Source organism: Malaclemys terrapin, chromosome 2, assembly GCF_027887155.1.
Source record: "Malaclemys terrapin pileata isolate rMalTer1 chromosome 2, rMalTer1.hap1, whole genome shotgun sequence".
NCBI lineage: Eukaryota > Metazoa > Chordata > Testudines > Emydidae > Malaclemys > Malaclemys terrapin.
In genome coordinates, this window is record NC_071506.1 from 275306516 (window position 1) to 275594873 (window position 288358).

Genomic DNA, 288358 nt, shown 5'->3' on the forward strand with positions numbered 1-288358 from the left:
ATTTTTTAAGTGGGAAAATAAAGTGCAAAAAAGGTATATATGATAGTTGCTCACATACTATAAAAAATCCAGACACTTCGGAAACCCAAAACTTGATCTTAAACAACCACCCCATTTGATGTCAGAAGGAATTGGGTATTATCCAAAAATATTCTCACATTCTAGAGTGAAACTTACCATGATTAGAACTCAAACAAAAATCATATATAAAATGCACTTACAATATTAGCATGGTTCAGAAATATTACTATGTTATACCCCTGATTCTATCATTTTTGAGAGCTGCGTGTTACTTTATATGCTTTATCAGTTGAAATTATGAAGCCAAATTTTTTCTGGAACTTTGTGGATTACAAAAACTCAAACTGCATTAAAACTGTACAGAAACAACATAAAGACAGTGATTGTATAGTATTAGTCATTAAAATGGTTTCAGATGTGGGAACAGAAGTTCAGTTGTCCATTACATGTTGATTTCAAAACAATACAAGTCACTTTAATATCAACATTCATTCACAGACATTTAAGGCAACTGGGTTCATGAAATCACTGCTTTTATAAATGTGAACAGCTAATGACATGGTTTGTCTTATCTACAACAGATCACAACTGTCTAAATGGGGTAATGTCTCATGAAGGGGTTATTCACTGTCTAATTGGTAAGACTGTTTGGTCTAATACTTGTATGAAAATCTTTGAATTTTTTTCAGCCATTCTCATCACACCTGCACAATAAACTACAACCTGAATACTTCCCTGCAGACTGTATCTGAGGCACAGAGGTCACAAATACAGTTAAAAATACTACTCAGAGAACAACTTTTTGGCAGTTTACGGTTTCATTACTCTGTATTCAAAAACAAAACTAAAGATCTTAAATTGAATGCAAATTTAATGGACTAACCAGAATCCATACGTCCTTTTAAACCATCTAGATTTTTTTTTAAATGGTCAGAATTTAGTTCTGGCATAGAAACATACAGTACTAAGGTAATGACAACTGGTAAGAGAACAAAAAAGTGATGCTGTACAGACTCAAATGTCATGGTACTGCTTAGAACACACTCACGGTGAAACACTGTGAGCACAGTGCAAAGCTGCACTGCAAAGAGACAAGTCCTCTCTCAGTCTTATACTGCCCCTGTGATAATCTATTCCAGGCCTATGTAGGCTGGCCCACCCTTTTAGGAATCAATTTATTAAGCTGCTTAGTAAATGTTTTAGCCAAGGATGACAATCTAGGTCAGCTTCTTGTAATTCCTATTGGTCATACCTGTAAAAAGGCAACTTGTATCTACCCTGCGGCATTTGACAGTAGGCAAATTAAAGCACCAAATTATTAGTTTAACTTTGCTTGATGCCTGCCAAATACGGCTAATTTGTATGACTAGATTTCTACTGGTGCAAAAATGGTTAAAAGGTGACCCGGAAAAGGAAAAAAAAGGGCTGTGCCCTTTTGCTTCAAAAGGCTTACAAACAAAAGTTACACGTGTTTTTAACATCAGAAATTCAGGTCTTGTCTATCCTGGATGAAGAACTAGTGTAATTATGACATCACAAATGAATGAAAACCAAGTGAACTGAGAAGACAGGATTTTTAGTGAGATTTTTATATTGTTTTTAACATTCTAAGTTAACACCTATTTAACTCCAAAGCCTAAAGAGTACATTAGAGAAAGGAATTCTGAGTTAAACACACCTCCAGCAGGGGTGATATGGCTCCCAATCTGCATCTGAGACTCTCAACAAGTGTTCAACAAAAACCAGGAAAGATCAGTTAACATTCCTGACATTTCTAAGGAAAAATACAAGCAGGAAAAAAAAAAGCCCCTACTTTAAAATAAATTGGGCTCATGCCTCCGTTTTGCTTCTTTATGGTGCATAAAGGAGCAAAAGGCATTTTTCAAAGTCCTTTGCAGGTCACCTTTAACTGAGTTATCTGGTATGTCATATACCACAAGTTTACTACATAAGGGTGGGGTATATCACCTGCATTTCATTTATTGCCCAAATTTGCAGCTTACAGCAAATGTTTTTGTAGCGCAGGCACAGTGGCAAAGAACAGTATAGCAGCCGATGGTCAGCTCCATTTGGTGAGTATACAGTAGCAACAATTCAGAGAAAAAAATACTCTTAACAGCTCAGCACGAATCCAGCTTACCCAGATGGGTTTTTGTAACAAAAGAATTTAGATCAATAAATAGATTCTCCCTCCCTTCCCCCCCAATAGGTTTCTCATTATGATGTTTTAAAAAATTGGAGAGGCATGGCAGTTGTGCGCAAGCAGAGATAATAGAACTTGATCCATCTAACATCAAAGGTGCTTGAGATCTATTTCCCACCACATTTTTCCAATTCTATCATACTCTAATACCCAAACAACTGCAGATATGTTCAAACTGTGTCCAACATGAGTAAGACCATAGTAACACAAACCTGTAACCAAAATCACCCCTCCCCAAACTCCTAAACCTTCTGAGCATGACAAAATGTAATTAATACTTAACATCACCATGGAGACAGGACCCCAGCTTATTTGTTTCAACTTTTTCCTTTGTTACCATATATTACAGTGCTCTATAAAAAATTCCTTTTTCCTTTTTAAAGCGTTTAGACAATACAAGACTAAAAGATGTCTGGAAATACACCTTATACAAAATGAACTTTTATCTTAAAATAACATTCAAAAAGGCACTTCATTCTGTAAGAAAAAAATTCAGAGTCAGGTCAACTGCTCTAAGCAGAGGGTGAAACTGTCTGCATAGTGGGAGGGGGAGAAATTTGACTGCTGAAATACAACAAGCTTCTTTTTTTGGCATGTTTTAAGAAAAGCTGATCCAGTAAAACGTGTCCACTTACGAAAGTCATTAAAAGAGTCCCATTTAAAATAGCTTCTTTTTTTCTTTTTTAAAAAAAGTAGTCTGAACACGTGACCTTAGGATGTCAGGCTTCTGAAGGCTTACTAGCATCACTCATGATTGTCCTTCGTGTACAATGTAACAGGAAGATCAAGAGTAGCACTTCTGACAGGAGCAGCCTCCTCAACGCTTAGTTTGAAAGAGCTGTGAGAGATGGAGAAAGAGTCTGTAGCAACTGCTATCAACCAGCAGCAGTCAGATTTAAGGGCTACCTGTTGCAAAGTTTGTGAAGCATACTGTAAACTTCTTCCTCTCTGCTTAGTCCTTCAAAGAAAGGAATAAGATCTAGCAGCTCTGTGTCCGTCATGTCATCAAACCAGGACTGCACAGGCACCTGAAACAGAGAAAGAAGAATAGAAGAAGCGTTGCTATATCAAGAACACATGCACAATTTCCATCTACCTCAGAATATTCGCTTACAGCACCTACTGGCAGGCATCCTACCTGCAGCTAATGACCATGATAAAGAAAAGTTACTCACCTGTAACTGAGGTTCAAGTACATTGCCAGTTCAGACCCACATTCCTTAAGATATACTTGCACACCCACATCAAGACTGGAACCTCTGGAAAGCTAATTGCAGACTCTCTTTCCAGATGTGGACTGTTCCAAGCAAGGTTACATGAGGCACGGCACATCTCCCCTTCAATGTCTTCTGCCTCCTTAGAATCCAGAATAGCCTGAAGTAGGGTGCAGACTATGACTCTACACCGATAATCTAGTTGGAAAAACTCCAATTACAGGTGAGTCTCTTTTCTTTCTCCTTAGCGTACTGTCCGTATAGATGCCTATGCATGGAGCAAGAAACCCTTACGGAAGTGTAATTGAGAAGGAAATATTTGAACAATAAATACCCAACTGCTCTGTACTGTACGTCAGATTTTGAGGCAAGGTTCAGAGAATAATGCTTCATAAAGGTGCAGAGTGGGCTCAAGGGAAGAATTTTGTGTATTACCATTATGGGACCTTACTGAAGTAATGCATTAGAGTCGGTTTTGGAGCTAGTCTCATTCTCTGGTCCTCCAGAGACTGGAATTGCCACTAGCTTATAGCGCTTTTCCACACAGGATTTAATGACTCAGATAACTTCTTAGCACTGGATTTTATAACATCAAAAAGTGGTCTGGAGCTGGCTTTGATTTTTAACCATCAGCATGGATTAGATTTGAGGCTTCTGATCCTTGCATGCAGAGCTGGTAAACTGAAGCCTTATGTGGCACTAAACAAGTAATGTCTCTCACTCAAGCATCCAAGGCATCAGGATTTGAGGGCCTGAGTTTGGAAATTCGATGTTTTAAGAATCTTTCCTTAAACCTTCACTTTTTACCATATCGGCTAAAAGCTGCACTAAATCGAACAACTGGCAATAAAATAATCCTCAAAAACAAAGAAAATGCCTGAGAGCAACTTAATGTTTCAAGGGAACTAGAGGGAGCCCCAGCTTGCTAGGTGACTAGCAAGAGAAGTGTATGCGTGTATACTGAGAGTGGTGGTTGATGGAGAGGTCTCTGTTTGTGCAATCCCCAACTGCAAAAGCTTTCCAATGGGTTCCAGGCTTCATGTGAATTGCACATCCCAAAAGCAAGGATCTCTACTCTCAATCTCCAAAAGGAAATACGAAGAAATTCCTTGAGTGAGAAATATCTGTATTACTGGCATTTATACTATCACCAAAACCCACCCTCTTCCCTTCGCTTTATTTCTAAAGCTGGATAATTTGATTGACTGGTATTCCTAATCACAGAATGACCCATAACAGAAATTCTAATTAGCAGATAAGGAAAGGAGGGTTAGGAAGCAGCGTCAGGTCTGCCAATTCTCCCCAAATACAATCTTAATTCACAATAAAGGAAAATATATAAATAAAAAACCACAAAGACAGGTATTCAACTTGTGCCAGTAAAAATAGTTATTAGCTTGTCTATTAAAATAACTTCACTCATATGAAAAGAGTACCCAAAGCAGTTCAAATAAGCCCCTCTTATTGTAATCACCATTAAACAAATAAAAATCATTTAAAGGTTTTGGGGTGAATATCCTCTCTTCTAACAACCTGTACCGGGAGTGGTTATAAGGACATCACACCATTTGGTGTTTTTCTGTACAATTAGCAGTCCCTTCAGAAGATGCCCAAAGCTAAAAATTGAAGCAGAGCTAGGCATGAGAAAGATGAATTGGCAGAGTAGCGTGGAGAAGCTTGGCCTATATCTAACTACGTTGTAGCTAGCACTAAAACCCGATCTTCTACTTAATGTTTCAGAGAATGACGATGCTATTGACACTAGTTAACACTTTGAAAGTAAATTTGAGTACCGTATATATTCGTTCATAAGCCGAATTTTTTTAGTAAAAAAGGGAAGCACCAGAGAAGGGGGTCGGCTTATGAACGGGTATAGAGAGGGAGTGGTAGGACACAGCCCCTCCCCCCAACAGAGGGAGCAAGGAGAGGCAGCACAGCCAGCAGAGACAAAAGGGAAGAGGCGGGGCCAGAGTCTCTCCGCTTCTGGCCATGCTGCTCTCCCTCCAGCCTCCGAAGCAGCTGCAGCTCCGGGGCTGGCAGGCTGCAGCCGTGCCACTTGGCCCCACCCTCCAGAGCAGGCTGTGGCCGCGCTGCCTGGCCCGCTGCGGCCGTGCCGCCCAGCCCAGCCTGATGGAACGTGCTTCAGCCGCGCTGCCCGGTCTGGCCTGCTGGAGCAGGCTGCGGCCACGCTGCCCAGCCTGCCGGGGCAGCTCCAGCCAGGTCAGAGACATCCTTCCTTGGCCCGCCCCAGATAAGGTAGGAAGGGATGGGATGGGGAGAGTGTGGGGGGTCCTGGGCTAGGGGTGGGGTCATGTGGGGGGTGGTCACAGGGGCTAGTTCCTTGACTCCGAGCTTCTCCCTCCCTCCCCCACCCCCCAAATTTTCCCCACCAGTTGCTGTCCCGGCCTGTCATGGTAAGGAGCTGGCATGCCGGGACACTTTGTTTACTTAGGTTTACCTCCGTGTCTGTGGACGCTCGAGGTAAACAAACCATCTTGGCCCACCAGCGGCTTATCCTGATGGCCCGGGAGCCAAAGTTTGCTGACCCCTGAATTATAGGGTCGTCTTATGAACGGGTTATAAAAAAAATGTCAATTTTTACTCATCCATCTTGGGGGGGTTGACTTATAAACGAACTGGCTTATGATCGAGTATATACGGTACTTAATATTGTTTGAATGTGGAATCCTGGCCATGGAAGACCAAAGAGAGAAAGTTATTCCTTGGGACTACTTACTGCATTTTCAGGATGGAAGATGTAAGACGCAGGAGAGTTATCCACTATAATAACTTTACTCAGCTCTCTTCCCAGTCGACTCAGATCCTTCACATAATTTCCTCTGTGGAAAACACAGGATTCTCGGAAGAGTCTTGCCCTGAACACACCCCAGCGATCCAACAAGTCTGCTACTGGATCCGCATACTTAAAGACAAAAGTTAATATGATTCAGAAGTTAAAAAAAAAAACTGAAATTGCATGCCTGTGGGTACAGCAATGTTTCCTAGAACTAAACATTAAGGACAATTATAGATAGAACTACAATCTGCTTTGCTTCATCTTTTTCTCCTCAACATTAATTTACGTGCTAGCAAAGCTAAAATTATTAATAAATTGATAACCGCACTGCAGTACAGTTATCTTTCAGAAAGAAAATAACTTGCGCTGTAAAGCTTGCTGTGATTTACTAATTATCTTAACACACCTCAACATGGGCTCTTTACATTTGTCCTTTAACTCCTAGAAGCCGATGAGTTCAGAGATCTCACTTAACGCTACTGTAAAAAATGCATGAAAAAGTAATGGTAAATCTAGAGCACACAACGCCACTTCTGCAGCTACTCGTACCAAGTTCAATTCCATGTACCTGTGAAGTCAAGGGTAATGAAGGAGGCATCTGACTTTGCCTAATTTATGATGTGCCTTTGTCAATAATGCATGTTGACTTGTGATGTCAGCAAAGGATTTGAAGATCCCCAAAACATGCACACTCCAGCTGTGAGCGGACAGGCAAAAATATCTAATAAAAATATCCATTTGTAACATTCCTTTGAATAATGCCAACACAGAAAGGAGTGCTACCTATCACACCTCAGAGATAATATAAGTACCATAGCACATGATGAAAAGAATTTTGACTGAAGAATTGATAGTAATGGCCCAAGAAGGTGTGAGGGGAGAGACACTTGGGCCTGGTCCCCACTAAGTCCCCACTTTGGACTAAGGTACGCAAATTCAGCTACGTTATTAACATAGCTGAATTCGAAGTACCTTAGTCCGAACTTACCGTGGGTCCAGACGCGGCAGGGAGGCTCCCCCGTCGATGCCGCGTACTCCTCTCGCCGAGCTGGAGTACCGGCGTCGACGGCGAGCACTTCCGGGATCGATCCGGGATCGATTTATCGCATCTTAACCAGATGCGATAAATCGATCCCAGAACATCGATTGCCTGCCGCCGGACCCTCCGGTAAGCGCAGACGTACCCCTAGACAGGAAACCAGATTGTAAGAGCGGATATCCTCGACAATTACAGTTAGCACAAATTCTTTGAAGGATATGATTGATCATTTGTTGGGCCTTTTCTAAATTGAACAACAAGCAAAACAGATCTTGCTGTCAATAAACCTTTCCTTTTATTAAGGCTATTTCAAGAGAACTAGTGCAAACCCCCTGCTTTGGAGCTTTTTGAACTTGACTGGACACAATATTGGTAAACACACAATCCTGCACTGACAAGAAGATGAACTAGATGACTTAACAGGTCTTTCCCACTTCTAGAGTCTACGGAAAGCCACAAAAAGATTAGAATTTAACTTGAGTTACTAAACCAAAGATATTTAAATAAAAATAATTGAAAAAATTACCAATCAACTGATTTCACTTCAAAATCAAAACCACAAATACAAATCCACCGGAAATATTGCAGAACTAATGCTGCACTGTCCACTACAAAACTACTTACATAAGATGCTATTTCACCAAAGCTAAAAGGGCACAAAATATAGCTTTTCAGATGCTAAACAGCTCAAGCTTTACGGAGAGCATTTAATAGTCTCAACCAAAATTATAACTGAACATCCACATCTCAGACATCTGTGTCCTACGTTTTCTGCACCAAAGTACTTTCTGAACTATTGTCTGATTACACAGCTTAGATACAGCATACCTTATTTCATGCCCAGCTTTAATATGCTGCTTCATCTTGTACACTATTTGTTCTAATTTTCCACTATAACCATGGTAACTTGTAAGCCTTTCATATTGGCATCATGAGCAATGCATGGAGGCTACATTATGAGACAAGCCCATATGTGATACTGTTACCATGGAAACACTTACCCACACACTAGCAGACAAAGTACACACTGTCAGGCAAAGAAGCAGAAAAGGGGAAAAATTAAGATCATACCTAGTGAGGAAAACAATCATCCACAGAAAACCCAACCAAAATGTCCACTAACCAGCATTAAAAATACTAAAGAGAAGGAAGAGACGACGACAAACCTTGGCTAGACTGGCTGTGAAGAGTACACACTCAAAGAGCTCTCCCATCCTCTGGAGAAACTCATCCACATGTGGTCGTTTCAATACATAGACCTGAAATGACAATAACTGTTTAGGTCAAATGAGGCTTAAGCCAAAAAGGCTGGAGTTAGCCTAAAATTGACAGGTAGAACTAATATGTGACACAGGAGGCTCAGATGAAGGAAAAGGCTGATATAAGAAAGCATAATATTAAATAATGAAATATTTGAACATATGTACTTGGTAGCTCCATGCTGACTACACACTGGTAATACTGTGCCCTGCTGGAAAGATACACTCTTAAAATTGAAAAGACAGACAGACATGTAACGGGGCACCAAAGCAATAAGAACTGCGACCCCCATTTTAAAAGATATTTAGACCTTGCTAGGCTCAGTGTTGCAGTTCCTAACTAATTTAGGAGACTAAATCTCATTTTCAAAAGAGATTTAGACACTTAGGAGCCAAAATCCCATTGACAGTTGATTAGATTTAGGTTCCTAAGTACCTAAACCCCTTTTGAAAAGGAGATCTAGGCTCCTAAACCAGCTAGGCATTGCTAACTGATCGTAGCAACTCCTCAATACCTTTAAAAACCTGGGCCTGAGCACCAGTAAGTAGCATGACTCTTTGATGCTTATGTTTCTTCAATTCTTGAACATTTCTTCAATTCTTGAGAGGAAACAACATCTGAGGGAAAGTTTTATCTTGTGTTGGGAGGAGCTTTGAAATGTATTGACTTCTTCCTTTTCTTCTGTAAATAAAATACTTCTTTTCAAATTTTGTTTCTGGATGTCAAATAACATACTCTATTGCTGCTTTTAATTGATTTTCCAAACCCATTAATAAAATACAAGCTTTCGCCTCTTCACTGGAGAAATGAGTTTCCAGTGTATATTTTGAGTTGCACTGGGCATGTAAAAACTCTTCAGTTGAGGCTTTGTCATAAATACAGTAAATCATCTGGGTTTTCCTCTTTTCAGGCAGCAGTAGCTCCAGCAAAGGAGCCATGCTGCCATTTTGCAGCAAGAACCAGTTGTTTATTGCAATTGATACCATTACTAAATTTGTTAAGCACCAACAATGTGCTTGGTGTTCATATAAGATACCTAGATAAAGACAGTCCCAATCCAGAAAGTTTACAATTGGGCAAAAACAGTAAACTGGGAGGGGGGGGGAGAGTTAAATATTTACTTTAAACAATTATGTTGTTTATCTTGCTTGCTACAATTTGATAAAGGTTCTTGATAGAACTGAATTAGCAATTCCCACTTTAACAAGAAATCTACAATGCTGAAATTCTCTTAAATGCAAAAGCCCGGTAAATTAAATAGGTTTCTCCATCATAAGGTAAAACATTCAAAACTGAACCGGTTTAATGCCTTGTGTGTTATTTAAGGGATTTTTACTGACTAACATATTATTTTAAGTAGGTTAACAGTGATATTAAAAGGCAAAAGTGCAGTGAGCCCATACATAGACACAGTGAAAGAGAAAGATATGGAAACACCAGTTTGAACTTCATAATGTAAAAATTAAAAACAGTAAGGGAAGAGAAGGGACAGTGCATCATAAGGGCTTAAACGAGGGGTGAGCAAACTTTTTGGCCTGAGGGCCACATCGGGGTTCTGAAAGTGTATGGAGGGCAGGTGTCGTGTATTAAAATTACTCCCCATAGGAATGTGCTACTGGGGTCCCAGGGGACAGTCAGGGGACGGGGGCGGTTGGATAGGCATGGGAGTCCCGGGGGGGCCTGTAAGGGGGCGGGGGTGTGGATGGGGTTGGGGCAGTCAGGGGACAGGAAACAGGGGGATTGGATAGGGTGGGGTCCTGGAGGGGCAGTCAGGGGACAAGGAGCGGCTTGGAGGTTCTGAGGGGGGTAGTCAGGGGCAGGAAGTGGGAGGGGAATACACTACACCTGGGTAGGGAAGGCTGTGCCTCCTCAAACAGCCTGGACCCCGCCCCCTCCCCCTGACTGTCCCCCTCAGAGGAGGACACACTGTTTTTAACACACACCCCTCCCCATTTTCTCTCTCTCACACCCCCTCTGCCAGGAGGGGGCCAAGTTTGCAAACTCATGCCAGGGCTGAATAGGGAACTCAGTTGCTGCTGAATCCTGGCCTAGAGTATCACCTGCTGGATCTGGAGCAGGAACTGTGCTTTGTTCAGAGTTAGGAAGATTTCAGAGTTACGGACAACCTCCATTCCTGAGAGGTCTGTAACTCTGAGGTTCTACTGTATCCACAGATGAGAAGTTCTGTGCTTTAATAGTGCCGTTCCCTTTTAACAGTCACACCACAACAAAGAATCCCCCACCTCCACTCACGAGGTTACAAAAGTGTTTCCTCCTGTGGACTATGATTACAAAATCCAACCCAGGCATTTAAACTGTGGGTGCTTGCAATATAAAATGTTCTCCCCCATATGCCAAGGCAGCCATATCTAACCTACAGTAAAACTGAATTTCTTGTATACAAACTCACTGATAAAGGTTGGTTGAAATAGAAATACAGTTTGAAATCAGTTCTTTTATGTTTCCTTTTCAGGGCTTCTGTGGCAGCCAGCAGGTAGTTGACCTGAACTGGAACGAGGCAGTGTCGCTCTAAGTGAAGCAGCCTCATATTATGACATGGCACTCCAGGCCTTCTCATGCCTCCCTAGTTCAGTTGTTTCTTCTTTTTTATGCCACCCGGGCACCTGCCACTAGATTTTCTCCTCATCACTAATTCAGATACCTGGTTATGTGTGCGAATTCTTAGTCCTTCTACAGGACCACTTCCAATTTCTGGATAAGGCCTAACTGTTTCCTGCTTGCACACACACACTTCCTCAATGTTTTTCTAAACAAGGTTTCTGAGTGCTTGGCGGAGGGCAGGCATTCCCCTATAGAAGTTGCTTTCTGAAAAGTTACCACCAGGTTTTAGGGTGACCAGGTGTCCGGTCTTCGATCGGAACACCCGGTCGAAAAGGGACCCTGGTGGTTCTGGTCAGCATCGCCAACTGGGCCATTAAAGGTCTGGTCGGTGGTGCTGCAGGGCTAAGGCAGGCTAGTCCCTACCTGTCCTGGCACCGCGCTGCTCTCCGGAAGTGGCCAGCAGGTTCGGCTCCGGGGTTGAGGGAGGGGCAGAGGGCCACGGGGCTCCGAGCACCGGTTGCCGGCCAATGGGAGCTGGGGTGTGTGCGCGCGTTCCTGCAGCGGGCAAGAGCAGTACGTGGAGCCTCCTGCCTCCCCTGCCTACTAGCGTTGGACCTGCTGGATGCTTCTGAGGCACGCACAACATGGTGTCAGGACAGGCAAGCAGCCTGCCTTAGCTCCCCCGCTGCGCTGCTGATCGGGAGCCCCCCAAGATAAGCCCGCACCCCAACCCTGAGCCCCAACCCCCTACCACAGCACTGAGCACACCCAAACCTGGAGTCCCCTCATACACCCCAAACCCCCGATCCCTGGCCCCATCCCAGAGCCACCTCCAACATCCTGAACACCTCATCCCTGGCCCCACCCCAGAGCCCTCACCCTTTCCTGCACCCCAACCCCGTGCCTCAACCCGCAGCCCCCTCCTGCACTCTGAATCCTTCGCTCCCTCCCCAGCCCGGAGCCCCCTCCTGCACCCCAAACCCCTCATCCCCAGCCCCACCTCAGAGCCTGCACCTCCAGCTGGAGCCTTCACCCCCTCCTGCACCCCAAGCGCCTGCCCCAGCCCAGTGAAAGTGAGAGAGGGTGGGGGAGAGCAAGCCACCGAGGGAGGGGGAATGTAGTGAGGGGGATGGGGCCTCGTGGAAGCGGTGGGACAGGGCCTCATGGAAGGGGCAGGGCTAGGGTATTCGGTTTTGTGACATTAGAAAGTTGGCAACCCTATCAGGTGTTGGTAGCAACTGCAAGTGTGTTGGTAATCCTCAACTACAAAATCCCTTGGTCTACTTCACATGAACCTTTTCTCCATTTGACAGTGTAGTTCTCTTCTCCTCTGCCTCCTTACATTCTCATTTAGTGTATTATTTTCTTTGCTTCGTTAGTTACTGGACTTGAATCTCAATGCTGCATGCTTATTTGTGGCTTGGCTTTTTTCTGTTATATGATGTCTTCATTTCAAGTCTCTAGACTGACTGACTCCTGACTTTTCTCTCAGATTTACATACTGTCTACAGGGCAGGGAAAAAAACATTTCTTTCATATCTGTACTTCTTGAGATGCATGTTTTGCTAATTACCACTCTCTTCTGGTAACTGTTTAAAGGGATATCAACCTATTAACCTTCTCTTGGACATTAAAATTTAAAAGATATTTCCAGGCTTTAGGCAAGGTCTTACAATACTGCATATATTTGTCAGTTTTTAGTTTAGAACTGTTACAGGTGGCATAACCCAAATTAAGTGCCACTGTTTTAGAGTATATTTATAGATACATTTTCTCTGTCATATGAAAGTGTCAATTTTGAAGAATAAAATATTTGTAAACAGAAGAGCAAGCTTTATTGTAATGTTAGAAATAGGACCATATAGTTGGTTTTTAAAACATTAGTTTTAGAATTTTGGAATCTTCATGCAATAGCAGAACACTCTGACCAAGACAACTCAAGCACCGGTAATCTTCATTTCACCGGGTATACATTTCCTATTAACAGAAAGGGGGGAAATAATGTGGATTCTTCAGTCTTCACGTATCTGGTTCACTTTGTCGTGGTTGCCTCCCAGCGCAAGTAATCAAGAATAGGCCAATTAGATTGCACACAGCCTATCCTGGATTACTTGAACCAGGTCACAACCTTTCCCAGGAGAATAATTGAGGAACTCAGTCCTTTACGAAGAGAAAGTCTGTATTTAAAGTTGTTCCCCACTGAAAAAAATCACATACAGTATTCTAAATAAACTTCCAAAACACTTCTCTTATTTTCATTGGCTAAAAATTATTTTTTCTTTATTAATATACTGTTAAAACACTGAACAACCAATTGCCTTGTTCACTACAAAGTATGGCAACTTTAGAGCGAAGTCCTAGTAAGGAACAAGAACTCAGTCCAAAACCAGGCCAAATCAAACTGTTGCTGGCTGCCTTTTTTTGCTCCTAAACATTCAAGTGTAAGACATGAATCAAGTTAGGTAAGGCAACCTGTATAATGGACAAAGAACTACCTATACTAAGGATCCTTATACTCATCATATGTGGGGAATGGGGCTGTGTCACTGTCAACAGTTTCTTCTATAGAGACTGTATAAAGCAAGTTATCGAAAGCTACCATACAGCTACCATACCAAAAGCTGTATGGTAGCTTTTGATAACTTGCTTTATACAGTCTCTATAGAAGAAACTGTTGACAGTGACACAGCCCCATTCCCCACATATGATGAGTATTGTCAAGTGCACAGAACATCCCAAAGAGCAACTCCAAACTTCTGAATCACTTCATTTAAAATGTTATCTACTTTGTACTAGCCAAATGAGTATACCCTACTGATGCTCTTGGGCACTAGAATTTAAACTTTCTAAATGCATGGCTTCTCAACCTTGGTGTCACAACCACCTGGTCCTTCCCATGCCATTTAACGGGAAGTGAGTTACAGGGAGAGATGGTCCTGGTATGGAAAATGTCAAAGTTGCAGTATGGAAAAGGTTGAGAAACAACGATTTACTGTATTGCGTGGGCCCATCTCAAGCCTCGATAAACCTCCTCAAAACAAACTTAATGAATTCAAACAAATGTGTTTCATTGACCTTGATTTCTGATGAATAATTTGGTAGGGCACAAGATTACTTTGCTTTGCTCTCTCAGTTGGAGGGCCAGAAATTTTGGTGACTAGAAACTAGAGAAAAGGACCATGCTATTATCTAGCCAGTACAGCATCTGCTTGGATTGGAGTGGTACTCCTAGATATTTGTTCCCATAAACATGCTATGGTCTGTGCCACTGACAGGATAATCAAGCTCTTAGTGTGTCACTTGGAGATCACAATGTAAAGAAAACAACAGCTTGCTAGATGTGTTATATTGCTATACTTTCCAAGAGAATTCAAGGTATTTCATAGCCAAATGCACATTAATACATTATATACTGATATTTAAAGAAAATCAGAAAGAGATAAGTTGTTGTACTTGAAAGACATGCAATGTATTTCAGATAGGGCACTTCAGAAAATTACAGAACAGCACAAAAATGCAACTTTGGGTATGTCTACACTGCAATTAAACACCCGTGGCTGGCTCATGACAGTTAACTTGGGCTATAAAATTGCAGTGCAGATGCTTAGACTTGGGCCCAAGCTCTGGGACCCTTGTGTATGTTTAAACTACAATTAACTCACAGCTGGCCCCTGCCAGCTGACTCGGGCTTGGGCTAAGGGGCTGTTTCATTGCAGTGTAGACTTCCAGGATTGTGCTGCAGCCTGAGCTCTGGGGACCTCCCACCTCGGAGAGTCCTAGACCCTGGGCTCCAGCCCGAGCCCAAAAGTCTACCCTGCAATGAAACAGTCACTTAGCCCAAGCCCTGCAAACCTGAGTCAGCCACAGGTTTTTAATTGCAATGTAGACATACCCTCTTCCATCATAGGGTCACCTAGGTCAGGCTCCAGACTGAGCCTGAACCGCTACACTGCAATTTTATAGACCTGCAGCCAGAGCCCCATGAACCTGAGCCAGCTAACGAAGTCCAGCTGTGGGTGTTTAATTGCAGTGTACACATACCCTTTGCTTGTTTACATTGCAAAGAAAAACCAGCAGCATGGAGTCTTAGAGCCCGGGGCAACTGACTTGGACTTGTGGGCACAGGCTGTGGGGCTAAAAACAGCAGTATAGATGTCCCCATTTAGGCCGGAGCTCAGACTCCAAGACCCTCCCCCCTTGCTAGGCTCCAGCCCAAGCAGGACCATCTACACTGCTATTTTTAGCCCCATACCGTGAGCCCAGGCTTTCAGACTTGGTGCTGTGGGTTTTTCTTCGCAGTGTAGACGCTACCTAAAACAGAGACCTTTAGTGTAAGCTCAGGCAAGGTAATATTTTTTCAGACAACCTGCTGCTTGACAAATTTCTACTGCTTTCTGACACAGCAGATTAACTATTGTTTGTATAGCTTCATAACATTTCAGAGCTTCTGTCATATTTAAAATGGGTATAAAATACTTCCCAATTGTTCAATGATCTTTCTGTTTTAAGGAGTTTATACATGATACAAGGATGACAGATTCGGACAAATAACTAAGGAACCACCTGGTGAAATTCTATGGCCTGTGCTATGCAAGAGGTCACACTAGATCATAAAGGTCCCTCTCATCCAGCCTTGACATCTATTAATCTGATTTCCCCCTGCCCCCCCCCCCCAATTATTACTAGATAGACAATAGTTACATACTACTTTTCCCCCAGAGGTAGATTACTTTTACATCACATGAACTGCACAGAATTCCTCTATACTGAGTACCATATCGCTCATCTTTTCTTCCAGGAAAGGAGCTGGAATGGAGTTGAATGAGGCTTCATGTGGCCCCTGCTCCAGATTAAATCCCTGGATCTGGGGATGATGGCCAATCAGCATTCCTCCCCCTCAACTGGCCAATAGGTGCTAGACACATCTCAGGGGAAGGAGCTACTTGGTGTCACTCAGTGAGTGTCTCCCTCCCTCACTGCTAGGGTGTCTCCTTCCACTGCTAGCCCCATCAAGTTCACCCTCCCTATTGAGGAAAGTAGGTGGCTCCCCCCTGCCCCCAGATCTCAAATGCTTTACAATTAATTTTTTAACAATCTGGTAAGAATGGAAGTATTATCCCCATCTTACAAATGAAGAAATGGAAATTCACAGTGTTTAAAATTACTTGTCCAGTATAACACAGGAAGTCTCTGGAAGGTCCAATTACCCTTCATATTATTTATCATACACATGAAAAAAAAAAAAACACCCTATGGACGCAGTTTTTTAGAACTGCACATGCATTCACCAGATCTTAGTGCTTAACTGCAGTAAGTTGTTGCAGAAGTTGGAAGGTGTGTAGTGAATGAAGAAGGGGACTGGACAGGCAACCTTAATTCTTTTATTTCTTCATTTCTGAATGTTTGATTTTCAAACCTAACATTCTTTTAATCTAGTTTGTGTTTTGATATGTAATATTAATTAATATAATGGATACATACATATATAGTGCCATCAAATTGTGCAATGTATGAGACTCTCTTATTGTTAACCTACTATGTTTCCTCCTACTGTTTTTCACACTCACTCCTGACATCTTGCTTCAAAATTAGACTGTATACTCTTGGGGTAGACATTGTGTCTACCTGTGTGTTTGTACAGCTCCTAGCACAATGAAATCCTAATCCTTATGTGGGCCTTTGGACATGATCACAATGCAAAAAAAAAAAATCTGAAAATAATAAATATACATACTCCTGTCCCTTGTAAGTGAATGTAGTGCTGATGAAAGATTAATAATCCTAAAAACTGAAGTTCTCCACCACAGAATAGGCATACAATCACTGCTGGCGGAGGGACCACCATTCTAAAGGATATTTCAGTCCTTTGCCCATTTAATCTTTGGCCTCTAAGATGTTTAACAAGTGTGTCAAGTGGTGACAATTGTGTGGATAGTTTTCGCAATGTATACACTTTCATTTCAGGAATCAGACAGAGGGTACATCTACACTACAGGGGGGAGTCGATTTAAGATACGCAAATTCAGCTACGTGAATAGCGTAGCTGAATTCGACGTATCGCAGCCGACTTACCCCGCTGTGAGGACGACGGCAAAAATCGACTTCTGCGGCTTTCTGTCGACGGCGCTTACTCCCACCTCCCCGAGAGGTCGATTTCTACCCGCCGATTCAGGCGGGTAGTGTAGACCTAGCCTAAGACTACCACCTTATTTTACAGGCTACTGAACAGTCTTCAGATAAGTAGTGACACAACAATATTTGTGCAGGCAATAACTAAACTGATTACTCAAGACTGCTTGCAGTGGTGTTGTAACCATGTTGTCTCTACTATCCTGGGACCAAGGTGGGTGAGGTAATATCTTTTATTGTTATTAAACAAAAATTCTGCTGGGGAAAGAGATGAGCTTTTGAGCTACACAGAGCTCTTCAGGTTGAATTATACTTATATATACACACACACAACTAAATTATACACAGCTAAGAAATGTAATCAGTTATTTTTACAATCTAGCATATAACTGCTTTAACCAAAAGATATTTTAACCAATTAGCAGGCTCAATTCATCAGAATATTAGGATCCAAGTTTATAGTACCTAGTGCAGGCTAGTTTTAATAAAAACTGCAATGTTTGAGCTTGTCTGGAGGGAGAAACTTGTTTGGAGGGAGAAACTTATGACTATTATTTATTCAAAAGTATGAACTTATGACTGACTATTATTATTCAAAAATGATTAGTGATTCTGAGTGCCTCCGTTTTTGGATGCTCAATCTGAGATACCTTTAAAGGGGCCTGATTTTCAGAGAGTATATGTTCACCATGTTTTGAAAATCAATCTCACTTAACGTGTCTGAAGTAGAAGTCCCAAAAATGGAGGTACCCAAAATCACTAGTCACTTTTGAAAATGTTGTCCATATTATCCTAAACAGACTAGGCACTTGAAAGACAAAGAAGACTATAAGGAACCTTGACTTGAAGAGCTTAAAATCTAAATACAGACAAAAGGTGAAGGGCGAGAGGAAGGAATATAAATGCATGAATGCTTGGCATACATCTTTAATTCTATTTTGCATAGTTCAGTATTTTTACAAAATGTTTGTTTATATGGAATTTCAATTTATAATCTGACTCTGTTGGTCTGTGCTTTTAGTGAATGATAAATGTCTTAGAAATAGGTGTTACCTGGACAGACAATGTTTGTAAATAAGACGTTAGATCACTTCATGCTTGGAGAAGCTTAGAATCCACAAGAGGAGTCAGAAATTGATATCAAAGTCCTGAGGAGAAGATTCTAGAAAGAGTTTTGAAGCAGTTAGAGGGACACTGGCAGTTAGACACAACTCATCAGGTAGGCCATTAACCAGCCTGAGAAGATGAAAATCTCCATTTTGGCAACTGTAAAACTATGTCAAATAACTGAAAATCATCATCTATTTTTTGTATTAAAATATTCCCATATCTCTGACAATCCTTTAAAATTAAGAACTGACAGTAATAAATGATGAATAAAGACTAAGATTGAGGAAATATTCCAACACGCAGAAACCAAGGTCCAAAACACCAGGGCTACAATATAATGCAGTATGTCACCCAAAAAGCTTAAAGTGACTTTTTTCTGGAGTTATGATAACTGAACTGTATTAGTGCAATTATAGAATAACACATTTACTCAAAGCAATGCCACATAAAACAAGAATGTGAGTTGCAATCCTGCTTCTTACAAGCTTCAGGTGTCTTGTGAGCAACAGACAAACTAGACAGCTGCTTTATTCTATGTAGAAGTGAGAACATATCCTTTGCACACAGTAATTCAGCTTTTATTTTAGCCAAAGTTTGGCGATATCAATTCCCTCTGGAATTAGTCATTCCAAAATACTTGCTAAATTTCAGTTTAAGGATATTATTGGTTACTGAATAATGTGCTTAAAGTCAGATTATTTTTAGCTTTTAAAATAAGCAGAAGAGTTATATTTAACTAATTTTTGATGTCTAAGTTCCTGTTTGTCAAAACAATGAGCAACTGTATGCAGTACAAAGTAAATATAACATCATTACTGATAAAATCTGCAGATGACAAAGATTGGCAGAGTATTAAATAAGATGAGGAGACACAGTCATACAGAGCGATCTGGATTGTGCATTAATTCAGCCAAATGCCAAGTTATACATCTAGGAACAGAGAACAAGGCCATTCCTACAGAATGGGGAACTACATCCTGGAAAAGAGTGACTCTCAAAAAATCAAAGGGTCAGAATGCACAAGATATTGGCCTGTGACATACAAGTCCCTTCTGGTCTTAAACTCTAATTTGTTCATAGATTCATAGAACCCAATTTAACAGCAGTGCTTACCTGATGTATGGTTCCATCAATTTCAACAGGAACAATGAAGTCAGCATTACTAATTGGCTAGAAAGAATGACAACAAAGTAAGATAATATTTTCAAAAAACAAGTGTAAATACCATTACAGGGGGAGCTTTTCAAAGGCACCAACAGCAGTCAGGCTCCTAATTTCCACCAAAACTCCAAATATGAGCCTTTGGAAATCTCTCCCCCACAGTGAATATAAAAAGCTGGAAAAATTGCCTATTTTGATATTGAAAAGTAAAAACTTCATAGAGCATAGATTGAATAATACACTTCACAGCAATTTTTCAATATGCCTAAACTCAGATTTTGCATAGGGCCTGGGATTGTTTTACATAACGATGGTGAGAGAATGCAAAGTATGTCCCGGATTCAATAGTTTGATTTTAATATTTGTTTCTATTGTCTCATGATGGGGATTTGTCATTACACTACTGAACTACCATTTCTGATGAAGCTCTCCCCCTCATTCTAAAACACCCTTCCCTTCCCCCATCCTTCAGGTGTTCACGCTGCTCAAATATACTGAGGAAGTAAACAGGGAAAATGAGAAATATTCCCTCAGGAAGCTGTCTTCAAAAAGGAGCACACACACAAAAAAAGTTTCTCTCTAGTTGCTGCTAAACACAAGCATCTGCAGCTGTTTCATTGCAAAATTACTGTGATGTATTTTTAAAGTATATTAATGCCTTTTTTGTAATGTCTTTCATAGATTCATAGATTATAGGACTGGAAGGGACCTCGAGAGGTCATCGAGTCCAGTCCCCTGCCCGCATGGCAGGACCAAATACTGTCTAGACCATCCCTGATAGACATTTATCTAACCTACTCTTAAATATCTCCAGAGACGGAGATTCCACAACCTCCCTAGGCAATTTGTTCCAGTGTTTAACCACCCTGACAGTTAGGAACTTTTTCCTAATGTCCAACCTAGACCTCCCTTGCTGCAGTTTAAACCCATTGTTTCTGGTTCTATCCTTAGAGGCTAAGGTGAACAAGTTCTCTCCCTCCTCCTTATGACACCCTTTTAGATACCTGAAAACTGCTATCATGTCCCCTCTCAGTCTTCTCTTTTCCAAACTAAACAAACCCAGTTCTTTCAGCCTTCCTTCATAGGTCATGTTCTCAAGACCTTTAATCATTCTTGTTGCTCTTCTTTGGACCCTTTCCAATTTCTCCACATCTTTTTTAAAATGCGGCGCCCAGAACTGGACACAATACTCCAGCTGAGGCCTAACCAGAGCAGAGTAGAGCGGAAGAATGACTTCTCGTGTCTTGCTCACAACACACCTGTTAATGCATCCCAGAATCATGTTTGCTTTTTTTGCAACAGCATCACACTGTTGACTCATATTTAGCTTGTGGTCCACTATAACCCGTAGATCCCTTTCTGCCGTACTCCTTCCTAGACAGTCTTTTCCCATTCTGTATGTGTGAAATTGATTTTTCCTTCCTAAGTGGAGCACTTTGCATTTGTCTTTGTTAAACTTCATCCTGTTTACCTCAGCCCATTTCTCCAATTTGTCCAGATCATTTTGAATTATGACCCTGTCCTCCAAAGTAGTTGCAATTTCATATTGGAGGGCCTCAACATATTTTTATGCTATCACACACAACCTCCCCACTTAAAAGCAGCCAACCCCTGGGGTAGAATACACCTCTACCTTGATATAACGCTGTCCTCGGGAGCCAAAAAATCTTACTGCGTTATAAGTGAAACCGCGTTATATCGAACTTGCTTTGATCCACCAGAGTGTGCAGCCCCGCCCCCCCCGCCCCCCTCGGAGCACTGCTTTACCGCGTTCTATCTGAATTTGTGTTATATCAGGTCGCGTTATATCAAGGTAGCGGTGTATTTGTGAAACAGAGCACACTGCCATAGAGCATTTTAGTGAAGAATACCACAATTAAAGGAAACTGCAGGAGGAATTTAAGTAGTTGGAATTCAATTATTCAAACAGGTAGTTGGCTTGAACATACAGAAACTCAACCCTTCTGAAAATTATCACGAGCTCTTCAGTGACCAGCAGCAGGCAAGGGCCTCATCTCAGATGAAAGGCAGCACAAAGCTCACCAGTACCACTGAGATGCACTGGAAAGAGTGCCAGCTACAGAATAACTACAGTCATTTACTTTAGCATTTGGTTTTCCCCTTACAGACTCCCATTGTCAACTCTGAAAATGAATGCAAGGGAGCACGAAACCTTTTCAGTATGTGCAAACCTCTGCTCTGGACAAGGGATTTTGATGTCAATTGTTGAGGAGATGATACACTCTTTCAAATGATTTTAAATTAATTGGCTAGAATAACCTGAAGAGAGATACATTTTATTTTCACTAAGGAACCACAGAACTCACAATTTAGGGAGCATTCGGTTAACACTGGTTTTTACATTGTGGATTGATAATGATTTCCTGCTACTTTTGTGGTGCCGTGCATCCTTTCTTGAATATTCTTCATTCCCCGCCCCCGGCTATTTTGGCCTCCCTCTGTAAATAATGTAATAGCTTTACAAAAAATTAGTATTTTTTCCCTCAAGAGCCCAAATGAGCTTCTACCTTGATAGAACACTAAGAAAATTCCCAAGTATAACTTCAGGAGTGACTACAAAAGTCAGGGTTTTGGCACTGAAGTCTGCAACAGTTTATAAATCTATACAATCCTACAATTTCAGCCTGACTTTGTATCATGACTGTATGCATAACCATATATCCATATAAGGTCTTTTTAAATTCAACCAAGAAAAACTGTTTCCAGATTCAGACCACTAATCAACTATGGTTTACAACATCAAGTGTCTGGCAACTGAATATTTACTAGGATTAAAATAAAAGATTTATGTTTGTAATGAAAAATATAGTATAACCAAAATTAGAAGTACTACTAAGTTACTGGCACTTGCTCCTGGTAAGGAAACGTACTAGTGGTGCTTAAAGATCTTCCTATAAAGCAAGATGTTTTATAATGCCTCAGATTTGCAGAACATGAAGGATGATCTCATTTCTGAGCCAATTTGAAACGGTCACTGCTCCTGTTCTAATGCTACATCCTACCTGAACAACAAACACACTCCAGGACAGAAATGTTTAAAGCTCTTCAAAATTCTGCTTCAAAATGACTGACTCACCAGCAATAGCCATGCACCACCCACCTTCCTGTAATGGAGGCTGAATGCTTAATATGCTGACTAGAGTAGAGGTGGTGACAAACTTATTTACTTAACCCCATGATATCGGGAGCAATCTTTTCTGGCACAGAACACAGTTCTTACTGGCACCAAGGATTTATTAATGTAATATTCACAATCTCTTCTAGCAGAATTATACACCCACCTAGCATACAGAGGCCATGAAATTCCATTTTCCACAGCTATGATTTCTAGACTCAACTGCAGCAGAATTTACATTTCAGAAAATGAAAGTCAGTTTTTCAGGACAGCAAGTTCTACATATGTTAAATACTGAACCCTGCTGAAATATTTAGCTACTGAAGTGACAGGACTGAGTGATCATTCAGTTAATGTCTTATTTCCCTAGAGACAGGCCTTTCTCTTGCAACAAGAAGTAGTCATTACTTTATCATTGGTCATTCTATCCTCCTTGTCCCCCACCACAACCAAAAAACAGGAAAATAACTGTAGGAACTGGACGATGGAACAGCTCCCAAAGGAGGCAGTGTATTTGTCGTCTCTGGAGAGAGAGAGAGAGATTACACAACAGATTTATCCGGAATGACAAACTAACTTTGAAAACTTTCTTGCAACAATGCATAGTGATGGAGATGACTGAAAAGGCTCCTTTCAAGGTCTATCTGTGGGGGGGGGGGGGGGGGAGAGGAAGGAAACAAACAAAAAAACACCACCATCCTATAAGGAAATGGTCTAACAGGGCACCTTTTTTCTATGAAGAGAGGTCTATATTGAATCAAGAAAATGATCCAATTACCAGAACATTCATGGGTGGCTTGTAAAACTAGTTAATATATTAAGAAAATTACTGTCTATAACATGTTCACTAACATTCACATGATCAAGTAGCAAAAAGACCACTTGAGAGTATATTTACCTTAAATGAACTGTGTACTAATGTTTCATCTAAATCGATGACCACACATTTCTTCCCATAGTCCAATACTGTCAGTTCTGGCAGGAGGTATTTAGCTGGTGGCTAAAGAAAAAAACCAGCACAATGAAAAATGTAAATTTTTGCACATTAACCAGAGGTGCACACTCCCAGCACTACTCACTAGCAGTTAGCAACAGGAAGTCACATATGTACAAGTCATAAGGTTGAATAGGTTTTTTCCTGCCAGTTTACAATACACAGCTGGAAATGAAAGCTCTCATGCAATACACAAACTGCTTTCTGTATTTTTATTTCTTCAATGAATATCAAATGCTTTGGAGATGAATTTAAACAATATAGATGAACGTAGCAAAACAATTTTGGTAGCTAAAGTCAGTGGTAGAAACGGGACACAATTAGTAAGACTCACCTTTACTGACCTGCTTTCTCATGCCTCAGAATATGGGCTAGACAGCTGAAGTTTCATCTTGCTCTCCATTTCAGAGTCCAAAGCAGCAACTGGAAGCATAAACTTCTGGACACAGCATGCAAGGAGGACTGTGAAACTTACATAAATTAATGCTTCCATTTGCCACAATGCACACTGATATGAAGTAACTGCATGGAAAGCCCCAATTCTGAAGTCAAATGAGATTACAGTGATGGTCATTTCCAGAACGGGGCTCTGAACTATTTCTAGTCAAGTGTTGAATTTAATGCTTTTGCATGGATTACATGTTCAGAATCACAAGAATAAAAACACAGTAAATGAAAGTTCCATCAAACTTAGCTCTGTTATAGCCAGTACCCATTACAAAGGTGGGACTCAAAATATAATGGGGAGCTCCACAAACTTCCTCCTGCAGCAGTCTATAAATGGTGCAATATCTTGGGGAACACAGACTTCAGCTGGGGGAGGAGAAGGTAGAGTGGGCACAGTTTTGGGGCCCACTGCCTGACCTAGCATCCTGAGTTGCAACATTCGTTGTATTCTTCTTTGACTTTGGTACCAGGTGTCATCATTTACCACAGCAGCACTACAAAGGAACTGGAAGGGGAGGATGCATCTTTTGGATGCTTAAAGAAGCTGAGATACTGCTATGCTGCCACACTCTTAAGGGTGTCTTTAATGTTTAAATGAATGGGTTAGTTCTGAAAGGGAGGGAAAATTGGGGTTGGGTATAAACTGTGGAGATGTTCAATATGAATAGGAAATTAAATATTTTAATGGGTTAAAGCCCATGGGTAGGGGGTTAAAAACAATACTGAAATCACAATAGGATAGGGGGAAGGGGGATGCCACCAACCCCAGTGTTTTAACTTTCCTCTCCTTTTGCATATACACCTCTACCCCAATATAACGCGACCCGATATAAGGCGGGTTCACATACAAGGCGGTAAAGCTCTGACACGCTGCTCTGAGCAGCGTATTAAGGGTGCCAGGCCAGGCCGGGGGGTTCGATAAGAGGCAGAGGATCTTGAGGGCTGTCAGGGGCTCCCCCCCACAGGGTCTGTGGGGCAGGAGCTGTGGGAGGGCACTTTTGGGGGCCCCGCAGTCCCAGAGTGGCCTGGGGGATTAGGGGGGGGCCACGAGCAACTCGCTCTGCTTCCCTCACCCCGGCCCCAGACGTGTCGCTCAGGGGAGGGGACTTGAGCAAGGGATCCCCCCGCCCTCCCTCCCCGCACTCACCAGCAGCAGCGGAAGAGGAGCAGCCCAGCTCCCGCCAGCTCCCAGCTGCAGCGTTCTGCTTCCCGCCGCGGCCCCAGCCCACTCCGCTTTCCTTGCCCTGGCCCCAGTCGTGTCGCTGGGGGGTGGCTGGGGAAAGGTCCTGCACTCACCTGCCCGGCAGGAAGTGGAGCGCCACGGCTGGGAGCTGGCAGAGTGGAGCCGGCTGGGGCTGGGAGTTCCGCTTCCCGCTGCCGGTGAATGCGGGGAGCTTGGGGAAAGGACGCCCTCCGCACTCACCTGTGGCGGGAAGCGGTGCAGCCTGGCCCCAGGGAACAAGGAACAGGGGGGGCCAAAGCAAGTTTGATATAACGTGGTCTCACCTAGAACGCGGTGAGATTTTTTGTCTCCCGAGGACCGCGTTATATCGGGGTAGAGGTGTACTTCGTCTATCTAGATTGTAAGTTTATGGGACAGGGACAGTCTTTTTGTTCATGTTGGTACAGCACCTAGCACAATCAGATTCTGGTCTATTACTAGGGATCCAAAGCTCTCTGGCAATACTAAGTAAATAATGGGACTTTAGGTTAATCTTAATAAAAATAGTCGTTTATGGAGGTAGCCTCAGAGACCTGTGAAGTCACCATATTACACACCAAAGTAGGATGGCTATCTGAATGAGATTACATCTGTGTGCACCATAATAAAAAGAGTAGAGTATTCTGTATCAATCATTGCTTTATTTCTGGTGTTTGCCAGAGTGTGGCAAAATATTTTCCATAATTTTTAAAATAATATTGTTTATAACCATCAATTAGAAATATAAAAAAATTCTATTTTCTTATCACATTTTATTTCTATCAGAGCATTTCTCATATATGTAGGAAAGAGCTTCTCAAGCTCACAAAGAGCCCATATTGACTTTACCAACGGACAAATGAAAAATAATTCCCAAGTTAGGCTAAGCAATTTTAAGTCATGAAGTCAAACACTTAAGTGCAACCTCTGTAAGAAGCCCAAATTTGTAAAAATTTGTGCAAATTCTCCCCAGTAAATTTTAGTTTTAATTCATTAACTAAGTGTTCTTAAAAGAAATACTTTTCAGATTTAAATAATATGACAATCTTCAGATACTTTATGTATCCTGGGTAGGATTTTCAAAAGTGCTCAGTGTTGATCTAACTCTGATTCTATGGAAGTCAATGACAGTTTCTTGATATATCAAAATTGAAAACCACTTAATCATCTACTAATCTCTTATTTTCTTTTTAATTCTATTTGATACTTAGATTAGTGCTGAATGAAACCAAGATAAAGCATTGTTGATAAGGCCTGCACAGCGTGCGGGCTGTCAGACTAGAAGTTATACATCGGATTTGACAATACCCAAACACAAGGAGGTCAGTTAAGCGTATAGTAAAAAGTTGCTTTACTGCTGGGGATATATTTATTATTTGTATTACAGAAACACCCAGAGGCTAAACCAGGGCCCAAGATTACTAGGCACTGTACAAACACAGAAGGCCAGTCTTTATTCCAAACAGCTTACAATCTAAATAGACAAGACAGGGAGGGGAAAAGTATTATCCCCATTTTACAAATGAGAAAATGAGGCACAGAGATTCAGTATCTTAGCTATAAGACCATCCTGCCTCTCAAGGTAGTACACTTTTTCATTTTAAGGAATGTTAGTATATTTTTTTCATTTAACAGTAGCCCTATGTGTATAAGCAGTTCAAAGTGCATCATCATAGGACTGGAAGGGACCTCGAGAGGTCATCTAGTCCAGTCCCCTGCACTCATGGCAGGACTAAGTATTATCTAGACTATCCCGGACAGGAGTTTGTCTAACCTGCTCTTAAAAATCTCCAATGATGGAGATTCCACAACCTGCCTAGGCAACTTATTCCAGTGCTTAATCACCCTGACAGTTAGGAAGTTTTTCCTGATGTCCAACCAAAACCTCGCTTGCTGCAATTGGAGCCCATTGCTTCTTGTCCTATCCTCAGCGGTTAAGAACAACAATTTTTCTCCCTCCTCCTTGTAACAACCTTGGTTACGAGGTTACATGGTAAAATTAACTACATAGCAATTTCTTCTGCTACATGAAGAGTGTTTTTACTAACAGTGTAAAGGATCCAGAAGCACCATTAAGATATAAATGACATGATACCACCAAGTGTTCCATTATACATGAAACAGGATCTAATTTTTTTTAAAAGATAGATAGCTCTATCTATAGAGTACCACCAAGAAAAAAAGTCATGAGAAGAATGCACTGTGTCCGTTTTTTTCAAAATTAAATATCTTAGGAAAAATATATGCTAATAGCATTCCCTGACCCTTAGTAATGAGTAGTACTGAATGAATATATTATTCAGGTGGAATTTGGAACAGCCGAGATGACTACTGCAGACTAAAAACAAACCAGGGATTGTTACAAAGACTGACATTGCTATGTACGGCGCATTAATGGCATGAAATCCAGGACAAGACTAGCAGTACAATATGCATTATCACACAGAACCAATAACTGTTCCCTGGCAGCTGATCAAATCAAAACCAGGAAGGGAATGAAAATCTCTGAAAATATTACAGGACTCAAGGGCCTTAGACTGAAAGAGGCTAACTGCCTTTGACTCTGGGCCAAGTAGTATTGTATTCCCTTCTCTCTCCATTTGAAGCTTTGCTTTCACTAAGCAGCAGTTATGAAGGGAACAAGTGCATCTCCATCCTTCTCTCTCCATTCAGTATATTCACATACCTGGTTAGCACCCAGAAATCTCCTGTCTCCTGCTACCTGGAGTTTTGCCTTAACTCAAGAAACGCTACACACAAATCTGAGACTAAGCTTTCCCAAAGTTTGCCTTTATCTAGGGTTTTCCTTGAAGGATCCCCCCTGTCTCAGCCCCTATGCATCCGAAGAAGTGAGGTTTTTACTCACGAAAGCTTATGCCCAAATAAATCTGTTAGTCTTTAAGGTGCCACCAGACTCCTTGTTGTTTTTGTAGATACAGACTAACACGGCTACCCCCTGATACTCTTCAGAGAAAGACTCCGGCCTCTCCTGTTCCTTGGTTGATGTTAATTGGAACCAACTTGCTACTATGATGCAGCAGTAGATATTCTAGATCTTCAGAGTTCCAGCATCTGAGTGAATGGTGACTCAACAAAAGTGTTGCATTCTCAGACAAGGTCCTAGGACTTGCCATTTAGGTCCCTGCCACAAGGCATAATTAATCTGATCCTGCCTGAAAAGTAGAATACCTAAAGGGACCCCATGCTAAACACCAAACATTCTCAATAGTTTGCATGTCTGAAGATCAGATGAAACAAGCAACTGGCTTTTGGTTCCTAGTTCATTAGTTCTTCACATGCAATGCCATTTCTGTGCAGACATCTAGCATGTGAAGGCTTTTCTCTCCTGCAGATCTGAAGGGGCATGGAAAATATGAATTACGAAGGAAAAGGTTTCACAATTCATGTGAAAACTAAATATCTTAAGTAGGAATTTAGTGTAAGAGTGACACCTAGGTGGTTTAAGGAATGTAAGAGATGTGTATATCCGACAGTAACTCATTTATGCTGACATCCAAGCCTTCTAACTGGAGCACTTTCTACCCAATTGTAGCAAAGCTTATATCAAGGAATAGGGAACGTTAATTTCTGTAGTATCAATTTTTAAATCCGTTCCAATAGATCTAAATGAAGACACTGGAGAAATTGCCTAGAAAAGTCATAATTAGTAGATATTTCATCATAGTTAGTCAATTAAGGTAAAATATTTATGGTGATTAAAATCAGATCTCAAGCTCTTTATCTTTTTTTTTTTTAAATCAAGCTTTTTAGTAATTAGAAAGTGTAACAAACAGTGGTCACCATTAATAAATCAACAGTGATTCCCACTTACTACACAGCAATATCTGAAATACTGCAGTATTTCCCTAGAACAAAGTAGAAAAATAACTGGGTCTCAGACATCACTGTGTGGACACTGTGGATCAAATGTTGACTTTTTAAATACAAGCACCACAAGTACTTGCTGAGCCTTTTGTTCAATCAAGATGAAAACTTTATGCATATTACAGTAGGCATTATGTCTTTAGAAGTTATTAAACTAGTCACCGTTCAGGGCTTATGCATTCATCTCAGGTTTCCATGCTGTTAATTAGCATAACAGCCTTCAAAAAGCAATGATCGATCAAAAGTGTCTCAAGTGAGTTGAATAAATACTACATTCTTTGACAGAGTAAGCAGGAATTCTGGTTTTCTGTTTGAAGTGTCAACAAATGGCAAGCAACCATTTTTCAGGAATTCACTACATAAAGTAACAACTAAGCCTCCACAAAATGACAAGGTTAAAAGTGAAATTCAATGGAATTCACATCTTGTTAATGCTAAGTGTTGTAAGTAAGTAATCCTTTCACTCTATTCTGCACTGATAAGGCCTCACTGGGAGTACTGTGTTCAGTTCTGGGCTTCACATTTCAGGAAAGATGTGGACAAATTGGAGACAGTCCAGAGGAGAGCAACAAAAATGAAAACATGACCTAGGAGGAAAGATTGAAAAAATTGGGTTTGTTTAGTCCGGCGAAGAGAAGACTGAGGGGGGACATGATACGGAAGATCTTGGAGTTATTGTGGATAGTTTTCTGAAAACATCCACTCAATGTGCAGCAGAAGTCAAAAAAGCTAACCATGTTGGGAATCATTAGGAAAGGGATAGATAAGAAAGAAAATATCATAATGCCTCTACATCAGCAGGTCTCAAACTGTGGGACGGGACCCCGAAGTGGGTCATGATCCCATTGTAATGGGGTCGCCAGGGCTGGCATTAGACTTGCTGGAGCCCAGGGCCAAAGCTCAAGCCCAAGGGCTTCAGCCTTGGGTGATGGGGCTTGGTTTTGGCCCCCCCTGCCCGGGGTGGTGTGGCTTGGGAGGGCTCAGGCTTCCGTCCCCTCTCTTGGGATTGTGTAGTCATTTTTGTTGTCAGAAGGGAGTCACGGTGCAATGAAGTTTGAGAACCCCTGCTCTATATAAATCCCTGGTACACCCACATCTTGTGCAGATCTTGTCACCCCATCTCAAAAAAGATGTATTGGAATTGGAACAGAATTGGTACAGAGAAGGGCAATACAATGATTAGGGGTATGGACCAGCTTCTGTATGAGGAGAAATCAAAAAGACAGAATTTTCAGCTTGTAAAAGAGCCAACTAAGGGGGGATATGACAGAGGTCTATAAAATCATGACTGGTGTGGAGAAAGTAAATAAGTGTTATTTACCCCTTCACATAATACATGAACCAGGGGTCACCAAATGAAATTAATATGCACCATATTTAAACAAACAAAAGGAAGTACTTCTTCACACAATGCACAGTCAACCTGTGGAACTCTTTGCCTGGGGATGTTGTGAAGGTCAAAAGTATAACACGGTTAAAAAAAGAACTAGATAAGTTCATGGAGGATAGGTCCACCAATGGCCATTAGGCAGTATGGGCAGTGATGCAACACCATGCTCTGAATGTCCCTAGCCTTTGTTTGCCAGAAGCTGGGAATGGATGACAGGGGATGGCTCACTTGATGATTCCCTGCTCTGTTCATCGCCGCTGAAGCACCTGGCACTGGCCACTGTCAGAAGACAGGATTCTGGGCTAGATGGACTATTGGTCTGAACCAGTATGAACGTTCTTATAATAGTTTTTAAGTACATGGAAGGCTGTTACAAGGAGGAGGGTGAAAAATTGTTCTTGTTAACCTCTGAGGATAGGACAAGAAGCAATGGGCTTAAACCACAGCAAGGGAGGTTTAGGTTGGACATTAGAAAAATCTTCCTAACTGTCAGGGTAGTTAAGCACTGAAATGAATTGCCTAGGGACATTGTGGAATCTCCATCATTGGAGGTTTTTAAGAACAGGTCAGACAAACACTTTTCAGCAATGGCCTAGTTATGGTGTAGTCCTGTCTTGAGTGCAAGGGACTGGACTGGAGGCCCCTTCCAGTTCTACATTTCTATCTACACTTCTATCTGATCTATGGTAAAGTGTCTCTTTCCTGTTCATTCTCCCTGCACTTTACTGCTTGGGCATGCACAGCAGCAGCATGGTGAGTAGTCTTTTTAGTGCAGTTAAACACCATGTGTGAACACAGGATACAAACAATAAATGAGATTTTAAAAGTGACTTCAAACTTGTATTTAGCTCACTGCCAATGAAACCAATTTCTGCTGAAATGTATGGAGTCAGTTTCAAACAAACCTGTAAACAAACCAAAATGTTTTTTCCCCCCTAGAAGTTACAAAGCATGCAATTAGCCAAAAGTAAAGAAAAAAATGAATAAAGACAGAAGTGAAAATCAGATGCTCTGTGCATAAGATTTCACTTACATGGGGATTGGGAATATGATTTTCTGTGCCACTCACTTTCTAAATAATACTGGGATTCTGAGTGAATGAAAGAAATGGATACAGCAATTTGAAGTCTTAAACAACTACATAACCAGTGCTGTATATTCACCTGTGCTTTCACTCAAAGGAGACTACAGCCAACTGCTGAAACCACTATGATTCTGCTTTATTACTTAGAAAGAAAGACACTAGAAGAATCAAGTTGAGAGAAATCCAAGAAAGCAAGAATATTCTCAACTACCGTTAAAACAACACCTTTAATTTACTGAGGTACAAGGACTTCTCAGGACTCCATTTCACCTGGAAACTCTCTCTCTTTTTTGTTTATTCACAGAACCATCAAAAATTACTAAAATCTGGTTACAATATTAGAAAAAAAAATGAATTACTTTATTGCTGCTTAACACACACACCTCCCCTGCAAATTCAAATGTAATATTCTACAGTACACAGAAAGCAGAAATGCTCTCAGTAATACTTATTTTAATTTTTTTTTAAAGCAGCAGTAGGCTCTTCTACAGGTGCTGATGAAAACTTGAAATCTGACAGGGATGTGATCTCTGGCCGACAGACATGCCTTTCTGGGGTTAGGAGAAAATCTGCAAATTTGCCATGTTCTGTGTGTTGAAATAAAGCATACTTCATGAAGGTAAATTGTTTTTGACACAATAAAGCTAATGATCTGTCGATGTTTCACTGGTGTTGCGCACACACGCAAAAAGCAATTGGAAATTCTCACAGAACAGATCTCTAGATTTGTCATTAGATTTGTGCGCATGTGCTCAATAAAACTGTATGGATTTTCAATTTTAATATATAGGGACTTGTGTAATCTAGTGAGGCTCTTTTCAGAAACCTAAGAAATTAAAAAAATTAAAAATCTAATACACTAAATGATTAAATATGCAAAGTAAAGCATATAAAAGTTAAAAAACAAAATTAAGGTTGCTTAAGTAACTTTAGTTCTGTAGCCTCGTGGTATATATTAGGGTACAACCTTTAGGTACATAATCACATGCTATTTCACCCAAAGAACATCTTCCTCATTCAGGCCCCAATTCAGCAAGCATTTAAGCATGTGCTTAAGACTCACTGACTTCAATGGGTCTTTAAGCAGATGCTTACATACTTTATAGATTGAACCTCAGGATTTCAGTGCTCAGGATGGATGGTGCATTCAGAGTAGAAAGGGGGGCATAAAAAACCTTAACCCTGACCCTTTATATGTAGGTATTATGATTCAGTCTTTATTTACATGACCATATACCGATATTTTCCCTCCATACTGGGATATTGTGAAGATAAGTTCAGTAATGTTAAGAACATAAGAACAGCCATACTGGGTCAGACCAAAGGTCCATCCAGACCAGTATCCTGTCTGCCGACAGTGGCCAATGCCAGGTGCCCCAGATGGAATGAACCTAACAGGCAATGATCAAGTGATCTCTCTCCTACCATCCATCTCCACCCTCTGACAAACAGAGGCTAGGGACACCATTCCTTACCCATCCTTGCTAATAGCCGTTAATGGACTTAACCTCCATGAATTTATCTAGTTCTCTTTTAAACCCTGTTATAGTCCTAGCCTTCACAACCTCCACAGGCAAGGAGTTCCACAGACTGACTGTGCGCTGTGTGAAGAAGAACTTCCTTTTATTTGTTTTAAACCTGCTGCCCATTAATTTCATTTGGTGGCCCCTAGTTCTTATATTATGGGAACAAGTAAATAACTTTTCCTTATTCACTTTCTCCACACCACTCATTTTATATACCTCTATCATATTCCTCCTTAGTCTCCTCTTTTCCAAGCTGAAAAGTCCTAGTGCCTCTTTAATCTCTCCTCATATGGGACTCATTCCAAACCCCTATTCATTTTAGTTGCCCTTCTCTGAACCTTTTCTAATGCCAGTATATCTTTTTTGAGATGAGGAGACCACATCTGTACGCAGTATTCAAGATGTGGGCGTACCTTGGATTTATATAAGGGCAATAAGATATTCTCCATCTTATTCTCTATCCCTTTTTTAATGATTCCTAACATCCTGTTTGCTTTTTTGACTGCTGCTGCACCCTGTGTGGACATCTTCAGAGAACTATCCATGATGACTCCAAGATCTCTTTCCTGATTAGTTGTAGCTAATGTCTGAGAACTCTGATACTATAAGAGGGAATCTCATAGAAAACCCTATTAATAAAGAAAAAGTTCTTCCTTCAGAGCAGTGGTTAGGTGCTGTGCAGTGCAAGAAGCATGCCACATACCTAAACAATGAGAATATTGAACAGTTGCCTCATTTACTGAGCACCATCCACACTGAGCATCAAATTCACCACTTAATTCTGCTATTTCTTTAAAATTTGGAGAATATAGCTTTGAAATTTCTGAGTAATATTTTTATAGACTTACAAGGATATTCTTCTTAACAGGTAAATACGAACAGTGGTAGAATACTAATAGTGCACAGTTTAACAAGTCTTGGATGTCTAATTTCTTATAAAAAGGGTTTGCTGTTTCTGTTAAGATGTTTATATTTGGAATGAGTGTACTGAATGAGTTCATAGCCGCAGTTAACAGCCACGCTTTATTGCATTCCTCTGCCATTTGCAGTGCTGTGGTTATATTTTACTAATAGTAAAATCTCATCTTAAACTGTTAATGCTTTATTCCATTTACAGCTGAGTGCCATGCTTTGACATGGTAAGACAGCTACAGCACTGGTTTCTAGCTCTAGTGGTTGTCAGTGCTGCTAAAATGATGAGAACTGAAGTTGGAAGGGATGGGAAAGCAAGACAGTAATCTAGTAGTGAATGTTGCACACCACTAAAAGTTGATATTTTCAGGTTTCTAGTGATATACACCTTTCGCTTCTAGCCCTGATGATCTGAGAGATATCAAGTTTTAAAACTGTCACTGGTCCTTCAGGGCAATGCTTTTTTGGCACTGGTCCAGGACTACAAAATAGGAAGCAACGGTCCTGGAACAAGTATAATTTCCAACAATTTTTCAGCTCCAAGAACAGATGGTGATGAAGAGAAGAGATCTGTGTGGCTGAAATACTAATCTCGACACTATTAAGCTGCAGCATTAATGGGGTCCAAAGAGACATTGGTTTCACTGTTGGGCCTTAAGGAGCTGGGGTATAAAAGAAAAATAGGGGAATCGTCAGGGAAATAGTCCGATCTTCAGAGATTTAGGACACCTGCAGGAGAGGGAATATATCAGTGCCCCCACAGACTTGCATTGACATTGCTTTAAGAACTTTGCTGTGGCAAATCTCAATAAGGTACTGAAATGGTGAAGGAGTATTGGCACATACAGTGCTGAAAAGTATATCTGCAATTTAAAAAACATTAAAAAAACCCAAGTCCATATTAAAAGCAGTCTTTAAGAACTATTAATTCTTTGGCAAAAAAGCTTAAGTCCACACAACTTAAAATCCCCCAGGTCAAAGAGTGTCAAATGTTTTTATTTGGTTTTGAATAACGCCAACCTGACAACTTGTATTCCAAGTTTGAACCCGGTGACAAACAGACCTACTAAGCCCAAAAAACTATGATTCATAACAAAACCACCATCTTAAACAACTACAGTAGCATGATTGGGGTTGCTGTAATACTCTTAAGTAGCTCGCACCAAGAAAACTAAAGCCTCATTTTACAGGATCTAATCTCCAACAGATGAGCTTAAATAATTGGGGCATGTGGAAATAGAAGAAGTAAAGTTCATAGAATCATAGGGTTCGAAGGGACCACAAGGGTCATGTAGTTTAAGCCCCTGCCAAGATGCAGGATTTGTTGAGTCATATCCCTGCCCATTTAGTACCAGTGAGTTGCCTTTTGTCCCCAATATGTCTGTTAAATAACTTCAGCGTATTGGCTTTTGAGTACCTCTTTATACATTTTCAAAGTGACAAAAATCAGAGTTAAGTTACATGATGGATAAATGCAGATGACAGCTTTACAAAGCTGGACTGTCCTTTTGTTCCTATTAATTAGTTTTATCTGTATACCTTATAGGCACATTGAAGGTAATTTACCTCACGACTTTATACAACCTTACAGATTAGAAAACAAAAGTCTTATAACATGCAACACAGAGCAGATCCAATCAACTCCAACATAATATAAAATGAACCAAAGCAAAAAACTATGAAAATTATTAAAATAAAAGGGATAAAAATACATACACTTGGTATGGGAATGACCTGCATCTGGTCACCCTGGGGGAAAAGAAAAAAAAAAATCATTGTAAGGGCTTTTGAAAGGATGGAACATAAGATCTGAGACATTAAATTTGGCACTCAAACATTTTTAACAAAGAGGCTCCAAGTATTCAAGAACGCAACAAAAAATAAACAGGTCCTTGCATTTTAGCTGCTAAAATGATTGGTTAGTATAACACAGTATTAGTGATTTTTTTAGACCATAAACTGATAAATCCCGTGCTTTAATTAATAAGAGGAAGTAGGAAAACTTATCCATGTTCACTTCAAGATTTCCTTTCTTCAAGTAATAAAGTCCACAGATTAGTTACAATGAGTACACCAGTCTGATTAAAGCTACTGGGCAGAACCAGTCTTGTCAGTCACTGGCAGCAGTGGAATGCCCTACCTCCTGAATTTCCCTCCAGTTGAGGTGACTTTCAGAATCAGGTTCATTCAAAACTACCTTTCCTAAATTACAGATTGTGTTAAATATAGTTTAAGGAAACAGAATTTCTCCTACTGTAGAGCATGGTAAATTCCACCTCACAAACCTACAATCTTGGGTGTCAATTTCCATCTCTATTCTAGATGAGCCATCTGTTTCCAGATTGAGCCTGATATGTGTGGATCCGATTGCTTGAAGAAAGGAAATTTTCAGGTAGCATAAACAAAAATTTTCCTATTCTTCTTTGCCCTAAGGTCCACAGATTGGTTACAATGCGATTTTCGTAGCAATGTGTATCCAGAGTGGGAAGCAGGACTGTCGTTTAAATATGGACATCCAAAATGAAATAGATTATATATAAATATTTCTTCCATTATCCCCTGGGCATTAAGGCATAGAGAATACTTCAGCTAAAAGAAGGAAATGGCATAATGAACAATATGCAGAGTTTGGTGAAGTAGGCCTTCTAGCAGATCTCAATTACAGGAGACATGACTACTTTGCTCTGAAATTGTCAGTGCTCCTAAGGATTGGACTACAATGCCTAACCGAAGGAGGAATATTTCTTGAATGCCATGACAGTTCTGAGGACTACCTGTCTTAATTAAAAGTACAGGGAAAGCTCTCGATTTCAAATAACTCATCTGATTGAATATGTAAGCCTTTGGGAGGCCTACCCTAGTTGGTAGGAAGTATACCACCACTTACTTCCGGGGTTCAATCTGGGTAGTGCTGTAAGGAGCAGAATGAGGTTCCAAGGTTGTCCTCTATGACTGTGCAGGGTTGGAATAAGGTTGATGCCCCGAAGATGCATTTAATGTTGGAAGCTGTGTACAAAACTTCCTTGCCTTTAACATGTTGAGAACATTATACTACACACATTTGACCTTTTTGCTTGGGCACTCTTATACGTCACAATAAAGTCAAACTAGGGGAACTCAAGGCTATGTTTCACCGGTTGAACGTGGTAGTTAAAACTATGAACTTTGCATCAGCCAGTAGAATAAGTTCTATTTCTTGACTTCTGTTTTGGGATCCTTGAGAGCAGTAACTACTTCATCCAAGTATTCATTTTAAAATCTGTCTGGGCCAAGATAGAGGATTGGTCTCACAATAGCAGATCCCCCCTCTGAGACAGAGACATCCCAAAAGCCAGTGCTAGGTTAATCAATTCTGAGAGCCATAGCTTCTTCAGCCAGAAGTACAAAACAGAATCATAACCACACTTTAGCTCCTATTTTTTGTATAATCCTGGGAAGCAGTGAAAGGCGTGGAAAGACCTATAGTATGAACACTACCCAGCTTTGCACGAATATCTCACTGGGTCCAGACTGCAGGGTACTTTATTTACTGGTTCCAGATGCAAAGAGATCAATCACCAGCCCAACAAATTGACTCATGCTGATTAAGATATTTCTGGGTGCAACCACAACTTCACTAAACTGACTTCTGCCATGTAAATCTTGGGGTTCCATCTCCTTGGTGAGCAGTGCACATAGAGATAAGAAACGTTGCTCAGCCCAGCACAGGAGAATTTCTCTTGGGCATGGAGCCGATCATGTTCTTCATAGTTATTCTTAAAACTCTAACAGACATGTTGACTGTCACAAGAATAGGTCTGTTATCCATTGAATAAGCAGTGCTCTGAGACCTCAGTGAATCATTATGTTCCACCTCTTTTCCATTCCCTGATCTGAATCAGGAAAAGCCCTGGGAAAAAAAAAAATCTGATTTGCTGCAGTCGTCACCTATCGAAGCAGAGAATGTACAATTGGAGAAAGAACTCTGCCAATTAATGAGATTGGTGCAGAGAGTATACCAATTGTGTATTATGTGAACTGTGCATCACTTAATCATGCCTGGGTATTAGATCACAATTCCTAATAGGCTCCGATAAGAATTGAATTTTTGTTTATGACACCACTTGTTTTTCATTATGACCATCTTCATAATCTGTTAATCTTCTTCTGACATGAGACCTTGTATCTGACGGTATTCATCCTCAGCCCAGGGCTATGACTGACTCTCCTGGAATCATGTGTCTGTGTTTGTCCTGAATTCAAGATACACCAGGAAGCCCATGTATCACTGTATGTGTGTGTGTTTCATGTTATTCCTCAACACTCTATACTATAGCCAGCTTCTGGAAAGAGGAGGAGAAGGCGAGGCCAGGCACGGCAACCTGCAATGGCAGCTGGGATCAAAAAAGCAACACTTTCCCAATTTTCCAGGTGTGGCAGGAAATCCCTATCCTTCTATTACACCTTCATAGGGTGCAGGAGAACAGATATACAGCCACAGCTTGTCTAGGGCAACTGCAGATCTCTTGGTATACTGAAACTACACTTGAGTACTTTTTTGCCTGCAATTTTTTTTTTTTAAATATATGTTTTACTACTTGATTTTTTAGCTCTGATTTAGATTGCTGGCCTTCCTCCACTAAAGAAGAAGAATTTCCTTTGAGGGTGTATGTGTATGCATGCCTTGAGGAATCAGCACATATCTAACATTTTTATCTATGACCTGGAAGAAAACATCAAATCATCACTGATAAAGTTTACAGATGACACAAAATTGGGGGAGTATAATGAAGAGAAGTCGCTGATTCAGAGCAATCTGGATTGTTTGGTAAACTGGGTGCAAGCAAACCATATGCATTTTAATATGATTAAGGGTAAATGTAGAAACAAAGAATGCAGGTTGTAGTTACAGGATGGGGAACTATCATACAAAGCAGTGATTCTAAAAAAGATTTGGGGGTCAAGGTGGATAAGTCAGCTGAACATGAGCTCCTAGTACAATGCTGTAGCTAGAAGGACTAATGTGATCCTTGGATGCATAAACAGGAAATCTCGAGTAGGAGTAGAGAAGTTATTTTATCTCTATATTTGGCACTGGTGCCACTTCTGCAGGAGTACAGTCTTCAGTTGTGGTGTCCATAATTCCAGACGGATGTTGATAAATTGGAGAGAGTTCAGAGAAGAGCCACAGGAATGATTAAAGGATTAGAAGACATGAGTTATACTGACAGAGTCAAGGAGTTCAATCTATTTAGCTCAACAAAGAGAAGACTAAGGGGTGACTTGATTATAGTCTAAGTACCTCCCTGCGGAACAAATATTTAATAATGGGCTCTTCAATCTAGCAGAGAAAGGTATTCCATGATCCAACAGCTGGAACTTGAAGCCAAATTCAGAATGGAAATAAGCTGCACTGATCTGCCATGCTGCACTCTGTAAAGGTGAGGGAACCCAACACGGATGATTAATTCCTATGATGCACTTCATGAAGGTGTCCAGGAGAATCAAACACTAAGGATTGTCCAAGTTACTACACTCTGTGAAGGAGAGCAGGGGAAACAGCACTGATTATTCATTTATTTCCCCTTTGGGAATTTGTCCCCTTAAACCTGCTTCAAAAAGGGGAATGAAACTATGCTCAGGGATTGCTCCGAAAATAATTCACATGGCTAGTGATCTCTCTGTCCTATAAAAGCTTGGGTTTGTTTTTCTCCCCTCCCTCGTATGGATCCTTTCTGGGTCTCTCAAGGAAGGTACTGGCTTGGGGCTCAAGGATGGGCTCCCCAGAAACTGTCACCTCTCTATTGCATGGAATCTACATGGGCCAAATTGATCTGTTTCCCCTGGAGGTCTCAGCCTGGCATATGAGAAGTTCTGGGGAAGGAAGGCTGCTATATAGGTGGAAGCAGGGGGAGGGAACTCTCTCCGGCATTAGCAGCATCTGTGTTGTGACAAGTGCCCTCCACCCATGACTCCTGGGGTAGTGGAAGTGGAGGAGGTGGCTGAGTCCCGCAATCCGGGGCATGGCTGCTGGTGCAGGCTACAGGGACTCAGGAGCAATCTTTACTCCTGGGGAATTCTGTGCCACTGTGCAATGAAGAATTTTGCAAAAATTAATGTTGTGTGCACAATTCCCGCCCCCACTCAGAATAGGCTGCAGAGATGTTGGCCGCCTCTAGGGGCTGCTGGACCCAGCAGAGCCCAGTTTGCAAACAGAAGACAAGGCGAGTGGGAGAGAACTGGAGGGTTCCCAGCAGCTGCAGTTCTCAGCACTCCCTGAAGGAAGGAGGCAGCAACGTCTTGGCTTGGGGGGCCCGTGGCTGGGCTCTGGGGGAGAAAGGGCTGCGAGTGTCTGGGCTGGGGGAACCCCATGGCTGGACTTGGAGGGTGATGGGGCTATGAATGTCTGGCCCCCTGACTGGGTTCTGAAAGAAAGGGGACAGAGAAACAGGAACTGGGTTGTCATAGGGGTTTCTTTAACTCTACTCCTGGGGGAATTTTTTGTTGTTGTTGTATCTGCATTGTTACAGACATACTTGCTGACAGGTATTTTGAAATAAATTACCAAAATAATTGAAACTGGTGTGATTATATAGTGTTATTATATAGTGTTATTTTGACAAATAAAATTTGCAGAATTTTAAAATATTGTGTGCAGAATTTTTAATTTTTTTGGTGCAGAATTCCCCTAGGAGTAAATCTCCATCTGGTATGCTGCCCTTCTGGCTTCACCTCCATTCAGGAAGACTGGGGTGAGGGGCTGCTTGTCCCAGAGCCTGTTCTTCTCCAATTCTGCACACCTCCTTTCCTGCCAGGGGAGGGGGCCTAGGCTTGTCTGGACTTCTTCTTGCCCAGCACAGCTGGCCTCTCCTACCTTGCCTGGGAGAAGGGGTCAAGGCAAATGGGATATTGTACTGTGACTGAAACAGCACTCTAGCCAGAGTCAGCTGAACTCCCCAATGACACAATTGATAAGAGGGGAGCATTCAAAAGACCCTTCGTTTTGCCTCTACAGCCGGGAGGAGTGGTTGAGTCTGTTTGCCATTGGGGAGGAAGAAAAAATGGAGGGAACTTCAAGAGGAAAAGCATTCTCTTGCTGCCATACTGACAGGTCTGGTTCAGCACCCAAGGTGCAAGCAGGATGATGTACCCATTGTAACAGATTTGTGGGCCATAGCACAAAGGTTTGTTCTGCATTAAGAGGCACTGTAGCTATATGGAGAAATAACAGAAAAAAGTTTGCATTATAATTTCAATAGTTTCAGCTGTACTGAAAATTAACTATTTTCAGACTGGACTGATCAGAACTCAATGTATAAGGCACACGTTGCAAAGACTGTTCTGAGCAGTATTTTTAAAAATAGCTTCATACTTTTTAGAGAGTATCTGATTTTTAAAGTTTTTTTTTTTAATTAAAATGGAATAGTAATCACTGCTATAAAATTGTGATTATTCAATATGATTCTCAGCTCTGCACTTCTTCCAACCCTATGAACCGGTAAAGGGTCACTCAGGTAGCCAATCACAGCCGAACAATGCCAGACTGCAATGCTTGGTAAAATGCAACCATCACATTTGCTGTATGTTCTGAAAAATATTTTTCACAGTAAACCAAAAATATTAAACAGCAACAGAATTATTTAACACAAGAATGTTAGCAGATCTGTCTTATTTCACTTAGTTTTGGAGACCTATATTTTACAAAAATGTAGTTGTTGCTCTCCATTTTGCTTAATAACAAGCTGATAATGCTGAAACAGATGAAAAACTAATTCTTAAACCAATTAAAACTAAACCTATTAGGTCAATTTCAAGAATGTTCTTAACAGTTTTAGAACTGCTTACACTAAATTGCTATAAAATCACGATGTGCTTTCCCCATGTCTACTTCTTTCTCAATTTGTTTTTCTTATCTTTATCATTAGCATCCATATAGCAACAACCCTAAAAGACAGAAGGTGAAATACATAGACCATTTTATACTACAGCTCCTGGTAGGGACTAACTTCATGATCGCTTAACGCCCTTCCTCTGTTTTTCAGGGGAAATAGTGAGGTCAGAAAAGCTCTTGCCTGATAAAAATATGACTAGAGAGCTGCAAATTCAAAGCATTTTCTGAAAAACTGCATTATCCCATACAATGTGACACTGAGTGTTCAATTATTTATCATTCCAAATCATTTATGCAGTTATCAACTTTAAATTCTCTAACAGTGTTATTTCAAATTTAAAATAAAGGCAGCATATACACTGCCACTGCAACTAAGCTAGTATCTACGACACATTCATACAGCTTTCACTTATTTTCATCAAGGTTCAAGACCTCCATCTCCTTTCAATAACTTTACAGGCTTAGTTAAGTGGTTTAAGGATTTGACACTTTCTACTACCAAGTATTCTAAAACTTTGTTGAAACTGGCCTTTTTACAAATTAAAATATGTTTGCCTCACTCTTTAGTCTATTCATAGTTATGAAAAATTTAATCCTTCCTAAGCATTCTTTTGATTGTTAATTATTCACTGAATACTTCTACTGAATTCACTGAAAACTGTTTAATTTTAAAATGTGAACCTTGTGACATTTGTTTCTGACTATCTGAATTTGGATGAACATTCATTTCTGAATTTTACAAATTGGAGTCAACTGTTTAATATTAATATTATATTAATACAGATTAACATGAGGACGATATCTAGTATTTACATAGCATATGTGGTGGGTCCCTCAAGGCATAATGTACATCTGTCAGTTATCTGTAAAATATTATGCCTTATGAACATTTCTATTTTGGATAATTAGACTAAGAGTAATTATTCTATCCCATAAAAATTGAATTATAAGATATTTTCTAGAGAACTGAGGATACCACGTACATTAAAAAGTGAGAGAATTACAAAATATTTAGGGGTAGTTTACATTTTGAAGTTTTTGGCCATCAATCCAAAGAACTTGCATCATTTTATTAGTTTGGTCTCCCAATACAATACCACTGCTAAAACTCAAATATTTAACATTTATCTCTTTTCTCTGGATCTTTTTCTTCCTCTGGAATTTATTCTTTTTTTCCCACCCCTTATTTTGCCAATAATTTTCTCTCCGTGCATCCTTCCCACATCTTATTATTTTGTAAGGGACAGAACTTCGTTAACTCCCTGTTCCTCCCATATTACTATGTTTTTGCACACACTCCCTGCAGTGGACTGGAAGTCTGAGACTCTCCCTTTCTCATGGAAGGCTAGATTTTGCTCACTCCACAGTTAGTCAATAATGCAACTGCAGCTAGGCAAAGAGGTCTACTGGACAGAGATGCAATTCCGCCTCTTCTCCGGGTACAGCATACACACTGCAGTGCACCTAACCTACTGGTGCCATGGGCAATGGACCAAATTCAGTCTCAGACTAGTGTGCACTATTCCAATTCAACACTCCAACCCTCCACTTAGTTTCCCTGCCATCCGATCTGCTTATCCTTTCTTCCTTCCCCTAGATAGCTCCTGTGCCACTGCTCCAACATTTCAGAGTCCAAGAGGCATTTACAAAAGCAGAAAAGTGACATGAAACTGACATGAACTGTGTCAAGATTCTGAACTGGAGCTGTGCGAGAAGTGGAAGGGGGAAGGAATTTCTTTATTTCTACTGCTCTTGCCCACACCAGCAGCAAAGGCTCACCCCTATTCTTCTGAAGCTCCCATGCCTAAAAGAACAGATGGGAAGTTGCGCTGGATAACAGTATAATACAATTCTGCCATGGAGAGTTCTGAAAATATAGCATGGCTTTGGGGAAAAGATAGGATGCCTCTGATCCCCATGCCAAACTAAGTCTTTGGTCATGCAAGGCAAGTTGCCTCCATGTTACCAGTTTAAAATATGTACAAAGTTATCATTATATGCTATAGTTATATGGATATGTAACCCTCTGGATTTCATAGCCACTGCTTTTTCATTTAAAGATTAGAAATTTTAAGGGCTTATTCAATTTAAATTACCCACTGTTCAATTACTATTTTAAACCTCAAAATAAGGTAGCACAACACAGCCTGCAACCTGGGAAAATAATCACTCTAAACTGACATCTCTGGGGTGGTCTCATGGCAGCACAATACCTATGAGGTGAGGTGGGGTTGAAAGAATCAGAATGTGAATCTCTCCCTTGCCCTACCCCATGCTAGGAATGTCTCATATAACTCGAAAAACTATTTCAACTGAAGCTCAAAGTAGTGCTAATTGGCTCCAGAAGGAACAATATATCTAACCCTCTTTAGTTGGAGAACAACAATGGGGGTGAAGGAGGTGGATTGGGGGAAGGAAAAGTGAGAGTCCTTTTCCTATGACAACACAAGTCTAGATTTTTGGGTTCCTTGAGGTTTTATACAAGCCTGGTCCACACTTAAAAATTAGCTTGATTTAGCTACGTAGCTTAGGGCTGTGAAAAATTTCACATTCTGTGTTGCAGTGAGGTCGACCTAGTCCCCGGTGCAGAGGCAGCTACATTGACAAAAGAATTTTTCTGTTGACTTCACTGCTGCCTCTTGGAGAGATGGATTAACTTTATCACTGGAAAAACCTCTTCCATCGATGCAGAAAGTGTCTACATTACACTGCTACAGGAACACAGCTGCAGCCCCATAGCAACTGTAGTGCAGATATGTCCACATTGTTTGCATGTACCCTTATTTTCTTCAGAGCTGCAGTACTAAAACCTTGTCTTAATTTATGATTACCCTTTTAAAGAAAAATGAAAATATTTTAAATTGGTGTCTCGACAGGTGCTATTTGGTATTTTTTCAGGAAGTTCACACTATTTGAGTTACAGTAAAGTTGAGCCTTTCACATGGGAAACATACCATGTAATTTGAGACTGCCAATTTATTTACAAGGATCTAAAGACTAAAAAAAAAATGGTACACGTCACTGACCTTCTGAAGTCCTCCATTCTCCTCCACCAATGGAGGAAGAGTACTAGTGCTATTGGTGGATGGTGGTTCCACATTGTAGTCACGAAAACAGCAGAATAAGGTGCTAAAGATACTTCGACTCCTTTGCTTCTTCAAGCTGATATTACATTGGGACACTATAAAATGGGGGGAAAAGAAATCAAGCTGTAAGTTTTCCAGATATAAAATGGTTATATGTTATTTGAAAATTCCTGATGTTCATCAACTTTACCCTCATACTTTACACCATATCTTTCACTGTCAAACTTACACATAGAGGTCTGTATATACATATCAGGTTTGGCTCTCCACACAATCCAAACTCTTGTGATACCATACTGAGAGATCTTACTTTGATAGATGCTCTAGAAATACCTAAAACAGATACTGTGACCTATAGCCAGTAATTTGCTGCCAAAATCTGACTCTGAAATGGGACTCGGCTCTAAAACAGAATGTCATCAGAAGAAGTCAACTGATCTCTGGGCATATTTTGGGCAAAACACTTTACTGTTTGAGACAGAAACTCATTCCATATAGAATTTTTTTTTATTCTCCTGCTGCTTATGCCTTGACAGCTATGTTATAGAACATGAAAAGGCATAACAAACAAACAATTCTTGTAGCACAGAGAATTAAATGAAATGTCAGAAAGGAAGGCTGCCATTCCTATTGAGGAACAGATTTACATGGCCTTGTGTGCTGACCCAGGGTAACTGAAGCTGCAGCATAAGGGAGGCAGAGAAACATTTTTGAAAGATATAATAAAACATACAGACTATGAGCTATCACTCATTAGGTACACAAAGGACCTCCAGTAAGCCCAAATGCTTTCAGCCCATAGTTTTAGCAACTACCTTCTACTATTTCTCCTTTTCAAGGAGTAGGACAACCGTTATCCAAATATCCACTACAATCTTCAGTGCCAGGTTATCAGATACAAGTTAGAAAAGCAATCATTTTCTGAATTTCCTCAGGACTAATCCTGATGAAAATAAGTATTTAGAAATATTTTATTTTATTACTACTTGAGATCTGGATCAATACAATCTACATTACCTCTCCTGGAAAAATACCTCATACCACTCTCACACAATTTTATCTATTTCACTGCACAATTGTTAGTGACACTGAACATATAACATGGTAATATAATGTAAATCTAAAATATTATGTGCATTTTTAGGTAAAAACAAGGCTCTAATATAACTACCAACCTTAATGCAATCAGAGGATATTTATATAGCACATAAGAACAAAAATATGACAAGATTACTACTAGACACTCACATGTTTTGGATGCTGTTGTGAGACATGAGACCCAGACAATATTACCTTAAAATCACTTGAGAAGAGTAAACCATACATTATATGGGATCACAACCTGGGGGGGGGGGGGGGGGAGGGGAAAGAGAGCAGGACCACCTTGCCCTTCCCATTACATGGAGCAGAAGGGGTCCCAATAAGCAAAGGACTAATTACCCTCATTTTTTGATCCTGTTATAATTTAATAAAAATAATCTTTTAAGCAAAGTCTGAGCAAGCAACCATTTTATACCTACCCTCTTTTCAATTATAATACAGATTTAAATTAAAGGCACAGAGAACCACTTCAATCAGAAGCTGCTGACTTAAGGATTTCATTGGCTCCTAAACATTTTGCTGTGACAGATGGAATGAAAAAAGTCGTGACGCTATTTCTCTCTATTTCCTCTGCCCTTTCACAGGTGCAGGACTCCTGAAGGCAATGTATACACCACCACCACCCAGATCCAGAATAGCAATCAACATCTTAGATTTCAATTTTTACAGTGTCTCTTTTCTAAACACATTAGCTCAGCTAAGAGTGATTTTTTTTTTAACAAGTAACAATGAAATAAACTAGACATTTTATTTATCACCATGGTCAAGTGTGGGAAGTATTTTTTGTGGCTCGGCTGGTGGTCTATTTTCCTGACAATTTCATTAAATTTTATAAAAACACCTCAATAAAACAGTACATTTCACTTCATTCATTCCCCCCCTCAAAAATACTGTCCAACGTATCTCAGACAGTTTTTCTCCTCATACATCAAAGTTTTAAATCTAATCAAAGCAACAGATCTAGCCAGAAAATGAAAATCCTTCAGAAAGATACAATAATATTAATCCACACTAAAAAGGAGCAACATAACTCTTTATCTAACACACAGGATACAAACACACAATAGCGGATAGAGATAAAGCATCACACTACACCCATCGTAGAATTGAATGGTCTTTTAAATAAATTCATTGCTGTGTGAAAATAAAATAATTCTTTTAATGTTGAACAGTCATCATATAAATTATGTTTTCATAACATTTTCTCCTCCCTATCATTTGCAAAATTCTAGTACAGGTCTAAGAGTAATAATTCTCTCCCCAGTATTTCATTTGGTAAACATTTTCTCCCTTTTAAAAAGCCAGCAGCGGAACTCAACATGGTTACTTTTGGTTTATTGCCACGAAGTGGAAACACTCACACAGTATCTGAAAGCAAATCGATTTGTACATGTATATTCTCTTAAATCCAGCTTATATTTAGCTAACATGGTACATTTTACATTAAGAGAAACTGAACTTATGTTGCTTAAGGCAGTACTCTAAAAGTTCATACAGTGAAACGTTTATTTGTATAAAATTCATTTTATTTATTTACTTTGATTTATACACTAATAATGTTCTAAATGCTTCTGACATATTAAAAACCACAACTATAAATGAAGGACCACATTCTCAAAATTGTGTGAACGTTTTTGATTGCACCCAATTTTCACATACACAATGCCTTGGGCCTAGGGCCCTACCAAATTCAAGGTCCATTTTGGTCAATTTCAGTCATAAGATTTTAAAAATTGTAAATTTCATGCTTTCAGCTATTTAAATCTGAAATTTCATGGTCTTGTAATTGTTCGGGTCCTGATCCAAAAAGGAGTGTGCGTGGGGGTGGGTGGGTGGGGTTGCAAGGTCATTGTAGGGAGGGTTGCAGTACTGCTACTCTTACTTCTACGCTGCTGCTGGCGGCGGGATTGCCTTCAGAGCTGAGCAGCTGGAAAGTGGCGGCTGCAGGCCGGGAGCCCAGCTCCGAAGGTAGAGCCGCCGCCAGCAGCAGCGTAGATGTAAGAATGGCATGGTATGGTATTGCCACCCTTACTTCTGCGTGGATGCTGGCAGGATGCTACCTTCAGAGCTGGGTGCCCAGACGGCTGCCTAGCTCTGAAGTCAGCGCAGAAGTAAGGGTGGCAATATCATGACCGCCCTAAAATAATCTGGGCTTTATATATTTTATAAATTATTTTATAAACTCCCTTTTGGGTCAGAACCCCCAATTTGAGAAACACTGGTTTCCCCTGTGAAATCTGTATAGTATAGAGTAAAAGCACACAAAATACCAGATTTCATGCAGGGAGACCAGATTTCATGGTCCATGATGCATTTTTCATGGCTGTAAATTTGGTAGGGCCTTACTCATGCCTACATGAATGTCATGAATTTGCATGCAGACACACTAACACTTGAAGGATTTCCACATGTGCACTTTTGAACATTTGGGCTAATGTTTATTAAAATGGACATTTCTGAAATGTTTTTTTTCCCCCCAAAGCAGATTCCTAGGAAAACACAGTGTCAGCAAATGTAACACACTTAATCTTGCTTTTCTATTAGGTTACCAATCATGAGAACTCTTCTTTGTCTTAATACAAACCTCACTTTCCAAACATTTAAATATCAAACAAGTATCAAATCTGTATGGGGACTAAATCTTGGGGGGAGGGATAGCTCAGTGGTTTGAGCATTGGCCTGCTGAACCCAGGGTTGTGAGTTCAGTCCTTGAGGGGGCCACTCTAGGGATCTGGGGCAAAATCAGTACTTGGTCCTGCTAGTGAAGGCAGGGGGCTGGACTCGATGACCTTTCAAGGTCCCTTCCAGTTCTAGGAGATGGGATATCTCCATTAATTTAAAGGTAGTTTACAGTCCCTTACATGCTACTCTCTTACACTCAGCGTCAGGAACAACATTGTCCACCTTGCATTTCGTTCCTTTTGTTTTCTCTTTGAATTCATAAATCTTGATTTGGAGGTCAAATGCTGATCTTAGCTACACCTGTGCAAATCTGAAATACCTCCTTAGTTCTTCATTTTCCTTCTAAAAGCCCATTTCAACTTAGTTTTCCATTGTTTACTTGCACTCCTTTGCAGTCTGTTCTCACACTCCCCAGTCTCAGTCTCTATTTAAAAATCTGAAAATGTACATGGATTAGCATGTTACATAAAGTGACACTTATTTGTTTAAACACTACTTTTATTGCATCTTTCCTGTTTGTGTGCTCCATGGTTATTTCAGGTAGACCATGATCCTGCAAACAATTACATATGTGAACAGTCCCCATTTGAAGTTAATGGACCTGTGCATATAAAGTTATACATATGCATAAATATTTGCAAGATTGGAGCCTTTTGATGTAAACTCCTCAGGGCAGTGACAATCTCTAAAAAGCTTGACACAAATGTAAGGTGCTATATAACTGTTTGTTCATTAGCTTCTCTTGCTGTTTAAAACAAGAAAAAGTTATATGGTCATTGAGCTTACTCTAGGAGTTTACTGAATGCAGGACTAAGCCTGTCCTGACCCAGGCCATGGCATTGCCAATGTTCCGCCAGGAGGCTTCGCCCTCCCTCCCCCTCTACCCTGAAGCCAGTGGGGGCTCAGCTCCAGCCGGCAGCCTGGAGCTTGGGCCTGCTGGCTGTCAGGGGTGGTGCTTCAGCCGGATGTGTGTGTGCGCACACGCATGTGTGTCTCTTGAGGCTCCTCAGGCCAGTGTGTATGTGGGGTGGGGGCCCCCTCGGGGCTCCGGCATGCAGGGAAGGCAGGTTAGCCTCCCCAAAGGAGGGGTTCACCCGCTGCCCATGATTGACTGTAAAGGAGATATTAATGTGCCAAAAATTTCATTATCTGTGCTACAGCACTTTAGTCCTTGAGTCTCAGACACCAAAAACTGTGCATTCAGTCATGGTTCTGATTATTATTATCTATTATTTGTGTTATGGTAGCACCTTGGAGCCCTAGTCATGGACCATCGTGCTAAGTGCTGTACAAACACAGAACAGCAAGACAGTCCCTGCCCCAAAGAGCTTACAAAGCTAGACATAAGAAAAGAGAAACTGGATGGATAGACTGATGTGGGAGTACAAGGAATCAATAAGACAATACTGATCAGCAGGATAGACTGGATAGGCAACAGAGGCTTGCATTGTAGGCAAGAGTCAACCTTTCAATACTGAATGAAATAAGACGTAGGGTGGGGATAGGTCACAAAAGGCCTTGATAGTGAAAACAAGTAGCATGTGTTTGGTGGATAAAGAAGAGAGAGCCAGTGCAGGCACACAAAGAAATGGCTAATGTGACTAGTTAGGAAAGTGATCTTTCCAGTAGCATTCTGAATGGGTATGAGCAGGGGAAAATTGCACTTGGCAAAGCCAGAGGAAAGGATGTTGCAGTAAGATGATGAGAGCCTGGTTGAGAGTTTTAACTGCGTGGACGGACAGGGAAAGCCATATCTTAGAGATGTTATGTAAGAATCTGCAAGACAGACGTAGCCTGGACATGAGAATCTAGAGAAGGTTTAAGTTGAAAATGATACTCAGGTTACAGGCCTTAGTGACAGGCAGGATGGTGGCACTGTCCACAGTGACTGAAAAAGGAGGTAGTGGGAAGAGCTTGGGGGGAGATGAAGAGCTCTGTTTTAGCCATGTTAAGCTTGAACTTGCCACTAGACTTCAACAAGGAGATGGGGAGGGGGGAGTAGTGTGTGTGTGTGGGGGGGGGGATGAGCTTTTTGTCTGGACAGGAAGGAGACAGGTAGATCTGCATATTGTTCAAATGCAGTTTAAATGTTGAGACATTAAGTTTATCAAAGTTTAAGGGATTGTCCTTCAATGCAGTGTCAGCTCAAGATACAAATTAGTGTTGCCCCTAACCTGACTCCTTTGCACACACAAAAATCTCTAGCTTGAGCTCAGTGGTGGTTTGCACTCCAGCTAGCTGATCTGACCGGATGCATGGCTTGAAGCTAGCAATGCAGTGGGGGTGCAGCTACAGGCTAGTTTGAATTGGCACAACTCATCAGCTGCCAATCCAGTCTTTCTGTGTAGCTTGAGTGTTTTGCAGTGTGGCCACTCTCACTCAAGTGGAATAACTTGAGCTAACTGTGAAGACAAGCCCTGCACCTGAAATATGGGGGGAGAGGGGGAGAGAGAGGAAATCTCTGCACAACACTAATTCAGGTACTCACAATGAGCTGACAGAGAAAACATGACTGAAAGTGACAGAGCTATAATTGCCTCTGTAATAAATAAACTTTAAAAATAAGGTGCATGGCCAGAAAAACAACGTGGAATACTTGACCCTCTGATGATTTATCAGATCTTCTAGTGTCTTGTTTATCCCAGAGTTCCTCCTAGGTAATTGCCAGCATTTGAATACAGAGGTATGACGTACCAGAAATTTCTTTCATATTAGTAATAATACAGACTTTGCTTGACAGCAGATGGACTGGAGTGCCAGTGAATATTTAAGACCTACATTTTCAAGTGAGACTAATAATTTTGGGTGTTTAGAAAGTGCTGAACATCATTCCTCTGAAAATCAGACCTCTGAGGCTCCCAAAATCACTAGTCACTTTTGAAAATGTAGGCCTTAAGTTTCCATAGCAGCCATATATTTTAACTATTAGTAGCCTCTGACAGTATTTGCTTTTAACTTCCCAGGAGACACGTGGCCTATGCTTGCATACTGAGCTCTACATGGAAACTAATGTTAATAGTTTTCTATTGCAGATAATGATGTTTGTTTACCACTTTATCCTATTCAATATAAAACCTAACACTGCTACCATTAAACACATTCAGAAATCACAAAGTGAAAAAGTATCCAAACACTGACCTGGAGAGCAACCCTCAAGAGACAAGTTTGAGATTTGAGTTCTGCCCTTTGATTTACACTTACCAAGAGTCTTCATTTTACAATAAGAAAATTTTCTACATCTCACCTGAAAAATGGGTGAACAGATTTTGTTCTAACCTTACCCAAAAAATCATCTTTTGACTGAGAAAAACAGGATATTTTCAGCCAAAAGGGTGAATATTTTCAGTGTTATAAGCAACAGTAAATAGGAGATAGTACTGAAAGCCCAGATGTCACCTCAAGCATAGTGTTCTCTACCAAGAAAACCACATGATTTGCTCATTCTAAATAAACGACAGGGTACAAAACTAAGTATTAAGAGTCCCAAACGCTTAAAAAAATCAAGTTAGGTCCCAAAAATCATGAGGTTAGCCTAAAAATCCTGAGGTTTTTAAATAAAATGAACCCAAATGTTTTTTTATCTCCTGGTTTCTAGGCTTTCAGGGTACACTCACGTCACATTTGTAAGCTTTTCTCTGCAATCATAAGAGCTAGAAAATTGCTTCTTTTTTTAAATGAAAGCAGAGATCTCATGTAATCTCTTGACTCCAGAAGTCAGACTTTAAGAAAAATACAGTAGACCTTCAGAGCTATGAACACCAGAATTATGAACTGACCAGTCAACCACATACCTCATTTGAAACTGGAAGTACACAATCAGTCAGCAGCAGAGACAAAAAAAGCAAACACGGTACAGTACTGTGTTAAATACAAACTACTAAAAAATAAAGGGAAAGCAGCATTTTTCTTCTCCATAGTAAAGTTTCAAAGCTGTATTAAGTCAATGTTCAGTTGTAAACTTTTGAAAGAACAACCATAACGTTTTGCTCAGAGTTGGGAACATTTCAGAGTTACAGACAACCTCCATTCCTGAGGTGTTCATAACTCTGAGGTTCTACTTTACTAAATATTATGCAAAAATCACAGGAGTTGACAACACTTCAAACCTCAAGTTGTTAGAAGCTGAATGGTTTGTCCTTTAAGGGTCAATTTCCCTCAGATGTGCATTAGGGATAATTGTAATCATCCTCTGTGTCATAATAATTTGGCGATTTGTACTGTAACTGTTCTCCAAACAGATACATTCACTAATTTATATGCTATTCATAGGGATTTTATGCCTTATATCCTTATTTGTTTTTTATGGGATTTTATGAGTGAAAGCTATTTCTTTTGGGTGTCTTACATGTAAACAGGGATGGTAATTCTACAGATAAGTACATATATCTATAGTGCCTGTATTAGTCTTGTACATTGTGGGTACCTGGTTTCACTAGAGGGGACAGTTTGCTTGAGACCCCAATGGCAGTCTTTTGCTTCAAAGGAAATACTTTCGCTGCTGGAGTTATACTTGATCAAATTCATATGGCACAGTATTCCAGCTGTTTGCTGCATCTGTTTTTTTGTAAAGTGCTTAGGTTACATTTGTGGAACAGATAAAAAACTTTGGGACTGACTCAGTGTCAACATTTCCCCAAGACTTATAAATTTATTTATTATGGGTGCTGGCTCTTATTTTAAAGAAAGAAGGAGGACAACTTGCTTTGGCTTCTTTTAAAGCAAATAGATCAGATTAGCAAAGAAAACAGGTCATTAGAAATATATGCTCAATGCTCTAAATAGTAAGGTTAGAAGCAGCTCTCAGCATGTGGACTTTAGAGAAGTGTTTCTCCAATTTCAGGAAATCATCAGTTGACGGAGCACAAGACTGGGACTTGGGAGACATGGATTCTATTCCTGGTTCTTCCACTGGGCTGCTGGGTGACCTTGGGCAAGTCACTTGTCCCCTGTTGGCCTCAATTTCCCCATCTGTAAAATGGGGATACTGATACTGACCTCCTTTGTAAAGAGCTCTAACAGTGCTTTTCATTGTTCGATCTCAAAGTTAGGTATTATTATTATGGATTTCTAGATGGTGCCCCATATGATATTCAATTAGGATTATACTGGTGATCAATTTATATGCTGAAGGGTGAAGGCAATTTATGTGGTCATGCAACAACATTTTAAAGTTTTGTATGGTTTTCTTTGGCATGAATATGCGAAGTTATTTTAAAATGAGAGCATAAATATAAACATATATAATTAAAGATAGATCAGTGAGGGTGTGTGGAAGACCTACCTGCCTAAAACCTGCAACGAGTTATCCTGGGATTAGGTTTATTTGGCTATATGAAAAAATACCAGATATCAGGGAAAGGAAAGAGAAAGATTGCTCAAAAAGACTCAAGTTAATATTTCGTATTGCAAATCCCCACTGTGGAGGAGGTAACGAAGAATAATTAAGAAAAGCACACACAGCCTGTGTTCTACATGTACATGCAGTAAGTTAATTATAACTCTCAATGACATACAAGTTTGTTGAAAGCCACCCTCTATGTTCATTACTCTTTTCAACTGGTATTAAAACAAAATAGGGGGGTGGGGGGGAATTAGCACAGATGGCATCAGAAACAAAGCAAAGAAGAATGAAGTACTAAATGTGAATTTTGAAAAACCCAATAACTACGACTACAGTATCAATAACTTTTATCCTTCAGAGAGAATAATGTCTCTATTGCCATGCTTTTTGTAGTAAGGTAGAAAGATACCTTGAAGGGAGACAAAATGCTTAATATTAAAACAAAGGAAAAAAGAAATATACATGTAAGTTATGCAATGCTCCTCGCTCAGGTATTGGTTGATAGGGTAGCATGGCCCAGTGGTCAGGACTTAGGCCTCTGCTCTGCAGGGCGATTGTTGGTATGGGAACCCGGGCCCTTCCACTCCACAGAGCTCTGACTCAGGGCCCTTTGAGGGCTACAAGTGATCTGACAGCCAGAGATGGTTAAGGCTGCCCTCCCTGTGCCACTTCCTATCACTCCCTTTGTGACTGTCTCAAAGTCACCATCTGAGCTAAAGTGGCATGAAGGATGTCTGCTCATCACAAGACACCTTCTGAGTGTAGCGTGGTAGTGCTTTCTCCCTCGGGCAGCAACTGCCTTTCTATGATATAGCCCACCCTCCTGGGCCAGATCAGTCCTAGGGATTTTCTCTGAAGGAGTCGTCCAAACAAAACAAAGGGGAATTAACAAAACTAGGAGTCTATATGGGGCCGGGGGGGGGGGGGGGGATGCTTCCCTTGGACTGTCTCTGTAGCAGGTCCTCTCCTGACCTTTGGGCACTGTTGTGGGGCGAGATTCTGCCTTTTCCTCAGTTTTCCTTTGCTGGAGCAGGTCTGCTTTCTTCCCTAGTCTGCTACCAAAAGAACTGTTCCCCTGCCCTTTAACAGCTCCTCCACTTGGAGCATTTTCTATAGGTGTGGTGGGGCACGGCTGGCTGAGCCCGAAGCAGTTCTTTAACCCTTTAGCCCCTTATTGCTCAGTGTGCAGTTTGTATACCCCATCACAGCTAACAGAAGAGAGACAGCAATGGTGAGAGTTAAAAAATGAACTGAAAGAAAACAAGCAAATAAGCACATAGGCAATTGTTTTACTGTACATTCTTAAAAGCTACTTTCTATAATGGGACATCCAAACTATCATCATCTTTTAGAGAAGGAAAGGTGGTTAGCTTGCTGCTTTTAAAGGAGAATCTATGCAAATAAATCATTTCCAAAAGCAGAACAAGTTATGTAATACACAGATACTACAGTACAAGCTGCCAAATAATTCACAGACTTAATTGGTTTCAAAAGGATATTTAGTAAATCTAGTCCATTCCTCTGTATTATTTGAGACGTGATCTAATTACAATTGGACATTCCCTAATAAACTAGCCCAACAGCCAAACTTCCTAAATACTCTGAATCATGTAACTCAGGCAATGAAAGAAACTGAAAATATACTTAGATATTTGCAAAAATAAAAAGCACCAGATTACCCAGAGGTCTATTTAACACCTGATATTTTAAAATGAACCATTCATCATTCAAATGGAGCAATGCAAAAAGTTACTCAAAAATTACTGTCAAAATGTTCCTTTAAAGGTAAACACAGCTTTTCAGTTTTGATGCTACACCACTAGAGATATACGATTTCTAAATTAATCCTGTCAACAGCACTGTGTGATCTTACTAGAAAAATGCCATTTTAAACATGACAGGATTCAAGCTGGAAATAGGTATATTGAAGAAAATTGGACACTCTGGTCTTTTATTTGATTGCAATTATTACACTAATATTTAAAAGGCAGAAGCTAGTTTACAATATCAATTCCCACTTAAAATAATGGAATTTTTAATATAAGTCACAATTTATAATTACAAAGTGCATCTCATCGTGTGAGCCTTTCAGAGCTCAGCGCTTTTTTAAAAAAAAAAAGCAATTTCCCTTGCCCATAAAACAGACTTCTCAGTTCCTCCGCAAAAGTCTGGGGCTAAGTTAAACACTCCAAGCAGCAGGTGGAGGCCAAACTAACAAACCGCATACTGACTTGCTTAAGCTCAGCATGATGCATTCCAGAGCAGTATTTCCAACTCTGGAACGAATGGTAATAAGTAAACAAATCCTAACTAAATGAACTTTAAAAATAAAGAAAACAAAATTCAATCCAAAAATCGAATGGGAATGTTCACAGGCTGGTTTCTAGGAGGCAAAAATCCCCAATTGCATTTCATCCATGCCCGAAAATTTTCCAAACCCCATACTGGAGCACACAGGAAACAGCTGGAGCTACCCAGAAACTTAGAGGGCATCTTCTCATCAGCCAGTTACTTTGTGCTTTATTTCCCTCATATCATATTTCCCTTGTGCTCTGTCCCTGGTAATGGGATATGGGAAAGGAAGATACTAATTTTGAGAGACGTGGCTTGATCAAGATGGAGCAGATTAAGAAGTAGAGGGATACTGTTAAACTGCAAAATATATGCCAAGCTCACCTCAATCACTTATTTTATACCCCTTTTCTCTATCTTCCATTCAGATGCTTGTCATGCTATTAGGAGCTTGATAAACAGAAAATATGAACAGCAATGTCGTATATTAGAGAGGCCAACTGAAGAAGAGAAGAGGAGCTCTGTGCAAGCTCAAAAGCTTCTCTCTCTCACCAATAGAAATTGGTCCAATAAAAGATATGATCTCACCCACCTTTCCTCGCTAATATCCTGGGACAAACGTGGCTACAACACTACTGCGTACAATGATGTGTATTAACAACAACATATGCATCCTTTTGGGAAAATATGGGCTTAAAAGTGTGTCCAATTGTCACCAGGCCATCACTTCTCCCCTGGCTCTAAAGCATGTGCTATCACATACACTCTCAGTCAAGGAGGTTTATTTTCATAACAGAGGTTAAACAAACAGAACAGTCTTAACTTGATCCTTGACCCCAGGTTTCACAGCCTCCCCTCTCAGGGGTCTCTGGCACTCCCAACTCCTGGCAGCCTCCCGGCCTCAGCCAGCTCTGCTGCCTTCCAGGAGCTGCAGCCACAGGGCTGCTTCCTTGAGCCCCTGGCCCAGGGACCCACCACAGTACAATAAAAGCTGTTTTATCCAGCATGTTGGAGAAATGGAGTGCGGGCTCTAGGAGAGAGCTTGGGTGCAGGAGGAGACTTGGAAGGGGGTGCAAGCAGCGACCTGTCCACGGTTCCCAGCCAATGAGAGCTGCATTGCTAGCATGCAGGGCTGAGTGAGGGCAGCGTGCAAAGCAGCCTGCTGCGCCTCCACCTAGGAGCAGCCAGGACAGGTCACCAATTGTGGGGAACCTCCTGAGGTGAGTGGCCCCCGGATCCGGCACCCTCCACCCCCTCCCGAGCTCCCTCCTGCACCCAAACTCTCTCCTAGAGCCCATGCTCCACACCCCCATCTCCTGCCAGCCTCGCACCAACTGGACTATAAACCGGAATTTCAATGAAGATCATAAATGCCGGTTTATAGAGCTTTCCGGTTGGTGAAGTGCCAGACAAAACAGCTTTTACTGGAATTAGCTCTACTCCACTGTGGCTTTCCCTCCCTGGGGCTCAGCCTGCTCCAGTCCTTTCTCCCCACAAGCTGCCTACTAGCAGCCCTTTATAGGCCCAAGTATAGCCCAGCCCTCTTTAATTAGCTGGATTGGGCTCACCTGCTTCAGTCCAGGGGCCCTAGGCTCAGTCTATCCATGGAGACCAGCTACCCTGTGACATAACAGAAAGCTACTGTAAGGTGGGCGCAGAACTGGTTGGAAAACCATTCCCAGAGAGTACTTGTCAGTAGTTCACAATCAAGCTGGAAGGGCATACTGAGTGGGGTTCTGCAGGGATCAGTTCTGGGCCTGGTTCTGTTTAATACCTTCATCAATGATTTAGATAATGGAATAGAGAGTACACTGAAAGTTTGTGGATGATACCAAGCTGGGAGGCGTTGCAAGTGTTTGAGGATAGGATTAACATTCAAAATGATCCAGACAAACTGAAGAAATGGTCTGAAGTAAATAGGATGAAATTCAACAGGGACAAATGCAAAGTACTCCACTCAGGAAGGAGCAATCAGTTGTACACATACGATATGGGAAATGACGGTCTAGGAAGGAGGGAATCTGGGGGTCATAATGGATCACAAGCTAAATATGAGTCAACAGTTTAACACTGTTGCAAATAAATAATAATAATAATAATAATAATAGTGTGTCCAGTTCTGGGTGCCACATTTCAGGAAAGATGTGGATAAATTGGAGAAAGTCCAGAGAAGAGCAACAAAAATTATTAAAGATCTAGAAAACATGACCTATGAAGAAAGACTGGAAGAATTGTGTTTGTTTAGCCTGGAGGACAGAAGACTGAGGGGGAACATGATAAAAGTTTTCAAATACATAAAAGGCTGTTACAAGGAGGACGGAGAAAAGTTGTTCTCCATAACCTCTGAGGATAGAACAGCCAGCCATGGGCTTAGAAAGGATGGTTTAAGTTGGACATTAGGAAAAACTTCCTGTCAGCACTGGAATAAATTACCTAGGGAGATTGTGGAATCTCCATCATGGAAATTTTTAAGAGCAGGTTACACAAACACCTGTCAGGGATGGTCTAGATAATACTTAGTCCTACCATGAATGCAGGGGACTGGACTAGATGACTTATCAATGCCCTGCCAGTCCTATGATTCTATGAAAATGTGGCAACTATTTGCCTCATCCAAAAAGAAAGTTGGTACATAAATGGGTAAGTCCTTTTTTATTTAATACACCTCTACCCCGATATAACATGACCCGATATAACACGAATTCGAATATAACGCAGTAAAGCAGTGTTCCAGGGGGAGGGGCTGCGCACTCTGGCGGATCAAAGCAAGTTCAATACAACACAGTTTCACCTATAACACGGTAAGATTTTCTGGCTCCTGAGGACAGCGTTATATCGGGATAGAGGTGTATTTTTAAAACAACATTTGAAGAATTGTGGATAAAGGTGAACTTAAAACAGGAAAGCAAAGGAGAAGAGGATGGTAACACTGCACACACATATCAGCCACACATAGCACATATATAGTTTTTCATTTTCAAAACAGTCAACGTTACTTAACTAAGCTTTAGTAAAGACATTACACATAAGGACAAAAAGCTCAACCTCAGTTGGACAAAGTCCTTCTAAGAGGTAGTGACACTGAATTTTCCACCATGAGTGGCACCAGCTCACAAACTTTTTGTTGGCTACCTGCAGGCTATCAATGCCATCCTACACCACATGTCACTATTTGTAATGAAGATGGAAATGCATATATTAAATACCAATCTTACTAGGGAATACATCCATCAAGGGCCCAATCTTCTCTGTATCCACTGAGCTTGTGGTTCTTTAACATGACAGATCAATCTATTCAGGGTGGTCACCATCTGGCAAAGTAGCTGAAACTTCGAAATTCAATTCCTACAATCTGATTCATCTGCTGTCAATAACTGAACCAAAAGGCCCTTGGGTTCAACTACTCGAAGAAATGGACTACCTTCAAGTCGATCATTATGCCCCTGTTAACTGGCATACAGCTCTGCTTGCTCCTTACAGCTTTTTTCTGTTTTACAAGCCATGAAGGCTGCACTGTTACAATTCAGTTTCATGAGCTTGTACCTCTGAATACCATTTTCAAGGTCAAAGAACAAGGTGTATAACAGCCCTCCATCTCCAGTGGACTATTCTATTTCTGATCCAGAAGGGAACTAGCATCCACCAGACATAATACTAAACAATAGTTGCCACAGGGAAGGTGTAGGAGTGGAAGACTGGGAAGAGAAGAGGCCCACAATATAGTATTAAAAAAAAAAAAAAAAAAAAGAGAGAGAGAGAGAATTAGAAGACACTAAGTTTCTCAGATCTGGCTCTGGTAGCACTCCAGCACAACACTGATTGCCTGAGGGATCTTCTGAACCCTCTTCTTTGGCTGAGTACTTGGAAGAGTACCTGCAGATGAACCACTGACTGAACAGGTTGAGTTCCTGACAAGCTATAGGAGACCCTGAAACATGGCTGGTTATGGGCTGCACTGATGTCTGTTTCCCAGAACAGAACTAAAAGAAGGAGGGCTAAGCCTGGCCTTCAAGGAGGTTTCTTAGGCTAAGGATCGTATAAGCTTGAGACTATAAATTAGGGTGTTAAACAAAATCTTTAAGACCTCTGCAAGCAGCCTATCCTGCGAATCTCATGTTTACTCTATTCTTCACCGCTGATTTTGAGTAGGCCTGGCTGAAAAAATAGGGAGACTAGTTCACAGAGTACCCTCACCTTTAACATGAAAGCTTACCGCTTTTGAATTCTAGGGGCTTACAATCCAATTTATGTTGACTGAGCTCTGAAGGCAGCTCTACTAAGACAAAAACGTTGTCTGTAAAACTAATAAAGGCACCTAGTGGTGGAATTACAGTATTTAACTTATAATAATGAAGTGTTAAAACTTTTGATGCACCAAGGAAAATGGGTATTTAGGAATATACCAAAAGTGAGATGGCTGATACTGCTTGAAACATCTTATTACGTTCCTGCTTTCTTTCCTCCTCAATCTGTAAGTCTATGAGCTGGAATGAAGCTCTGAAAACATTGCCATAGAGGGAGATGACTCCCAGAAATAGATATTCTGGAATTCAGGGACAGTCCTATATATGCTCACATCCCTCTTACACATCACTGAAGAAAGGATCTCAGGTATGTTCTCTTTTAAAACCTTAAATATTTGGAAATCTACATACATTTCACAATGGGATTCATTTCAGGTATTCCTCTCTTCTGTGCAGACAGGCCTGTAGCAGAACAGCTTTTCTTGGCTTCAGGTGCTTTTGAATTTAACTAAGTGTAAGAGTCTGCAGGATTAGCTGGTTTTAGTGTAGGGAAACACTCTTTTTTAATCTTCCCATGGGCAGTATGCACCTCCGTTTCATCTTGAGAAGATCTCTTCTGTAGAAATGGGTGCCAGGTTTTGTCAGCCCTTGGACAATCTCTTAATTACTCTTGCAGTATTTTAGAAACACTGAAGCATTTTTGGACAGTAGCCTGCTTTTCTTTGGTGTAATCCATCTTCCTATCTTCCTCCAGTATACCGTCAGGTATAGACAAACTTCATTACTATAAAAGGTCCTTTGGTATCCTAACTTACTAATTGGCCAACCATAGGGCTAGATAAGTGCCAAGATGAAAAATTTAAAAAGGTTTAAACAAATCTATTAGTTTTCTAAATAAGGGGAGTCCAAGACTTGTTCATCTGCTGGACACAATCAACCCACTCCTGAAAAAGGGAGGTAGACCAAAATCATTGTCTGTTCCTAATTTGTTTGAGATTTTTTTGTTCCCTGCCTCACCGTCTGGGAGGTTAGCTGCTGCAGTGGATTAGAAATACCCCAGGAAGAAAGCCAAAACACAGAAAATAATATTGATGCCATTCTTGAGAACTCACAAGTATGTATCCATCCATGAATGAGATGCGACTATACAATACCCTTTTAGCTTGTGTCTAAGTAGTGGAATTATCTCAACCTCTTCTTTCTACAAGATACAGGTGCCGCTACCACAATACATTACTCCCAAACAGCCAGTGGAAACAAGCTCTTGCTCATAGAAATTAGACATAGAAAAGACCATGGTTATTCCATTCCCTATGTCACTGCAAGACATAATCAGCTGGAAAATCAAGAGCCATAGCAGAGTAATGTTTTTGTGTCATTCACTGTGGAATCAATGTGTAATCTGTAAAGGGCCAGATGATATATATACACACGATACTTCACGGAGCCTATGGTTGTAAATAATGAAGGACAGTGAATTTTTTTTGTGGCGTTTCCTATAAAAATCTAAATATTTAAATAGATGCATCATTCCTTCATTTTAGAACAAGGATTTAGTTGCCCTGTTTGGAATTCTTCCCAGCACAGTGGTTTGGAATGGGAGTTTAACAGGAAATACTGTGCAGTCTGTGCATGCATTACATTCCTTTCCTGCCCTGAGAGAGTGGCCAACAAACAAACCTTTCTTCTAGTAAAAAAAAAAAAAAAAAAAAAGACAGACTGCACAAAGTTCAACAGCAGATGTGGTCTATGAATCCAAACATCCTTTTCTGTTGAGAAAAAGAATTCAATGTATCTGCAATGTTAAAGAAGCATCACCATTTTGAGATGCTAAGTCAGTAAAGACTAGTTTTTTCATGATGCAAAAACCTCATTTGTATGTCTCCTCAGGGCCTTCTCCCATACACTAACTATAAAGGTGTCTTTTCAGAGCCTTCTATAATGATTTGTCAAATACTAGTAGAGACTGCCACAATCAAATACAGCTTGTAAGAAAAACTTGGCAGTACAAAAATAGTAAGAAAAATGAAAACTTTTTCTATGAACACTGAGTTTTACTCAGATTTTACTCAGTACTCTCAAGAAGGAGCAACATACAAGTTCTGGATTTTGTCCATTTCTTAAGTGCACAGTAAGGAACAGAATGAGATACATGGACCAAATGTTCAAGTTACTTTCTCTTTCAAATTGCCTCTAAATTGGTTTCTTAACTTCTGGAACAAATTAAATAATAATTTGTTAACTACTTGAGAGGAAAGATGAAGTAAAATAAATAAATGGGAATGAGTAGTACACAGGGTCAAAATACCAATACCTTTAGTCAGCGCTGACACCATGCGCCGCTGGAATGGGATTAGAGAAAGTCAGAACATGCTCAGAATGGCAGTGAAACAAATGTTTAAACAAACATGTATTTATAGAACAAAAATATGTATCTGATTTGCACTGCTTTACATCTGATTTAAATGAAAGTCTGTGGGAAAGAAAAGGAAATGAGAGCTAACTCCTAGCTCAACTCTAAAGTGGTAAAAACATACTCTGCAATAGAAAGGTGACTTTGAAGTGGTTGCACAACCAGGCTAGCCAGAACTCTTCTCCCACACACCTCTTTTGAAATTTAATTTATACTTTGTTTTGTTTTTAGACTGAGGAGCCTTTATTACAATTCTGACTAGACACAAGGGTGAAAGAAACTAGAACCATCAGCACTCATAAAATATTTAGTTATATTTTATGTATGTCTACACATTAATACCTATGTATGTATTTCCTCCACAATACTAGTCCATCACATTTGCCTTAATTAGTTATGCTGTGAACTGGTACAAAGATGTCGAAATACTATAAAATATCTCTTCCCTCCATTCCATAAATGTTGTGCAATGTTTAAACCATTATACTAGCCAAGTGTCTTAAATATTTTTACTCAGCTGATGAAGCTGCATGCTGGAAGTGCAGTTCTATCTTTAAAAAAAAAAACTAAAAAAGGCGGCATGGGGTTCTGCATTCACCAGGTCTTACAGTTTTTCATATCAAATTTGTTCAGTTTATCAGAAAATATGTTTTCTTAACTGCCAAACCCACAAATGCAGACAAGGCTCTGAAAGTCAAGCTGAGTTCTTTCCATCTCACATAACAAATATACAAGTAGTTTACTCATCTGAACAGCATTTAGCACCCACTTCTCAGCTTGAAAAATTCCGTACCAGTGGTCTAGGCCACCTGATCTGAGAGGATATACCCTCCTTTCCCTCCAACTGCCCCTCCCCAAATATTTATTCCACTCCTCAAACATACAAGCTTTAATTTATTTGTCCTGAATATAGCAATAAGGTACACTGCCATATAAACAGAGAGGTTATGATGGTAGTTCAGCTCTACATGGCAATTAATTACAATCCTCTGATGGGGGATACCAAAGTTAAAACATTTAAGAACTATTAACTTTCCCACTTTTTTCCTCTCTGCTTAGAGGATAATCCTGGACTGAAGGACAGAATCTCTCCTTTTCCAATCTGATATTTGCTAGAGCAAAGGTGCTTCACTGCTACAAAATTCCCTTTATCAAACAAGGAAGGTTAAGTTTCTCCACCCAGACTTACTGTTCCCTCAGTCTGTCTTCAGACGATATTTTGGGACAAGCCAAAGATGAGAAGCCCTCATTTTGGAAAGAATCTTCAGTGGAAAATGTGTGAGTTCAGATCCCTAACGTGATGCTATAATCACCTGATATTAAATTGGTCAATCCTCTACAGTTCTGTTCTGAAAGGAATGACACTTCTCTACTAAATCTTCCATTTATAGAACAGAGGTCAAACAGGGACACAGAGGTAGGCATCCTAAAAGGCCCTAACCAAGCTCCAATTAGAATTCAGGGTTATTGGAGGGTTTTTTTTTAATTGTTAGGCCTTAGCAGATCTCAGCTGCATTATAGTTAATCTTCCCCTATATCCCTACAGCTTCTTTTCATGAAATAACTAGTTTGGTTTGCTTTGTAGCGAGGCATAGGTCCAAAAAATGTTTCAAGTAACATGTTTTCTGTTTGGTGATGCCCATCAACTTATCCTTGTTATGATATCATCTTCAAGAACATCTCAGTTTTATACAAAGGCAGAAACATGCATAGAGCTGTACAGATAGCAACTAGTGTTCCTTTCTCCAAATATCTTAATCTAATTTCACAAGTCTAACTTCAAGACTAGATCTACATTTCTTACAGAGTAAATATTCTGATTGGAATATTTTCTCTCTCCTCGTCACCCTCCCTCCCCTCCCCCCACTCCACTCCTAAGGAGCCAGAGGACACTCACTCAGAGGATACCATGAATTTAAATGTCTGTAACCGCTGTAAAAACAACAAGGAGTCTGGTGGCACCTTAAAGACTAACAGATTTATTTGGGCATAAGCTTTCGTGAGTAAAAACCTCACTTCTTCGGTTGCATCCGAAGAAGTGAGGTTTTTACTCACGAAAGCTTAGGCCCAAATAAATCTGTTAGTCTTTAAGGTGCCACCAGACTCCTTGTTGTTTTTGTAGATACAGACTAACACGGCTACCCCCTGATACTTGTAACCGCTGTAGGTGTTGCCATTGTGATTCATGCCTTTGTGAGTTCTACATTAGATTGCTGTAATGTGCTCTACGCAATATTACCTCTGAAAACCACTCAGAAGTTGCGACTGATGCAGAATGAGGCTGATATTAGCTAGGAAAAACGCATTACATCAGTTCTTTGACAATTTCTGTATTTTTTTAGAACAAATTAAGGTGTTTGATTTCAATCTGTAACACCGTAAATGATCTGGGTCCTGGCTGAGAGATTGCTGCTTTTGCTATGAACTGCCAGAGGAAGTGAGGTTAGTTGGACACTTGAAACAAAAGTCTTTACATATTTAATTGTGTGGCATTCTTAAGGAGGGTAACACAAATTAGTTTATCTGTTCTGATACAGCCTGACTTCAGGGAGTGTTGCAAGAGCCATCTCTTCTTTAGCTTTTGCCTCAGAGGGGTAGATGGTAGTTCTCTTTGGGGTTTGTCCCTTTTTGTCTGTGCATATATATGTTTTAAAATTATACACAGCCACTCAGACATGTAATTGAGTGCATTTTATAAAGCAAATAGCAAACATTTTAAAACCCTCTATTCTGACTTGCTTTTAAAAGGTGTTTTATTTTAAACAATCATTGAAAGAGAACATAATTGTTTATTATTCCCCTATGCTAAGTACCTATCCCAAAAAGACAACATTCAGACATCAGCGAAAGCCATCTTATTCAAGTGTTGGAATACAAGATTACAGTAAAGAAAAGGCTACAATAAAATCCAGTGTGATTAAAAACCCAAAAAGCGGCTGTTTCCCTATTGAAAGGCTGCTCTAAGTCCAGAAGATGTGCAAGGAAATAGCACGTATAGACTGGGGGAATGAGTGTATTCTATCTACTGGCAGAACAAAGTAAACCTAGTGGTCTCAGACTGCAAGAAAGCAGGACAGCTTATGTCGAGAGCTGTTAGAATGAGACACAGACCAACACAAAGTAACTGGTATGCTTAATTTTAAAAACCTCAAGCCTGGGCCTTGGAAAAAAAAGGATTTATTGAACATGTACTAAACAGAAGTAGATATGAAAGATTTTTGGAGGTGGTGGGAAATGAATAGCCTACCAGAAAGGCCCAGGGGGGACATCATTTTAAGAATCCCAGCTCTCCGTGACACCAACAGCAAAGAATGGAATGAGTGGTAAGACTTCACAGGGGTGCATTCTCTGGACTGTAGAATGCTGTGCCTCCCATATTAACTTTTGGCTAATAAGTGCCTGATAAATTTGAGGTGTCAACTCCTTTAAGTACAGGAGGGAAGGAGATTTCCCTGACTGCGGCAAGGAATGGATCTCCATTGCCCTACTTCAACCTCTTTTTTGGGGTCCTCATCCCTCAGTGATTGCTTTTCCTAGTGCTCATGGCTTTCCTATGCAATAGCATGAAATTAACATATTTCTTAACTTCCCTTGTACTACATTATTGCTTTATATATTTTCCCCCAAGAGCTTTCCTAGCTATAAATGTTCATTTTTCCATGTGGTTGCTCTCTGCTGTCTTTTTTATTGGGATACAGACTTCATGTTTTCCCTAGGCTTTCCTCAAACCTGATATGTAGGCTGCAAAACACTGCCATTATCACTTCATATTTCAGGAATGAGCAATCAAAGGGGAGCTTTTTTTAGCCCATCTACACATCAGGTGGGATTCCTCTGCTACAGCACAAGTCAGAGCAGTCTGACAGTGCAATCACTTGGTATCCTCCTTATACGATACTGACACATTCATGAGTTCAAAAAATCATGCGAGAAAAAAAATCATTGGTTTAAAAACAAAATTTATTTTAAGCCTAACTCACACTGTCTTTTGATGTGGGTTCCTTTTCACCCCCACCCAGAAGTGACAAAAGCTCCCTAAAAGTGGGTGTGTGTGGGGGGTATTGACGCCTGAACTGTGGCCCCGCCTCTCTGTGCCGCTCCTTCTCCCGAGGCCTTTCTGCAACACCGCCCCTGCCTCCCGCTTGCTCCTCTCCACTCCCCCCCCCCATCACTCGCCCTTAAGGCTGGAAAAAAGTGATGGGGCCATGGCTCCCTGCCCCCCCCCCCCCCCCCCCCGTTCCAGCCCACCTACCCCCATCTTCCTGCTCACTTTTCTATCTCTCATCTCTACTTAGTGCTGCACAGAGAGAGGGGACAGGTAAGAGCAGACCTTGAGCCAGCTCCATGCTTCTCCACTTGAAGCACAGGCTAACATTCCCATGGACAGTACAAGCAGCAGCAAAACACCTAGTAAAGCAGCAGTCTCTGCTGGTGGCAGCTGGAAATGGGATCAAAGCCTGAAACCTGGTCTCCCAACAGCAACCTCTGGTGCCTGCAGTCAGAATTGCAGCAACCTTTACAGTTCACGCAAAAAGAAGAACAGGAGTACTTGTGGCACCTTAGAGACTAACAAATTTATTAGAGCATAAGCTTTCGTGGACTACAGCCCACTTCTTCGGATGCATACAAGTGGGCTGTAGTCCACGAAAGCTTATGCTCTAATAAATTTGTTAGTCTCTAAGGTGCCACAAGTACTCCTGTTCTTCTTTTTGCGGATACAGACTAACACGGCTGTTACTCTGAAACAGTTCACGCAAAGAAATCCTGGACTGTCAGGAAAGTCTCCTAAGATCACGAGTCAAGTCTAACGGCACAAAATCATGGCACCCAAAAATGTCACAAGACTTGGCAATTCTGTCTACAGAGAAAGTATTAATTTCAGGGTGGAATGATTTAAATCATAGATTTTAATTTTGTTTTGTATTTGTATATTTTAGTTATTTTCCTAAAGGAGGAAGTGTCTCATTGCAGAAAGATACACTACTCTCTCTCTCTCTCTATATACACACACACACACACACTTAAGCAATTATATAGCTTAACATTATATATATATATATACACACACACACACACACTTAAGCAATTATATAGCTTAACATTTCAGATTCTTAATTTTTTACATTTTTATTAAATTATAAAATTAATTGCATTTTTATTTACTAGAATAATTTTTACATGTGTTTGGATGGAAATTGGCATTCAATTAAAATGCACAAAAACAACATTTTAAAAAAATTATTAGTTAAATAAAACTATCTTAAATGTGCTGGATATATGAAAAAAGTATTTAAAATGTTTTGCATTTAAAACTGACAGATTTATTAAACTAGTGAACTGAACTAATTGTTTCTGGTTACCATGTCCCTGAAGATTTTAGAAGTAGCAGATCTCATCCTCACACACTGTTTTTATTCACAGGCTGGAAGAGGAAAACAAGCTCTCCTGCTTTTTCAACTCCCAATCAGTTTCTCAACTTTGAATGAACCAGCTACTGAACTAATCTAGCTGAATAAACTGAAATAAAGAAAATACTATTTCTGCACCTGCAGAAGCAGCTTGTTGCGTGCAAAAACTGGTTTAGTACCTCAACAAACTCTGGTTACAGGAGCCTAGCCAGCAACTTCCACCAGTTCAGATGTATTGCTTTAATTTTTTTTTTTTTTTTTTTTGGTATTTAATTTAAATTATTTTAGTAGATTATAGTAAATTTAGGCCTTAGTTTCAATTTTAAATATATTTTCAAAAGGATTTAACTTCAATCAAAAGAATTACTTAAATCAAATAAGGCTGATTTAAATAATCCAATTTTAAAAATATTTTTCAATGATTTTCATCCACCCCAATTAAACCTGTATATTAAGTGATGAATTTTTAAATTTCATTAAAATCTCATATTCTGAATTATTTTATAACCAATAGGCCTACTAGTGTTGCAAATTTTTCAGTTTGGTGCAAAACTTAACATTGCTGTGCAGCAGAGGCCAGGGGGCTCTGATGAGGATTTTAGGCCGTATATTGTAGCAAGATGCACACAGCCCTCCAGATGCCCTTGCATCTGAAGAAGTGAGGTTCTTACCCACGAAAGCTTATGCTCCCAGTACTTCTGTTAGTCTCAAAGGTGCCACAGGACCCTCTGTTGCTTTTTACAGCCCTCTTTATTGTTGTACTCAAAGTTAAGAATGAGAGCAGGTCTACACTTCAAACGCTGCAGCTGTGCCTCCACAGCACTTCAGCAAAGATGCCACTATGCCGACAAGAGAGCTTCTCCCATCAGCATAGTTAATCCACCTCTGTGAGAGTTAGTAGCTATGTTGATGGGAGGGCTGTTACGCTGGAGGGTTAGGTCAGTATAACTGCTTTGGTCAGGAGTGTAGATTTTTCAAACCCGAGTGACGTAGTTATACCGATATAAGTTTATAGTGTAGACCTGGCCTATGCCAACAAAGCAGTACAGCGCAGCAAGGCATGTTTTAATGATCTGCTAATATACATAGCAAATATGCTGTTGAAGCAGGAGGCCTCTCCCTCATGCTTTCAAAACCCCCTTTCCACAGGGTGTGATTTAAAGGCCCAGTAGGAGATGTAATGTCATTTTTGACTGGCAGATGTAATAAGCCCATTTTAAAAGTTCAACACACCTAAATGTTTATTATTGTCTATTGTAATCACTGGTCAAGTAACTGTTCATGGAGGAAGAGAAAAAAGCCAGAGATACGTCTGCCATTTCAAAATTGTGATTAATATTTTGATTTAGAGACTTTTCTTTCATCCCTGGTCAGTTGTGTAAGCAGCATCAAAGCACAATAAGGGCAAAATACCAAAATAAGCTCAGCTAAAGTGCTCAGTTGACTTGCTGCATTCCATGAATCCCGAGAACTCTCCACAGTAAAACATTTGATATGATATTGCTTTATATCAAAATACATAACCTCACAACTCTAATTAACCTACATTAACTTTATCTACAGTCAGTGACAGCAGCACTTCCAACCTAAACGTTACAGATATTTAATACTTAATATTTAGTACTTTTTTCAGCAACTGTCAAATCTTTCCAGCTGGTCCCTAAGAGGAAACCTCCAGAATGTTAATTCCCAGATCTTCCGACTCTGGATGTTGGGATTAAAGAATACCCAATCCTTTTCAACATCCTTGGACTTGTAGCATTCTCAATACAGAACAGGTTATACAGTGAATGTCAAGAGGATACTGTCAAAACTGAATCAACATGCAGGACAGGAGGTTGCATCTGGCATGATAAAGAACAACAAGATTTACATAACTTTTAGGAATCCTTTTCCAAACTGGAAGGAACATATATGTATTAATAATTCCTGATAAATTCAGACAATCACATATGAGGGAGAAAAAAATTGTTTTCATTATACATAATAAGGCAGTTAAAAGGGGGGGGGGGAGGGAAATCTGACTTCAGTGAAGCTGTTCAAGGCACCAAAACCCTTCCTTTAGTACACAGCTGTTTTTGTTACACTGACAATTCAGTTGCAGACAAAAACAGCTGCAAAATGTGCCTAATTGTGTTTCTCCAAGACACTCAGCACATCAAGCTCTTTTGACCTGTTAGAAATATCCTCAACTTTGGCCTCAGAGGACTGCAGAAGATTTAATACCAGCACTCAAGCTTCTACTGGGTGACAAGTAATGCAGGAGGTTAACCACTTAATAAGAAAATACGGTTTTATTCACAACTACGTACAATATCATTGCTTGCTTTTCTTGTTAATTAAATTATTAAATAATAATTGTTGCCAACACTGTAGCTGTGAATGAAAACATCCCATTCTGCTTAATTCTGTACAGGAACAATCAATAGTATATAAAAGATACAGCATTTTAACTTAAAAGCGACCATATTTAAATAAAAAAAATACCCATGCATCTACAGAAAGTTTATCTTATTGCAGAAAAAAGGAAAACATATTTGGTTACAGATACGTCAATGTCACCAAAAATGGAGTAAATGAAGGACTAAGTACTATCTGATGTAAAGGGTGAAACTCAAATCATCACCCACATGACTTTTGCAGTGTGTCATTACATTAATGTTCCTTAAAATCTAATATCGTAACACTTACCAATTAAGTTTGTAGGTCACTGCAACCCGTATTACAGTACAGAAGCAACTTTTTAACAAAATCTATCATTTATCTGAAACTCCTACTACTAAAGATGAGGCAAGATCTCTAATTCATTAATGTACAAAGTATCAGTGAAAATAAGACTAATGAAGTTAATAAAATACTGAAAAGACATTATGCAACAGGAACTATACTTGCCTTAAAGTTACCATCCTCAGAGCATTCCCAATAGTGGGTCTCAAGCTTTCTATAAATCCACCACATGAACTAAGTAAAGAGCCACCACACCATATCTCCTGCGTTAGAAAGCCCTGATGATGTGGGAATGGGCTCTGCCCCACAAAACATTCCTGCTCACCACTAAGGCAGCAGAGAATTGCAGACTTAGTACCAGACCAAAAGTGGTCCCTGTATCAATGAGTGCCAGATTCAATCTTTCTTACAATAATTCACAGAACTGGATTTCTACTATTCATGAAGAAGCTGGTATTATCTTTTCATTCATGGCATCAAAAAGCCAGCTCCAGCACAGAAGTATAGCACAGCTTCATCCATTGCGGAGGGAAGCTCTGTATATCTTACCACCATCATCGCTGGCAGCAAAGATCCTGACCATGCTCAGGAGAGACAAGGGTTCCATCACCCCATGAAGCTGAGAATCTAGCCACATATGACTCTGAACCAGGGCACTTTGCTCCTTCTCTGCTCAGAAAGTCACTAGGAGCTGCTGTGGGTGCTCAGGCACTTTTGGATTTTAGGCCACTAATTTAAAGGTCATATTTAAGCACTTATGACCCTAACTTTAAATTCTTATTTTGAAAATGTTGATCTATGGCATTACAGTACAGCAGTCACCATTTGATTACAATAACCCACTTAAATTATTTAATGTTTCCCACATTGCATTTTGAGAACAGAATCAAACTTTCCAGTTTGCAGTTAAGATTCTACTTCAGTTTTTTAGCAGGTGTTCATACCACAAAGACTTAACATGCAATGTAGGTCACACAAAATCCAATTGGTAAACAAGATCCAAGTGAGATGATGAAGTTATTTTGAACTGAAAACAGTATTGCAGCATAAGGAGTATTGAGTGTATACATCAAACCTTCACTGAGAAACAAAAAATTACACGTTAGTAGCTTTAACCCACCCTCCACAGTTATACATTTTTTCTATCCTTATAGACTTAAAAAGCCCTCTCAGCCTGAAGCTCCTGCCAAAGGGAGCACTGCTTGTAAGTATTATGTGCTGTATTACAATACATATGTATAGAGCAGCAGTTCTCAACGATGGGGTAGGCCTCCCAAGGGAGGCGCGTGAGTGTGTCAAGGGAGGTTTCAGTTGTGTCTCTCTCTGTTTATTAAAGAGCTCTGGCGGTCAGCCCCGGTGTCTGGGACTCGTGCAGAAGGGCCATGCATACCCGGGAAGCAGGGATGAAGCAGACAGCTGGAGCCCCGCCACGCAGGCTCTTCCCCACCCCCACACCTAGAAGCAGCGGGGCTCCAGCTGTCAGCCCCGTGGTGGCAGCAGAAGCACAGAAGTAAAGGTGGCAATGGAGCGCTAACTCTGCTGTGAAAATTGATATTGACAAATATCCTTTTCACATTGCCACTCTTACTTCTGTGATGCTGCTGGCACAGCGTTGCCTTCAAAGCTGGGCGCTCAACCAGCAGCCACTGCTCTCCACTCTGCCTTCAGAGCTGGGTGGCACTATATGTACTTGGCATAAACGACTCCAGACAAAGAAGAAGGGCCTGATCAAATAAGTTTGAGAACTGCTGGTGTAGAGGGATTTCACTTTGTTCTGGGTGGCTACTGTCTGAGCGCCCCTTTTGAGGTGAAGCCTCTTAACGTCCATTCAGCTTCCCACCTTAGTATTCTCAAAATGGCATCTGTGTCAAAGACTTTATGCGCTAAAGGGTTTATTTCCCTGAAGTATCAAATCCCACAACCATTGGCTAAATGTGTGCCCCTGCCACCAACACTCCATGACTCACGATTCTTCCTCTCCGTGTCTGTCGACTGCCGGTTCAAGATGGTGGTATCACGGGTTAAAAATCAAACACTGCAATATAGGCATATTCACTGTAAGGAAAGATACAGAAAGAGCTTGCAGTTTGATCAGTGCCCCAAGCTGTTAGCTACCTTTACACTTTATGAGGTAAATTGCCTAAGTTAGGCTACACAGACATTTCAAAATGCATAGATATAAGGCATGTGTGTCTATTTTTAATCAGCTTCTGAACATTGTTAACGCCTTGGGTTCAAGCCACTTCTGAACGTCTATTTTGTAGTGCATTTTGTGTTGATCTGGAGGAGTTTTAAAGAGACTTTATTACAAAGATGGCACTATTTTGGCGTGCATGTTGCAAGGCAGCTTTCCCAGGGCAGCTTCCTTCCCACTCCTGCACAAGCTGAGAGAGTTTGGGGGTGGGGTGCACACCCTGGTAAATAGTAACTATGTATATCTTCCCAGTTTTTCTACTGCTTTTTCTGCCTCTTGGAGACGTGCTTCAGAATGACAGCCTCCAAAGCATGGACAGACTGCATAGGTGCACTGTAATTACTAACCTGCCCCCTGCTACTCCTCTCCCACACCCAGTCCAATAACCAGTGCCCCAGCCAGCATTGGTACAGTGGCCCTATAGTTTTTTAATTTTGGAATGCTCTTCTAAACTAAAAAACCAACAACTTTTTATCACTGTTGGCACGGAGACTACTATTGCGACAATAAAACTTGTGCTGTTTGTTGGTTCTCTTGGCACCTGAAATGCCACAACCATTGTAAACAGGAAGGTTATCATCTGCTATGCCTCTTAAAAATCTCTGGATAAAGTGGGAGGCCGAGGAAGGAGATGTCAGCACATCTCAGCACAGGGCCCAGGAAACAGAAGAGAGGGAGAAAAGATTCTTGCAGCAGTCTGAGCAGCCTTTAAGGAAGTGCCTGGACTCAGAAGAGGACATGGAGGAAAGCTCGTGATGAGCACTCCAATCTAGTCATGTCCCACACCCTGTGGAGAACACAAGGTACTGAGACCCTTATTTAGTCCTAAAAATTTCAGGATGAAATCCATTTTTTAACCCCAAATGTTAGACTCTCCTTTTGCCACACTGCCTCCAGAACAAGAACAACCGTTTTAATCTCCACTACCTCCGCACATTTGAGAGTCCATCTATAGTATACAGAAATGCAAGCACTTCAGGAATGTTCTGACACGGTTGTACAGGTTTTAAAATTGTACTGTTACCCTGAATCAACACAAGTTTTCATTATGAAAAACCTGGCTGAGAAACGTCATTGAAGTTCTACTCCTCCCCCCTCCACATCATCATCTATTTCTAATAAAATATTTACACACACACACACTTCATTCATTTTCTTGGCTACAGTTCATTCATTTTTTATCCACCGCGGTGCTTCCCTGATCAGTTGGGGCACCTTGTAGATGCACCCTCTCTTGCTGTTCATAACGTACATAAAGTCTCTCCATCTCTACATCCCAGTCATTAAGCTTATGCTCTAATAAATTTGTTAGTCTCTAAGGTGCCACAAGTACTCCTGTTCTTCTTTTTGCGGATACAGACTAACACGGCTGTTACTCTGAAACTAGTCATTAGTGATGATCTCTCCCTTGTTCTCACAGATGCTATACAAAACACAACAAGCACCTATCCCATGAGGCAGATATTGCTCATATTCATCTTGTCATGTCATGAGGCACCTCCACCTTCCCTTCAGTTTTCCAAACACCCACTGTCATTCTGCAGCTATTCACGGTATAGTGAAACTATCCTTTGTCCTGTCCAAACATCCTGTGAAAGGCTTCATAAGCTATGGCAGCAGAGGGTAAGCTGGGTTTCCCTGAATGACAGGAGTAATCACACCACCATTTAATGTCCACAGTGGTCCTGGGAGCAAAAGTTCCCTTTTTTATTGCAGGTTTCAGAGTAGCAGGCGAGTTAGTCTGTATCCGCAAAAAGAACAGGAGTACTTGTGGCACCTTAGAGACTAACAACTTTATTAGAGCATAAGCTTTCGTGGGCTACAGCCCACTTCTTCGGATGCATATAGAGTGGAATAAATATTGAGGAGATATATATACACACACACATACAGAGAGCATAAACAGGTGGGAGTTGTCTTACCAACTCTGAGAGACAACTCTCACCTGTTTATGCTCTCTGTATGTGTGTGTGTATATATATCTCCTCAATATTTATTCCACTCTATATGCATCCGAAGAAGTGGGCTGTAGCCCACGAAAGCTTATGCTCTAATAAATTTGTTAGTCTCTAAGGTGCCACAAGTCTCCTGTTCTTTTTTTTATTGCAGTAAATAGAGGCAAATTCCTACCGATCCTGGAATCATGGACCTTTCTAGAGCACTCCACGTAATGTTGATGAATCTTCCATGATCATCAACCTTGCCACACCATAGAAAAATACCCTTTTGGGCAAAGAATAGGTACATTGGTCCCATCACTAGCACCAATACAATTCAGGAACCCCATCCACACAAATTCATCAATAACCTCCTGTGCATTGCCAAGCTTTATGACCCAGCCCGCATCACCCTATCAATACCAGCACACAACTTCATGAGAACAGCCTCAACAGTTAAATTACCAACACCAAATTAGTTTGCTACTGATTAATAGCAATCAGGGTGGTAAACTTCCAGATTGTAATAGCCACATGCTTCTCCATGCTGAGGGGGACTCATGTTGGTGTTATGCCACTGCAGCTGTGGGGTGAGTTCTGCAACGATTTCTAGGAAAGTGGCCTTAGTCATCTCAGGTCTGCATCACTATCCTTTCTCACCAGTCAGTGCTAGCTAGTTAAGACCAGAAGTGACACTCCAAGTGAAGCTGCTCCAGGAAAGGGTCATTCACAAGAAACGGCTTGATTTCACCCTCATCCTCCTCTTCCTCCACCTGTATTGCTGCAGCTGTCATCCAAAGCAAACCAGGTGGCAGGGCCGGACATAGGTGGCTGTGTCATTAATTATCTGTTTCAGAAAAGTCATGTTCAAGCTACCGGAATCAGGCCAGTTGAGCTAATCCGGACAGGGTCAGGCACTATTTGGGTCACCAGGAATCAGGCCAAAGCCAGGATACTGGGAATCAGGCAGGTCAGAGACTGTAGCACCAAGTGAAGGGTCCAGGCAGCAGCGAGGCAGTGCCTGGTTGTGTGGACAACTTGCTGTGCCTCTTAAATAGGAAGCCCTGACCAATCAGAAGTCCTGGTGTTCCTCCAATCAGGGCCAAGAGAAGCCTCCCGGATGTAGCTTCAGATTTCATGGTCCCTCCACCCAGCTGATTGGTAGGGAGCCACTGGGCAAGAGCAGGGAGGTGACAGTCCACTGGGAACCCTGTGGACCTAGGTTCAAGACCTGTGGGGTCATGACACCAGGTGCAAGATCGCCAATAAATGTGGAACAACCTCCACACGAGGATCAAGGGCCAAGATATCAAGGTGTTTTCTCCATGCTGCCTTACAGCCATTCAAAAATGGTGCTGATCTGCAAAAGACAAATTAATTATGGGATGCCAGGAAAGGAATCGCAGGAGTTTAGCTTCTCCCCAAATTCCAGCAGGCATCCCACAGTCCACTACAGAAGAATCTAAGAGTTTATCGATCTTAGCAGAGGAACCCTGCACCATGGGCTATCTGCCCAGAATGCTGTGGAGCTAGTTTGAGAGAGTGCAGGGCTGTGCCATTGCAATGATTTACTAGAGAAGTAGCTTAAGCCAAAATACAAAACATATGTTGATGCCCTCTTTTGTTATGTTATTTGCATTAATTTTTGTAGAAAAATATTCTAAAATACACTTTCCTGTGTAGACAAGACTTCAGCGAAACACTTGGAAGTCATGTGATGTTTAAGCTAATTTGCTACCTAAGATCCTTGAGGCTGTTTGATTCTTAACTGAGCAATAATGAACTGTTCTAAGGTCTTTACAAAGTCAGTCAATGACTATATAATAGAGAGCACAGAGCACTGATGAAGTTGTTTGATCCCCAACATGCCTTAAGTCTTCAGATCAAGCCCAGAATATGAAGCTGTGTTCCTCTAATTAACAGCTTTTCATAAATTAATGCCATGCAATGCCAGTGGTCAGTGCTACAAACCCACACTGAAATTCTGCCTTTTGTATTGCTTATAGCAGCCAAAGAGACTGCTGTTTGTTTATAATGTCGTTTGAATGTTTTGATATTACCCATATAATTGGGCGAGGCATGCCTTGAAAATGATGTACTTTGAAATGAACAAAACAAAGAGCCAGAGACTCCATGAAATCCATTAGGGACTTGGACCCAGATCCTCAAAAGGTATTTAGGTTCCTAACTTCCAGTGGAGCCTATATACCTTTGAAAATCTAAGTCTTAGCTATTGCCAATCTATTTGATGCAGAAGATGCTCAGATACTAGAGTGATCAGTGGAAATACAAAACTGCTCAACAGATAATGCCAGATGATACTGCTCTGAGCCAACGGCAACCAAGACACAGAACTAACGTTCGTTCTTTGTTGAAAATCTTAGGGTCAAATGAGAAAATGGACTTGTGCATTGTTCTTTTCAAGACTTTACATAGGTAGAAGAACAAAGAGAAAGGCAAGTTTGGTGGTTAAAGTGTTATCCTGGGACTTGGGAGACCTGAGTTCAACTCCCTGCTCTCCCACAGACTCCCTAGGTGCCTTGGGGACAGCCTCTCTGCGCCCCAGGTCAACTTCCCTACCTGACAGGAGTGTAGAGGACAGATACACTGAAAATGGTGAGGTGCTCAAATATGGCAGCCCCTTACTGTAGTACAAGTACCTAAAATAGAATATACTTGCTTTTTCCAGTTAACACTGACCAATTATCTATGGGATTTACTGTGCAATGTTTTCTCCAATGTACTGCAGTTCCCTCACTGAACTAAGAGCTACTGCTGTGATGAGCTATTTACTATTTAAGAATAAATAAAAGTAAGGGTTTAGGTAATCTTTCCACAATCCATTGATGTTTTTAAGACACTTGTGCATTACTAGTTACCTGTTCTCTACCAGTAAGAAACTTACACAATATTTTCCAGTCAGCTACTCTAAATGTCTTGAAGTCTATTGGCCTGTGCATGCAACATTCCAATTTTTCTTGAGTAAGTTCAGGCAACTGAATCAAATGTAATCTAAGTGAAATGACAGATGAACTTAACATGGAAAGCATAACTGAACAGGATATTCAGAATATCTGTTCTGTTTTATCTTCATCATAGGTAAACTGCAAACTAGCATGACTAGCAGACGGCATGCAGCTGCTTTAAAACAAATTTTAAAAATGAATTTTACTTTCCTTTCTACATAACACTAAATAGCTTGAAAGAATTTTCTGAATGACAAGCTAGAAAACCTTCTGAAAAAAGGAGCAAATGACAATTTCATACATGATCTCTTCACCTATTTTAACAGGCTCTGGTGCTAGCAAAAATAATTTTCAGAAATCTGTTCAGAAATTTGGCAAACAAGGGAAAAATTATTTATCTGCCCCAATCCTGTATACAAACAAAGGAAAGGTAATCCAGGGTCAGTCATGAAATTTTAAGTAATTTCATTAATGGGATAGATTGCTTCCTTTCATCAAAGCGCATTCTAAACAATAAAAATATATGGAGCTATACCTATCTCATAGAACTGGAAGGGACCCCGAAAGGCCATTGAGTCCAGCCCCCTGCCTTCACTAGCAGGACCAATTACTGATTTTGCCCCAGATCCCTAAGTGGCCCTCTCAAGGATTTAACTCACAACTCTGGGTTTAGCAGGCAAGACAAGACTATCCAGCTCTCCTACAGAACTGAAATCCTAACAAATACAGTACTTAATTACAGAGAGCAATTATATACATCATTCATTGCTCAAATCACACATTTTTTTCCAAATAAATTCCATTTCCTCCAACTTGAGTGACTACCAATGGTACAAACATTCAATAAGAGGTATCTTTAGGAGTACGAATAATAACAAAATATTTTTGCAACATCCATATAAACAAAATACATTTGCCTCCTTCATTTCTGTTTTAAAGAAAGCTTTCAGCTTGGTCTTCCTTCCATGAATCCATTTTAATAATGTATTAAAATAAAGGGCAGACATTTGATTTTTCAAGCCACCAGAAACAGTACAGTATGTGCCAGAATACTCCAGAAAAGATTCAGGTAGCCATTTGAATACTTTAAGGGTAAAATTGAAAGTCTAAAATTATACAATTCTGCTGTGAATGCACACTTCATTTTTAACATCCATTCCACGCCAATGTAGGTGCACCGGTCTGAAACCAATCTCTTCCATTCCTCTCTGTCATTTGCTCTGTGGTGTTGACATAGACCAGTGGTTCTCAACCTATTTACCATGGTGAGCCGCATATGCAGCTCTCTGTGTGTTATGTGGGCCGCATCCACACAATACATATATTACCTGTGTGGCCCTGAGGATGTCACAAGGGCTGCAGCTGTGTGCTGATTGGGCCGCAAGCGGCCTGCATGCCACAGGTTGAGAACCACTGAGAGAGACTATTCTTTTCTCTCTGCTAACGGTGGCTCTTAAGGTTTATCTTGGGTGCCCTTGGTTCCTCCCACAAGTTAGTTTCCACTTCACTACTTGACTTGGCAGTCTGGGTGTTGGCATCCGGAGCACATATCCAGCACTTCCTTTTCATACTGGTGAAAATGTGCTGCTGGTTGGTTATTTCTCAGATCTCTTCATTGGCTCTTAGGAGGAGGGGTGTGGGTGTCTGGGCTGGGGGGGGGTGCCCCGTGGCTGGGCTCTGGGCAGGAGGGATGTGGGTGTCTGGCCCCGTGGTTAGGCTCTGGGGGAAAGGGGACAGAGAAACAGAACTGGGTTGTCAGGGGTTTAACTCTCCACTCCTGGGGGAAATCTTTTTTGTTGTCTATATTGTTAGAGACATAGCTGCTGACAGATATTTGGAAATAAATTACCAAAATAATTGAAACCGGCGTGATTATATTGTTATTTTGACAAAATATGCAGAATTTTAACACAGTACGTGCAGAATTTTTAATTTTATGGTGCAGAATTTCCTCAGGAGTAGCTCTTGCAGCCAGATGTTAGCATCAAGATTATGTTCGAATTGGAAATTCTCGGGGGGGGGGGGGGGGGGGGGGTTGTGTGTGTGTGTTTCCATACATGATTTGAGTTTAGTAAGTGCTGAGGATGCATTTTCTATTCTTGATGTCATCTCCTCCTTGAAGTCTCCGTTGGCTAATATGGTGCTGTCCAGGTAGATGAACTATTCTACTCTTGATATTTTTGCCTTCTAACTTGATGTTACTGCTTGACATCTGAGTTTCAAGGAAGTTTGTTTTAGCATAACTAACTGTGAGCTCCGCTTAGCTTGCTATTTTTACCAAGTCACCTGTCTTTGTTTGCAACTTGTTAGGAGTGTCCCTAAGTAATGCAATATCATCAGCAAAGTCTAGGTGTTTTAGGCATTTACCATCTACCTATGCTGTACTGGAGTTTGTGTTACGAATACACTTCTTCATTATCCAGGCTCTGGCAGCAGCAAACAACAGAGGAGGTAAAATGCAACCGTTTCATGCGAGTGTCCACACTGAGCCACTCTGGTGTCTGGCTGATCACCCTTACATATCACTTCACACTTATGTACATAGCCTTGATGATGACTTTAGCTGGGATTCCATAGGACTGAAGAATATTCCACAAAGTATATCTGGGCAGACTGTCAAACGTCTTTTGAAAAACCAATGGAATTGATGGAGACGAGCTTGCCATATTATACATTCTTCTATGATGGTCCCTACTGTGAATATCTGATCCACACAGGACCCTTGGGCTTGATTCAATTATTTAATTGTTCTTCTTTAATGCCTGGTCTAAACTAGGAATTTATATTGGTTTAGCTACATCTCTAAGGAGTGTGAAAAATTTACACCCAAGAGGTGTATCTATACTGACTATCCTCCAGCATAGCCAGTGCTAGATCAATGAAAGCATTCTTCCGTCAATGCTACGGTCTCGGGAGACGCCCTCCTGTCAGCATAGGTAGTGTCTACACTGAAGTGCTGTAGCTGCATCTCTGTAGAGTTAAGTGTAAACATATCCTATCTAAGCTTTGCATCCACTGCCTCCTTCAACCTGAGAGAGACAAGGTGGGACAGGTAATATCTTTTATTGGACCAACTTCTGTGGCTGAAAGAAACAAGCTTTCGAGCTCACCCAGAGCTCTTCTTCAGGTCTGGGAAAGGTAATCAGAGTGTCACAGATGAATACAAAGTGGAACAGATTGTTTAGCAGAAGTCATTAACACATACTGTAAGAAACCATTCAAGGTGAAGTGGCCTATTAACATCTCTGCAGTCACAGGACAAAAATGGGGTGTTAGCGAGTTACAAATTGTTGTAATAAGCCATAAATCCAGTGTCTTTATTAAGGCCATGATTTTTAGTGTCTAGCAAAGTTATGAATTTGAGCTCCCAGGCTCATCTTTTGAATGTGTTGTGCAGGTGTCCTTTGAGGATGAGGACAGAGATCAGATATGGAGTATCATCCTGTGTAGTACCATACTGCAGAGAGCTTTCCCTACAGAGAATAAATGCAACTTTTCTCCAGTTGTTACAGTAAGATTATCCTTTTGGGGTATTTTGACAATGATTCCATGTTTCCACTGGTCAGGAGGAGTCCACGGGGGGAGGGATAGCTCAGTGGATTGAGCATTGGCCTGCTAAACCCAGGGTTGTGAGTTCAGTCCTTGAGGGGGCCATTTAGGGATCTGGGGCAAAAATCTGTCTGGGGACTGGTCCTGCTTTGAGCAGGGGGTTGGACTAGATGACCTCCTGAGGTCCCTTCCAACCCTGATAGTCTATAATTCTTTTTCCCCCAAACTTCATTGTGGAGCTGGCAGGGCTACAAGTATCACAGGTGATCCATTTCCCCATTTAACATACCACTGCTAAGCTAACATTATAAACATATATGGCCTTCCCATTTCCAAAGACATGCACTCCATTTCAATCACTGTATTACATACTAAAGATTTACACTGTGCTATGTTCCATTTTGAATGATATTTGCTCAGCACTGTGACAGTCTGTACCCCTAATATGCACCCCTTTTACAAGACTGTGTTAAATTTTGTACAAAGCACACTGTATAAGGTATCATTTGAAAACTCATGATTTGCTGATCATTGAAAAAAAATAGCTGGCACGGTCACAGCCAAAGTTCTCAACGTTGGGCTTAAGAGAAATGTTGAAGACATGCAGAGTACCCTGAAGCCTATTTCTGTCGCCTTGAACAAAAGGCAGGGAAATAGCTGTTTTATTGCTGACGTTGTTGAAATTTGGAAGGAACTGAGTGAGATCTTAAAAAGAGAAATATGCAATGACAGAGTTAAATTACAAGCATTAAAAAAAACAAATGGGACAAGCACCATCTCCAGCTCATTTTGTTGCAAATATTCTCAATACTAGGTACCAGGGTCAAACCTTAACTGCTGAAGAAAAGGAGTTAGCTATAACATGGACATCCTGCAATCATCCCTCCATAATGCCAACTATAATAAACTTCAGAGCTAAAGGTGAACCATTCAAGAAATATATGTTTGCTGATGATGTTTTAAAGAAAGTCACACCAGTGAACTGGTGGAAGTCACTTAAGCACTTGGATTCAGAGACTGTTGAAGTGATAATCTCACTTTTAACAGCAGTAGCTTCTTCTGCCAGTGTAGAAAGAATATTTTTTTCCTTTGGACAATTCATTCCAAATTGAGAAATCGTTTGGGACCTGAAAAAGCAGGAAAGCTTATATTTCTCTTCCAGATTATGAACAAACAAGAAAATGAAGGTGAAGACGACTGAGTTAGCTGTAGAAGCCAATATTTAAATTTTTTCATGTTGGCCTGGCTGATGTAGTTGATTTAATTTTTGTTTTTTTTTAAATATTTCATTTAACTATTTTAGTTAAACAATTTTAACAAAAACAAACCTGATATTAAAAAAACTTGAATGTTTAACTAAATTCAAAAATTTATAAGCTTGTTCTGTTAAAATATTATGTTTGCTGTTAAAGAAAAAAATCCAGAATACATAACATTGTTGTTTTAGTAAAATAAAACAATTTAAATGTCTGTCTGGTGATGTTCTCCTCCTAATACAGCATGGCAAGAAAATCCTCCAAATATTAATGATTAACCTGTCGAATTGGAGATAGTTCACCTCCCAATGACTTCAATTCCCTTGAAATAACCAATCATTCATTTTCTGCTATAGCTGTAAAACTAATCTGAAAAGTTTTCAAAATAAATCACTTTAAAAATGTATAGTGTGTACATTCTAAAAATGAAACCTACATCTATCTCTGAGTTGTGAAGAATATGTATTAAGGTTATAACAACCAACAAGAATGCACTTCTATGTAGAAATCCATGATTAAATCGAGTCTTCCTGCCTAGTGATTTAAATTATTTTGATTTAAATCAAATCCACCCTGTGATTCACCAATTCAGGGGAAAATGGTAAGAAAACGTATAGTTCTCAAACTAAAAGCCACCCATTCCTTATTTCATTTTTTTCAGTAACATCCATTTTCCTACATTTCAAAATTGTCCTTAATTAGAATAATGATTTTACACAAAGAATTAACAGAACTTTTTAATGAACGATCATATAAGCAGCTCTCTTGCCCAACCTCTTTTTAAGATGTAAAAGCAGATTGCTTTTAGAACTGTTAAAATCATGATAAACTGCCAAACAATTTTATTAACTGGCCTTTGTCATCTAAACAACAGCTGTTTTCAGTGTAGTTAAAGGGCAACTTCACACAGATAGAGACTGCCCAAAATGTCAGTCTTATCCCAAGGCAGGAAGTCCACTCAGCAGTTGCTGGCAGATGCCAGAGTAAACTGAATATTCTATGTTTGTCCAATTACCCTTTTTTCCTTTTGGCAAGTCTACAATGTTCATAAATGCTCTGTTTCCCCTACACAGGAAGTCAGGGCCTCAAATTTAATCCTGAACATTCAGTTCTGCTCTATTACAGATATCACTACAGAAAGTATTCTCAAGCAGATAATCTGGTTTTTGCTTCCGCTGGTACTGCAATCGCTTATGAATTTCAGTACTGACTTTAGGAGGAGAAAAAGGTCTCTGATTATGCAGTTTGAACAATATTACAGAATCCCAATGGAATTATCATGTGGCTAATAAACAGGGTAGTAGCAAGTTTTCCCCACCCCTCCCCCAGCTACTTAACCTCTCCCCAGGAAGAAGAAAGAAAGAAAAAAAAAACACTTTTTTCCTGAGGGCAGGGGGGTTAGAAAGATGAAAAAAGTTGAACAAAGATCACTAAACAATCATTCATCAAGCATAAAGAGACAAACATTGCTCAAAGTGAATTGCTTTCTATTCTGCATGTAAAACACACCACCACAATAACCGAGACCCCAGTCTATTAACTAAGTTGGGCCTAACATTCTTTTGCATCTGCACTTAAGACACATATTTTTACCAACTTATTTGCTTTCTCAGCACCTACCTACCACAAAGATTTGACCAAACCAATCTGAATGTACTAAGATTCTTGACTCATGATAAACTGTCTGAGCAGAATAGCAGATCCTTGATTCCATTGCCTTGGTTTTGCATGATTTTACTTCACAGTGTTCCACCATTTTGATGCAACAATCTATGACAACCTCATTTGCAAACAAATACGGTCTAGAAATCTGGATCTTCAATTTTAAATACTAGAAGGGCAGGAAGAATTCAAGATTATATTCCATGTTACATCATCTTCCTTCCTGTTGTGGATTCCACCTTTGGCCTTTGTATAATGGATTAGCATGTTGACCAAGCAATAGAAGGTTCTATAGCTTCTCTGTTTTTCAGTTTTGTCAATGTGTGGCTTTAGTTTATTAGACAAAGCCAAAGAAGAAGAGTGGATTCCAGAGTTTGGCCTTCCATTCCTTTATTCTAGCATTTGCACTAATAAGTCTCCTTTCCCTCAGCCATTCATAGGGAATTCCCTCCGTGAATTGGTTTACCTTCAGATTCAATGCCAGTCCCCAGAATCTGCTGCCCAACCTCTAAACCCTTGGCAGGATGCCACAGATGGGATTGGGTGAAAGTCTGATTATCTCTTCCCTCTGTCTTCTGGACCTATTTTAAATCAGATTGGACAGGCCTGTTACTACCCTGATTGCCCCTACATAGTGCCCTCACAGACCCTGTCCTCCAAGCTTCAGGTTCTTGCAGTGTAGCATTTATATATTTGCCCAATCATACTGGTTCTTCTCCAAAGCCAAGGTCCCCCTTCCCCAATTCCATCTTCCTGAACCTTATGCCCTAGAAGATGACAAAGGATAGGTCTACAAAAAAACCCACAGCTGGCCCATTGTGACACACTGTATCCCATATAACACCCCATGCCCCCAAATTCTACTTCTGGGGGAATTCTGTGCCAAAAAATTAAAAATTCTACACACCATATTTTAAAATTCTGCATATTTTATTTGTCAAAATAACACAATATAATCACATCAGTTTCAATTACTTTTGGTCATTTATTTCAAGTCAGCAAGTATGTCTGCAACAATACAGACAAAAAAGATTCAGGAAATGTTTTTTGACAAATAGATTCCTTACTAGGCATATTAATACAGAACTTTGAATAATAATTCATTTAAATTACAGCACCCCTCAGAAGCAGTGCAAAGGCTCGGGGGAGTCAGGGGTAACATCATTGTCCTGTTAGTGTGTATCAACGTTGTATACGGAGTAATGCGATTTTGCTATATGATTGTTACTGAAATGTGTTGTAATTCTGGATAATACCCACAAGCCAATTTCTCAGAGACAAAGGCACGCTGGCTCGCCAGCAAAGTATTAGATCCATTACCTGTTTAATCGGACATTCAACAGAAAGAGGGAAGGTATAGACAAAAGAATTTACAATTCATATGAAGGACAGTTTGCAGAGAATGAACACCATGGAACTTCATGATCCCATGACCCAGCAAGGACTTTTCCAGTGAAAAGGGTCATGATATAAGGAGGAGGAAAAAAAAGACCTATGGCCACCTCTCCTCCCCTCATCTCTCCAAACTGTAGCAAGACTGTCTTTCAAACTAAGAACCATCATTGAACTGGGAGGACTGGTCCTAACTGGAAGGCTTTCCAGTTAACATGGACTACTGCAAGTTTTTGGGTGAGAGACACCTTTTTGCTTTATAATGGTATTTCGCTTGGTAACATTTAGGAATCAGATTGCGGTTTTGTCTTTTATTTCTTTTGTAACCAATACTGACTTTTATGCCTTAGCCACTTATAATTTAAATTCTATCTTTCTATAGTTAATAAACTTGTTTTATTGTCTTATTTAAACCAGTGTGTTTTGGTTGAAGTGTTTGGGTAATCTCCACTCAGGTTAACAAAGGCTAGAGCGGAATAATTTTCTTTGATAAAATGACAAAGCTTGCTCTGTGCAGTAGTGTGCCGGACAGTGCAAAAAGCACAGTTCTGGGGTGCAAGACTGGGGCCAAGAATTTGTGGGCATTACACCTTGTATATAGTTCATGAGTGTCTCAATGAGCATTCATGTAACTTTGCTGGGTATGCCTTTACCATAGAATCATAGAATATCAGGGTTGGAAGGGACCTCAGGAGGTCATCTAGTCCAACCTCTTGCTCAAAACAGGACCAATTCCCAGACAGATTTTTGCCCCAAATCCCTAAATGGCCCCCTCAAGGATTGAACTCACAACCCTGGGTTTAGCAGGCCAATGCTCAAACCACTGAGCTATCCCTCCCCCCTATGCCAATGGCTGTGTGAGAAGAGCCTGAAGAAGCTACTTTTCACTAGCAAAGCAGTGTGTAAGATGCACCCTGGGCTGAACAGTTAAGGAGACACAGTGGTTCAACAGTCCAGATTGTACCCTGGGGATGTCACACCTGTGCTAGCTGAATCATATTCGTGGGACTTGGGCTGCTTCATTGCTGTGTAGAATTCCGGGCTCAGGCGGGAGGGTCCTAGAGCCCAGGCACTAGCCCGAGCCTGGAAGTCTACACAACAGTGAAACAGCCCATCAACCCAAGCCTGCAAGCCCAAGTCAGCTGGCACAGGCAAGCTGTGGGTTTTTCTTTGCTGTGTAGACATACAGGTAAAACCTTGCTCTATGGGTAAGGCTGCAAGTACATTGGCTAGCAGCCACAAGCTCTCAATCAAGAAGCTTAATTGCTGGTCTGGATGACCTTTCCTAATTTGTGTATGTTCAGGTATAACACTTCAGAAGTTGTTTCTTACAAGATGTCTGAGTTGATTTTAACTACGTTAAATAGAGGGGCTTGAAATTTCCCTTCCTAAGTTCAGGTTTCAGCTATTCTGGCCTTCAGAGGACCGATGAGTTTTTACTGTTATTTGTATTACCATTGCCATAAAGCCATCAGTTATTTCTTGCACATTACCCAGATTCACAGTCCTTTGTAGCAGGAGGTGATGAACAGCCCTGCACACTTGTATCACCGCAACTCCCCAACCCCCACCTCCCCTGCGGTGGACTTTCCAACTCCAAACTGATTCACGACTGACCGGCAGCAGTCTGGAGTCGCCAGCTTCTGCACAGCAATTGCCACTCACTTTTCTACTGTGAGGGCAGCTCTCTCTCTGGTGTCCTTGAGCCGCAGGGCAGGGGCAAGCTCCACACACAATTCCAGGAAGGTGGCTTTGCGCATCCGAAAATTCTGCGGACACTGCTAATCATCCCATACATGCATCATGATGTGATCCCACCACTCAGTGCTTGTTTACTGAGTCCAGTACAGACGGTCCACCATGTTTCCCAGCTCACTTTCTGTTTCCCAGCTCATGAAATACTACAGGACCAGCCGTGTTGTGTTCATAATACTCATCACTAGATAAGTCAGCAGTTCAGGATCCATGTTTTCAGGCAGAGACAGCGGAAGCACAGTTTACAGACGCTGTTCAAAAAGGCAGGAAATGAAGTCAGAAGCATGGGAATGATGAGATAGAAAGAACAGCATCATGGGACAGTGAGCACACTCCTACGATGCACTACAATCTGTTCCCAGATCTCTGAACGGCAGAGGGTGGAGAGTCACACAGTGGGACAGCTACCCATGATGCAACGCTCTCTCTGTTGATGCAAGAACACTGACTGTGGATTACCTCTGTTGACACAAGATGCATTGTGTGGACATGCGCAGCCGATGTAATTAAAGCGGCATATGATCGTTGACATGACTTAAAGTCAACTTAACTCTGTAATGTAGATAAGGCCTTAAGGATTTTCTCTCTAATTGTCACATCCTGACATGAGTGCCTCAAGAAGAGGCTTGCTTGCCCTGACACTTCCCCTGTATTTAATTATACTGGCTACACAGTGTGTCTCAATTCTAAGTCCCTGAAGAGGCAAAGCAGAGCAACATCCTTCAGGGAGTCAATGTCACTGGGGCCAAATATTTCCACGTGTCTAACCACAAAGGACTCTCAGCAGCACCTAAACTTCAGTGTTTTGTGGGCCAGGAGACATGAGAATCAAGAGTCCAGAAAAAAAAATATAATGCAATTTTGTTGCTCAACGCATCTCCGAAGTCAAATTAGCACCTTACTCAAAATACAATTGAGGCCCATACTGGTGGAATAGTTCATAATTCAGTGGCCTTCTCTACATACATTTCTCTAAAATGTCCCCACTGTTGCAGCTCCACTAGTGGTAACGCATTTGTAGGCAGAGCACTAGGCTGCCACCAGCATTTTAACAAATGTTATATAAACTTACTCAGAACACGTCTACATCAGTGGAGACCCAGCATTTCTCAAATTGGGGGTCCTGACGCAAAAAGGAGTTGTGGGGGAGGGTCACAAGATTATTTTAGGGGGATTGTGGTATTGCCATCCTTCTTCTGTGCTGCAATCAGAGCTCGATGGTCGGAGAGCGGCGGCTGTTGGCCGGGCACCCCGCTCTGAAGGAGGCGCCCCGCCAGCAGTGGCGCAGAAGTAAGGGCGGCAATACCATACTATGCCATCCTTATTTCTGCGCTGCTGCTGGCTCTGCCTTCAGAGCTGGATTCCCAGCCAGCAGCGGCCACTCTTCAGCTGCCCAGCTCTGAAGGCAGCGCCACCACCAGCAGCAGTGCAGAAGTAAAGGTAGCAGTATTGCAACCTCCCGCACATAACTTTTTGGGGGGCCAGGACCCCTACAATTACACCACCATAAAATTTCAAATTTAAATAGCTGAAATCATGAAATTTACTATTTTTAAAACCCTATGACAGTGAAATTGACCAAAATGGACTGTGAATTTGGTGGGGCCCTAATTATGGTTCATTAGAAAGGCTCTCGATACACATACCATCACTGCTCATCCCAATATTTCTCAATGTAGATCCTCTTGAAATCGGGGGTGTCGACCAAAACATTTGCTGCCTCTTGTACTCCCCTCCACAAGTAACTCAGTAAGTCAAGAAAGAATGAAAGGAGGAGGAGGAGGAAGAAATATGAGCATGAATCATAAAATACTGTTACTTGGAGGATTCCAGGGATTTGGAAGGATCTCTAGTGACACATTCTCCAGATACAAAAGAAAAAGTCTACTGACTTGCCTCAAAGATCCGAGTTTCCTCTCTATTTGTGGAGAAAATCACTAACAGCCATATTCCTCATTCTTCTAGGAGATGAATTAAAAAAATCCCTATTTGTGTAAGAAATTGACACACAGTTGCAATTCAAGGTCATTTTTAACAACATAAAACTTTAGGGCAAAAAATCAGAACCTAATGTTCCCTGTAAACTGCACGGCCAAACCTCAATCTTATATATGCTGCCCAGGTAAGAAACTGTGCCACTCATCTCCTCTGTGCAGCCCCAGCAGGTATATGGGGTGCCGTTTAAACACCTGCTGTATCCTGCTCACCGACCACCTTTCATGACAGGGCGCATGCAGGGGGAGTGGGAATGCTGCTGGTTTCGGGGACACGCTCAGCCCAATCAGGAGGTGACGGCAGCTCTGGGACACTCCCCACACACCACTCAAGCCTACACATACACACATCCATCCACTCACCCCTAGCCCCTGAACACCCACAGCTTGTAAGGAAGAGAGCGAAAAACCCCTCTGTATACATCCCTCCCACCCCCCACAACTCCCCTCACCCATTTTGTCCTGGGCAAGTGTAAACTTGTGAGTGTAGTGCTCAGTGGAGTCTGTAACCTGTTCAGTACAAAGAAAATTTAAAGGGAACATTGCTGGAACCACAAAAATTCTCAAAATGTGTACACTTGTAAGCTGAAAAAAAGCAGTCTTTTATATGTATTGGTATTTGCTGGTATCAGCCCAACACATACCCCAAGCAAATTACTCTTTCCAGGAGCAAAAAGTCTGCACTGAGCAGTCGTTCGTCATAGCCACTGGCAGGTCAAGGAGCATAAATATGTGGACTACATCCTGACACACATTCCATGCCAAAATGCCTCTCTGCAAACTCTTGAAGAACTTGAAGAGCAGCTAATCATTCAATTTTGAAGTAATCTAGAGTAGAACACTTCTACACTATGAACCTGTTGCTAGATGGGTTTATGCAGTGCCTGTCAGAATTTGGCCCAATGTCTGGCCCACCCCAATCATTGGTCTGGGAAGACATTAACCACTTTCGCTGATGATCAAAGCACACAAGGAACTGGGAGAATTATAATTAGAAGATCTGCATGATCTACTCCGAGTAGCATCTCATTTTGGAGCCTCAAGTGGGTAGAGGTGGATTTAATGAGGGAGCCTGAGAAGATACCACTATTTTCTCCCAATTCCAATTTGATCCCTGGTTTAAATTGTGTCCATAGCAGAGCCATGTATATACTAGGAAACAGATTAGACGTGCTCAGCCAACTCACATCACATACTTTAACGTTCTTTCAAAAGGACTCTCTCTACTTAACATTTTAAAGGAGATTTACACCAAGCACTTCTCAATGATTCATCAACAGGAATTTTAATCATCATTTTTGCCACAACAAAACTATTACTGACAATGGTTTTCCAGCAAAGAGCTCCCCCTGAATCAGCACTGAAAACTAAGTAGCAGCGTTAACTGGATAAAAAAAGTCTTCATTACCATATCAGAAAGCATGCTTTCTGATTAGATTTAGCTTACTGGTGTGGCAGACACACTCCTAGATGCTAATTTGCTGAGCTTGCCTACTAAAACATTTAAAAAAAAAAAAAAAAAAGATAACCAACACAACCACCCGATTTGGATAAGTAATTTTAATTATACATGGGTGACCAAGCATAATATATTGCAGAAGTGCACTAAAAATTCCTTAGTAAATCAAAAAATCCTCCCTACAAACATTTTGCAACAACTAAACATTGCTGATGTATGGAGTACCATAGATGTTTTATAAAAATGCTTTGAAGAAAGACGAGAGAGAGAGAGAGAGACAGTGTGTGTGTATATATATTGGTCTGCCAACTGGTAGCTATGTGTGGTGCTAGTTAAATGGCTATTTCACCTTTGGAGAAACAGCTTCTCCTTAGGTTGTGTACACCAGCCGTAAAGATAATGATAATGATAATCAAATTTGGATTTTTTCCTAAAAGACATACTCTACGAATTATTTTGGGGAGTTCTATGCTCTGTGTTACACAGAAAGTCAGACTAGATGATCACAATGGTTCCTTCTGGCCTTGGAATCTATTAATAGTTATAACACTACATGCTGCTATAAAAACTACCCACTGCAATCACTTGTCACCAACCTTTAGATTATATAGGTATGGTATCATATTACAAATATTACAAATATGTTAATCTAATACCAACCACAGAACCATAACAAAGAACTAATTTTGTAAGGAAAATATATGTAGAAATATGCCACTGATTCCATAGTAGGGTTGACTCCTACACAACGCAGGAAACTTATAAGCAGCACAATATCCTAACTCTTGGATAAGGTGAGTCTTTTGTAACTGGCTGTAGTAATGCAGTTTAACCAGAGCAAGGCAGAGCATTGTCTTCTTAAGAATTAATTAGTATTGCAGTAATAAAATGAAGGACACTGCAATAGAGGACTGTGAATTTAGGTCCAAAAGAATAAAAGTTTTATCAGCACTTTGTCAGGAAAGTAAGTTATCTACATGTCTTTATATATGTTTGAATAAATACTTTTGACTATTGTCTTAAACAGGTAAGGAAATCTTTAAAAAAGACCACATCTGTAATATCTGGAAACTTCTACTTTAAAGATTACTATTGAAACACTGAGTATAAGGTAAATAAAAATTTAGGGGGTCTGTATTCTTGTGAGGTTTTTGGTTTAGGAGTTGATAGACTTGTAAGAAAAGGTGTACAACAGCAAAGATACTGACTCTGCGGTCACAACTTTCACACCTTTAAAGCATTATCTCTTATACCAACAATAATGCTTAAAATCCATATCCATAACAAGATTTTATTTGAACAATTGTTTCTGCAACCTGTGGATGACAATTTGCAACTAACGGATTGAGGTAGGAGAAAACATTTACCTTTAAGCTCCTAATCTTCACTACCATTCAGTTATGATGATATTGCTAATTAACTTTTTTGGGTGAGGAAAGTAGGTAGAAGGGAAGCACAATGTCAATAACACAGTAATTATTATATCAATGACAAAATATCCCCATGCTGTTAGTCCAAGAAATAAAATTAAAGTCATTGCTGAAAGATGTTGCTCCTGGCCTTTTTGGGAGCACATGACTCTTTGACAATGTAAAACGGGGTGACTAAAAAGGAAAATGATAAAGAGAATGTGGGGTTAAAGAAAGCCTTACATTAAAATACCCCAAATGACCTTAGTCCTGAGATATTATACCAGGAGTCTTTTTAAAATTACCTACCATAAAAAGTACATGTAGAAAACAAGGCAAAAGGACAAACGCCAAGCCCACATAAATACAGCTTTATATTGTGATACTGTCAGATCTCTCATACTAAGTAACGCTGGGTCACAACCTATACATGGATGGAAGACCTTAAAAAACACATCTAGATAATGCACAAAGTGGTATGACAGCAATTCATTAATCTGAATCACAGCTGAACCAATGCTTCATCATGGTGTTAGAGGGTCACTGTGCTATTGTCTTTTGGAGAAGTTCAAACAGAGGTCATCATGAATCCAAGGGAATTTTTTCAAGGGCAGTGGTATTAACTCTGACATCCTGGCCAATTTTAACTATCTCATCTAATTACAACCTATTTAAATTCTGTAGTTTCAACAGGATGTTTTTTCCTTCCACATCTTAAACTACAAGAATGAGGGGGGATTTGATAGCTACTTTCAACTACCTGAAAGAGGGTTCCAAAGAGGATGGATCTAGACTGTTCTCAGTAGTACCAGATGACAGAACAAGGAGTAATGGTCTCAAATTGCAGTGGGGGAGGTTTAGGTTGGATATTAAGAAAAACTTTTTCACTAGAAGGGTGGTGAAGCACTGGAATGGGTTACCTAGGGAGGTGGTGGAATCTCCTTCCTTAGAGGTTTTTAAGGTCAGGCTTCACAAAGCCCTTGCTGGAATGATTTAGTTGGGGATTGGTCCTGCTTTGAGTTGGGGATTGGACTAGATGACCTCCTGATGTCCCTTCCAACCCTGCTATTCTATGATACTGTGAAAAACTGCTGTCAAAAAAGCTACTATATTTCACTCCAGAGAGAACTGTGTTTCAATGGTGAAAGCAGCAATTTTCAGGTAATGCTTACATTTCAACTTGTGCACTCTAGAATCTTTTAAGATGGACAATGATATAAACACAGATTAGTTTTTAACTGATAGTGGTCCCATGTGTGAAGAAAAGGATAGACACTGCATTTTCAGGGCTAAATTTGTCAACCAGCACTGAAAAGGAATATATTAACACAGACTATAAAGCAGCAAAAGAAGGACACAGATGCCCAGTTAGTGTCCCTATGTACATCACCTTTAATGGATGGATTTGGGACAATGCATGACTATTTTCATTTATATGCTTTTCTTTTTTATAAAATACAACCTGAACTCCAACTATAGATATTAAGCAACACCAGCTATGCTGTAATGCGGCTTCCTGTCATGTAATAAGTGATAAAATGTTCAAAATCCACATAATGTAGCTCTTAAGCAAATGACAAGTCAATGACTGTTCTCTTTAACAACCCTATTATTTAAGTTCACTTCCTCCAGCCTTTCCTGAGGGACCATGTTTTCATACTGCCTGGGCTAATACCATAGCAATAGCAATCTCGTAAGTTCATGCTTCTGCATCTGTCCTTGTCTTGTCTTCACCCTTACCATTTATTTATTTTTTCTAGCTGTTTTCTGAATAAGTCATTAGGAGAAAACTAAATCTATAAGAACCTAATGACAAACTTGATCAGAACACCAACCTTACATTGTCTCAGGAGCTAGAATGTCAAATTCCACTAACAAAACAACACTGAAAAACAGAAGAGGGGCAATATTTTCAGAAGAGATTTACATGCTTAGGCTCCAATTTCACTGACTTTGGTTCTTAAGTCTCTGTTGAAAATAATACCTAGGTGCTTTTGAAAATTTTACCCGAGCTCTGCATACACCTTAACACCCAAATACATCTAACAAGCCAAATTTGGCCTCTATTAAACCACTGAGGAAATCCAAGTGAACATATACGTTCAAAGCTTTAACAAAATCCCTTTCCTTCACACTGCACTATGTCTATAGCTACCGATTTTTAAAGGCAGTTTAGGAAACAAATATGACCTTGTGTTGAAAAAACAAAAATAAATGTGCAGATTAATGCACACACTTTTTTTTGTTTTTTAAAGAAAAACGTTCAAGTGAACTCTCAACTAGGACCAATTTTTCATAATTGTTTTAAGAAGATTCATTACACTCAAATCCCAATATAGTTACTATAAAGCAGAAAGACATAGCCAAACGATATCCAAAATATTAGTTAAAATGCAACTATGTAAATATGTTCAGCAAATTTTACATACCTATACTTATTTATATGAGAACACATACTATATTAAGGCCACCAACACACTGTTAATTTTGTAAATACTAGCAGATCATTTAAAGTGTTGAAATACCTTAAGAGGTTAAAGAAAAGCAACTTTTAACAAAAATTCCTACATCTGAAATTTAATTCATTATTAAAGCAGAGCAAAAAAAATTTTTTTAATATTCATTTGACACCATCTTCTGTACTGTCATTCTCCCTTTGATGTTTCTTTACACAGCATCAGAGGAGAGAAACTTTTTTATTTTAAAACTAGGACAGTGTGGTTGTCAAACCACAAAAACCGGCAAGTGGATTCAGGGGCAGGTGTAGCACGTGACATTTTTTTTTAAATTGACTAGATTTTCAAGTTTAAGGGAGTTTTTCCTCCAAATTTTTAGTTTAGTTATTTTACTAGTCTTTTTTAATTTTGTGCTTACCATTACAGTATCAGCAAGTCTCCTTTTTCCAGGCCCTTGATATTCAGACACTGCAGCCACTTCAATCACCTTCAGGGTACACCATCAACAACAGAGTGCCATACCAAGCAGTAACCAATGGTTAATCAGGGGACATGTCTTCGTCACAGAGAAAAGGGGAAGGGTACATTAACTTTAGAAATTTCCTAAACGCTCTCTATTTTCTAAGCTAGCTGCAGACCTCATCCTTCATTTATCTTGTACTGTATCGATTTGACAGTAGGCAAAGATGTATCAAAGTATTACAGTATATAAGATATGTTTATTTAATCATACACAAGTGTTAGCACATGGTTGTATTTATGGTTAGGTTTTCATCCTGCAGTCATCTATTTTACTTACAGTACTCTGAAGTACACTTTGAAATGGTAGACAGTGAAATTTTAGTAAGCTGTACATTCCACTGTGTAGTAGCAAGTGCCTATACTGTATTAAATATTATCCTGAGCTTACTTTTTAAGGGTTTAGTGCCTGTATATAAGCTTAACTAGCAGTTATCAAATCATGCATACTAGCAAAAAGAGAGCCAATATTCCAAAACATTACAACCTGAACAGTTACTTCAGTCCTTAATCTTATTAAGGAAGGTTTCATAGCAATATAAAGCCAACGTTGTGTAAACAATGTTTGTAGTTGTCCTTGCTATTAAACCTGGAAGTGGCCTTCAAAGAAAAAAAAAAAATGGGTTGAACCTTTCTCACTTCTTTATGAAGCAGGCTTGAAAAGCTTTTTTAAAAGAATGGACATTCAGATCTCACCTGCATAGAAATTCTCTAACTTTATCTATGCTAGGAATTTCTCTCCTAAAATGTATAATATTGCTACCACAGGTTAAGCTCCATCAGTTAGCAACAGTGGGAACTCTAACATAGAAGGGCATCAGCATTTTAATCACAGTATCATCCAGACTACCTCCTTTGAGCAGGGTTACATGACACTATATCAAAGTTTCTGACAGCAGCTGGTGGCCTATCTACACTAGAGATCTTAGTGTTGCTGTCATCAGTGCAGCCAAAATGATGTTAGCAAATGAGAAGACAGGACCTAAGCAGCTGAAGTTGAAAGTCAAGAACAATCGCTTAAGATGTATACAAACATACACATTAAGGACTTGTCTTCACTACTGGGGAGATTGACGCTGCTGCAATCGATGCAGCCAGTGTTGATTTAGTGGGTCTAGTGAAGACCTGCTAAATCGACAGCAAAGTGCTCTCCGGTCGACTCCAGTACTCCAGCTCCCCAAGAAGAGTAAGGTAAGTCGACCAGAGAGCGTCTCCCGGCAACGCAGAACAGTGAAGACACCGGGGTAAGTCGATCTAAGCTATGTCAACTAGTGAAGACAAGCCCTAAATATATACCAACAATAGTTAAATACCAATTTTACAGGGAATGTTACAGCTATTCTCTTTCCCACAGGTGAAGTAATTCAGAGCTTCAAAGTGTAACAATTAGGATGAAAGGAGAGGTTTCTCTTACATTTGTGTTACCTTTAACTATAAGGCTTAGTCTAATATGGCAAATATCCTTTCAGTTACTAACTGTATCCCATTAAAGATTTTTAATTGTTTTGTAGGCAAGCAGTAAAACAGCACATCATATACAAGGTAATTATATAGCAGTGTACAAGTGCGTGCTAGGTGTCTTACAAATAATGACACGTGCAGTCAGAGAGAAAGACACAAATAAAGAAAAGGTGCAATCAAAGAGAGTAAACGAACAAGTGGGATGCTGGAGGTTGAAAGATAGGTTTCTTGCTAACCATTGGTCCAGCAACCTTGGGAGTCCTAGGGTATGACTGCACTGCAGTTAAAAACCCATGTCTGGCCTGTGCCAGATGTCTCAGGCTCCTGGGGCTTAGAGTAAGTGGCTGTTTAATTGCAGTGTGGACGTTCGGGCTCAGGCACAAGCCCACACTTTAGAACCCTGCAAGAGCTTGGGCTGCAGCCAGATCTCAAATGTCTACTCCACAATTAAACAGCCCCTTAGCCCAAGCCAGTTGACACGGGTCAGCTGTGGATGTTTAATTGCACTGTAGATATATTCTTAGTGTACACAGGTTACCAGTATTTTAAATACAGTGTCATCTAATCCTGCTCAGAGCAATGTCAACACAGTGCTTAAAACAGCATCAGCCCACTGGCACTTGGGCCCCCAATACTGCTTAACCTGTTTGAGATGAACCAGTGCCAACAACTTCGGGACATTTTTGTCAAATTTCCCCCACTCTAGACACTTTTGAACTCAGTGGCTTTATATTCTCAAGGTGCAATTCAGCATGGCTAAATAGAAGAGTTACATGTATGATCTACAGAATCCATGGGAAAGAAATCTTTACTGATGACAGAATTTTAAAGGTGGTACTTTGTAAAGACAGAAGACTCTGGAGAGCTAAGATTATTTTACTAGTCAAAACAGTTTTAAGTGCTTCAGTGTCACTTTTTGTCTTGTAGCCTTTTGCGTACTTTTGGCAAAATAGCTTTTTACGCCATTCAAAAGAGTCTTTCCATAGTTCAGTATGAAAATGTAATGGGCCACATATTCAAGAACTATAGGTAATGAAATGCTGGATTCTTTGGCTGATGAGATTAACAAGTAAATAGATGAAAATATGCTCATCTCTACAGTTGTTGGCAATGACTGCAGATGAAAGAAACACAGAGTAAAATTTTCATTGGCACTCACTTGACACAGACTATTGTTCCAAATATTCATTATGGTCCTGTCCACACATGTTAGCACTGACATTTTTTAATACGTTTCTACTTGTTGCTACCATCAATTCAGTTCCAGCAGTGAGAACTCTAGAATGCACAAAGGACCAGAATCTACCAGGTTTTTAAGCACCACGTCATTTAAAGCAGGGAGTGATGACAGTACTTAAAATGCTAGCACAAGGGTGGGCAAACTATGGCCCGAGGGCCGCATCCGGCCCTCCAGACGCTTTAATCTGGCCCTCGAGTTCCCACCAGGGAGCGGGGTTTGCCCTGCTCCAGAGCTCCAGCCGGGGAGCGGGGTCCGAGGCTTGCCCCGCTCCACGAGGCTCCTGGAAGCAGCAGCATGTCCCTGCTCCGGCTACTACGTGTAGGGGCAGCCAGGGGGCTCTGCACGCTGCCCCCAACCCCATGTGCCTCCCCCGCCCCATATGCCGCCCCCGCAGCTCCCATTGGCCAGGAACCGCAGCCCATGGGAGCTGCAGGGGCGGCACGCAGAGCTGCCTGGCCGCACCTCCACATAGGACCTGGATGGGGGACATGCCGCTGCTTCTGGGATAAGTGCTTGAGATAAGTGCCGCCCAGAGCATGCACCCCTGACCCCCTCCCGTGCTCCAACCCCCTGCCCTAGCCCTGATCCCCCTCCTGCCCTCAAACCCCTCCACCTTCCTGCACCCTCAACCCCAGCCCTATCCCAGAGACCGCACCCCAAGCTGGAGCCCTCACCCTCACCCACTCCCACACCCCAACCCCCAATTTTGTGAGCATTCATGGCCTGCCATACAATTTCCATACCAAGATGTGGCCCTTGGGCCAACAAGTTTGCCCAACCCTGTGCTAGTGGCTGCCCTGAGCCTTGTCCCTTTTGCTATTCCCAGTGAAGATGCACTCGTGGTAGCAACTATGGGAATTTTTGGACAAAAGAATCCTATTGTAGATATCTCCCTTACAGTATAGCTGGCTCTAAACTTGGTTAGTATCACCACAGGGCTAAAACACTGTCAGCAACTCTGGAGGCTATGTTCTGTCACTTCCAGACCACAGCTGACAACCTGCAACTGGTTCAGCACATTTTTTGCAGTGTGGACAGACTTCCTAACCATATTTGTAAAACTCTTTGTGCATTAGGACATTCCAAAATATACTGCCCATGGCTGATGCCACTTTGTGCATATACTGTAGGCATGCTATCCTCCACTGAAACACTACAGGATAGCTGGCCATGCTTTCTCAAGATGCACTGATACAAAAGTGGTTACGCTACCATGGTTAGTGCTGATGCATATACATAGTTATGATGGTGGGGGGGAAAGTACCGTACAAACAAGCTAACCCTTTTACTTGCAACCAGTTAAGCTGACTGTATTTAACCTCTTGGAAGTGATACAGAAGAAAGTGTTACTGGACATTTGTCAAAGTTAAATCCCACTATAAAGTTGCTTAGCAATGCCTCCAGGTTAGTTCTTATGAGCACTCATGCTTATGATGCAGTTTCTTATTTGTAAAAATATCAAACTCTGACAAGTATTTTCTGTTTTAAATATTCTCCCAAATAATAGTAAACTGAAAGATTCTCAGGATTTACTGGGTGAGCCATCCCAAACTAAAGTTTATGGCATGCATTGGGTGGCAACATATAATGCAGTGCATGCCATATTTAAAACTCTGATCTAATTATTGTTTTTACTATGAAGCCTGTCACCAAAGATAGTGGTTTGAAGAGAAGTTGTCCAGACAGATTTTGTAAAGACAACCTACATGCTTATGGATTTCTTGCCACCTATTATAGAGCTGTGCCTTGTTTTTCAAAACGCAGGCTCTGAACACTGCAAGTACAATATAGTTATCAGCAGGTCATTTTGCCAGGCCTAGAAAAAAGTTTAATTGGCAATTATCTTAGAGTAGGAGGCTTTCAAACGTATGAAATAAATGTTAGGTTGCCTTACATGATGAAATGGAAACAAGCTGCTTTTCTAAGGCACCCACTCTACATTGAAAGAGAAATATGGAATCCATAAAGTGGTTTTAACTAGCTATTTAACTGATCATTTAAAATGTAGGATCCCAGAGAATGACACTGAAGTTCTGTATGCATGTGTACACAGAATGAGAGATTACCAAACTAGGAAAACTCATTACAGGGGCTAATAAATTAGTTTCATAAGGAAAGTTTTGCAGATTTAAGTTTGCCTGCCATACTCATGCTGCCTCAGTTTACGAGCATAAGAACAGCCACATTGGGTCAGATCAGCGGTCCATCTAGTCCAGTGGTTCCCAAACTGGGGTTCACGAAATGTTACAGGGGGTTCTCGGTAAAAAAACTCCCTAATGGCAGACAGAGCTGTCCCTAGGGACCCCGGATAGCATGGGGCCAGCAGTCTGGAGCCCCTGGACTTCCAAGAGCTAAGCAGATCAAAGCAAGCCTATCTATCACACTGAGGAGATTTAAACTTCAAGACTCCTTATAAGAAATGGAAAGGGAGGTGGATATCTTTTGCTGTTTTTAAAATTAAATAGGCAGCTAGTATTGTTTTTAAAATTATTAGGAAGAACAAGTTTAAGCTTTGTTATTACGTGCATTGTTTGCCTGGACTACTCAAGACCTGAATGCTTGTGTAGGAGGAACTCTTTGAATTGGCTTCTTAAATACCTTCCTGCTGTTTCACATCTGATACTCCTTGATGAAACATAGTAACCTTGCCTTATAACAGGCTTATTCAAAATGATACGAGCTACGAAAGTGAGATCTTGGCAGAGTGTAGCCGTTTTCATAATGTAATAAAAATACTGTTATGATAAATAATTAATAATAAATAATGTGTAATAAGCATGTCATAAAAACAAATAGTGTATTTCCAAGATCACTGTTTTTATAATTTATAGTCAGATAAAGGAGAAAATCCCTGGAAATATTCATTTTTAGGAGGGGGTTTACGAGACTTGACATTTTCGTGAAAGGGGTTCACAGGTAGTTAAAGTTTGGGAACCACTGATCTACTCCAATATTCTGTCTTCCAACAGTGGCTAACGACAGGTGCTTCAGAGGGAATGACAAAACAGGGCAATTATCGAATGATCCATCCCCTGTTGTCCACTCCCAGCTTCTGGCCGTTAGAGGCTACGGCACCCAGAACCTGGTGCTGTATCCCTGATCATATTGGCTAACAGCCATTGAGGGACCTATCCTCCACAAACTTATCTAATTGTTTTTTGAGCCCCGTTATAGTTTTGGCCTTCACAACATCCCCCAGCAATGTGTTCCACAGATTGACAGCACTTTGTATGAAGAAGTATTTCCTTTTATTTATTTTAAACCTGCTGCCTATTAATTTCAATGTTATATGAAGGAGTAAATAACACTTCCTTATTCACTTTTTCCATACCATTCATGATTTTATAGACCTCTATAATATTCCCCAATTTAGTCATCTCATTTCCAAGCTGAAAAGTACCAGTCTTTTTAATCTCTCCTCATATGGAAGCTGTTCCATACCCTTCATCGTTTTTTTGCCCTTCTCTGTACCTTTTCCAATTCCAATACATCTTTTTTGAGATGGGGTCATCAGAACTGCACACAGTATTCAGGGTGTGCGCGTAGGATGGATTTATATAGTGGCATTATGATATTTTCTGTCTCCTTATCTATCCCTTCCCTAATGGTTCCTAACATTGTTAGCTTTTTTGACTGTCACTACACAGTGAACGGATGTGTACTACCCACAATAACTACCCACAATAAATCCAAGATCTCTTTCTTAAGTGGTAACAGCTAATTAAGACACCACCATTTTGTGAGTATAGTTAGGATTATGTTTTCCACAGTTTATTACTTTGCATTTATCAACATTGAATTTCACCTGCCATTTTGTTGCCAAGTCACCCAGTTTTGTGAGTTCCCTTTGTAACTCTTTGCAGTCATCTTTGGACTTAACTACCGTGAGTACTTTTGTATCATCTGCAAATTTTACCACAACACTGTTTACCATTTTGTCCAGATCATTTATGAATATGTTGAACAGTACTGGTCCCAATACAGATCCTTGGAGAAAACCACAATTTACCTCTCTCCATTCTGAAAATTGACCATTTATTCCTATCGGTTACTATACATGAGGGAACCTTCTCTTACCTCATGACTGCTTACTTCGCTTAAGAGCCTGTGGTGAGAGACCTTGTTAAAGGCTTTCTGAAAGTCCACTGGATCATCCTTGTCCATATGTTTGTAGACCCCCCTCAAAGAATTCTAATAGTTTAGTGAGGTATGATTTCTCTTTACAAAAGCTATGTTGACTCTTCCCCAACAAATTGTGTTCATCTATGTGTTTGATAATTCTGTTCTACACTACAGTTTCAACCAATTTGCCTGGTACTGAAGTTAGGCTTACTGGCCTGTAATTGCCAGGATTGCCTCTGTGAAGGTTGTTGTACAAAATGAGAGAAAATTTAGCTCTCAAAACCTAATAAGTTTTAAGAAATAGACTGGAACCATCTATGGTGAATGATCCAATTCCCATTTCACTTTAGGGGCAAGATCATGCCAAAAATATTTTATTTTATTACAACCCTGAAGAGAGAGAGAAGAAAAAAAAGGAGTCTTCTAGTAATCAGTAGGTGTTTAATACTACTGATACCTGGGTAATTAGCATGTTTTATATATCTTGTTTGTAAAATGTTTAGAAGATGTAAAGCACTTTTCCTCTTTTCAAAATGTTTAAGACCAAATTAAATTTTAAAAAATCAGTATTTTACCATTACATTTCAGGTGGTCTCACGTATTTATCGGTCTAAGGTTATTACCAAGTTTTTGCCTTAATGTATCTGGCCATGACGCAGCTTAATTACATTTTGACCCATATTTTCTGTCATTGTAAGGCCACTGAACCAAGTCAAGAAATTTCTGAAATGAAACATACATCAGCCCTGACACCTTTTAATCTAGGACATTATCAGATTATATGAACATTGTTCCCTATACTATGGCATCCTCCTTTACACAAATTTCATAACAGAATGATATTTATTTTCTTTTGTGGGACTGGAATGCAAAACTACATATCCAAACTTTTCCATTAGTACTCTCCCCCTGAGTGGTAATTATTTACTATTTATTTAGAATGTTTTCCTTCCAATACTTTGTGGAGATTTGTTAGTTAATTTCCTTTTTACAGCCTATCTTCTTGTTAATGTTGTCCTGTTAAAAAAGGTGTACTTATTTTTAAAAAAAAACTGATCTCGTTATGTTGTAATTTCCTTACATGATTCCCCTGAACATATAATTTGTTTAACTACACAGTTTAAGTGCTAGCTGAATAAGCAAATTAAAAAATAGAGTTTAGCGAACTAGCAAAATTATCAGAAGTACTATTAAACAGTTTTGACAAAAAATAAACACATGACAAAACTTCAAGGACATGACTAAAAGTATCCAAACTCACATCTAACTAAGAAATAAACAAATGAATGGTCAGGTCATTTTTTTAGCGTTGCACTTCCTGCACTTCTAGTACAGTACATATCGCAACCTTAACATGATACTGTTTGATTTTATTTTTCTAAATTTAACACACATTTTCAGGAAGGACACTTGGAATGGAAATGCTAAAGGACAGCTTCCTATTAGTCTCTTCTCCTCCTGTTTGCTTGTACTTGATCCTGTAAGTATGGAGCACCAACCTTGGAGTTATTGACCACAATCTCGTCACTGGTTTCAATGGCATTACGTCCTTGTGGACTAGTGAAAAAAAGTACTATGTATTATCAAGGGTGGGAGTGGGTTGGTTTTTATTTTTTAACTACTGAATTTTCCTTTTCTGATCATACAGTTTCAATATACTAACTATGGATAGTACTTTGCTACTAATGTGACTCTTTAGGAGGTGAAGCTCCCAATAGACAAGTGGTATCCGAGCACGTATACCCACCAGTATTATGCTCAAAGTGACACATTCAAGCTTTTTTTTTTTTTTTTTTAAAATGGGAGTTCGAAGTGGGGTTTTGTAGGTACAATTACTCCCGCCCTGTTGATTTTTGCAGGTTTACAATCACAATTTCCTATTTTGTTTTAATGTTTATTCTCTATCTTGTTGCCATATGAAAGACACACACAAGCAAAACAGGAAAACTGAATAGCGATTCAAGGGAAACCATGAAAGCCACTAGACACTAAGGCCTTGTCTACACTATGAAGGGTTTGCTGGTAATACTATACTGGTAAACCCTTCGAATGGGAATACAATTTATACCAGCAAAAGAGTTCTTTGCTGGTGTAGGTTATGCAAGTTCCCCTTACAATAAAAGTCCTTAATTGTATCTTCGTTGGGGCTGTTGCTGGCACAGCTATGTGGGTTACAGGTCTGATTTTTTTTTCATATTCTTAACCAACACAGTTATGCCAGCAAAATGTGTAAGTGTAGACCAGACCTAAGTGAGTCTAATGCACCAAAAAAACCTGAAAAAAATACAGAAAAACAACCTTTTCTATAATCTTTCACTTTTAGTAACCTGACGAGTTATTTTTAACAGTAGGAAATTTTAAATTACTACTGTCCTTTTAAAAGAATCTGTCTTAAATATAGGCCAACTTAGGTGTTTAATTTGTTGTCACTCTTTCACTGTGAAAGACAAGGCTTTAGAATTTCAGGGAACAGGTTGCATTTAACTGTCAATTTAGTTAACACCATTAACTGGAAACAAAAACACACAAGTATAATCTCCAACCTACAATTAAGCAGGTCATTCTCGTCCTATGTTTCTCACTCCCTCACCCTCTTTATGACATCCCTCTATACAGGCTCCCTAGCCATTTTTAAATTCAATGCAAAATTAGAGTACCTTCCAAAAATGGAGGAAATTGGGAAGTGCTGAGAAAATGCAGGATTCCCACAACCTTGTACTCAGGTTAAATCTGAGTTTAAATGGAAACTAAAAACCCTCAGACCTATGTCAGGAAGTTGTTTACATCTTAACTGTAAAACAATTGATTCTGTGTAAAATTTTGTAAATCCCCTTCTGGGGATTTACAACATAGGTTAACAAATTTAATTAGCATGAGTGAAATGAATGGCACAGGAGACTTGTAACTGGAAACGGAACTTTTCATTCCTTACCCCATGTCTAAAATGAACAGTCATTTTCAGCTAATGACTATTAATAGCTTCCATCAAATAGCCTGAGGTTCAGTTCTCAGAAAACCAGTGTCCACATCACAAAAATAATCAGCACAAACAGCATATCCTGCCTGGCAATTTCAACAGAGGCCTATAACTGATTTAGCATAGAGACTGAACTTCTAGGAACACTGATATTACAATGGATCCAACCAATATTTTTTCTGATAAAACTGTAGGTCATTGCAGAGGCTTCAGGGGAAGATACAATTCACCCAACTGTGCACTATACCAAAGGGAGACATTTTTGCCTGACTCCAGATGATCATTGATTTATTCCTTGAAGTATGATTAATATAACCTGGTCATTTCATCCTAGTTAGTGTAACTGCAGACATTCATAAACATCAATTCTTTTTAACAATACCTAGTGATGTTTTGTAATGTTATGCTCTGGCACTGATTTACACAGGTTAATTGTATGCTGCATAAAACTATACTTCCTTTTACCTATTCCAAACATGTTGCCTTTTAATTCTAAATGCCTTGTTGTGTTATGGGAAAAACTGACAAGAGGCCCTATTTGGCCTCTTCAATACCAATTGTTATTTTGTGCCTCAATGATATCTCCTCTTATTTTTCTCCTTTCCTTTCCTAGGCTTTAATCTCAAATAGAATTCTTTCTAGGCTTTTAATCATTTTGTTGTTTTTTAAACCTCTTATTTCCATTATGTCTTGTCTTTCTTAAGGTGAAAGGACCAAAACTTCCCACATTGTTTGAGGAATGGGCTATCACTGGATTTTACGACAGTATTACCTTATTTTCTGCATTATTCACTTCCTAATTTAATCCAATGGACTATCTGCTTTTTGGACTGCTGCTATACCTTAAGAAGATCTCTTCACTGAGCTGTCCACAAAGATGCCTCAACTAATCGAGAAACCACTGGTGTGTAATGAGTGAGTTTAACTGTTCCTTCCAATATGCAGTACAGCACACTTATCTACATTGAATTATCTACCATTGCTCGATACCCTCTACCAATTCCTCAATACCCTCGACCAATTCCTCAGTTGTGTTGGTTGCTTCCATAAAATGTCTCTCAAACCTCCTTTCCCTTTAATTTAGGTAGCTGTACTCTTAGCAAGTTTTGCTACCTCACCCGTCCCTCCAAGTGGTTGGCATGATCCAGCAAAGCATCCTGCAGGATCAGGAATTAAAATGCTGAGTACCTTCCAGAGCCAAGCCCCTTCTGACCACCACTGGACACAGTACTAATACTTGGGACACCATACTATTAACCTCTCTCCACTAGAAAAATTGGCCATAACCATTTCCTATCTTGTGGACAGCTTTAAAATCCATGATGGTCCTCATCACTCATCCTCAAAAAGGGTTTTTCAAAAACTGAAACTATGTCCTTCACTATTCGTTTATCCGCCACATTTACTATTCCACAGTATTTTAACTGGTTGGAAAAATAGGATCCCAAATGCTCATGCATTTCTGCATACCCATTGTAAGTGTGCAGATATCCTGATATGCAAATGCAAGTCTGCTCTGTGTGTCCACAAACTCTATGTGCACTTAATGCATTCCATGGATTCATGCTTGTGAAAATTCTTCACCATTTACTTTAACAGAAGTCATATTTTCTATCCTGGTTCTTTTACTATGGCAAATGACATGGCAGAGTCATGCCACTAAGAATACCTCAACAGCCCAACACTGTGGCATTTAATTTCAGAAAGGGGAACTATGCAAAAATGAGGAGGTTGGTTAAACAGAAATTAAAAGGTACAGTGACTAGAGGGAAATCCCTGCAAGCTGCATGGATACTTTTCAAAGACACCACCCACTTCAATGTACACCCCAAATTAAAAAACACAGTAAAAGAACTAAAAAAGAGCCACCGTGGTTTAACAACCATGTAAAAGAAGCAGTGAAAGATAAAAAAGCATCTTTTAAAAAATGAAAGTCAAATCCTAGTGAGGTACATAGAAAGAAGCATAAATACTGCCAAATTAAGTATAAAAATGTAATAAGAAAAGCCAAAAAGGAATTTGAAGAACAGCTAGCCAAAAACTCAAAACTTAAACGTTTTTTAAGTACACTAGAAGCAGGAAGCCTGCTAAACAACCAGTGGGGCCCCTGGACGATCAAGACACAAAAGGTTTCAGAGTAGCAGCCATGTTAGTCTGTATCCGCAAAAAGAAGAACAGGAATACTTGTGGCACCTTAGAGACTAATAAATTTGTTAGAGCATAAGCTTTCGTGGAGTCCACGAAAGCTTATGCTCTAATAAATTTGTTAGTCTCTAAGGTGCCACAAGTACTCCTGTTCTTTTTGCAAGATACAAAAGGAGCACTTAAAGATGATAAAGTCATTGCAGAGAAACTAAATGAATTCTTTACTTCAGTCTTCACAGCTGAGGATGTTAGGGAGATTTCCAAACCTGAGCGGTCCCTTGTAGGTGACAAATCTGAGGAATTGTCACAAATTAAAGTGTCATTAGAGGAGGTTTTGGAATTAATTGATAAACTTAACAGTAACAAGTCATTGGGACTAGATGGCATTCACCCAAGAGTTCTGAAAGAACTCAAATGTGAAACTGTGGAACTATTAACTATGGTTTGTAACCTGTCCTTTAAATCAGCTTCTGTACCCAATGACTGGAAGATAGCTAATGTAACGCCAATATTTAAAAAGGGCTCTAGAGGTGATCCCGGCAATTACAGACCAGTAAGTCTAATGTCAGTACCGGGCAAATTAGTTGAAACAATAGTAAAAAATAAAATGGTCAGACACATAGGACATAAATTGTTGGGCAAAAGTTTCTGTTAGGGGAAATCATGTCTTACTAATTTATTAGAGTTCTTTGAAGGGGTCAACAAATATGTGGACAAGGGGGATCCAGTGGACTTAGTGTACTTAGATTTCCAGAAAGCCTTTGACAAGGTCCCTCACCAAAGGCTCTTATGTAAATTAAGTTGTCATGGGATAAGAGAGAAGATCCTTTCATGGACTGAGAACTGGTTAAAAGACAGGGAACAAAGAGTAGGAATAAATGGTAAATTTTCAGAATGGAGAGAGGTAACTAGTGGTGTGCCCTAAGGGTTAGTCCTAGGACCAGTCCTATTCAACTTATTCATAAATGATCTGGAGAAAGGGGTAAACAGTGAAGTGGCAAAGTTTGCAGACGATACTAAACTGCTCAAGATAGTTAAGACCAAAGCAGATTGTGAAGAACTTCAAAAAGATCTCACAAAACTAGGTGATTGGGCAACAAAATGGCAAATGAAATTTAATGTGGATAAATGTAAAGTAATGCACATTGGAAAACATAACCCCAACTATTCATACAATATGATGGGGGCTAATTTAGCTACAACTAATCAGGAAAGAGATCTTGGAGCCATCGTGGATAGTTCTCTGAAGACGTCCACGCAGTGTGCAGCCGCAGTCAAAAAGAAGTAAACAGGATGTTCGGAATAATTAAAAACAGGATAGAGAATAAGGCGGAGAATATCTTATTGCTCTTATATAATCCATGGTATGCCCACATCTTGAATACTGAGTACAGATGTGGTCTCCTCATCTCAAAGAAAATATGCTGGGCATTAGAAAAGGTTCAGAAAAGGGCTACTAAAACGATTAGGGGTTTGGAACGGGTCCCATATGAGGAGAGGTTAAAGAGGCTAGGACTTTTCAGCTTGGAAAAGAGGAGACTAAGGGAGGATATGATAGAGGTATATAAAATCGTGAGTGGTGTGGACAAAGTGTTATTTACTTGTTCCCATAATATAAGAACTAGGGGCCACCAAATGAAATTAATAGGCAGCAGGTTTAAAACAAATAAAAGGAAGTTCTTCTTCACACAGTGCAACCTGTGGCACTCCTTGCCTGAGGAGGTTATGAAGTCTAGGTCTATAACAGGGTTTAAAAGAGAACTAGATAAATTCATGGAGGTTAAGTCCATTAATGGCTATTAGCCAGGACGGGTAAGGAATGGTGTCCCTAGCCTCTGTTTGTCAGAGGGTAGAACTGGGTGGCAGGAGAGAGATCACTTGATCATTGCCTGTTAGGTTCACTCCCTCTGGGGCACCTGGCATTGGCCACTGTCGGCAGACAGGATGCTGGGCTGGATGGACCCTTGGTCTGACCCAGTATGGCCATTCTTATGCTCACTGACAACTATGAGACCTTAAACTGAGATCTATCTTCTCAGCACAATAAAGATCCCATGGTACTTTTAGTAAGATGAGGTATTTACTCCTATGCCCTTGACAAAATTCTCTCCTTCCCCCTGTTGTACAGCTCCCCTCGCCTGGCTGTTGGAAGTGAGGGGGAGATCACAGCTTTGCCTCACACCATCATAACAAAAACACTATTTACAGTTTCACTGCTGATTAATAGCTAGGAACAGCAGTCATGAAACTGAAAGATTGCTATCAAGTTTCATTTTGCTGCTTCTGGGAACACTGAAGGAGCGGGGGGGGAGGGGACGGGGGGAAGAGAGACAATCCTCCACTGTTGAGTCACACTGCCCAGAAAGTGGAAGAGCCTCTGAAGGAGCAGCAGAAGAATGAAACTGACAAGACTAATCAGTTTCACAGGTGCTATTAATAAGCTACTGAACCACCATGAAAATCATCTGAAACATGTTCAGTTTTACCATGCAACTACATGGGCTCAACTTTCTGGCTTATAGATGCCTATTACTAAGGTTTTGTTTTGAACATTTTTTTAATATATCTGTATCTATATTTCAGAGTAGCAGCCGTGTTAGTCTGTATCCGCAAAAAGAACAGGAGTACTTGGGGCACCTTAGAGACTAACAAATATATTCGAGCATAAGCTTTTGTGGGCTACAGCCCACTTCTTCGGATGCTCTAATAAATTTGTTAGTCTCTAAGGTGCCACAAGTACTCCTGTATCTATATTGTTTTTCCTGTTACGCCATCCATCTGTAGGGCTCTGTAGTGTTCTGTAAGATACCGAGTTTCATTCCTGCTCCTATTGCTCGCTGAAGCCTTGGGAACTCAAGCAATCAGCAGCACCAATACTGCCATGAGCTGGAGCCATGTCAGATCTCACAGGCATAGCAAAATGGTCTGGTCAGTAGCTGGACAAGACCTCCAAGATGAAAGAATATGGAATATTCATAATGTATCTTTTGTACACCACATTAGCTGCTACTTCATCTTCTATATACCTCTTCCAGAAGTTTCAGTTTACCCTTTAAAAATTATACATTATACATTCGGTAAATTTTGGCACATTGGACATTTTTCACCTGAGGGTAGGTCATCCCTGTGTTATGCAGAAGGTAGACTAGATGACGATTTCCGGCCTTCACATCTACTTATAAAGACTTTGTAATTGTTAGGAAAGTGGCGGAGGTTCTTCAGGCTTGTTTGTTTTTTAAAAACTGAGGAAACGGTCTTGCTTTAAAAGAATTATCAGACTTTTGATTCGCCCTCTATGTAAAGCATTTAATTATGTGGTATACTTAAAGATGCATTTTATTGCATCTGTTCTGTAGATAAAAGACATCAGTTTCCAGTGCTGTCAATCTATTACTCTTAAGAACCCTAAAAAAAAAAAAAAAAAAAAACCACTGCAGTAGTATGAACTGTGCTAAAATACTAGACACTCTATTGCATCATGTAAAAGCTACTTTAAGAAAATATTGAATAAGGCCTAAGAACACAGACTAGCTGGAAATTTCACTGTAAACATTAATATTACATTATTCTATATAACTGGTACTGAAAGACACAGATTATTTAACATTCATTCTGATCTGCAAATATTTTGGCTTGTCCTGTAACAAACAGATGCTCTAATAAATTTGTTAGTCTCTAAGGTGCCACAAGTACTCCTGTTCTTTTAAACAGATTTTAGTACCTGCAAAAACTATTGCCATGCAATGTTAAAATTGCACAGATAAAAATCTTAGGTCATCAAGAAATGTATAAGAAACTAAAACCTAAGCAACTAACATGGGAAAGAGGTTCAGACTACTTTTTGTTTGCAACTATTTAACTCTTAACTCCTGGCAAATAAGTGGCCGAAAGCATTTTTGTGAATTTTTCTACAGCCCAAGCCCTCCATCTGAAAACTGAGATATCTTCCACCACTACAGTTCTCTGATACTCCAAGGATTCCTCCAGCAAAAGTGGAAAATACAAGATTTGTATTCCTGATATATCTAATGTAAAAGAAGTTTATGGTTTTCTTAAAAGTATCTCAGGGTTCTTTATGCAGGACAAAGCAGCAAAAAGGGCTTTTTTTTTTTTTTTTTAAACTTGACTGTTTGAGCCTCCAGGTCAGCCGGTGCTACGTAAGGAGAAAGTATATAGTAATGTCATTAAATGGGAACAGCTTCATCAGGTTTCACAAAAAAATCTTAGATGCCTATTGAGCAGACTCAAATGATTTTTACAGTGAACTTTCGCCCCACCCATACACCAAACAAATCACACACTCCTCAATGAGAATTTACGGCTTCATATTTCATATCTTTTTATCATTCAGATTAGTGTTAGCACTAATGCGATGAGCAATTTCCATGCACACATGAATTACTTGGAAACGTATTTATGATGTTTATTAGTGTGAATCTCAGCACAGCTTAAAATGAGAAGGCTAAAATATAGTGCATGACAGATCACACTGTGTTTTATTGACTCATATTAGAAATGTGTTTCAATTTGCATTTCTGAATGCCAGATTGACAAAATATAGTCCAAACTTGCTGTTTTTTAAGGCACACATTTCTGAAAGCTTAAGTTAAATCACCACATTAAGGCAAGTCTGAATTCAAAGAGACCACCATTAAATAAAATGACAGTTTCACAGCCCTCAGATATGGCTTGAGTACCAGATATTTTTATAAACTATCATTCAGATCACCCAAATAATAATCATCATCATCATCATCCCAGTTTGTTGAGTTAACTGCAACTTTAAACTAAATCTTAGGTTACCACAGGTTATTACAGTGTATCTAGAATGTAAAACTTAATGTGCTCAGGTTTCATATAACAATTCCGTCACTACTGAACATTTTAGAATTTACCCTCTGTAATGAACCACATTCCAATGCAGAGCTAGAGGGGACTTCTACATTTTCTTAATGTTACTTTCTACTTCATGTTATTTAGTGTGTTTTGGTGAATATAAAAAAAATTGTTATATCGATACTTTATTTTAAAACAGTGTGTGTTCAAATGCTCATGAAGCACTAAAAATCCTATTGAAATCACAGTGATAAAGAGAAAATAAAATATTCCAAATATCAGACACTTTAAGTTGTGATTAAATCATATTAACATTAAAATTCAAGAACACTGTACTTCAGTTCTACTCCAAATGTGAGCTTTTAGGTGAAGATCATTTGAAATGCTTATTATTTCAAATAAAAAAAGACCCGAAGAAGAGCTCTGTGTAGCTCAAAAACTTGTACCTTCCACCAACAGAAGTTGGTCCAAAAAAATATATTACCTCACCTACCTTGTCTCTCTTTCATATCCTGGGCCAAACACAGCTACAATGGTACTGCAAACGTATTGCCTCAAATGACAATGAACACTCTTTGTAAAAAAGGAGGGAAATGAAGCTTCTCAAGACTTCTATATTTTCATAAAGTACTAAGGGTTATACTTTATTCAAAATACGATTACTGGGTGTTCCAGGTCTGAAATTTTTTCAAAAAAGAATGGCTTTTACACATACAACAAAAGACATTCATGAAGACAACATGCAATAATTCCAAATGACTGAATGAGAGCTTTGATCATGGTCAAATTTTAGAACAAGTTAGGAAAGATGTGTCTGAACTGAGAAAATCAGCCAAACATCAAAGAGAATCTGGACAGCAATGTACTTACTAACTGGACTAGAATTTCATGCCACAGTTACATACACGTTAATTTATGACTATTTAAACAGCCTACAATCTCTGCATTGATGAAGATTAAAAAGAAATTCACAGATGCAAAATAAAGGCTATACACTTCCTTGGCTTAATTACACAATACATATCAATTAGCCTGTCTGCCCACACGATATTCAATGCTAAAATCTATCATCACTGCTCTCTTTTCAAGACATGAAGCATTTAACTAGTATATCAAGAAGTAACTGATCAGTACATAAATATAAATCATTCAGTTAAAATAAGTGTGTCTACTTTCCATCTGTAACATGAAGATCTAAATTTTGAATAAAAACTAAGATAAGATCTGTCACCCACAGACAAGAAATTTTACTTTTCTTATTCTTATAAGTATTTCCATTTTAATTGCTAGCTACACCTTTTGTTGTTGTTTTGAGTTTACAAAAGGCAGAAATGTCAAGCTCCAGAGTTTCCCGCAAAGGGGAACATTTTAGCTTACTGAAAGTCTATCAGTTTGTTGGCTTTCTGCTTAAAAATATTTTTAAATAGCCATCCAATCTTTTAAATTTGCACAAGAGATTTATAATTCCAAGCACTGATTTATTTACACTTACATCAGCAAATACCAAAATTAGCTGAAAGTGTAACAACTTCTAGAAAATAAACTATTTCAGGACAAATATTAAATGAAATCATTAAAAATGTAGTTGTTACAACTTTCAGTAGTTGGCCTTCATTTTGACTGTCAGAACTAAATGTAGTGCACCATCATGTGGCAGTCAGTCACTGAATAATTCATATAAAAAAAGTCAACTTTTTTCATGGTTTTGATCCAATTATTAGAACTAAATATTTGTTAACTGTGCCACCGTAATACGGATAGTTAAAAAACTTTAATGGGAAGTTCCATTACCATAGAAGCCAATTTTTTAAGGATTTTTTAATGCACTTTGGACTAGCAAGAAAATATTTTGACATTTTTAAGGCAGAATGTTTACATGAAGACAACTGCCCCCAGTGCCTATTAAGTAGGTCTTTATTTTGCTAGCCTGCATCATGGCACCTTGCAATGGTAAAATATATAGATATCAAACATTTTCAGAGTTTGAGCATAGATATTGTATACTAAATAGCTAAAAAATTACTCCTGAAAACCCTATACGACAAGGTATATCCTAGAGCACATTTTCACCGCCAAAGCCTAAAATCATACAGGAAGTGGACAGAGTAAACTGAAGCAATAGAAACAGTGCTTTTATAATTACAGAACAATTTCATAAGACATTATGTACTAAAAACAAATTCTGGAACTGACTGCTTCAAGAGTTAAATCAGCATACATTAAAAACATACATGTTAGAGAACCACTGTATACACATCAATTTAACACAAACAAGTTATTGAAGATTAACCCTGACGCCCTGATTTATACAGCTGCGTTGCCGCCCACTAAGAGTTCGAGTTCCCCGTAGCCCGATGTAAACCGCACCTTAGGTTTAGGCTCTGCTTTAGCACACACCATCTTAAAGCTTTGCTTGAACTCTAAGGAATCCCCAAGTTACCAAGAAGCCTTCCCATAACCAGACGTCACTAAAGTGAGGTGTGCAAATAACCTAAAGACAACCTACAAACCCCCAAAAATAGAAAATCCTCTAACCATACCAGATTTTAAGCATGGCCAGCATTTCCATTACAAAACCCAGCAGATAGGCGATTTACAACTCTTTACCTTAACCGTTTGCATAGGAATGACACTTGACAAAACCTCAGAGCATATATTATTTTGTGACAAATTTTGAAACAAATTCAATCTAAAATTCATGTAGGTAAAAATTCAGAGAAGCATTTTAAATAACAAAAATCCATTAAAAATGAAGTTTTAAAGACCAGTAACCTATATTGCAAGTTATAAAACCAAGAATTACCTTTTTCTAAAGCTGTAAAAATTCCCAGGTTAATATATAATCAAATACAGACTAATGAACCTGAAGACACTTATGTTTATTGCAAATGCATATATTTACTACAAGCTGTCAAGTTGTACTCTATCAGCTGTGTCTCCACTATTCTGTCTACTCTAAAATTCTCACTGCTGATAACACCAGTACACCTTCACCAGTAATAACAGCAATAATGGGAGCTCCAATATAAACAGGCCTCTGGGTGTCACTGATGTTTTAACTACTGTATCACCTAACCCTACTCCAAAGATGTCTGTGAGACCCTGTACAAAATGTCAACGACAAGTGCCTTGTATACAGTTGCACACCCCAAACCAATCACTCCTACCACCAGTGGGAAATATTAGAAGTCTGCATACACAAGACCTCATAGCAAATGTGTCATTTCACAATTGGTTGCATGAGAGAAGAGTGATTGTAGCATTCCTATTCCAAAGGAGAAAATGCTCCTTTATAACAACTACCTCTAATGGCATGGATTAATTTCTTATATATCACTGTACTTTCCTACAAATAACCTTCCTGGTATGGGATGACAATCAGTGGTTGGGTGTGGAGTGTTTTGCTCTAAAACACTGTTGGAATGAAATAGGGACCGAGCCCTCTAGCTATTCAGAATTCCTTACCATTACAAGAACCTTCACACTTAGGAAAAAAAGGAAGAGTGCTGCAGGACACCAGAAAATGATGGATATTGATCACAGGGAAAGGGAATACTGAGTTATTTAATAAAAAGTAATAGTGCTGAATCTATTAACAGATGTTACTTTCATATATGCACATTTCTGTTCCTTTTGCCTTGTTTTTACCTACTGTACCAAAAAAAAAAAACCCACCCTCTCCCCCCCCCTCCCCCCGCATTTATACACACAATAACTTTTAAGATCTGTAATGCTCTCAAAAAAATTCCAGGGACCCTGGACTCTGTCTGTTAAAGACTGTCTTTTATTTATCCTGTAGTGCCTACCTCTGTATCACAACAGTCACTGAGCCACCCACAGTTCAAGACCCCTGCAACATCCTGGAAGGGCAGCGAGGGTGAGGACAACTGTCAATGTCTTAACTTTTGAGGAGTGGAGGCTCCCCAGAGCAGGCTTTGTGGACCCTGTTTTGGGTCAGGGCACAATATAATCTTTATGTGATGCTGTAAGCAGCCTATGATTGTATATTTACAGATCAGTTTTGCTTGACCACTTTCAGATGCTAAGTAGCCTCTGTTTCTTTTGCAGGGTCAAGGCAGAATCCTTCAACAGGATCTGAAGATAAATTTTCTGGTTTAAATTAAGGTTGGGAGAGTCACAACCCTCTTTCCCCCTCGAACGCCTCTCTGCCCTAGAATGAGATTTCAAAATTTTCTAACAAGCCAGACAGAGATGTTTCTTCCTAGAGAGCCTCCAGGGTGACAAAAACAAGATTACAGAAGTTACACTAAAGAACCCTCTGGAGACGCAATATATTTTATTTAAATAAAATCTAGTTAATGCTAAATTAAAATAATTTTATGAATTATCTAGACAAGCAGTGTCAGAGGCCATCACACAAATATTGGCTTCAACCTACACCCTATAAACAACCAAACACGCCTCCATTCCCAGTGCCTTGGAAGGATATTTATACTATCTGCGGAGTGTATATTATTATTGCATGCATCTTTACAGCGCTCATCACTTTAGTATAATCTGAAAGGAACGCTTACCTTTATCCTGAGTGCAGGACAGTATTTCCTCCTCTTTGGGGTTAGTCACCTGGGTGATAATGGACGGGTTGTCCATGGAAACAGAGTGCGATTTCACCTGGCTATTTCCCCTCCCAGAGGCAGGTTTGTGTGCGTTTGTTTTTAGGGATCGATAGGCAGATTTCTCTCCCAAAACTCCTTCAGGAACGAAGCCAGCCAGGAAAAAAAAAAAAAAAAAAACACCAAAAAAAAAAAAAAAAAAAAAAAACGCGCGCGCACAGGGGACCCCTCCTATAGTGCCGCTTCCTCCTCCTCCTCCAGTAGTAATTCCCAGTGGGGGGTGGGAGGAGAAGGAGGGAAATATCACCCCCACCAAAACAAAAACACGAACAAAAAATCCCGTATCACTCCCCCCCCCGAATCACCACCCCTAGAACGCCCAAAATATATCACCCCCAAAAACACCCTGCCTAGGAAACCTCTCTACCCCCTAAAGCCCTGTACCACCCAGAAATATGTACCAACCCCCCCCAACCTGTATCACCCCCACATCAACCCAGCCCCCAATAATAAGCGGACCCCCTCCTCCTAACCTGTATCGCCCCCAAATCAACCCAGCCCCCAATAATAAACGGATCCCCCTCTTCCTAACCTGTATCGCCCCCAAATCAACCCAGCCCCAATAATAAACGGATCCCCCTCTTCCTAACCTGTATCGCCCCCAAATCAACCCAGCCCCAATAATAAACGGATCCCCCTCTTCCTAACCTGTATCGCCCCCAAATCAACCCAGCCCCAATAATAAACGGATCCCCCTCTTCCTAACCTGTATCGCCCCCAAATCAACCCAGCCCCAATAATAAACGGATCCCCCTCTTCCTAACCTGTATCGCCCCCAAATCAACCCAGCCCCCCCAAACGGTCTGATCCTGCCCAGCCCCTAAATACCCTCGCCCCTCCCTCAGCCCCCGCCCGAGAGCCCACCCTCCCTACGAAACCTGTAAGACCCCCCCCCCCACGCAATCGCTACATGCCCCCCAAGGCCCGGAGCCAGAACCCGCCCCCGGAGCGCGCCCCCAGCCCAGGTCCCCGCCCGCCCCCCGCGGCAGCGTTGCGGGCTCCGCCGAGACACCAGCTCCAGGGGCAGGCGCCGCCACCGCCGCCCGGTGAGGAGGAGGAGGAGGAGGAAGAACCGGGGTTGGGGGGGAGGCCGGGCCGGGCTCCAGTCCGGGTCTCCGCGCTGCGCCACCACTGCCGGCCGCCCGCCGCCGCCGCGCTCAGAGCCTGTCAGTGCGCTCGCAGCGCGCCCCGCCTCCCGCCCCTCACAGCCAGGCCACAGGCGCCTCCCCCGCCCGCCGCTTCCCCGCCGCGCCGCCAACAGCGGGACGCTCCAACATGGAGATGGAGGCGGTGGCAGCAGCCTGGCCGGCCGAGCGAGCCAGCGGTAAACAACGGGGCGGGGCCTCCGCCGCCCGGCGGGAAACGCCCCGCTCCGGGGGCGGGACCAGCGCCGAGGGGCGGGGCTGGCACGGGGGGTGTGGTCGAGGGGCAAGCGACGTCCACAACTGGGCGTGGTGGTTCATTAGGGGCGGGGCTAACACGCCAGGGAGAGGGGTGTCACGCCATGGGCGGGATCAACTTTAAAAGCGGGCGTGGTTATTCCTTAGGGGGCAGGGTAATACACAAGAGGGAGTGGAGCTGTCCCACAAGGAGTGGGTCAACTTCAAAAGTAGGTGTGGTTATTCCTTAGGGGCGGGGCTAACCCACGAGGGTGCGGCTATCCCACAATGGGCAGGGTCAACCTCAACAGTGGGAGTGGTTATTCCTTAGGGGGTGGGGAGACACGGGAACAGGAACTAGCACACAAGTAGGAGGACCAGATGTCCCAATTTTATAGGGACAGTCCCGATTTTGGGGGCTTTTCCTTATGTAGGCACCTATTAGCCCCCACCCCCGTCCTGTTTTTCACACTCACTCTCTGGTCACCTTACCCACAAGGGACCAGTCAACTTCAAAAGTGGGGGTGGTCATCAACTGGGGGCACTAACACCTGAGGGGGAGGGTCTATCCCACAAGGGTCAACTCCAAAAATGGGCTGTGCCATTTCATAGGGACCAACTCTCTCACACAAAGGGATGGGTAACCTTCAAAAGTGGGAGTGGTTATTCTGTAGGAACAACAAGGAGTCTGGTGGCACCTTAAAGACTAACAGATTTATTTGGGCATAAGCTTTCGTGAGTAAAAACCTCACTTCTTCGGATGCAGAACTGACATAGATGCGGGGAGGGCCATCCCACAAAGGGAGGGGCTAACACATAGAAGTAGGAAGGGTTGTGCGATAAGGGCGGGGAGGGGGCTAATACACATTAATAGTGGGGCTATCCAGTGGAGTGTGCTACAAATGGGAGGGGGCATCCCATAGGCAGTAACTAAAGCTATCACATTTGAAGGGAGGGAAGATCCCTGAGAGGAGTGGGGGGGTGCTAACATAGAAAGGAGAGGGGATAACTCGGGGGTGGAAGGGCTACTCCAGACTGGGGACCTATACAAATGTGATGGAAGAGACTACCTTATTCCAGAAGGACACAGCTAGTCCACAGGGGTGGAATACTGACATCCACATTGTGGGACAGGAGGGGAGGGGCTAATAGCCAGAGGGCCGGGCTAATGCCCAGGAGTGGGAGGGGCTAACAATGAGGTTGAGGCTAACAGGGAAAGTTGTACAAGTACAAACTAAACACATGAGCGAGTGAGGCTAGCAGTGTTGTTGGGTGGCTTGCATGGGCAGAACTAACACAGCTCACAGACAGGGAATTCATAGGAGAGGGAGACAGGGTGAGCCTAACCCAAATGAATGGCAGAGGCTAACCCACATAAGAAGATGGGGCTGACTCAAAAGGGCCAGGTGGCAGCTACAGAAGTTTAAGTGACAGAGGCTATCCTCTGAGCCTAATTCAGCAAGGATTACAAATTGTTCCCATGTGATACATATATGAGATGGGCCTGAGTACCAGATCACAAACTCATTGCCAAGTTTTATACTACTTTGTAAGCTCCTCTGGGAAGGGACTGTCTCTTATTATGTATTTGTACAGTGCCTGACACAATGGGGCCCCCATCTCGGTTGGGTCTAGTGAGAGCTCCTGCAGCAGGTGCTAACGTTGCCTTATTCACTTAAAAAAATTAAAAGAACCATAAAATGTTAATGTCACATGACAAATGGCGGGGGGAGGCTAAATCTCAGGAACCCCTTGCTCAAATGACCTCAAATTTGGACCACTAGTCTTACACTAGACTCCCACAAGGCACAGTGATTTTCAAGACACTCCAAGTAAACATGTGGCTTTCAGAGCACATAGACTAATCTGCTGTTAAACAATAAGCTAGTCTCAGTCTTAACTATAGTGGCACTACTGCCCCGCTACAATACATTAGAAAGAGTTAGTAACACTGTAATTGTCAAATACACACTGGGAGTGGGCAGGGAGAGTTCAAAAGTCAGATGCCAGACCAAAAACATGACATAATCCCTTTTTAAAAACAATTTCATGATTTTGAGAGGTCAAACTAATGATTTTGAACGTTGGGGGTCAGCATTACTGTGAAATTTTACAAAACAACTCGGCCTGAGGCAGACAACTGGCATGGAAAATTTGAACCCAAACGGTTGAAGTTTGATCGAGTTATAAGCCACTGAAACCAGGGTCTTAGAATGCAAAGTGTTAAGCAGCCTTGCTGCCAACTCTGCCTATAACAGTAAGTAAAGATGCCCATCACTTTTGTACCTTTTTATACTTTCTGAAATAAAATAATCGGACCTCCTCAGAGGGATTGTATTCATTTTGTTTGTTGTTTTGTTCAGTTTTTTTGTTTGGGCCGCCTCCCTGCCCCATTTCCCATTTTCCTCTGACTGTGACAGAAACGTTAAGACTACGTCTACACTACAGCCTGTGTCAGCAAAACTTATGTCGCTCAGGGGTGTGAATATTCCACCACCCCGAGCGACATAAATTGCACCGACATAAGCGCTCGTGTGCACAAGTGCTATGTTGGTGGGAGAGCTTCTCCTGCCGACATAACTGATGCTGCTCGTGGAGGTAGTTTCTTTATGCCAACGGGAGAGGTGTTTTCCATCGGCATAGAGCGTCTTCAGCAGATGTGATGTAGTGGCTCAGCTGTATTGGTACAGTTACGCCACTGCAGCACTGTACGTATAGACATGGCCTGAGACAGTGTAGTCAAAGGCTTGGTCTACACTACAGTTAGGTCGACATAATGCAATTTATGTCAATCTAACTACGTCAGTTTGTACACTACAGCCTTGCTCCCGATGATGTAAGTGCCCTGCTACACCATCATAATAACTCCAACTCCACAAGAGGCATAGGGCTTATGTTGGTGTAGTTAGGGCAACGCATTGTCTGTGTAGACACTGCATTCCTTACATGGGCTGTTGTCTGTCTTGTCAAGAGCCCTGAAATTGACAAGAAGGCTGGCTCCTGGCTCTCCAGCTGGGATGCTGCCGGATCTCTGCTCCAAGCCGGGCTGCCACTCAGGCTCCCGGCTTGGGCTGACGCCTGGGCTCCCCGCTCCCCACAAGGAGCCCTGCTGCCCCCTGGGGTCCTGGCTCCCTACTCCCTGCTGAGAGAATGGCAGCCGACTGGACTCTGAGTGCGGATCTCTCCGCTGGAGGCGAGAAGCCCTAGGAGGCTGCCCCACTGCTTTCGGCTGGGAAAGGGGAGGCAAGAAGCCTGGGGCCAGCTGGGCTCCCGGTGGGGAGTTAAGCAGAGCTGGGAGCCCTGGCTCTCACCCCATCCCCTCTCCACTGGCCCTCTTCAGTCCGTGGAAGCGCTCCTGGTGAGGACGAGCACCATCGAGGGTAGTGTGGACATCAGCCACTGGAATAATTACTGTGTTGGCTGTAAATTGACCTAACATAGGTTGATTTAAGATTGTAGTACAGACATGCCCAAAGGCACAGAATGTTTGGAACTCACATCCACTCAGTAAAGTGGGAAGTGATCAAATACCTCCTGGTTTAACATGTCCTGATTCTTGTATGTACATATATTTCAAAGGAGAATTATACTCCATTTTGCTTTGGTGAGAACAGGGCCCCAATAGACTTGCATTAAGATGTTTTCTCATCATAATTTCTTGTAAGGTATCAGAATGGGGTTTTCAAGCAGATGCATTGAAATTACAATTGCATCTCAACTACATCACATTTACCCCATGGAAGCATCATAAAATAAGGACGCTGTAACTTTGTATTGACACAGTTTCGCTACTATAATCTGCCATTGTAATGGCACTATTTAGAAAACAATGAATGAATTGCAATGAGATAATTAAGGGATAATCTCTGTTCCTTTGAAGTATACAAAGCAATAAACAGCTGCTGTAACTGATTAATAGCTGAAGTGAAGTTGAGACATTTAATCAATCTATCAAGCCATTTATTGCAAGAATACTGTAGTTTACATTAACTTCACAGCAGTTATGTTAATGAGATAAACTGCAGAATTTTCCTTTCCTTACAATATAGTACCACGGGATCTTAATCCTTCCCTCATGGAAGTCAAGTGTAAAATTCCCCTCGGGGGAGTAGGATGGGCCCTCATTGAGCTGATAGCAGCAAAAGTAAATGCTTCCTTTTTAACATAGAACACTTTGCTACAAAACAAGCTTTTTCACATTTGAAAACATCCCATGGAATTGAAAGGGACATGATCTAGTGCCAAGACCACATGATTGGAAGTTAGGAAAAAGAGCTGCTTCTGCCAGTGGCTTGATCTCTGATCTTGAGAAAGTTACCTAGCATCTCTATGCCTCTGTCTTCCCATCTGTAAAATGGAGATAGTACTACCCACCTGCCATACCCGGTTGTCTTGAGGCTTAATTAATGATTGTAAAACACAGGAGATCCTTGGATAAAAGGTGCCATGTAAATGTAAGAGTATTTTAAGAGCAAAGTTGGAAACCAATATATTGCCGCCAGTTCTGCTACATGGCTCTGAACTCAGCACAGGATGGGAGAGGGACTGGAGGATGTGGGGCCAGTAGTAAAAAGGCAATTTTAAACACTTCCCAAATTGTTGGACTGCCTGCCCTACCTCTGCTATAAGTAATAGCAGCTCCAGGACTGCTTAAAGTCACATTCTGCTTCCCATGGGCCCCTAACAATAGCCAAAGCGCATGTACTTTCTCTGTCTCTGCTTGCTACTCACATATCTCCTCTCCATACCTTATCCCAAAGGCTGGCAGCCTAGGGTGACTCAAGCAGCTCTATGCTGATAGGGAAACCCCATTTAATTGAGTGTATTCCCCCAGGGCCATTTCTGTCCCCTTTACCCATTCCAGTAAGAGATTTCAGCATTTCATCCATGATGCTATGAAAGTTCTTTTCCTGACCCAAGATATAATTACTTCAAGGACTGGTACCAAATAAAGATAAATAAGTAAATAAATTAGTTTTGGTCTGGAGCTTTGCAGCACCAACACCCCCTCTTCTCCCCCACACACATCCAGGTGAATCTCTGATTTATTTGCCCAATTTCAGCTCATGATCTTAAATGGACAAGATCTTTATTTCCCCTTATATTTGCCTATGGGAGAAATATTTCTCCAACCAAAATGTACAGCTGATATCCTCCTGGCATCCATTGTAATTGCCCTCTGGATGTATAGGAATGGATTTGTTTTAGGACTGGTTTACACACAAACTTGCATTGGAAGTCTATGTGTAGACACTTTTATTTCAAAACAAGTGTGCACACCCAAACTAGCACCAAAATAACAGAAGGCATGAATTAATTAGTGATTTCAGAGAAAGTATGTGCGTAGACCAGCCTTTTAGATAATTAAAAATGCCCTCAGTGTTTGGGAGGGTGAGAGATGAAATACTCGAAGGATTGCAACATAACCAGCACTGTGATAAAGCTGAATAATGCTTAGAGCAATGGTTACCAACTTTTCTGGGCAACTGCTCGATTTATAACCGCTCGCACACACCACACCCATTCATCTGTTCCTGTCCTAACCTGTAATGAGCTTTTTGCAGTTGCAAGATGCGTTTTTTGGGATGCCAAAGCTGTATTGCAGGTTGAAACTTGCACAATCGGATGGGAGGCAAGCAGTAGCGTAGCACTAGCTCTTGGTACAAAGGCTCCTCATTAAAATAGGAGAGGAGAGCTCCAAATACAAGTCATATAAGCGTGAAGTACTGGTACCTCTATATGCAGCGTTGCTTGGCAAATGCTGGCTTTATGAGAGAAGACAAATCTCTCTTTTGAAGGACTTTAGTGCATTGAGATGTGTGCAGTAACTCTCAGGCATGCTGTGAAATGTTTTAAACGTGCATTGACTCTATAGGAATATGCTCGCGCTGAGTATTAAATAAAGCCTTGAATATTTAAGTACATCTGCCTAGGAACCAAGAATGGCTCTCTTGTAGATTTCAAGCTCCTCAAAACAGGACCTGCCCTCTTAATTTTCTACAAAAGGCCATAATAAGAATGGCCACAAACCTCCCTGCGTCTAGAACTAAATATAATACTCATTTCTTCTAGCTGGTTTTCCCATACCAAGTGTTTCTCTCCCACATACACCAAGGGGCTGTCTATATTAGCCTTATTTCCCACTACTGCTGCAACTCCACGGGTACCCTCTCCGTGAAGTCTAGTGTGAAGTCTGGTTGCTGACATTTGAACCATCTCTACATCTATTCCTGTTTAGAGCGAGTCTAGATAGCACAGGCTGTGTCTTCCCTAGGGAAAAAGACATATTTTTAATCAGTATGAAGCAAATCCATATGAACTAACCCACGTTAATTAAAATAGGAATTTTGTCAACCAGCTAAAGTAAAATTACATCGGCCTTGTCTTCAGTAGGAGTGTAACATGGGTTAGTAATGTATTAAAATACTTTTTTTTCCCTAGTGAAGACCAAGCCACAGTGGTTAACACTCTGGGGATTGCCAGAGGCATTTTCGACGGTAAGATTATGTCTTCACTGCAAAAAAGGTGTGTTTTTCACATTGAAACTAACCGGGTCAAGGTACTTTAGTTATTACATCCATGGAGCTAATCAAGGAAAACCTCAGGTTTAGTGTCGTCTTTGACTAGCTATATGGACAAAAAAACTACAGTGTCTTGTTTCCACTACAATTTTACATCGAGACAGCTACCTGGATGTGAAAAAACCCCACCTTTTTTGCATGGAAGACATAGGTTAGAGCACCTTCTACATCTAGGAACTTGGGACTTGCTAAGCTGAATCACACCCAAGGTCCACCTAGGCCAGGATCCTGTCTCTGAAAGTGGGGCCAGTGCCAGACGCTTCAAAGGAACATGTAAGAACCCTGCTGTAGCTAGATGTGAGATAATCTGTCATCCCCAGATTAGGCCTCATCTTGGTCTCTAATGATTAGAGATTGGTTTAAATCTTGACGCTTGAGGTTTACATCCTCTTCAGAATTTTGTTATTAATTATAATGCTGGATATTCTTGTTTGAGTGTAAAAAAGGACGCACACAAACAAACCTTAATTCAAACCAACATTTACTCCTCCCTGCAGACATGGAAGAGAGAGAGATGTTATATCTTTTTTAACTATGGTGATGGAGAGCAATACAAGAACCAGGATGGGTAGATATACATGCTCTAGAAACAAATACTGTATAGATGCAGCCAACCACTCTCATAAACCACTCCCAGAAACCCAGTACAAATGATAAAAATGCAAAAGTAAAATAAATATCAGCACAACATCCAAATACAATATTTAGCAATATAAAATAATTCCAACAATTACTCTAGGATTGTTACAGTAACTTTCATACCTATGTGTTCTGTGTTTTCACACACACCAGGGTTCATCAGCAGGATGTGAACCTACAATATTCAGCACAGACCTTTTCCACTTCAGCAACAGGAGTATCCAGACCACATCACACGATCCATTGTCTACAGCCAAGCTCTAAAATCTTGTCAATTGTTTGAAATGGGCCATCTTGATTATCACTACAAGAGTTTTTTGTTTCTCCTGCTGATAATAGCCCACCTTAATTGATTAGTCTCCTTAGAGTTGGTATGGCAACACCCATTTTTTCATGTTCTCTGTGTATATATATCTTCCTACTGTATTTTCCACTGCATGCATCCAATGAAGTGGGTTTTAGCCCACGAAAGCTTATGCCCAAATAAATTTGTTAGTCTCTAAGGTGCCACAAGTACTCCTGTTCTTTTTACTGTTGATTTAGATTATGGTGAGCACCCAAAATGTGCAAAGTGCTTTCCAAACATACAGGATGACAGTCCCTGCCTGGGATCACTTACAATCTAAAAGACAGATGAAGAGTGGGGAAGTGGATGTGAAATACAAACAGAGACCTGGATTCAACAATGTACTTAAGCACATACCTAACTTAAAGCACATAAGTGAATTGCCCCATAGAAGTGGGGCTACTCATTATTAAGGGCAGGCACATTTTAAGGTTCCAAGCCCGATCAGGGCTAGAGTAACCAGGGTGATGAGAGGCACATGGCTTGTTAATTACAAGGTTTTGTTTTTAAGTTAAACATACTGAATCGGGATGCAGCACGAAATATGAGGTCTGGGGGAAAGGAGCGTGCTACTGTAGAGGTGGATAAACCTCCTTGCTACATGGTATAGGGAATCTGTGGGAAGGAGGAAATCTGCATTCAGAGGGATCATAGAGGTCAGGTTGGGCCCTGAATAAGGACTTCAGGTAGATTCTGCACACATTACATAGTACCTTCCTCAGGGCACAGGGCCGGCGCATCCCATTAGGCGACCTAGGCGGTTGTCTCAGGTGCTATAATTTGGGAGGCGGCGACTGCGGCGGTATTTCAGCGGCGGGACCTTCTGCCGCCTCTGTAGGGGGCGGCATTTCGGGGCGGGACCTTCCGCCGCCTAAGTCAGCAGAAAAGCTGGTGGCGCTCCTGTCAGGGCACCATTCCACTGAAACCAATAAGGTGACTTGTGAAATGGAGGAAAACTCAGTGCAAGCAGGGTAATGCAATTTCATATAATTTTGATCTTTAGGTTGAAAAGAGAGTTAGAAAACCCCCATACTGAAGATCTCTTTAATGTATTATTTTGTGCTACTCTTTGAGTGAACTATTATTCATGGTGGATAGGTATCTAATTAAAAAGAGTGGTTCTCAGAAGAAAATCATGCTGAGTATCAGAAAAATAAAATCAAAACAATTAAGATTTGCAGCGAGAATTCTAGCCAGTGCATTATTCTATAGCAATTCATTTCAAATTGTGTAGATAGCACTTAGGTGATTTTCTAGGCACTACGCCAAAACCTGAGAACACATTACTACATCATAATTCATAGCCTATCAGGCCTTATTGCTTAATTATGTGATGGCTTTTGAAAAATGAAGTGATGTGATTGGCTGAGGATGATGCTATGTCTATTAACTAGAGATGGATGAATACTGCAAAAATATTTGAAATAGAAGAAATGAATTCCCTTTGACGGTATTTGTAACCCACTTTTCTTTGCCTTTTTGGGAGCATTCACGTGAGGGAAGTTTTATTTGCAGGATGTTCGTGAAACAGGACAGTATCATGAATGCTTTTGTGAATTCGTGAGTACCCACGTTGGGAGGGTTTATATAGGGTGACCAGATGTCCTGATTTTATAGGGACTGTCCTGATTTTGGGGTCTTTTTCTTATATAGGCTCCTATTACCCCCCACCCCACCCCCGTCCCGATTTTTCACCCTTGCTGTCTGGTCACCCTAGGTTTATAGGGCAGAATGTAGAGGAAGAGGACTCTGCCTTGATGGGTAGAAGGGAAGGAAGTGGGAAGAAGAGTGAGGGTGTAGAATCCATGGAAAGAGAGACTGCCCTGAGCAGGTGTGAATTAGATGCTGTGGCTTGGAGGGAGAAAAAGAGTGTGATGGGGGAGGGGAGAGAAGAGTGATGAGGCCAAGTAGAGGAAAACAGGAATGGGAGAGAGGTGATTATAGAAACCTCATTAACATCAGCATTTCAGTCTAGGCACTCACTCACACTCAGAAGGGTTCACTATCTGGTGAGACAGTCCTCAGCACCTGATCGCTGGAAAAATGCCGATAAAGTAGGTGGAGTTCTGAGTAGAGCAACAAAATGACTAAAGGGCAGTGCTTAATTTGTAATGAAAGAGATGCTGGGGCTCAAGAAATTAGGTGCTGCAGGTCAAGCAATTTTTCTACATTCATAACTGACACAGCAAGCCCTGGCACAAATTCAACACCGCTAAAGGGGCTGGGACTATGAGGGAAAACTAAATGAATTTGATAATATAGTGTATAGGAGGATTCCCATCCTCCTTGCCAATTGTTTATTTTGCTCTGTACACAACAAAAACAATAAGGCATGGGCACAACTGTGTCCTCGTGATGCTCGGTACCTCAAAGTAGCACCCTGGAACCCCCACATTCACCACTGTCATGTGACTGGGATATATTTTGTACAAAGTACTCCTTGTGAGGCATCACTTAAAAAGTCTTGATCTGTTGAACCGTAATAGCCTGTTGAACTGTATGTACTATCGCTGTATGTGAAGTTGTGAAGTGTTGCTATGTGTGTTACTGAAATATGTGGTGAGGTTGGGAATGCCCATAGCTGACCTTTCAGTTGGAACAAAGGAGCAGCCATCACTGTCCAGACAGGCGCTAATGGCCCATCAAGAAGAATCCACTCTCCAAGAGGCTCCTTGTACATACACAGTGGGGACTGCCTGACCAATGGGGACTGCCTGACTCCTTCGTCACAACAAGGATCTTTCTAGCAGCTGGAAGAAGGTATTAAAAGAGAAACAGTGACATCATTACTTGGCCTCCTGCCCACCTCATCTCAACACCTGGAAGATCCTCTGGAAGACCAAGACTTTGAACTAAGGAGATTGATCCGAGGCTGGAAGGGAGTTCAGTCTGAGTATTGAGAACTACAATTGCCTGTACAATCTATTAGGGTGAGAGACTGTTTGATTCAAATCCTGCTTAGTCTGTTAAAGTTAGAATTTGGACTGCGTGTCAATTTTTATTTCTTAGGTGACCACTTTAGATCTCTATGCCTGCTACTTATAATCACTGATAGTCTATCTTTCTGTAGTTAATAAATCTGTTTTATATTTTACCTAAAACAGTGTGGTTTTGGTTGAAGGGTATGGGGAATCTCAGCTCAGATTACAAAGGCTGGTGAGTGTCTACTTTCCTATGAAGAAGTGGCAAACTAATTAATGAGCTTGCACTGCCCAAGAGAGTCTTGAGCAGTGTAAGATGGTATATTTCTGGAGTGCAAGGCTGGGGTGATTGGCTGATACCTCTTTCTGTATGATTCATGAGTGGCTCAGGGAGCATTCACGTAATATGGGTGTGGGTCTCCACATGCTGATGGCTGAGTGATCACAGTGCCTAGACGGGTGTTGCTGTTTGTCACTGGCATAGCTTTGTGAGAGACAATCCAGGGCTAAAGAATTAAGGGAGCACATTGGTCCCACAGTTCCAGGTTGTGGCCTGGGGATCCTGTCACAGTCCCAAATAACCATGTTTGTTAAATATACACAAACATTCCTGGCCTGGCTGCATATCCTTTGTTCCTCTGGTTGGTTTCTGGCAATTTCTGGCACTAGTATGCTCACCAGTTATTTAAAGGGATAATACCGTCTTCATATACCTTACAGATATAGTATCAAAGGGGTAGCCGTGTTAGTCTGAATCTGTAAATGCAGCAAAGAGTCCTGTGGCACCTTATAGACTAACAGACGTATTGGAGATGAGCTTTCGTGGGTGAATACCCAAGTCTTCGGATGCATGTATTCACCCACGAAAGCTCATGCTCCAATACGTCTGTTAGTCTATAAGGTGCCACAGGACTCTTTTCTGCTATTACAGATATATATATCTTGGCTAACTGACTATGAAGCAGAGACCATAATATGTATCTATAAATATCTGGCGGGCCTAAACATCAAGGAAATGTATTATATAGGGCTGTACAAAGGGATGTATAAATAGGAGTGGAATTAAATTAATAAAAGGACAGTTTAGGTTAAATATCAGGGCAATTCAAATTAAATAACAAGAAACACTTTGATTGTGTGATTAGTATTAATTATTATGATTGCAGCATCTAGAGGTCTCAGCTAAGACTAGGGCCCCACTGTGCTCAGTGTGGTACAAAACACATAATATATGGAGATATACCCATCTCATAGAACTGGAAGGGACCCCAAAATGTCATTGAGTCCAGCCCCTGCCTTCACTAGCAGGACCAAGTACTGATTTTTGCCCCAGATATCTAAGTGTCCCCCTCAAGGATTGAACTCACAACCCTGGGTTTAGCAGGCCAATGCTCAAACCACTGAGCTATCCCTCTCCCCTAAAACTATTTCCTCATGTTTATTTCCCCCCCCCATACTGTTCCTCACACCTTATAATATATGGTAGTATAGTAAGAAGCAGTCCATATCCTGAAAGACAAACCAAAGGGTGGGAGAAAGGAAATATTATCCCCATTTTACAGATGGAGACCTGAGGCCCAGAGAGATTAAGTGACTTGCCCTTGGTCACACAGGGAGTCTGTGACATGGATAGGAACTAAACCCATCTTTCCTGAGTCCCAGTCTGGTGCTATCCTTCCTTTCTCAAATGGGATTAAACCATTAACCCAGTCAAGGCACAAGAAAAAGTCCTGTGGGGAAAATCCTGCCCTGCTAGCCAGAGGATGGACTAGATCCATAATTTCCAGTTTTATGATTTATCTGTCACAAATATAAGTACTGGAATTCACCCAGTATTATGAACATACACAAAACAGGCTTGGTGTGTATTCTATTGTCATCAGGCGAGTGCAGTGTAAGGAAATAATAAACTCAGCACTTAATAAAGTACCAATTGTAAAACGTAACTGGTGCATTCAATCAGTTAGAAATCTGTGCTTGTTTATTTTGAAGATCGCATCGCAGCAGGGCGTCACTGAGCCTTTTTCAACCAAAAGCCCGTTCCAAGCCTCCAACTTAATGGCTGTCATTGCTGAGGTTGTAAATGGAAGTAAGTAGATCATGGCCTTATTAGCTAGAGATGGTTACGCAGTCCTGTCAGAACTCCAAAATTCAAACAATGGGACAGTGTGAGCTGGCTTTTGAGGCTGGTATCACATGTTAATTCAATTAATTGGGTCTTTAGCTCTGTGACGAGATCAACACATGAAATATAGGTGTCCCAACCCAATCAGATCCTGCCTCTCTGTCATCTGTAAAGCATGCCACAAATTATTTTCTTTGGAACACTCCGCTGTGATAGGAAACATGTGGGCCTGACATTTGCAGCATACTTTCCCCCCCACAAGACTAGTTTTTTTCTTGACAGTCAATATACAAATATATATTTTCCCCCATGGCCAGAGACAGAGAAGCAGTTTCCCCTGCATGCTTGCATTAAGCTTATTTGGAGGAGAAAATATACTACTAGGTACAAGTAGAACTTGTCTTCAAAGAACATAATTAAACTGGAAGACTGTGTTGCAATGTCCTGGTTCAATCAAGGTTGCAACATTTTGCCGCTTGTTAATTTGCCTACTTCTGGGCATAGCAGAAGTGTAATGTACTTGGCTCCCGTTTCTACGCACAATAGACTTTAACTGTCTAGCATTATGGGTGAAATTCACCCCTGGCCAGAGGCCTATCGCAAGACCTGTACACCATTTAAGTGCACTAGCTTTTACTAGAGCTGGTTAATAATGAAGAAAACACGTTGACCAATCAGATGGCAGATAAATGACTACTTCAATTTGCTGCTGTTTATGTGGTTGTGCTGTCCATTATTTGCAACTATTCACATGACCAGTGGTATTTGTGAACATGTTTGCATCACTGGGAGGGATGGCCCTTTAAGGGAGTTGGGCTTAGGCCCCCACCTATAACTAATGAGCTGTCTCCCATGTGATGGATCAGGTGACAGCCTGCTGGTCACTTGGTCCACATATAAAAGTTCAGCAAGCAGCTTAGTTAAAGAGTGGAACCTGCAGAAGACTCTGGGTCAGGGGAAGGAACTTGGTTTATCTTTGAGTTATGCTGACTTTTTTTTAATTTGGAGAACTGCAATTCAACCCTGAAGAGCTGAAGTCCTGCTGCTCTTGGGAGGCTATCTGGTGCACTGCTAGCAAGTTGGCCTACTGGCTTATGCTTTGCAAATCCTGGAATTTTTGGGAGTTTGCACTGGAAATACATTGTTTATTATTAGGCATTCATCGTTCTCCTGTTAAGAGTTTCAGTCATCCTATCAGGGAGCAGCAAATGACATGTGACCAAACACAGGCCATAAACTAAATGAACAGCTCAGAAATAGCTCTCTAATGAGCCAGTCTGAAATAGTTGTTGAAATTATTTGGAATCAGATAGTTGGAACCCACCCTTCCGTTGAGTGGTACCTTTCTCCACAAGTAGTCCTGCTGGTTTGTTTGGATTTATAGTTTGACCAATACTGTTATTCAACCAGGGTGGATTTTGGTTTATAGCTTTACCTGCTGTCTTTGGGACACCATGTAGTCCAGCATACAAACTAGTGCTTTCCACTACAAAAAAATGGCAACCCCATGACATTGATTGCTCCAGTACGTCTGTGGCTTTGTGTTCACTGCTAAAAAAAAGAAGACGTATTACCATTGGTTAACGAGTGCACATTAACTATCCTGAGATGTACACCAATAAAATAGCATGACAGTGCAAGGTTTATACTCTAATCTGGAGGTGGGCATGGATTGCACCCTCAGCAAGTTTGCAGATGACACTAAACTGGGAGGAGTGGTAGATACACTGGAGGGTAGGGATAGGATGTAGGGGGACCTAGACAAATTAGAGGATTGGGCCAAAAGAAAACTGATGAGGCTCCACAAGGACAAATGCAGAGTCCTGCACTTAGGACGGAAGAATCCCATGCACTGCTACAGACTAGGGACCGAGTGGCTAGGCAACAGTTCTGCAGAAAAGGACCTAGGGGTTACAGAGGACAAGAAGCTGGATATGAGTCAAGAGTGTGCCCTTGTTGCCAAGAAGGCTAACGACATTTTGGGCTGTATAAGTAGGAGCATTGCCAGCAGATCGAGGGACGTGATCATTCCCCTCTATGCGGCATTGGTGAGGCCTCATCTGGAGTACTGCGTCCAGTTTTGGGCCCCACACTACAAGAAGGATGTGGAAAAATTGGAAAGAGTCCAGCGGAGGGCAACAAAAATGATTAGGGGGGTGGAGCACATGATTTATGAGGCGAGGCTGAGGGAACTGGGATTGTTTAGTCTGCAGAAGAGAAGAATGAGGGGGGATTTGATAGCTACTTTCAACTACCTTAAAGGGGGTTCCAAAGAGGATGGATCTAGGCTGTTCTCAGTGGTACCAGATGACAGAACAAGGAGTAATGGTCTCAAGTTGCAGTGGGGGAGGTTTAGGTTGGATAGTAGGAAAAACTTTTTCACTAGGAGGATGGTGAAGCACTGGATGGGTTACCTAGGGAGGTGGTGGAATCTCCTTCCTTAGAGGTTTTTAAGGCTTGGCTTGATTTAGTTGGGGATTGGTCCTGCTTTGAGCAGGGGGTTGGACTAGATGACCTCCTGAGGTCCCTTCCAACCCTGATATTCTATGATTCTATGATTCAACCTATCAACTGAAGCTTAAAATCTTCAGCTCTCTCATCAGTTTTTTTGTGTACTATGAAACACACTTCCCCAGTTCACTGGAAAGTGGAGTCCACATGATATCAATTATTTGCAATAGAATCCCCAAGTAATTCTCTACAAGTGATAATAGCAGCTGGTAGCACCGACTTCCCCTCAGTCATAGGAGGTGTCTTACATTTTGCAGTTCTGGAGGGTGCCAAAGAATAAGCTGGTATTGTGTTTCCAGAAGCAGAAATGGATGAAGTTAGACCTTGCTTTTCTTTCCAAAACTGATATTTTTTTGGGATGGCCAGGGATGTTCTTCTAGAAATATTCAACTGTTGGAGGCCGGTTGAGTGCTCTAGGCTGGCAGTGCTGCCTAATGGTGACACTTCGGGATATACTGCCTAGGAGTGAGAGTCCAAAGGCAGCTTTGCCTAGTGGCAATATTCCAGGGTAGTGTCACCCACTGGCAAGCGTCCCAAAGCCACTCTATGTAGTGGCTACAGTTCAGGGGCAGCATTGCTGAGTAGCGAGAGAGGGGAAGGTAGAGGAACCTGGGCCTGCCCTACTCCACCAGGTTCTGACCCAGGGCCCTGTGAAACAGTGGACCCTGAGACAGGGTTCAGGTCCCAATACTCCCAAGCGCGTTCCCCGGGTTGCTTCCGACCCTCGTTCCAGCCACTCCAGCGTTGTCTCGCGGTTGGACATGGGGTCCCTCTTGTGTTCCCTCCGATTCTTCTCCAGAGTCTGCTCCACTGGCAACAGCAAGTTGTCCCCTTTGGTTCCTTTGGTTGACTGGCTTCTTCTGGTGCGGACAGGAGGCTTGACCCCGGCGACTTTCACGTCCCAGCAGCTTCCCAGCAGGAGACTGCAGCACCCAGCCACTCCCCTCCTCAGTCCCTTTTGAATGCTCCCTCCACTGGGAGCATGCCCAGCAGGGACAAGGGGGAGTGGCTTCTTGGGCCCAGAGCAGTTTAACCCTCGCCTCTCCATTGTGCGGTTGGTACACTGTCACATCAACTGATCTTTATCTTCATACTATGTTGGCTTTCTCAGGGCCAGATTCTGCCACCATTATATGCATTGGGTGGTACCTTACTCCTAAAATGAACCCACTGAAGAAACAGGGATTACTCCAGAGCATGGGATTACTCAACGTGAGTAAGGTTGGCAGAATCTGTCCCCCAAAAATACCTTGGAATTTGGTGGCTTCATGCTCTCACTGTCCAATATGTTTTGGCTGAGATTGTCTAAGGGATTTAGGTACCCAATTTACACTGAAATAGAGCTGTGTTATGACTTTTGTGATCTGGATTCAGTCTCTTATCCCATGTGTGTAACTTGTGACATTTGATGGAGCCATATTTTTACTGTAGTGACCGTTGTTTCCTCTGATGCACTTCCACATTACCTTAAATCAGTCCATTTGTACAGGCAAGTCAATGCCCAAGATGAGAAAAAGAAGCACAAGATTTCACATCACTGGATCCCACGATCAGCAACGGCTGGTGCAGAGGAGGTGCAGCTTGCTCTGGTTTTTTCCCATCAGATTACAGGCTGAGGCATCAGCCACATTGAGTGAGGGGGAGGGAAAGAGAAAAAGAGGAGGAAGAAAAGGCTCCATCTACAGATCAGTCATTTTTCCTTTCCCTTCTCCTTCCTGCCCTGCTCCCCTTCCACCAGCTTGTCTTGGTCTCTCCCTGCCTCCAGACCTTTAAATTTGGGTAGCGGAGAGGAGATGGGAACAGACCATCTAGAGCTGGAGGGTAGAGCTGGGCAGGAAATGTGGGTTTTCTCCTCCAGGGAAATCTTCACGAACCGCCCACTCCCTGCCAAAAAACAAACAAACCACAAAAACCCTAGAACGTTTTTTGGGTTTTCATTGAAAACCCTCAAAAATACACTGAAAATGTGCAATCAGTTTTGCAGCAAAACACTCCCAACGTTTAACTGAAAACGGACATTTCCCCCGGAAGTTTCCATTTTTGGACAAAAGCAGTTTTTCATCAAAAAATGTTTCGTCTGAAACATGTCAGCCAGGTCTGTTGTAGGACAGGTGGGAAAAGGGGAGAACGGTGGAAAGAGAAAGAAGTAAGAAAAAAATCCAGCCCACAGAGAAACCTGCATTGCTTAAATTTAATGGGGTAGAATTTCAGCTGGTGCAAACTGGCATAATGCCATGGAATGCAACCAGCCAATCAACTGGAGTCAATGGAGCTATGCTAATTTACATTCACTGAGGATCTGGCCCATATATCTTAAGTGAAACAGACTAGTATGCAACTCCTCTAGTCTCCCATTACTTTTTTCTTTTTCTTTTTCATCCCAGCCCCCAGTCATGTGCCACATCCCACTCCTAAGCGACCAGAGGAGCTAGTGAACAGGAGCGGCTAACAGGGGAGTTTTGCAAGGGAGTCTACGTGGGGAGTGTGTGTGGGGGGGTACATACACTTAACATTCCTTAAACTTAAGCCAAAAAACACCCCCTGATAAAAACAAACAACAAAGGAACCAGCTGCAGGAGTAAAAAGAGAATGCAGGCAGAAGTCCAGCAACAAAGTGGGGGCCTCCCAATTTATTGCACCCAATGCAGCATGTATGATTACCTGCCCTATGGGCAGGTGGTATATGTGTGCATTCAGTGCCAGGAGCTCCTGGCCCTGAGAGACCATATACGGGCTTTGGAGAACAGAGTGGCTGCGCTGGAGGAACTGAGGGAGACAGAGAGGTACATAGATGAGACTTTCCGGGACACTGTAGAATGCTCCCACCCCCAGTCTGACAGCTGTTGTGCTGTTGAGGAGGATGAAAGTCTCAGGGAAAGAGAACATCCAACTGGAGCAGAGGGAAACGATCCCATAGTTGGGACCCTCCTCCCAGATGATGATATGGTATCCTCTCGCATTGAGGATACCTCTCTGGAAGAGGGAACTCCAGTTATTAGGAAGAGACAGGTATTAGTAATGGGCGATTCGATCATTAGAAACAAAGATAGCCGGGTTTGCGATGACCAGGAGAACCGCATGGTGACTTGCCTGCCTGGTGCGAAGGTTGCAGATCTCTTGAGACATCTAGATAGACTTATGTGTTGTGCTGGGGAGAAGCCAGTGGCCGTGGTACATGTAGCTACCAGTGACATGGGGAAGGATAGGAGAGAGATCCTGGGAGCCAAATTTAGGCTGCTAGGTAAGAGATTGAAGTCCAGGACCTCCATGGTAGCATTCTCTGAAATGCTTCCAGTTCCACGCACAGGGCCAGTTAGACAGGCAGAACTGCAGGGTCTCAATGCATGGATGAGACGATGGTGTAGGGATGGGGGGTTAGATTTATTAGGAGTTGGGGAAACTTTTGGGAAAGGGGGAACCTATACAGGAAGGATGGGCTCCACCTAAACCAAAATGGAACCAGATTGCTGGTACTTAAAATTAAAAAGGTCGTAGAGCAGTTTTTAAACTAAGGGCTTGGGGAAAGCCGGCAGGTGCGGAGGAGCACGTGGTTCGTACAGACACATCCCTTAGGGGAGGATCTACTAACGGAGATTCTCTATGTCCTAGTAAGGAGGAGAGTATGGAAGATAATATACAGGTAGTGTAGGGGGAAAACTTTGGTGCTTAACATCATAGATGCGCCATCTTGCAATGCTCAAACAACAACTAGGAATCCATCTTCGCTGCCCTTCTTCCCCCTCCTCAGATATAGTTTCCCGCCTTTTCTACTGAAAGGTGGGAAACCAAGCAAACCATGTGACCTGTGACCTGCCAGTAACAGCAGGGCATATAATAGCTAGCACGTTAGAAGGAAGGGGCTGCCCTTCTGAGTGGCAGAGTCTGGAGGTGCTGCTGCTGCAACTGTTGGAAAGCACAGCAGACACCTCAGCTCTCTAGATTGCCTCAGAGGAGTACGCTGAACACCGCACTCATTCATCTGGTTGCGGGATGGTAGTTCTCACTTGCATACAGAGAGTCTGTCACCAGCTGCTACTCTTCCACTGAGGACAAACACACACCCACGACGTCGCAGGGGGAGTACAAGCCAAGTCATTGCCTGATCCTGAGGTCCACTCCTTACCTGTAGGTTCCATCTACCTGGATGGAGTCCGGAGCTGTCCTGTCATCGTGAGGGTCCTCAGAGCTTCAAGATATGGTAGTGGTCCATTGATCCTCCATCCTCTTACCTGGGTCCCGTCCTATGGGAGGGAACTTATCCTCAGTCACAGTCAGCATACTGCCGGTCCTCTACTGACCTTTATATCACCTGTTGTGGGGGTCCTTGCTTTACCTGTGTTCCTATTCATTTGGTTTACCTCTGGTTTACCTTGTTCAGAACTGTTGATGGTTTAATAAATACCTTGGTTGTTTACACCCACACATCCTTCTTGGTTTATCTTTTTTTTAAGGGGCTAACAACAAACCCTGATGATAGATGTGGGTAGGGGGACATTCCTCTAGACTGGTTCGACAGGTAGGATCTGATGAGAAACAGTCAAATGAAAAAAAGTCTCATTCAATTACATCATGTAATGGGAGACAGCTAAAAAGTGACAAGTTTTTAAAGTGATTATATACCAATGCTGGGAGTCTAAATAATAAGATGGGTGAACTAGAGTGACTCGTATTAAATGAGGATATTGATATAAGAGGCATCAAAGAAACTTGGTGGAATGAGGATAATCAATGGGACACAGTAATACCGGGGTACAAAATATATCAGAAGGACAGAACAGGTCATGCTGGTGGGAGAGTGGCACTATATGTGAAAGAAAGCATAGAATCAAATGAAGTAAAAATCTTAAATGAACCAAACTGTACTATAGAATCTCTAGAGATAGTAATTCCATGCTTGAATAATAAGAATATAGCAGTAGGGATATATTACTGACCGCCTGACCAGGATGGTGATAGTGACGGTGAAATGCTCAGGGAGATTAGAGAAGCTATTAAAATAAAAAACTCAATAATAATGGGGGATTTCATATTGACTGGGTACATATCATCTCAGGATGGGATGCAGAGATAAAGTTTCTTGATACCTTAAATGACTGCTTCTTGGAGCAGCTAGTCCTGGAACCCACAAGAGGAGAGGGAGGCAATTCTTGATTTAGTCCTAAGTGGAAAACAGGATCAGGTCCAAGAGGTGAATATAGCTGGACCCCTTGGTAATAGTGACCATAATATAATTAAATTTAACATCCCTGTTAACACCACAATGGCCCAACACTGTAGCATTTAATTTCAGAAAGGGGAATTACACAAAAATGAGGAGATTATTTAAACAGAAATTAAAAGGTTCAGCACCAAAAGTAAAATCCCTGCAAGCTGCATGGCAACTTTTTAAAGACACCATAATAGAGGCTCAACTTAAATGTATACCCCAAATTAAAAAACATAGTAACAGAACCAAAAAGAGCCACCGTGGCTAAACAACAAAGTAAACGAAGCAGTAAAAGGCAAAAAGGCATCCTTTAAAAAGTGGAAGTTAAATCCTAGTGAGGAAAATAGAAGGCATAAACTCTGGCAAATGAAGTGTAAAAATATAATTAGGAAGGCCAAAAAAGAATTTGAAGAACAGCTAGCCAAAGATTCAAAAAGTAATAGCAAATTATTTTTAAGTACATCAGAAGCAGGAAGCCTGCTAAACAACCAGTGGGGCCACTGGACGATCAATATGCTAAAGGAGCACTCAAGGATGATAAGGCCATTGTGGAGAAACTAAATGAATTCTTTGCATTGGTCTTCATGGTTGAGGATGTGCGGGGTGATTCCCAAACCTGAGCCATTCTTCTTAGGTCACAAATCTGAGGAACTGTCCCAGATTGAGGTGTCATTAGAGGAGGTTTTGGACAAACTGATAAACTAAAGAGTAATAAGTCACCAGGACCAGATGGTATTCACCCAAGGGTTCTGAAGGGACTCAAATGTGAAATTGCAGGACTACTGACTGTAGTCTGTAACCTATTCTTTAAATGACTGGAGGATAGCTAATGTGATGCCAATTTTTAAAAAGGGATCCAGAGGTGACCCTGGCAACTACAGGCCGGTAAGCCTGACTTCAGTACCAGGCAAACTGGTTGAAACTATAGTAAAGAACAAAATTGTCAGACACATAGATGAACATAATTTGTTGGGGAATAGTCAACATGGTTTTTGTAAAGGGAAATCATGCCTCACCAATCTACTAGAATTCCTTGAGGGGGTCAACAAGCATGTGGACAAGGGGGATCCGGTAGATAGAGTGTATTAGATTTTCAGAAAGCCTTTGACAAGGTCCCTCGTCAAAGGCTCTTAAGCAAAGTAAGCAGTCATGGGATAAGAGGGAAGGTTCTCTCATGGACTGGTAATTGTTTAAAAAATAGGAAACAAAGGGTTGGAATAAATGATCAATTTTCAGAATGGAAAGAGGTAAATAGTGGTGTCCCCCAGGGATCTGTACTGGGCCAAGTCCTATTTAACATATTCATAAATGATCTGGAAAAAGGGGTAAACAGTGAGTTGGCAAAATCTGCAGATGATACAAAACTACTCAAGAGAGTTCAGTCCCAGGCAGACTGCGAAGAGCTACAACAAAAGGATCTCTCAAAACTGGGTGACTGGGCAACAAAATGGCAGATGAAATTCAATGTTGATAAATGCAAAGTAATGCACATTGGAAAACATAATCTGTACTATACATATAAAATGGTGGGGTCTAAATTAGCTGTTACCACTCAAGAAAGAGATCTGGGAGTTATTGTGGATAGTTCTCTGAAAACATCCACTCAGTGTGCAGCGGCAGTCAAAAAAACAAACAGAATGTTGGGAATCATCAAGAAAGGGATAGGTAATGAGACAGAAAATATCATATTGCCCCTATATAAATCCATGGTACACCCACAGCTTGAATACTGTGTGCAGATGTGGTTGCCCCATCTCAAAAAAATATATATTGGAATTGGAAAACGTTCAGAAAGGGGCAACAAAAATGATTAGGGATATGGAACAGCTGCCAAATGAGGAGAGATTAATAAGACTGGGCTTTTCAGCTTGGAAAAGAGATGACTAAGGTGGGGATATGATAGAAGTCTATACAATTATGACTGCTGTGGAGAAAGTAAATAAGGAAGAAGAAGAACAGGCTGGACCCCACTGGCTAAGAACTCCTGGGCCAGATGAATTAACAAGACTGTTCTGCCTTGTCTCTGGGCTAAGTCCTGAGGTCTCTACTCAGTTTTTATTTGGCCTGTACTCAGCAAATGCCCAGTGACTTCAAGAATATTGCAGTATGTATAGGGCCTGCTGTTGAGAAACACTGAGCTCCCAGTCACTTCAGTTGTGAATCTGGGTGCTTAGTAGCAATTCTGAAAAAATTAAGTCCAGAGTATATCTCTGTGAAGTGATCCCAAGGTGTTTTAGCAGTTATAGCGACTGCTCATTTGCTACTGAAGATGCAGCTCCTTCTGAATTGGTGAGTAACCAAGCCACATGTGCCCAGAATAATATCCATGAAGCAGACAGGACCTCAGTTTAAGCATTCATGGCAGTCCAAACAGAGAAAAGGCACATCCATTCTGTCTTCTTATAAACAGAAAAGAGATGGCCCGCCTCTGTCAGGGACTTTATTTCAACCTGCTCAACAAAGCAGTGCAAAATATCCACAGTGCTCTTTGAAGCTGATTAAGATGCTCCTCAGAGACGTCTGCTTCAAAACCACTGTAAAAGGAGACAAACAAACAATGAAAAGTAGCTTCATTTGCTTATAAATGTCAGGAGAGGCCTGACTCCTCCTAGTTCTCTCTGCATTTGTGGAAGGGCAGGGTTTATTGACCCCTTTATTCCTAGCACGTCTTGTCCCAGACTAGGACTACATCCTAGCTGCCCTGGGAACTACGTTTCCCAACAATCCTGCTCCCCTTGGATCTCAGAGGGAGGTGAGGTGGGAACTATCCTGAGCAAGCTTTTTCCCTCATTGCAGAGGAGGAAAAGGGAATTTCAGCCCAACCTACTCATGGAACACTAGCCCCAGACCCTACAGCATGGACTGCGTCAAACTATAGACTGCTTCCCTTAGGCCGCTTCCACCAGCTCAATTACCCTTGTCCCTCAGACATTTTTCTTAAGCAGCAAACCTGGAATGGGGAAGTTCAGGCCCAGGAGCATCATAAGCCTTAAAAGTCCTGTAGACCCAGTTACAGGGTTCATGGGAAACCCACACACACAGGGCCGGCTCTGGCTTTTTTGCTGCCCCAGGCAAAAAAGCCTCCGGCTCGCCACCCCCCAGCGCGGCAGGGGAGGGCGGCCAGAGCGCTGGGGGGAGGGCAGCGAGCCCCGGACGGGGCTCCGCTCTCCCCGGCAGCCAGAGCACCGGGGGGAGGGCGGCGAGTCCCAGCCGGGGCTCCGCACTCCCCGGCGGCCAGAGCGCCGGGGGGAGGGCGGCGAGCCCCGGCCGGGGCTCCGCTCTCCCCGGCGACCAGAGCGCTGGGGGGAAGGCGGCGAGCCCGCCGCGGCTCCGCTCTCCCCGGCGGCCAGAGCCGGAGCACCGCGCCGCCCCCCTCCAGGTGCTGCCCCAAGCACAAGCTTGGTGGGCTGGTGCCTGGAGCCGGCCCTGCACACACAGGGCACTTAGCTTATCTACTATAGAAGGAAGAAGAGCTGAGTCTTCTGTGTTGGAGTTTGAACATGAATGTAGACTCACTGCTTAGCTTAGCTCACTAGCAAAGGTAAGACACACCCTATTCCTACTGTTAAGTGGAGACACCATACAAGAAGTTCTTTCTTTATTGGCTTGGCGGAAGCACGTTGCACAAAGCTACTCCTTTTCAGTGCCTTTTCAGAGCAGTTGAGATGCTGGTTGATTGCATCAGGTTCTGAGATGGCAAATGCATCTACTTCAGAAACGAAGGATAAAATGTGTATATGGGTTCCAGACAGAAAACCCACAGACCCTGAATTGATTATACCAGCCCTACAAACAGTGAAAGCATGATTGATGCCGCTTGAATTGTAGCCCAGTGCCTTGATTGGCATTCTTGTTCAGTGACTTTTTAGTATTTGTTAAATTTAATTGATGATTAAATGTCTTTCTAAAGAACATTCTTCTAATTAAAAATCCCGGCTACGTGGAAATTAATATTCACCATATATATGGCACAGAAGGATATGCGGCTACTGTAGAGAGAGAGAGAATAATTAGTAGCTGTAGGAGGAGAACATGGGAGGAAGATGATTAAGAATATGTAATGGAGGAAGTAGACTACAAGGAAATTAAACAGAGAAATTTATGAGCAAATAATTGACCTATGTGTAAATGCAATAATTCTCTCAGTCACTTGACATACAGTTAAGAGGCTTGACATACAGCCTCTTAGAACTTTTACCACCCTTTTAAACTAACTGGCCCTTAACTGTTGGCAATGACTTATTCCCTGGAGTTGTTATTTTCCTATTTTACATGATAACTATTTATTTGCCTAGTGCCATAAGTGCACGAGGCGAAGGAGAGAATGGGGCAAACTTTAATCTCACTTACATGCTTCTAAACTGGAGAAACTCCATTTACTTCCATGGACTCATTCCAAGGAAGTCCATGGAGTTACTTCCATATTTACATTGGCATAAACGAGATCAGGGTTTGGTCATTTGTGTCAAATGAATATGAGCTTCCCTTCCCCCAAAGGGAAAATAAAAAATACAGCCTAAGGTAGAGGTCTTCAAAGTCCCTCCGGGCTTTGGATGTCCATTTAGGTGTCCCCTAAATGGCTTTATCTCATCCTAAAGATTGAAGCCTGCTGCCATGAAAAAAATCCAATTGCCTTCCATAGGAGCAAGAGCTGGCCATATGGGCACAAGCTGGTGCAGGGAAACAGGGAAGCCTCTCCGCCCCTCAGCTAAGCTCTGGAGTGGTGGGTGCAGAGGGGAAAGCGATTTCCAGCCTGCTCACACCCCAAACCTTCAGGCTCCATAGCAGCCCCTGGAGCAGGGGCTTAGCACCCTCTTCACCAGCACCTCCCCCCCACACACCCTGATTCCTGCCCCCACGGAGCACGGGGCTGCTCCATCCCCTAGGCACCCTCCCTTGCTGAGCCACCTCTCTGGCTGGGTTTGCTGAAGTCCCTGCAGTCAGGTTCCCTGGGCCCTGGCGCACAATGCATCCTTAGGGCTTAACTCCTTCCTGCCCGCGCTGTAGCTGGTAGACAGGAGGTGGCTGGGTTATGTCAGTGGCCAGTGGCAGCCAAGAAATGTTAGCTGCATTTCGACACTGTGCGGGTAGGAAGGGACAAGCTGCTTTCAGCTACACTGGGGGAGGAGGGGGAAAGAGATGAGCTCTGCAAAGACATGGGCCAGGTCATCCCTTCCCCCCTCCTCCTCCCCTGAAGCTGGAAGCAGTTCCTGTCCCTTCCCTCCCACACGGTGCCAAAACGCTGCTGCTGGCCACATTCTGGTGTGAACCCTGGCAGAAATCTGGGGCAGAGGGGCATGTGACCTTGCATGCCCCCCACCCATGTGTTGCCTCCGGAAGACGCGATGCCAGGTACCAGGAGAGGCGGGTCTGTTCCAGGCATGGTGGGCGAAGATCCCCGGGCAAGGAGGGCTGGGTTGGTCAGACACCCCAAAGAGGTGTGTGTGTGTGTGTGTCACCCCTTCCCATGTGAACCCTAAAGCCTTAAAGATAAAAGGTAAATAAAAAGAATGCAACTCCACAGTATTTCTTTTTAACAGGGGCTCAGTCAGCGTAATGTTCATTTGACTGTTTGTACGATTGATTGCCGTTGAACTCACTTGAATATGAGTCTTTTTACCAGGTGTCCCGTATTCAGTATAGGAAAATATGGTCACCCTACCCAGAGCTGTCAGCCACCGAGCTCTGAGCCACCATGGGTAGCAGGGTCCCCAGAGCTGTCAGACATTGGGGAGTGGAACCCCACAGCTGTAAGCCACCACCATGGTTGGTAGGGTCTGGAGCTGTCATTTCACACACACACCCCCAGCGGTCAGTACCCCCCACCCCCATATTTAGTAAAAGTCACAGACAGATCATGGGCTTCTGTGAATTTTTGTTTATTGCCCAATGCCCACCACCTGTCCGTGACTTTTACTAAAAATAACGGTGACAAAACCGTAACCTTAATGATAATGGCAGGACAAAATAGCTCTAAGAATATGCTCTTGTAGGAGATGATTCAAAACTGGGGTGAGTCTTTCCACTGACCAGTGGGCTTTGGATCAGGCCGTTAGGCCTTGGGACAAAAAGTGGAGTTTTTCTCTGATTAGATGTGGCCAGTCTTAAACCCATGCCCACAGAGGCAATGGACGTCTGACAGATTTGTTTGTCTTATGCATTCCAGAGCAAATGGACATTCCATTCAAGGCAGGACTTTACCACACCTCAGATGGGTAAGATCATTTGACCTTTGCTCTTTTGCCTTGTAACGCCACCTCAGGAATGCTGGATAATTACTTAGAAATGCATTTGCTTGTTCCTCTCACCCCTTCAGGCCAGGATTCTTTACTGGTCTCTGAATGGCTGGAGTCCCTATGCCTCTGCCTGAAGACACTTGTAAAGTGAGCTGATGCCGGTCTACAACCGCACTTGGGTTCATCAGGCAAGGGTGCTGCATCGGCAGTGATCACTCGATACAACAGGAATAAGATCACGGTACAGTAGAACATTGTCACATGACAACAGCATGGCAGATTATTGTCACATGACCAGAGCGCCTTTCACCTTCAAACTAAGTCCCTTGGCTGAAGAAGTAAACGCAGTATCCTCAGGGGAGTCATTTCAGAAAAATTCAGGGGAGGAGGGCAAAGTTGTGTCAGTGTATAGAACATTCTATGTGATGATATTACATCCTGCAAAGTCAGAGGGGGTGGAATGGAAGATATAATGGAGCAAATAGACCTATGAAAAGTCAGGGGGTGGGATGCCCCACTTGCCCCATAGCTAAGGCTACAATTTAGTGACGGAATCCGTGACTTCCAGCAACCTCCGTGACTCAGCCTGCGGTGGTCAGGAGCTGCAGGGTACCCCACCGCCTCTGGCGGTACCCGCAGCTCGTGGCCGTCCCGGGCAGCAGGGAAATCCCAGATCTCCCATCTTCCACGGATGGCGAGGACCACCGGAGCTGCCAGTGGTGGGGAAACCCCAAGCTCCTGGCCTCCACAGGTGAGGTAGAAGGGGAACCCTGAGCTCTCAGCCGCCAGGGCAGCAGGGGAACCCCGAGCTCCCGGCTACCGGGAGAACCCCCCGGAGCTGCAGGCAGCTCCTAGCCCCTGCACAGCTGCCTTGTGGAGACCCACAGATCCCCATTTTGTCAGGCAGCAAAGAGTCCTGTGGCACTTTATAGACTAACAGACGTATAGGAGCATGAGCTTTCGTGGGTGAATACCCACTTCTTCGGAGGCATTTTGTCAGGGGTATTTTTAGTAAAAGTCACAGACAGGTCACGTCTTCCATGAATTTTTCTTTTTTGCCTGTGATCTGTCCCTGACTTTTACTAAAAATATCCGTGACAAAATCTTAGCTTTCCCCATAGCAAATAATGCCCCTGACTATTCTGTGATGCTGTATTCCACTGGCAAACATTCAGTGTATATTATCCACTTAGCACATAAAGCACTTCAAGAGCCCGACTCCCATTGAAAGTTGATGGGCCTTGTGCTCCTAAATCCCTGAGGTGCTTTTGACAATCCCGCCATCGTCTTACCTATTCTGATTATTGTGTGTGCTGGGGGTGGGGACGTCAGGCCATGGCCATCTCCACTGGCTCAACACCAACTCTCCCATAGCACTTTTTGTAGAACAAGGGGTTTGGTTGAGTGTTCTGCCTTCCACTCAAGAGCCCCTCTCAGACTATGTCCAGCTCTGGAGTTTCTGACTCCTTTGGGGAGCCTGCGTTTCCCTCCCTCCTCGCTGTGGTGTGAATTTGGGTCCCAAAAACCACATGGATCTTGGGAGACCCTTCTGGAGCACCGAGCCTTCCAACGCAGGGGCTTTGTGCCTCCACATAGCTCCTCTTGTCCTCCTGCTCCTGTGAGAGCCTGGCTCTGCATAGAAATGTGCTCTTATGAGCTCCCTGTGCTGAGATGTCTCCCTGACCCAAGCCACCCAGAAATCCCAATGGTATTGAGAGAAGGAGAACTCCAAGAAAACCACGTATCCTTCACTGGCCCTGCCCCTGCCCCCAGACTTTCAATCTCTATTATGAAACCATGACTGCACGGAGGACCCAGGAAGAAGCCTCCATGAGGTCTGGGGAGCTTGGACTGCCTCTTTCCACACACTCACCTCTGTCGAGACCTGCTTCTTTTTGGTCCCACCCACTCATGGAGGAGGAATGATGCATTAGTCCATAATTTGTAAAGTGCTTTGGGATCCTTGAGGAAGAAAGGAGCTATATAAATACAGTCTATCAGTACCAGTTACAGATAGGCCGGTAGGCACAGTTGATGTAGAGGGATCATGCATAATAGGAAACAATGACAGCACTGCTGTAATATCAGGTAAATAGGATACTCAGTAGATGCTACCAGAGTTGACCTGTGTCACCCACTCCCTATAACACCTTTCAGGCAGTCTGGGAGGGGGACTTTTCAGTCACCCGCACAAGGAGTTCTGCAAGTCCATGTGAATCTTTCCCATTGAGATAAAAAAGCCGTGTGGATGTCGCTGACATAATGTATTCCTCTCTTCTGGGCAGACTGTATAACATAGCTGGCACAAAGCACTCGCTGCCTAGCCTGGTGCAATCTGGAATGATGCGTTTCCCCAGTGCAAGGAGAGTAATCACCAGCCTCGAATCCACAGTGATTACAGGGGAGGTGACGGAAGGATGAAGATACCTTCTAACCAATAGAGTGATATATTGTAGACACCAGCAATTCCTCCTCCTGACATTGTATGAGCTGTGTACAGTCACAGGAGGCCTCTCTAGGGACCACTGTATCCAGATTTTCAAGAGGGCTCCCTCAGCATGCTGGGTTGCTGAGCTGTCTTGAAAATCTGACCATGAGAGTCACACCGGAAGCTGCTCGTAGTGCTCATGAAAATCCAATCCCACTTGTGGGTGCTGAGCACTTGTAAATCTGTCCCTGGGCTCCTTTGAAATCCTGCATCACAGGGGCCTGGGGTTTGATTCTCCTCTTGTTTACGTGTGTTTTACAGCAGCAAAACCCCAATCAGCTTAAATGTGTTTATTCTTGATCTACAGCGGTGTAGGTGACAGGAGAATCAGATCCACTGTTAAATAGTTTATGCCCAAAATATAGATTCTGGCAGACCGAACAGGACTAATATTCACAGTCATGTTTTCATGGCTGTTTTAAAAGACGTTTTAATGAAGAGTCTTGTGCCTGGATTTAAGCCAGTGACATGCTGCGTATATGTTATCAAGGGGCTCCCGGGATGCTTTCAGTCTTAGCCTGTGATAAGTCTTGTGCCCCCTTGCAGGGAGTGAGGAATCTGGAAAAGGCAGGGAAATCATCCCAACCCTCCATCAGTGTGGTGGCAGAATTTTAACCAGGGGCACCTGGGAGCCTACCTTCCGCAGCATTCCTGTGAGGTGGACATTCCCCTCCCACGTAGGCAACCCATCAGTACATTGGGCTAGTGCCTGAGACCCAGACAGTGAAACTGACTATAAATCAAAGATGAAATTGACCGTCTTAGTGTTAATTCTATAGCTTGGGAATTTTCCAATGGAAAATGCAGTTTTGCCAACATCAACGTTTTCCATGGGGAAAAAGAAAAAAAAAAACCTCAGTTTCGCCCAACTTGATTGATTTTTATTTATTTATTTTTGGTTGGGAAAATCAAAATGAAATCTTTTATTTCCCGTCAGTTCGACCCATATCAGAATATTTCATTTTGTTGAACTGACACACTATGGGCCAAAACCAGATGTTGAAATATCGGAATTTCCTGTGGGAGGGAGATGAGATGTTTTGCTCAGCTCTAGTTATTTTTCAGGCAGAAATGGCCTAAAGCAAACGAACAGCAAAAGTGGTACAAAGAGGTTGCTGCTGCTTTTTTGGTGCAGACGTGGAGGTCTGGCTGAGAGGCAGGTGCATTTGGAGGTGGGTCTCCGGTGAGAGCTCCGCTTTCTCCCCTCCCACCTGGAGAGAGCTCCCTGGGGGAGAGAGGAGTAAAATCAGTTACCCAGAGAAGGAATGATTCGCTTGCATGCAGGCCCCTCAGCTGATAAATTTATAAATATGTAAACCAGAGGATCCATTCATGTGAGAGTAATTTACATTACAAAGGTAAATCAACACAGCTCCATTGATCTCTGTGGGACTACAGTAACTTACCCCAGTTGAGGATCGGCTCTATAGGTGCATATATATCAGGGTTTCTCAAACATATCTCAGGGGTCGCCGCTTGTATAGGGAAAGCCCCTGGCGGCGCGGGCCGAGGGACTTACTGGCCGCTGCTTCCAGCAGCTCCCATTGGCCTGGAGCAGCGATCCGTGGCCAGTGGGCGCCGCGATCGGCCGGATCTGCGGCTCACACCGGCCCACCAGGGGCTTTCCCTACACAAGCGGCGATCCCTGTTTGAGAAACCCTGATATATACAGTACTTTGACAAACCTGAGCCCACATAGGAATTTCACGATAAGGCACATCATACCCGGTTGGAACATTATGATGACAAGAGATCTGACTGCTTCTAAAGCACAGGCCCTGCCACTTGAACTTAAAGAGAATCTCCTTTAATAGACAGCTGTATAGGCTGTATGCCACACAGCTGAACAGTTCTGATGCCAATCAGGAGAGGGCAGTGATAGGCATGCCCATTGCCTGTTCATTGCAGTAGAATACCACAGGGGTAGCAAGTCAGCTTTTGCTTTAAATTCCTGTTGTGCTGGGTTTCAGTCTTACCCTTATCACACAGTTACTAGCCTTTTCGTATCGATAACACCTTCCATCTGAAGCTCACAAAGCCCTTTGCAATTAAGTCTCCCAATATCCCTGTGAGCTAGGGAAGAATTCTCTCTTTTTTTCAGGCAGGTGAAAATGAGACACTCTGATAGGCCGGGCCCTCCTCGGCAGTCACACTCAGGCGGTTTGAAGGGCTTTCACCCTTTCAAAGATCTTGCTGGGTTTTTGGTTAGTCTTTGTGGGCGGCAGAGGCTTGTCAGCGGTTTCGCTCTCCGCTTCTCTGTAACAAGAGTCAGCCCCTTCTAAGGAGCGGCAGCAACTGCTTTCCTCCTGTTTGCTGCCCCTTCCTCTGACCAGCCTGCCTTTTTAAACTTGCCGCCTCCTGCTGGAGCAGGTTCTGCCAGTGTGTCTATTTAGTAGGGAATGAGCCCAGAGGGGCTCGTTAGCCTTCTCCTGATTGGGATGGGGGACGTGCCCCATCTCAGACACAGATTAATTGACTTGCCCCACATCAGACAGCGGATTAGTGGCAGATCTGCGAATGGGACCCAGGAGTCCTCTAACCCCTAGATACCCTACATCAATTGATAGAGAAGTTGTTATCCTAGATGATTTGATTAATGTATTACCATTTTGTTTGGCTCCTCCCAGATACTGGCACTTGAACAAAACAATCCATTAAGAAAATCCACGAATAAGTTATGCATTGATGCCTGGATGGGTAGAGCTATGCACAGACCTTTTCATCTCCCGAACATTGCTAGAAAACAGTGGATCTGCTGTACACTGTTAACACTGATGGGGCCAGATCCACAGAGCTAAGCCAGTTTACATCAGCTGAGGATATGGCCCATGCAGTTTGCAAGGGGCAGCTGCTGTTGAGGAAGAATGTGGGGTGTCGGTGCACGGATTAAAGGGGTTCCCCGCCGTGTTGGAAGGTGGGGTTCCAGACTGCAGAGGCAGTGAGCTGCAGGCTGGAGCTTAGAGCAGTCTCTTGCTGCTGTATTATGCAATGTTTAAATACGACTTCTCTTTGCTGGAAGAACAAAGTCCATGGAGAATTTAGGGCATGGTTGTCTCTTGCTTTATGTGTCCATGTAAGACAGTAAGAGAGCGCACGCAAGGGAGCGAGAGGGTATGTGCCCCACTGGAGTCACTCACAGCACGGGAAGTGCAGCCTCCACAGACCTTTTCTCCCACCTTCCACGTGGTGTGAGTGGGACGCATGTGGGGGCAGGGACCCTTTGTTTCACATCCACCCCTCTCAATGCACCAGCCAGAAGAGCTGAGCTAGTGCAGAACAAGAAGTTACCTTCTCTTGGGGATAATCCAGTAGCAAATTACTTCCCCCACTGGAGCAAGAGGGAAACCACAGCGGGATTGTCGCAGCACATTCCCGTCTCTTCTCCTGGGGCAGCATGGCATCACCCCAGCCCTTACGCGGGGCAGGTTGTTAGGTCACAATCGAGCTCTGAATCGATTGTTGCTTCTGGAGATGCTTCATCCCAAGAAATCACTGCTCCAGACAGAGCCCATGTTTTCATTCTAGTAGGCTCGCTGTCTCCCTCTAGTGATTTATGGAGTCATCTACAGCCTTTAAGGTACAGAAACCCCTTTCAAACAGCTTATGCCTTTAGCTCCCGAGGTCCCAGTTCAATGGTGTTACTGACAATTCATCTAGCGGTACTGGGTATTGTGTTTCACAGATAGTATCCTAATGCCCCCCCAGTCACAGAAATGCAAACAGAACTGCTGAGCTCGCTCCCGTCTGGGTTGACTCTGGGTTGCCCCAGTAGCCGACACTCCAGTGCAGGATGTGACTGTCAGCAGCTTGGACTGTCATTTTAGTCACTTCCTTATGTGCCCATTCTCTTGTTCCCTCCAGTTCTTTTAGCTCCTGCCTATCATGTTGAGTTTGGCCCTGAGAATCCAACTTGCTGTTCAACGGAGGGACCAGTGAACCGGTTGTCAGGAGCAGGGATGAACCTAACACACCTGTCTAGGATGAATAGGTCCACTTGGTCTAGTTTTATGTGGGATTTAATGCGGGTGAGAAGGGCCAGAATGACAGCCTCTCTCTCCGTCTGCAGATGAGTACAAGGGCTTGAAGACGGGGGTGGGGTGGAACCTTCTAGCATTTCTGGAGCTGTGTTCCCGCCTGGCCAAACATCTCTGGGCAAAGTCCTGACTTTAAGGTCAATTGCAAAACTCCCACTGACTTTTCAAGGGCCAGGATTTCATCTCTATGTCTGCAGCATTGGCTCAAAATGTCATGAAAGCAGCCATTCTGAGCCAGATCATGCCCCCCTTTATTCTCAATGGGGAGGAGTTATTCACCCAAGGGATCACATTCACTCCAAGCCTAGCCCTACCTAATTGTTATTTTACTTACAGTAGCCCCTGCTGTCTCCCATCATGCTAGACCCTGTACAAATACAGAGTAGAAGGAGTCCCTACGCTGCAGATCCTTTCAGGTAGTATTGCACTTCTGGTCTAAGCTAGAATCTACATCACCGAACCTGGGAAAGCTCTCGTGAGTGCTGATCGGAGAATAATGTCAACCCCTCTACCCAAGAATAATGCTGGGTTTGATTTAGTTCTGGGCAAAAATTCAAGAGTGCTTTTTTATTCTTTGAACGGGCTCCTGAATGGGAACAGTGGAGAATTTGGACGTGTAGGGATAATTTCCGCTCTGTCACACTGATGTGAATCTGGAATAATTGCACTGAAGTTCTTAATGCGTGGCTGTGTTACAGGGGTGCTGTGAGGCGTAATTGATTAGCGTTTGTGATATGTTTTGACATGCTCCAGTAAGAACCGCAACAGGTAAAATTCAGCCCTGCACCGAAGACTAACACAAACACCACTGAAAAGCTCTGAAAATGGGACATTGGGGGGGAGCAGACACAGGGGCGACGTTCACCCTTTAGAAGTACAAATGATTTATAATGAGGATGCTTATTGCTACGCTGGAAAAGTAAATACAATTTAAAAACCCAGGTGTGAGTACCGTGCCGTTAAACCAGCACCACAAATTCCTCGCTGCTAGGGTTACCATAGTTAACAAATAAAAAAAGAGGACGACCTGGCCCCGCCCATTTCCTACCCCAGCCCCGCCCCAACTCCGCCCCTTCACCGCCCCGACCCCGCCCTAACTCCGCCCCCTCCTCCCTCCCACTCCCAGCCACGCGAAAAGGGCTGCCCCAGAGCTACCGGCTTCACAGTTTGCCGGGCAGCCTCCAGACCCTGCGCCCCCGGCCGGCGCTTCCCCAGCGCAGCTGGAGCCCGGGAGGGGAAGCACCCAGCCAGGGGCGCAGGGTCTGGAGGCTGCCCGGCAAACCGTGAAGCCGGTAGCACTTGGGCTTCAGGCAGCCCCCTTGCCTCCGGACCCTGCGACCCCAGCCGGGTGTCACGGAGTGTGGGGGAACTCAGGGCCCTGCACCCCTGGCTTCCTGCGATTCACCATGACTCTCAGCCAGCCAGTAAAGCAGAAGGTTTATTTAGATGACAGGAATACAGTCCAAGACAGGTCTTGCAGGCACAGGCAACAGGACCCCCCTTAGTTAGGTCCATCTTGGGGTCCCAGGGCATCCCAGCCCCCCTTGGGAGGTCAGAGCCATCTCTGCCTCCCAGCCATCTCACCAGCCAGCTTCCAAAACTCTGCCTTCAGCGACCCCTCCCACAGCCTTTGTTCAGTTTCCCGGGCCAAGGTGTCACCTGGCCTCCAACCCCCTCCTGGGTTCTCATGTTACATGCTCAGGTATTCTCCTTCGGGCAGTCTCCCATCCCCCAATGCAGACTATCCTAGCCACACTCCCCTGTCAGCATTCACAGACCACAGTAAGAACAGTCCCAGTTCGTCACACTGGGCACTCCCGCTCCCGGGCTCCGGCGGCGCAGGGTCTGGAGGTATGGGGGCTAAACAGAGCCGAAGAGTCGGGGAGGAGCAGAGCCGCCGCGGCCGCTCTGACTCTTCGGCTCTGTTTAAGAGCCGAGCTGCCCCAGCCCTACCGGCTTCGGGCAGCCCCCATGCCTCCGGAACCTGCGCCGCCGGAGCCCGGGAGGGGAAGTGTCCGGCCGGCGGCTGGGGTCTGGAGGCAAGGGGGCTCCCTGAAGCCCATAGCGCTCGGGCAGCTCGGCTCTTAAACAGAGCCGAAGAGTCAGAGCAGAGCAGCCGCGGGAGGGGAAGTGCCTGGCCGGCATTTTCCCGGACATGTTCGGCTTTTTGGCAATTCCCCCCGGATGGGGGTTTGATTGCCGAAAAGCCGGACATGTCCGGGAAAAACCGGACGTATGGTAACCCTACTCGCTGCATTTCACGTAGGTCAACATACAGCACAACTTGTGCATCGTAAGGGGGTCTAATAGTCCCAGTGGATATGGATTCTGTGCTGTGTAACTGACCACTGGCGCTGGCCCCATATGAGCATGGGGCCCTGTGCTGTGGAGAAGCTTATCTTGTCAGGTGACATGAATGAAATGCAACAAGTGGTTTACAGTTCTCACACACCGAGTTTGTTTGTTTTTTAACTTTATTAAATTTTCCCTGTAATGCAATAAACATCATCATCCATATAAATCATTTGCCCTTTTATAGTGCCTCGTCAGAGGATTGCAAAGTCCCCTGCAAACATGAATGAATGAATGAAGCCACACAAAACAACAGAGGGTTCTGTGGCACCTTTAAGACTAACAGAAGTATTGGGAGCATAAGCTTTCGTGGGTAAGAACCTCACTTCTTCAGATGCAAGCGAAGTGAGGTTCTTACCCACGAAAGCTTATGCTCCCAATACTTCTGTTAGTCTTAAAGGTGCCACTGGATCCTCTGTTGCTTTTTACAGATTCAGACTAACACAGCTACCCCTCTGATACTTGAAGCCACACAGAACACCCTGCGAGGTAGGTAAGGGGTATTCATAGACTTTCATGAAGATGATCACTTAGGGATCTAGTCTGACCTTTTGTATGCTACAGGCCCTGGAATTTCATCCAGTTAGCCTGTACGGAGCACAGTAACTTGTGTCTGGGTAAGGCACATGGCACAGGATAGCTGGTCCCTGTAAGCAGAGCAGGTCCAACTCTGCACATCAGAGCAGATGTGCCCAGTTCACAGACTCATAGATTCCAAGGCTAGAATAGAAGGGACCATTGACATCATCTGATCTGACCTCCTGTCTAACACAGGCCAGAGAATCTCCCCCAAATAATTCCTAGAGCTGAGCTTTTAGAAAAACATCGGATCTTGATTTAAAAATGGTCAGTGATGGAGAATCCACCACAACCCTTGGTAAACACTTCCAATGGTTAATTACCCCGTTATAAATTTATACCTTATTTCCAGTCTGAATTTGTCTTGCTTCAGCTTCCAGCCACTGGATTGCCTTTCTGTGCTAGACTGAAATATTTGTTCCCCATGGAGGTACTTATAGTCTAATCAAGTCACCCCTTGACCTTCTCTTTGTTAGCTTAAATAAACATAGTAATGGAGTCCTTGAGTCTGAGGCAGGTTTTCTCATCCTTTAATCATTCTTGTGGCTCTTCTCTGAACCCCCTGCAATGCATCAACTTCCTTCTTGAACTGTGGGCACCAGAACTGGACACAGGATTCCAGCAGTGGTCACACCAGTGCCAAATTCAGAGGTAAAGTAACCTCTCTATTCCCACTTGAGATTCCCTGTTTATGCATCCAAGGACTGCACTAGCCCTTTCGGCCACAACATCACACTGTTCAGCTCATGTTCAGCTGATTATCCACCATGGCCCCCAAATCTTTTTCAGAGTCACTGCTTCCCAGGAGAGAGAGTTCCCCCATCCTGTAATTATGGCCAATAGTCTTTGTTGATCCAGTTCAAGGAGGCGGGACTACAACGGGGCTATAAAGGCCTGTCAGAGGGCAGGAAGAGAAGGAGTGATTGGGGGCTGCGCCTGCGGAAGAGGAATCATGGAGGGGTGGAGCTAACTCGCATGGTGGGCCCCTGGAGCAAAAGGCCGGGAAGGTTGCCCTGGACCTGCAGTTCCAGAAGAGCAACAGGAAGCAGGATTATTACCACAGACCCCTGGGCTGGGAGACTAAAAGCCTTGGACAAAGGGTGAGTTAAGGGATTGTTTTGTCTCTTTATTTGCTTATGTTTGGGTAATAAACCTATTTAAAGGAGATTGGGTGGGGCTGTGTATGCTTGTCAGGCTGGGGACCAGCCCTGCTCTGCCCCAGCATATCATCTTCCGGAAAGGCATCCAGACTGATCTGAAGACATCATGACATAGAGAATCGTGGGTGGTATTCCAGTGGTTAATCACCCTCCCTGTTAAAAATCGGCGCCTAACTCAGGGTTACCATACGTCCGTTTTTTCCCGGACAGGTCCGACTTTTTGGTAATCAAACCCCTGTCCGGGGGGAATTTCCAAAAAGCTGAACATGTCCGGGAAAAATACTCCCTGGCTTACCTTAGAGCGGGCGCCGGGGGCTGCTGTGCTCCCTGACTCCTGGGCTCTGTAAGCGCCGAGCTGCCCAAGCGCTACCGGCTTCGAGCAGCCCCCATCCCTCCGGACCCTGCGCCGCCAGCCGGGCACTTCCCCTCCCAGGCTCCGGGGGTGCAGGGTCCGGAGGTATGGGGGCTGCCCGAAGCCAGTAGCGCTCGGGCAGCTCGGCGCTTACAGAGCTCAGGAGTTCAGGGAGCACAGCAGCCGCCGGAGCCCGGGAGGGGAAGTGCCCAGCCGGGGGCGCAGGGTCCGGAGGCATAGGGGCTGCCCAAAGCCCGAGCGCTACCGGTTTCACGGTTTGCCGGGCAGCCTCCAGACCCTGCGCCCCCGGCTGGGCGCTTCCCCTCCCGGGCTCCAGCTGCGCTGGGGAAGCACCGGCCGGGGGCGCAGAGTCTGGGGGCTGCCCGGTAAACCGTGAAGCCGGTAGCGCTTGGGCAGCACTTTTCGCGTGGCTGGGAGGGAGGAGGGGGAATGCAGGGTGCTCAGGGGAGGGGGCGGAGTTAGGGCGGGGACTTTGGAGAAGGGGCGGGGCTGGGGTGGGAAAGGGGCGGGGCCAGGGCCCCATGGAGTGTCCTCTTTTTTTTATTTTTTAAATATGGTAACCCTAGCCTAACTTCTAATTTGACTTTGTCTGGCTTCAGCTTCCAGCCGTTGATTCTTGTTCTGCCTTTCTCTGCTAGATTAAAGCGCCCTTCGGTACGCAGTGTATTCACCTCATGGGGCACTTCTACAGCTTTTGTTCTTCTTTTTGACAGCCTCAGCAGAGTGAGCTCTTCATGTCACTTGTCAGAATCTCTTCACCCACCCCAGTAATGCAGCCACCACTGGCGGGGGTACCTGGCAGCTGTTGGATAGCAGAGGATGGTTTAGAACAGGAAGTGAAGAACACTTGAAAATGCAGGGGGCCCTGCTCCCAGTGGAAGCTTGTGGGTGCAAGGGTAAGATAATTAGTCTCTCTCTCATATTTGTATATCATCAATATTTAACACTTATATCGTGGGTAGCAGCGAGAGGCTTCACCCAAGTTTCAGCCGTGTTAGTCTGGATCTGTAAAAAGCAACAGAGGGTCCTGTGGCACCTTTAAGACTAACAGATGTATTGGAGCATACGCTTTTGTGGGTGAATGCGTCTGACGAAGTGGGCATTCACCCATGAAAGCTGATGCTCCAATACATCTGTTAGTCTTAAAGGTGCCACAGGGCCCTCTTGCTGTTCATCCAAGTTGGAGCCACATTAGCCTAGGCTCTGTACAAACGTGTCATCGATGATAGTCTCTGCTCCAAACACCACCCAATGGGTAGAGCTCATCACCAATACAACTCTTCGTCTTCCATGGTACAAATTCTCAGGAGTCACGTTTTATTACCAGACACCAGCTGAAGAGCAACACAGCATCTTCAGTTGCTTAAAGAGTCAGAGCCCTTAACCGACTAATAGATAGCTCTTGAGTTCCATGCCTAGCCTGACCCAGAGAACAGCGGACAGAGACAAATCTTTTTTTTTCCTCCAAAAGCTTATTTTCTACTAATTAAACTTTCTCATTTATTTGTGGCCTCTACACTTTGTCTGGTTTGTGCCTTTTAGATCCTGGGCAGGTATTGTCTGTTATCTATGTCTGGAGAGTGGCCACCACAAGGGTCCTCTGATCTCAGCTGGGACCTTTGTGCACAGCCATACTATGAATATCGTCTACTAATAGTAGTAAGGGAGAAGAAGATTCTGTTATGGCCAAATCATGGGAGAGCTCAGTTCTATTCTTGACTTCTGTGTGACACTCAGAAAGTTACATGACCTCACTGTGCCTCAGTTTCCCCATCTGTAAAGTGAGGCTTTGACAGTCCACTTCAGGTCTCATAACACATTATTACATGGGCTTTGGTAGGGTCTACCCCCACACAGGCTTACTGCAGGCAGCCTCCTCTCCAGAGAACCAGGCAAGGGGCTGTTGGTTATCATGGTCATCCTCCGACCTTAAGCAGGGCAACAAACTCAGACTTCCAAGTTCAAAAAGAAAACACATTGGCTACCAGAAACAAAGCAAATATAGAAGTCCTAGGCCAGGCCTACTTGTCCCCAGGGAGGATCTGGTGTGTCACACTATCTGCATAGACCCTTGCACCAGCCAGCTCATCTTTTAAGGAGCAAGTGTATTGTGCCACCTAGAGGCCCCAACCAAGATCAGAGCCCCATTGTAAATGATACTTACCTGTCTTTGTAAAATGCTTTCAGATTTACTCATGGAAAGCACTATATAAAAGCTGGGTATTATTATTGTGCTAGGTGCTGTACAGACACCTAGGAAGAGACAGATCATGCCCCTAAGAGCTTACAACTGAAACAGACAAATGATGAGAGAATGGATGTACATTACGTTCCACACCTGTAAAATGAGGATCTGAGGCCCAGACCCTCCAAGGTATTTAGGCTTCTAATTTCCAGGGCAAGAGAACTAAGTGACTCGCCCAAGGTCACACAGGACGTCTGTAGCACAGCAGGGACTTGAATGTAGATTTCCTGACCCCCAGGCCAGTGCTCTACACAAAAAGAGCAATTCTTTACTCTAAAGGTGCATGGCACTGCTACCAAAACAAGGGTCTTGTATCCCACTTGAGCTATGAGCAGAGAGATGATAATACAGATCAGTGGGGATATATGTGGTTAACCACCGTTTATTATTATTCTGAATATTTTTCACTTCTCTAGCACATTCAGAAACACCAGGTAGCAAATCCTCACATAGCAGGTAAATATTATTAGGGCCAGTCAGAAAATTTCCACCAAAACTGTTTTTGAACAGAAAAATGAGTTATCAACTACACGGCATTTTCCCTAAGAAGTGTCTACTTTCCGGGGAAAACATCAAGTTTTTGCTGAGAAAGCCAAAACCAGAAAGCTTTTGGGTTGCAGCCCAAAATTTGGAATTGGACAAAGTGAGTCTGAGTAACTCACCCAAAGTCTCCCAGTGAGCGAGGACCAGGACCAAAGAGTCCTGACTCCCATGGCTAAGAACACCAGACACCTTGGGCCAAACTCTGCACTCAGTTCCACCGGTTAAAATTGATAGTGATTCAGTTTATGTAAACAGGATTACACCACAGGTCTACTGGGCCTCATGTGTTCCATTTTGGGCCTGATTTTGCTCCCACTGAAATCAGTGGGAGTTTCCTCATTGACTCCATTGAGAGCAGAATCAGGCCCGTAATGAAAGCAGTATGACCGTAAGCGCTTTCTGTTTGAAAAGAGAGTCTTTTTGCTATTTCTTCTGCAGGTAAATTTACTGTTGTCTTGCTAGGGGAAGGAGGAAAGAAAGTACCCTAGATCTATGGGTTAGACCTGGGTGGCAGGTGAACCTCATCCCTTCGGAGAGGCTAGCCCCCGGCTCTGCCCCTTCTGTCCGAGGCCCCGCCCCTCCACGTGCTGGAGCCTCAAGTGCCTCTCCTGCAGCCCGAGGCCCCTCCCCCCGTGGCTGGAGGAGCCCTGGCTGGCCTGCCTGAGCCCCCCGCAGCTGGCCCAAATCACCCTGGGCCGCTGACCCGACCCTTGGGCCATCCTGAGCGCTGGCCCGACCTGCCCCTGGCCACCAGCCCAAGCCCCGAGCTCCAGGCCACCAGCTGGAGCTGAGCCCCCCACCAGTTTCAGGGGTTAGGGGGAGCATGGGCAGGATCTTGGGGTAGAGCGTGGATGGGGCCATGACCTGGGTTAGGAGAGGTTTAGCCTTCGATACCTGCCACCCATGGGATTAGCTGCAATCAAATGCATTGAGCATTCCAGGATAATCCTCTTTGCATCTGTGTCCTACTCTGTGCTTTTAATACTCCTCATTGTGCCATGGAAATGGCTCTCAATGGGTTGGCTTTGATTAAAAAAAGATCATCTCTGTATGACTTTGGGAAGGGATTTATTTATTTTTCCTTATACGAAGCTAAAACCAGGAGTATAGACAGGGGCTTAATAAATTATTATTAAAACAATGGCAAATATAATCCCCCAGTGGAAAGCTGTGGTGTATGAACAGATTGTCCAATTTTTCTTAGAACAATGTCGTAATGTGTGGCATTAATAAAACATCTTGTTATATGGCTTTTAATTATTTTCTCATAGCAGTTTCGCCAAGATCATTATCCCTTCTTTACACGGAAGAGCAGATGCCTTGATGAAGCGTCTGATGATAAGTATGGTTAGCATCATCGTCTGTTGGAATATCATGGTAATTAATGGTTTGTTTAAATTCCAGCTCATAACTGTCTCGCTTTCACTACTTCAACTGCTGCCTGGATCCTAATGGGACGATGGTGGAGAAAACAGGAGGGAAGGAATTGCTACATTAATCACAAGTATTCACAAGTCAGATTAGGTATGTCTGACTAGTGGTATCTGCCCATATGCAATAGTTCAGTATTTATGGTATCTCTTTAAGGATTGTCCCTAGAGTTAAACAAATCTCCTTCTTGGGCAGCTACACTGATCTTTTTGGCTTTTTTTTTTTTTTTTTTTTGCACATGAATTTGACAACTGACTTTATGAATGGAGTCTCAGGTTATACCTACAAAAATAGGTCGATTTTATAGACATCAATTTTTAGAAATTGATTTTATACGGTCAATTGCGTATGTCCACACTAAGCGCATTAAGTCGGCGGACTGCGTCCTCACTACCGTGGCTAGCATCGACTTACAGAGTGTGCCCTATGGGTAGCTATCCCACAGTTCCCGCAGTCTCCGCCGCCCATTGGAATTCTGGGTTAAGCTCCCAATGCCTGATGGGGCAAAAACATTGTCGCGGGTGGTTTTGGGTACATGTCGTCAGTTGCCCCTCCCTCAGTGAAAGCAACGGCAGACAATCGTTTGGCGCCTTTTTTTCTGGATTACCCGTGCAGATGCCATACCACGGCAAACATCGAGCTCGCTCAGCTCACCGTCACCGCTGCTGTTGTGGGCAAGTCTACTGTGGGGGCTGCTGTGATCCAAGTAGACAATGCAATCATTGACGTTCTGTTATCAAGGATAGTGACTCTGGGAAGTGTGCGGGCCTTTTTAGATTTTAGGTGCATCATATTCCTGTCCTTTGTCTCTGGTGAAGAAGTCTTGCAGCCGATAGGTAACCGTCCTCATCGGACATGTATCTTGGCCGGGGGCTCTGGGAACGTCTTCCCTGCCCAGTTCCTAGCAACCTCCAGGGCATGGTATACGGTTCCATCACTTCCCCTGCAACTCTGCTCTCCTGCTCCCCAGCGACGAGCTCGGGAGATCCGTTCATGAAGCCTGGACAGTAGTAAAGAACCATTCAACTATAGGCTGAGCAAGTGCAGAAAGGTGGTAGAATGTGCCTTTGGACATTTAAAAGCTCGCTGGCGCTGTTGGTCAGACCTCAGCGCAACCAACATTCCCATTGTTATTGCAGCTTGCTGTGTGCTCCATAATATTTGTGAGAGTAAGAGGGAGACATTTATGGTGGGGTGGGAGGTTGAGGCAAATTGCCTGGCGTCTGATTTTGAGCAGCCAGACACCAGGGCGATTAGAAGAGCACAGCAAGGCGCGCTACACATCAGAGAGGCTTTGAAAACCAGTTTCATGACTGGCCAGGCTTCAGTGTGACAGTTGTGTGTGTTTCTCCTTGATGCAAACCCGCCCCCTTTGTTGATTTTAATTCCCTGTAAGCCAACCACCGTCCCCCCTTCGAAATAAAGTAACTATTGTTTTGAAACCATGCATTCTTTCTTTATTAATTAAAAAAAAGTGAGATAACGGACAAGGTAGCCCAGGTGGGGTGGGGGAGGAGGGAAGGACAAGGCCACATTGCTTATTGTAGCCACACTAAAAATCAAACTGTTTGAATTATAGCCTTCTGTTGCTTGGGCCATCCTCTGGAGTGAAGTGACTGGGTGCCCGGAGGACCCCCACCCCCGCGTTCTTGGGCGTCTGGGTGAGCAGGCTATAGAACATGGGGAGGAGGGGAGGTGGTTATATGGTGGATGCAGCGGAGGTCTGTGCTCTTGTTGGCTTTCCTGCAGCTCCAACAGACGCTTCATCATGTCCGTTTGCTCCCCCAACAGATGCTTCATCATGTCCGTTTGCTCCTTCATTAGCCTCAGGATCGTGTCCTGCCTCCGCTCTTTGCGCTCACTTAATTCTTTCCTGGCCTCTGCCACTGAATGCCTCCATGCATTAAGCTGTGCCCTATCAGTGCGGGAGGACTGCATGAGCTCAGAAATCATGTCATCGTGAGTGGGTTTTTTTCGCCTTCTTATCTGTGATAACCTCAGAGACGGAGATGATAGGGGGAGCGTAGAAACATTCTACGCTCTACGATTCTGGGGGGACTGCCTGGTCACCTGTGCTGCTGAGTTCGCCATGCTGACCAAACTGGAAATGAAATTCAAAAGTTCCTGGGGCTTTTCCTGTGTACCTGGCTAGTGCATCATAGTTCAAAGTGCTGTCCAGAGTGGTCACAATGGAGCACTCTGGGATAGCTCCCAGAGCCCAATACCGTCAATTTGCGTCCACAGTACCCCAAATTCGATCCAGCAAAGTTGATTTTAGCGCTACTCCCCTGTAGACCAGGCTTCACAAGGAAATATATTCTGTGTGCTGTGGGTGTGAACCAAAGCCCATTGAAATCAAGGGAGCCTGTCTATTAGCTTCAATTGGATGAAATCTTGTGTGAGGGGATGTACTTTAGGGACACTGTCAGGTTAAGAATAGTAGCATCCAATCCCTTATGTTAGGAAGAACAGTGTTGCCATCTTCTATGATTTTACCATTAGACTTGCAAAATTTAGTGTTTTTTCTTAAATCCCCAGCTGCTGGAATCAGGAGGCACTTGCGTGAAAATCTCAGCTTTTTCTTTTTTTTAAAAAAAGTAAGACTATGTCTACACTGGCACATTTGTCATTAAAACTTTCGTCGCTCAGGGGTGTGTCAGCGCTTCGTTGGCAGGTGCCTTGCTCCTGGCAACGAAGCTACCGCCCCTCGTTGGAGATGGTTTAGTTTTGTTGCCGGGAGAGCTCTCTCCCGGCAATAAAGAGCAGCCACACAGCGCACCTTTCAATGGAGCAGTTGTAGCGGCACAGCGGTGCCGTTGTAAGGTGCGCAGTGTAGACAGAGCCTAAGTTTCTAGCCCTCATAGTTTTAGAGAAAAGCTTGAAAACATCACCTTAAAAGCTCTGAAATCACAAGCTATTTTTCACTCAGTCTGATGACTTTCAGGGGCCTGATCCATGATTTTTGAAAGCTTGAGGTTCGCAATGCTGTTACCACCGCCACTGGTTATTAACACCAAAAGATTTTTTAAAATCGAATCAACATTTCATCTGGCTGCCGACTTACTGGCCAAACACCTCGGGGTAGAATCTGAGCTGGGATAAATTGTCATAATTCTACTGACTTCCACGGAGTCATGACAATCTACCCCAAGCTGAGGATCTGCGATGGAAAGTGACACTCTGACTTCACTGGGATCAGGATTGGGCCCTTTTCAAATAGTAAGAGATTTTGTAACATTTTGTTTTGATGCACCCTAAATTTGGGAGCTAATTTGAATGGACAGTGTCCCTTTAAATTTTGATCAATGATGGGAGAGGGTCTTAAATGCAGAGGTTTAATATAAGAGAGACAAGGTGGGAGAGGTAATATATTTTATTAGACCAACTTCTGTTGGTGAGAGAGACAAGCTTTTGAGCTTACACAGAGCTCTTCTTCAGGTCTGGGAAATGTACTCAGAGAGTCACAGCTAAATAGGAGGTGGAACAGATTGATTAGCACGAATAGTTAACACATATTGTAGGAGACCATTCAAGGTAAAGTCATCAGACAAAAAAAAGCAGGGTAGTTAGTCGGTTACACATTGTTGTAATAAACCATAAATCCAGTGTCTTTATGAAGTCCATGATTTTTAGTGTCTAGCAAAGTTATGAATTGAAGTTCCCGGGTGTATCTTTTGAAGGCGTTCTACAGGTTCCCTTTGAGGAAGAGAACCAACTTTGTGAAAAGTGTTCACCCACAGGTGATGTGGTGTTTTTGTCTTTGATCATTTTTCTGTGTGAGTTCATTTGCGAGCGTAGTGATTGTCTGGTTTCACACACATCGTTGTTATCAGGACATTTAGTGCCCGGGATGAAATACACCTCATTTTGTGATAGGCATGTGTAGGACCCATGGATCTTGTAAGGTGTGTTGTGGGGGGTGTTGATCATTGTAGCAGTAAAGATATGTCTGTCAAATAATAGTCTAAAGCCACAAATTTCAAATGTCTACTAATTAATAATTACCGATTAATCAACTAGTAACTATTAATGTTGGGGGGTGGGTACTCGGAGGCTACCATGATGGGGTATGAGGGTGCTTCAAGTGCTGAGTGCCCAACTTGACACCTGTAGGGCCCAGTTTTCAGAAATGCTGAACCCCCACAGATCCCATTGATTTGACTGGAGTTGCTGCTGTGAAGCACCAGGTCCTGGTAGATGCTTCGAGATGGGCTAAAAGTGGAGGCTCCCAACTTAGGAGATCCTGTTGGAGAATTTGGGCCTGAAAGCCCAATCTGGTGCTCCTTGAGCACCCAAAAGTCCCATTACAGGACCCAATGGCCCGATCCATCTTAATGAATCCTATATCCCTGTACCTAATGTCATCAGAGATTATGAAACACCTCCTTGAAGGCCAGTACGGATATTAACATCCTGAAGCTGGATCTGTACTGCTTTCTTCTGGAGCGTTCATGTCACACACACACAGCGGAGCTCAAACACCCACAGCTTTTCTCTTGTGTTAACTGTCATCTTCCTCCTGCTTCTGCAAATGCTGTAATCTGAAAATAGAAAAGGAGAAGAATGAAACAAAACAATTGCTTAAAAAGCCCCATGAAAAGGAGAACCTGAGATATAATTATGCCTCCAGGATGATATTTTCCCCTGATAATACTGGAAAAAACTAAACACATACATGTGAGGTGCTAGTGTACAAGTTCCAGTAGGAAATCTCTATTTTAGGGACAGCCACAGTCTCATGTGTCACACCTAGAGATGGGTTAGATCTGGGTTTGGAACATCCCCCCCGCATGCCAATGCAGGGGTTTGAACCAGTCCAGGAGAGCCACTGGGACCAGCTGCAAAATTTGAATCCAGAGCCACATTCAAATTTCCAAATCTTTCTACAATGTGTGGGAGTGGCCCCAAATTGCCATACTTCCCTACCACAACCAAACCTCTCGGAATTGCGGTGCTGAGCCACTGTCCTGCACCGCTTCCTCCTTATTCTCCCCACTGCCCTGTACTGGGATGTAGTCAGTTAGTGGAGAAGAGCTGAGAAGCCAGCCAGTGACATTTTCCGAAGGCTGTTTGGAGGCAATCAGTGGCTCTGAGCAGTTTCCAATGTGCTGGAGGAACTACTTTGAAATGGCAGGAAACGCACCTGTGAGGCTGCTCTGCGGGACAGTGGCGTCTCCTCTCTGCAACCGAGAGACATCAGGAGTGAGACCCCAAAAGTCCACGCCGGCCCCAGCCGGTCACAAGAGTTAGCACCTCCTTAAAACATGGCCGTGTCACTGGTTCCTGGGAGCTCCTAAAAGCTAGGCAGCTCGTAGGGCTGGTTGAATGGTTCTTTCTGAGAGATTTAGCCCTTTGTCCTGTTTGCGGATTACCCACTAAGGGGCCGCGGGCTACTTATTTGCGAGGGTTTGAATAGTTCATAGCAAATAAGCCTCCAGTTCTTTTTCACACTGGCTGCTGTTATTCACGAACCCCTCTACCTTTGGCACAGAGCATCAAAAACAGCCCCCGAAAACAAGGCAGCTGGCTGATGATGAACCTGGGGAGGAAAGAGCAGATCTTGGTGGGCAGATGGGAAGCGCTTTGAATACCTATTGCCTTGTTCTCCATCTAAGGGGGCCGGTCCCATGTTGACAGGCTGATCCATAACCTAAGGCTTCCTGCTCCTGTTGGGCACGTGGCAACACAAAAAGCTATCGTTCTTTCACCTCCAGCGAGGCAGGAGACTGCACCCCTCATCTTAATGAGTATGGAACTGGCCATGCTGGTGGTCATCTTTGTGACCTTTGAGCTGGGCTGCACCAATTCACGGTGCATAGGGATGAGCACTTCGTTGTTTAAAAACAAAGCTTCCGTTAACCCCTGCTCTGCCTCCCTGTACAAGACCAGGCCAAATGCAGTGTCTTGGCGTTAATCTGCAAGGTCCTCCACGGAGGCAATCCAGGTTAGTGCAGTACCAGCCTCACCCAATCACCCACGTGCCTCACAAGGATGGCGCTCGCCAACTCAAGAGCGAAGCGCGTGAGAGGGGGGAAGCAGGATGTTCTGGGCAAAGGGGCCAGTGCTTTGGCGCTCACTCCTGCCAACGATTACAATCACCCGCAAATCTGACGGGGGAGGGGGGGCGGAATCTTGGCCCCATTAATGTCAGTGGCAAAACTCCCATTAGCTTCAATGGGGCCGGGGCTTTACCCGCTGCCTTCAATTCAGCTCTCCAAAACAGTAGAGAAGAAAAGAGGAGAGGGAAGAAAGAAAGGAGAGGAGGAAGAGATTTTCCATTTGACCCTATTCTAGCTGTCACACTCTTGACAAGACCCTTGCCCTACAAATCCCCGATAACTCTCTGCCATATCTAGCCACATAAGGAACTTCGGGAGAGTCTGAGTGGAAATCAGGGAGCTACTAGCAGCCTTTGGAAATGAATTCACGAGCTATTCCCAGCTCTATTGTCAGCCACTGCCGTGCAAGCTCCCCCTGCACTACTGCTCTTCCAGTAATTAACATCAATCTTGACCTCCTGCTTGGTGTGCGGCGTGATTCAGACTCTCCCTTACACCAGTTCAGTGCTAGGTCTCCGGAGGAGAGACTGCTAAACACTGCAGATTCTGCATGATTTGTGATCATAGCTCGTCTCCTCTCCGCTGAGGACTGACCACTTGAAATTAACTTAATTGGCAACAGTGGTTCACAACTGAGTATGGAAAGCGGAGAGACTTTAACTGTCGAGTTGTGCAGTGAATCTGGGGACAGGCAGCTTCCCGCGTAGCTAGCGTGCAATAGGCAATAAATAACATCTCCATCCAAGAGAAATGCCGAAGTGAAGCGTGACAAGTGAATCTAGCCATGGTGACTGGGTAGCTGGAGCGACTGACTTCTGAGGAAGAGATAAATACATATAGCTTTGCTGATGGACAGCCACAGGGGTGTGGAGCGGAATAAACCTCCACATTCCCTTCAAGGGTGTAACACAAAGGACAGGGAGAATTTAGGGTCATGGAAGGGCAATGCTCATTGAGATACTGAAGGGTTTTTGTTTTTTTTTAAAATCTGTCTTTAGTAAGAAAAACAGAGTAAGTTTATATGTTCTGGAAGTGATAAAGATCAAGTAAGGGAATGCTTGAAAATCTTAACACAAACCAACTGCCAGTATAGAAATCATAAGTCCTAGGTTTCAGAGTAACAGCCGTGTTAGTCTGTATCCGCAAAAAGAAGAACAGGAGTAAGGTGCCACAAGTACTCCTATAAGTCCTAGGGTGCTGTGAAAGGAACGAGCTAACTGACCAAACTAATGCCTGTTAATACTGAACAGTTATAGGACTGCGGTGGCACCAGAAGATGGGCTGGGAGGAACCAAAGGGCTCAGTAGGGCTTGGTCCTTCCTGAGTTCCAGCCCCTACCTCTCCTCTCTTACAAATACTGAGAGACAAACAATCGCTAAGAGCCTGGTTGGGCCAGACAGACCCAGGCTTTTGGCTGGGAGCGGTGAGGCTCAGTATTGCCAAGGCAAATATCGCAGGGTAGCATTGGGCCTCCTGAAGTACAATCACTTCTGGAGCTCCCAGCATGCAGGGCGAGTGCTTGGGAATGGAGAGGGGATTGGCTGCAGCCCTGTCTCCTCCTCCTCGCACCCCTGCCCAGCCGCAGCTACGACTAAAAACCCGGTTGTGGTCACAGCGAGGTAAGCAGATATGACTTGGAGATGCAGATATGCTGAGTATGAAGGTGCCATTGTCCCTTATGTCACAAGTAGCCCAGCCTTCCTCTCCGGATGGACACTAGTCTGTTGTGAGTGGAACCAACTGCTGCATCCTACAGACTTCTCAGCTCCCCGGGTCTGGGTAGAGCCCGGCAGTGTCCCTAGCTTTGGATCTCCAAGGCACGCTCCCAGGGGCAGACCTCGTGTCTGCCTCTTCGGACATGGGACTCTGCAGTCTGGCTGCCTTAGACCCCGAAACCAGTGTCTCACCCCTGCCAAGCCCCCCTGAGTTTGATACAGCCCCTTCTGTGAGTCTGGGGTCTGGTGAGTGTTTCACGCCAGGCGAAGTCCCTCTCTCTCTTCAGCCTGGGCTTCTGGCATATGGCAGTGGAGGGCCTCACGCTCAGAGAAACCTCTTCTTAAATACAGTCTCTGTCCCTTTTTTGCCCACGTGTCCCAGCTGAGAAATTCCCGTCCCTCCCTTCAGCCAGGTGCAGCGGAGAGTCCCTAGTTCCATGGCGATGGGCCGGTAGTTGAGAGACAATCCAGGCCGGAGGTGGCTCCATGATGACTTCTCAGCTACAGTCATTCCACAAAGGGCCAGGAGCCTGTCCAGAACGGATGCTCTAATCCCACCTATTAAATGAAGGACACAATCCAAGATGGAGGTGGCCATGTACAATGGAGTTCACCCTGTGAGACAGCTGTCACGCCACGCTGCAGTCACTTTGGTGAGACAGTCAGCAACTTTGACTTACTCTCTGTCCCACCCGCCCCTCGAAGAGGCAGCTGAGCTCTGTCCTCTGCCAGAGAGAACTGAACTGAAGCCCTGGGTCGGGCGGCACAGAAGCCGCCTGCAGGGTGCTGTGGCACTAAGAAGTCACTTAGCCTCGCTGGCGTCTCAGAGGCCAAGGGTCGAATGGGTCTGAAGAATGGACTCGTATATCCAGGTACCTCTCCCGTGTTGCCTCCCTTGACATAACCACTTTGCTTCCTTTTCCCCATCACTCCTCCGTGCTCCCGTGCACTCAACTCACTGATGACCACTCTGCATCTGGAGACTGCCGCCACTTCCTGAATCTCGCCATGCCCTTTTGGAGAACTCGCTGAATTCGATGTGATGAGCTCGGGATTCTTTCCGCGTAGCTCAGAGATGGGCTACAGCCACCAGCCGTACCCTGGGAGTGCGCCGATCTGGCATTCTAGTCTAGGCCTGTCTCTCATTCAGATGCATAAAAGCTACTGTAGCTCCTTCAGTCCCTTGTCAGTTATCACAATAGGATTCATCACTACGCTGTCTCCCCGTCCTGCACCTGCTTTAGAATATTCATAAGGGCTGGAAAAAGCACATGGTTTAGTGCACAGATGTGATATCCTTTGAAATCCAGGACACTCTGCCTGCAGTGCCCGCTGTGCTAAATTGCAGCATCCGTCATTCGGGGGGGGGGGGACCCCACTGCTTGAGCTCCATGCTGAACCAAACTTCCTTCTCGATTGCAATCTTTCTTAGGCTCCTGTTAGCTCAGAGACTTCCCCATTAGCCTGGGCTGTAATACATGGATCCTGCACAGACATGTTGGAAACATTAACAGTGCGAAACCTTGTCTCCGCGTTAAAGCTGCGTGTGCACGCTATGGCCTTTCCTTTGCATTGTTTATAAGGGCTTCAGGAAGGAAAGGTACATGATCAGCTGGTAGCAGGGCTGTATTAAAGCATATGTCTTCAATCCTTGGGGTCTGTTGAGTAAAGGTGTAGAGCATAGGGTTCCCAGGTGTCCAGAAAAAGCCATGGTGGTGGAAGCGCCAAGCCTGGGCTGCCCCGGCTGGAGTGGCAGGGGGTGGAAGCGCTGAGCCTGGCACTTGGAGCCATGGCAGGAGCTGCAGGGGGCGGGGGCGAGCCCAGCTCTGGGGTGGCCCAGAAGTGAGAGCGTGCCTCTCTGATTTCTGCGCTGCCTCTGAAGGTGGGTCTGATCTCCTCACCAAGAGTTGATGTACAGGGGAAGGACAACTCCTGTCCCTCCCCAACCCGCCGGAGTAGCAGCTAGGAGCCCCCGGCACCCAGCAGCATGGGGAGATCAGATTTCACAGGGAAGGGTTGATTTCATGGTCCGTGACACGATTTTCACGGCCGTGAAATTGGTGAGGCCCTACCCATGAGAATGTAGCTTGACCCATCACATTCCTCCCCACACAAATAGAAGTGCCCCCGGGATCAGTCTGCAGCAAGACCAGTCTTCCTAAAGCTCCGTCTCTCTGCTCCACATGATACTTTGCAGCTGGAAACAATCCCGTTCTCTTTGCTGTGTCAACCCTACCTCTCATTACCTCTCATCTCCAAGATCTAAATATAGCGCATGGCATTTCAATGAAGTCAGTTCGGAGGAACGTGGCAAATCAGGCAGGAATTCTTGCTCCCCCCCGCTCGCAAAAAACAATAGGAGGAGACATGTTTTCACTTTGCAGCCATGGATGAAGGGAAAGCGAACTAGTTTCTTCTTGCACCTTCATAGGCAGGGGCCATGACTTACGGCAGGGTCAGCTGTGGCTCCCGCCAGCACAGAACTGGGGGGATGGAAAGTCTGTTTGATGAAGGGTGAAGATTGCAATGGTGAAAAACAGCAGCAACCTATCTAGCCCAGGGAGCATGGGCCCAGCACACTCCCGAAGTAGACAGAGCTGGCTGGGAGGAGGCGCAACCCAGTGAGTTGCTTCAACCTAAGTAGGGGCTACAGCAGAATCTGTCCTAGGTATTTATCTGCCCCTCATTACCATGGTATCTGAGCACTTCACAATCTTGAGCACATGTCTCCTCACACACCCCTGTGTGGTACAGCGGTGCTAGCAGCCCCATTTTACAGCGGGGGAACTGAAGCACTCAGTGACTCATTGCATGTCACACAAAAAGTTTGTGATGGAGCAGGGAACTGAACTCCTGCCTCTCAATTCCTGGGCACAGGGCCGTCCTTACCCATACGCAAAGTACGCAGCTGTGCAGGGCACCAGGAAATTGGGGGCACCCAATTTCCTGGTGCCCTGCCCAGCTGCGTGCTGCTCCAGCCCTTGCTCCGGCTCTTTCCCAGGGCCCCCGTCCCTGCTCCGCCCCAACCCCGCCTCTTCCCCACTCCCCTGAGGACTCAAGAAGTGGTCGGGCCACCACTCACTGGTAAGTAGAGTGACCTGGCCCCACCCTGCTCCGCTCCCCTGGCTTCCAGCTGCGCCGCCGGCGAGTGCTGGGGGGCGGTTCCCCCCTTCCTCCAAGCCTGGGAGCCAGGGGAGCAGAGCAGGCTGGGGCCGGGTCACTCCACTTCCCGCAGGAAGTGGCCAGCCTTCCCCGTGGAGGCCTAGGGCCAGCCCCCCCACGGAGGCCAGGGGCCCCACACAGGCATAGGGCATAGGGCACCAAAATAGCTAGGGATGGCCCTGCCTGGGCTAGCCCCATAACCACTGAGCCATCCTGCCTCTCGTGGCTAAAGGCTCGCACCTGTACAGCTGTCTTCTCCTGCCTGATTTCCCCAAGCCCCGTCGGTCCTCACCCCCAGGGCACCGATTGACTGCAGTTGGTGCCTGCTGGGTTGAATCCGGCTCTTCATTTCCAACAACGCCAGGCTCAAACCGGGTGTGCGGAAAACCCGTCTCACTCTCATTCAGAGAGTCCATCAAAGCAGCGGAGATGCCACATGGATCACAGCATGCTCGGCCATTCACAGCTTCCCCAAACACACCCGCTTAGCTATTCCACAGCTGCTGCGGCTGCCCGGCTGTGAGTGAACGCTTTCCTCCCCTCTTTTATCTGCATACCAGTCAGCGCGCTGAGCCCTTGTGCGGTCATGCAAAACCGTGCAGAATGAATCGAGCGATAAGGCCGCCAAAGCTGATGCGCCGAGGCCGCTAACCCTCTGTTAAGAATGTGGACCCATAAATTAAATCTTCAGAAATGGTTTAAGTGGGTCATTAAAAAGGAAAACACTATGAAAAAAAAAATCCCCATGTGCAAGGGGAGCTAAATCACAGCCTCGTTACCTGTGTCCCTGAAAGATGTGATTTATGCCAAATATTTTAAGCATTGCCTCTGCTCTGGCGATACGTTTGATCACCCGGGCTGAGCTGAAACCCTTCCAGTAGGGCTTGTTCCAAGTGATAAATTGAGTTACCATGGTGCAGAGGGGATGGGACGTGAGACTGGGGCCTCCGCGGCTGTGTTTGCTATATTAGCTCTAGTTGAAAAACAGATGTGTAGCCTTGTGTTCGGGTGTTTTCATTGCCATAGTAGCAGTCAAGCCGAGAGGCACCTCAGCACAACTGGAAGGGAGAGAGAACAGAGTCACAGGGCCCTTAGGGTCTGTCTACACAGCAAAGAAAAACCTGCGGCTGGCTCATGCCAGCCAAGATGGGTTTGCAGGAGTCAGGCTGTAGCGCTGTTTTACTGAGGTGTAGACTTCTGGGCTCGGGCTCCCACCCCACCGGGTCCTAGAACCTGGGGTCGAGCCCAAGCTCGGAAGTCTACACAGCCATGAAACAGCCCGAGCCTGAGTCAGCTGGTGTGGGCCGGACACAGGTTTTTCTTTGCTGTGTAGACAGACCCTTAGTTATCACATGAGGGCCACAAGCATCTCATTACACTAAGCCCTCAGGCTAGTGCTATGCAGTCAGGCTGTGACTACACAAGCAATACTACTGCAGCCAGGGGTGCTGGACCGGGGGACCAGCATGGCCATGGCCCCATCACTTTTAAAAGTGGGAGCCCTATGCCCTCCCGCTTTTTACCGTCCGTAAGGGCAAGCGACAGGGGAGAGGAGCGAGTGGGGAATGGGACCTCGGGGGAAGGGGCATCGTGGGGGCGGGGCAGGGCCGGCTCCAGGGTTTTTGCTTCCCCAAACGGCGGGAAAAAAAAAAAAAAAAAGCCGCGATCACGATCGGTGGCAGCTCCACCGTGCTGCTTTCTTCTTTGGCAGCAATTCGGCGGCAGGTCCTTCCCTCCGAGAGGGACCGAGGGACCCGCCGCCGAATTGCCACCGAAGAGCTCGACATGCCGCACCTTCCCTTGGCCGCCCCAAGCACCTGCTTGCTGGGCTGGTGCCTGGAGCCGGCCCTGGGGCGGGGTCTCTGTTACCTAGCAGCTCTGTGTTCTTGGGGAACTAGAGCGCAGTACCCAGCCTGTCTGACTCACGAAAGACCTTCCCCACCCCAGCCTCTGCTTGATCCAAATCTGCATCAGAAGAAAGACTTACAAAAAGCAAAGAAAAGGCCGTGGGAGACACACCTAACCCCCTAGGATAAGGATGACAGGATTAAGGAAACTCCCCCAGCCTCATTAGCATCGAAGATGGGACAAGGCGGCATCTCTATTAGCATACAAAATGGAGAACAGAGATTCCAAGATAAGAACGGTATGGAACTCCGGGACCAGAAAAGCAGGGAAGCAGTGCATGATGGGAGATCTCTGTTCCAGATGTTAATGAACCCACACCTGCACACACACACCCAGCTCAGTAGTTATCAGACCAATTCTAGTAATAAATCCTTCATTTGTGTCCAAAATACTGAAGCTGCCTAATTGCATTGTGAGCTCCAAGGAACACTGCCCATAGCCAGGAATCATCAGCTCCGATGTCTAGCCTGAAGAAAACAACTTTGGTATTCTCCCTTTGTTTACACATAAACAAATCTAGTGTTCTCCTTTGTACCATTGTTGATTCTCTACAAAAACCCCTACCCATGCTCAAGTAAGTGTTCTGATACCTGGATCCAAAATCTGCATCGGTTCCATTGGGACTTCATCTTCTCCTGACTGATCATGCTGAGGGCTTTGCCTGTCTCCAGCACTCTGGCCCCTCAGCTACCACCCCCACCTCCACCTGGGACCCCTGATCGATTCAAGCTTCATGGAGTGGTGAGAACCCATCTCTCTCTCTCTCTCTCTCTCTCTAGGTATAGCCTTTTGACCATGAACTTGTGTGATCAGTTATAGTTTTCTAAACCTGACTTTTATAATCAAGTTTAAATTAGATTTAATATGATAACTGTTTTGTTTGTTTGGCTCCCCTATGGTTATTACCCCTGGGAGGCTAATATGAGGGGGAAAGGAGTCCAGGAGAGCTGGCTGTATTTTAAAGAAGCCTTATTGAGGGCACAGGAACAAACCATCCCAATGTGCAGAAAGAATAGCAAATATGGCAGGCGACCATCTTGGCTTAACAGTGAAATCTTTGGTGAGCTTCAACACAAAAAGGAAGCTTACAAGAAGTGGAAACTTGGACAGATGACTAGGGAGGAGTATCAAAATATTGCTAGAGTATGTAGGGGTGTAATCAGGAAGGCCAAAACACAACTGGAGTTGCAGCTAGCAAGGGATGTGAAGGGTAACAAGAAAGGTTTCTACAGGTATGTTAGCAACAAGAAAAAGGTCAGGGAAAGTGTGGGACCCTTAATGAATGGGGGAGGCAACCAAGTGACAGATGATGTGGAAAAAGCTGAAGTACTCAAAAAAAGCATTGAGTACTTCAGCTTTTTCCACATCATCTGTCACTTGGTCTTCACAGACAAGGTCAGCTCCCAGACTGCTGTCCTGGGCAACACAGTATGGGGAGGAGGTGAGCAGCCCTCAGTGGTGAAAGAACAGGTTAAGGACTATTTAGAAAAGCTGGACATGCACAAGTCCATGGGTCCAGATCTAATGCATCTGAGGGTGCTGAGGGAAGTGGCTGATGTAATTGCAGAACCATTGGCCATTATCTTTGAAAACTCATGGCTATTGGCGGAGATCCCAGATGATTGGAAAAAGGCAAATATAGTGCTCATCTTTAAAAAAGGGAGGAAGGAGAACCAGGGGAACTACAGACTGGTCAGCCTCACCTCAGTCCCTGGAAAAATCATGGAGCAGGTCCTAAAGGAAACCATTTTGAAGCACTTGGAGGAGAGGAAGATGATCAGGAAAAGTCAACATGAATTCACCAAGGAAAAGTTATCCCTGACCAACCTGATTGCCTTCTATGATGAGATAACTGGCTCCGTGGTTATGGGGAAAGCAGTGGACGTGATATATCGTGAATTAAGCAAAGCTTTTGATACAGTCTCACACAGTATTCTTGTCAGAAAGTTAAAAAAGTATGAACTGGATGAATAGACAATAAGGTGGCTAAAAAGCTAGCTAGATTGTCGGGCTCAATGGGTAGTGATCAATGGCTCGATGTCTAGCTGGCATCTGGCATCAAGCAGAGTGCCCTAGGAGTTGCTCCTGGGGCCAGTTTTGTTCAACATCTTTATTAATGATCTGGATGATGGGATGGATTCCACCCCTAGCAAGTTCGCAGATGACACTAACCTGGGGGGAGAGGTAGATATGCTGGAGGGTAGGGATAGGGTCCAGGATGACCTAGACAAATTGGAGGATTGGGCCCAAATAAATCTGATGAGGTTCAACAAGGACAAGTGCAGAGTCCTGCACTTAGGAAAGAAGAATCCATGAACCACTACAGGCTGGGGACTGACTGGCTAAGCAGCAGTTCTGCAGAAAAGGACCTGGGGATTACAGTGGATGAGAAGCTGGATATGAGTCAGCAGTGTGTCCTTGTTGCCAAGAAGGCTAAAGGCATATTGGGCTGCATTAGTAGGAGCATTGCCAGCAGATCGAGGGAAGTGATTATTCCCCTCAATTTGGCACTGGTGAGGCCACATCTGGAGTATTGTGTCCAGTTTTGGGCCCCCCACTACAGAAAAGATGTGGACAAATTGGAGAGAGTCCAGTGGAGGGCAACAAAAATGATCAGGGGGCTGGGGCACATGACTTACGGGGAGAGGCTGAGGGAACGGGGCTGGTTTGGTCTGCAGAAGAGAAGAGTGAGGGGGATTTGATAGTAGCCTTCAACTACCTGAAGTGGGGTTCCAAAGAGCTGGAGCTCAGATGTTCTGAGTGGTGGCAGATGACAGAACAAGAAGCAATGGTCTCTAAGTTGCAGTGGGGGAGGTCTAGGTTGGATATTAGAAAACACTATTTCACTAGGAGGGTGGTGAAACACTGGAATGCGTTACCCAGGGAAGTGGTGGAATCCCATCCTTAGAGGTTTTTAAGGCCTGGCTTGACAAAGCCCTGGCTGGGATGATTTAGATGCTGTTGGTCCTGCTTTGAGCAGGGGGTTGGACTAGGTGACCTCCTGAGGTCTCATCCAACACTAATCTTCTATGATTACCTCGCAATAAATAACTTTAATGATTAAGCTGGTTGCTTCTCTCTCTCCCCTCCTCCACCCCGTGGGTGTTTTTGGGTTTCCTCATTCGCTCTACAGCAATGCTCCTCATACCTAAGCTAAAAGATCCCTGCAGCGCCCAAAAATCCTGTGGGGTTTGCTCATCAAGTGGGTTACTACCAGAACAATTGTAATGTGAATGTGGGGGTAGAGACGTGCATTGCCCATGGCATATGAGGGTGACAGCTTGGAAGTGCTGCTCGACCCAGCCTGCTGAGTCCAGGGACATATACGGGGTCAGCTTGGGAGTGCTGATTAACCCGGTCCTCTCAGACGCTCTGTTAATGTGTGTGTGTGTTTGTCTGATTCTGGGGCTGGAAGAACCCAGTCCTGGGGAACCGAGGTCCTGCAGGGTAGCTCCACTGGGAGGGAGCTTGCAGCAGGGAGAAGTAGATCTTCATATGAGAACACATGTGACACAAGCAGTACATTGATAGAAGTACAGAATCCCCCCCAGAAGAGTAACCCTAATAAATGAGCGTACCCCAAAGTAACGGGCAAAGCTGGTAACATTCGGGGACAAGGGGCGACGGGGGGCCTCAGGAAGAGGGGGCATCATGGAGGCACAGGACCATGTTTTATGCGCTGGTGGCCCCTCCACTTTTAGGGAGCTTCTGACATTTCTGACTGCTGGCCTGCTCTAGCCCCAGCCCCAACCCCTGCCTCCGCCTGCTTCAGGGAAGATGCGCAGCCTAGGCTGGGGCCACGGGGGAAGAGCGGGAAGCAGGAGGGAGCCTCAGGGCGGAGGGTGGGCGGGGCCACTCCTGGCTGTTTGGGGGGGGTTAGCCTCCCCTAGCCTGCGATACCCGCCGCCCACGAGCTGCACCCCTGTAGCGCTGCAGTGTAGACACTTACTAAAGTGACAGAAGGGATTGCTCCAACACTGTAGTAAATCCACTTCTCCAAGAGGCAGTAGCTACGTCAATGGAAGAATTCTTCTGGCGACCAAGTGCTGTCTAAACCAGGGCTACGGGCTGCTTCTCTACCACCCTGAGTGACATAGCTGGGTCAACCTAGAATTCTAGTGCAGACGAGCCCTAAGCCTTGCCTTATAATAAATGGCTTCCAGCCACATGATGGAAGTACATAGATTGATGCCGTATACAGTATGCAGATTCTATTTGTATTAGCTACAAAAGTCTCTTGCACCAGTGTAAATCAAAGTAAGAGGATACTGTAGTAGTAAGATCCTTCTCCCCAGTGGGGTTACTTGAGGAGTAAGGTACTCCTTAATATGAGTAAGAGTGGAAGAATCTGGCCCTAAATTATTAGAGCAGCAAAAAAAGTGAACATTTTCCTCAACGGTTCCTTTTTCATTTCAAATTTTCAATTTTTTGACTAGCTCTGAAATTTATACGCTCCCTCCTGCCCCGATCATCTAAATTGACAAGTGAAGGCCATTTCAGCAGAGTGACATCTTAGCAGTATATAAATGAAGGCTTTATCCATTCTTGGAAGTGGTTTGCGTCTTTTTGAGTTCTTGGAACTTGAGCTGAGGCTGCAAAAAAAAAAAAAAACCAAGCCCAACCCTTTTCATAACAGATGCTCTATGCAAATGTTGAAATACTTGTATTAATATCAAACTCTGCCATCTGTTTAAATAATTTATCAGGAAAAAGTAAATGCAGCAAGTGTAAAGCGAAATAGAGATGTGTAACAGGCTTCAATGGGGTATTCACTGTGTGCCGGTGCTTCAGAATATTTAAAAGCCTTTCACTGAGTCGTGGAGTGAAATAATGAATCACATAGCTATCGTATGGAATGGCCCGTATAAAATAAAGCACTGCAGTATTCCAATGAGATCTGAGCTATGGCAACTTGCAATAGTAACCCCTCTCCCGTGGTGTGACTTGAGCCTCTTCATTTCTCTCTCCCTGGTGCTGCTGCTCCCCTCTTTTTGCATGGGTTGGGTCCTATGTTCTGTTCTGGCACCTGGTGCCTCCCCCCAAGGTGACTCCTCACTGTGCTGGATACACAAAGGTGCTGTCGCTTGAGAAAATCAGTTCTACTACTAGCTGGCAGGGAGTGTAAAGTCCAGTGCACTGGGGACAATGATGTAAATAAAGCATATGCCAGCAAGGGAACAACACATCCAAAATAACAGAGGGGGGACTTTATTGGGACCGGGAGAATCGGATCTGGGGAAGGAAGGAGTTAAGGTTAACCAATAAATAATAACCATTAATTAATAACCGAATCCCCCACCCCCCCAATGCTCACAACCTCCTCCAACCCCACCTCCCTGCCTGGCACCTCCCCAAGGCGGATGGCATGGCCTAGGTTCTGTGGCCCGAGATGGAGCGTTGCAGCTCTGTGGCACGGGTCAGCTTAAACAAAAGTCACCTTGACTTTATCTTCAGCCCCGGATAGGGCAGGGACCTCTCCTGAGTCTCTGGTTCTCCAGGTCTGCAGTCCTGCTGCGGTCTGGAGCCAGGTCAGCTTTCTCCCTCTCTACACGCTGGTCACTGCCGTGCTGGAGCTGCCTGGTCCACGCAGCTGGATCTACCACCTCCCTGTCGGGGGAATAGGAGTTTAGCAGGGATGCTGTGAGGCTGCCTCTGTCCCAAATGGAAACTGCTCTCCCCCTCTGTGAAGGCAGACCGTCCCCTCCCTGGGTGCTGTGCAGCCGTGGCTTGTCATTGGCCCCATGAACTGCTCGTCCAGATGACCTCCTATTGACCTGAGACGGGCTCTATAGTTCTTTTGCCCCCTAGGGTCTCAGTTGGGAGCTGCAAGAGCTGGCAAACCCCAAGTGGAGTCACCCAATACTGTTACTTTAGGGTCTTGGGCTATTACTGTGAGCTTTTCTGTAAGGCTCAAATTCTGTTAAATTTATCTGTGTGCTTAGGGCCTGATCCAGTGACTGTGGAAAGCAATGGGAACCTTTCCATTGACTTCAGTGGGCATTGGATCAGGCCTAGGGGTTGTCAACCCTCCAGGATTATCCCGGAGTCTCCAGAGATTAAAGATTATGGTCATGTGATGAAACCTCCAGGAATACATCCAGCCAAAACTGGCAACCCTAATCAGGCCTATACTGCCCCAAATTCAGCTTAGGGAGCTGGCAAGGACAGATTTAAGGCTGGCCCACTGAGGTACATTAGAGGGCTAAGGGAACCTTCTCCTGCTAACCATAATGGACCCTCCCCAGAGGCAGCCATAATCTTGCTGTGGCCAGCTGATGATGTAGGCAACACTCCATGCCCCGAAGGCCCTGTGACTTCCTGGACCGGGGCCGCTGCCCTGTGCATTGCCTAGTGCCAGCAGGGCAAGACTGGAGGGAGCATTGGACGGCCCCTTTCTAAGGGCGTTGTAGCCCTGGTTCCTCAGTGATGCTGGGAGTGGACTGGATCCATTTGTAACGTGGGCAGGGCATTTATTTCCTGAGTTTGCTGTACCTCACTATAAATTGCTTCTCTCCGCTGCCACGTGACTGATGGTAGCATATGGGCCATTGTAAGCCTTTCTCCCTGACAGTGGCTCTGAGACTGCCCACGCAATAAATACAAACCAAACCGCACGGAAACTAAAACTCATTAAAAATAATCAGCAGCCCTATTCAAAAGCCAGGAAGCACTGTTTGTGAGTGGAGCTCAGTTGCCTGAATATATCAAACGAAAGGAACACCTGCGCTAAGCAATCTGTGTTGCTCATTGCAGATTCCACAATGTTACCACCTCCTGCATTCAGACTTGTGGTCCAGTGTGGCTAGAGCAGTGGGCTGGAACTCAGGAGAGCTATTCGTGGGTTCTATTCCTGGCCTGGCCACTAGGCTGCTGTGAGACATTTGGCAAGTTGGTTCTGTGCCTCAGTTTCACTGTCTGTAAATTGGGAATAATGATACCTCATCTTGTAAAGTGCTTTGAGATCTACTGATGATGAGCACTATATAAGAGGCAACAGAGGGTCCTGTGGCACCTTTGAGACTAACAGAAGTATTGGGAGCATAAGCTTTCGTGGGTAAGAACCTCACTTCTTCAGATGCAAGACTTGCATCTGAAGAAGTGAGGTTCTTACCCACGAAAGCTTATGCTCCCAATACTTCTGTTAGTCTCAAAGGTGCCACAGGACCCTCTGTTGCTTTTTACAGATTCAGACTAACACGGCTACCCCTCTGATACTATATAAGAGCTAGACAAGGTGGGTGAGATCATGCATTTTACTGGACTAGCTTCTCTTGGTGGCAGACACAGAGACAAGCTTTCAATCTTACACAGAGCTCATTCTTCAGGTCTGGGAAAGGTCACAAAAATTCATTTTGAAGGGTCCCTTGCACCACATGTTAACTCCTATGCTTAACATTCTGTTCCACCTTCATGGGCAGCATGTGAACCCACACTTCGGGGAGGCTAGCCCTGTGTCCTGGCCTCTTCTGCTTGAGGCCCACCCCTATCCCGCCCCTTCCTGCCCCTATCTCGCCAGAGCCCTGAGTCCCCCCGCCCCCACAGCTGGAGGAGCCCCGGCTGAACTGTCCCAAGCATCAACCCGCCTGCCCCAGCCACCCCAAGCCCCAGGTTGCTGGTTGGCCTGCCCCAGCTGCGCTGGCCTCCTCAAGTCCCAGGCTGCCGGCCCCAGCCGCCCTGAGCCCTGGGCCGCTGGCTGTCCCTGGCCGCCAGCCAGCCCCAGCCACTCTGGGCCCCCACCCAGCCAAGGCCCAACCTGAGCCCCTGCTGGCATTGGAGGAGAGGGGGAGTGAGGGCGGAGCCTCGGGGTGGAGCGTGGGCAGGGTTATGGCCTGGATTTGGGGTAGGGTGAATAGATAGCAAGTGTGAAAAATCGGGACGGGGTGGGGGTAATAGGAGCCTATATAGGAAAAAGCCCCAAATATCGGGACTGTTCCTATAAAATCGGGACACGTGGTCACCCTAGCCTCCCCTGGCCTATTATACCTGCCGCTCATGTCCACCTTGTTTCTAGATGTGACACTCTTTGTACGTTTCCCAGACCTGAAGAAGAGCTCTGTGTAGCTCAAACGTTTGTCTCTGTCTCTTCCACCAACAGAAGTTGTTCCAGTAAAAGATACGATCTCACCCACCTTGTCTCTCTCATATCCTGGGACCAACATAATTATGACAATACTGCAAACAACATATAAGACCTAGGTATTTAACAGTAATAATATGATGTCTTCACCTGCTGTTTCCTTTATGTTTAGCATGTCTCTTCCAAATCCTAGAGTTTAACATCAGATCAAAGTGAGTTATCTGCATTCTTGTTTAGGTCATCGAAGCGGGGATGGGGGAAATAAGACCGCTGGCAAGATGTGGATCTGAATTTGATTCCAAAAACTCTCCAAATCCGCTCTCTTAAAACACTGAGCAAAAGACTAAACAAGCAGATTTTTTTTCTTCCAAATTTGCATCAGAAAGAAGGAATGCTCTGAGGATGAGATCGTGCAGTGATGCATAAATGTATAAAGGTCTCTCCATATTTCTGCTGGAGGCAGGGTCAATAAGGCCTGCATCATTGATACCGCCCTGAACAGGTGGGTGGAGAGTGGGAAGAGATGAATGAGTGGAGCCTATGGGGTTGGGGGGCACAGGAGGCAGCACAGAGGTGCGGCTAGTGATTTGCTACTGGTATGAATTAACAGCAGGTAACATGGTAAGCATCATATCTCGTTGTGAGCCACAATGCTTTGGCTGGGGCACTCCTGGGGGATTGCTGGTTGTATAAACACACTTTGGCCCTAGTCAGGTTAGTTAAACTCTTGTTTTGGGGGGCAGGAGAGGGTCCTGCCAAGAAAAACAATTTCAAAAGGAGCGTTAGTAGAGCTCAGCAACATAGGGTGACCAGGTGTCCAGTTTGAGACCGGAGCACCCGGTCGAAAAGGGACCCAGTCGGCTCCGGTCAGCACCGCTGACCCGACCGTTAAAGGTCCAGTCGGCGGAGCTGCGGCGCTAAGACAGGCTAGTCCCTACCTGTCCTGGCACCGCGCTGTGTCCTGGAAGCAGGCAGCAGGTCCAGCTCCTAGGCGGGGGCGGGGAGGGCATAGGGCACAGGGCTCTGCGCACTGCCCCCTGCCCCGAGCACCGGCTCCGCACTCCCATTACAGCAATAGTGGCGTAAAAGTGACAAAGCAGATAATGCTTCTAATGTGAGCGTGATGGGGGGGGGGGGGGGGGATTTTGAATGAACAAGCCCTGAGAGAAGGAAGATCTATAAAAAAGATCAAGGGCTCTGAGGTAGGAAAGGGAGCTCTTCTCCTTGCACAGATTTCTTTGGGCAAGTCGCTCAACCTCCCTTCTCAATCTCCTCACTGTAAAATGCTGATGTCCCCTCACAGGGGACTTGTGCGGCTCACTCATGTACAGTCACTTGGGTCTGATGCTGATCTTAGTTTGACATCAGTGTAACTGCTGCAGTGGAATCATCCTGGATTTAAACCAGATGTAAGTGAGATAAGGTTCTCATTATAAACCAAATGCTGGCTCCCCAGGCCTTTGCTAAAACCCATCCAATCCGCCAGCAGTTTCGCATGATGGGTCTCACCCTTGGGGATAATTTTTCTGAAACATTCTGGGTAACTTGGACAAGGCATTAGGAAGATAATGGGGGTTGAAAAATTCAGCTGGGTTTGGCTTCTGGGATATTTTCCTAATTTACTTTCATCTTGGCTCTAATCTCCTGAAATGGCTTGGCCTATAAACCCCAAACATTCTAAATCTGTCAAGTTTTGGGAGGAGTGGTGCCTTTGGCTAGCTTTGGTGAGTAAATTATTGATTCACTAGTAGATGTTTCTGGAATCCCCTGGGTCCCGCTGACCCCAGCGTGCGTGTATGGTCCACTTCAAAGCCCACTGAATATGGAAAGACTCCTTTAATAAATGTAGCTACCTGCATGGAACTTGGAGGGAGGAGCACAGGTTGCAGGAGGGAAGAGTTTGAGGAGGCACCAGGAAGTCAGTCTGTGTGCACATGTTTCTGGAATGCTAGCAGGAGTTGCAACATCTCTGTAAACAGCTCTCTTAACAAAGAGCCCATGTGGTTTTACGGGCATGGAGTCCTTTCCTGGTATTACCCAGCATATGGCACATGAAGCAATAAACCTTTCCAAGTGTCAATTTAAAGCTAGGTAAAGGGCTTAAGAGGTGTATGGGGTTTTGTTCAGGGAACCAATAGGATCCTTACCCATTGGTGGTACTCGAGATCTATGCCCTCATCACTGTGTGAATTTCACCCTACATGAAATGATGTGTTAGTCTCAGCCCAGTCCCAGATACATACCATAGTGTCCACAACATAACTGGTACAGAGCCCAAAGACTGAACAGACAGGGAGATGATAGATTTTTAAGACCAGGAGGGACATGTTGATCAGCTAGTCTGACCTCCTGGGGGTTAGATCACTAGATAACTCTTGCAGTCCCTTCTAACCCTGTGATTCTATGATTCTGTGATAACATAGGCCATAGAACTTCATTCAGTAATTCGTGCATCAAGCTTTATCTTCTGTTTGAGCTACAGCCTATCTTTTAATAAGACATCCAGTCTTGATTTAAAGACTTCAAGTGATGAAGAATCCACCATGTCCTTTGGGATGGTGTCCCTGTGACATTGACAAACCAAGGAAGTAGATGTCAGCTGAGCACTGACAAATTCATAGCTGGAAGCCAGACAAGCTCACCTGTATATTAGTATTGTTCAAGATAGGTGTTAGACGTGTAAGACTGTGTTTAGTGCTTAGACTCTATAAAATGTTTGTAAGTTGCTGCATGCATTAATCTTACTTGTAATGTCTGTATCCCACGCTACAAGGTAAGTTTGCTTTATAACTGTAAAAGTGAACCTAGGCAGGAAGAGTGGTTTTCCCGCCCATCAAGAAGGACTATCAAAACTAAATGGGCCATTGTAGGATAAAAATGTTGTTGATTGCCCCATCCACCCATGAAGAAGTTATGTGCAGAAGCGCTCACCCCATTGGTTTGAACTCTGGGGGAAGGGCATAAATAGATACTCACAAGAAGAAATAGTTCTCTCTTTGCTGTTTGAAATCTCCCGGGACCAGAGACATGAAACTGAAGCAGAGATCCCTAGGGTTAGCCCTGGGTCCACCCTGAAAGACATTTTGAATTGACAGATTACTACAACTCTGTCATTGTTTGGAATCATGGACTGTAAACTCCTTTTTGTGTGTATGTTTGCTTGCTTTAACCTGTAAATATCTCTCTCATTTCTTGTCTTAGTTAGTAAATCCTTAGTTAGTTTAGTATAGGATTGGCCACCAGCATTGTCTTTGGTGAGAGATTTAAGGTACAAATTGATCTGGGGTAAGTGACTGGTCTCTCGGGATTGGAAGCAACCTGACTATTTTGCGATCGTTGGTGTAAGTGACCCTTTATCACTAAGTGCAGCTTGCCTGGGTGGCAGCATAGACTGGAGTGCCCAAGGGGACTGCATGTGACTCCCTGGTAAGACTGGTATAGCGCTTCAGGAGTTCACCTTTGTTACTGGGTTGGTGAAATCTAATTGTAGAACACACCCCAGTTTGGGGGTTTCTGCCCTGTCTTCTGACAGTCTGCCCTGACGTTGGCATTCACAGTCGTGAACCAGTCCAGACAGCGTCACAATCCCAGTGGTTAAAAATGTGCCCCCTATTTCTAGTCTGAATATACCTTCAGGTTAAGATGGGATAGATTGGTGGGGACAATACGCTTGTAGCTGCCTATGCTGTATAGGTAAGTACAGTATTTTAGCCTGCAGGGGTGTGAAACTTGCTGCTTCCATGAACTGTGTTTAAACCCACACAAAACACCCCTCACTGGGAGGGCTGAAACCTCTGTTTTGTTTGTTTGAATGATCACTCTGCAGCCCTGACTTCAACTAACCCATTCTAGTGGCATCAGAAATGAGTATGTGACCTTTAGTGCTTGGGTTCACAGGGTGTCAGAGGGATCTTACAAAGAAACGGACCTCACAGCACAAGAGAATTAAGCCGACAATGCCGTTTCCCTCTGTGCTGCTGTTACAGACAGATGTTCATTGTTATTTATTCATTGCCCGAAGTGTGCGAGGCACCCTACAAATGGAAGGAAGGCAAGGTTTGTGACAGCCCTGGCTGAGCCCTGGTCTACACTACAAATGTATGGAGGTATAACTACATCGCTCAGTGATGCATTTATACTGACCGAACTCCAGGTGTAGACAGGAGGGTTTTCTCCCGTTGACATAATAGCTGCCGCCTTTCGGGGAGGTAGAGTACCTACGCTGACGGAGAAGCTCTCCTTTGGTGTAAATAGCGTCTTCACTAAGCGCTACAGCGGTGCAGCTGCGCTGATGCCGCACTGTAAGTGTCGACAAGCCCTGAGTTCCCCCTTGTGGGTGGTCACCAGGCTGCTGTGTTGGACCCAGCTTCTGTATCCCACGTGCTTCTGAGCTCTCTGGGTCTCAGCAGTGTCTAGATGCTATCTCTAAGTCTGGCCCCTCAGGCATGCTCCCAGGCTGCGAATTCCCTAGGCTGGTAGCCCTTCTCGGGCAGTGGGACCCTGTGGTCCAGCTGCCCTAGGCCCCAAGACCAGTGCTGAAACCCTCCTCCCACAAGTCTCCCCAATAGCTTATGCATGCTGTCCCCAGAGCCTCTCCCTTGTGGGCACTCCAGTTTAGTTTAACCCTTTGGGAACCACACAACAGTTACAGTCAGGAAGATGCAGGCTTTGAAAAGGAACTTCTTAAACACACACACACATTTGGCTCATAGAAAAGCACCAGAGAGTTACAGATCTATGGAAAAACCAACAAACGCCTACATGCAAACCCCTCTCTCCATTTCCTCCTCACTTGTGAGAGCCTGTTAGGTCTTGGGCAATGTCCTTCAAAGTGTCCAGTCTCCTCTCCTCCTGTTCAGTTGCCCTTCTGGCGATGGTATGCCCCCCCTTGCTGGGGAGCATGTCTCTTTTTAAAAGCAGACTATAATACAGAGGTCCCCAAACTGTGGGGCACCTAGGGGGGTGCAGAGAACCGTTTGGGGGGGGGGGTGCGGCTGGGGCCCAGGCCAGCCCTCACAGGGGGCAGGGAGGGAGTGCCACCCGGCTCCGCTCCTGGCCCTGCTCCTGACTCTGGCTGCTGGCCCTGCCGCAACCCCCAGCTGTGGCCCCAGCTTCGGTCCCATCTCGGTGATGGAGTCCGGCAATTCTGTTTGTTTACACATGTAACCCCTTTGGGGTTTAGCGAGCATGGCCCCTTTAAATCTTTTTCCTAGGGAGGAGGGGGAGCAGTGAAAGAAAGGAGGGAAACTCGGGGGTGTGGCTCCAGGGGAGAGAGGGGCTGCAGCCCAGCGGCCCTCGCAAAGGAAGCATCAAAGAACCTGCCTGAAGCCTGGGAAGGACAGGCTGGAGCTGGACCCAGTATCACTGCTGCCCAGAGCTGCATGGAGCTGTTAGTACTGGGGCTTGGGACTCTGCATTGGGGACAAGGAGGGAGGCTGTAGCTAGTTAAGTGGGGAGGGGGTTGCTCTGTGTGGCTTTGCAGAGAATGATAGAAGAGGACACCGGAAGGTTTGTTGGGGGAAAGTTCACTGGCGCTGAAGACGACCAGGAGCACCCAAGACTCACAACTGGCCTGGAACTTTGCTCAGGACTCCTGAACTCTGTGTGCAAACACATGGCTCGGTGTCTGCCCTTCCAGACTGTGCTACCATTGGTCCTGTGGGGTCTTGGCTTGGATGCAACCCTGTTCTACTGCTCCCCCTATATTTCCCCTTGTTGTTTTTCTCCTCTCATCCCTCTGTAAATAAATATCTCCCTTTCTTATATCCATTGTACTTTTCCTGTGGGTGGGTGTGTTCACTCTGGGGGGGGTTGGGACAGGTGCCCCTGGAGTGGAAGGGATTTTTCCTGCTTCACTCCTGCACGCGCCATCTCTTGGCCAGAACTGCCTGCAGAGCAAACTCCATCTTGGCCACGAGGGCACTAAAGTTACACACAGAATGTACAAAGTCCCGTTTCCCTGAGCACAGCAGGAATCGAACAAGAGACGATGTCTTCACTCATAGTGACAAGTCAGCACTTAGCCCAAAAGCTCTCTTAGTCAGAACAAGCACTAGGAACGTGGCGCTGAGAAAAGCTATGTCCTTGGCTTTTCTACCTCTGCTCTCTGGTGTTTTCTTCTGTTTCTCTCAAACACATGGGCACACATAGCTCCGCCAGTCAATGCCCTAGCCCCTATATGAGTCCCTGGGAAATGCCTTGGCTTTTGCTCAGCCTTGCCATGCTGGACTCCGTTGTTTCAGCTGTTACTAAAGAAAGGGGCATTTAACTGCACCCTCATTTAGCCTGAATGGACGGGGGGCTGTGCTGCTAACCAGTTTCAATGGGGTTTAAACCATAACAGTACAGTGAAGGACACAATCACTGTTACACACAAAACGGAGGCTGAAACACAACATGTCTTCCACAAAATCAGCCTGGGACACAGACCTAACCCCCAACTGTCACCCTAACCCTCTGGCCCACAGAGCTTATGCTCACAGAGGTTACAATCCAAACTAAATGGTAGCAAGGTGCTGTTACCATGGAGTGACCATGGCCGTGAGGTATATTAAATGCTGACATTCTTGCAGCTCAGTTCTAACGTAATATGAGGCAGGGGACTTCTCAGGCCTGAGGCTTGGTCTACACTGCAGTGTTAGGTCGATGTAAGGCCGCTTACTTCATCTTGCTGTCAGTGTACACACTTGCTCCTGCCGATGTAAGAGCCCTACTACACCTCCAGGAGAGGTGTAGGGCTTATGTCGGTGTCCGTGCAGACTTAGATCAGTTGGCTGTCATTTCTTGTCAATTTCACGGTTCCAAGCTAGAGCCCTGAAATTGATAAGAAAGCCAGGTTATCACCTGGTGCAGTTGCGGGGCTCCAGCTAGAACTTGGCTGCCCCGGGCTCCCTGCTCTCTGCTGGTCTGGCCCCTGGGTCCCAGCTCCCCTAACCTGGCTGCTGTCTGAGCTCCCCACTCCCAGCTCCCCACTTCCCACTGGGAGCCCAGGTGCTGCGCTGAGGCTCCCAGGCGGGATAGCTGGTCTCCTGGAGGTGGGGAGCAGGAAGCCAATAGCCTTGGGGGGCAGCCGGGCTCCAGGTGGGGAGCTGAGGGCTCGGCTCTCAGACCCCTTCCCCCCCCGTCCCTCTTCAGTGGGTTGAAGTGCTCCTGGTGAGGACGTGCACCACTGGCAAAAGGGTGGCAGTGTGGATAGGACCCTGTTGTAAGGAGGTCGTTAAAGAACATTACCCACTTTTTTAATGAGGTAGAAGAGATGTTAGCCCCTGCATCCTGGACAAATTTCAATGTGGGCGTTTACCTACTTGCTTCCTTAAATTCTCCCTGTGGATTCACTTGCATACAGTATTCTTTTTTACTTCCTGGACCTGGCATCCTCTTGTGCTGATGTGAATCAGGAGTAACTCCACTGGAGAGAATGGTTTTACACTGGAGTGAAACACCAATGGGAGGGCCTTTTTCTTTTAAGTGTTGTTGCTTAAGAATTCCTGTGCAGCGTTGAACAGCTGCTGCATCCTGCCCCAGAGGTGGCTGCATGCCAGTGATGAGTAGAAGCGATGCCTTTGGAAAGAAAGACGTGACTGTAACTGATTTTAATCAATTTTAAGCAAGCTAACAAAAAATAACACTCTTTTCAGGTTTGGTACCTGATTTGGGGCTTTATTGGAGGCTGGCCTAGCTGCGACATAGCCCTGCTCCTTATCCTACCTTGATAAGGGAAAGAAAGAATCTGGAAAAGGTCACAAAGAAGCAGGCTCCTTATAATTAAAAGGTTCCATAGCTCCTTATGGAGTGTTCAGAGGGCAGGGTATTTCGGTGCTTTTCACTCCCAGCCTGGGAGGGCCTGAAATCCAGAGGGAAGCTCTGAATCAGCGTTGAACAATAGCACAAGCCAACCTCCTCGCCCCCTCCATCCTAGCAGGGAGGGTGGGTGGGAAGAGTTAATGTAATATATGGCTAAAGAGTAACACTTTCAAGGCGAGGAAATAAATTTGCCGCTGCTGAACTACCCTGTTCCTGATGAGAACAGCAGATCGTCACAGGAAAGCCGTCCTCGCTCACCAGGCTCTAGAGGGCTTGACAATGGGGATCATTCGCAACCTTTGCCTCATCCTCCTATGAGTCATGTCCACTTCTGGCTTGTTTGTTTTTTTAAAACCCAGCACAGAGGTTGTCAGGCTGTAGGCAGTACAAGGTGGTTTGCAGGAACAAGACTAAATAACTCCTCTAATTCACCACGGGCGATGGATTTTCAGTCACCGTGCTGCTTTTTTCCCTTCCCGCCCTTTGCCAATGTGTGTCTAGTGCCTTAAAAAAAAAAAAAAAAAAGGCCCATTATACTTGATGAACAAAAAAATAGCAAAGGAAGTCTTGAACAGAAGCCCTATTATGCTTGGAGCAGTTTTCTTCAGCTAGGCGCGATGTGACATTCCGTTCCAAGGCTCTGAGTGTTTTCAAAAACATGCATCCTTTCTGCAAACACTGGGGATGACGGCCTGAGACGGGAACGTTTTGCCAGGGCCTGAACAAAGGCGCTGTGCAAAGCTTGCGGGTTGTGGACCGTGCGTACTGCACATAGGCTCCTGGCGAGACGCTCAGGCTCAGAGTTTTGCTGTTCCTGAGACTGTCCTGGCCCTGCTTTTCCACTAGAGAAGGATCAAATGCCAGCTGCTGCAGTAAACAAGGAGAGATGGGCTGGCCTAGAACTAAAACCCTGTATTGGAATTGCCTGACTCCAGAACTGGCAAATGGCACTGGATACAGATGCTCAGATACCATCGTGGGGCTCACAGCTAGAGCTGTTTGAGACAGGCGGTCCTTGTCATTAAAACACAGGACCAGGACTCCGGAGATCTGCGTTCAATTCCAGTTTCTGCCACCAACTGCCTGTATGACCATTGGCAAGTCATTCAGGGCCAGATTTTCAAAGGCATTTTAGCTGCCTCAAGATGCAGACAGACTCACATCCTCAATGGTTCCTAACTACCATTGAAATAATAAATACACTGCTACCTGGACATAACGCTGTCCTCGGGAGCCAAAAAAATCTTACTGCGTTATAGGTGAAACGGCGTTATATCGAACTTGCTTTGATCCACCGGAGTGCGCAGCCCCGCCCCCCCGGAGCACTGCTTTACCGCGTTATAGCCAAATTCATGTTATATTGGGTCGCGTTATATCGGGGTAAAGGTGTATAAACATCAATGGGCGTTAGGTGCCTGAATGGCTCTGAGGATCTGGGCTATAGTGGGATTTTCGAAAGCACCAAAGCCAGTTAGGTGACTAACTCCCATTGATTTCAATGCCAATTAGGCACCTATCTGTATCTTTAGGTGCCTAAATACCTTTGGAAAATCTGGCACATCATCTCTTGGTATCTCAGTTCCCTCTGAGGAGGATAAGACTTCCCTTGTCTAGTTGTAAACCTTTCCATGCAAGGACAGTCTGTTCCTATGTGTTTGTACAGTGCCTGGCACAGTCGTGCCATGATCTCAATTGGGGCCTATAGGCCCTACAATAATATAGGCAGAGGAAGATATAAGATGAGCCAATGGCTGGAAGTAGAAGTGAGACAAATTCAGACTGGAAATTAGGTGTAAATTTCTAATGATGAGAATAATTAACCATTGGAACAATGGTGGATTTTCCATCACTGACAATTTTTAAATCAAGATGGGATATTTTTCTAAAAGATCTGCTCTAGGAATTATTTTGGGGAAGTTCTACAGCCTGTGTTACACTGGAGGTCAGACTAGATGATCACAATGGTCCCTTTTGGCCTTGGAATCTATGAAAGTAATAATAGATCTGAACTTTGCAGCTGTCTCCCATCTCTACAGTGGGCTGAACCAAAACTCTGAGACAGTTGCAGGTCCAAATATCGCACCTTAGGCTTGTAGTGTTTATGAAAGGGTTAATGTATGAGTCTCACAGTGAGTGCCCTGCTATGGTGATGTCATTTGTCGCGACAATCTTAGAAGGCATACATTGGAGACATCACACATCAGACATCTCCACATCAGCTTGAAGGCAAACATTACAATTTCAGTTACAGCTAGCATACATTGATCTAACAGAAGTATAGCAATATGTGTTTATTCAACGGAGTAACTTATGCAGCAGTACAACAACTCAATTGGCAGCGAAGATAGGAGAAAATACTGATTAAACAAAAGTAAAAAACAGCTCCAAGTTTAACCTACTAGTTGATCATTCAGGTAAGTCACAGAAATGCATATGTGATATTTCTATAGAACAGGGATCAGCAACCTTTGGCACGCGGTCCGTCAGGGAAATCCGCTGGCCGGCCGGGATAGTTTGTTTACCGGCAGCGTCTGCAGGTTCAGCCAATCACAGCTCCCACTGGCTGCAGTTTGCCGTTTCAGGCCAGCACATCCCTCGGCCCACGCCACTTCCCGCAGCCCCCATTGGCCTGGAAAGGTGAACCACGGCCAGTGGGAGCTGCGATCAGCCGAACCTGCAAACGCTGCAGGTAAACAAACCGTCCCGGCCCGCTAGCAGAGTTCCCTGACGGACCACGTGCCAAAGGTTGTGATCCCTGCTATAGAACATAAGAATGGCCATGCAGTGGTCCATCTAGTCCAGTATTCTGTCTTTCATCAGTAGCCAACGCCAGATGTTTCAGAGGGAACGAATGGAACAGGGCAATTCTCAAATGATTCATTCCCTGTCATCCAGTCCTAGCACCAGGCAGTCAGAGGCTTAGGGACATCCAGGGTTGCATCCCTGACCATCTTGGCTAATAGCCATTGATGAACCTATCCTCCTTGAACTTATCTAAATTTTTTTGAATCCAGTTATACTTTTGGCCTTCACAACATCCCCTGGCAATGAGTTCCGTGGGGTGATTGTGTTGCATGAACAAGTACTTCCTTTTGTTTGTTTTAAACCTGCTGCCTATTAATTTCATTGTGTGACCGCAGGTTCTTGTGTTATGTAAGGGGTAAATAACACTTCCTTATTCACATTCTCCACACCATTCATGATTTTATAGACCTCTATCATATCCCCTTCCCTCCCCCCCTTATTTATGTCGTTTCCAGTCTTTTAAACCTCTCCTCATATGGAAGCTGATCCATATCCCTAAACATTTTTGTGGCCCTTCTCTGAACTTTTTCCATTTCTAATATCTCTCTTGGGAAAAGGTGACCAGAACTGCACGCAGTATTCAAGATGTGGGCGTACGATGGCTTTATATTGTGTAATTATGATATTTTCTGTCTTATCTATCCCTTTCCTAACTGTTCCTAACATTCTGTTAGCTTTTTTGACTGCCGCTGCGCACTGAGCGGATATTTTCAGAGAACTATCGTATACAGTACAATGTAAAGATGAGTCTGGAATACATTATACAGTATATTGTATTCAAACAAAGTCCCATCAGACTAGATGGGAAACAAACTACTTGAGAAATGGACACCCTGCCAGAGGCTTTTCTTGCTTTTTCACAGCTAAGACAATGACCCTGCTATATAGAAAGAACTAACATAACAGAGCATATGGGCAACACTGGAGTACTTCCGTGCAGGCACACACTGTATATTAAAGTATATTAAATATACTTAATTCGAAACGTAAAGGGCCTGTCCAGTGACATGATGTATTAGAACTCCAGCCTCTCCTCAGTGGTGAGCCAAATATGGCTCTTAGTAGTTCCCTGCTGGCTTCTCTTGGATCTAGGAGAGCAAAGCATGTTGGGAACTGTAGTCCATGGTGGCAGCCATTTTTCTAGTCATAGCTTTTGACCGGGGCTGCTGGGTAATCGAAGGGGTATATAAATACCCTTCCCACAGACTAGGTAGAGACCTAGAATGGGGGAGGCCATCTGGGTAGCCTGTTGCAGAAGGAGTGGCAAGTAAATCAATTTTCTTATGTTGCATTTTCTAACCTTTCCCCCCTATATCTATAATGATTCCTCTGAAGAGTGTCTGGAACAACCCATGAGAGCACGCGTAGCTTTGCGGGCTTTGGGAGCAGGTTAAAATAAAATAATGTGGAGAGGAAATGTTCTGTCAACATGTTCCAATGACTTACCGTGCCAGAGGGTGGCTTGCAGGGCCGTCATGATCCTTCGGGTTCCCCCTTATGGGGAGGAGCGTGGAGCCATCCTAGCTCCACTCCATTGAGTCCTGGGAGGTGTGTGGGTCAGCACAGCCCCTTATTGTTGAGAGTGTGTAAGACCCACTGACAGTGCCAGAAACCAAGTGGTAGGGACTCAGGGCATTGACAGAAGACAAGTAACAATGGGGTTTGTTTGCTACAACGTGTTCTATGACTGTGCCTAAAGGGGGAGATTGGAGACAGGGTGGTACTCCAAGTAGGTTACTGACCTGTACCAATGGATCTGTGATTACTGCTCTAGGAGGGGGGTGGGATTGTCTGTGACACTGGGATCTAGGTAATAGCTATGCTGGCAGATTGACACATTGAAGATGTTGCCAGCCTGGGTCCCAGGTGTTGCAGTTTCTCACGCAGAAGTATCTCCAATGCTCCATGGGCTCAAAAGGAGTCTCTCACACTATTGTAAAGGCAGGTTTGTATTGGACACTCGCATGGAAGACCAGCAACTTCTTTAGGCTGGGAAAATGAGTGATGGGCGCAGTGACATGCTGGGTCTGACCCTGTAGGTGTGTCATGCATAGCATTTTCAGTTGCCTGAGAGGTTGTCTAGCCCCAGGGGTGTGCAGACATCTCTGCGCTGAATCTCTGACTCCAGCATGATGTTGCATATTGAAGTCAGATGGCTGCATCACCGTGGGGACGGAAGGGTCTGCTCACAGCCCCCTTTTGCTTAGTGGCAAGACGCAAACCATTCCATTCCCTTTGCTACTGCTTCTACAGCAGAGGGCTCCCCTCCTGTTGTGATCAGCACGTTCACCAACCTGCAGCCCACAGCAAAAGGGCGGTGAGTGGGCTACCATAAGTCATTTTTTTACACGTTCCAATGTATTGGACCAAGCCTGGAGGCCCTTAATGAAGCTATATGGTCCCATGGAACCAGATTCCCAGGTGGCATAGATCAGCATTACACCACCGAAATCAGTGGAGTTACACCAACATACACCATCTGAGACTCTGGCCCAGTCTGTGTTGTGGCTCAGTAATGACTGGGCTTGTGCCTCAGGATCTGGCCCTCTGTTGGTTAACTTCCCCTGATGTCAACGAATGCCAAAAGCATTAAGGTAACCAAATGCCATCACACTCACTCAGTAACTCAATAACCATGGCAAGGTCCCTCCTGCTCCTCCATAGATTTTGGCTAATAAAGCTGCTGCTTTCCCCCCACCACAATAAACTATTTGGCTTATTAAAGTAGTTCTCTGGTGGCCCAGTGCAGCTAACGCCGTAATGATATCTTTAGCTCTTTGCCTGCTTTTTGCGGGGCAGCACTGCCAAGGTACATTAGCACGTTAATATACATTGGTATTGCATAATCCGTTGCATCTTCTATGAGAAAGTGATCTGAATTATATAGTCCCCCACATCAGGATGCCGGAAAACAATGAAGCTTTTCAGAAGAAGTATTGTAATAAAAAAAAAAAATCCCATACGATGAATCAGAAATGGCATAAAAATTGCCAACACCTGCAGGAATGGAGTGACATGCAGTAAAGAAGCCTATAGATCATAGACTTCTTCTCTTTGTAACTGCAAAAATGAAGGTGATCTCATCTTACTTTCATGTGTTTCTTATTGTTGAAATTGGACAGGCTTGTTCCTGTTGTCAATGGAGCCAATATCAAAACCCCCATTAACTTCAAAGGGAGCAGGGTTGAGCCCTTGGGAAATGTCATTTATTGCCATCCTGCAGGTTTGGAACATGAAAATGCACACACATTTAGCCATAGGAGTACATGCCTCAGTTGCAGGACAGACAACCCCATGGGAAGTGTACTAGCCTGTGTTGTTGGAGACCTCGGATCAAGTCCCTGCTCTACCCTAGACTTTGCAAGTCACTTAGACCAAAAGTGCCTAATCAGTCAATTTTTTTTTTCTGGCCGGGGGCCACCCAGCCTGAGAAATCTTGGGCCTGATTTTTTCCCAGAGGTACTGACCACCTGCAGCTCCAGATGGAAGGTAGTGAGAGCTGCAAGTGCCCAGCCCTTCTGGAAGTGAGGCGTTGGGGTCCCTTATTATTTTATTTACTCGTTATTACTTGTATTGCAGTAGCATCTGGAGCACGGCCCCATTGTGCCAGGTGTTAAATAAATAGAGTAACAATCCCTGTCCCTCAGAACTAAACATGGTTATTCTATTTAGGTCAGGTTTGCTAATGATCTTTATGGGTATCTAGGGCAGAGAGACTCACAGAAATCACACTCTGAGAAGAGAAGGCTTTCTATTAAAATCAGATGGGCTCCTATGCCAGGAAATGTCCATGGGTGTTTGGGTGGGTGTACACCTTATGGGTTCTGGCAAGCCAGGACTCAAAACGCTGGCTCCTTTTGTCGGCTGATAGCAACCAAGCTTCTCAAGCTTCCATTCAGGAAAGACCTGCTGATGTATGTGGGGAGGGAGTTGTGTTCCCAAACGGGGAGGATATAAACCCAAAAGTAAGATCATGGAGTTGTTCCTGCTGGGATCTTGAGGAGGCCAGAGAGGTGTATTTCTTAACCAATTATCTTCAGATGTGAGAAGCTCATGCTACTCGATGTGACCATCAGGAACCACAAGCCTTTAGGTTTCGGCTTGAGGCCTGATTGACATAAGCCTTCACTCTACATGGTGAATTGAAATGGATTGTACAGCTTGCTTTCCCCCAACCACGGGCCAGACTCTGATATTGTTAGCCACCCCGAACCTTACCACACGAGTGGCCCCAGTGATGTCAATGAGCATCTCCAAAACCCATGGAGTCAAACTTCTGATTGAATCAAGGCCAAAATAGTTGGTGCACATAAAGTGACATTCCTGCTGCATTTCCATCTTCTCCCATGGCCCAGTCACATTTAAATGTAGGGCAGGAGGGTACAATATTCCCACCTGAAAGATCTTTAACTTAATTTCTTTCTTTGTGCTTGAAATGTCAAGTCAATGACTGGAAATACAGCTAAGAAAAGCATTAATCTCAAACTATTAAGTGGTGAGATCTGACAAATATAATGATTGATAATGCCAAGGAAAAGTGTCCTTAATTTCATTATGGTTGCACGTTATAACAGCTTTTCAGCTCTGATTTTTATAATGGCTCTTTTGAATCAAGGAGCACCTGGACCCCCCATCACTGTGATACTCAGCTCTGGTCTGAGGTATGCATGCAACCCATATGCTGGCATCACTGGATGTCTCATGTAGTCCTCCATCCACTAAATTACCCTAATTTTAAAGCTATAACCCATATGAGGGACATGTGCATATTCCAACCTAATGTTGCCACTAATTATTATTATTAAGCTTTTATATTTGTGTTGTAAGTGCGCACAGCTCATTGTAAAATGTATTTCTATCTGCAGGGCTTGTATTTCCTCCTCCGGCTGACTTTCTTTTCCCTACATAATGTAAAGGAAATGGTTTCCAACAGCACATACTGTCTGATGAGAGGACGGGTTTTGTGAAGTAGACCGGACTGTTGGGCCATCAAGTCAGGTATCGTGCTTTGCAAGTGGCCAGTACATGATGCTTCAAAGGTGACGATCCGCCACAATATAGCTGAGCAATTAATTGTATAATGCAGAGCGCAGGTTTAAAAAAAATTACTGTCTGACTTCTTTGGCTCTCAGTTTATGTCCTGAAGCATGATATTTGGTCATTGCTGTCTTAGCACCTACCACAATAAATAGCTTTGTTACTGGTCATAAATATATCCAGTTGAATCCACCTACAGTGTTTAATCACATTCAGCCCTCGTATAATGCTTGTCAATGGCAGATCTCAAAGAACTTTACATAGTTTCGTAAGTATAGGTATTCCCAATTTATAGATAGAGGAAACCGAGGCACGAAACTTAAGTGAGTCAGTAGAGAAGCAAGGAATAGAACTCATGTCCCCTGACACCCACTTGTGATGCTCCCTGGTGCATAACTGGGGTGGTCTATTCATCTCTTTGCTGAAGACTCCTCCCCAAGGCAGCCAAACTGAATTCGAAGTGGGATGTAACTTCCCCATCATGCCACCAAGAAGCCTTGCTCTGGTTTATGTGACCAAGTGGGCTCTGAAATCAGAACTGGAAATGAACACGGTCTAACATCTGGATTCAAGACTGACCGCCGACTCCCCCAGAGTTATTCTTTGGCTTGTGTGTCTGATTTGGCCCTTTTAGAGAAAGGGAAACCCAATTTGCCAAGTCCCTCTCTGGACCCAAGCGTCCCCAGAGTCCAGTCTTCTAACCAGAACCAGACAGTTCCTGCTGGCTAATAAAAACACACTATGGCCCAGATCCAAACCCCATTGAATAGTCTCTCATTGATTTCAGAGGGCTTTGGCTCCCATACCCTATATAAATTATCTATCAGAAAGTCTCTGTCTGGGCATCTACTGTCTCCCCTGCCTTTCTTCTTCACTTATTTGTAACAACACCGACGAGGGAAGCGAGGAGGAGAGGAAAAAAATCACAGCTCTGCATCACCCCCATTATTCCTTTTGTTTGTTTAAATCTTTCAAACAGTGTGGAAATGGTTTGCGATGTGAAAGATTAAGGGGAAAACGCGCGACGTTCAACACCCTTCAAGTATCAATCACACTTTCCTTTCATTCTGTCCTCTAGTTCTCACTGGTTGCTGGTCCTCTCCTGGCTGACTGAATCCGGATCGAGGGCACAGTCTAGGTTACTGCCCAGCTACGTAGGAGAGAGGTCAAAAAGAACTAAATGTATTTCTTTGTTTGATTTGAAAAGAAACGGAGTCAGGGAAGTTTTGAAAAACCCTGGCTTAATCCAAATGGGAGATGGAAATTCTTTGGACCCCCATTTAGAACCAGGCTACAGTGCTCTGGGCCAGATTTCAGTTGGTGTGAACGGATGAGGGTCTTACTTGTGGTTCCATCCCCAGCAGAGAGGGGGCTGGGAGCAGGTTGGCCCATTGGATCCCTGCTCCAGGCAGACATGCTCAGAGGGGGTTCACAATAATAATGAATACCTAGCTCTTATACAGAGCACTTCATGTGCCTTACAGAGGGGTCTGTGTCATTAGCCACAGGCTGGCCTCATGCACATAGGCGCAGACTTCCCCTTTACCCGGGGGGAGGGGGAGGGCTTGGCACCCCCCCAGACCCTGCCCCCACTCCACCCCTTCCCCCAAGACCACGCCTCGCCTCTTCCTGCCTCTGCTCCGCCCCTTTCCCGCCCCCACTCCACCCCTTCCCCCAAGACCACGCCTCACCTCTTCCTGCCTCTGCTCCGCCCCTTCCCCGCCCCCACTCCACCCCTCCCCCAAGCCCACACCTCACCTCTTCCTGCCTCTGCTCTGCCCCTTCCCCGCCCCCACTCCACCCCTTCCCCCAACCCCACGCCTTGCCTCTTCCTGCCTCTGCTCCGCCCCTTCCCCGCCCCCACTCCACCCCTCCCCCCAAGCCAACGCCTTGCCTCTTCCTGCCTCTGCTCCGCCCCTTTCCCGCCCCCACTCCACCCCTCCCCCCAAGCCAACGCCTCGCCTCTTCCTGCCTCTGCTCCGCCCCTTTCCCGCCCCCACTCCACCCCTCCCCCAAGCCCACACCTCACCTCTTCCTGCCTCTGCTCTGCCCCTTCCCCGCCCCCACTCCACCCCTTCCCCCAACCCCACGCCTTGCCTCTTCCTGCCTCTGCTCCGCCCCTTCCCCGCCCCCACTCCACCCCTTCCCCCAACCCCACGCCTTGCCTCTTCCTGCCTCTGCTCCGCCCCTTCCCCGCCCCCACTCCACCCCTTCACCCAAGCTCCCACCCCACCTCTTCCTGCCCTTGCCCTGCCCCCGCCCTGCCTCTTCCCGCCCCTGCTCTGCACTGCCCCCCCTCTTCACACCCCTGTTCTGCTCCCACCCTGCCTCGTCCCCGCCTCTTTCCACCATCCCCGAGCGCACCCCATCCCCGCTCCTCTCCCTCCCCTCCGGAACCAACCTGCTCACTGCGAAACAGCTATTTGCTGTGAGTGGGAGGTGCTGGGAGGGAAGGGGAAGAGTGATCAGCGGGGCTGCCGGTGTGGGAGCGGTGCGGGAGCGGGGATGTGGGAGAGAGAGGGGAGCTTGGCTGCCAGCGGATGCTCAGCCCTGGAGCACCCACGTAGTCAGCACCTATGCTGGTGTATGTGAATGATATTCAGTTTCTTTATGAATAAGGCCATGTCTACACTACAGAGTTAAGCTCACTTAAGTTACATCAACGATCATAAACTCCTGTAATTACATCGCTTGTGCATGTTCACCCAATGCTCCTTGTGTCGGCAGAGTGCATCCACAGTTGATGCTCTAGCACCAACAGAGAGAGCAGTGCACTGTGGGTAGCTATTCCACTGTGCAAATCACCACCTTCTCCTGCTAGGAGTTCTGGGAATGGATTGCAGTGCATCATGGGGGTGGGCTCACCGCCCCATGATGCAGTTTTCTCCATCCCATAATTCCAATGGCTTCCGACTATGTTTCGCACTGTTTTTCAACTGCCCCTGTAAACTTTGTGCCTGCCATCTCTGCCTGAAAGCATGGATCCTGCGCCGCTTTCCAGTCTTGTGCTGACCATGCTGAACACAACGCAGCTGATCCTGCAGTATTTCATGAGCTGCAAATCTGAACAGGAATCAGTGGTGCCTGCCCTGCTGTGTGCCATGGAACGAAACAATTTAAGATTGATGTTGGCATTCATGAAGCAACTGCCAAGGTGGACCGTTGCTATTGGACTCGGAAAACAAGCACTGAGTGGTGGGATCAAATTGTGATGCAGGTATGGGATGACGAGCAGTGGCTGCAGAACTCTTGTATGTGCAAGGCCACCTACCTTGAACTATCTGTGGAGCATCTCCCCCCTTCCTACCTGAGGTGTAAGGATACCAAAATGAGAGCTTCCCTCATGCTGGAAAAGCATGTGGCGATTGCTGTGTGGAAGCTGGCAACTCCAGACTGCTACCCGTCAGTCGTGAATCAGTTTGGGGTTAGGAAATCTACTGTGGGGGTTGTGGTAATGTAAGTGTGAAGGGCCATTAATCGCCTCTTACGACGAAGGATCATGACTCTGGGCAATGTTCAGGGAATAGTGGATGGCTTTGTGGCAATGGGATTAACTGCGGTGGGGCGATAGATGGCACGCCTATCCCAAGTTTGGTCCCAGACCATCTTGTGGTGGAGTACAACAGCAAGGGCTACTTTTCTATGGTATTGCAGCTGCTAGTGGATCACTGGCATCATTTCACTGACATCAACGTGGGGTGGTCAGGGAAGGTGCCTGACGCACGTGTCTTCAGGAACACTGGCCTGTATAGAAAGCTGCATGCAGGGACTTTTCCTTCCAGACGAGAAGATTCCAATAGGGGAAGTGAAAATGCTCATAGTGATTCTGGGAGACTCCGCCAACCCCTTATTCCCATGGTTCATGAAGCCTTACACGGAAACCTTCACAGCAGCAAGGTTCGCTTCAACAACAAGCTCAGCAGGTGCAGAATGACCGTAGAATGTGTGTTTGGCAGATTAAAGTGTCCCTGGCGCTGCCTTTTTGGCAGGCTAGACCCCAATGAGGAAAATATTCCCAGGGTTATAGCAGCCTGCTGTGCTCTGCATAACTTTTGTGAAGCCAAGGGGGAAATGTTTCCCCAGGGTGGAACGTTGAGGTGGATCACCTGGTGGCTGATTTTGAGCAGCCAAACACCAGGCTTATGAGAGGGACTCAACGGGGGGCTATTCAAATCAGAGAGGCTTTGAAGCAGCATTTTAACAATGAGCCCCAGTAATGCATCTTTCTGTAAAGCGTTCAGCCAGACATTGTTTACTTGCCACCTTGAATGACCCCTGCAATGATTCCTGTCTAAGCATTAATTGTAGTCTGCAAATGTGCCGATTGCCACTGTGTATGAATTTTTGCTGCAACTATCGTATGTAGGTCACAAATAAAGAATCACTGTCTATTGAATCACTAGGAATCACGGTAAGACTAAATTTTGATTAAAAAGCAATACACAGATTTACATTTCTTACAAGGGACGTGACCCTGAGCAGCACTCTCTCAAATGAGGCTCTCTCAGCTGTGTGTAAGTCCAGCTGTCATTATGGAACATGTCCCTAGGGGTGGAGTGCAAGGAGTACTGAGACAGGCCAGGGACATGAGAGGAATGTGTGTGTGCGAGAGTTTGGGGAGGGCATGGAACTCAGTTCTGTATGGGCTTCCAGGGAAGTCGAGCACGGGTGTATTCCAACTGCAGCACAGTGAGGGACCTCAGCATCTCTGTTTGTCCTCCATGAGGCTTATCATCCGCTCCTGACCCTCTGTTATCTGCTCCTGACCCTGTCTCCTCTCCTGGGTATCCATTTCTAGTTTCTCATTTATTGTCTCTCCCTACGATCTGTGCTCGCTATCTGCATGATCTGACAATTGCAGTACTTCTTGAAACATGTCCTCCTTACTCCTCGTTTGCCTCCTTGTCTGATGGAGGCGCTCTGCCAGTGTGTAGGAGCTGGTCCTCAAGGGCACCTCTGCAGAAGCAAAAGAAACAATACACGGAGTCAGTATTGTGTGCGCACTCAGTCTTGAATCATAAAAGTTACATACACTTCTTTCTCGCTTTCCCTTGGCAAGCATTCAGCCCGGTGAGAGCACTAAACATGGTGAGTTTGGCCCGGGAGGGGGGGCGTGCAGCATGAGACAAAGGGTCTGGGTGGTTTCAGAAGGGGACCAGTACAAGCATCTAGGGACACTATTCTGAATACTGGCACCGTTTTCCACAGATTTGGGTGATTGAAGCTGATATCTCACTACTGAGGGTAACCAAGGATGCAAGCGGCATCTCCTGCATGTGTGCGGCTTCAGACTGAGTCCGCACGCTGCTCACCTGTGTGCTGCTTTGGTTCCTGCAGAAGTAATTGCTGACTGGCCCGGCAAAGTTTCCTACAATGGAGGGAAGAAACGAAGCAGCTCTGCCAAGGAACATTTGGCAGAGGGTTGCAGAGTACCTTCGGGAAAGTTTCCTAGAGATCTCTATGGGGGATTCCCAGGTGATCCCGGTGTGCATCAAACTTTTTTTGCAGGGTCCCCACTGTGTAGCTACATAGGGGAATGAGAAGCAGATGAAAACAGTATCTAGTGTTGTTAGTTTCTATCCCTTCTCCCATGTGCACCATGTAACAAAATAAAGGACACTTTTACCTCATGTAACCGTGCAGTATCAAAGCAAAACGAGTACTTACCGAAGCTCCCTTTTCCCGCTTCAGGCACGCCAGAGCACTGGGACTGGCTAGACCCCTCCGGAGTCAAAAAGAGGTCCTGGCTTGCCACACCACCGGATGTCCCTGCTTCCTGTCCCACATCCTCCTCCAACTCTACCTCCTTGTCCACCACTTCACCCTCGGGGTTGACTCCGCTGGCTGCTGCCTCCAGTCCCCCTGAAGTATCCACAGGGCTCTGGGTGGTGGAGGTGGGGTCGCCGCTGAGGATGGTGTGCAGCTCCTTGTAGAAGCGGCATGCATTTGGTGCCACACCAAAGCGACCGTTGGCCTCCCTTGCCTTCTGGTATGCCTGCCTCAGCTCCTTGATGTTAGCATGGCACTGCTGCGTGTCCCTTCTCCTCCATGCCATGAGCAATCTGCTCGTAGGCAGGGCCGGTTTTAGCAAGAGTGGGGCCCGCCCCCAGGAATCAGGCCGCGCTTCAGCCGGGGTCGAGGAGCTTGGATCTGGGCCGGAGCCACTGTGGCCAGGGCCGGGGGTGCTCGGCCGGTGCCGGGGCCGGCACCCCGTGGCCCGAGCCGACCCGGCCCGGAGCCGCTCGGGCCGGAGCTGGGGGTGCTCAGCCAGGCCCGGGCCGGAGCTGCGGGGCCAGGGCAGGGCCAGCACAGGGCCAGCGCATTCAGCCAGAACCGGGGCCAGCGCCCCGTGGCCCGAGCCGACCCAGCCCGGAGCCGCTCATGCTGGGGCCGGGGGTGCTCGGCCAGAGCCGCGGGGCCGGGCCGGCGCACTCAGCCGGATCCGGGGCCGACGCCCCGGGGCCTGAGCTGAGCCAGAGCCAGAGCCGCCGGGGCCGTGGGTGCTTGGCCGGAGCCGGACTGGGCGCGCCTCCCTGGATCCCTCCTTGCGCCCCTCCCCCCCCCCAGTTTACCTGCTGCCGCCTGCCCCTGCTTGTTTTCAGACTTCCCGCGAACATCTGATTCGCGGGAAGCAGGGGAGGGGGAGGAGCAGGGGGTGGAGCGTTCAGGGGAGAGGAGGGGGGGGAAGTGAGCTGGGGGCGGGGTGGACAGCTGCGGGGCCCTCTGAGGCGCAGGGCCCGATTCAGTGGAATCGGCTGAATCGGCCTAAAGCCGGCCCTGCTTGCAGGGCCGGCTCCAGGCACCAGCTTGCCAAGCAGGTGCTTGGGGCGGCCACTCCGGAGAGGGGCAGCACGTCCAGCTATTTGGCGGCAATTCGGCGGACGGTCCCTCACTCCCGCTTGGAGCGAAGGACCTCCCGCCGAATTGCCGCCGCAGATCGCGATCGCGGCTTTTTTATTTATTTATATATATTTTTGGCCACTTGGGGCAAAAATCCTGGAGCCAGCCCTGCCTGCTCGTAGGTGTCAAAGTTCCTACGGCTGGATCGGAGCTGCGACTGCACAGTCTCCTCTCCCCACAGACCCAACAGATCCAGCAACTCCGGTGTATTCCAGGCAGGGAATTTGCTGCAGAAAGCTGGCATGGTCAACTGGGAAGGGGTGACGTGAGCTGTCCATGCCGAGCAAACAGAAAGTGGGATTTCAAAAATTCCTGGGCCTTTAAAGGGTGAGGGGCTCATGCCTGTGTACCTGGCTGCAGGGCAGCGGAGTAGAAACTGCTGACCAGAGTGGCCATGATGGACATTGTGGGACACCTCCCGGAGGCCACTTAGGGTGACATAAACAAGCGCACTGAGATGGACATTGTGTTGCTCTAACTTTGTCGCAAAAAGCTTTATGCTGCTCGTCAAAGTGGTTTTATGATGTGGGCGGAGGAGCATTGGTGTGTGCACACTCCACTGTTTTGTCGATGAAACCTGACTTTTGTAAACAAAACTGTGTTGTGTAGACAAGGCCTGTGTGTCAATCTCCCATTTATTGGAGTGAATGTGCTCTCAGAAACCTTTGATCTTCCACTCCAAATGGCTTAATCATAGATTATTTGGGTTAGAAGGGACCTCAGGAGGTCATCTAGATAAGGGAAATGCGGTGGACCTAATATACCTGGATTTCAGTAAAGCGTTTGATACTGTACCCCATGAGGAATTATTGGTTAAACTGGAAAACATGGGGATCGATATGAAAATCCAGAGGTGGATAAGGAATTGGTTAATGGGGAGAATGCAGCGGGTCGTATTAAAGGGTGAACTGTCAGATTGGAGGGAGGTTACTAGTGGAGTGCCTCAAGGTTCAGTTTTGGGACCCATTTTATTTAATCTATTTATAACTGACCTCGGAACCGATTGCAGGAATGGGCTGATAAAGTTTGCGGATGATACGAAGGTGGGAGGCGTTGCAAATTCGGAGGAGGATCGGGATATTCTGCAGGGAGACTTGAATGAGCTTGTGAATTGGAGTGTCAGAAATAGGATGAAGTTTAATAGTGAAAAGTGTAAGGTGATGCACTTGGGGATGAATAATAACAATTTTAGTTACAAGTTGGGGACGCATTGGTTAGAAGTAACGGAAGAGGAGAAGGACCTAGGGGTCCTTGTAGACCGCAGGATGACTATGAGTCGACAATGTGACGTGGCGGTGAAAAAAGCCAATGCGGTCTTGGGATGCATTAGGCGAGGTATATCTAGTAGGGATAAGGAGGTGCTGCTTCCATTGTATAAGGCGCTGGTGAGACCTCATTTGGAGTACTGTGTGCAGTTCTGGTCTCCCATGTTTAAAAAAGATGAACTCAAACTGGAACGGGTGCAGAGAAGGGCGACTAGGATGATCAGAGGAATGGAAAACCTGTCGTATGAAAGGAGACTAGAGGAGCTTGGGCTGTTTAGTCTGACAAAACGAAGGCTGAGGGGGGATATGATTGCTATCTTTAAATATATCAGAGGGGTTAATACAAGGGAGGAAGAGGAATTATTCCAGCTTAGTACTAATGTGGACACAAGAACGAATGGATATAAACTGGCCGTGGGGAAGTTCAGGCTTGAAATTAGACGAAGGTTTCTGACCGTCAGAGGGGTGAAATATTGGAACGGCCTTCCGAGGGAAACGGTGGGGGCAACGGACCTGTCTGGTTTTAAGATTAAGTTAGATAAGTTTATGGAGGGAATGGTTTAATGGTAAAACATAGTAGCCAAGGAATACCAAGCAATAGCAGGTAAATAGTATAATGGCTAACAGGGGTCAGACTGGAGACTCTTGCCTAAATGCTCGGGGTCTTACTGATCGCCATATTTGGGGTCGGGAAGGAATTTTCCTCCAGGGTAGATTGGCTGAGCCTCTGGAGGTTTTTCGCCTTCCTCCGCAGCATGGGGCAGGGATCACTAGCAGGAGGGTCTCTTCCAATTGAAGTCACTAAAACACAGGATTGGGGACTTCAACAGCAGAGTCCAGGGAAGGGGTAGGGACGGTTTTGTGGCCTGCAGCATGCAGGGGGTCAGACCAGATGATCATAATGGTCCCTTCTGACCTTAAAGTCTATGAGTCTATGAGTCTAGTCTAACCCCCTACTCAAAGCAGGACCAATCCCCAACTAAATCCCCAAATGCCCTCCCCCCCCCCCGGATTAAACTCACAACGCTGGGTTTAGCAGGCCAACACACAAACCACTGAGCTATCCCTCCCCCCATGTGTTCATCCAAGATGTGGGTAAACAATGTATTCTGGGAGGGCACTGGGGTAGGGTTACCATAATTTAATTTAAAAAAAGGACACCGGCCAAGCACCGCCAGCCCCGGCCTCCGGCCCCGCACCACCGGCCCCGACCGAGCACCCCCGGCCCCGCACCGCTGGCCCCAGCTCTGCGCCATTGGCCCCGGCCCGGCCGCCAGCCCTCAGCCCCACACCGCCGGCCCCCAGCCCCGCACCGCCGGCCCCAGCCCGGCCCCCGGCCAAGCACCCCCGGCCGAGCACTCCCGGCCCCACACCCGCATCGCCGGCCCCACACCGCCGGCCCCAGCGGCCCCAGCCCCCAGCCGAGCACCGCCAGCCCCTCCCTCCCTATTTTCCCGGACATGTCCGGCTTTTTGGGATTTCCTCTCGGACGGGGATTTGAGGCCCAAAAAGCCAGACATGTCCGGGAAAATCCAGACGTATGGTAACCCTACACTGGGGACACACACACACACACACAGAGCAGATCCCTCATGCCGTTTTTATAACACCATTTACTCTCTTATTCTTTATTTTGCTCATGTTGAGGATCTAAAAATCCATGGTGAATTTGCTTTCCAGCCTCCTCAAATGAAGGGGGGGGGATGGGAGAATCTCTTACTCTCTCATGCATCAGTTGCCGCCACAATATATCATGTGGCTTGCTCTCTCCCATCTCAGGAATGGCATATTAAAGGAAATCGGATTTACCTTCACCTTATTTAACATCATCATCATCATCATCATTCACCACCTTCACCTTCTCAGAGATTTATGTCCGTAACCAATATTGTTCCCTAGATCTCACTCAGGAAGCATGGCACTGTACTTTATTATTCCTTCATGCCAGATGCCTCTCATATATTCTTATAACAAGACTGCTCTGCAGGAACCACCAACTACAGTCTCAGTTGTTGAGGCTAAGTCTCCGCCATCATCTTCTTATTGCTTTTCTCTCCGCTGTTCACCCTGCGCAGAATTGTATTTTTATTTTTTTTGTCCCTGGCATAGCTTTGAAAAAACTGGGCCAGGACCTCAGCTAAATGTGAGACAAAGGAAGAATCCTATTATCCCTCTTACAGATGGGGAACTGAGGCACAGAGAAGTAAAGTGACTTATTCAAGGTCATATGGGAAATCTCTGTTCAATTCCCAGCACTACTAAAGATCATCTGCCTCCCCATGAACCACTTGAACCACAAGACCATCCTTCCTCCTTGAGAAAACATATCACTGGAGAGAGACAATGATAGAGGTACGGACAATGGGCCAAATTTTATTCTTGGCTACACACTAACTACACAGTTACTCCAGATTTTGCAGAATTCAAATGAACAAGGTGATGCCAAGATCATGTGATTGGCCACAACAGAGTAGCCTGCATCACAGACCCTGCCTAGCATCTTGTTCAGCACTGAAGGATTTAAGCAAAACTAAATCATTCCCTTCTTTCACTTTGATATGGGCTCTCTCCAGCAGGAATGAAACACCCACTGTAAAAGGGTTCGCTTACCACAGGAGCACTTCCTTGTGACCAGGGGTGGCATAGCAGCTGCCTACCCATATATGATGTCCCCTGCCAATGGTCACTCCATCGCTGCAGTGGTCTCTCTTCCTGCACCTTGGCCCTCCAACCGGGTCATGCTTTAGACCATCCCTTCTGGGGTAACAGAGAGTCCAACCCAGCGATAGTCCAATGACCTTGCAGCAGGTCTTCCATCTGTCTCTAGGCTCCGTGGTCCTTACAACCCTTCCCTCATGTTCTTCAGTGGCTGTAAGGAAACCCAGACCTTCTTTGCCCTTTGGGTTCCACTCCAGGGACCCCAAGAGCTACTCCTTACTGCCTCCTTGGATCTCTTCCTACTCTTCTGTCTCCCAGGGAGTGACTACACACTACTACAAACTTCCACCCAGCCCCGGCCCAGCTTGGCTTCATTATCAATGGAGCCTGGCTTTCTCTCTCGCAGGTGCTGCTAGGTATGTTAATTGGCCTCTCAGGCCCGCATTCACCCCTTCAGCGCCTGAGTGGGATACACACCCCATCACACTAGGCATTCACCCCATGACCCTAATACTAAGCTTGACTCAACAGACCCAGAAACTCTCCTGACATGGTCACGGAAGCTGTTCTTAGCTTTGCAGTCATTCCAGTCTGGAGCCCCTTGGCATGAGGTGCAAGCTACCGTTTAGATATTCATGGACAGCCACTGGACCCCTCCTTCCCCACTCCGGCACTCAAAGGAGATGTACATGCTCTTCTTCCAGCACGCCAACCCTAACCACCATCTGTCAAAGTGGCATAGTGCCTGGTCTCTAATTGCATGCCAGTTTCCACAGAGTAGTGGTGCCAAGCCAGTGTATTATAAATCGGGAAGGAAGGCCTGCAGAACGCCACACAACCCTCCCGTCTGCAACCGGATCCTCCAGCTGGAAAACAGTCCCAAATCAGGCCACATGCTTTGTTCTGAGGGACTGCATCTTGCAGACACTTGTGGGCACTCTACCAATGATAGATTGTAAAGTTTTCCTAGGTGCCTCTCCTCCCCCCGTGCGCACACACACTCTCCCTTATTGCTGAGAGCTCTGCCTGTCGAGGAGGAAAATTGCACGCAGTGCCTAAAAAAAGGCCAGGCTCTGTTGGATATAGCTCCCCTTTCCTTGGCGGTTTCCCTCTTTGGAGTCCCCTCCCATCATTTACAATGCTGCATCCTTGCACACGGTCAAGCTAAGTCACTCAGAATGTGCACGATATTTTTAGAAGACGGCACAGCAGGAGACACCCTTTCATTTGCCAACATCAGAGGATACCAAATAGCTCTGACCTTCATTTCCAGGGCCCTGTACTGGGAAAATGTCTTGAGCAGAGCTGGGGAAATATTATTGAAACAAATGGATTTGTGACTGTTTGTTTGACTGAGTTCTTGTCCGAGGAATTCATGTTTACGGAGAGAGTGCGTGTGACAAAATCAGATGTGAATGCATATTGCACTGGTGGTCAGGTCAGTCATTTTTGCATGGCCATCTCAGCGCTGCCAGAGCTTATGCTGTGTTTTTGACAAGTCTTGCGATATGTGGCCTTTTCCTTAAAGCCCCAGCCCAAAGAGTGATTACATGAGAATCTCAGCTTCCATTCAAACAAATATAGGTAGATTCTAGCCTCATGATGGTAGAGAAAATGTTGAACATGTGAGGCCTGAAAGTGCAATAATCAGGAGGCAAATAAGAAGCGCCCCCAAATTTATTATTTTTTTAAAAACATTGTAAGAATTGTAAACTTTTGGGGGCTTGACTCAGAATTTTTTGAATAGGCGGGTCTGGCAATGCCGCCACCTTGAAACACTGCTCTAAACATAGGTGCTGATTCTAGGGTGACCAGATAGCAAGTATGAAAAATCGGGACAGAGTGTGGGGGGTAATAAGCACCTATATAAGAAAAATCTCCAAATATCAGGACTGTCCCTATAAAATCGGGACATCTGGTCACCCTAGCTGATTCCATGGTTGCTGATTCCAGGGCTCAAGCACTCACTGAAAAAAATAAATAGGGGTTGCTCAGCACTTGCAGGGCCGGATTAATCTTTTGTGGGCCCCGGCACCTGGATCGTGGCCTTGCCTCCTGCTCCGCCCATGCTCCGCCCCAAGGCCCCAGCCCCTTGAGGCCTCTTCCCTCTGAAGCCTGCCTGCTGCTTGCATGGGGGGAGGGTGGCAGAGAGGCGCACCCACGGAGAAAACCAAAAGTCAGCACCGGTGTCTCTAAACAGTACAGTGCTTCTACTCACTCGTCACCTCTGTTATCCTCACATGGGCCACAGCTTCACAGAGAGAATCTCATGGGTTCATGTCACCCACCTCCCCTCCCATTGGCAATTCAAAGAGAGGCAGGCTCATCTTGTGATTAAAGCGCTGGTGTGGGCCTTAGCGAACTGAGTTCAATTCCTGTCTCTGCCATAGCATGTCTGTTCCTCAATGCCCCAGCTATAAAATGGGCATAATTACAGTGTTTGTATGACAGTAGCCCTTGGTCACCCTGGCCCTGAATCAGGGCCCCATTGTGCTAGGCACTGTACAACCACAGAAAGATTCATGTCCCCCAGCGCTTGCAATTTAAGCATAAGAGAAAAGACAACAGGTGGCTACATAAAGCAGACAGGGGAGCACAAGGGAACGGTGCTACTTCCTTTGTCTTTTCTATTTAGAGTGTAACCGCTTCCTTTGTGAATGTGCAGCACCCAGCATACTGGGGCACTAAGCTCAGGGGAGGCTGTTAGGCCCTACCATAATGCAAATAATTAATCACAGCAGCATCCCTCGTCAGCCCCAGCAATGGCTGGCATCTGAAAGGAACGTTAGGAAAGCATTGAGCATATTTTTAATTGCCATTAGCACAACGAAGAGGCTGGATCTCCATAGAGGCAGCTAGAAGCCAAGAAGGGGAGCCAGCATCCTACGATCTGCCAGCTCTCCACAGACGTGAGGACTTCTGCTTTGTGTGGATTATGCACACCGCACTTTACACACAAGGTGAGACCAGTCGGGTCTCGGAAGCTGGAATTTTCAAACAGTTTCCAAATCAGCAGGTTGCAGAGGAGGGACGGCAAATGCTGAAATATCCATGTTTAAAGTGTATAATACAGTGCCCTGGCCAGGATCAGAAGTCTGCATGTAAACATGAGCGTCTACTACATATGCACAGGAAGATCTAATGACTGAGCTCAGTGCCTTCCTAAGTGTGTCTGGCACAGTCAGCAGAGTTATAAGTAACTGCGCTTCCGTGTGTGTGTCCAAACTCGTATCGGGCATGCACTGAAGGGATTTGAATAAGCTGCGAATATCAAATGCAGAGGGTGGACCTGCCCGTTCCAACTGACAAGCAACGTGTTTGCCTCTGGGAACTTCCGTTCACAGAAGTGTTGGCAGTGAACCTCGATGGGCCCTCCTCCTTGTGGGGCCCATTTCTGGGTGTGTGTCATTAAATTCTTTCCACGTCATCCACTTGTGCTACCTTCCACAAATGAGTCCTGGGCAGAGGTCTTCCTGTCCCTAGGCAGTTCAGTAGATGTAGCTAGGGTGACCAGATGTCCCGGCTTTATAGGGACAGTCCCGATTTTTGGGGCTTTTTCTTATATAGGCCCCTATTACCTCCCACCTCCTCTCCCAATTTTCCACACTTGCTATGTGGTCATCCTAGACCAGATAGCTGGGTAGTAATGATTAGTGAAGGGAAAGGATAGGTAAGCCCTTCACTAGAGTGTGTGCCAATACTTACTGCCTTCAAAAATAATTCTGCGTGCGCTGATCATTGTCCTTATCTAAAACAGGCTCATGTTACCTACAGGTTTCAGAGTAACAGCCGTGTTAGTCTGTATCCGCAAAAAGAAGAACAGGAGTACTTGTGGCACCTTAGAGACTAACAAATTTATTAGAGCATAAGCTTTCGTGGACATATATGCATCCGAAGAAGTGGGCTGTAGTCCACGAAAGCTTATGCTCTAATAAATTTGTTAGTCTCTAAGGTGCCACAAGTACTCCTGTTCTTCATGTTACCTACAGTTAACCATAAGGACCAAGCCATTACTGGTCCAAGATCATAGAATATCAGGGTTGGAAGGGACCTCAGGAGGTCATTTAGTCCACCCCCCGCTCAAAGCAGGACCAATCCCCAGACAGATTTCCCGCCCCCCAAGGATTGAACTCACAACCCTGGGCCAATGCTCAAACCGCATATGCAAGCATAAGGGAAATAAGCTTTTGTAGGTGAGCTCAAGGGTGTGAATAAACAGGACTATTCGTGAAGATGCTGCAGCTGAAGCACACTCTAGGGCTTAATGGATCTGAGAATGCCCAACTCACATGAAGTAGCACCCCAAAAACTGAGCATGCAGGTTTCCCATTGAACTCAACGGGTGTTCCACATGGGGAGCAACTATAGAGGCACACCATCACAGGTAACTATTAACCTCCTGCTTGCACAAGGAAAGAGAAAGGGTGGAAACATTTTTGTTCGTGTTCAGTGATATACAAGCCCTGTCTTGATGGGCAAAAAGCTACCTTTCAGTCACGGTAGCTTAGCACCACTGAAAACCCTCATTAAGATGCAGGCTAACATTTGAAGCCATGTTACCTGGCCACGTTGTGGCCTCTAAGCTAAAACATGGCAAGCTAGCATGGCTTCAGACGCGTTAGCCTGCATCTCGCTGAGGCTTTTCACTACCTCGGCTGAAAGACACACCCTTTCTGCACATCAAGACATCCCCCAGAGAGGGAGAGAAACTCCTGGGGCCTTCTCCAATGGAGCTTGTGTAACCCACTCACCTCCTGCGTGTGGTATCCTGTCCCCTCTAGTGGCACCGAGGCCACTTAGCGATTAATGAGTCTGCTACAGCCTTAGCTAAGGGACATGGGGCTTTTAGCTCATGCATTAGAGGCTTATGTATTGAGCTCCAAGGTCTCAGGTTCAATCCTACCCACTGCCATCTGGGGTCTATCAGTGTTAGACTTGCACCGGGGATGAATTCAGCTTGTTGTGGAGAGTTGGTCAGAAAATAAGATGTTCAAAATTTTGAATTTTTTTGCTCACTAAGATTCAAAATGAACTAATATCCCCCCACATTTTGAGAAGGTTTTCAAAATCAATATTAAAATGGCTAGCCAACTTTTCATTAAAACATTCACTGTCAAATATTTCCAAAAAAGTCAACAGTGAAGGAAATTTAAGCCAATGGGATGTGCTTAAGCATTGTCTTGAAGAACAAGGGACGGGGGGGGGGGGGGTGTTGAGGAAGGAGGGTCCAGTGGTGCAGCTCAAGTGACTTGTACTGCTTGCCCCAAACTCCCTGTGTCTGACCTTGGGCATGTCACTTAGGCCAAGATCCTCAAAGGTATTTAGGCTTCTCATTTCCTTCAATGGGAACCTTTGAGGATGTGAGCCTTACTCTCTCTGTCTGTGCCTCAGTTCCCCATCAGTAAATGAGGTGAAGAGGGGGAGGGATAGCTCAGTGGTTTGAGCATTGACCTACTAAACCCAGAGTTGTGAATTCAATTCTTGAGGGGGCAAGTTGGGGATTGGTCCTGCTTTGAGCAAGGGGTTGAACTTAGATGACCTCCTGAGGTACCTTCCAACTTTGATTCGGTGAAGATTAAAGAACAGGGGGCACTTGGAGTGTATGGTAATGCACCAGCGATGTCCCTTCCTGAATCAGAACCTGAACTCTTAGTCTGTTCTCAGTCAATGGAATTTTGCCTCTATAAACTGGCGATATTGAGTCCATGACCATTTGCTTGAGTAAGGACCTTAGGATTTCATTTGTGGGCTTCATTAGCTCAACTATCATAATTTGGAATTATGTAGTCAACCATCCTTAATGGCTGCATGCTCTAAAGGCCAAGCCAAGACGACTAGGAAAGCTTTCCTTAAAGCACTGCTTAGGGTATCTGGTTTTGGTAGCTCCTGTAAATTGTAATTGTTTCCATCCAGGAGTGGTGACCCACAATACTGTTACCAATAAAACACTGCTTAGTGCTGGGCTGTAATGATGTGTAGCCTGTTGGGGTTGTTTTTCCCCTCCCATAGACAACCTGTGGGAATTTCTTGGTTTTTTAAAGTTTTCTAATCCTTCGGTGCAAGAAATGAATGAAATATCTATGGAAACAGGGATTTGTCGCTTACACAGAAAGAATGGCCTTGATCCAACAAATCACTTTAAACCATAGGCACCGACTCCATGGGTGCTCCGGGGCTGGAGCACCCACGGGGAAAAATTGGTGGGTGCTTAGCAGGGCCGGCTCTAACTTTTTTGCCGCCCCAAGCAGCAAAAAAAAGCGCCGCCCTGCTATAACACCCCCCCCAGCGCCGCCCTGCCCCGCCGAACCCCGCCCCCACCGAGCACCGCGCCGCCGAAACCCTCTCCACACCGAGCGCCGCCGAACAGCCCCCACCAAGCGCTGCGCTGCTGATCCCCCCTGCGTGGAGTGCGGCTGAACACCCCCCGCCGAGCGCCACGCCGCCGAACATCCCCGAGCGCCCCACTGCCGAACACCCCCGCCCCCCACGGAGTGCCGCGCTGCTGAACCCCCCTCCCCCCACGCAGAGTGCTGCCAAACACCCCCCGCCGAGCGCCGCACCACCAAACCCCTCCCGCGGAGTGCTATGCCGCCAAACAGCCCCCGCCGAGCGCTGCGCCGCCGGAACCCCTCCCCGCCAAACGTTGCGCTGCCCCCCGCCACCCCAAGATTATCCGCCCCTTACCAGGTGCCACCCCAAGCGCGTGCTTGGTTTTCTGGTGCCTGGAGCCGGCCCTGGTGCTTAGCACCCATCGGCAGCTCCCCGCCCCCTCCACCCCAGCTCACCTCCGCATCCGCTCTGCCTCTGCCTCCTCCCCATGGCGCACCGCGTGCCTGCTTTCCCCCCCAGCTCCCAGCGCTTGCGCTGCGAAACAGCTGATTCACGCGGCAAGCGCTGGGAGCCAGGGGGAGGAGGGGGAACGTGGTGCGCTCGGGGAAGAGGCGGGGCCAGGGCGGGGATTTGGGGAAGGGGTCCAATAGGGGCAGGGAGGGGGCGGAGTTGGGGCGGGGACTTTGGGGAAGGGGTTGGAATGGGGGCAGGGCAGGGGCAGGGAAAGGGTGGCGTGGGGGCGGGGCCCGGGTGTGCGAGCACCCACCGGCACCGGGGAAAGTTGGCGCCTATACTTTACATTGATGAGCAGACCCAGACTGGGGGTACGTCTATACCCAGCCGCTAGTTCGGCGGCTGGCAATCGAACTTCTGGGTTCGACTTATCGCGTCTTGTCTGGACGCGATAAGTCGAACCCGGAAGTGCTCGCCATCGACTGCGGTACTCCAGCTAGATGAGAGGAGTACCGCGGAGTCGACGGGGGAGCCGCGGAGTCGACGGGGGAGCCTGCCTGCCGCGTGTGGACCGAGGTAAGATCGAACTAAGGTACTTCGAACGTTATTCACGTAGCTGAAGTTGCGTACCTTAGTTCGATTTGGGGGGTTAGTGTAGACCAAGCCTGGGTCTTAACCTTAATCCCGTGTTTAGGATTGGGATCAGTGTGCTGTTCTGAAAGAGCCTCTGTGGACACAGGCCTTGTCTTCACTACAGAAAAGGGGTGTTCTTCACTAGGATTTTAACTCGAGTTAACATGAGACACGAGTCAGCGGGTCAAGTTAAAAGCTGTGTAGTCACATCCAAGAAAGGGGGTGTTTTTACAGTGAGGCAGCTCATTCATCTTAGTTATCTTGCTGTAAAATCCTAGTGGAGACAAGACACGGGCAGTTTACCATGATATAACTAAGGGAGGTCAGTTGCAGGTGGGGTGGTGTATAGTGTTGACCTCCCCTAGCAACATTGCAGTAAAAACTACCAGCTTAGCTCACTGTAAAACCCTAGTGGGCCAACTAATACGCACCAGTTATCTTTCTTTAAAAGAACACCTTTTTCCAGCAGTGAAGATCTAGGCAGGGGTAGTCAATTATTTTTTCTCTAGGTCCACATTTCTTGGTCAAGGTATAGTCAAGGTCCGGACTCCAGAGAAACATTTTTCACACTGCAATAACAAAAATGATGATGATAAGTCCGTTAATAATGTGGTCCGTTTAAAAGCATCTGGTGGTCTGGATTTGACCCACAGTCCACCTATTGACTACCCCAGACCTAGGGTATGTTTGCACTGCAAAATTATATCAACCTAAGTACGTCAACGTACACCCACCACAGTAATTAAATGGCTTTTGCATGTCCACACTACGCTCCTTGTGTCGGCAGTGTGCGTCCTCTACAGGAGCGCTTGCACTGATTTATCTGTCAGTGTCGGGCACTGTGGGATGGCTTCTGAACGGCAGCAACAGTCGACATAAGCAACACAGTGTTTACACCGACACTGTGTCGACCTAACTCCATCGACCTAAGCGCTACACCTCTTGTAGAGGTGGCGTTATTAAGTCGGTGTAGTGGGCGAGTTACATCAGTGGGAGCTACATTTTAGTGTAGACGCTTACAGAGATAGGTTGACATAAGCTGCCTTGCATTGACCTAACTCTGTAGTGTAGACCAGGCCCTAGCCAAGAACAATAGAGAAGCATGGGATTTATCTCAACGTATTAACTCATATTAAAACTACAACTGCCTTGTCTTCCATAGGATTTTAACTCAAGTTAAGAACACATTTTTTCTTTTTTGTAATAAAGACAAACCCATAGAGGCTTAATTCTGCTGCTTTTTTGCTTCTGCAAATATAGTAGCTGTATGAGAGGAAGTTGCTATCCTGTCAAAACATGGGAGAAAGACCTATAGTATCCTCTTAACGTATGGAGAGAGAGAGTTTCACTTTTCATTTTACTATCCACTAATAGTTCATTTAACTATGGGACTGAGCTGCCTGCCAATAACAAATAAGTGATTCTTCAACTCCATATCTAGAACCTCCTGTTGAGGTTTATTGGACCTCTACGTTCAAACGATATCTCCAATCCTCCAGCCACACTGAACGTAGGTGTGGAGATATGTTCTGCTTGCTGTATATTTAGAACTCTCCATTGACTTGGATGGGAATTCTACGTACAAAGTGGCTGGCGGGTCAGAACTGTAATTTGGTTTCAAAGCAGGGATGCACAAAGCCTTCATCACGAAGCACAGGATGACGGGAAACTCATCTTGTTTCAGGGTTTCATTACAAACTTTAATTCAGCCCAGATTCAGTCAATGGTGGCTAGTTCTTCATGGATCTTTCTGTGACCCACAGCCGATGTAAGACTTCAAGCAGAAATGGTGGAACATCTTTTTAGGAAAAAAGATTGTGAAATGCTTAATGAAAAAAATCCAACATTTCTCATTTTTCAAAAATGTTGACCCGCTTGAGAGAGAGCTGGATGGGAAACACATTGGGAAAAGGCAAAAAAAATAGTAATTTTTTTTGGTGAAAGACTGACCTGAGCCTGAAGGGTGCTGAATGAATTAAGCAAAGGATCAGTTTAATCAGGGATTGTGTCTAGGGGACACCACTGTAATAAGGTAGCCGGAGTTTCCTGCAGAATGTTGACAAGCATAATTAGCATGAGGACTCTGATAACACTTTGCACTTCTAGAGCAGCATTACAAGACGAGTCGTCAGCCAAGAAAGGACAATCCCAGTATTTACATGTTAAAAGTGAAAAAGTCATTGCAGGATACAAGATACAGAGAAGGGGGCCAAACACTGCTCAGTTACGCCAGTAACTCTTAAAGGCCATTAGTACCGTGCAGCCACTGAGCTGAGTGAGGGGGTGGGGCAGGGCCTGAGGTATTAGACTTTAAAGGGGTGACCATTTTAATTCTAGAAAAGTGATTTGGGTTATTTTTAGAGATTTATAAGTCTCCCTCTGAAACCTCTGAGCCTTGTCCAGTTGGACGAATGGCAACTCAAGCATCTGGCTTTTTAATAGTCCCAGTAAAAAAGATTTTAAAAACCTCAAAGATTCCTGAAACAGTTTAACGTGTGGCCTTTGCAGAACGCATGATGGAGTGGAATAGAATTCCAACTAGGTATGGGGAGGTAGAGCAGGGACTAGAAGGTTTTATCAGCATTCATTTAGAGTGAGTCACATTATTCTCTGCTTTATGAGTAATGAACCTTTCCCAATCTTAAACTCATGCTAATAAAGCTATTAAACTATCAAGTAAATGCTTGATATACTCTCAAGTATGCCATACTATTATATACACACACACACTGCTATGGAAAGCCTCTTTCAGGATCTTAAGTTAAGCTCCTCCCCTTCTTATCGATAATCAGTAAGATAATAGAGAAAGGAGCTGATCTTGCTGGTAAAGGAACGGCTGCAAGAGACAGCAGATCTGGGTTCTCCTCCTAGATCTGCCACATGTTTCCTGTGGTGACCCTGGGCAAGTCAATTAACCTTTCATCTCCAGTTTCCCCATCAGTGAATTGTGGCTAAGAACAGTCCTCTAAAAGAAGGAAGTGCAAAGACTCATCTGTTAATATGTGTAAGACATTCAGGGGGTATGTTGATGAGGCCCATAGAAGTGCTTAAAAATAATGAGAAATATTTCTCCAGACACTCCCTGTCTCAGCAAAGGCCAGCGTTGTTCCCTGTTGGGACCCCAGCGTCTGGAATGCTCTCTCCACCAATAAAGATAGAGAGGATTTTGGCTTTAGAAAAGTCTGAGCCTGTTACTCCTAGGGTGTAAACCTTCAACTCCCACACGCATTCCAAACCCACAGGAGTTTTTACTGCTGGGTTTATTTTCAATGACTTCCTGACTGTCGTCACTTTCACGGTAGTTTTCTTGATTATAGCACAAAAGATAGCTTTTAAATAGTCCCTTTCGGGTTCCATTAGCTTTAGCTGAAGTGTGTAAACTCTGGACAAGTTTCTGCAGCAGCTTCAACTTTTTACACGGTCTTGAGGTCCCCAGTGTATAATTGTAAATCCATAGTGAGCCAATGGACGTTAATGGGGAAATTCCCAATTTACACTGGTGTAACAGAACAATTTACTCCAAAGCATCCAACTTAACTTTAGCACTTTTGACTGTATTGGAAAGGGCCAGATCCTCAGCGTCAGATGCTGCTGACAGAGCAAGACAGCTGCAAAGCCAGCTTCCGGGGGATTTCCCATGACGTGCGGGGGAGGTGGCTCATGCAGTCACTTATGAGAAGTGAGGTATCCATCAAACAGTCTATGAAGGTGTTGCCCATGCTAGGAAAGCACTGGAAAAGCCCTGATCTGTAATAAGGGAGCTCCAGTGTTTTCTACTTTGCTGTCGCAGTTGCACTGTGCCCTGCAAAGCCATGCAAACTTGCCCGCATTTACAATCCCATGTACAACAGTGGACTGGTCTTCCTAGAGGCTGAAGAAGTCATCTCCGATTAGATGTACAGTGCAGGGGACAATGCGATTGTTTGCATGAAGATTGGTAGAGTTCATTAGGGCCAGTCCGCCACCTGTCCTTACACCAATTAGCACCTTCCCCCCCAAGTAGCACCGTTTATTTCAATGAGGCTACTCCTGCAGTAAGGGCCTGTTCGGTGTGAGTAAGGGAGGCAGAAACGAGCCCCAATATTTTTTTTGGTGAAGTTGTGATGCAGCACATCGCGAAGTTCAGAAAACCGTGACTTTGCCCAGACAGCAGCAACAAGCACTTTCTGAATGCTAAAAGAGGGATAGGCTGTCACCACAGATGGCTCATAATTGCACTTTTCTCTTCACTCTTGTAGAAGAAGAAAGCCAAGAATCAGAGTGTCATTTGTTCATTTTCTACCCTGTGTGCCTCTGAATGTCTTGTAGGACCCGTGCAAGATTTCACGTCTAGTCTGATTCCTAGGTAGAATCCGCTGACTGCAAAGGGATACAAAGAGAACAGAGCTGGTGAGAACACAATGCTCATTATAAATGAGGCTCTATTCTTGGAATATCTTCTGTGATCCCCAGAAAACTATGGCATAGACATTTGTCCCTGCATGGATTCTGGTGAGCCTCCAGAGGCTTAGGCCCGGCTCTCCCCTTTACACAGTCAGAAGTGAGGCAGAACTAGTTGCACATGCATTGGGTTATATCGAGATTCATAAAATGTGCCCATCATGCATTCACTCAGAGCATTTGCATGGTTTGAAATCAAAATTCAAAACCAACGTCTGCCTTAGATAGAATTCCGAAGGCTATGAGATACCTACTCCTCAGGCCCTCAGGAGACAGCATGAGAAAACAGATGTGCTCTCACAGAGCCTGATCCTTAGCTCAATGGGGGGAGGGATGCGAATTCCAGGGTAGCGGGCCATTCACTAAGACCAACCTGGTTCCAGACATTCACTCTTGACCCTGCACTGAAAGTGACCCAGCTGATTAAAAGGTGTATACAGCATTGGTGAAATCGATACCAGAATACTGTATCCAGCTCTGGTGTCCACATTTAAAGAGGGTGCAGAACAGAGCCATGACAATCATAGAAGGGCTAGAGAAAATGCCTTACAGTCAGAGACTAAGAGTATGTCTCTACTGCAGTCAGAGGTGTGACTGCAGCTTGGGTAGGCATACCTGTGCTAGCTTTCATCTAGCTAGCATGCCTAAAAATAGTAATGGAGACAGGATGGCAAGGACCAGTAAAATGCAAGTACAGGGCTTCAGTCGGGCTTGTGCAACCTGCCCTGAAACCCATGTCACCGCATCTTCACTGCTATCTCTAGCCGTGCTAGCTAGATTAAAGCTAGCTCAGGGAGACATAACTGCGCTGCAATCACACCTCCGTTTGCAGTGCACACTTGAATACTGCGTGCAGATCTGGTGGCCACGTCTCAAAAAAGATATATTGGAAATGGAAAAAGGTTCAGAAAAGGGCAACAAAAATGATTAGGGGTATGAGGAGAGAATAAAAAGATGGGGACTTTTCAGTTGGGAAAAGAGATGACTGAAGGGGGATATGACGGAGGTCTATAAAATCATGACTGGTGTGGAGAAAGTAAATAAGCAAGTGTTATTTACTCCTTCTCATAACACAAGAACTAGGGGTCACCAAATGAAATGATTAGGCAGCAAGTCAAAAGGAAGTATTTCTTCACACAAAGCACAGTCAACCTGTGGAACTCCTTGCCAGAGGATGTTATGAAGGCCAAGACTATAACAGGGTTCAAAAAAGAACTAGATAAGTTCATGGAGCATAGGTCCATCAATGGCTATTAGCCAGGATGGGGTGGGATGGTGTCCCTAGCCTCTGTTTGCCAGAAGCTGGGAATGGGCAACAGTGGATGGATCACTTGATGATCACCTGTTCTGTTCATTCCCTCTGAAGTACCTGGCATTGGCCACTGTCGGAAGACAGGATACTGGGCTAGATGGACCATTGGTCTGACCCAGTATGGCCGTTCTTATGTACCTTTCAAAGAGCTCAATCTATTTAGTTTATCAAAAAGAAGATTGAGATGTGACTTGATTACAGTGTCTAAGTACTTTCAGAGGGACAAAATACAAGGTACTCTTTACAGGGCTCTTTAATCCTAGCTGAGAAAGACATACCAGGAAGCAAAGGCTGGAAGCTGAAGCCCAGCAAACTCAGATTAGAAATAAGGCACTGATTTTTAACAGCAAGGATGATTCACCACTGGAACAAACTGCCAAGGAAAGTGATGGAATCTCCACCTCTGGAGGTCTTCAAATGAAGACGGATTGCTTTCTGGAAGATACGCTTTACTCAGGCCAAAAACCAAAGTGCATGATTTAGCATTTCCAAAGCGCAAGCCAAACATGCCTCCAATAGAAGAGAAGTCCCCAGAAGTAGTCAAGGAACATGGGCTTTTCTATACATACTGCCACAGTGCAGCTTTGCAGTAAAGGGACTGCTAACTACCCCACTAAATGTTAATACAAGAACGGGGAAGTTACCTCATGGAAAGTCAGAATCCCAGTGAGTCTCATTCTCCACTGTCTAGTGTCATTTACGGCTGTGCAATGAGGGTATAACACATTACCACGGCTGAATGGTAGCTTTTTTGTTATTACATCGATGCCGCATGGGTGTGAGTGATTGCAAGGTACAAGAGAATGGAGACGTAATCCTTAAGTGTCTCAACACTCCAAAATGTACCATGTGTACCAGGAATCCTAGTGTTTGTCTGGACTGGCACCTGGCCTCTAGGAGTTTGTGAGGTGTCGGGCTGCAGCATCTACACCACAATTGAACAGCCCCTTTGCCCAAGCCTCAGGCAGTTGGCCTGGGCCAGCCGCAGGTGTCCAACTGCAGTGTAGACATACCCCTCGTGATCTCTTTGGGAGAGTTGCGTATATCAGCAAGCTAGCCTCAAATCTGGCACCATCGTGCAAGTGACTAATAGTGAGCAAACACTGTATTAAAGACAAACTAAGGTACCAACTGAATAGAGTTAAGAAAAATGTTTTGCTCATGTAGATGCTTAGTCATTTGCCCTGTGTGCCGTTTTGAGATCCAACCAACAGATGAGAGCCTTTAAATTCAGTGGTCGCATTAGACGAGTGATTATCTAGCGAAGGTCTTATGCAAATTATACATGGCATAGGGCCATCCATTATCAATAGCCATTTGTTTTTTTCACCTTGAGGATTATGGTGCAGGGAGAGACTTGTTTGCTCAAGAAATATTCGCAATCTAAACCTGTAGCCGAGCTAGAGGAAGCACAGCTCTTCTGCTTCTATGAGGAAGGCATCTCCTGACTACTTCCAATAAACACAAGCGCGAGTTAGTTATTGGAGAGGGGCCCAAGCAAAACAGGCCCCGGGTTCAGAGTTTGGAATTCTGTAGCGGGGGAAGGGGCGGGGTCTCGGGGCAGGGGCGGGGCAAGGGTGCTGGGTTTTGTGGGAGTAGAAAGTTGGCAACCCTGGCCTGCGGGGACTGCTGAGAAAGCAGGAGAGTGCCCCGGCCCCTGGACTGGGGGGCTGTTGGAGGCATGAGGAAAGATTAGAGACCGTGAGGTAGAAGGGGCCTGCTGAGCCTGGCTGGGCTTTGTTTGAAGGTTGGTTTGTTTTCATGGGTTTGGTTGGACTTTGGTAAAAGCTTAAGGCCCTGACCTCTAAAACGGCCTGGCTGCTCTGTGGCAGGCATTAGGCCAAAGGACGGTGGAGGAAACTGAAGCAAAAGGTGCAACACCACCATATCCAGCCGGTAGGGGTGTGTTGGGGCAGCAGTTCTGCCACAGCCAGATTATGCCTGGGTGTGCACCGCTGCGTTAGTCATTGGGGAAGATGCCCCGACCCCCAGTGCTCCTGGGCAGGGAAGAGACAGGTTGTCTGGGGGAGCTTGCCCTATGCCTCGGGGGAGGGCTGGCTAGTGTTGTTGGCATGTCTTACTGCGCCCAGAAGGAACCTGTCTCCCTGACTCATGCTCTGATAAGAGCTGTCAGTAAAGCGCTGGGAGGAGCACAGGACGAGCCTTTTAAGATTTCCCCAGCACTGCTGGAGGCATTATGCCTTTTACATACAGTCTCCTCCCTCTGCTGTCATGCGATCCAGTTCTCCTAACCTTAGCAGCTCTTACAACCATTGTTTTGGCCTAATGTGTCACCTGAACCGTACCATGAAGAGAGCTCCTCTGTCTAGGCATTTCGTGGGCATCCATCACTGGTGTCTCTGTTACGGCTTCATGTCCCACTCAGTCCTTAGCCTCTCTGCTGAGTATGCCACCACAGGTATCATAGGTCATGGTGTGCTGGTTTTCTTGATGTGGACAGCTGTCTTTTGGGAACGGAACTGAGTACCGACCTTTTTCCACACAGGCCACGAAAAAGCCATCAGCTGCTCACTGTCCCTATGGAGCTGGTCTAGCTCTGAACCAGGACCCTAGGCGAAGGACTATGTGTTTGCATGTCACATCACCAATACACTTTGTGGATGTCCTAGTCAATCAACCTCTATAAAGCAACATCCTATGCTGCTCTTTCCCTAGGGATATCTAATTTTGCCCTGAACATTTCCTAGCAACAGCAGTAGTGGTGCCCAACAAAATAGTAAACACAACAGATGGAGTGAGAGGGATTCAGCGCCAGGATATCTGAAAGAGGGGGCTCCGTTTACCAAGCCAGTTTTTGACTTGGAATGACTTCATGTGCAGAACAAGACATCATATGTCTTCCTCTTCCTTTGCAGAGTTGCATATATTACACTCTGCATTAGGCTGCATGGCACTTTGCTTGAGCCAGCCATGATTTTCACCCCGGAATGGACAATCTCTTGCATTTAAGGAAATGCCGGGAGGTGGGGGGCAGGAGCCAGCCCTAACGTTAACCTATCGCTTGTCAAGCTCTTGCACTTGCAATTTGTCATTCTTACGTTTGGGTTTTTAAAGGGGGTGTTCAGGAAAGCCTAGACAGAGCTTGGAATTGCTGCCTTTTTATGTGCTCAAGTCCAGTTCCATTAAAAAAATCCAATCCACTTGGACAAATTGAAATGCAAAATTCATGTTTGATTTTTAGAGGTACGTAATGGACCCTGTCTCAGGGCACAGGTGTGAGTTTGAAATCTTGGCATACAATGCTAGATCCTGGTGTCTAAAGAGGGCCCAACTGTGCCTTCCGTACTCAGAGGAAACGCCTGTTGCCTTCACTGGGAATGTATGTTCCCTAGTTTTAAGGAATATAGAACAGTCCTCAATACCTAAGTCCCATGTAAACTAGTGTGACTCACTAATTTATAGATGGGGAGTCTGGTTGGCAGACTGGGATGCCGAGTGGCTGCACCGTGTATCAAGTGTTTTGTACAGCTCTGCTGAAGAACATGAAAATATAATTCGAAGCTAGTGTCAAAATAAAAAGCCTCAAGCAAACTTTAGGCAGATATTCCAGTGATCCCAAAGCTTTCCCTCCCTATGTAGTTAGATCTGCTTTTGACCGCTTGTGTTTCTAAAGCACCCCTTTACTGGCCTTACTGCATCTAGGGTTTGGGCTACAGACACACACACGCCAAATCAGGCAGCTAGTTACCTCTTTCCCCATTCTCAAAATGAATCTGCACGGTGCTAAACCTCAGTGTGGGTTAGAGCAGCCTGGGGGCTGCTCTAATTTATATCAGCTGAGATTAGCCATTTCCCTTAATACACTCTGAGTCAGAGATTAGTTGACAGAGGGGACAGGTTGCTAGTTCTGCGGTATTTGAGAGCTCTCCCTGCTGGGGGAAAAATTCTTATTGGGCTAGATCCAGTTGCTTTCTGGCCTCTTTATGCAGCACAAACGGCAGGAATACTACCCAGTATCTGGGCTGGAGTATCTAACTACCATAGTATCCATGAGTCTCTTGGCCCCAGACAGCCCTCATTTACCCTTTGAAATGCCTAAGAAAATGTTGCCTTTGAAATGGTCTAAGAAATTACATAATGAGCAATGGAGGTCTTTATTTTGGGCTACTCCACCCCTTTAAGATGTGGATGTAAAATGAGGAAGTTAGCAACTTCCCTTCATTTAAAGGAACTACCATGCCTTAAACTGGCCAGTATATTCCTTAGACTAGTGCCTGATCTGGTTGTGTTCCCAGACTGGTACATACAGTATCCTTGGACCCAGTTGTGATCTCACTTACTCCTGATCCACACTAGTGGAGTTCCAGGGAGGACAGTAGAGTTTCATTGTAAAAGGAAGTGCACATGGAATCAGAAGCAGGTCCAGGTCCAACTTCTCAGCCTTTGTCCATTCAAGAGTGTTAACGCTGCGATCATATTATACGCCCTGTGGCAGTTTACAGATGCAAGCATCACCATTGTCATTTTTACAGGTGAGGAAACATAGGTTAAGTAACTCGCCTATGGACAAAATAGCACAGCAGGGAACAGTAGTCAGGTCTCCTAACTCCCAGGCTGCCGTGCTCTTCATGGTGCCACAGGGCCTGCCAGTTCCTTCTATACCTGCAAATCTGAGTCCTTTGTGCTCAGTAGCAACCCGTGCAATTCACTTCGCCTTCTCTTGTGTGAGTTAAACGTCCATTATTTGCAATTTATGCTATGGTAATTTGTAATCAGAAGACCACTAAATTCATTCTCCCACTGCAGGTATTAAAAGCTTTCTAACTTCTATCTAATTGGCAGGGGTTATGTGCATGTTTCTGAAAAGGGTAAATCATTTTATAATCTCATGCCTCTGTAGTCAGTTATAGATTTGACAGACTGCATCATTGAACATGAAAGGGGTAAGCTGGGTCTTTACCCAACGTGCCTGATGTCTTTGCCAGAGGTCAGCCCAAACCAGAACCCTAGATCTGAAGCCAAACCCCAGTTTTGAGAGAGTTCAGAGTTGGTCTCTGCCTCTGAACTCCACAGTTTGGGCCTCATCTCTCGTTTTTGCTGGGCAAACGCCCTGATCTTCTAGTGTAGTCAGTTTGCTTTGCGCAGGTCTCCGGGCATAAAGCCCATTTAAATCAAGTGATTCCAGCTTCTTGAGGAAGTCCCACCCCAGGAAGATTCTAAGATGGAGTGGAGTCACCATGATGGCTATGTATGCAACCCCCCATAGGTCTGCCTGTCCCTGTATACCCAAAAGGTATGCCACCCTTCATGCTACTCTCTGATTGCGGAGGGCACAGCTGGCACCGCAGTTATTCTTGTTTTCCAGAGTGGCTCCTGGGTGTTGTTGGCAGACGTTATAGTTTAGAAGAGCCCTCTAGCTGCTTCAGTAACTGCTGGGTGCAAACATTTGCCACGTCCATTACAGTTCAGCCTCCAATAAGCCACAGTCATGTCCTGGGAAAAATGTTTGCGGAGTGTCTAGATCAGCGTTTACGAAGGTGCTAGTTCACTCCATTGTCAAATAAATTCACAGCGGGAGCACAAATTCTAGTCTAGACAAGAGCCAGTGACCACACGTGGTGCAGAGCAGCAGAAAATCTGGCACAGACATCAGAAACTAGAGATGGCCCCAGAATATGGGGGTCTCCTGAGCTTCTGTTTTGCAATTGTGGCTGAACTTCTTGTTCTGCTTAGAAACAGAAGGCACGCAAGCAACACAGGCCTCTTCTTCACAGTCCAAAGGGCTTGTAGCCTGTTCAGGGACAGCACTAAGCAATGTCCAAGTGCTGTGTTTATGAATTTGCCACCTGTTATCACAGTGCTGGTTGTGTAAGAGATCAGGTGACGCTGTAAGCAAAACTCAAATCACCGAGGGACAGCGGAATTGGCGTTTCGGCCAGGCAGGGAGAAGAGTTTGCTCGGCTGTGTATGTTACGTATCCTGCTGCTGCCTTACATAGAACAGAAACTGACCCACCTTCACAAGCTCAGAATACGCTACTATTTGAAGGTAGATCTCAAGGAAAACTATGGTCGTGCATAGGGTGACCGGATAGCAAGTGTGAAAAATTGGGACAAGGGGGAATAGACACCTATATTAGACAAAGCCCTGAATATCAGGTCTGTCCCTATAAAATCGGGACATCTGGTGCCCCTCGTAGTTCAGGAAGTGGCTAGACAGTCCAATAGGTAGCACTCTTCCCTCTGAGTCAGTGCGGAATCACCCACACAGCACTATAGGATATTTTGCTACTGGACATACCGCTCATGATGGGAGCCGTCCCATGGTTCCTCCAAACCAGGGAAAGGAGGGAAAGTCATCCGAGCCTGTGCCTTGGTGTTCTAATCTCAGGCCCTGGGACACAGCAATAGTCTGCCCTTCCCAACTTCCTGTACTCCCAAGACTACTTCCTCTTTACCTAATCACCACATGCTCAGTTGGTAGGGGAGGCCCCAGACACAGCACAGATTACAATCATTTGTCACAACCCCAGTTCCCAGAGTATCTTCCTTTTAGGAGGATATTTAAAGCCCTCATAGGCTGGAAAATGGCCACAGCCCTTGGGTCTTCACCTTGAAGAAGAGCATTGCACCCTTGGGCAGGCTAAATAAGCCAGGCTAAAGGACACACCTGGTCAGTCCCTGGACAGAACCAAAGCACAGTCTTTAGGACAGTCTGTCAATCCCTCTGTGCTCTAGAACAGAAATAGAGACGTAAGAATACTAGTCTACTGAATTTATCCAAGAGATGGCTAAGGGGTGATTAAATCAGTCTACAAGAACCTACCTGGGGGAGACATTTCTGATAGCGGACAGCTCTTTAATCTACCGGAAAAAGGTATAACAAGAGCAAATGGCTGAAAGCGGAACTTAGACAAAATCCAGACTAGAAATACGGTGCAGGCTTTTAACAGCAAGGGGAATTAACTATTGGAAAAACTTACCTAGGGATCTGATGGATTCTCCAGCCCTGTAAATCAAAACTTTCTAAAAGATAAGCTATCACTCAAATCGAAGCTCTGGGCTTGATGCAGAAGTTATTGGGTGAAAATCTACAGCCTGTTTTATGACGGAGGCCAGCCTAGGAAATCATAATTGTCCCTTCTGGCCTTAAAATCTATGGAAGCCAGCTTCCCCTAACCCCGAGCTCTTGTCCTAGAAGGAAGACAAACTTACAACTCACATCAGACTCCTTGACCTTGCCTGTTGTTCTATGTGCTGCTATAAACTGATTCCTCTTCCTTACAACTGCTCCGGGCTGGGTTTCAGGGAAGCTAACAGGCCTCAGCTGCCACTGACCACTGAAATTCCTGTTTTCTCAGCTGGAAGCTGAATCTAAACTCTCCTAGCTCAGCCATGGTCCAGACAGGCCCAGGTGCCTGAGGGGAGCAGACCCCATCTAGTGCCTTTTTGTAAACTAATGTCTCCTTACTGATGCTACTTCAGAGTTCTGGCCAAATTCCAGCATTCTACCTACCTCCATTCCACTGCAGTTCCATTTAGACAAGGTATTCGTCTTCCTTCCATCAGCTCCAATGTAGTGCTGACGTGTTGTTAAACAACCAGCTTAGCTGTTTACGGAAGTGGCTATATGTCAGTGCTGGTGAAATGCTATTCTTAACCATTTAGGACCAGATCCTACTCAATAGGAGTTCTCCCATTGTCAGGTCCTCATATAGCAGCATACCCTGATACAGTGCTTTACAAACTTAGGCCTAGATGCTGCAAAGACTTGCGCGTAACTGTAAACACACGAGTGGTCCCACTGGAGTCAGTCATGTGCTTAAAGTGAAGCAGGTGCGTGAGTCTTTGAGGATCGAGGCCACAGATAGTATTCCCTGCCCTGAAGAACTTACAATCTAAGGCCCTGATCCTGCAAACAATTACGCACGTGCTTAACCTTACCCCCGCCAGTAGTTCTGTTGAACTCAATGGCACTGCTGGTGGTTGCAAAGTTGAGCATGTGCACAGGTATTGGAGCCCTGAGGCCTAAATAAGGCAAGACAAACAAACACAAAGAGAGGCAGTGGTCCAGTGGTAAAGCACTGGCTTAGGACTGGGGGTTGCTGTGTTCTCTCCCCAGCTCTGCCACTGATGTGACCATCACCCTATCCTTTCCAATCCCATCCTTTGCTTCTCTTGTCTGTGTAGACGGCGAGCTCTTTGGGGCTCCTGTAATCTGTGTGCACTGGGGCTAGCACAATGGGTTTGAGCCTCTAAGTGCTACTACGGCACAAATCAAGAATACTAATAAACGCCCAAGCCGACAATTAAGGTATGCCACGTGTTCCTCTCACTCAATCTACCCACAAAGGTCTATAAGGCTTAAACTAGGGATTACAAAGTGTTCGGTGTAAATTCCAAATGAATTATTATGGTGTATATGACCCCCCTCCTAGAGATGAGAATAGAACCTAAAACATTCCATTGTAGGAAAATCACATTGTGCTTTGACTTTAAACCTTGCTAGTGAGTTATTTTGCTAGGCCAGTTGATATTGATCTAGTTAAAAAGTAATTAACAGCCCTCATGAAAGCAAGGAAAATATTCCCTTTCATCTCTAAGAAAAGGGTTTTTTCAAGAGAGATTAATACTAAACCAGCCGAGTCCCATCGTGCGGATAAATTATTATTTGTATATATTATTTATACCCTGCCATAGGTGTGCATGGGACATTACCGGAGAGCACATTTTTAATTACAACGTAATAAAATATCCTGTTGGTTTCTGCACTGTAATAAAACACAAGATGTGGTGAAGACACTTGTGGTTCTCTGATTGGGGGAAGATATCGAGTCCTTGTGGGTTGTGTGAGGAAGAGGCCATAGCAAGGAGCACAGTATAAATGCCGAAGTCAGACAGACAGAGAGGGGATGGACGTGATATAAGTTTCAGAGTAACAGCCGTGTTAGTCTGTATCCGCAAAAAGAAGAACAGGAGTACTTGTGGCACCTTAGAGACTAACAAATTTATTTGTTAGTCTCTAAGGTGCCACAAGTACTCCTGTTCTTCTTTTTGTGATATAAGTTGTCTCTCCTATTTCAGACTACTGGGATCTGCGGGCAACGCACTTGAACCTGATTGCCTAAAGTCAGGCTCCCCAGGCCATAGGTAGGCCACTAAATATTAACTGGCCTAATTTTCAGAAATACAAAATGTTCACAAATCCCACTGACTGGGACTGGGAAGTGCACAGCATCTTTGAAAACCAAGTCACTTCTAGTCCCCCAGACCAAATATCCTAAGTAAGGCGATTTCTACCCTGCACCTTTGAGCGACACGGCCGTGCCTCTACAGCCATGCTGCTGAAAGGCGCGCAGTGTAGCCGCTCTTTCTCGGCAGGAGAGAGCTCTCCCGCCGACGTAAAACTTCCATCCCTAACGAGCGGCGGGAGCTTTATCAGCAGGAGAGTTCTCCCACCAGGATTGAATTGGCCCTGTCAACACTGGTTCTCCACTTGTGAAGTAACTCCCTGCTCTCCATGTGTCAGTATATAATGCCTGCATCTGTAACTTTCACTCTATGCATCCGAAGAAGTGAGGTTTTTACTCACGAAAGCTTATGCGCAAATAAATCTGTTAGTCTTTAAGGTGCCACCAGACTCCTTGTTGTTCCCACCAGGAAAGCGCTGTTCACACCGGCACTTTTCGTCGGCAAAACTTTTGTTGTTCGGTGGTGTGTGTTTTTTTCACATCCCTGAACGACAAAAATGTTACCGACAAAAGTCCAGTGTAGACAAAGCCTAAGTTGCAGCTGTTAGTTATGTCTGGCTTCAGACACAGGCTTCTCAGCCAACCAGCCATCTAACACAAGGACTGACCGGCTCTTTATTGCATCCTGGGGTAAATGAATCTTCGCACATCCATGATGCCTTGATTTATTTATTTTAGGAAGAGAGTCGTGCCCAGAATGGAGACGAAATCTGCTAGGGAATTTTTTCTTTTAATGAGATTTCCGCCTTTCTGCCTGCAGCAAGGTACTTATAGTTGTAAGTACAGCTCCTGCTTGGTTTAATCAGATGGCATCAGATAGTTTAAGACTGTATTTTTTTAACACATTATTTATTTAAGATGTTTTTGCTGACTATCCTAGCTATCAAAGGCATTTCCTAAGGTTCTCGGCACAGGCCTATCACAGTGCACAGAACAATCTACAGCACAACAAGGGAACATAAATACAATAAACAGGCAGGCTGAACCACAGGATGTTGCCACATAATTTCCTTATGTTTTAATATTATGAAATGAAAGCGTCGGGGTTAGGATTTCTATTTATTTTTACAAAGGGTTGCGCTATAGAATATAGCTCAGTTGTGTGTTACTTTCTACACGTCTGTACCTTCCATGACACGGTCTTGCACTCTTATGATATTTGGTGTTTTTCATAAAGTCCCAGCGCCTGGTGTCCTGTGATGATGTGGGGATTCTTAGCTTCCAGCCCTCTTGGTTGCAGAAGAAAGTGTGAAAACCTGAGCTCTGAGGCTCAGCTATCAAAAAGAACCCACAATCTGTTATTTTTAAAACTCCTTGTGATTTTTTGAGCCAGTCTCGTGATTTTGGGGGCCTGAGGCTTGATTTTCGAATGCTTGAGGGAGGCAAGAGTGTGATGGGTATTACAGGGCATATCCTCAGCTGGTGTAAATGGAACGTAGTTCCCTTGCCTATATTGAAGTTTCACGCACTGAATATATTTGAAGGCACTTTTGCCTGGTCTGGGCAGCAGCCCTGTTAACCCTGGCAGGCAGCAAACAAAGCCATGCGGCTGTCTGTTTATCTGCAGGAATCCCACACTGGCAGTGTCCCTGGGCTTGCCTATTTGTGTGAACTGATGGGGGACCTTTTCTGCATCTCAGGTCAGATGCACAGAACATGGCTGCTGCCCCTGCCTTCCCCTTCTCGTTCTGATGATGAACCAAGAAGCCCCTGTGAGCAAGCTGTGTCAGGGCGGGACTGGTGGAGTCACCCAGCCAGGTCTTAGTATGCAAGGCCAGGCGCCTCATACAAATGCAAGTCTTGGATGACAGTAATTTTGCTGACAGCTTGTCCCTCCTTCCAAAATAGTTCTGTGGCCACCATTACCATAGTATCTGAGCACCTCATAATCTTCAATATAGTTATGCTCACAGCATCCTTGTGAGGCAGGGCAGTGCTATTATCCCCATTACAGATGGGGAACTAAGGCATAGAGAAGCTAAGTGATTTGCCCAAGGCCATACAGGAAGCCTGTGTCAGAGCAGGGAATTTGAACCTAGGTCTCCTAACTCAAAGGTAGATTCATGTCAGGTCCCCCTATCATACGAGCTTCAAATGTCTCTATGTTGTATATTCAGGACCTAGCCTCCATTGCCTACTTCCTTGGTAGTCGCTTCAGTTTGTCTGTAAAGCAAAATGAAGGCGTTCAGGAGAAGAAAGCACCAGGCACCTGCAAACCAATAATTATGGACAAAATATGGTTATAAGAACAGTGAGTTAGAAAACGGAATTTTCATCCTGTGGGAAAAGTCGATATTTCAGTGTTTGTTTTTGTCCCAAGTCAGGCCAGAAAGTTGAAATATAAAACTTCTTGCAAATAAAAAAAAGTTCAGAAACACTGAGACTTGGAAAGGTCTCAATAAAATGTTTCAACATTTAGCATTTTGATTTTTGGAAGTGGAAAAAAGGCAGAAAAGGTTAAAAAAAAAAGTTTCCAAAAACTAAAACAAAACCACAAAAAGACAAAATGTGTCCCGCAGGAAAGCGTCAATCTCAACATGCCCCCAGTGGAAAATTTCAGTTTCAACAAAACCCCAGTTTCCAATCAGAAAATTTTTCATTCAAAAAATGTGAACGGCTCTAGTTCAAAGTAATAGTTCATAAGGTTATTGACTGACTGGTCAGAGTGTACCCGTTTAGTGACCTTAATCGATTGCCCTCTATTTTATTCCATATAAGTTTTTATACCATGCTCATCCCCATAGTATAGGGGTGTCTCAAAATCATTCCTGGGTGTTATCCTCACAGCATCCCTGTGATTAAAAGACATACCACCTCCACTTTATAGATGGGGACCTGATGCACAACGTAGACAAAGCAATATGCGCAAGGGCACACAGGACGTCTGGCTGAGCTGGGAACTGGACACATGTCTCCTAAATCCCATCCAAGTGCCTTAACTACAGGACTTCCTGTTTACACTCCATAGGGCCAGGATTACTGCCCTCCATTACTTCAGGGTGCACAGAGCTAAACCATTGACCCTGCAGCTCCTGCTGCCTTGCGTGACATTGCCTGGCATGTCACACTGGTGTAACCGAGGGCAGAGTGTGGCTCATGGAACATGGACAGAGGCTTCCATTTAACAGAGGATCCTCCTCACAGCAGCGCGCAGGCAGTTAACCCTGCACTCCCCCCGGGGCTAGCAGCTCTTCTCAGTTTACGCGTGGCAACAGTGGACCCAATCAGCCACATACCCACAACCAAGCCTTTTAATCTCCCCTCATAAATCAATCCCACCAGCCGGGCTGGCTCAACTGCTCTATTTATGGCCCCGACTAGGAAATCCCTGAATGAGTCCCATCCTGGCCCAGGTATAATTGTAACCCCTGTTGTGGCTGGAATTCAGGTCTGGAGTGCTTTTATCAGTCTCCCTGGCGGGGAATGGCCAGCAGCCATGGCAGATAAGATTTCTTGCCCTCATTTATCTCTGCTGTCAGATCTTTCACAAGAAATAAAACCTCCAGGGAGTAAACACTGACACCTCCCTGTCTAGCCCTGTGGGTAAGGGAGACACTCAACATTCGCAGGGAGCTAAAGAAACTCAAAGGTATTTTCTGTGTTGGAAACAATGTCAGGTCCTCAAATGACAGAATGAAATGGCCTAAAGGTCCAGTTTGAGCACTGATTTCACTCAACAATTAAAGGGGGAATGCCTAGCCTAGCTCCTTTCCAATGGGATACATTCCCTGGCTCATCAGCCGGTATAAATGGACATAGCAGCATTGAAGTCAGTGGAGCAGCACTGCTCTGTACCCTCATAGCATGCCAGAGCCCATGCCTTAAACTTGTCACTGATGCAGGACTGAACTTTGCTCATTCTGCACAAGCAACCCGGTCTAATTTTTTTGAGGGGGTGAAGGGGGGGGAGAGGGAAGAATTCTAGATTTCAGTGAGGGTGGGAAGCAATATATAGTGTTCTGTTTTTAAAAACCAGGGCCTTCCTGAAAACTGGTCATAAATGATCATAAATGATCTAGAGAAAGGGGTAAACAGTGAGGTGGCAAAGTTTGCAGGTGATACTAAACTGCTCAAGATAGTTAAGACCAAAACAGACGGTGAAGAACTTCAAAAAGATCTCACAAAGCTAAGTGATTGGGCAACCAAATGGCAAATGAAATTTAATGTGAATAAATGTAAAGTAATGCACATTGGAAAAAATAACCCCAACTGTACATACAATATGATGGGGGCTAATTTAGCTACAACGAATGACGAAAAAGATCTTGGAGTCATTGTGGATAGTTCTCTGAAGACATCCACGCAGTGTGCAGAGGCGGTCAAAAAAGCAAACAGGATGTTAGGAATCATTAAAAAGGGGATAGAGAATAAGGAGAATATATTATTGCCCTTATAAAAATCAATGGTACACCCACATTTTGAATACTGCATACAGATGTGGTCTCCTCATCTCAAAAAAGATATACTGGCACTAGAAAACGTTCAGAGAAGGGCAACTAAAATGATTAGGGGTTTGGAACGGGTCCCATATGAGGAGAGATTAAAGAGGCTAGGACTTTTCAGGTTGGAAAAGAGGAGACTAAGGGGGGATATGATAGAGGTCTATAAAATCATGAATGATGTGGAGAAAGTAGATAAGGAAAAGTTATTTACTTATTCCCATAATACAAGTGTGACGTTGTGCAGTCTATATGGTTTTATAAAAACATGATAATAAGTGAATATAATGTAACTGGGATAGTCTTATAAAGATTTGATAATAAGTGAATATAATGCAACTGGGATATGCTTCGTGCAAAAGGTCTCTTGTAAGGTATCATTACAAAGCTCATAATCTACCGAGTGTGATCATCCTATTTGTAGAAATGTACCACTATTGTATCTAAAACTAGAAATATAAAACATAACTCTGAGGGCCTATTGTAATTATGTAAAGTGTGGGCCATTAATGATGGTTTGGAATCTTGATGACTCCCATTAACCAGGACCATTGTCTGCAGATGGCTGTGTTTACCTGTTAGTCTTCCTGTATATGTGTGTGCTGGCAAGTGGGCAATGAAGTCTTGCAGTGACATGTGATCATGTCACCTGAACTGGAATCCATCTTTAACCTGGTGCTTTTCCAGTGAGGGGGGGTAGAAACCCAGAGGGACAAAGGATTCCCGCCTTATGCAAAAGATATATAAAGGGGTGGAAGAGAACAAAGGGAGAGAGGAGCCATCATGAAGAATCCCCTAGCTATCACCTGAGCTGGAACAAGAGCTGTACCAGGGGAAAGAATTGTGCCCAGGCCTGGAAGGTGTCCAGTCTGAGAAAAACTTACTGAAGCATCTCTAAGGGTGAGATTATCTGTATTTAGCTTGATTAGACATAGATTTGCACATTTTATTTTATTTTGCTTGGTGACTTACTTTGTTCTGCCTGTTACCACTTGGAACCACTTAAATCCTATTTTCTGTATTTAATAAAATCACTTTTTATTTAGTAATTTGCTGAGAGTATCTGTTAATACCTGGGGGAGCAAACAACTGTGCATATCTCTCTATCAGTGTTATAGAGGGCGAACAATTTAAGTTTACTCTGCATAAGCTTTATACAGGGTAAACCGGATTTATCTGGGGTTAGACCCCATTGGGAGTTGGGCATCTGAGTGCTAAAGACAAGCACACTTCTGTGAGCTGTTTTCGGGTAAACCTGCAGCTCTGGGACAAGTGATTCAGACCCTGGGTCTGTGTTGGAGCAGACAGGAGTGTCTGGCTCAGCAAGACAGGGTGCTGGAGTCCTGAGCTGGCAGGGAAAACAGGAGCAGGGGTAGTCTTTGCACATCGGGTGGCAGCTCCCAAGGGGGTTTCTGTGATCCAACTCATCACAACAAGAACTAGGGGTCACCAAATAAAATTAATAGGCAGCAGGTTTAAAACAAATAAAAGGAAGTTCTTCTTCAAACAGCGCACAGTCAACCTGTGCAACTCCTGGCCTGAGGAGGTTGTGAAGGCTAGGACTATAACAGGGTTTAAAAGAGAACTGGATAAATTCATGGAGGTTAAGTCCATTAATGGCTATTAGCCAGGATGGATAAGGAATGGTGTCCCTAGCCTCTGTTTGTCAGAGGGTGGTGATGGACGGCAGGAGAGAGATCACTTGATCATTACCTGTTAGGTTCATTCCCTCTGGGGCACCTGGCCTTGGCCACTGTCGGCAGACAGGATACTGGCCGGATGGATCTTTGGTCTGACCCGGTACGGCCGTTCTTATGTTCTTATGTTCTTATGGTCATAGGTGTTTGCAGCATTAGCAGCTGTGCTTGCAAAATGTAGTAGCAGAGATGGCCAAAGGTGCACGACAAACGCTATTGTATCCACAGAACAGGAGTACTTGTGGCACCTTAGAGACTAACAAATTTATTAGAGCATAAGCTTTCGTGGGCTACAGCCCACTTCTTCGGATGCATAGAATGGAACATATGTTGAGGAGATATATATACACACATACAGAGAGCATGAATACCTGTATGTGTGTACATATATCTCCTCAATATATGTTCCATTCTATGCATCCGAAGAAGTGGGCTGTAGCCCATGAAAGCTTATGCTCTAATAAATTGGTTAGTCTCTAAGGTGCCACAAGTACTCCTGTTCTGCGGATACAGACTAACACGGCTGCTACTCTGAAACCTGTCATTGTATCCCATGCGTCCCTAATTTATCAAATGACTCCACAGTCTAGTATGGGGCCTGATTCACTCTAGTTCTATACTGCTGTGACGCCACTGATTTTAATAGTTACACCAACATCAACCTGGGACCATACAGAGGTGAATAAGGCCCGTGGCATAGGCGTGTGTGTTCTCTCTAACCTACCTACTCACTGCACACACAGTGACCCACAGTGGCCCGATTCTCATCACACACTGACTTGAATGCAATTACTCATGATTTACAGGTGCATAAGGGAGATCAGAAGCAGGCCCGTTGCTTTCAATGGGCTTGCACAGGGTGCAAACCAAGCTAAGATTTGGCTCACCCTTATCTAGTGCAAAAACGATGCAAATGTTCATGCTAAGATTTTAACCCCCGAGAAACCAGGAACTTCAGAAGTAAGATTCCCAGAGCAACCTTGACCCTTCCAGTTTGCACACGTCCAGTAAGGGTCTCTCATTACCGTATCACATAACATTAGTAGGCATAACCTTCTCCTCTGACCAAAGAGCATACACAAATTGGGCCTAATCTAGAGCGGTGCCGAGCACCTATAAATCCCACTGACTTTAGCGGGCACTCAGAATCTTGTAGGATCAGGTGCACTAGGATCTGTGGGCCTCATTTGCAGAGGTGCTGAATTCTTGAAGCTCCACTCGACTTCAGCGGAAGTTGCGAGTGCCCCACAGCATTGGAAAAAAAACAGGCCTTGCAGTCTTCACTCTGTGCTGTAGCATATTTGAGCTTAAGGTCACAGGTAAAGGACTGTGACTTTACTGTGTACATAGAGAAGAAAGGCGGGTCTAACCGAGGGGGGTTTATTTTTCATCATTAACTCACATTCTTTCAATGCCATGCTAATAACAAATGCATCCCCCAGTACATTAAGGAGGACAAATAAAGGTTGATGTCTCTTTTAAATGCAGCTTTGCAGCACGATGGGATCGTACAGTGAAGATTTATTATTTTTTTAAAACCCTTTTTACTTTAATTGCCAGTTGTGATGGGAGAAAAAAAATATGTAAAAAAGCGAGAATAGCTAAAAATAGGTCCGATAAAAGACAGCCTATCTAGCCATAAATTATCCAGAACCCAATAAAAGCTCAGTGAATGAGACAGTTGGAATGTGTGAGGGCATGAAGACATAATGATATTAAATTAGAGCTTGCCTTCAGAACTGAAGAGGGTTATGAATTACTCTCATGTAAGAGCCTTGCTGGAATCGATAGCCATCTTTGCTGCCTGTGGACAAAACCCCCATACATTTCATTTTATTTCTGTTGTCAGACAGAGAGGAATGTGTGTCATGGAGGCTTCATGGAACGTGCTGCTTTTTCTGCCTTCAGAAATAATTGTGCTGGTTGCCGTTCGGCTCATGATCCCACCAGTGCATGGACACTTGATTTTTAAATCTGCCTCTCTCCTCCTTACTCCTTTGTTCTCATAGGAAGGGCAGGGCGCTCACAGCCTGATGTGCTTAGAGTTGTGCTAAGACATTGATTCACTAATACGTTGTCAGTTTGCCTCTGTTTCCGTAGCTTCCTGGGAACCCTATGTCTAAACTGAATAGACAGATCAGTCATCAGATTCTATGGAAGGACTTAATTCTCCTCTCATGCTATATCCATGCCTGGGTAACTGTAGTGAGTAGGAATTGGGAAGTATCCCTTCAAATAGTTTGGGAGCCCTCTAGTGGACTTCCATGTCTTCTATTGCAGTAGCCACTAGAACCCAACAGAACCACACTGTAGCTCTGTAGCTAGACCAGGTATGTCAGTGACTGGGGTTATGGAATTCAGCTGTGCCCGCGTGGCTTCCTCGTGTTCTTAATGTTGTGCAGAGAGCAAAGACACACCAGTAATTCCATGAGCTTCCGTGGAGCTGCTTCTGATTTACATGGGTGGAAGAGGAGAATCAGGTCCAAGGTGGACCAAGCTTCACCGCCAGCTAGTGATAGTTAAGCAGCCTCCCTGGGATTTTGGTTAATGGTTAGACAGCCTGACGGTTATCTTGAAACTCTCAGCAAGGCCATTAAATTGTATCCAGAGGGTTGCACATCCCCCTGATGAGTGCTAGTAAACATGAATACATTATGCCAGGGGGAAGCTAGCATGGACAGGGATAAACCCAGCCTTTGTCAGGAAAAAGCCTTCCTTGACATGAATGCTATTGGCTGGGATGTTGGCCAAGGGAGAACTCATGCTCATGGGATGTTTGGTAGGAAGCTGCTCCTCCAAGCAACCCACTGTCCCTTAGACATACAACCTGTCAGTCATGAGTAATCAGCTTACAAGGGAAAGCACTGGCCAGTTAGCCCCAGGGCTCAGAAAGCGGTGGGCAGCCAGCGATCTGCATTCTTTTCATTCCACCCAAAAATTCTCCCTGAGGTTCATTTCCTCTGGAAGGTGTTAGGGAATATTAAGGGGATAGGAATCTGCTCATTAAAGACAAGCCCAGTAGAGCTCTCCCGCTCGGCAGGAAAGACTGCAGGCCTTAATTTACTCTATCAGTGTTGATCAGTTAGCAAGACTATTTCAAAATGCTTTTGATCCCTGGTACCCAGTACCTACACTGCCTGGATTAAAGTGTTGGATTAGTCCCAAAAAAGATCATGGAGGCAGAGCTGGCTGTGAACATACTTGTATTAATATTCAGCTCAATCAGTATGAAGGAACAGATGAATAAAAGCACTGAAGGTATTTTGAGATATTACACTTATGGGTTCAGGTTTTCAACAAACCCTGAGTGTGTTTGCTTGTGCAGTTGTGTGGCTAATTTGCCTGTGCTGTTACTGTAGTGGCGTACACAAACCTGGCAATTACAAGCCATCAGCGGAGCATGCAAATGACCAGTTGTGTGTGCAGTTGCCATGCCAGCATGTGCAATTACACTAATTGTGCACGCAACTTAGCCACACAGTTGCACTCATGTCTTTGGAACGTGAGATGCTTGTCTGAATCTCTGGACCGTGATGTATATTTTCGGGAGAGCATATGGATCTGGGTAGACTAGGATAGATCTGCTTTGAATGGCTAGAGCCTTAGGCTGTAAATAATGTCTTATGTGAGTCTCTTTGGGTTATTAATTAACATTTTATGTCTCTTACGGAAAGACAGAGAAGCAATTCAGCACAACAACCACAGGGTCAGCCGGTCAATCCTTTTGTCCAGGGAGAGCTCTCTCTCTTCGAGGGAGTCTGCAAACACTTAAGCATATGAGTAACTTTATGCACACTAGGTAGCCCGTTGAACTCAACGGGGATGGGTGCTGAAGACAGAGAAGAAATGGTGTCGTTCTGCGTCCCACTGCTGGAGGAGATGGGGCTCAGCAGCTGGTCTGTGTGATACAGTGTGCATGGAGCAGTCACTTGCATATCTCCCTTGTGCTTCAGGCTATTCATGGACCATACCCAGTGCTGACAAGCTTCCAGGTCTGAGACCCACAATTGGAGGCCAGGCTGTACAACATTCTGGGGTTAAACCATGAGCCAGCGGCTGTTGAGAGGAGCGAACTGAGGGCTCACACATCCTGCCATATGGTTTTTGCGCTCAGCCTGGCTTCCTGGTGGTAGCAAGCTGTTCAAACGGGTTCACTTCCACCCACGGGAGTTCTTTGGGTTCTGACAGCTGCCTGCTTGAATGCCAATCGAGCCCCATGAGTTATATTCATGGCAGCCTCTCATTCATTCAAGTGTTTATGGGTGGAAATGGTTTAATACTCAGCTCAAACATGACATCAGTGGGGTGGACCCTCGCCTGGTAACCTGCTGAAGCCAGTGATACTAACCCTTGTTACGTAACAAAAGTGTGACGGTGCTCACCCATAAGGCTTTATGGAAATATGCTTATATATAACATAACTAGAATGTGTTTTATGCTACATATCTCTGTAAAGGTCATGATCTACTGAATCTATTAATCCTATGTATATGCATGGATCCTTTTTGTATTTGAAGTTATGAATGTTGGCTGCATACTTGTTTGATTCAGATTATCTGCTTTTGAACTCTCTAAATTCATGGAGATACCCTGTCTCCTAGACCTGGAAGGAACCTTGAAGGTCATTGAATCCAGACCCCTGCCTTCACTAGCAGGACCAAGCACTGATTTTGCCCCAGATCTCTAAGTTGCCCCCCTCAAGGATTGAATTTACAATCCTGGGTTTAGCAGGCCAATGCTCAAACCACTGAGCTATCCCTCCCCCCTTGCTCTGGGAAGTAATTGCACTATGAGAAGGACCAGGCACCCAACATGCTCTGAACAAATTTTGCAAAGCCACAGCACATCCCAAAGAAAAAAAAAAGTGGTGGTTCTTGGCAGCCTCTGCTCAGCCAGGAGATGGGTTCTATAATAACTATAAATGGTGAACGTGTGAACTCCATCCTGATCAGCAGGTAGCAAAGTATTGACCATCTTCACCTTCTCCACAGCCTGCCCATCAGGGGCATGGTGTCAACACCAGTGGCTGCTGCCCAGGATGGCATGTCCAGAAAAGGATACATAATGGTCTTTGGCAGACTCATCAGCTGGCAGGGACCTGATGGTCTTAAGGAGAATTTTGGACCCTCACCCATCATTGCCAGGGCTGAAATTGTTATGATCATTTCCTGTAGCTTAGTAGAGTTTTAGCAATGAACAACTTGGTATTATTTGTATTCCAGTAGCACCTGGAAGCACTGGTCCTGGACCAGGACCCCATTGTGCTAGGTGCTATACGAACAGATGGTCCATGGGGCAAAAAGCTTAAAATGTTTATGGTACATTTTTGCCCTGTGAACTTCTGTTCCGTGCCAGTAGCCAGATATTGATTCTGAAGGTCCTTGGCTAACATCCAGCCAGAGAAAGAGTCTTCACATACGGGCCCAATTAGCACCCTACCAATGTGGAGTCAGATGCAGCCTCCTGCGCACTTGCTGCACTGCGATATAGACTCCAAAGATGATCTATGCTGGAAGAGTGTCACCGGCTTCTCAACCAAATGCCTCAGTCTTGTATCAGGTCAGAGCTCACTCCTAGGAAGCACCATGAAACCTTAACAGGCATTGAAGTTTATACCACAGTGTAATGGGATGTGCTGTCTACTCTGGCACCTCCTGCTGGCTGTCTTGGGAATTAGCTCTGTGTGTTAGTGCGCCCTGTTCAGGTGGTGCCTCACTGCCGTCACTCCTGCTCTTGGACCTATGTCTTTCCAAGGACTTCAGCATCCCCTTCAATGACACAGCCCTCCGGCCGTGGCCAACACTCTGCTCCCCCCTTCCGGGAGTCCTGCACTCCACTGTTTAGCCACTTCCCTTAGTGGCTACTGCTGCGAATTGTCTGGCCACTTCCTTGTGGCCCCAGCATCCTCTTTGTCCTTGCCTCAGGGCCTCTGCCTGCAAACCTCGGCAGCCAGCCAGGAGCTGTCTCTCGCTCCCCCAGTCCCTGCTAGCAACACTGCTCTGTCCAGGGTGCTGGCAGTTCTCTCCGCCCTCCAGAGACACAGTCCTTCCTCCCTGAGCTCCCAGCAGAGAACTGCCTTCCTCTGCCCTGCAGCTCCCTTTTCATATGGGCCTGCTTGGCCCTGCTTGGCTGCTCCCTTCAGCCCTTCTCTGATTGGCTGCCTCCTGCGCAGCCTCCCTAAGGCTCTATTAACCCCTTAGAACCCAGCGTGGGGCAGATGCCCCATCAGACACAGCATTGCAAAACTTACCGGTTTGTCAGAAACTTAAAACAGAAGGATCTTGTCCACACTGGGGCTTTGTGCTCTTATGGGGGACTATCAGACCTGCCCACGTTAGGCACGCTTTGGTCGCCTACCTTCAAGAAATGCCTTGAGAGAATTTCCCTTGAAATGAAGTGCAAGCTAATGACATTATGGATATACCTAATGTAGCATTTATTTGACACTATTTACAGTGTCCAAGGCTGAAACATAATAGGAAAAACTCAAGTAGAAAACATAGGTTACAAGGCCTAGGGAAAGACATTCATACAAAACACTGGGAATTCTTTGTCAGACTTCATCAACAGTTCTATACCTTTAGAGGACAGGGCATCTGGACACTGAAAAAGAGGAAGTGAGACAGCAAAAGAGACTCGCCAGGGACGCCAATTCTCACAGTTTTGATGCTTGACTCTTAAAGCAGAGCTGGGATGGGGGAAAGTGGCTGTGGGTCCTGAGTGGTCTCTGATACTTGGCTTGCTAGGTGCTGAGTGGGACTCCTGGTGGAGTTTATAGCAGCCTAAATGCTGCTGTAAACCGGGCCAGCTGCCAATAATCCAGTGGGACCAATAAAAGATATTACTTCACGCACTTTGTCTCTAATATCCTGGGACCAACATGGCTACAACACCACCACATACAGTAGTCCCCCTGGGCCGTTTCAGCAACTGGGGATTGCCAGAGGGCAGGGATACCCGCTACACCCCTTTTCTCCAAACACATCTCCTAGGCCAAGGGCAAGAATGGGATGAGGCTATCATGACTTTACAGCACTGGAGAGACCCCCACAATAAAGGATTGGCTTGATCCTCTGGCATTAGGGCGGCTTTGTTTCTGTTTCCGCACTAGGAGTCCTTCATGCCAACCTCAGTTAGCAGGGACAGACTCCCCAGGAATCTCTTTCTGCAGCAAGCCCTGTTTACTATATATATATATATGTGTATGTGTGTGTATGTGTGTGTGTGTGTATGTGTGTGTATGTGTGTGTGTGTGTACGTGTGTGTGTACTTTTTGACAGTTATATGGGAACTGGCTTTGATGCTATAAGACCTGAGCCGCACCTGTGCAGCCTAGAATGATCTGAAACAGCAAAGCTATGGAAAGCCATTCTGTGAATTACAGAAATAGCACGCTGATTAGCTGATGCAGAGCTGAATTGTGAGCTGATGCCTGCGGGAAATTAATGCACCATTTAATCTCGGCAATTAAAGTGAAGGGACTGGAAATGCAAAATAAAGAACATGCATTCTTGTCAAGTCTCATGGGGTACAGAACCAACAGGCAACTTGGTATGAAGGGGCTAGTGACAGAAGGACCAAGATATAGTGCAGAAGCCAAAGGTCTTTTGGTTTCTTCATTCAGGAATGCAGGTGTGCTTTCTGAGGAAGGGACTTACGTCAAGTGCCCCTATACACTACAGCAGGATTGTGTGCGGCAGCGCTACCATTGGATCTGAAGCCTTCTCATCCAATAAACTGCATTATCCTAATTGAGTTTATGAATAATCTATATTAGGGAACTCAGGGAAAAACTCCCCTCCCCACTCATCCAACCTGCATTTGTCAGCATAGACCCCACACTCTCTCCTAAATAGAGACCTACACACCTCCTGATATGTGCTGTGGCTTGAGGCATGGCGGGCTAGCCAAAATAGGGAAGGATTCAGCCCTCCTAGCCAGAGTTTAAACACCTTTGCTGGGGTGGTTCTTATTTAAAAAGCAAAACTCTGTGTAAAATAAACAAATGAAGACATCCTATCTCCTAGGAGTGGAAGAGACCTTGAAAGGTCATCAAGTCCAGCCTCCCACCTTCACTAGCAGGACCAAGTACTGATTTTGCTCCAGATCCCTAAGTGGCCCCCTCAAGGACTGAACTCACAACACTGTGTTTAGCAGGCCAATGCTCAAACCACTGAGCCATCCCTCTGCCGAAGGTGGCCTGGCCCTTTAAGAATCAAGCATCAATACCACAGGGCTTCCAGCAGCCAGGTTCAAAGCACAGATCTGAAGTGGAGCTCCCTGCGGCCAAGGTCCAGTGAGGAAGCGGAGGTGCAGGAAGATGAGCCCTAGTTCTCCTTTCAGTTCTGGAATATCGCCCCCGGGGCTAGACTCAGCCCACTGTTCCCAGCACGTCCCTTGCATAATTGCTGGGGTGAGGAGATATTAATTACAGCCTTACCGCTTGTCTGTGTCTGCTGCCCTTTCAATCTTATGGCAGACCACTGTGGGCCTTCTAGCCAAAGGTGGAGAGTTAACCCCTTCCTACCAACCTCTGATTTCCCCCATTAGAGGGGGATAGCAAGTTAGTGACCCCATTCAGGATCAGGGCCTCACTGTGCTCGGCTCTTTTCAAGCATATTGCAAGAGACAGTCCCTGCTCCAATGAGTTTGCAGTCTAGACACTACAAACGGATACAGGCTACCCATAGGAAGGGTGCTTTGGGGGTTAATTCGCTAACGTAGGACTTGGGTAATCTGGTTTCAATTCCTGCCCCTGCTATAGTCTCTTGACCTTAGGCAAGTTGAATAGTCTCTGTGCCTCAGTTCCCCCTCTGCAATAATAGGGATAAAAACATTTCTCTCTATCACAGTTGATGCCTAAGTACTTGAGAATTAAGAACATAAGAACGGCCATACTGGGTCAGACCAAAAGTCCATCCAGCCCAGTATCCTGTCTACCGACAGTGGCCAATGCCAGGTGCCCCAGAGGGAGTGAATCTAATAGGTAAAGATCAAGTGATCAGTGATCAGTTGGTCAGACACAGCAATGTCTAAATAGATTGAATGGGTGGTTACATCAGCCAGGTGCTTAAATGGAGGGTTCTGTGTCAAAGAAAGGGTTTTCTTTGTGTATTTTTACTCTAGTATACAAACAGACACATAAATAATTTGCCATGTGGGCCATGAGACCAGTCAGCACATTAAAACAGTTCCACTCCTTCCCCCGCTGTGTCTTTCTGAGCCCTGCTCAGCGTCTGAAAGAGACAGGCAGGGGAGCCCTTGTAAATGTATTATACAACTCTGCACCGTTGAAAGCAAACTCATTTTTGCTGAGAGCGAAGAGGAGACCAAACACAACAATTTTAATTGCCCAGTTGCTACAATAAGGGAATATCCCACATGCTGTCTGTGTTCCCTGGAAGCGGCGATGGGGTGGAGAGACAGTGCTTGGCTGTAGATCCAGACTGAATTCAGACTAGAGTTCAGAGCGTGGATTTGAGGCTGACTCCGGGTGAGCCTTTGGCTTCTGGTCATACGGCACCGATAGCAAGTTAGTGACCCCATCAGATTTCCGCCCCTACAGCCAGCATGTTCAGCACTCAGAGCTGGGAGCAGCTTTTCGAAAGAACTCAGTGCCCTTGTGGGAGCCTATGTGAACGGTGAGAGTTTAAGCAGTGCTCAGCATCCAGGAATTTCAATTGAGAACAGGAATGGGAGCAGTTGGGTGCTGAACTCATTTGAAAATCTGGCCCAGCAGACTTTCTTTGGAAAGGCTGGCCCTGTGTGATGGAAATCTCAGGAGACCAACTGTTCTTGTAAAATGTCAGCCATGTAGGAATTGCCAAATTGGATCCGACCCAACGTGTAGATGTATCCTGTTGAGAAGGATTATGTTTCTGAACCAAAACCAGAAACGAGGTGCTTAGTGTTGCAGTTGCTAACACTGTAGGTGTGATCAAGAGTGGGTGCAAAATTAGGCCCACAAAATAGAGAGCAGCTTCATTCTGAAAATCAGGCCCATTGGGAGCAAGGTTCTAGACCTGATGACAACTATTGTGAGGGAAAAATCAACATGAAACTTATTAGTAATACGGAGGGAAGTAAAAGGCCTATGCATGCTTTGGGAGGTCACAAGGTGCACAATCATTAAGTGCAAATATGTGCTTGGGTGGGCTGAATTGCTCTTGGCCTTTGGTTAACCAGTTACAAGAACATGTTGTTAGCAGTCGCCTTTGGGCAGATTTGGTAAAAGAGGTTTTGTTTTTTTAACCTAGATCAGAAATCTCCTCTCAGCTGGGAAGAAACAGATGAATGATTTCAGCTATTTCTGATTAAATCTCCCCCTCTGGGGCCCAGAGCCTGGCATGAGAGAAAGCAGTGGCTTGGTTAGGTCTCCCACGAGGCCCATAGGAAGGGCCAAATCACTATCACCCACTGCATTTCACAGTCGATTTTGCAGGGGCTGAAAGCTGTGTGACACTTCAGGGCAGGTTCAGCTGAGGCCCTGGAGAGAATCAGCTCTGATTTAGGTAGAAATCATGTGACACTCCAACGGGTTTGCATGGTTCAGGCCCTGAGCCATGGAAAACTTGGAAGTTTCGCTTTGAGTTTTAGCATTTGTCCAAACTCAGGCCAGTGAAACAGGGAAAAAAGCATCGTCCCCTTCCCCCCTCCCCTTCCTTCCCTGCCTCACTTTAGTTTTCTTTGCCAAGAGCCAGATCCTGCTCTTGGAGGTATATGTGCAGCTCACACACTGACAGCCTTCGCTGATCTGCCGGGCTCTAACAGCTGCAGAATACTGGTGTCTCACGTGCTTTGGGGCAGGCAATGCGCTGTGAGGCGCATAGTGCTGGAGAGTGTGAAAGTTCAAGCTCGGGTAAGTGGGCCCCGTGGAGATCCTGCCAGGGGCCCTGCCGCTGCCATGAAAACGGGGAGGATTGCATCCCTCCCATCATGCCTCCAGGATCCCCAAAGAGGAGGGGTTGCTGGCTGGTGAGGAAACAGAAGCTAAGGCTGAAAAAAGAGACACCCCTCTGGAGCACATCCATGGGTAGCATTTCCCTCTGTGATAAGGGTCACCCTGAAGAGTTGGGAGATCCAGAACAGATCTTTTTTAACCCTTATCTGGCCATCTCCTTGGTGATGCTTTAATAGGGTGACCAGATGTCCCGATTTTATAGGGATGGTCCCGATTTTTGGGACTTTTTCTTATATAGGCTCCTATTACCTCCCAACCCCCATCCGGATTTTTCCCGATTGCTGTCTGGTCACCCTATGCTTTAAGTACTGGGCTAGATTCTACCCTGTGGACCACACAGGACTTGAGTGGGAGCCTCACGCCTCCTATCTAGGTACCCGTTACCACAGCAAACATCCAAGAGCACAATGTGGCCCAGCACAGGAATGCACATTGCTTGCTATACATAATATCAGCCTTATGGCTTATATGCTCTAACTCAGAGCTACTGGCCTGGCTGAGTGTAGACTCAGTGATGATGGCTGCTCACCTAGTTTTTAATTAGGCAGTGGACTGATATCTGATGAACCGGGCCTACTCAGAGGAACACCTCTCGACACTGTACTGACTTCAGCGGCTGAATGCGCTGGCCCAGCAGCCGGAGGGAAGGAGCAACAGCAACACTAGCCACGTTGCCATTCATGTCCAGAATTAAACCCCCTCTCGCCCCAAACATCTGAACGACGAACCTCATCACCTGTGACGGGAGGGGGTGGGGTGGAAATCTAGGCAGCTTTGTTTTTCCAGTGTTACACAAAGTATTTCCTTCCTCCGGCAGATGTGCAGCTAAGCATTGGAAACAGTTACCCGTCGAGTTCAAACAGCTGCGCTTTGTGTCCAGGCTCAAGTTGTCAGTTACACATTTGAAATTTATGGGCCATGCAGCTTGTATTAATGGAAATCAGCATATATAGATATAGGGCAGAGGGAGAAGAGAAAGAAATAAACTCAGGCTAATTATCGACAAGCCCTTTCTTTGTCTGCTGGAGAATGCAGTTTGAGCCAATGTATGTGAGCCTTTCCTGATGGTACAGCATGAATGAATTTGCCTAATCACCTGCCATAAGTTTTAGTTCCTGGAAGGCTGTGGTCACTTTCCCCCGTGGAATTACAAACAGTCCCTGGCTCACAATATGACAGAAACTTAACGCAGTGGGAGCTCCCAAAGATATTGCAGGAAATTGCCATTGCTATCAGAGTGCCCCTTACTCCTGGCAAGTGGGAAAGCCACAGCTGAGCCCTACCTTTATAAAGCATTGAGACATCATGGTGATGGGTTCGGTATAAGAACACGGATTTGATTCCAGCAGGATGGATTCTCGGGCATCTTATGACCACAGAAAAGCTGGTGGAGAAATTCATGGAGAATTGTAAAGAGACTTTCATTCAAAGGCAAATTAAAACTTATTTCTGCTCAGATTACCCATTTAGCCCATTGTGTGGGACTCATTCCACCCCTTGGCGGTTCACCTTTCAATCAGCGCCATTATCTCCTCTCATTATTTAAACATTGCTGATCATCTTTGCTTTCCCTGACCACAAAACAAACAATGAGTTCGGAGGCTCGTTCCTTCCCACCTGGCTAAAAATTTGCTGTCACCCCTTCAAATCTTTGTGGCTCTTAGAATTATTGAACCAAACTAACCTTTGCTTTGATGATTAGGACATTGATGTGGCTCCACTCAGGGTTAATTCTTATGTGAGTGACAGCTATCAATCTATCTGTTTCACAATCGTCACCATGATATCTGATTGCCTTTTGGTTTTTCTCAGATTTGTTTTCATTAAATTAATATTGTCCTCACTTCCCACCCCCCATGTCTTCTTTGTTTTCCTCTCAAAGATTTCCCCTTTCTATACTCTGTCGGCTGACGCAGGGCCTGCTGTCTGATCCAGCAAATGAATAGGATGTTCTGTCCAAGGGGGGGGCCCCAAAACTTCCTGGGAAGGGTTGGATGGAATTAGGTCACTTCCTACTTTCTGCTGTTCTCTCCCAGCTTCCAGTCCAGTATAAGGTAGAAAGAAAAGGCAATCAAACTGGGAGCCCCAACGGGGCTCAGCATACAGTCTCACTCCCACAGGGAGACGTCGCTGGCATCCTTCTCAGGAGCCTTCAGAGTAGATCTGTCCTCCTCCCATCCCCAGCCTCCCCATTCTGAGCTGGGTTGCTCCCTTTTCAACCCTTCTTGGCTGGAGGGGCAGGGCTACCTGGGGCCAGTGCTGTCCTTTAACCCCTTCTGCTCCAGTGCAGGGTTTGTATACCCCATAACACAGGGTTTTTTAAACAGGACATTTTTTATGGGAAATATTTGTTTCATTCAAAATCTTCCTGGTTTTTTTAATAAAAAAATGTGACTTTTTTGGATTTTGGTAGAAAAAAATGGTTTTTCTTAAAAGAAAACCCTTGGTATTTTTGAAGCAGCTCTGTTTTCTGTTGAACGCTTCCTGTCACTCCCTAATTACTAGGCTATTCAGCAGAGGAAAGTGGGCGGAACTCAGTGTCGACTTTCACTTTGCTGTTCACCTTTAATGCAACATTTCAAGGAAAATATCAATGATTCAAAAGTTAAATATGTAACAATGTGAGGAAGACGTTGGCCTAATTTGAATGTGCAAACCCGCAATTCCGGGGGCATGTAAATGAAATCTTCCAAAAGGGCCTAGGCCATCAGCGCTGATCTGCGCTCTCGGGTCGTGTGCGATCTGAGCTGCTGCCACTTGAGTATGAGCGGCATGATATGAAACAGAGGCCTCCATTAACTTATAAAATATTAATGGTACAAGAGCATCTCATCAATAAAACATGGAAATTGCAATTCTGTTTTGTAAATGAGTTTCTCCAAAGGTGAGAATCCTGCAAGCCTCAACTCCCTCATGAAAAGGTGGCATAATTACTATAATTTTAATGTATTTCAAGATGATTAAGGTATACTTAGTATACTAAAAATACCCTGCTTTTCCATAAAGGTTGTGTGGCTTCATGAGCTAACACTGCCGGAGAATTGCTAACGCTCCACTGCCAGGCCTGAACTGCACATCAGGGCTTTTCAAACGGTATCATGGCCTCTGTCAATTCCTTTCCCTCTTCTTAGGGGAAGGTGTTTGACATCTGCATTTTGCAGACCTCTGCTTCAAAAGAGTGCTGTTATGGCTACTTTATTACAGAAATCAAGCATGGAACTACATATCCCATGATCCCCCCTGAGGTTCAGAAAGGAAATGAAGGAAGGAGAACAGGAAGTTGAGGAAGAGAGCTGGTGAGACGAACATTTTTTACAGAGCTCGGAAACCACAATGAAGGAAGTTCACCACGTTATGTTTGTCAGGTACAGACAGCATCATCAGGTCCTAGCATTCAAAAATCATGAGCGAAGCCCTCCAAAAATCATGAGATTGGCATAAAAACCATAAGATTTTAAAATAATAAATGTACGTGGGAGAGTTATTTGCCTTGACTCCAAGAGCTGAGCCTATAAAAAGCCTCATCAAATATCATGAAACTCAATAAAAAGGCAAGTGTTCGCAACACTGCGACAACAACCAACCATATAGGTTTAGCCTCAAATAGCTTTTGTTTTCAGTTAAGGGAAATATCAGTGAAAACGAATCTTGTTCTTCCTTGTTCCTTTACTGAAGTCTCCATGAGGTTGCACAGTGCACGTATATCTGCTCTCTGATGGGCTCCAGGAACTCTGAGAACAAATTGGCTGCTATGTATGCACAGAAGCAGAGTTCTTAGAATTGGAAAATTGGTAGCTGAAAATAAAAGCAATGAGATTTCATAGCTACACTCATCACACTTCATTATGATTATTGTGTGCAGCTTAGTTAACGAAACCAGGTGAAACCTGCCTGTTTTAGTGACAAATCCGAAACTTGACCCAGGTTTCCGGAATGTTTTGCAGAAGGTCACAAAGCTTTCAATGAGCCTGGACTGAGCTTTGAACAAGGCTATGATGATTTATGGTTTTGGGTGGAAAACGGGTGATTTTGCCTTGTTTTCTCCCAATAACTAGGGCAAGCTTGGCAGTTTGGGCTGAATTCTTGCATTGAGTTTTTGGGTTCTTTGGCATGCAAAATGCAAAGCAAAATTAAGGTCAACTCACACAAATGGAAACAAAAGATGCCATGAACCCCCGTGATCTGAAGCTGATGGCTGTTGGACAGTTCCTAGCGTGACCATTGTGTGGTCATTATTGCAGAGATAAGCATTATAATTTTCCGTCTGGCTTTTTTCCTAGATCCTGCTTGGCACTTTCTTGGATACTTTCTAGAGCTGGCATAGCTCCTGGAACTGACGCAATTAACAGTCTTATTTCAAAATTAGAGGTGGGCCTGACCCCAAATTCCCCATCTGAATTCTGTTGAACCCCGGGGCATTTTGTAATCAGATCCGATCTAGATCTGAACTATGTGAGTGGCGTGTAATTCTGTATTGGGCCAAACCAAAATTCCCCATATCCAAGACTTTGAGGGAGTCTGTATGCAAACTTTGCAGCTCTGGATCATTTATATTGAAAAGGCTGGATTACAAAGAATCTTTTCCTTTTAAATAATCTTAGTGAGAGTATTTAGGCCATTTGGGTTAAGTGACTTGCATGTGACACCTTATGCAGGATGCCTCAGTGTCAACCTACCCATTGAACTGGGAGGGGAAAAAAATCTCCTCCCTGCCTTTCCTGCTTGAGTCCTGACAGCTCGAAGTCACCTGGCTGTTAATTCTGTGTTAAGCTTGCTTGGCTGAGCCTCTGGGCATATCCATAATTGCAGGGAATACTTTGTTCTCTCCAGGAGTGGAGTGGTGCACAGGAGGCAACTATACCCCCAGGAGCTGCATTCGTATCTCTGCTTCTCTCTCTCTTTGCATTTCACCCACCAAGGGGTTGTTTTGTCAGCGATAAGTGATGCAGCGAGCAGGCAGACTGGTTTACTGAGCACATATAGGCGCTAGAGGGGAGGGATAGCTCAGTGCTTTGAGCATTGGCCTGCTAAACCCAGGGTTGTGAGGTCAATCCTCAAGAGGTCCATTTAGGGATATGAGGCAAAAATCTGTCTGGGAATTGGTCCTCCTTTGAGCAGAGGGTTGGACTAAATGACCTTCTGAGGTCCCTTCCAACCCTGGTATTCTATGATAATGCTACTTGCGGAGAGGCCTGTGCTTATCAGGTAGCAGCCTGCCTTGCTGAGCCCCTGGTGTCACACCCAACTGGGTTCCTCCTATACTTAGCCGACATCATGCTATAAAGGGGACTATTTGCTTTCTTTGCAGAAGCTCTCACCATCACAGTGGGCGGCTCCCGTCCCATGTAAAACAATGCCATAATAATCCGCACATTCGTTGCTTTGTTCTCCTCTTCCTCCCATTTCAGGATGAACCATTGGGGTGGGGAAGGGCCACTGGTGGGGCAGAGACACTGGCCAGGGCCTAGGCGATAGAGGGCACTGTGTGCGAGCCATAGCAACTAGGGAAACGAAAGTGGTGGTGCATAGGCAGAAGTTTGAGACCTGGTTGCAATGGGAGGGCAGCAACTGAGGACCTGGTATGGGGACACTGGGGGGAAGTTTGGAGTGGAAGGAGCAGGCCCTGAAAACTGGGTGGAGTGAGTGTGAGTTGGACAAGTGCAGAGCTGGGAAGAGGAGAACAGTCTAGCAGGGAGCAACTTGGGCAGCCACATGGCCTTGTGGAAACAGACCCAAAGAGCAAACTAATGTGATCCTTTAGTGAGCTGAACAGCTGCAAGAAGGGCACAGGAGGCATAAAGAACCTCAAATCTCCAGGGGAGGAGGGCAGCACCAGCTGGAGGACAGGGCAGCCTGAGCAGAGGCTGGGAGGGCAAGGGACAGAAGTCCAAAAGGATAGACTCAAATGGTGCAGGCAAAAGGGAGGTGGGGCCCTAGAGCAGGGACAGCCCCCTGCAGCCCCTTTAAGGGGCCAGGAGCTGGGAGGATCCTTAAAGGAGCAGGAATTGCAGGAGTCTGGTGGCTGTTGAATAGACCAGGCCTGTGATGCAAAGGCTATGTCAGCTGGGGAGCAGATCTCCAGCACAGAGGGGAATATGAATTGAACCGTACGCTGGTGCGCTTGAGGGAGCTATTTCACATAGGGAGGCCAGGCAGGTGATACCTTGAAGGGCAAGGATAGTCCTGCAGCCTCCTACTGGACTGTCCCCCAGGGACATGGGGCCTTTGCCCCCTTTCCTTGCTGCCAGCCCTAGGTGATCTCCTTATTCCTACATGTTAGTGAGTGTTTATTAGGAAATCAGCACGGGCTAGAGGTGCCTATTGGGCCTGTTGTTTTTATGGCCCAGGGGGCATCATTTTGAAATATTTGGTTGTGTGGGGAAGTTGTGTCACCATCCGTCACACTATATGTGATTATATTATGTCCTGAAAAGTGGGGGAGGGGGCCACAAAGCGGAGCATATCGACCTATGAAAAGTTGGGGCTGTGTACAAGCCAAGGTCGGGAGGGAGGGGGGGAGATTTTCCCCTTGCTTCACAGCAAATGACACCCCTGGTAGAGCTTGTGAGCTTGCAGTACATCTGGCACGCTGCCATTTTATATGAAAGGATTTGGCCTGATGCCACATAGCAGCTCCCTGCATGGGGCCGGCTTACAATGTCTCTCCCTCTGATACCCCCTTGTCAGTCCTGTGTCGGATCACGATGGGGGTATAAAGCTAAACACTGAGGACAAGGGCCAAGAAATTATAACACGTCAGCTGAAATGATTGTTGTGACACTGGCAAACTGGGTGCTAGCTCAGGTCAGAACCCAAGGCCAATTCACTGGTGTATTGATATAGATCAAAGCGAGTCATGGATAAGTGTGTGTTCAGATGTTTAAACTTCATGAGAACTAGTGGAATGGTACTTGTATTGTTTTCACTTATCTGTTCTTGTTGTAATATAACAACAAGCATTTACACTGTGCATACCCCCATTAAGCAAAACATCAAAGAAATCTTGTGGAATGCTAATGAAGGACATAAGGGCTTTGTAGCGGGGTGGTTACCCGCTCCTGCCCTGAGGGGTTTAAAACAGCCCAGGAGGAGGGCTGTGGAAGGGCAAGATGCCTGGGCTGATTGGGAGGAAGAAGGCTCAGCTGGGGCCACGCCCCAATCAGGGCCCAGCTGACCCTATAAAGACTTGAGCCAGGAGTTCAAGCAGTGAATCTCTCTCTCTGTTTGTAGAGGGAGGTGGGTCTGGCTGCAGGGAGCTAGAGACTGGGTACCTGAGTGGAGCAGGGCTGGGGAGCTCCAGCCTGGAAAGCCCCAGGCTGTGGCCTAGTGGAAGGCCAAGGGGTACTGGGGGTTGCAGAGGGCAGCCCAGGGGTAGGCCAAGCAGCAGGTCCAAAACCAACCTTGCCAGTGATGAGTAGGCTGATACTGCAGTCTGCCCCCGGGGGTGGGGCTAGATGATGACTGGCAGTTGCCTTATACTGAGGTGAGGTGCAAATAGTGGGTGGGGGTTCCTTGGGGAGGGGAGACCCTAAGACTGAGGGGTTACTGCTAGGGGGCAGCGCCCCAGGTACAAGGGCACCACGATCCAGGGAGGGACTTGGGGGCCAGAGGACAGGTGGATCACTGGCCTGCAGAGGGTGCTCCTGGGTCAATTAGCTAATTCCCAGAAGAGACCAGCAGGAGGTGCCGCAGGGGTGAGTCCGCTCCTCTACAGGCTTTAACAGAAAATGCTAATTTCAAAGCAAGTGACCATTATGCATGGTGGTCAGATATTAGGAGGTTTTAGTTGTCTTCTGCTGCTCTGTGAAACTAGAGGAGATTTAATAAATTAAGGGTGGTTACAGTGATGACTCATGCAGGAAATTTCCAGTCTCTTCTCTCCCACATCTCTCCTGCAGTAAGCTAAGGGCAATATGCTTATCCCTTGCATTTGGAACAGTTTCCTATTGAGCATTCAACATATGAAATGCCTTAGTGTTTCACTCTGTGCTGTTTCAGAATGTCACCTTATTTGTATGTGGTCGCCATCTGTATGATGAAGTCCACATGAATAAATGTTATAGTTTAGTTACATCTGTATTAAAAACATAGTGATGGGCATATCTCAAGACTTTGAGGAAGACCCCAACACTGATCCAAAGGTATCCACATTTTTCTACCTTATGTGACTGGGTCAGGCCAGATGGCTACAGAAGAGTGATAGAAGGCAGATATATTAGTCCCAGATTAAGTAGATCCCTTTTCCCTGGGTAAGGTAACAGGGGCAGTTCCAGAACAAGCAGGAACTTGCTAGAACCAGTTAAGGCAGGCAGGCTAATTAGGACACCTGGAGCCAATGAAGAAGAAGCTGCTAGAATCAATTGGGACAGACTGGCTATTCAGGATACCTGGTGTAAAAAGGCTCTCACTCCAGTTAGTGAGGTGTGGGTGTAAGGAGCTGGGAGTGAGAGAATGTGCTGCTGGAGGACTGAGGAGTACAAGCATTAACAGACATCAGGAGGAAGGACTTGAGGTGAGGATAAAGAAGGTGTTGGGAGGAGACCATGGGGAAGTAGCCCAGGGAGTTGTAGCTGTCATGCAGCTGTTCCAGGGGGCACTCTAAACAGCTGCAGTCCACAGGGCCCTGGAACCTGGAGTAGAGGATGGGACCAGATTCCCCCCAAACCTCCCAATTGACCTGGACTGTGGGTTCTTCCAGACGGGAAGATCTCTGGGCTGTTTCCCAACCCAAATGGTGAATCTCTGAGGCAAGAAAATCCGCCAATAAGCACAGGACCCACCAAGACAGAGGAGGAACTTTGTCCTACTTAGTAGACCGTAGGAGCAGCTAAGCACCACCAGCATCAAAAAAACAACCGATTGTGTTTAGAAACAACCTGCCATGTGTAAGGAGAAGAGTGAGACAGTCTAGATCTTCATGCTTTTCCACTCCTGTATTGCCCACAACTGCCAGATTCTTTTTCAGGATAGCTCATTTTCCATATTCTCTGTTCTTCTCACCAGTCATGAAGGTAGAAGACATCCCCAGCAACATCCAGTCCAGAACCCATTCTGCTTTATTTTAGCAATGACTAAACAAAGCCACTAAGTGCAATAGGTCCCAACCGCCAGAGACTTTTGCAGCTTCACTCTACTGTTGCAAAAAAACCAAACATCGTTCTAGGACGTACTAGCAGAAGTGTTGTAAGTATGACATTATGAGTGTAATATAATATCTCATTGAAAGGTGACAGGGCCAGAAAGAGTTAGTTAACTCACAGACTGACCTGACCCATGGCCGAACTTTAGAGACTGGTTAGGAAGATATGTAAATGAGTAGAGTTTTGAGATGCAAGTCTGCATTGTTAGAGATAGAAGGGGAGCTGTTTGCTCAAGTCTTGCGATGTAAGCAAACAAGTCTTGTCTATTGCTATAGCTTTGATTCAAAGATCAGAAAAGGAATATTAACATTTAGGAAGACACTTGAGTGAAATAGTATTATTGTCTATATGTCTCTTTGAAGGTTGTGGTAACCTGTAGCTGAACTGTTTAATGGATAAATTATCCTGTACTAATTGCCATGATGTTTAGGAGAAGGAAAGTTAAGCCTATTGTTTTCTCAGCCAAAAGGCTGCAGGAAATGTATAAAAACCCTGGGACATGATCCTTCTTCATCTCAGATCTGCTTTGGGTTTCAAGAGGGGGAAACCTTAAGCCACAAGGATTGAGATCCCCAGTCACTGACTGGAGTCACCCTGAATATGGACATTGGACTATAACCTATGGACTATATCTAAAAGGACTTTTGGCAACTACAAACTGATCTCTGCTATGTACCATAACCTCAAAAATTGAATGCAAGTCTGTATGTATATTGATCTTTTAACCAACTCTATCTCATTTCTTGTTAAATACATTTTAGTTTAGGTAATAAGAATTGGCTATAAGCGTGTATTTTGGGTAAGATCTAAGTTATCATTGTACCTGGGTGTGTAGCTGATCCTTTGGGATTGGAAGAACCTTTTCTTTTATATGATGAGATAAGATTTTCAGTAATCATCATCATATCTGACATGTGTGTCTGGATGGAGGCCTGAGGCTGGGCATTTTAAGGGAACTGCATTGTTTGGACTTCTGAGTAACCAGTGAGGTACTACAGAAGCGGTTTTGTGCTGGCTTGGTAAATCTAATATTGGAATATCCACCAGCTTTTGGGGTTTGTCTGCCCCGTTTTGTTTGCAGTTCACCCTAATTGAGTGACCTCAGCTGGCTCCCAAGGGCAGCATTGTCACAATAAACACGAGAAGTAATTCTTCCACCCTACTCTGCGCTGATACAGTCTCAACTGGAGTATTGTGTCCATTTCTGGGCCCCACATTTCAGGAAAGATGTGAACAAATTGGAGAAAGTATAGAGAAGAGCACCAAAAATGATTAAAGGTCTAGAAAACATGATCTATGAGGGAAGATTGAAAAAAATTGGATTTGTTTATTCTGGAAAAGAGAAGACTGAGAGTGGACATAACAGTTTTCAATTTATATAAAAGGGTGTTACAAGGAGGAGGGAGAAAAATTGTTCTCCATAACCTCTCGGGATAGGACAAGAAGCAATGGGCTTAAATTGCAGCAAGGGTTAGGTTGGACATTCGGAAAAACTTCCTAACTGTCAGGGTGGTTAAGCACTGGAATAAATTGCACAGGGAGGTTGTGGAATCTGCATCATTGGTGATTTTTAAGAGCAGGTTAGACAACCACTTGTCAGCGATGGTCCAGATAATAGTTAGTCCTGCCATGAGTGCAGGGGACTGGACTAGATGACTTCTCGAGGTCCCTTCCAGTCCTACGGATCTATGATTCTTAGCCAGCCGGTTGGGGAAAGGACAGCCCGCACCCCCATCCCTCGGTAGCCCTGACCCTCTTCCATCTACTACTGTGCCTCAGAGGCCAGAAGCCTTCCTGTAGCACACAGGACTAGGCACAAGCATGTGACCTTGTGATGGGATGTCCTTCTTGAGTGGGGCGGCCAGTAGGAAGTGATCCAGGGAGGCAGCCACATAACACCCCAGGGTGCAGCACTCATCCACCTACCTTTGGGTCCTGGATTGGAAGCTGGTGGAGAGGGTGAGTGTGGGTTCCCCTAGCTGTCCCCTGATGGGGCAGGAGGCAAAAAGCCTAACCCAGATACCAGAGTTTCAGGACTAGGAAGACCCCATATCCCAGAGAGTCCTGCCTCTGGGACGTTGAGCAGGTGAAGTCTAAAGCCCCCTGCCAAGTATCGGAACTTTGTTGAACTTTTTATGTACCCTGGAAGGGGTGGGCACAACTTGTGACCCAGCCAATGGCTGAGTCGCAGAAGGACTGCAGGGCCGGAGTGGCTATCAACAGGGGGTGCCAAGACAGAAAAGTGCCTGTCCTGCCCTCACCTAACTACTAGGCGGCCCCTGTGGAGAGCAGACCCCTTCCCAGACCTGCAGCTATAGCTCCCAGTTTTAAAGGGCCCAAGGCCTGTAACAAGCACACCAAGGCCCAGTGTCCTGTTCCAAGGGGGTCTTTCAGTCATCCCTCATAAGGTCTGGTGTTCCCAGTGTCCCTGTGTAGCCACAGAGGTGATAGTGATGGGGCTGATATCAATCCCAGAAACAGTGTTAACAAGAGAGTCATGCACTGCTCCTCAGTCCCAAAGCAAACTCATTTTCTGGAGAAGAATGATGCGTTCTCCTGGGGGGAGGAGGGGGATTTTGTTTCACATTAAGGAGCAAATTCAGCAAATAAGTACATGCCTCTCCCAGGGTGACTGCATCTACTAGAGCCAGTGCTGAAGTAGGTTCCATGTCTGACTTTGATGCTTATCCCATCATAAATATGAGGCAAAGGGCAGATGTCCTGCTTGGAAGGGAATCTTGTGGGTCCCCAGGCACATATGTTTGTGTTTCACTAAGAGGTGCGTTTTGGTCACAATAAAAATAGTGGCTCAATATACCGTCTTTGGAAACCAGTAATATCTTCTGGCCTGGAGTATGGCTGTAGATCAAAGGCAATTATTTCTGCTACTATTGGGCTTGTTGATCTGATAATATGATCTAATAATAACATCAAAATAATGATGGCTCTTATTCTACAGAACATTTTTAAGTCCCGTTGATTTTAATGGGATTTAAGCACCCGTTTAAAGTTAAACAAGTGTGCACTAGGCATTTGTTGCCTGCTGTCAGAGGCCCTGCCACCTTGTTGCCCCCTAAGAAGGAAGGACAGGTTAGTGAGTTTGAACCTCCAGGGTTTGCCTAGCGAGGTCTCCCATGATCAGCTGCAGGCAGATCCAGCGAGAGTTGGTCCTCCAGCACCTAGAAGGGCCAGGAGCAGATTGAGGCCTATCGGGGTACAGCAGGCCAAATAAAAAGGCCTGGTAGCTTTTGCTGGGAGCCAACTGTGGGCAAAGCCAGGACAGGGAAGGAAGGCTCTCCCTGACCTAACCCAAGTAATCTGGCCCTGTGCGGGGCCTAACCGTGACAGTACTTGCCTGTGTAAGAACTGTTGTTTATGTTCTGGACTTTAACGCCCAAGTGGGTATTTTGAGTTCAGTGTTAATTGGTGTTCTGTGAAACCTGAGTTGAGCCTGCTCTGTGGGGCACCTGGCTCATGTTAGCCCTTGGTAAGATGCTTAAGTACTTTGCCGAATCAGGGCCTTTGGTAGCTCCATCTCTGCTTCTTCCAGCATACCTTGTCTGTCTCATCTGTCTTTTAGCTGCAAGTCCCTCAGGTCAGAGACTGCCATGAAATGGGCTTCACTTGCAATGCTGAACCCACTGGCAATACCGAAGTATGGCCCTATGGTATGACATGATATTGGTGCAATAGTTGCAATGCTACCGATGCCTCATGCTGTTGAGCTGTGACAATGCAGAATGTCTCCTTCCTCGACCTCCTGTTCACCTATCTCAGTACAAGCTCTGCTGTGCTGCCATTTGGCAGCGGGAGTGAGAGGGAGGATATCTGAAGCAGCGAGATAAATATTTGATGTGGGAAATTTGTGCAGAAGTCGTCTCCTCCCCACCGGAGTCACTTTCCTACCGTGTGTTTTCACTCAGCATCTTTGCTTTTTGCAATCAACATGCTTTAGCGGATCTTGGCAGGTTGGGGCTCTGATAGAAGTGAACCCAAACAGCTGATGTTGAGTGGAGCTGACTTTGTACCAGAGGGAAGAGAAGATCCATATGTTGTGCTCGTGGCAATGAAGGGATTCGTGCTCTCTGAAACAGTGGGAGATTTTCCTTTGAGTCTGGAAATGTGGTGCTTTTCTGTGGTCCACCCTTTCACCCTGGGTTGAAACTTGTGAACCTGTAGGGAGGAGGGCTGGGCCAGTGGTCAGAGCACTAGTTTAGGACTTGGAGACATGGGAGCAAATCCCTGCTCCACCCCTGATTTCCTAGGTGACGTTGGGCAAGTCACTTCGCTGATCTGTGCCTCGGTTTCTCTTCTTTCAAATGGGAATAATAGCACTTCCCTACCTGTGAGGATGATTACATTAGAGATTGTGGTGCTCAGATACTATGGGAATGGGGGCCATTTAAGCAGATAAGAGAAATAGCTTTAAATTTCCCTCTTTCTCTCAGCGGATCTCTTGCCAATTGTATACATAGGGACAGCTGAGCAAACCACCATGGACTGCTAAATTTGGCACTGTCGGTACACATGATATGGACCATCACGTGCAGACATTCTCCCACTGGATGTGTCTAATAGAACTGCAATTGTCCTTAATAAAATAGCTATGGCTTTTTAATCTTTCTTCTACTGAGCATGCTCACTGCAGTCTAAACCAACCAAATGCTGGCTAATCAGTGTAGCCCTCCTGGAAACTGACTGGGCCCCTAAAACTGGCCAATTCTAACCTAATAGCAGCTATTCGAAAAGGGCCTTCTCCCCAGCCATGCAGTGGGGGTAAGGGGCTATATTCATAGGAGAGCGTGTTTGGAGTATCCCAATATCATTACAGTGACAATATCTTTGCTACCACTCATCTATTTGCCTCTTGACTGGGGAATCACATCATTGCTTGTCGACACAATAGTTGTTCCAGATTAAGGCAGGGTGTGAATTTAAAGTGGACTAGCTTTTGAAATAACTCCTTGAAAGGACTCTTATTCCAGAATAAGAGTGCCTTTCTCCAGTTTGTTAATCTGCTTCCAAAGTGCGGTAAGGTCTTGTCTACATTTGAAAGTTAACGCCAATTAAGGTAGGAAATGAGTTTAAAGCACTCTAACTCTTCTTGACCAACTCTATAGGATAATTGAAACAGGAACAATGCATGTTCTGGAGTAAAAGTGTCCACCCATGGAGTTAGTCAGGAATAGCTATTCAGGAATAACTCCATGTGTAGACAAGCCCATGCTCACCAAACGTGTGCAATCCATTCACCGTGAAACACAAAACCACATGAAAGTTGTTTTCAGGGTTTGATACCAACCTGGGTCCATTTTTGAGTGAAATTGTTTTCATTGCGAAAACATGCACCATTTTCTGATCTTGTATGCTTTTGTAGCCAAATTACCACGTTCACAAAATTACACTGAAATATGAAACACGGATGGAATGAGAAAATGGGCAAACTGAAATCGCAGAAGGATTCACAAAACATCTCTAGAAAAATTGCCTAAAGTTTTGCACGGTGATATAAAATGCAATAACAAAATTAAAATTTCTATTTTGATAGAAAGTATAATACAACCAACTGCATGGAAATAAAACATTTTGCAAAAATAATAAAGAAATAAAATGTAAATAAATATATATAACCTCTTTTGTTAATGTCCTGACTCCCCACGGCCTTCCATGCTGAGGAGTTATTTTGATCTGTGCAAAGTGGATCTACAATATAATCATTCTGGCTTGGTCGTATTTTATGCCCACATTGCAATCACTTAACTCCGCTATCAATGACAACACAAGATGCAAGGGATTGGAGCATCACGGTCATTAATCTTCTGGATCTATAGTAGTTGCCACTAAAAAGTTTTGGCGTAGCACAGCGCAGTATCTGTGATATCACAGCAACTTCCTGCTCAAAGCAGAGGGGGAAAACTGCCATCATTTCGGCCTGGATTCTGCTTTGGGATCCAGTAATATGGATACCTGTCGCTGCGGGAAGTCCTGTGTTGACTCCTATCAAGAGTTAAAGTCAGCAACGTTCTCAAAAGAAATAAGATACAATGAGGATGATTCACCACTGGAAGATGGGATAAATTCTCTAACACGTAGTTTTTAAATCAAGACTGGATCATAGAATATCAGGGTTGGAAGGGACCTCAGGAGGTCATCTAGTCCAACCCAAAGCAGGACCAATCCCCACACATATTTTTGCCCCAAATCTCTAAATACCCTCCTTAAGGATTGAACTCACAACCTTGGGTTTAGCAGACTAATACTCAAACCACTGAGCTATCCCTTCAGAAAGATAGGTTCTAGGTTGCTGGGCTCAGTGCAAGAGTCATTGGGAGAAATTCTCTGGCCTGTGCTATGCAGGAGGTCAGATGAGATAATCGTGGTCCCTTCTGGCCTTAAAAAAAAAAAAAAATCTATCAGTGACTTCAGTGGGACTCCACGGACCTTGTTTGCATGATCTGGACCTTAAGTACCATTATCAGGTAACTGTGGGCAATATTGACTCTTAAATGGTGACCACTGCATCTGTCTTCTGCCTACTGGGTTTATCTGGCCATTTTTCAAGCTACCTGCTGTAAGCAATCATGCTACCAAGTAATATGATGAGACACTAACAACCTCCCCTCCCTATCTCCTTCCCTGAAATGAGGCTGCTGCAAAGGCATTGAAACAAATGTGTCTGGAAATCTCCTGAGACCCATCCCGCGCTGGCTGGTAATGAGAGGGGGCTCTGTTGTCATTTTGCCCTACAGCGCTCTCTTGCTTTATGCATAAAATCCTGCTAAACGGAACCAGTCCCCTGGGCTCCATGTGAGAGCTCCGGCAGCATGGAGAAGGCTTGAGAAGTGTGTTTAAAGGTTGCTGTAGTGATTGTAACAATAGCATTTAAAAATGGCTCAGGCAGTCACTTACTGCCACATGGCTAGAGATTCCGTGGACACTCAAACTGTGACCTGATCTGTTACAGATACACAATAAATGCCCTAAAGGGGGGTTATTACATTGATTGATGTGTGTGTGATGTATAGTAATGGCATGGCTGGGGTAGCGGCTCTTTGTGGACCTTCTCAGCACCCTGGCATGGGCGTGGGGCTCCCGGGGGTAGGGAGAGGGAAGTCTCTGTCTCATGTGTCCAGGGTGCAGCTCCTGCAGGCTTAACCCCTTCAGGGACGGGGGGGCTGGAAGGGCTTAGCCCCAAAATGTTCCCAAGCCAAAAAGTAAAGTCAGGTTCCTACTAAGTCACCCCCAGTCTCCTGAACAGTTTCTTAGTTGAGTGTCGTTCTCTCTTGGGGGCCGAGTGCTTCTCTCCCAGTGGTTGCCCTGGCTAACAGGCCTGTTTCTCCATCAGCAAAGCTCCCTTCACTCAGAGAGGCAGAGCTCTGTCCTCCTTCCTCACCAGTCAGCCCTGAACGGAGCCAGGCTCTCTTCTTTTATTCCCCCTCCGGGCTTGGTATTGGCCACAGGCATAGATGCTGACTTCGTGGGTGCTCCAGGGCTGGAGCATTCACTGGAAAAAAATTAATGGAGCAATTCACCGGCAGCCCCCATATCTGTGCCTCCTCCTCCCCCCAGCACCTCCCACCCGCCATGATCAGCTGTTCTGCGGCGTGCAGGAGGCGCTGGGTGGAGAAACGGGGGAGGAGCGAGGGCCAGGCATGCTCGAAGGAGGGGACGGGAAGAGGTGGGGTGTGGGGTGGAACAGGGGCAGGAAAAGGCAGGGTTGAAGTGGGGTGTGGAGTGGGACGGGGGTGGGAAGAGGCAGAGTGGGGGTGGAGCCTGTGGCGGAGCCGTGGGGAGCACCCCTCCCCTCCCCCCCCCCCCGGGCACATAAGTGTAAATTCTATAAACTACTGGACAATCACTGGGGTAATTGACTATGGTTTTGAAGAAGGACAAGATATTTTTCTCTGACAGCCGGAGTAATGTGTGATCACTCATAGGCAGTAATCAGGGAAGTCGAAATTGGCATTACACCGAGAAGTCAGAGCCCTGAGAGAATTAGCTTACCACCTCCTGAGTCAGTCGTTATTTTAGGGCAGGTGAGGCCCCCTGGTAGGTAACATGGGGGAGGGGGAAGAAAGTCAGAGTGCCGCTTGCAGTCCTCTCTCACCACACCTATAATCCCAGCATTCCCTAGTCACGATGCCTGCTTTGCCGGGGCTTTCTTAAAGAGGACATACCATAAAACGCTCGGCCTGTTTTAAAAGACGGTTTATTAATAAAGCATGTCTCAAAAGTAGTACTGTAGTAGGTGATTGGTATTTAATGTTGGTAATGTTGCAATTTATAGTTCACAGGGATTTTTTCTGTCCAGTGTCATGTTATTAGTAAATGTGCATATGTCTCCTGATTTTCAGCTCTCTGGTGATCATACTCATTTTGCACACCTGCATGTGTCTGCAAATCCCTAGTTATGTATGCACATGTCTATATGCACACAGCTACCTAGCCATGGGTGCATACGGATCAGGAATCCATGTGCATGTTCAGGTTAGTGTGTATTTGGCCTATCTGAGGACTAAAAAATCTGTTCCTTAAATTCCTGCTTGTCTATTAGTTTTTATTTAAAATTTTAAACCCACCCAGCCGTTCTCTGATGGTTCCCTCTTGCCTGGTGCGCCACCCTCTTTAAGTCCTTCCGTGTTCCCTATATGTTTTCCTTTTCCTTTCTCTTTGTGGATCCCACCCTGTGCCTGCTCTAATTTCAGCCCGTGCTGATCCAACCCTCTAGCTGGCCTCTGGATTGGAGAACCAAGAAAGCATAAAGCTTCCTTTATTCCCCTGATGGGTCCTTAGCATGACCAGACCCAAGAATCAGGAAGCATGTTTCAGGGAATTTTGTCTTGCCTTTCTTCTGCAGTCTTCTCCCTGGGCCAGATGAACTATACAAGGAGCCAGACTAACCCAATTCATAGTGAGGGCCTGACCAAAGTGCCTGGACTCCAGAGGGTTTTGGATCAGTCCTTCAGTCAATAGCTCATTTAGTTTGAGTAGAGCCAAGCAACTTCACTGTTGATGCTTAGTCCTTAGCTTTAGCCTCTATTGTACCATCTTTGTCCCCAAGTAATTGGTAATAAAATGCCACCCTAGTCCTCCATCTGGCTTTTTGAGTGCCACCCAGGACAGCCAAGTTACCTCTCCGGCTCCCAGGCAGTTGACTTTGTCTCTGTCAGCCAACCTCATTCTGAATGAGAGCTTTCAGCATTTCCCTTCTGATTAACAACATACAGCATAATGAAAAAACTTGTTTATAAACAATCCCAGAAGCAGTCAAGTTACCAGAGTTTGACCTATTTTTTTTAAAAACTAAAAATAACACTTAGCACCTATATTTTTCCAAAGCAAAGTACAAACACGAGCTAATCCACACCACATCCCAAAGGGGCTAGGAATAATTATCATCATCCACTTTGTAAAGGCAGGGAATTCAGGATAGACTAGCCCAGGGGTCGGCAATGTTCGGCACGCGGCTCGACAGGGTAAGCACCCTGGCGGGCCGGGCCAGTTTTTTTACCTGCTGACGCGGCAGGTTCGGCCGATCGCGGCCCCCACTCGCTGCGGTTCACCATCCCGGGCCAATGGGGGCAGCGGGAAGCTGCGGCCAGCACATCCCTCGGCCTGCGCCACTTCCCGCCGCCCCCATTGGCCCGGGACGGTGAACTGCAGCGAGTGGGGGCCGCGATCGGCCGAACCTGCCGCGTCAGCAGGTAAAAAAACTGGCCTGGCCCGCCAGGGTGCTTACCCTGGCGAGCCGTATGCCGAACATTGCCGACCCCTGGACTAGCCCAACGCCTCGCAGCAAGGCCAGGTGGAGAACTCAAGGAGTTCTGGCGCCTCACCCCAAACACAGACCACTAGACCACAGCTACCTCTGAAAACCACACGTTCCTCTGTTAAAATCATTTAAAGAAATTAAGAGCTCTTGATCTTGCAGTCTTTGCTCAGGCCAAATTTCCATTAAAATCAAGTATTGCAAAATGGGGCCCAAAGGAAACAACTTAGTGTTTTCAGTTTAAAAAAACCCCACAGCAAATAATTGTCCGAAATCAAATCTATAGCATTTTCAGGAAGAGAACTTTAGAAATGTTTCCTATGACTTTTTAGCCCAGCTTTGTAATTTTTCTCTTTGGAATTTCTGACACACTTAAAGCTGAGCATTTTTAACCATATATCCTATAAAACAGTGTGACTTTTAATTTCCAAACTAGAAGGTTTAAAAAAAAATCCACATGGGCTGATAAACTTTGAATATCTGTTCCAATTCTCTTTATTGCTATACCATAAAAGCTTTACAGTGGAGGACATATAGGTCCTTAATTAAAAGTATTAAAAAATTTGCAAGTGAAGAAGAAAAAAATACAGCCTCGCTAATAACTAAATTCTATTTATTGCGATGTATTTTTGGAATAGAAAGGAAATGTTTAAAAAATAATTGGACTTTTAGAAGAGCTGCAATGAAATACATAAAAACATGATGTTAAGCAGTGAAATTGTTACAATTACTATTCCCAAGCTTGCAGTTGAACCATACATTGATACTTCATGGGACTGCATTATCACAATATTGCACTGTGCAATTAATTGCATGGGCAGATACAGCCGTTTTCGTCACAGAGGAATATGTCAGCACAGGCCATTTTGTTACATAATATTTATGACCAGAGTCGTTTTTTTTTTTTTTAGGACCGTACCCCTGGCAACAGCCCAAATCAGTGTCATGCAGTATCCTTAATTCTCATGGAGAAGCAACAAAAACCTGCAGACACTTGTGCCTGGTGAGATCATAAAGAGAAAAGGCCTGAGTCTCCATTTAGATGCACCAGTGTAAATCGGGAGTAATTCCATTCAAGTCCACGGTATTGCACCACTATCCAACCAGAGTGACAAGAAGAGAATCAGACCCGGAGACGGTAGCTGTGCCCTAGGTTTTTCATAGGTCAAAAGGGGCCACTGTGATCATCAAGTCTGAACTCCTGAATATCACAGGCCAGAGAACTGCCCTGAAATAATTTCTAGAGCAGATCTTTTAGAAAAACAGCCAATCTCGATCAACAGAAAGTTGCTGGTTTAACTGGGGCTTGGACCCAGGACCTTCTGTGTAAAGGAGCTGTGATAATCACTATACTATGGAACCTTCCACTTAGGCAGGGCCGGCACCAGCTTAACAAGCAGGTGCTTGGGGCGGCCATGGGAGAGGGGCGGCAATTCGGGGGCGGCAGGTCCCTCACTCCCTCTAGGAGCAAAGGACCTGCCGCCACCGATCACGGCTTTTTTTTTTTCCCCCAATTGCCGCTGCCGGTCGTGATTGCGATCGCGGCTTCTTTTTTTTTTTTGCTTGGGGCAGCAGAAATGCTGGATCCAGCCCTGCACTTAAGTTTTCTGTTTGGTGGGGATGCCTTACAAATACTTTATTGGAATGCAGCAAAACAGCCTATAAAATGCCTCAGCTGAGAAGCAACATTTTAATAAGAGGCATAAGCTTCCTGAGTGAGTCAACCAGTGGAAGGGCAGTATTGGGCTTATCAAGGGAAAATTACATTGCTGGGTCTGATTATCCTCTCTCACTTGTGTAAATGAAATGCGGCTCAGTTCAAGTTAGTGGAGAGAAAGTGGTGCTCAGCCAGTAGGAGAGGGGAATTAAGTGTATTTCATTACTTCCTGCTTCAGAAGCCTTTGGGTTAGATTGTGTCTTGTGGCACAGCCCTGTGTAAGAATTTCCTTCCTTGCTCCCTGTAATGATATAGGTTTACTTGCAGTTTATTAGTCAACCACTAGGGGTCTCTGTCTGCTGTGTAAAGTCCCTGGTAAACAAGGGAGCCAAAGCTGGAACTCAAGCTATGTGGGAGCCTGTTTCTGTTTTTTGTAGCTGTTTAGGACTGTTTACATATATCATGACCCTTCCCTGGGGAAAGTAACCTGCAAATTACTAGTACCCTACCCTGTATGGAGCTCAACTGTGTTGGCTGGTTCATAAGAGGCAAAACCAGGGTTCTGCCCCACTGTACATGGGGTGGGGAAGTAGCAACTATGCTCTCCAGGATCTTAAGGTTGATAGCTGTACCCTAGTAAAAAGGTACCAGAGGATCTTTGACCCATTCTAGTCAGTGTAGTAAATTCACATTTCATCAGAAAGATGGCACATTTTCACAAATGCTTCCTAACTATGCTGGGGCACTGACCAAGTACCGAAGTGGAGGAAGTCAGTTGTGACTCCTGGCAAGTCTATCCAAGCACTGACCCACCCTGGCTTGTAAGATGGGTTACAGTTGGTGTGAAACTGTACGGTCATTTAGAAGAGTGACTGCAGTTGCTAAGCAAGCTATTTCTTTACTATAAATCATTTGGGGATTTAAAAAGACACTGGCCTTATCTTTTAATTAAGGATCAGTTTGGTTTCAGAGTGAAGCACAATTTTATGTATTCAGGCCCTCACCACCCTTAATTGACATCATCCCATATCCAACTGCGTTTTCTATTTCATTGTGTTTGGCGTGCGGTGTCACAAAATGGCTCTTAGCCCAGAGAGCACGGACGCATTAACGAGAGATCAGTCATGCCAAAGGACTTGATTCTGCCTGGAGCAAAGTACCCTTCACTCCCACTGATTTCAAGGGGATTGCAAAGCACTCAACACACTGCAGGATGGAGCCCTCACAAAACAGCTCCTATTGAGGGCAATGCAGAATTCCTTTACATTCAGAAGGCGCTGGTGCGGCCCCAAAGAATTTGGTACGTAAGCCGTGAAGAAAAGAATACCGTAACTTTAGGAAGTCTGAGCCTGCGGCACTGCACAGAAGCCTAAGCAGGCTGCAAAGTCAGGAAGTGGGGTAGATATGGAAGTTGGAGAAATAGAGCGGATGAAGAGTTGATGTGGCACCCCTGAGGAGGTGCAAAGACGTCTTCAAGTCCGCTGTCCCTCCCCACCCAACCTCCTGTCCAGGGTGGAGGAGGACACTGAATTTAGATGAGTCTACATTGTAAGCTGTGTGCGGAGGAGCTGGAAGAAGGGGTAAATTAAAGGGCAATCAGCCCCTACTTAATGTAAGTGACCCTTCCTTGTAGTCTCCTGTTAGTTGTTTTCCTCTCTTCTGGCCCTTTGGCATGGACATTACAGCCACTTAGCTTCCCTGCATGTCAGTTAGCCAGGGTGGGCCAAACGCAGGCGCGATGTGTATGAGGCTGTGGGTTACATGTAGTTGGAGTGGGGTGAGTCTAAGGGAGAAGCAAATCTTCTCCCCGACCTGCCCCCACTCCAGGAGAGCTTTTAACCCGAGCGCCTCTCATGATGCTGCCAACTAACCGCCATCCACGATCCAGTGCCAGTGTGCCTGGGTGGGATGTCATGGCAGCTCTCGCTCTGCGCCCGTAAGGAATCCATCCCACGGTGCATTAGGCCATCTGCTGTTTATTCACAACACGTAGGAATTTAAAGAGCATATCAACGGGCAGGGAGTGAGAGGAGTGACTCAGCCGGGCTGAAGGAATGCCAGTACTCAGTGCAGGAGCTAGCAATGGGACACCGTTGCTGCGTGCAGGCAATGGGCCGGAACGTGGGCAGCATTGAGTCTGAACTGCTAGGGGCAACTCTGCAATGAAACCGGGGCTGCATGACTTTGTCATTGGGTGTCAGGGCCCTTCCTGGACCTGATTTCCCCATTGACCTCATGCACAGTGGGAATAAAATACTGCTCCATCAGAATGGAAGCATTTTACACTTTGCACTGGTGTAAATGACTGTCAAAGCCCCTCGTTTCCATTCCCTGCTGACTTGTATGACTGTGGGCAAGTCACTTCCCGTTACTTGAGGGCAGGTACGCATCCGAATCTTCTCCCAGTACTAATACCTTATTTCAGTCAGGGAACCGGGATAACCTAAGTCAGCAAAACAATTTTTTACTGGTATAAACTGCGTCTCCACTAGGAGGATTTGCTACCATAGCTAAACAGGCAAACCTTTTCTAGTGTAGACCTGGCCTCAGCTTGCCGGTATGTAAAATGGGGATACCCCCACCGCCTTGTCCCGAGGGTGTGGGAGTGTTGTGAGGCTCTGTTAATGGATGTGCTCTAACTTGAATGGAGGGTGCAAATCAGTGTATGATTACAACTTGGGGAGGGCACAACAAATCAATGAAGCTTGTAACCTTCAAAGCCCTTCACAACTCAGCCCTGCCCTATCCGTCCATCTTCTTCTCTTACCATGATGTCAACCCCTGCCTGGGGTCTGCAGCAATTCCAGCTTCGTTGTCCCACCTGTTTCTCCTGCTAGCACCTCGCACTTTCTCCTACACCCCTCCAATATATATGAGAAAACCTCCCCGTCAATATCTGTAATGGCACTAGTTCATCATTAGCATTTAATATTCGTAGTGCAGGAGCCACATCTGACTGGGAGGCCCCAGTCATGGGCCAGGATCCTATTGTGCTAGGCACTGTACAAACACAGACTAAACGTATGGTTCCTGCCCCAAAGAGCTTGTGATCGAAGTATAAGACAAGACACAACAGTTGGATGCAGGCAGACTGGAGAGCACCAGGAAACATCTGGCCCAAGAGCAAATGGGGATAAACAGGCCATGAGGGAATCTGACCTGGAAATTAGAAGAAGGTTTCTAACCATCAGAGGCGTGAGATGTTCTGGAACAGCCTCCTAATAGCAGTAGTGGGGGCAAGAAGCCAGACTAGTTTGAAGATGGAGCTTGCTACATTTATGAATGGGGTTGTATGCCAGGGTTGCTGGGAACTGGTTTCAGTGACCCAGGAGGTCCCTTCCCGTCCTTTGTTCTAATGAGATTACACTGGTCAGCGTGACAGGCAGTCATTGAGCCCAGCAGCTGCCTGACCTTTGTGGAGTTGTATCCTCCTCTCAGTCCCTCCTTATAAGTTGCCTGTCTCCAGAGTTTAATGTAAGGAGTACAGCTGACAGCAGAGGGAGACCACCCCCTCCATGCTCTCCTTTGGGTAATCGTAACGCTGATAGACCCTGGTCGTCAGCGGGTGGGATTGAACCTGGGAGCTTAGTGCATTAGCTTCTCCAGCATGAGCTAAAAGCCATATGACTGCTAACTAAGGCTGTAGCAGACTCATTTATCTCTCTAAGTGGTCTCGGTGCCACTAGATGGGACAGAGCACCACACCCAGGCGGTGTGCGGGTTACATAAGCACACTTCCCTACCACTCCCCACCCTCCATAGCTGGGGCTGGGAGAACTCCCCCTTCAATCTACTTCAACTACTGCCTTTCTCATGACGCCTACAGGAAACGGCCACCTGACAAAGTCTAGCCAGAGCGTGAGTTGTGATTGCTACTGATCGGCTACGCAGCTGGGCTGTGCTAAAACATCCCGTCCTTACTGCTGTCCCCCTATTCTGGGCCATGTGTTTATCTGCCTGCTTTTTACATCTTGTTGCTTAGATTTTTACCTCCTTGAGGCAGAGACTGTCATTTACTCCGTGTCTGTTCGGTGCCTCTTACAGTGAGATCCTGACTGGGTTGAGGCCTCTGAGTGCTACCATAATACAAATGTTCACTGATAATCGTATGGTCTGTCTCAAGCCACTCAAGACTGACACAAACTCTCTGATGAAATGCAAGCTTTAAAGAGCAGTTCAGAAAAGGTTTAACTCTGTATTATGGAAAAACAACAGTTGGATTTTGGCCTTTTTTGGGTGGAAGGCTGCAGGAAATATTTTCCGGCGTGGGGGAGTAGCTGGTAGGATGTGTAATACACTTTCTATGCAAACGTTCCAGCCCGCTTCGCTGCTCAGCCACTGCAGGAATGCAAGGCCAGCAGGAAAGTGCAGCTGGGAATCTGCAATGAAAAATTTTGCAGACGCTTCAAAGAGCCGCTCCTTTCTAATCTGTGTCACAGGCTACGCCCGAGACGTTGTCAGTGGTGGGACAGGCCACGGGCTTTCAGGGCAGCGGTCTCAGTGGGAAAGCGACACAGGGCTAACTGGGAATAGGGATGAAGATGGCGAGGAAACCCTGAGGCTGCTGGGAAGGGTGCAAAGCCTGGAAGGTGTGATCTCCAGGAACAGGAATGGAGAAGCCATTGCTTAATAAGGACACATCAGTAATGTTTTATGCTCTAGTTCAAAGGAGGCCACAGCCCCATGTTTGTATGCATCTGGAGTGGTCCCTCGCTCTTGAGTGGCGAGGAGGCCACTCCGCCTCACTACAGGCAGACAGCAAGGAATAGTCTATAGGGGAAGCTACAGCCCTCTGGATAGGGCCGAGCCACAAATAGTCTTTAGCCTGCAGCCATCTGGCGGGGGCAAACAGTAATTAACCATCTATAGGGGAGCACAAACAGTCTATGGCTCCACTGCCTTCTGGCTGGGGGTGAGCCCACAACACAGCCCAGGCCAAAAAGAGAGGGTTTGGCCGCCACCCCAGGGGTGGGGTCAGTGGCAGGGGGAGTAGGGGGACCTGGGCCCACCCTACTCCACTGGGTCCTCTCCCAGTTCAGGGCCCTAAGAGTGGCAGATGGATCCTCCACTGTGTCAGTAGGGATCCTCCCGAAACACACTGACTCCCTCTCCAGCAGCAGAACTGGACTAAAATCTGGTTTCGCTGGGCTACTTCCTACCACAGTGTGGGTGTTGGGCTCCGTCGTCCAAAGGTCCTCTGTCTCCTTGGGGCATTCGTCTGACGGTGGTCCTGGCAGCTCCTCCACAGAGCCACTCTGGGAAGCCTAGCCTTTCCTGCTGAAGCACATGGCCCACACACTGCATCTTTTTGGCAACTGAGCAGGAGAAGACCCAGCCATGGGAGGATGCTGGGAACAATACGGAGATAGGCTGGAAGGAGGAGCAGATGCGACCAGATAGTATGCACTGCAGGCAAGAGTCGTACCTTGGGCTCCCTCTCAGAGTCCCGGGTCCTCACTTCTGCTTGTTACAGCCCAGCCAAGTGGCCACCCAGCCTCAGAAAACTAGCCAGTCCCTGGGTGACAGCCCGTGGGGATTAGCTAGTTCCCTGTGGGCTCTGGAAATCTAGGGAGGGGATACAGTGGGAGATAAAATTTCACATCTTTGCTGCTGCCCTTAATGAATGTGGCAAACGATTTCTGCAAGGCGGGACCCATGCCTAGCACCCCAGAAACGTCGGTCTAGGGAGGGAAGGTGACTCCTTGCAACAGAAAGGCCAGAAATTTCTATGGGCCAAATGATTCACACCCCATTCCAGGTGAGTTGCTCCAAGAGTAAATTTGGCTCCATGCTTTTAGAAGTAAAATCTACATCGTAGAGAAAAGAGCAATGGAAGGAGATTTCCCAGAGTGAGGCTGAGTGTGTACTTATTTCTCAAACTAATATTAAAAATAACATTAATTTCCTAGGCACTGAACAATACCAAGGCTGGAAGTCACCTAAATAAAGACTCCAGGGTCTAATTCACCTGTGTGCAGTGGACCAGCACTGGGCACTCAAGATGCTAAGAATGGCCACACCTGGTCAGAGCAGTGCTATCGCTAGCCAGTCTCTCGTGCCCATCAGTGGCCTGAACCAGTTGCTTTAGAGGCAGGTGCAAACAAACCTGCTGGAAACGGTTACGGGATAACCTGCCTACACTCTGGATATTTTTGCTATCCAAAGAAATATCCAATTTCATTTTGGAATCCAGCTAAGCTCTTGGCTTCAATCTCTTGTGACTGAGTTCCGCAGGCTGATTCTGCTTTGAGTAAAGCATATTTCCTTTGATCAGTATTTTGAGGGTTTAAGTAGGACTTATATGGTGCATGGACCTCAGAGCTGCCCCTCTCTGTCAGGAATCAGGGCCTGCAGCCAAGCCTGGGACCCAATAATTGAGCTACCTCTGAATGCCTTGAACAGTCATGTGTGAATTTTGATAAAGTGAGGAGATGGAGGCTCGGGCCTTCCAAAACCCAGGTGATCTAGTTGATAAAGTACCGGCCTAGAAGCTATGAAGTCATGACTTCTGCTGCCATTGGTATAATAATACTTTGCACTGACATCCTGTCTGTACAAACATTACTTAGCTACAATGTTTGTAAATATAAATAGCCCCATTTTACTGCTGCAAAAAGAGATGCTCATAAGAGCTTAAAGGGCCAATTTCCAAACCTGAGCACCTAAACGTGGGCACCCGAATCCGTATTTTGTGTGTCTAAATACTGAGCTAGGTGCCCAGCTTTTAAAATGGGGTTCTACCCCCTTATAGAATAGTCCGATAGAATTTTCAAGACATTAAACCAATAGGATTCGGTAACAATTAGTCTAAAAATATAGAATGTAACCGAACAATTTCTCTTCTGCAGGATTCTATAAATTGTTTTAAAAATTAAGCAAATAATGTAACAACCCCCTGCCCCAACCCCCCAGCAAAGCTTCATCTATGACTATGCTGCTCAGATCTTCTAGCTAACCAGCCTTTTCACATGGGATTGCCCATGACTGGGGATCAATGGAGACATTCACTTTGGAGGGAACTTATTCACAAAATAACAGCTTGCGTCTCTGATGGAGTTAAGCTTTTCCATGCTAACAATTTATTACTGCTCCTGGGACTAGAATACTAAAGCCCTATTCACTGCTCTCCTGGCCCCAGCGAAATACTTTCAAAAGTGGGCAAGGATCCACATATCTATTCTCTCTGGGGCATGATCAGCAATGGCTTCTCAAGCTCACTGGTCCAAAACTTTTTTGAGTCTGTTTACTACGGGTCAGCCACTGCACTACTGCACAAACTAGAGCCTTTCTAGAAATCTCAGAGCTCAATCTGCTAAACAAAACCGCACCAAAGACGGAGAATATACAGTTGAGGAAATCTTCTCTGGAAGAGGAGAGAGGCAACTGAGATTCAGGGAATGAGCAGAGGTGGGTGTGCTTATGGGAAGTGCTCAGAGTTATGCCAACTCTTACGATTTGATCATGAATCTTGTGATATTTACGGTGATATCCCAGCCCCATTGACTTCACTCGAGTTAGGGTTTCCCCGTTGGTGTTTTCTTAAAGCCCCAGCTCCTGGAGTCATATGATCACATGAGAATCTCAGGTTTCCATTTGTAAATGAAAATAAGTTTCTAGTGCTCAAAGCTGTGGAGAAAAGCTTGAAAACATGAACCGTAAGACCAGAAATCAAAGAAAAAGCACTCCACATTTTTTATTTTTTTTTAAATCTCACAACGTTTTGAGGACTGACTCTGATTTTTGGATGCTTGTTGGCAATATCGTATAGAGATTCTTGTTTTTTCATCTGTAGAGATATGGGGCTTGATTCAAAATTGCCACTATGGCCTCTCTGGCAGTGTTAAAGGGGCCTTAGACTGATGGTAGTTTGTGCTAGGATGGGGTAGGGGACTTAGGGTAGGTTGACGTTGCGGGTAGGCGTACCTGAGCAACCTTTAATCTAGCAAGCATGGCAATAAATATCAGTGAAGCTGTGACGACACAGACCCTGGCATGGGCTAGCAACACAAGTATTTATGCAGGGTCCCGGGCATGATTGGACAGCCCACACTGATGCCTACACTGCCATGTTTTCATTGGTACTTGTAACCACACTAGCTAGATTAATGTCTGCCCCCGCTGCAGTCACCCCTCTGATTGCACTACAGACTTAGATCGGGGTGGGCAAACTTTTTGGCCCGAGGGCCACATCAGGGTTGTGAAACAGTATGGAGGGCCAGGTAGGGAAGGCGGTGCCTCCCCAAACAGCCTGGCCCCCGCCCCCTATTTGCCCCCTCCTACTTCCTGCCCCCCTCAGAACCACCGACCCATCCAACCCCCCTTCTCCTTGTTCCCTAACCAGCCCCTGGGACCCCACCCCCTATCCAACCCCCCTGCTCCCAGTTCCCTGACTGCCCTCCTGAACCCTATCCACACCCCTGCCCCCAACAGGCCCCCTGGGATTCCCACTTCCTATCCAACCCCCCCGTCCCCTGACTGCCCCCTCCCGGGACCCCCTGCCCCTAACCGCCCCCCTTGAATCCCACCCCGTATCCAACCCACACCTCCAGCCCCTTTCGGAATGTGGCCCTGCAAACATGGACGGAGGACTCTGGAGGAACAGGGGCAGCCAGAGAGAAGCGGCAGTTTCCCCTTTAAAGCGCCGCTTCACTCCTCCTGAGTCCTCTGCCCGCATGTGCAGCCCTCCTGCCCCCCGCACCGCCCGCCTGTTCCCCTGAGGCTGCTCCCCTGAGCCTCCCTCCCTCTTCTCCCCTGTCTCCCCCGCCCTGGCGGAGGGTGCGCAGGTGCTGAGCTGCCTGGCGGCGCAGTGAGCTGAGGCTGCAGGGGAGGGGGAACAGCTGGGGGCTAGCCTCCCGGGCCGGGAGCTCAGGGGCTGGGCCCGCGGGCCGTACTTTGCCTACCTCTGACATAGATTCATGGATTCCAAGGCCAGGAGAGATCATTGTGATCACCTAGTCTGATCTCCTGTATAACACAGGCCAGAGAACTGCCCCCAAATAATTCCTAGAACAGATTTCTTAAAAAAAAAAAAAAAAAATCTAATCTGGATTTAAAAATTCAGTGATCGAAAATCCACCTTGACCGATGGTAAATTGTTCCAATTTATGGTTCATTACTCTCACTGTTAAACATTTATACCTTATTTCCCGTCCTAATTTGTTCTCCATGTAGATACTTATTGACTGTAATTAAGTCACCTCATAATCTTCTCTTTGTTAATATAAATAGATTGAGCTCCTTGAGTCTATCACTATAAGGCAGGTTTTCTAATCCTTTAATCATTCTCGTGGCTCTTCTCTGAACCCTCTGCAATGTATCAGCGTCCTTCTTGAATTGTGGGCACCAGAACTCGACACAGGAGTCCAGCTGCACTTGCAGTGACAAATACAGGGGAAGATTCCCCTGTTTGTTCATCCCGAGACCGAATTAATCCTTTTGGCCACACTGAGAGCTCATGTTCAAATGATTATTCATCATGGCCCCAAATCTTTTTCAGGATCACTTCTTTCCAGAATAGAGTCTCCCATCCTGTAAGTATCGCCTATGTTCTTTGTTCCTAGATACGTACAGTTACATTTAGCCATATTAAAAAACACATTATTTGCTTGTGCCCAGTTTACCAAACTATCCAGATCAATGTGATCTGTCCTCATCATTATTTACCACTCCCCCAATTTTTGTGTCCTCTGCAAACTTTATCAGTGGTGATTTTATGTTTTCTTCCAGGTCACCGATAAAAATATTAAATAGCTTAGGGCCAAAAACTGATCCTTGCGAGACCCCACTGGAAACAGACCCACTTGATGATGATTCCCCATTTACAATTACATTTTGAGACCTATAAGTTAACCAGTGTTTTATTAATTTAATGTGAGCCATGTAAATTTTATATTGTCCTAGTTTTTTAATCAGAATCATAGAATATCAGGGTTGGAAGGGACCTCAGGAGATCATCTAGTCCAGTCCCCTGCTCAAAGCAGGACCAACACCAACTAAATCATCCCAGCCAGGGCTTTGTCAAGCCTGACCTTAAATACCTCTAAGGAAGGAGATTCCACCACCTCCCTAGGTAACTCATTCCAGTGCTTCACCACCTTCCTAGTGAAAAAGTTTTTCCTAATATCCAACCTAAACCTTCTCCACTGCAACCTGAAACCGTTACTCCTTGTTCTGTCATCTGGTACCACTGAGAACAGTCTAGATCCATCCTCTTTGGAACCCCCTTTCAGGTAGTTGAAAGCAGCTATCAAATCCCCCCCCCTCATTCTTCTCTTCTGCAGACTAAATAATCCCAGTTCCCTCAGCCTCTCCTCATAAGTCACGTGCTCCAGCCCCCTAATTATTTTGGTTGCCCTCCATTAATGTCAGGTGGTACCATGACAAGTGCCTTATATACGCTTAGTGTCAATGCGACTTCAGTATGCCCCCTAGTGGTAATATAGGGAGGGATTTTCTGGGTATGTCATGAAGCATGACTGGATCTGTTCAAATGTCTCAGGGTTATATGTAAACAACTCAGGGATCTTTAAGTCTTTACAGAGATCTGAACATCAAAAAAAGCTGGACACCTCTTTTTTCCGTTGAGAATTCACTTTCTGCATGTGATGTAAAGCATTCCTGCCGTAACTCCTTCCCCTAAGGGCGATGACAAACATCCTTCGCAGCATATACGGGGGGCGTATGATTCATACATCAGATGCCCCGGTGCGAATGGGACCACCTGAACAATAAATAGCTTACAGTACCAGAGCCTGAATGAAACTTTCCCATGCAAAGCTCTTCACCCGCCACTGGAGGGCAGCTCTCTCTGGAGTGGGACCTGGCCATTGTCTAGCACCTTTATGCAATAATTTAGGTTGCGAGCTGCAGAAGAATACAGAATCTGATGAAAGCAGCGGAGGTGGGATTAAGTAGCCAGGATATAATTGCCAAAGCAGCAGTTTGGCCAGAACAGCGAGGATTAACATTCTGCTCTTGCAAAAAGTGCCCGGGGCTCTTTAGTGACCACAGTTGGTGAGGAGCTGGGTTTTGCAGCTCATCGGAAAGACGGAGTGGTGCTCCTCGCCAGGCCTGGGGCAGTATGGCAGCACCTGGGCCCCACCTAGTCCATTGATTTTGGTGGGACGCCTCCCAGCCAGAGGCAGCACTCAGCGCAAGCAATGGGGGTCACAATCTAGCTCGCGGTGAGAAGCAGCTAAAATCGCCAACCCTTTCCTACCAATCCACTCTGCCCTTTCAGGTTCCTGCCAGCTGTAAACTCTCCTTCTCCCTCTCGTTCTCTCGCTTGTAATTATTTCATCAAATCAGCCTTTCCCCCCCCCCCCCCGATTGTGAGTTTCAAGCCATCCAACTCGGCTCTGTGATAAATCTTCCTAAAAGGACAGCTGCTTCCTCCTCCCCCGCCGGCTGGGTGGGTTCTTGTGTTTTCTTTTACCCACATCCCCACTATATCAATATATGTATTTTTAACGTGGCCTTCTTTTCCTCTCAATGATATTTCCTGTCCGCCCTCTCCCTCTTTCTCCCCGTCTCACTCTGTGCTTCCTCTTTCTCCGCCCCCGCCCGGCAATTTGTCACTGCTCGAGTGTATTTTTCTTTTTTAGAACTGTGTTCGCATGGCTGTCTCCCACCAACACAAAGTGCCCGGCCCATTAACTTCAACGGCACAACTGACAACCTGAACGCCGAGTCACGTTGCCCGGTGATATACAATGCCTTTGAGCTGCCGGAACCTGCCGGGAAAGCATTCCAGTCCTTGCTTCGCCCACATGCATTAGGAAAGAAAATTACTCGTGCGGGAGGGGACATACGCTCTTGAATTTTTTCTTCTGGCTCATGAATTATAATCTTTTACTTATTAAAGTTTTACTGTTTCCTAATGAGCGTTTTATTGCAGGATTTATAGCGGTTTGCAAAGGGTGCTGACTATCCCACACGCGCTCCAGCTCCGCTCAGTGGGATTGGATCAATCCTGCTGGCAAAGATCAATCCAGTCGTGTTGCCGTATTATTAACTCAGACAGAGGCAATGTTACGCAGATCCCGTGACTTGCCCACATTGAAACGAACAAGCGTGCCTTAGAGGGCTCATTAGGCATCGCTGCTAATTGCACGTTGCCAATGATGAGAGCGTTATACTGACATGTTGCTGTTGCTCCCGCCATCTTTTAAATGACAATTTAAGACATCTTAAAAGACAGCCAGCAAGGAGGCAGGATGACTCCAGAGGTTGTTAATAGATGTTGGAGCTTGTGCTGCTCTGTTACGGATTTGATTCCAGCTTAACAGATGTCTGGGTAACAAAGATGATTACCTGAGTTGACGGCATGTAAAGAACTGCCAGAGGAGGCCGTTTGCAGGACACAACAAAGAGTTTTACTGGTCCAACACCAACCCAAGAAGTACGCTACATATTCTTGAGCGCCATCTGCTTGCTTCTTATCTATTGACTATGTACATGCTCACGGACGTAGAGCACTCTTGTAACAACCAGAGGACAAAGATTGGCTGGGCCTGTGTAATCCACACCAGGAGAGTGAGTCTTTGTCCCCCCTCTGGTGGCTACCCACGTAGCAGTTAATGAGTCTGCTTTGGCTACCAAGTAAAGGGCTTAGTTCTTTAACTGGAGTGGTAGAGGCTAATGCTTTTTGCTCTGAAGGTCCCAGGTTCAAACCGCACCAATATCTTAAGTGGGGACCGTTACACATTCACGTTGAACTATTCTGTCCCCTGTCGAGTGCTCCCTCTACTTTTATGGTAGAACTTGGGGGAACCTGACCAGCCCTTGTCTCTGTTGCGATGCATTGATTCTACAGGCCTGACTGGCACCAGCACAATGATTCATTCCTATAGTGAAAGGCTGTGCAGGTGCATTGCTAACAGTTTGGTTCTCTGGCTGGGAGATGTTGTAACTCCCTGGCATGTCACTTTTATGAAGGAAAATAGGTCACACCTCAGAGTAAGGGTACTGTAATGATAGTGCAGTTAATTGCAATTCTACTGTGGTTATCCTATTTGCTACCTGTAATTACCACTAATTCCTAGAACTGGAAAGTTCACTCCATGATTACACTGCGTACAATGTTAGTATACCTGGATTCTAACGGCTTCCCCCAACCTCCATGTGACTGAGAGCCGTGTCTGCTGGGAACATAAAAGGCAGCCTGCTCTGAGTAGGTGTAGGGCTGGGAGGAGCAGCATTGAGCTAAGAGGTTATCTAGACACAGGGGTCTGCAGAAGGCCTGGTAGTGGTTCCCTTACTGAGATGGAGATGGAGAAGGCGTCATGAAAGAGCCAAAGAAGATGCCCTAGAGGCAGGCTACAGAAGGACTGTGAGGAGGGGCTTGTGTAGGGGCAGCTAGAGAAGAAGGCCTGACAAGCCACTTTCTACAGTACCTGGCACTTAAGGAAACAGCAGAGCAGAGCAGTCTTGGGCTGAGGGCAGAGTGCTGTGCACAGGTTAGGGCATGAGCCCTGGGATCCATAGAACGGTGAGGGTATGCCACCCCCAGAAGTGCTGTGGCAGCCAGTGCACTACAGGAAAGGGGGGTTTAACTCAGGGAGCATAGGCACCGATTTCCCCTCTTCCCGGTGGGTGCTTGACCTCCCCCTTCCCTGCACTGCCCTCACCCCGCCCCCATTCCACCCCTTCCCCAAAGTCCCCGCCCCAGCCTCGCCTCTTCTCCGCCTCCTCCCTTGAGTGCACTGCGTCCCCGCTCCTTCCCCTCCCTCCTGGAAAGTCCTAAGCACCGCCAAACAGCTGGCAGGTGGCGGGGGGGAGGGAGGAAGCGCTTGGAGGGAGGGTGAGGAGCGGGGACGCGGTGCGCTCGGGGAGGGGAGAAGGAGGTGGGGCGGGGAGGGGAGCTTGGCTGCCGATGGGTGCGGAGCACCCACTAATTTTTCCCTGTGGGTGCTCTAGCTCCGGAGCACCCACGGAGTCGGCGCTTAAGCCAGGGAGGGCTGATGAAGGATCTGTTTGGTTTGTTGTTTGGACTTTGGCATTGGCTGGAGAGTCAAAAGCACTAAAAATAACCCGGGGGAGACTATAGACTAGACCAGAGATACTCAAAGTGTGGTCCACGAGCTCCATTCAGGTGGTTCACGGATAGATCCCTCTAAGGTGCACGCCTGGGCGGTCGCATTCGGGAGAATGAAGGGCCACCCACGTAATTACTGGAGCCGCGCAGAGGGTAGGTGGGAGGGGGCAGTGACGTGAGAAGACGGGGTGGGGGAAATTTGGGATGTGCAGAGCTGTAGTGGCCAAAGAAAGAGGCGACGTTCCCCAGCTCCAGGGCTGCGGCTGCCATGGAGAGACCCCCCTTCTTCCCATCCCCAACTTGGGGGCTGCCATGGCGGGGGAGAGAGGGAGACACCCCACTCCTTCTCAGCACCAGGTTGGGGGCTGCTGCCACAAGGGAGAGAGGGAGACACTCCCCTCCTTCCCAGCCCCAGCTCAGGGGCTGCTGTGGTGGGGGAGAGAGGGCACATCCATCGCATTAGAAAGGTAAGACTACTGATATTAAAATATGAGTTGTGTGCTTTTATTTGTAGAACCAAAAATATTAATTATTATTACTTCTTTTTATATAGCACTTTTATCCAAAATGCTTTACAATAGTTAGCTATCGGTAGAAACAACATTTGGAAAGTTCATGAAATGGTCCGCCGAGACCCTCAGCAATTTTCAAGTGGTCCGTGGAAAAAAAAAGTTTGAGAACCACTGGACTAGATGGAAAAATGAGAGCGGGTAGGGAAACTGAGGCAGCAGGTCTAGTGATGTAAGAACCCATTACAAGTCTCCTTCTGACAAACTGTGACTGTGTAAAAATAACCACAGTATCAAGTGTTGCAAGCATGAGGGCAAAGGTACTTTGGCCCGAGAAATGAGAGAGCTTTGGCGTATAGCACAAACCAGAGAGAAGACCCGGAGGTTTTGGTTTTGCTCATTACCACTAAACCATAAAGGTGGAAGTTTTAACTACCTGACTCATTTTCAGATAAACAATTAGGCATCACAGATACTTTTTCTTTCATGAAATGACACATCTTCCCAGGGGCGGCTTCATGTTTTTTGCTGCCCCAAACAAGGCAGTCAGGCGGCCTTCGGCAGCATGCCTGTGGGTGATCTCTCAGTCCCGCGCCTTCTGCATACCCACTGCCGAATTGCCGCCGAAGCCGCAGGACTGGCGGACCTCCCGCAGAAACGCCGCCCTCACAGCGACCAGTGGCTTGCCGCCCCAGGCACGCACTTGCTGCACTGGTCCCTGGAGCCGCCCCTGCGTCTTCCCCATCCCTCTTTAATACCAGCCAAAGATATGGCTTGAGTGCACTCAAACGCCCACAACTATTTATTCTGAACCTATTTCATTTTGAGTGTATTTTGGGTTGGCAGGAGCAACCTGTGGCCTAATTATTTTTCAGAAGTGACTAGTAATTTGGGTGCCACAGTTTTCAGGACCCAGCTTGGGAAGCCTTAAAAGGGCCTGATTTTGTTAGAGGACAGGTTCTCGGCACCCTCTGAAAATCAGGCTCAATCTGTCTCAAGTTGGGCATCCTACAGGACTAGTCACATCTGAAAGTGTCGGTCCTGTATGTCTCTTTATCAACAGGTCACCATAAGGCCCTCCCCCTCCACTGCTTTGTTTCCCTTTCTTTCTTGAGGTGAATGGGTCACTTCTATAGGTAACAGGATACTTCTGTCTCCAGAGCTGCTGACAGAATGCCAGCGGGGGGAGAGGAGGTCAAAATCTCTCCTACTCTGCTGCAAACGGGACCTAAATTCTGCAGCAAGGATGCCTGTCTACAGTGCAACAGACAGGAAATTCTGTGGCACCAGCAGGAAAGTTGGAGGATGGAGGTTTTTAGTGAATGAAATACGAAAAAGAATGATGCAATCAGCACAGCGTGCCTTGCTTTACTTAGTTTGAGACTGAATTCAAGTTATTTTATCCGGCCCCACAGTTTCTACACTGTGCTGATTTTTGTGTCAGCTGCACATAATTGCATTTGCATTGTAGAAGTTGTTGGGGACATGGGGAGAAAAGGGAAGAGATAGGACTGTGGGACAGCACCTCAGACTAAGCCACTTCCTATGGCTTCTTGAGTGCCAAACACACCAGCTGGACACGTCTGCTAAACTGATCACCAGGTAAAATTGCTGGCTAAAGCTGACATTTTAAAGGCCATCATTAGGTTTCAGAGTATAACACAATGGCTGCCACTTGTGCGTCCCCTTGTGGCCAGGGGTGCCTCTGCAGTGCCCTGCCCCTATTTTCCCCTTCTTCAGGGCTCCTTAAACAAAACTCCACACAGTCTTGCTCGTTCATCACAGCCTTTCTTGGGGTCTGGCGTCTTTATTAACACAAAGTTCCAAAAAGCAACCATAAAAACAAATCTTCCACCCAGCCTCGAGCTGGGCACAGCCCCTTCGCCCTATGGCACTATCCCTTCCTGCTGTCTGAGCAGCTGGAGTAGATATCAGGCCTGGCCTGCTTTCTTCCAAAGGAAAAACAAAGCTTGCAGCTGGGTCTTCTTACCCAGCTCCACCTCCTTCTTCAGGGACCACTGCAGGAGCCTCTCCCTGCAGCTTCACTCTGCAGTCCTCGCTTTTCACTCTGCCCTCTCTGAGTGACCTCTGAGACTTTATAGCCCAGACGCAGCATGAGGACCTGCCCTGGCACAGAGGCGCTGGACCTATTTCGGTATTAGCAGCCCATGACACAGAGTCATCATCCCCTTGAGGTGACTGGAGCAGCTCACACCTCTGCTAGGATGACTGCAAATTCCGGAAGGCATCACTGCATTGGTTACATTTGGTTTGCCTTTTTTTAAAAGCTTGTCTAAGGACATAAGGACTAGAAACAGAGTTTCCTATGATAAAATAGAGTTTAGATTCTGCAGCACAATTTTTCAGCCAGGGGAGGATTCTGCAGCAAATTCAGCAGCTGCAGAATATTTGAATATGCATGATCCTGACCGTGGTGATGGCTGTCATGTGCACACGTGTGCGGTAGAAAATGGACTGAGGCCATTATGGACTGTGTGTCAGATGATAACTTGCAAACATTTCCAATCTGTGTTGAGTGCAGACCAAGGGCCTAAGCCAGCATTCTAAACTATCCAACCCCATTCTTTTCGAGCCTTAACTCCATCTTCTTTACATCTCACAGAACAAGTATCCTCTGCTAGTCTATTATAGCACGGCAATGACATCCAGGGTCTATTTCATTTGCTATTGAGATAATCCCAGTTGAGTTTTCCTGCTGGTACCCAAAAACACATGTGCCTGATCCAAAGCATGGAAAGATTCCACTGATTTCAACAGGCTTTGAATCTGGCCCTTTTGTTCAATTTTTTTAATAACAAAAATGAAATTTAATGTGATTATAGCTCCTGACATTTTTTTTAATGTGTTTCATAGAAGAGTGACACTAAGTTCTCTTTCAGTTCAATATGATAATACAGGTTTGCATGTTAAGCTTCTCCCTCCAGAAATCATCATCTCCATCAGAACAATGAGTGGCAGCATTAATACCGGTGTACATGTGTGGGCTTCCACTTTATTTAACCACATGGAAAGGAGAGGCATCTCACCCCTGCAGGTGGGACTTTGGGCACAGGAACAGCAGGTAGGCTGATAGTGACATAGGCCTGGTCTACACTAGTAAATTAGGTCAGTATAACTATGTCTCTCAAGGGTGTGAAAAATCTATACCCTGAGGGCTGGTCCACACTAACCTCCCACTTCGAACTAAGATACGCAACTTCAGCTACGTTATTCACGTAGCTGAAGTCGAACTATCTTAGTTCGAACTTACCGCGGGTCCACACGCGGCAGGCAGGCTCCCCCGTCGACTCCGCATACTCCTCTCGCCGAGCAGGAGTACCGGCGTCAACGGCGAGCATTTCCGGGATTGATTTACCGCGTCTAGACAAGATGCGATAAATCAGTCCCAGAAGATCGATTGCTTACTGCTGGACCCGGAGGTAAGTATAGACGTACCCTGAGTGATGCAGTTAAACTGTCCTAACCCCTGGTGTAAGTTGATAGGAGAATTCTTCTATTGACCTAGCTACCATCTCTTGGGGAGGTGGATTACCTATGCCAACAGGAGAACCCATCCCGTCAATGTAGGTAGTGTCTTCACTGAAGCGCCACAGTGGCACTTTAAGTGTAGACAAGCCCTTAATGCTTTGTATGGATCACTTAACACCCTCTTTGTGATGTATGTAAGTGTCCATGGAGAGTATTACGATTGTACTAACACTCAGAATTACCGTCTCTGAACGTTCATAGATTCATCGAGTTTAGGGACAGAAAGGACCAGTATGATCATTTAGTCTGACCTCCTGCATAACACAGGCCAGAGAATTTCGTCAAGCCCATAACTTCTGTTTGAGCTAGATCAAGAGAGATTAGAAAGACATCCAGTCTTTAAATCAATGCTTCAAGCAATGGAGAATGCATCACATCCCTTGGTAAGTTGTTCCAATGGTTAATTGCCCTCACTGTCAAAAATGTGCCCCTTATTTCTAGTCTGAATTTGTCTAGCTTCAGCTTGAAACCGATGGATCTCATTATGCCCTTTCCTGCTAGTTTAAAGAGTCCTGTACTATCAGAAATCGCTTCCCTTTGTAGGTGTTAGTAGACTGTGATCAAATCACCTCTTAACTTTCTCTTGGATAGACTAAATAGATTGAGCTTCTTATGTCTCACTATATGGCAGGTTTTCCAGATGTCCAATCATCCTGGTAGCATTTTTCTGATCCTTCAAAAATTTTATTGCCATGTTTTGTTAAGTGTGGGCACCAGAACTGGACACAGTAGCCAATAATGGTCTCACCAATGCCATATATATTGGTAGTACTACTTCCCTACTCCTACTTTATGTTCCTCTCAATACACCCTAGGACTGTGTTTTCCCCCTTAGCTACAGGATCATACTGGGAGCTCAGATTCAACTGGTTATCTACCAAATGTCCTTTTCTGAGTCACTCTTCTCCAGAACACAGTCCCCCTTTCGTATAAGTGTGACCTACATTCTTTGTTCCACAATGTATGACCTTGCACTGGGCTGGGTTGAAATGCATATTCAACAAAGGAACTCACTTTACCAAGTAATCTAGATTATTCTGCATAATTTATCTATCCCCCATCATTATTCATAATTCCACCCATTTTTGGGTCGTCTGCAAATTTTTCCAGCAACATGCCAGCTCTCTGAAAGTTTTCCTTAACATTCAGGCAAGAGATGAGACTATGGGTCTGCAAATATTATAATATTCTCTGGCTATTTGATCTTCCAACTCTTTCTTAGCTAGGCCGTCCTAACTCTCATTTTACATTTCACCTTCCAGACTTTTTTCCTTTTATTGGCTTCATTTGGCTTTGATTTCTGTTTTCTGAAGGATAGTTCCTGGCTTGAACAACTGGACAAAATGGCTGGACCTTGGTCCAAAGCCCTTTGAAGTCAACGGAAGAGCTTCCATCAACTTCAGCAGGCTTCGTATTAGGTCTAGAACACTTGTAATAGGTATCAGTCCTGCATTGGCCCAGAAATGGATTAAATGGATTGCCACAGAGTGGCAGTACTCAAAAAAAAAAAAAAAAAAATCCTCTCATTCTACCAATTTCAGTGACATTCCCTACACTTAAAATGGGGAGCTGGCAATCTCTCTGAAAATAGAAGAAACTTTTCAAGGGCAACCACTGGAAGTTAGTCTCCAGTGTCTGTGCTTCTTAGCAATGGGAAGTTTTCCTGATAGTCAAGCAACTGTCCTTTAAAAGTGTTTCCCCACAATTCCAGATTGTTGGCAAATAGGTAGGCTTGGTAAATGTTCTTAGACATTTGTACACACATAAACAGACAGAAAAATATTTCCATCAAGAATAATCGAAATGTACAGATAGGCAAAGTATGAAAAATGCTTATTGAGAGTTTATTATTGTTTGATTTAAGGATATTTATTTTGTATATTTTGACATGTGATGTTGACAATTTGTGTTTTAACAGTTATAAAACTTTAATTTTTTGAATCTCAATGTCTATTGGAATTAAATAATTAGTGTGCTATCCCCCATAATCATCTGCAAGTGTGAAAATGAGTATAGATAAAAATTGAAAAAAGGCTTTAAAATAAACATCAATATTATTCATTGAAATTATGAAAAATAAATCGAATTCCGCCCAGGCTACAAATTGGGAGCAAGGGAATTGAACAACTGCAGACTAAACTAAAATACAACAGAAACTTTTTGTATAGATGGTCTGAGAGGCAACTTGGGATCTGGGTCTCAGTTTATCAGAAGTTATTATTTTCCCCTGTTTGGAACTAGAGGCATTATTGGGAATAGAGCTGAACAATTGTAAAAGGAACTGAAAGCAAAAGGTGGTGTTTCTAATCTCATACCCTCAGTCCTGGGCAGGAAAATAGTGGGCAGTAATGAATTGCCCACATAGGAAAAATAGTCAAGAAATGACTGTCTATAAGTAAAGCCCCGTGAAAATCGTGATTTTATGCCTTTGTGGAAACTGTGAAATTAGCCCAATACCACAATTTTTCCAATATTATTTTTTAAAAAA

At 44.7% G+C, this 288358-nt stretch overlaps 1 protein-coding gene across 1 annotated transcript; it reads right to left on the bottom strand.

The window, feature by feature from the left end:
- Window positions 1-293: 293 nt before the first annotated feature.
- Window positions 294-117498, bottom strand: CTDSPL (CTD small phosphatase like). The gene is made up of 8 exons (XM_054016590.1): window positions 117100-117498; window positions 44968-45122; window positions 35788-35820; window positions 23531-23632; window positions 19449-19505; window positions 8441-8533; window positions 6176-6361; window positions 294-3252 (listed from the first exon to the last, which is right to left on the bottom strand). The coding sequence occupies exons 1-8, from the start codon at window positions 117173-117175 to the stop codon at window positions 3127-3129; spliced, it is 828 nt and encodes a 275-aa protein (XP_053872565.1). The 5' UTR covers window positions 117176-117498; the 3' UTR covers window positions 294-3126.
- Window positions 117499-288358: the final 170860 nt, after the last annotated feature.

Bases quoted from the DNA above. Each gene is read 5' to 3' on its own strand.
- CTDSPL (XM_054016590.1), bottom strand. From the start codon at position 117,175: ATGGACAACCCGTCCATTATCACCCAGGTGACTAACCCCAAAGAGGAG. The intron at 23,633-35,787 runs GTATGTATTTTT...TTTTTTCTTTAG, and splicing joins AGGTCATTCCCATACCAAGT to CCACCAGCTAAATACCTCCT. The intron at 3,253-6,175 runs GTAAGTAGTCCC...TCTCTGTTTCAG, and splicing joins TCTTCCATCCTGAAAATGCA to GTGCCTGTGCAGTCCTGGTT.